This window comes from Acipenser ruthenus, chromosome 3, assembly GCF_902713425.1.
Source record: "Acipenser ruthenus chromosome 3, fAciRut3.2 maternal haplotype, whole genome shotgun sequence".
NCBI lineage: Eukaryota > Metazoa > Chordata > Actinopteri > Acipenseriformes > Acipenseridae > Acipenser > Acipenser ruthenus.
This window is the reverse complement of record NC_081191.1, coordinates 106,036-350,000: the sequence shown is the minus strand read 5'-3', so window position 1 is coordinate 350,000 and position 243,965 is coordinate 106,036. Positions and strand designations below refer to the sequence as shown.

Below are 243,965 nucleotides of genomic sequence, written 5' to 3'. Positions count from 1 at the left end.
TTGGTGTTACGTTTACTGATATACAAGAGGTGCTTTCTTCGGAAGAACGCCGTGACCAGGAGTATGTCCTCCCGCCACATCGAAGATGTGCAGCGCACGCTCTCAATCTCATTTCCAGCAGGGATATTGACAAATGTCTGTCTTCTAATGCCGATTCCAGAGCTGTTTACAGGAGTGCCTTTGCAAAGAGTACAGCCTTGTGGAATAAAGCCAGTAGGTCATCAATTGCTGCTGAGTGTGTGGAAGCAGTTACAAAAAAGAAACTTCTAGTGCCAACAGGCACCCGGTGGAACTCGTTTTATGATGCTGTTTCCCGCATACTTGAGATCACTCCTGTAGACTTATTATTATTATTTGTTTATTTTGCAGACGCTTTTATCAAAGGTGACTTACAGAGACTAGGGTGTGTGAACTATGCATCAGCTGCAGAGTCACTTATAACTACGACTCACCTGAAAGACGGAGCACAAGGAGGTTAAGTGACTTGCTCAGGGTCACACAATGAGTCAGTGGCTGAGGTGGGATTTGAACCGGGGACCTCCTGGTTACAAGCCCTTTTCTTTAACCACTGGACCACACAGACTCCTTGAACACTTTATGCAATAAACTTGAAATCAAATGTTTCAACGACAAAGAGTTTACTTTCTTAAAGGAGTACTGTGCTGTTCTAAAGCCTCTAACTACTGTGCTAGATGTGTTGCAAGGAGAGGAAAACTGCTTCCACGGAGTACTCTTGCCCAGTCTAGAAGTGCTTATGGCCAAAACCAGTTATGTGAAGGGCAGCTTATCCCAAATGACTGCAGGGATAACAGATGTGATTGTAGAGGCAATCAAAACTCGCTTTGCAGCCGTTTTGGATTCCAAGGATGCTCTTCTTGCTGCTGTGAACTACGCTGGGTCAGTACACAAGAGAAGAAGGATCGCATTAAACAAATGTTACTAGAGGAGTGCCGCTTATACCAGTCCACGTCAGCCAATGCCCAAAGTCCACAAACAAAGCCCCAAAAGGAACAAGATTTCTTTGATTTCGAGGAGGCCGACGACCAAGATACAAACTCCATTGAAACTGAAGTCATTGACTATTTAAAAAGTGCAAAAAGTATGGAATGTCTACATAAATTCCCCAGGATAAAGAAAATTGCCCTGTGCTACAACACAGCAATTCCGTCAAGAGTCCCAGTGGAAAGACTCTTCAGCCTTGGGAGCCTGGTTCTCACCGACAGCCGATTTCAAAAACTCCTCTTGATGCGATACAACAAAGAGTACTTGGATTTTTAAACTAAACGTTGAACCTATGATTTGAAGAACTCAAATTGCATACACAGTAAAAATGAGAACAGATTCAAAAACTTTTTTTTGTTCAAAGTTCATGTAGTTTAATACAGACAGCAGTGACCATAAGCCTTTGCCAAGATTTCTGCTTTTTTTTTTTTGTTTCCTGATATGGGCGAGTTAGAGATAAGTGTCACTATTTTAATGTCTGCGTTCATATATATTGAAAGGCTATCTCAATTAAAGTAAATGATTAAGTGCTGTTAGTTTTGTGAACTTGAGTGGAAGCAAGATAATATCGCCCAGCCTGATTCATTTGCAGTTGTCTACGCTACTGACCCGAGAACTAAGGTAACCCACGGCCTTCCAGTTTATTTGTTTGGCATACATTTAAAAAACGCATTACCAGACTATGGAGATTAGTCACAATTGTTTCGCACGGCAAAGGGAAGGAATGTAGTGGGTAATATAATGAGTAATATAGCACGCTGTTTTTTAAATGAACTAATATGTAATACTAATATTATTACTTTTTTCTCAAGAAACGATTAACGACTAATACATGACTTTTTATCAGTAACGACCCCAACACTGAAGATGCCACGCTGTATTTTTAAAAAAACATTTCCTTTCCTCTCTTTTTGGGGAAGAAAATGAGGAATGCACTGACAATGTTTTACTTGCACACTGGCTTCCCTAAAACACCTGACAGGAGCTTTAGAACCTGATACTAAGTCTTTAAATCTGATATTGTGCTTTATTCATCTGCATGCAGCCAAGGCAATCTAAATGGCATCCACTAAACATCACAATGAACCAACACATGCAAGCTCTCTCAGAAAGCGCTGCAAAATGAGTCGTTTTGTTTAGCTAGCTGAAGACAGATTCACATAAGTTTAAATAACCAAGCACTGCTTATACTGTAGGAATCGCTCTTACTAATCCACCAATCAGCTGTTTTCACATTGTTACCTTGCCATTCACATGGATTTCAATAAAAGGCAGCACTTTACTGTAGTAAAAGCTTGACAGATCGATGAATCAGCGGTTTGCACCTCTTTACTGAGCGATTACCCCTGCACTGTACCTTGGCTAGATCTGTTCGCGTTCTCTGTGTGATTCAGAGCTGAAAGACTGCCTGTGTGTGAGGTCAATGGATTCTCATGTCTGTGCATAAGTAGGGCTTCTGAAACCCAATAAAACACCCCCCCGATACAAAAAAAATGAAATTGGTGGATAGCCAATAAACACCGGAAAACACCGGAAAAACTGTGGAAATGCTTAATCAATTCACGTTCACATTCACATTCCCATTAAAAAATAAAACCTACTACAAAAATAATAGTGCTGCTGGGCAATGTCCCACCTTCCTGACTTGCATCTATCATTGATTCGTTCTCAATACTTTAAACCCGCCCCAACTACTGAATGACAGCATATTCTACATTTCTATTGGAGACTCTGCTTGCAAGATTTAAAACAAGATTACAATCAGGATGGACGCTTGGTAGCGGGATTTCAAGCTGTATTACAGGTAAGATACAGAGGACTTAAAACAGAAAAACCCCAGAAGAATGTGCCCATGACCATAGGGATTTTGTTGTGGAAGACCCCCTCCCCTCTCACCTTTTTCAAGCTGCTGCTCCTGCTTTACTTCTCTTCATCTCCTCCCTTTTCAACACCGGTCTTTCTGGTCTCTTTCCCTCTGCCTTCAAACAAGCCTCTATCACTCCCCTCCTCAGAAAACCCCACCTCCCTCCAGAGCTACTGTCCTGTCTCCCTCCTACCCTTCCTCTCCAAAACCCTCGAGGGGGCTGTACACTGCCAGCTCTCTGCTTTCCTGTCCAACCACTCTCTGCTCGACCCTCTCCAATCTGGCTTCCTTCCGCTCTGCTCACTCCACTGAAACCACCCTCCTGTCTGTCACCAACTCACTAAACTCTGCCCGAGCTGCCTCTCTCTCCTCTGTCCTAATTCTCCTCGACCTCTCTGCTGCATTTGACACTGTCGATCACTCTATTCTACTATCCTCTCTCGCTGACCTGGGAATCTCTGGCACTGCTCTGGCCTGGTTCTCCTCCTACCTCTCCAACCGCACCTACCAGGTAACCTGGAGTGGAGCAACCTCCACACCTCGCCCTCTCTCAACAGGAGTCCCCCAAGGGTCAGTCTTGGGTCCTCACCTGGTTTCTCTCTACCCCCGCTCCCTGGGCCCCCTCATCGTATCCTATTGTATCTCATACCATTTCTATACTGATGATGCTCAGATTTTCCTCTCCTTCCCCACCTCTGACTCCACCATCCCCTCCCGTACCTACCTGTCTACTATCTCCTCCTGGATGCACTCGCATCACCTCAAACTCAACCTCTCTAAATCTGACCTTTTCTTTCTCTCCTCCTCCCCCTCCTCTGATCTCTCTAACTCCGTTCCTCTGGAAGCTACCACACTCTCTCCCTCCTCCTCAGCTAAGAACCTTGGAGTCACCCTGGACCCCTGCCTCTCTTATTCCCAGCACAACTTCACTCTGGCACGCACTTGTCGAGTCTTCCTGAGCAACATACAAAGAATCCGACCCTTCCTCACCAACTACGCCACCCAGCTCCTGGTCCAGGCCCTGGTACTCTCCCATGTAGACTACTGCAACTCCCTCCTGGCTGGCCTCCCTGCGTCTGCCACCCGTCTGCTCCAGCTCATCCAGAACTCCGCTTCATTGTCATTATGGATCATTCTGCTTTACAATGGATTCTTCGGACAGCCAAGCCAAACTCGAGAGTAATACAACTTTCCTGTAGATTACCGTAAAGGAAAACTGCATCAGGCTCCCGATGCCTTATCTAGAGCCATTCCTGAAAGCAAGGAGCATAAAGGGTTAAATGTGTACCCAAGACTAAAACCGGAAGTAACCCGTTCAGAAAGTATCTTCCCATGTACTGATGCAGAACTGTAGGAAGAGCAGCAGGAAGATCAGGAATCATCTACCAGGCTACAATGAAACAAAGTGAGGAGAATGCAAACAAACAAGCAGTGACATCGCAAAACACCAAACTTTTCATTTAAAAGACATTTATTTCTGGATGATTCCTGTAAATTGGTTTAAATACTGAATGTTGTGGAATTGTTATTACTGGGTTTTGTGATATAAAAATATTGAAAGGAACATTGAGAAAGAAAACGACTCACACAGTTAGTGGTTTAACTTTGTTTATTGCAAGTATCTTTCATTTTACAAGGCTGTGTGCTACACTTAATTTTATTTTTCTTAAAATAGTCAATACTATAATGTTGTTTTAGCCAGTATAGGTAAATGTGTTAAAAGAATTAACAATTACATTCCAAAGTTATTGTTGCTAAAGGCATAACATGATTGTGTATTGCTGATACTGAAACATTCCGGCTAAAAGTGAACGTTAATCTACAAATTTATGTCAAGAAAAACACAAGATAAGAAGAGACTCTTTATGACCAAAAGATTAACTAACAATCCAGAGGTCTTGAGAAAAAATGCTGTCTCGGCTGGATTTTGTATGAACAAAGTGAAGGGTCACGCCTAGTTGAATGCAGTTATACTGGCATATATTTGGATTTAAATCCTAAGAGGGATTCACCAAAATAATATTATAGCAATTGATAAACAGAGGTAAATTAATTGAAAGATTATCTTATAATGAAACAGGTTCAGTGCTAATTGACACTGTTTATAGTTCATAACACTTATTTCATAAGATTAATAATATGTTGTATTTGCTATAATGAGAAAACATATTATTTAAAACTGACAAGTATTATTGCTTGTTCACGACTTTGCTGTAGTGATAAGAAGATTAAAACCTGGAGCAGTATTCGATTTACTTAAATTGGAAAATGGTACAAGTTTATTCTTCTTTCTATTGAACAATAAGACTTCTAGACATTATGATATCCATTGAAGTATAGAAGTTAAAAGGTGTTGTGTTATGTTTTTGTGTTAAGTTTGTAATAATATACTATAATGTACCTTGTTATTAATCCACTATACTATTGTCTAATGATGTTAGATGGATTCCGTATAATGTGGTGATTTGAAACTGCTACAGTGAAACCAGGGCCTCTCTTCTTATCTAGAAAGAAGGAATGTCCTTGAGTTCCACTTCAGCAGAGCTGCAAGCCTCATAGAGATGGGGTGGTAAGGTTTATGGAATTAGTGGTTTAGCACAGATAAGAATATATCTTGAAATAATATGCAAGAATTATGGCTTAACAGACCTTTATAGGTCATAAATCTAAAAAGTGTTTGCACAGACTCTGACCTTGGAAAAAACAAGAGACTGTGGAAACTGCTAGCAGTAACATATTCCCAGAGAGGTACAGGTCAGAGCCTGGTCAGTGCATCTCTTAATGGATAAATAATTGTAATGAAAACTATTACCACTTAAACTTAGTGAAACTAAATCACTTGAATATTGTATGAGACAAACTTGTGTCAAATACTCTGTTAGACAATGGTATATGGAATCAAAACGGACTCATTAACAAAATGATGAAACAATATGAAGTTAAAAGAAACACATACCTTTAATTTAGCATAATATAATCACTTAGAAGATGATGTCACATATTAAGAACATCTCTCATATATAACACATATAAAATTAGTGTTTTGCATGCAGTAGTGTTTTTATATTATATTATAAACCAAGATCCTGGGAACCTTGGTTCACTTAACTTTTCAGATAAAGGAGGGGCTCGGAGGAAAGCAAAGAAATGAGATCATAAGAGTTGAAACAAATGTGAAGTTTTGAATTTATTGAAGTCCATGACACCTATTAATTCTGAAAAGTCAGTCCGGATCTTTTGAAAACTATTATTTGTAAAATGGATAAGAACTGTCCCACCTGATTAATGATTGGATTTAATTGAGGCGTCCCATGTATTCCAATGAGACGAAAAACCTATTTAACTCCAGAGCAATTTCAATGGAGTACCACACTCATCCCAGACAGGGTAAGGTGGTCCATCTTCTGCAAACCAAAAACACAATTGAACTGATTTAACTCAGTGTAATTTGCCTGGTGAAGACAGTCATATCCTTTTATGATCTATATTAAAGGGTAAGCATTAATCAATTATTATTTTATCTCACATGTATTGCATGTATTGCTATAAGGGACTCACACTATGTTTAGAGAATAGGAGAACATTTGTTGAATGTGCTGAAAAGAGGCTACTGGGTGTATTTAGTGTCGTGGTCGTGGCCAGGCCTGCCGGCTGCACGAATACATAAAGATGTATTAAAGTGTTAACGTTAATATCTGTTAAGACACTGGACTGCCCAGAACGTCTGTCAGCTGGGGATATGAAGTAGCCTGTAGCTACTCAATCCAATATTTAACTGTTAATAAACCGAAGGAGTACTGATCATACTCTGATTCGTAAAAGCACTTTAGATACATGAGTCTGTCAATTTCTTGGGTACTATATTGGTCATCCGAATATACTGCGGGTCCAGAGCATGAACTATATCCCACTAGGAGTAATAACATCTCTGTCATCCTAACGTCTCCCCTGAGATAAGAGTGTATGATGAGCAAATAAAAAGAGTACGTAAAGAAATCTGAACACGCATTTCGTGGCAGAACCCTAAAGGCTTTCAAATGTTCTTAATCCCATTGGGTGGGGGGTGTTCAGTGCCTCCTTTCATCAGCGGTGCACTTCAATTTATAAAGGCAGAAATTACTATTTTACAACTGTGCAATGAAAAACCTACTCTATTCCATGTATTATACCCAACTAGTGAGGGTGCTGACAAAACTGTCTCAGCCTGATGGTTCACATTCCCTAATGGGGACCCTATAAAGAGCGAATTACAGATCAGAAACTACTATAAAACAAACAAAAAAACAAAAACAAAAACAAGAAATGTAAAAAAGAAGATGTTTATGGGCTGTTGTGACTTTCACTTCAGGAATCTGTTGTAAAATAATCTTTATTTACATACACTGTACTGAGAACATAAGAAAGTTTACAAACGAGAGGAGGCCATTCAGCCCATCTTGCTCGTTTGGTTGTTAGTAGCTTATTGATCCCAGAATCTCATCAAGCAGCTTCTTGAAGGATCCCAGGGTGTCAGCTTCAACAACGTTACTGGGGAGTTGGTTCCAGATCCTCACAATTCTCTGTGTAAAAAAGTGCCTCCTATTTTTTGTTCTGAATACCCCTTTATCTAATCTCCATTTGTGTCCTTGTTTCTTTTTTCAGGTTGAAAAAGTCCCCTGGGTCGACATTGTCAATACCTTTTAGGATTTTGAATGCTTGAATCAGATCACTGCGTAGTCTTCTTTGTTCAAGTCTGAATAGATTCAATTCTTTAAGCCTGTCTGCATACAACATGTCTTTTAAATCCGGGATAATTCTGGTTGCTCTTCTTTGCACTCTTTCTAGAGCAGCAATATCCTTTTTGTAACAAGATGACCAGAGCTGAACACAGTATTCTAGAACTGGCAAAGGCTGATAACTCTGTTTAATCTGCTTTTAAGTAACTTTGTTGCTTTGAAGTGTTTGAAAATGTTTAATTTATTAAAAGTTGTGGAAAGTATCATTATTAGAAACTTCACTAAATATTTATCCTTAATAATTTAAAATATTAATAATTAAAAAAATGTTCTACAACTTTTAAAAAGAAAAAAATCCCAACAAGTTCCAAATGTCACTTGTTAAAAGGAATTACAAAATAATGACATCAAGGACATCGGCACAGAGAAGCCGTGAGTAAAACTCTTAGCTGGTACTATTCTTGGAATTGTCTGTCCAGAATCTAGAAGCAGAAATACAATCGTGCGATTCTGCAAAGCCACTTGCATCTGCAGAACACCGCCACGTTTTGTTTGGGTTACTGATGATATGTTTTTAATAGACCGCTGTGCAATATCTAAAACAGACGTTTCAAGAGTTGTGCTTGGTATTGCTGAAATATGAGTCTGTATTGAGCCATACAGGCCAGGCTGACTGTTGAGAGTCAGTAAACATTCTCGGCACGTAACAGAATACCTGGAGAGGCAGTCCACGAGGGGCACCGTCATGTCCCATGGATCACCAACTGAATAACAGACAGACGTTGCCAGCAGTAAAAGCCCGATTCTATAGAGCCTTTGAGAGAGCAGATGGGCACTGATGTCAAAACTATACAGCAATTCTTTAACCAGTCATTTATCAATGGGGCTGTAATTTTCTAGAGCAGCTCAGTTTTATGAATGGAAAGGGGGCTTCCTGCAGGGAGCTGTAGCTGTTCTTTGAGTCACAGAAACATTCTCTCTCTCGCTCTTGCTCTCTCTCTCTCTCTGGGATTTTAAAGTTAAAGGATTTAAAAAAACAATAGAGGAAGCTCATGTTGAGGAGAGTTTTGTTCAGAATTAGGTTTTGCATGGATTGTGGACGTTTAGGAATGGTTATAAGGATAAGCATGTCACAGACTGAGTGAAATGCTTCTCTCTGCAGTGGCAAGTCATTTAGCAGTCCTGGGTGAGGCAGGTCCAGCTTAGTCATAATAAACTAGAAGCTTCAAAGAGTGTTTGTTCTGGTTCATTCATTAATCATTACTGCCGTAACAACCCACAGTAAAATGTTGTAAAGCTTATTGAAGTGTAGGGGATAAAAACACAGCAGCAAACAGGATAGGCAGGTAGGGGTATGCAGGTGAAAGAGGATAGGCAGGTAGAGGTGTGCAGGTGAAAGAGGATAGGCAGGTAGAGGTGTACAGGTGAAAGAGAATAGGCAGGTAGAGGTGTGCAGGTGAAAGAGGATAGGCAGGTAGAGGTGTACAGGTGAAAGAGGATAGGCAGGTAGAGGTATACAGAGGTATACCCTGACACTGGCATCACAAATTAACTATTGCAGGTACATGAACACATGGACTCACACTGAACTATTGCAGGTTCATGGACACACACCTTCACACTGAACTATTGCAGGTGCACGACCACGTGGACACACACCCTCAGACTTAACTATTGCAGGTTCATGGACACACACCCTCACACTGAACTATTCCAGGTTCATGGACACACACCCTCACACTGAACTATTGCAGGTGCACGAACACATGGACACACACCCTCACACTGAACTATTGCAGGTGCACGAACACATGGACACACACCCTCACACTGAACTATTGCAGGTGCACGAACACATGGACACACACCCTCACACTGAACTATTGCAGGTTCATGGACACACACCCTCAGACTGAACTATTGCAGGTTCATGGACACACACCCTCACACTGAACTATTCCAGGTTCATGGACACATACCCTCACACTGAACTATTGCAGGTGCACGAACACATGGACACACACCCTCACACTGAACTATTGCAGGTGCATGGACACACACCCTCACACTGAACTATTCCAGGTTCATGGACACATACTCTCACACTGAACTATTGCAGGTGCACGAACACATGGACACACACCTTCACACTGAACTATTGCAGGTGCATGACTTTAACAGCTGAGCTGTGAACGTGGTGTGCTAGTGTTGATACATGACTGCCCCTGCAGCTAAGATGAGGTAATGCAGCATAGCTTTTCAAGGGAATCTTTTGTGCAGCGGTGAAAACACTCCCTCCACTGCTGGCTCACACTCGCACTGCACGCTCCCAGCTCAGTTATCTCATCTTCAACCACTTGTTACACTAGTGTACTACAAACCAAACAGAAACGAATGCAAAGCACAGTGTCATTTTAATGTTAACATGCTGTTAATCACTGGACCAAGTCAGTAGAATGAAAGCTGTTCTGTTGATCTACCCTCCAGCTTGAAAGAACAAGCCTCTTTGAAAGGTTGTTTGTTCCTGTTAAACACTGTACTGCACTCTGTGAATAGATTCCCTTTTATCCGCGCTGATGGAGCAATGTTACATACAATGTGGAGACCCACACAGATCAACAGATGAATGACAAAGTCTTGTTTACAGCACATTGGTTTATTTACATTAGATTATCTTGTTATACTCAAAAATACACCAGATTTCTCATTTCTTTCTAACCATAACAACACAACCTCATTATTATGGGCAAAATCAACCATTTAATTCTGAATAATTATGTATTTTTTAATTATATAAACCAGCTTGAACAAAAGTGGATACATATATACTTAAAATGGCTTTATTATCTTGCTCTGTTTTGTATATATATCTATTGTACTACTGAGTTAGTAAAACATGCAAAGCAAAAATATCTTTATATATAATATCAAAAATACAGTATGATGGAAAAAAAAAACGTATGTCATGTTTATTATAGAAGTCAGGCACTTTTAAGGAGCACAACAGTACATACATGACAAACCTATTGCTATTTGGAAAGCACATGGGGTCAGCTCACTATGAAAAAGGCCACCCATTTTAAAGCTCTCAGATCCTTGAGAAAGGAGTGGGGCAGGCATAGTTACTCTTGTTTACTAAGATTTAGCATCAAGGAGAAAATGTGTGGCACAAATTGTATGCAAAATTACTACTCACAAACAATCTGGCATTTTGTAGCAAAATATGACCGATTCGTTATGTTGAAGCATGCTGTATGTAGTATATTCTTTCTTAAACATCCAGTGGCCCAATAATGTAAACCAGTACTAAACCAAGATTGATTTTTCTCCCTGCATAAGACATATGAAAACTGATGGCAAGATTACACTATTTTAAAATAAGGGTTACCGGTAATTATAAAACATTAATTAAAAAAATGTAATCATTAAAAACCACATGCTAAAGATTTAAAGAAAAAATAACATTTTATATTATAACATAGCCTTCAGCATAAACAAAAAGAAAGTTTGTGAATGGGGGTAAACTAAATTAGCAAGTCATGAATGCCAGTTACTACAGTAGCACTGTACCGTTTAGCTGCAGCAGCTGATTTTAGTGAACAGGATATTACTGCATTTCAAATTCTTCTTCTTATAGTAATATTGGTTCCCTGTTACTACAGTAGATGCTAAATAACCGATTAAAGATAACACTTAGTAAAACCATGCCATGGATGGCAATATTCCTTCTCTAGTTTTGGATAGAAGGCACATTTCTTTGGTGAGTCTATTCAGTAGTGTGTTGATGGGCCAGACACAGTGTGTGTGTGAGTTTGTGTGCAGCCACAGGAGGGCGCACTATGGGTTCACTGGATTCTAGATGAAAGGGAGAACATGTGCCTCTCTGTTCTGCCTCAAAGTGTAACCTACAAGTCCAGTTACTGTAAAATTTCACCTTTTTAGCTTTTTACTCCACACATACAGTACTGTCCAATTGATTTGTCTTGTTTGTGTCAATGCTAAGCTCATGTTGAAACATTTGAAATCTGAGATACAAAAAACACATGGTGAGATTCTTGCAGTTAATGCTGACATTTTCAAAGTAAATTACCATTTTGTAAAGTGGACTCCAAAATGTTTTGAAAGTTCACAAATGTCTGTCATGATCATTTACTGTTATGTACAGTACCACAAGTCATTTTACGTATTGGGTCTATACCATACACTGAACACAGACAATATTAACCCTCAGCTGGTGCTGTAAAGTGCATTGGCCAATGTAATATAGTGTAGCTTCTGAAGGCAAGGCATGTGCAAGCTATCTTATCTCAGTCTATTGAGTGTGCTGTAGTGTGTACAGTGATTCTGGGTTCAGGTCAGGACAGGGAGCATGCAGCTTGTTCCGAGAATCGCAAGGCTTCTCAAAGGTGTGATACGTCTCGATTCTCTTCAGGCAGGGGATGTGGTGGGAGAAGGAGGGGAATGCTTGAATGAGGATCTAAAATAAAACACAATGATTTCAAACCAATGGAATGAATAATACAAAACCTTGCCTGTTTCTATTATTCAACATGCTCTGGTCTGCCTACTTCTGAAATAATCCAATGTCCTAATGTAGGCACAAGTCTTCTACGAAAAGTAGGTTCAACAGTGAGGGCATCACCCGTTTCATGATAAACTAGTGTGACTGCCTTCTTGACATGCTAAATCTGAATGCTATGCACGGAAACCAGAATATTGTGAAGTTCCACCATGTGTTCCTTACAGTACTTGTGCATAGAAATCTCAAAAAAAAAACATCCCAAGAGCAACAGAAAGCACCTTCACCATGCAAGTGAACCTTTTAATTGATTAGTGTAATATTCTGGACAAGTGAACCACTCCCCAGATAGAGAAATAGAATAGAGCAAAGGGACAGACTCACATGCAGAGCAGCCCCTCTGTTCTGGGCAGCTTCTAATCTCACTCAGGTAAGTGGATGGAGAAAGAGAGGAGCTGTGCCGAGTGAAACGTTGTGAAGATAAAAGTGAGTAAAGAATACAGTGAAAGCAACTACTGGAAACAATCCGATTGAAAAAAAATTAAAATCAGTGGGAAATCTTTTAAAGTGAAGGAATTCAAGTTGATTTTACTTACTAGCACTGCCTCCATCATACTGAGTCTCCTAGGAGAGTCTGAAGAGCCTGAAGGTTCAAGAAGCTCCTGCTTCTTACTGCATCCACAGTCATTGAAGCCACAAATCCAACATTTCAAAGTCTTATTTGCTTTTTTGAGCTACAGCAGGCATGCTTTATCCTTTGGCCTGAGTGGTGGAGAGTCACCATCTATTTCTATAGAACAGGATCCCTATGTATTTCTATAGAGAACAGGAGGGGTTCCTGAGAAGGGTGCTGAAAGGTTATAGGCTGGTGATACGTCTTGCCGTACATGAATGTAGGTAATATGTGTTTTTCCATGAAGTTTGGAGGCTGCACAATTGCTTGAGTCCTTGCTTTGGCTTGACAGAGGGCTAACCATAGCAGTGTTATATTGAAGATGTAAAAGCTTGGTGTCTTGAAGCATTTACTGTCAGTGTTTTCCTTTTCCCAAATGTTGTCTTTTATGTGGCTGGTGTGTTTATTCTGTATATGTATAAGAATATATATATATATATATATATATATATATATATATATATATATATATATATATATATATTCTTTTAACATAAAATGTGGCTAAGAGAAAATAATCTTAATAAAAAGGTAATAAAAATAATTTCTGAAGAAGTTAAGGCTGGAAAATGCAATTGATCAAGGTTGAGGTCAAGTATAGTGGGAAATGTTCTGTAGCTAGTCACAAAAATATGTTACATTAGTCATTCAAAGTTAAAACTGATTAAAATGCTATTATTGAAAAGGCTAGCAAAACAGAACAATAAAAACAGGTGTTGTTTCTGCACTGAATGAATCTTTGAGCCAATGGTTTGGTTTAGAATAGAGGATGAACAGGTAGAAATAAAAGATAGAAAGGTAGTAAGATTTATACAGCACTAGTAATGGCCTTGTGCAAGCTTATCCAAGCTCAATCCACTGAGAGGCCCGGTGTCGTATCGACGACCATAGCTTGAGGAGCTGTAGGAGGATGAGGAGAAGGACGTGGAGAATGGAGTTCCAGTGGCATCGAAGCTGCCCCGTCTTGATCCTGTTCTTGATCCAGTTCTGGACCCGGACCGGGATCCGGAGGCTGACCCAGAGGCACTGGCGTTGTAGGGGCTGTACAGCCCTTTGGATGACTCTGAAGAGGCCTCTAGCAGACGCAGCCCAGAGCCTTCTTCAACCATGCTCCTGTCCATGGCGTCCTTGTAGGAGATCTTCAGTTTGGTTTTGGGGCAGGTCAGGTATTTGGAGTAAGCGCTGACGTCTCTGAGCTTCTGTGCAGTGCGGGCATCCAAGGTTCCCTTCCTGATGGCCTCATCCAGCTGGACTCTGCCAGCCACATCAGGTTCAATCAACCCGCCAGTGAGATACTGGACTTCCAGGAAGCGTTGGCCAGCTTCATAGTATAGCCAACCTTTCTTTAAGGCCTGGGCAGCAGACATCTTTGTCTTGGTTCTTGGGTCTTCAAATCCATGGTAGGCCTTTTGGGCCAGGTTGATGCGGTCCACCATGATTTTGTCCACCAACCCCTTATTCATGGCATCAGCCACAGGGAACTTTTCCCCAGTGTTGGGATCAATTATGCCTCCTGTGCAAGACTGGGCCTCCAAGAGTCTTTGACCAGTGATGTTGTCTACTAGGTTGCGGTGAATGGCTTCGGTAATGGAAACCTTCTCTAATGTGTCAGTGTCTAGGATTCCAGCAACTGGACCTGTTTCCTCAGTAGGGTCACTCCATGTAGTTGCAGGGGTACTGATTGATGGGAGGGGACTCATTGGATAGGAGGAGGATGATCCGATGGAGGAGGATCTGGAACGGAACCCACCCATGTTGCCTGATAACATGTCAGCAAACTCTGTGATGGAGAGACTACCAGAGCGATACTGATCCAAGGAAGACTGATTGATGAGGCCTCTGGAAAGAGCATCATCAATGTCATACTGCCGGCCAGACCTCCTGTCGATTATTATGGATTTGACCACACCATCAGAGGAAGAGATGGTTATTTCTTCCCACTCACACTCCTGCTCTGAAAGCTCCAGGTAGGTCTGGTGGTCAATAAGTCCCTTGCGATAAGCTTCATACACAGACATCTCTTTGCCTGTGTCGGGATCCACAATAACCACTCTGCGTTTGCGGACAGAAGACATAGAAGAAGTCTTCCTTTCCCGTTTCTTCTCTTTTAGAAACAGTAGGACCAGGCCTGTCTCAGGGTCTGTGAAGCACCTCTCCATCAGCTGCAGGTAAGTCAAATTCTCCTCTGTGTTTGGGTCAAAGAAACCTTTTGTGTCATCACTGGGGTCTGAAAGGATCTTGTTCATCTCCTCATCAAACAGGCCGCGTTTGTATGCCACCTCTACTGGCAAGCGATGGCTTTCCTCTGGATCGATGATACCTCCAGTAGCAATCTGAGCTTCAATAAGACGGATGCCATGGTCCTTTAAGATCAGCCCTTTTTTCATGGCCTGGAACAGAGAAATAATTTTGCCAGAATATGGGTCTCTGTAACCTGTTACAGCTCTCTCAGCAGACAGCAGTTTATCTTTGAACTCAGGGCCTACAATTCCCATCAGGACAGCCTCATTGACTGTCAGCTTCTGGTTCTTTATTGGGTCAATCACATATCCAGTAGCAGCTTGAGCTTCCAGAAGTTCAAAAGCAGTCCCTGGCCTAATCATGTTCTTCTTCATTGCTTGATAGACTGAAAGGCGATCTTTAGTGGATTCAACAAAGACTCCAGCAATACAGCTGGTGCCTTCCAGGTAATTTTGAAGTTTCCTGCTTACTTCTTCAACAGTAGTCAAACCTTCCTGGAGCTGCTGAACTGTCTTCTGATCTATAATCTCAGAACGCACAAGCTCTTCCATGGTAATCTGCTTTCTCAAGCCTTTAAACGTCAACCTCCTATCTGACAGCGATAGCAGACGGAGGCCGGTGCCCATGTCAATCTTGCATCTCTTGAGCAGCTGAGCATAGGAAAGCTTTTCCTCAGTGACAGGGTCCAGGTAGCCTTTGATATCCCCACTTGGATCAGAAATCTTCTCATTTGTTTCCTTATTCATGTACCCCCGTTGCAAGGCAACTTCTGTTGGCAAGTGGAAATTGTATTCTGGGTCCATGATGCCACCTGTGGCAAACTGAGCTTCAAGTAACTTGAGGGCATACTCTTCAGAGATCAAGTCTTTCTTCATGGCCTGGAAAAGGGAGATGGTTTTCCCACTGTAAGGGTCCCTGTAACCCGTGACTGCTCTCTCAGCTGAGAGGAGCTTATCATGGATCTCTGGCCCAACGACATTCTTTCTAACAGCCTCGTCAACTGTTAACATTTCATCTTTTACTGGGTCAATCATGAACCCAGTTGCTGCTTGAGCTTCCAAAAGACCAAAGGCTACTTCAGGCTTAATCAGACCTCTCTTCATTGCCTGATAGATGCTGACCTTTTCGTTTGAGGCCAGAAAACCAGCAATACTGCCGGTGCCAAACAGGTAACGTTTAACAATCTCAGTTTCCATGATTTCTCTTATGGTCTTCTTTCCTTGTTTGAGCAAGTTATACGTTTCAAGGTCAATGATCCTGGCACTGTATAGTTCTTCAATAGTAATCTTGCGTCGGATAACATCACAAGAAATGCTCTGTTCATGCCTAATGATCTCTCTCTGCTCAATAATTTCAATAATGATAATGACCATGCGTTCCTTTGTGATACTGCCTGACCGATACTCTTCCAAAAGTTTAATCCTTTCCTCTTCTGGAATTAGGTCAGAGTTCATGACATCCCAGAGGGACATTGACTTCCCAGCATGGCTATCAAGAGGAATTTCAACTTGGGTTTTGTCAAATTCGTTCATGGTTTGTTCTTCAGTGTACATAAAAGTCTTCTCCACCACTGATGGTGCCTCTGTCTTTTTAAGTAGGATAAAGCAGAGTCCAGTGTCAGGGTCTCTAATGCACCCTTCTTTCAGCTGCTGGTAGGTGAGCTTGTCATTAGTGTTTGGATCAACAAAACCTTTGGTATCATCTGAAGGGTGAGAGAGCATCTTGTTAATTTCTTGGTCAAAATATCCCCGTTTGTAGGCCACCTCAATAGGCACACGGTGGCTGTTTACTGGATCAATGATGCCCCCAGTGGCAATCTGAGCTTCCAGGAGTCTAATTGCTTGTTCTTTTAGGACCAGATCCTTCTGCATTGCTTGGAAGACAGAGATTTTATTTCTAGTATAAGGATCTTTGTAACCAGTTACTGCTTTTTCAGCGGTGAGAAGTTTTTCATGGAGTTCTGGGCCAACAATACCTGCCTTGACAGCATCATGTACTGTGAGCTTTTGGTTTTTGATTGGATCAATTATAAATCCAGTAGCTGCTTGTGCTTCCAGCAAACCAACAGCTGTGCTTGGTCTTATATAATGTTTATTCATAGCTTGGTAAATGGTCAATTTTTCTTTTGTAGGCTCCACATAGATGCCAGCAATGCTGTTGGTCCCTTGCAGGTATTTCTTCACTGAATCGATTTCAGAGACTTCTTTTGGTGTCTTCTTACCCTGCTGGAGCTGGTCGTATGTAGCTTTGTCAATAATATTGGAGTCAAACAATGAGCTAGCTGGGACTTGCGCTCTCAGGCCATTAAAGCTAACCTGCTGTTGTTTCTTGGTCTCTGTTTCATCAATGATAGTAATCACAAGCTTAATGATATTTTCCATAGTCATCTTGCCTGTCCTGTACTGTCTAATCAGCTCAATCCTTTGTTCTTCTGTCAAATATTCAGAGTTGATGATTTCCCAGATGGTCACTCTTTTTCCTTTGAAGGGTCCAGATTGCACCTCCACCGTAGCCTGGTTCAGAGCTTCTTTAGTCTGGATATCAGAGCGTGTCTGCTCTTCCTTGGCTTTAATAGCTTTCTCTGAGAGGGGCAGCAAGCAGAGACCAGTGTCTTTGTCCATGACACATCTTTTCATCAGCTGTAGATATGTCACATTCTCCTGTGTGTTAGGGTCAAAGAAACCTTTAGTGTCATCGGTTGGATTTGAGAGGATCTTGTTCATCTCATCATCAAGATATCCACGCTTGCAGGCAATATCCACTGGAACACGATGGCTTTTGACCGGGTCAATGACACCTCCGGTTGCCAACTGGGCATCTAGCAAACGTATTCCCTGGTCTTTGTGAATCAGGGCCTTTTGCATGGCCTGGAACAAGGAGACAGTGCTTCCAGTGTAAGGATCCTTGAACCCAGTCACAGCTCTCTCTGCAGATAGCAGCTTATCATGCAGCTCAGGGCCAACAAGACGTGCTTTGACAGCCTCATCAACAGTAAGCTTCTCATTGGTGACTGGGTTGATAATATAGCCAGTGGCAGCTTGGGCCTCTAAGAGAGCAAGTCCAGGCCCCTGTCGCAGAAAGTCTTTCTTCATGGCCTGATAAATGGGTAACTTCTCCTTGGTTGACTCGATCACAACCCCAGCAATGCTGTTTGTACCTCTCAGGCACTTCTTAACTGGCTCCAGCTCAGACACATCCTTAATAGATTTTTTGCCCTGGTGTAACTGGTTGTACAAGTCTTTGTCAATGATTTTGGACTCCAAGAGTTCATTCGCGGGGACAGAAGTCCGAAGACCCTCAAATGCAACTTGTTTCTTTTTCTCGCCCTCTTCCACCACTGTGACGATGATCTTGATTATTTTCTCCACAGTGATTTTCCCTGTCTTGTACTGCCGAATGAGATCCCTTCTTTGCTCCTCAGTGAAATACTCAGAGTTGATGATTTCCCATATGGTGACAGTCTTGCCCTTGAATCTCCCAAATGGAACGGAGACAGTGGCTTTTCTAAACACATCTTTCGTTTCTTCATCTGTGTAGGTTTGCTCACTTTTGGCTGCTTTCTCTGTTATAGGAAGGAGGTAAAGACCGGTTTCGGGATCTGTTACACATCTCTCCATCAGCTGCAGGTAAGTGAGGTTTTCCTGAGTGTTTGGATCAAAAAATCCTTTGGTGTCATCACTCGGGTCAGACAAGATCTTGTTCATTTCTGCGTCAAAGAAGCCCAGCTTATATGCAGTCTCAATTGGTACACGGTGGCTGTTCACTGGGTCAATTATGCCACCTGTAGCTATCTGTGCCTCTAACAGGCGAATGCCATGTTCCTTTATAATCAGGCCCTTTTTCATGGCTTCGAAGAGGGAGATCTTGTTACCTGTGTAGGGATCTTTATAGCCTGTGACTGCTCTTTCTGCTGAGAGCATACTGTTGTGCAGCTCTGGTCCAATTAGGCCCTCTTTTACAGCTTCATCGACTGAAAGCTTTTTATTCTTTATTGGGTCAATAATGTACCCAGAGGCAGCTTGGGCTTCCAACAGGATCATGGCAGTCCCTGGTGTAATTATTTTATTCTTTAAAGCTTGATAAAGGCTCATTTTCTGGTTTGGCTTTAGCAAGACTCCCCCAATGCTGTTCTTTCCTTGCAGGTAATTCTTCAGGTTCTCAGTCTTGGCGAGTTCTTCCACAGTGGTTTGACCTTTCTTCAGTTTATCCATAAGCTTTATGTTCAAGATTCCAACTGCAAGAAGTCTGCTGGCAGGGACCTTTTCACGAATGCCATCAAAAGCTGGTCCTGCTTCTCCATTTTGCTTGGGGCTGCCCAATGAATCAACTGCGTCCCCGCCATTTACACTCTGGAGCTGCTGCAATTTTTCACGTAGTTTCCGGTTCTCCTCAGCCAGCAATTTCTCCTGCTCCAGTCTTTTCTTCTCCAGCTCCTGTAGCTCATTCTGTTTGCTGCGGACCTCCTCCTCGGCATCTTGTTGTTTCTTCAGAGCGGCGTCCATGGTGGACTGAAGCTTCTTCTTCTCCTCCTCCATCTGCTTCCTCTGCCGCTCCTGCTCATCTTTAAGAGCCTTGGCCTTTTTCATCTCCTCCTCAAACTGTTTTTCCAGCTTTGATTTCTCTTCCTCAATAAATTTCTCCTTCTTTATGAGCATCTCCTTTTCTGTTATGAAAGTCTTTTGAAGAATATGAGTCTCCTGCTTGATCTGTTCCTGCTGGGCAACTGCCATCTAATGGAAATATGCAAAAATAAGTTTTAGTTTTAAAATGAGTGATTCTAGAAAATAGAGGCATGCAGTTACTTAAAATGAGTGATTTTAGAAAAGAGAGGCATACAGGTACTTAAAATGAGTGATTCTAGAAAATAGAGGCATGCAGTTACTTAAAATGAGTGATTCTAGAAAATAGAGGCATGCAGTTACTTAAAATGAGTGATTCTAGAAAATAGAGGCATGCAGTTACTTAAAATGAGCGATTCTAGAAAACAGAGGCATGCATGAAAAGCCACGATTATTAAGCACCAGCGTATACCCCTCATACCATTTCAATGTTCTTGCTTTTGCCATTGACTGGGGTTAAAATAAGGCTCATGGTTTTATTGTGGCTGTAAAACCAATATTGTTTTTTAAACAAAACTCTAGGAATTCTGATTTTATTTTAATGTATAAATGTTAGTTTGATATGAGCTGCTAGTAAGTACAATTAGTTCTGATTATTTAAACAGCAATCAATTATACAAATTATGCTGTTAAAATACTTATATTAACAAGTTGCTCTTAATTGTATTATTACTTGTACTGTGATACTTGAAATGTATTTGCTTACGATTGTAAGTCGCCCTGGATAAGGGCGTCTGCTAAGAAATAAATAATAATAATAATAATAAAGTCAATTTGAAATACCTCTGCAGTTTTCTTCTGTAAGTCATTAGCTTCTTTTTTCAGTTTTGCCTTCTCTTTCTCAAGTTCAGCGATGGCTCTGCGGAGGTCATCGGACTCTTTGTTGCTCTGGAGTCGTTGGACCTCCAGCTTCTCTACCACAGCAAATTTCTGTTTGTTGAAGAGCTCAGTCTCATGGAGACGAGAACTGATCTCATCTGCCTGCCTCTTGAACTTCTTGGCTTCCTCCACAGCTCTGGACTGAGCATCACTCAGTTGAGACACCTTTAGCTTTAGCTTCTCTGCCTCAGCTGTGATCTCCAGCTGTCTCCTGCGCTCGGCCTCCAGGGTTTTTTGGAACCCTTCTGTCTCCTCTTCTAGTCGTTGCTGCATCTGCTGCTTGTCCTCCAAGAGCTTCTGGGCCTGCTCCTGGGCTAGGTCTTTCTGTCTCTGGAGCATCTCTGCCTCTGCTTTCAGTCTGGATGCCTCTTGGATGGCCTGCATTTTCTCTTTCAACATTTTCTCTGCAAGGGCCCGCTGTTGAGCCAAGTCAGATTCTGCTATCTGCCTCAAACGAGCAGCCTCTTGGGCTGCCACGCTGAGGCGGGCGGCTTCCTCTGCCAGCTTTTTCATATTTTCTGCCTCCTCTTGCAGGAACTGTTGGGTGCTGTCCTTGTCTTTTTTCATCAGCATCTGGTTTTCATTCTCAATTCTGATCTTCAGTTTTATGAGCTCCTCCATTTGGATTCGGACCTTGAACAACTCCTCTTCAACTTGAGCTTTCTGTCTGACAGCGTCAGTAACTTCATCCTTGAGGCGATGCAGCTCCTCATCCAGAAGGCCCTTCTGTGTATCTGTCTCTTCCAGCTGTAGCTTCACCTTTGTCAGTTCTTTCTCAACTTGAGCCTTTTGCTTCACAGTTTGTTCTGCAAGCTTTTTGTGCTTCTCCATCTCAGCATCTGCTAATTCCTTCTGTTTCAAAGCTGCAGCCTCAGTCTGGGCACGCTTAGCTGCCTCAAACTCTGCTTCCTTTCGCCGTTGTTCTGCATTGTGTTGGGCCTCAGCTTGGTTGGTGGCTTCAACTTCAGCTGCTTGCTTCTGACGCTCAGCCTCTTCAGCTTGCTGTCGGAAACGGGCCGCTTCCTGCTGTGCCTTCTGTTTAGCCTTTTCTGCTTCTTCTGCCATCTTCTTGGCTTTTTCTGCATCCTCCTTCAGCTTATCCAGGATGGACTGTTCCTGCATCCTGGTCTGCATTAGCTCCTGTTCTTTCTGCTGCACAAGAACAATGTGGGCCTTCTCTTCAGCAGCAATGCGTTTCTCGGCAGCCTGTTGTGCTAGCTGAATCTGCTTCTCTGCCTCTTTCTCAGCAAGTTCTTTCTGCTTCCTAGCCTCCTCGGCTTTCTTCTTGAGGCGTTCAACTTCACCCAGAGCTGCCTTGTGTTGACGGGCAGCTTCTTCCTCAGCAGCCGCAATCTTCTTCACCTTCTCTTCTGCCTCCTTACGTCTGTTTTCTTCCTCAAGAGCCAGCTGACGTTGCTTTTCAGCTTCTTTCTCAGCCTGCTCCTTACTATGCTGTGTCTCATCTGCAATGTTTTTCAGTTTGTTTAGTGCCAGCTCCAGGTCCAGCTTGCCGGATGAGGCTTTCTCAAAGCTGATCTTCAGTATCCGTATCTCTTCCTCGACAATCCTCCTCTGTTTTAAAGTCTCATCCACTATAGCCTTCTGCCTCTCCAGTTCAGACTCTGAAGACTTCTTGAGAAGATGAATCTTCTCCTCAATATCTTGCTTGTGTTGGGATGCTTGCTCCTCCAGGATCTTTCTTTGGTAAGCCTCATCTTCTGCCTGCCTTCTCAGGCGCTCATTTTCAGCCTCTTTCTCTTTCAGGGCGATCTCTGCTTCTGTTTTTAAGCGTGTGGCTTCGTTGATTGCGGCCAGCTTTTCCTTTAGGATTCTTTCAGCCTCTGCTCTCTGTCGAGCTGCTTCCTCCTCTGCTAGTTGCCTCTGTTTCTTGGACTCTTCAGAGATAGACCGAAGCTTCATGGCCTCTTCAGCAAGCTCCCTCATCTTAGCGGCCTCAGCCTCAAGCAGCTGCTTGCTCTTCTCAGAGTTAGACATCGTCTCCTTTTCAGCCTTAGACTTTGACTGAAGGAGGATCTCCATTTCAGCCCTAACTTTGGTTAGTTCGTCTTCCAGCAGTTTTCTTTGTTGCACTGCCTCGTTGACCTCATTTTTGAGGCGGTAAAGCTCTTCCTCAAGTAGGGATCTCTGCTGTTCACCGTGTTCAAACTCAGCTCTCAGTCGGATGAGTTCCTGTTCAGCTGATAGTTTCTGCTGAGCGGTGCCCTCTGCAATTTGCCTCTGCTTCTCCAGCTCATGCTCCGCCATCTCTTTTTGCCTCAAGGCAGCTTCCTCAGCCTTGGCTCTCTTCTTGGCTTCTCGCTCAGCCTCCTCTTTCTGTTTTTCCGCATCCTCTTGTGCCAGGCTCTTCTTATGGGCTATTTCCTCTGCTTGGAGCCTCAATCTGAGGGCCTCGTTGGCCTTCTGTCTCCATTTTTCTAGTTCTTTCTCTGCTTCCTCTCTGGCATTATCTGCCTCCTCCTGCTGCCTCTTGAGACGCTCCGCCTCCTCCTGAAGGTAAGTGACAGTGACATGCTCCTGCTTAAGAGACTGTTCCAACTGTGCTGTCTTTTCAGCGAAGGACATGCGTTTGCTCTGAAGCTCTGCCGCAGCACTCTTTTGTGCTACCTCTTGGGCAACCTTAAATTGCCTATCCTTTTCTATCTCTGCTTGTTTCATCCTTCGTTCTGCCTCTTCCGCCTGCATTTTCAGTTTCTCCAGGTCCTCCATAGCCTTTTGCTTTTGCCTGGCAGCTTCTTTTTCTGCTTCTACTTTTTTCTTCAGCTCTTCCTCAGCCTGACGCTTTTTCTGGGACTCTTCTTTCACCTGTTTGAGGAGTTTTTCAGCCTCTTCCTGGGCGGCTTTTCTCTGCCTCTCCGCCTCCTCGGCCCTTTGCCTCAGCTGCTGAAGCTCAGATTCAGCATTAGATTTCTGCTTGACGGTAGTCTCCAACTGAATCCTGATCAGCCGGATTTCCTCCTCAATCCTGGTGCGGCTTGAAAGGGCTTCCTCCACTTGCTGGGTCTTGGACTTGATTTCCGTGACCGAGTTGTTCTTGAGCTGCTGCAGCTCCTGCTGGATGTTCTGCTTCTGTTGCTCAGCATCAACAGCCACCGCCTCTCTCCTGGTGACCTCCTCCTGCATCTTGAGCTTCAGCTCCTGGGCCTCTTTCTCAGCCTTGGCAATAGCTTTGGCATGAGCCTCGGCCAACTGCTTCTGCTTGTCTAACTCAGCTTGCATTTCTGCCATCTTTCTCATCTCCTCCTCTTTAAGTTTCACAGCTGCCTTCTGCATTAGTAACGGTGGAAGACAATTGCAATACAAAAAGAGAAAAAGAAAAAAAAACACAAATTAAAAATAAGCAGATTCTAGTTATTAAATTAATGAGCAACTTAAAAACTATAGTCTGGCCTGTGATTGGTTAACACCTCATCATATGAGCAAAAACAGATTGAACTACTGCCCTAACATCCTTACAACACGGGGCAATAGTCTCCATCTGTCATGTGATTGGTTCACATCACTGTCATTCCCGCCCCTTTTCAAAGGAACACCCTCCACCTCCACTCGTAACAACAAGATAAAATGCCTGAATAAAACAATCTGCTGAACAGAAAATGAATTACAAAACATACCACAAAGAAAGAAAAAAAACCTGCGGTATGAACTTCAAAAACATGTTCTGTTATTTAGTTATTTACTTACTATTCTGAATCAGCTTATATTTAAACAAAATACTGTAAAGACATAAATATTAGCGACCAAAATATTTGGTGAATCACACCCATGAAACCTATTTTGCTCCAGAAATGCTGGCGCCCTGTTGCACTGGGAGTGTATATGATACGTATGTACAGCACCAAGAGATTTGTGCCAAAAATGTTTACGGTTCTTTGTTCATATGCAAAAAACACATAATAAAAGGCTTGCAAATATTTATGACTTTACAGTATATAAAGTCATATTTACTATCCAACCTGGCCTCTCTTATTATTTTGACTGACTCATATATTAAATATATACTGCAGACTCAGCTCATTGTGAAAAATTATTGCCCTGAGGAAAGCCTGTGGCTTCGGGCATTATGGCCCCCTGTCCGTAACAATAATGTTCCACTATAGCCCTCCTCTCCAGTCAGTATTTACTATATATATATATTATACAAATCACACAAATATGTCCCGGAGCCAGCGGTTAAATAAATATGTCATGGGGGCCTACGCAGTAAGAGCTGTGCAAGCGCAAATATCAAGTACGAAAGGGAAATGCCCACTGCATCTCAAAGTGTGCATGCGCAAATTCATAAGGGCAATGTTAGCAAGATGCTCCAGGGAATATGCAGATAGATCATTAGCATCTCATTGACCTCTGAGATGCTCCTGATTACACATGCAGAGCAGATGCACCTGTGCATAATGAGATGTATTAAAGTGAGATCTAATCGCTCCATTACATGCACATGCTTAACTCTGCGCCACCATTATGTGATGGGGTGTGGCAGTGTGTGTGTGTTTTGTGTTATATGTTGCGTGTGGTGTGTTAATGTTGGTGTATAGGTATTGGTGCACGGGATATAAATGGGTCTGTGTAGCACGAGTGATTTAAAATGTATAATTAATAATTCATTGGTAATTGAATCCCGGCACAACAGTATATATAGATGCACGTTTTACTGACTCGTTTTACTGGGTTGTGTGTTCAGTGAGTGGAGAACGGGTGTGAAGAGGAGAATTATTTAAATGAAGAAATAATACAATTGCTATTTCATGCTGGATGCTTGTTTGTTCTGACTCACCGTGTTTGTTTGTCTGTTAGTCTCTTTGTTTAGTGTTAGTCTGTTTTGTTTGTCTATTTATTTTGGCCTCAAGTGCCGTGTGCTGTTTTGTTCAACCTTTCATTTTCATTTTCACTCTCACCAATTACGAATGTTTTTTCACAGCGACAAAGAAAAATCACCTCAGTAGTCACTAGTGACGACTGCTTTTGTTTTGTATCATTTTTCATTTTTCAATAATTGTTTAATAGGATGTTAGTAGTTAAAACACAACCGCACAATATGATAGAGAGACGGATAAAGCAGAAGATCATACAAATAGAATCTCTTTGGAACTATAAAAATGTTGCTAGTTCTACCTGTGTTCCATGTTCTTGGTAATTCTGCTAATTTTTGTCATTTGCTAATCTTAAAAAGACTGCGTCTCCAGGCATGTATGTATCTATTTTCTGAAACAGGTTGTGTGTACAGTACTGTAGTGACTACATCTTCCTTGCAGGGAGAGGAACGCAAACAGTTTTATTCAAGGAATGTGTAGCTAGAAGGTTTATCATCATCTGATAGTCATGATGTACAGTAATTGAGATGGTTTAATAATGGTAATGAAAATTGATAAGGGGACCAATATTTAAAATATGAAAGGTGCCGCTATCACAACCTTAAGAGTTGTTTTAAATGATAAGCAGTATGCAATATAATGCATTTGTGTTGCAGGGTGTCAAAAGGAAAAACAAATATTTTGATGAAGTGAAGTTTCTGTAGCCATGAGAATGATCTGTTGACTGTCATGATCCCTTTGCCTGTGCGAAAGTGTTATGACGGCACTATACCGGCAGAGATTGTGTAATTTCGCGCTGCGTGAATGGGTATGTTAAAGAATTATTTCAACGTCTCTGAGACGGCTCATTTGTGTATGAAAGGGGTATTGGACACGGTGCCTGGATTTCAAGCAACAGCCACACAATTTCCCCTTCAGCCAAATCCTGAGCCCACACTATTCTGAAGCGCGGCGCATTCACGGCAGCAGTGTGGAGTAATGGTTAGGGCTCTGGACTCTTGACCGAAGGGTTGTGGGTTCAATCCCCAGTGGGGGACACTGCTGTTGTACCCTTGAGCAAGGTACTTTACCTAGATTGCTCCAGTAAAAACCCAACTGTATAAATGGGTAATTGTATATAAAAAATAATGTAATTGTATGTAAAAATAATGTGATATCTTGTAACAATTGTAAGTCGCCCTGGATAAAGGCGTCTGCTAAGAAATAAATAATAATAATAATAATATATATCTCAATTATAAAATATATATATATAATACGTTAATTACATACGGTTACCTCCTAGTGTAGTATGGTTTAAAATTGAAGTGTTGTTTTTAAATAAGAACACAAACGGAGGTACATGTTGAGGTTTTGTAGCAGTATCCATGGGGGCCACCGAGTCCATGTGGCCATTTAAAAAGGCTGAGATCACAAAACTGTGCAATCCCACCGCGTGTACGAGAAATCCACACTACTGAATATTGCTCTAGAACCACAACATAGAAACAGACATCCAAACCCATAGAATGCTGTTCTGACTAAAGTCATTTCACCCTGTAAGCCTGGTGGTATGTGTGGGGGCAGGGACAGGCATGCAGAGGTGGTCAGTTGAAAAACGGGTGCATAATGGATAATTTACCTGACAAAGAACTGGCAGGCAGTTTAGAGAAGTGATAAGAACAAATTAAAAAAGAAAAGTTAGGGTTACAACAGAAAGGAAAATAAATAATAAAGTGTTAGTCTTGACAAGAGGGAAATGGTCAGCTGAAGCACACTGTTTTTAGTCTTGTTCATGCACTCCAAACTGGAATGCAATGACAAGACTTTTGGGAAACTAGCACGGGCCCCTGTGATATTTTAGAGACAAGCAGGACCCGTGCGCTGGAGCGCAAGACAGGCTTTAACCCAGCAATAACTTAGCAAGGAAAGCTTTTTAAATTCTCCACACAGGGGGCAGCATTTTAATGATTTGTAACATTGCCTCATGGTTAGACTGCTGTGTGCTTTAGGCTGAAGAGATTGTGAATCTGGGAAGTGCCTCATTCTGCTGAAGAGCCAATGCGCTGGTACGGTTTCATGACGGGAAGACAGATACTGCTGAGCAATGAGGTGAACTGCAGCACTGGCATTCTCTTCATTTACCTGTCTGTCACATGCTAGTCGATAGATTTAACACCTCAGTAGATTAAGGTTTGAACAGACAGACCCTGAATGGTGACACTCAAATACTTCAGGATTCACACAGTACACAAACCAGAAACCCAACAGCAAAGCAATCACACAGAACACAAAAAAAGAAAGAACTGCTAACACAAGTTAAACTTTCTTGGTCAACACCAATGCCAAATGCAAATAAAAGTGGTCTGAGATCCGTTTGGGTTCTATTCAGTTTGCGCTCAAAGCTGAACTGAGCTTCATAGAAAATGATTGGTCTGCATTCAAATCCTGGCACCCTCTGCCCTTTCCAACAGACCACTGCTTTCTACAAGACTGCAGTTCCTTTGTGATATAATCAGTAAACTACAAGCTGTGAAATGAAGAGTAAAACGATAATGTTCTCTTCTCCCAGGGTGTGTTTTCAGCTGTGCTCCCTGGGCAGTGTCACGTACCTCATCCTGCTCCAGGCGTCGCTGGGTCTCTGTGATGAACTTGATGTACTGGCTGGTTAGGGTAGTCAGTTCACTGTAGCGGGTCCTCAGGGTTACATACTTGCAAAAAAGAAACACAGTGTTATCTCATGATTCACACAATGGGGAATTACAATAGATACTTTGGATAATTAAAATAGACCACACGTCTTTTATCATAATATTTGCCCCCTTACGTTACAAAGGTATTTGAACGAAGAGGTGTAATTAAGCGACAGTGCCCGTTGATGAAGGCTCTATTGTATGGTAGTTATGTGTCCTGAGCCCAAGATGAGGGCGCTAACGAAAGTCAATGCCAACTACTACATCGGGAGGGCACTATCGCTATTAGAGAACGTTGTTTCTCTTATTTTAATGTAAGAATTGCAATCATTTGTCAGGTCCCCTTCCGCTGAAAAACATTTTGGGAAAATAATCCTCAAAGCAGCCTGTTTCTTGTCCGAGTTGCTTATAGATATTGCTGAAGATATCTGAATGGAGCAGATGGAGCAGGAGGCTGTGAGGTCCAGTGGTTAAAGAAAAGGGCGTGTAACCAGGAGGTTCCCGGTTCAAATCCTACCTCAGCCACTGACTCATTGTGTGACCCTGAGCAAGTCACTTAACCTCCTTGGGCTCCGTCTTTTGGGTGAGACGTAGTTGTAAGTGACTCTACAGCTGATGCATAGTTCACACACCCTAGTCTCTGTAAGTCGCCTTGGATAAAGGCGTCTGCTAAATAAACAAATAATAATAATGGAGCAATATTACTGAACTGTCTGTGTCTCGATTTGTTGTTGTTGAAAGATGCTGAGCTCCAGTCGAGCGGACAGGCTGTGATTGGCTGACTCAGCAGTTGCAGGTACAGGAGTGGTTGCTTTTGTCGGTGCAAAATATTGATTGGTTGGTTTTGGTGGATGATAAAAATAAAGTTGGACCAATTGTGTCTTTGTTTAGTATCTGCTGTCCAATAGATTAATACTGGAGTAAGATTTCCTCATTCAAGATATTCACAATACATTATCTGACAATAAACACCATTGGGTCAGTAGCAAAGAAATGGTTTTAAGAAACTCACCTCCTGGATAATGTTATCAGCAGCAGATTCCACTTTGGTCTTCTTGACAGGAGAGGCCAGTGGTTCCACCATGGCTTTGTACGTCACCAACTGAAGCTCATAGTCCTGAGGAAACAGAAGACGTTGAGCTCAAAGCTACCTGGCCCAGGGCAGTGTGACAGATACAGATTTGCAACAGCTTAGCATGCAGAACAAAAGGGAATTGTGTGTGGAAGGATATAGGGGTTAGCCATATTATTATATGGCTAGAGAAATGATGGATGGACTGCACAGAGCAGCACTGTCACCTTGATTGTGTCGATGTACCCCTTGGCGTATTTCTGGCACTCATCCACCTTGTCTTTGTTCTTCTCGATCTCTTCCAGTAGTCTCTGTACGGGAGAGACAGAGTGTTGGGTCAGTATCTCAATCTCAAACTAGTTCTATTTGAAAATGTATATACCACCGTGGATTAATATGTTAATTAAATAATGAATGGATTACGTACATTTATGCATATTTTTTAAATAAAATCTATACAAAAGTCAAAACATTTAGCTATATATTTTGCAGGACTTATCATTCCGCCCTGAATAGTTCTCCGTATTTTTACATTCATTCAAATTCCGAGCCTTGGCTTTGCGCTGAAACCTGGAAATCAGCCTGCACCACGAGGAAGCAGTCCTCTCTCTCCTCCAGTCAGTGTGCAGACATACCTTCTCCTGAGTCAGCTGCTCCTTCAGCGTCTTGCTGTTGCTGATGGACACAGCCTGGATGTTCTCTTGCCGCTGCTTGGCGTCAGTGATCCAGGTGATGAGCCAGTCGTAGCTCTCACGGTAGTAGCGGAGCTGGCGGCCCAGCTGCTCCAGCTCACGCTGGCGCAGGTCTAGCTGTGTGAAGATGCCCTGCCAGCGCTCCAGCAGGCTGCTCACACACAGGCGGTATCGATCCAGGTCGAGGTCGCGCTCGCTGTGCACGCGGGACAGGCGCTCGCTCACTGCTGAAGCACTGGTCAGCTCGGCCTCCAGACCGTCAAACACAGGCTGGCGTCCCTCAGCCTCGCTGCGGGTTTTCTACGGGGGTAAGAGAGCAGCAGGTGAGTCCAGGCACTAACTTCCAGCACAAATAAACATGCATGCAGTTAACATATAATGATTGTAGTAGATTATATCTGATTATTATAATATTAGATCTGCTTTGGTTGTTGTTTAGTGATCTGGAAAATTAGTGAGCTTGTGTCAAGGCTATGAGTATACATGTTTGTAAGTGTGTTCTGTGATTGAGCGTGTGTCAAGGCTATGAGTATACATGTTTGTAAGTGTGTTCTGTGATTGAGCGAGTGTCAAGGCTATGAGTATACATGTTTGTAAGTGTGTTCTGTGATTGAGCGTGTGTCAAGGCTATGAGTATACATGTTTTAAGTGTGTTCTGTGATTGAGCGTGTGTCAAGGCTATGAGTATACATGTTTTAAGTGTGTTCTGTGATTGAGCGAGTGTCAAGGCTATGAGTATACATGTTTTAAGTGTACCTTGAGCTGCGTGCGGTAGGTCTCCAGCTCCTTGGCGTCAGCAGGAACGTTGTTGACCTCTCTCAGACGGTCCTCGTACTTCTTGACCAGTTCCTCGGCCTCTTGTGTGCTGCGGATCACCAGGTCGATGGTCTTCAGCCTGGGGTGACGGCAATGAAAGAGAAGAGTTACAGGACTCGCTCCTTCAGAACAGGACAGGCAATGCTTGTAAAGGGCGCGGGACGTACTTGTCCAGATAGACAGTGGACAGGCTGTAGACCTGGTCCATCTTCTGCAGGGTGACGTCCAGTTCAGAACGCAAGACCGGGGCAGAAACCGACTGCTCGGGAGAGGCCAGGACGGCTTCTGTCTTCTCAGTCACCTTGTTCAGGTTCTTCTTGATCCCCTCCAGCTCCACTTGAATTTGCTGTGGGAAAAAAGCAAAGGCTGAGCTTATTCTCATCACTGCTGCTTCTGCAGACACAAGGAGCCAACTGGGGTTGACATCCAAAAGGTTTTTACATGGGTTACATTTTATAATAGAACAGCAAGCAAGAAATTATCCTTGATCTGTCACATTCCAAATATTATTATTATTATTATTATTATTATTATTATTATTATTATTATTATTATTATTATTATTATTATTAATCCAAATGTTCATCAACTATTTGTAAAATGTTACCTTTAAATTATGCCTAAATAATAAATTAATAAAAGCAGGATACCCGCGTGCCTGTGTGCCACTCCTTCACAGCCTCTCCTGCTCGGCTAAGCCTCAGCGGGGGGTAGAATCCCTCCAAAAGGTCAAAGTTCAAGAGCAGTGATAACACGAGCAGCACCAGCACCTCCAACACTGACAGGAGGAGGGAGAGGAGGAGGGAGAGGAGCCCCCACAGTGCACTGACTTCAGTCTCCATGGTAGAGGAATATGGCTGGTCAGCTGCAGGGCTCTGCTACACCATACCAAGCACTGTCTGCTTGGGAGAGCGAATGAGGCAGCACTGGAGCTGGCAGCAATGCCATTCCACACCCTCCCTGCTATGCCCTCGCTCACCAGCTCTCGCTCTCTCTTAGTCACTCACTATAGGCCTTTGTTTCTGGTGCCAGTTGGTAGCTCTCAGCAGGGAAGGAATGTGCACAGTGCTTGTTTTTTTTTGCTTTATCTTGTTTTTTTTCCTTTCCCATTGTTTCAAACGATTTCCTGGCATTGTTTTTTTCTCTTCCTGCCCTTACTCTGTTCCCACTCACTTAACAAGATCATTCTACGTTACCCGCACAAGCAGATCGAGACCCTGGCCCTCGTTTTCCTGGGACACAGACTTACCTTCTGCTCAGCGATCCTCTGGAAACAGTCCTTCAGGGGGTCCTTGTCAAGGGGAGAGTGGATCTTGTGGATGGTGTGGGACTCGCAGCCCTCCAGCTGCAGACGGATATCCTTCATTTGGGTGATGAAGCTCTTACACACGGACTCGTCATGTTCCCCTGCGGACCAACAATAATGTTACACGTGCAATGTAGAGGAACTTATTAAAATAGCATCCGTACAGTGCTGTAACAGCATGACAGCGCTTCTGTGATTGGACTCATTGCTTATGTAGCATAATCCATGGCTGAATGTAATGAAACAGTGAGCTAGTTTTGTTAACATGAGCATGTTAGTGTGGCACAGCATTGCAAATGAAACCCATTAGTAAATCAGTTTAATAACTAATGGTTTTGTGCTTTTATTAGTTTGCTTTGTGTTATAATTAAAAAAGAAGCAGGGCTTGGCATATGCAATTCTGTTACCAACTTCATAGAAGTTATGGCATAAGAATACATTAAGTCTAAGAAGACACCAATGTCCACAACAGTTTAAAGTCATATTGCAATATGACTTTTACTACCTGCATTTTATATGGTGCAGTATATAGTAGCGAAATTACATGTACATTTAATACACCAAGTCACCACTATGGCCAAGTGAAGAAAGCTGTAAGTTTTTTTTTTGCTGCAAGTTAAATGCAGTCAAAGCTTCTCATGCTTGTACTGAAACAACTGAGGTCACATTTATGACAGTTGTTGCCACACTTGCTGCTCTAAAACTGGTTCAAAGGAATCAACATCCAAACACAACCTAGTACTGAGTGAATAATCCTGGATCAACATCCAAACACATCCTTGTACTGAGTGAATAATCTTGGATCAACATCCAAACACATCCTCATACTGAATGAATAATCCTGGATCAACATCCAAACACATCCTTGTACTCAATGAATAATCCTGGATCAATATCCAAACACATCCTCGTACTGAGTCAATAATCCTGGATCAACATCCAAACACATCCTCGTACTGAGTGAATAATCCTGGATCAACATCCAAACACATCCTCGTACTGAGTGAATAATCCCGGCTCAACATCCAAACACATCCTCGTACTGCATGAATAATCCTGGCTCAACATCCAAACACAACCTCGTACTGAGTGAATAATCCTGGATCAACATCCAAACACATCCTCGTACTGAGTGAATGATCCTGGCTCAACATCCAAACACATCCTCGTACTGAGTGAATAATCCCGGCTCAACATCCAAACACATCCTCGTACTGAGTGAATAATCCTGGATCAACATCCAAACACATCCTCGTACTGAGTGAATAATCCCGGCTCAACATCCAAACACATCCTCGTACTGCATGAATAATCCTGGCTCAACATCCAAACACATCCTCGTACTGAGTGAATAATCCCGGCTCAACATCCAAACACATCCTCGTACTGAACAAATAATCCTGGCTCAACATCCAAACACATCCTCGTACTGAGTGAATAATCCTGGCTCAACATCCAAACACATCCTCGTACTGAGTGAATAATCCCGGCTCAACATCCAAACACAACCTAGTACTGAACGAATAATACTGGCTCAACATCCAAACACATCCTCGTACTGAGTGAATAATCCTGGCTCAACATCTAAACACATCCTCGTACTCAATGAATAATCCTGGATCAACATCCAAACACATCCTTGTACTGCGTGAATAATCCTGGATCAACATCCAAACACATCCTCGTACTGAGTGAATAATCCCGGCTCAACATCCAAACACATCCTCGTACTGAGTGAATAATCCTGGATCAACATCCAAACACATCCTCGTACTGAGTGAATAATCCCGGCTCAACATCCAAACACATCCTCGTACTGAACAAATAATCCTGGCTCAACATCCAAACACATCCTCGTACTGAGTGAATAATCCTGGATCAACATCCAAACACATCCTCGTACTGAGTGAATAATCCCGGCTCAACATCCAAACACATCCTTGTACTGAACAAATAATCCTGGCTCAACATCCAAACACATCCTCGTACTGAGTGAATAATCCTGGATCAACATCCAAACACAACCTCGTACTAAATGAATAATCCCGGCTCAACATCTAAACACATCCTCGTACTCAATGAATAATCCTGGATCAACATCCAAACACATCCTCGTACTGCGTGAATAATCCTGGATCAACATCCAAACACATCCTTGTACCGAGTGAATAATCCTGGATCAACATCCAAACACATCCTCATACTGAGTGAATAATCCCGGCTCAACATCCAAACACAACCTCGTACTCAATGAATAATCCTGGATCAACATCCAAACACATCCTCGTACTGCGTGAATAATCCTGGATCAACATCCAAACACATCCTTGTACTGAGTGAATAATCCTGGATCAACATCCAAACACAACCTCATACTGAGTGAATAATCCTGGATCAACATTCAAACACTTCCTCGTACTGAAGAATAATCCTGGATTAACATCCAAACACATCCTCGTACTGAATGAATAATTCACCAGACACACGTTGAACATTAAAATAACAGAATTACCAAACAATGCAAGTGGATATGTGGGGCCTAGTTCCACATGGTTTCAAGCACTCAAGTCAAAAACTGCTGGTGTTTCGTGAGCCACAAATGAACAGGCGCACTGCACTCACCTTCCCAGCTGCTCTTATACCCTGGAATATGAAGTGAGCAGTTAGCACTGTTTCATTCTCTTTCTTGTACTTCTGCAATAGCATAGGAGAATAACAAGAATGGCTTGCTGTAAAGTGCATCCGACTGAAGACTAGGTTAGGAATGGTAAATTCCCAGCATGCTTTTAAAAACCGTCCTTGTGCTCAATCAGTTCTACTGCATGAACTTGACGGATACCTTTTTTGTTTGTTTGTTTTTCAAAATAACAGTATATAAAACAACGCACTATCAGTTTAATTCACTGTATAACACATCGGTGCATGTTTTAGACTGGATGTGAAAGTTCATTACAGAGCCGTGCCGGCTGGCTCTCACCTTTCTCGAGCGTGCGGAGCAGCCTGTCATAGTACTGCGACGTCCTGCTGTAGTCACTCTCTATCTGCATGCGGTCATCAGCCCCGAAGAGCTGCGAGTCCTGGCTGTCCCGCATGAAGTCCTGGTAGTGCAGCTCCAGATTGCGCAGGATCAGTGTGTACTCCTCCGGCTTCATGGTCTTGAACTGGGGGAGACAGACGCAAGGGCATCGTTACACAGCACTGGGGAGAGACGGGCGCGAGGGCCTCATTGCACAGCACTGGGGGAGAGACGGGCGCGAGGGCCTAGTTACACAGCACTGGGGAGAGACGGGCGCGAGGGCCTAGTTACACAGCACTGGGGAGAGACAGGCGCGAGGGCCTAGTTACACAGCACTGGGGAGAGACGGGCGCGAGGGCCTAGTTACACAGCACTGGGGAGAGACGGGCGCGAGGGCCTAGTTACACAGCACTGGGGGAGAGACGGGCGCAAGGGCCTCGTTACACAGCATGGGGGAGAGACGGGCGCGAGGGCCTAGTTACACAGCACTGGGGAGAGACGGGCGCAAGGGCCTCGTTACACAGCAGTGGGGGAGTGACGAGCCTCACTTTGTCACAGATGATTGTGTTCGTATGTCAGTAGCCAGCCCTGACAGTGCACACAGAGCAGGCCTCCTCACCATGGTGATGTTCCAGGACTTGATCTGCTGGATGTCCCGAATCAGGTACTGCCAAGACAGCATGCTCTTCATATCGATGTGCAGGTGATGCCACATGGTCACCAGCTTCTGGTGGCTGGAGTCCAGGCTACAAAATACCAAATAATGGGTTCAAATGACCAGGGACTTCAAAATACTTAATACTGATGGTTAGATGTAAGCTTAAAAATGTGCACAGTTATTTCACCTGAGACGTATTTGAAATATCCACGAGAGTCCGATCATTTAATACTTTTTATTACATTATTTTAACAAGATTATTACTAGCACAGTAACAGGGTAAAGAAACAGGTTCATTCTGCATCTTTTTGTTATGTCACGCACGGTTGTCCTTGTGCAATGCTTGCTTGGGTCCATTTCCATACCTGCTGACTGCATCAAGGGCCTCCTTGTTGGCAGGTGGGATGAGGAAGCAGACAGACGGCACCACAGCTTCGTTACCGGAAGCATTCAGCACCTTCCACTTGTAGGGCTGGGAGTTATTCAGCAGAACACACTCGTCCCCCTTGTGAACAGTGATCTAAGAGGGTGGAAGAAAAGGGTCAGTTATTGTTATTATTATTATTATTATTATTATTATTATTATTATTATTATTATTATTATTATTATTATTAATAATACTAATGGGCAGGAGAGTTCCCGAGGCCCTCACCTCCATCTGCTTGAAGTCACACACAGCCTGGAGAGGAAGCTTGCTCTTCAAAGGGTTGGCAGCATTGCGAGGCTTGAGCTGAACGATGGTCTTCGCACGCTTGTTGAGACCGGCCAGCTGTCCTTTGTACTCATTGAGCTGCTCCTTCTCATCCTGGAACAGAGACAGGCAGAAGATCACAAGACCTGCTGGTACGTTCTTATGTAATTAAATTACCTGTTAACAACAATGAACGTGACTGTTGCGCAATCACTTCCATCACACAATAGGATTGTTTGCTGAAGCACTGGTTTTTTTTATGATGATTTGAGAATGATTTTTCTTGCTGAATTATTATTAGTGTTATTATTATTTTTAATTTATTTATTTATACAGGAAATTAACCCATTGAGGCCAAGGCCTCATTTACAAGGGGGTCCCTGTCATACACAAACATAATCATACATGAAACATCACGATTCATATTTGTGTGGTCCAGCCTTACAAATAAACAAAGGAGCAGTAATACTCCTTTGTAACACAGGAGCAAGTGGCTTTTGGAAGCCACTATTTATTTAATTTTTTATTTATTTTACTTTATTTTTGCGATTTTTGTAGGGTATATTGCAAAAAACTGTGAGTGAGGCATTTTGCTTTTATTTTATTTTTTATATTTTTTATTTAATGATCCCAGGTAAAGTTTTGCAAGCATTTTTTCTCCAGAAACAAAGAGGAAGGCATGCAGTGCTTACCATGGCATCCTGCAGCAGGTCCTCCAGACGGGTGACGGTGACCGTCCGGTCACAGCTGTACTTCTTCTTCATGGACTCCTGCATCTTCTTCAGGTACTCCTCAGACTCTTTCACATCTGAGAAGAACTGCAAGGAAGAGGGAGCCAGAGAGAGGACATTAAACCAGCAGATAATGAACCTGTGCTGCTCAATGAGCTACATGTGCTGTATCCCTCATTCACCAGATAACCAATGAAGAATCGGGAGCTGTGTACCTGGAAGTAGGCCGTGTTCTCCTTGAGGTGCGCCTCAATGCAGCAGCACAGCTGCAGTATCCAGCTCCATTGTGTCTGGAGAGCTGCCATGAATGCCTGGAGAAAGAGAGACATGCAGGAGTATTAAAGGGAGCCCCATGAAGATACTGCTGTTAGGTCTAATCAAGCTCTCGCGCTGTTGAAACTGCCCCCCCCCGCTCAAGGGTTATTTCAGTTCCTCTTGGTCATGAAGCTCACCTCGACAGTCTTCCTGCCGGGGTTGAAGCTGACCCCCCCCCTTCCCCTCCCCCCCCCCCAGCTCTAGGGTTATTTCAGTTCCTCTTGGTCATGAAGCTCACCTCGACAGTCTTCCTGCCGGGGTTGAAGCTGACCCCCCCCTCCCCCCTCCCCAGCTCTAGGGTTATTTCAGTTCCTCTTGGTCATGGAGCTCACCTCGACAGTCTTCCTGCCGGGGTTGAAGCTGACCCCCCCCCCCCCCCTCCCCAGCTCTAGGGTTATTTCAGTTCCTCTTGGTCATGGAGCTCACCTCGACAGTCTTCCTGCCGGGGTTGAAGCTGACCCCCCCCTCCCCCCTCCCCAGCTCTAGGGTTATTTCAGTTCCTCTTGGTCATGAAGCTCACCTCGACAGTCTTCCTGCCGGGGTTGAAGCTGACCCCCCCCCCCCCCTCCCCAGCTCTAGGGTTATTTCAGTTCCTCTTGGTCATGAAGCTCACCTCGACAGTCTTCCTGCCAGGGTTGAAGCTGACCCCCCCCCTCCCCCTCCCCAGCTCTAGGGTTATTTCTGTTCCTCTTGGTCATGGAGCTCACCTCGACAGTCTTCCTGCCGGGGTTGAAGCTGACCCCCCCTCCCCCCTCCCCAGCTCTAGGGTTATTTCAGTTCCTCTTGGTCATGAAGCTCACCTCGACAGTCTTCCTGCCGGGGTTGAAGCTGACCCCCCCCTCCCCCCTCCCCAGCTCTAGGGTTATTTCAGTTCCTCTTGGTCTTGAAGCTCACCTCGACAGTCTTCCTGCCGGGGTTGAAGCTGACCCCCCCCTCCCCCTCCCCAGCTCTAGGGTTATTTCAGTTCCTCTTGGTCATGAAGCTCACCTCGACAGTCTTCCTGCCGGGGTTGAAGCTGACCCCCCCCTCCCCCTCCCCAGCTCTAGGGTTATTTCAGTTCCTCTTGGTCATGGAGCTCACCTCGACAGTCTTCCTGCCGGGGTTGAAGCTGACCCCCCCCTCCCCCCTCCCCCCTCCCCAGCTCTAGGGTTATTTCAGTTCCTCTTGGTCATGAAGCTCACCTCGACAGTCTTCCTGCCGGGGTTGAAGCTGACCCCCCCCTCCCCCCTCCCCAGCTCTAGGGTTATTTCAGTTCCTCTTGGTCATGAAGCTCACCTCGACAGTCTTCCTGCCGGGGTTGAAGCTGACCCCCCCCCTCCCCCTCCCCCGCTCTAGGGTTATTTCAGTTCCTCTTGGTCATGAAGCTCACCTCGACAGTCTTCCTGCCGGGGTTGAAGCTGACCCCCCCCTCCCCCCTCCCCAGCTCTAGGGTTATTTCAGTTCCTCTTGGTCATGAAGCTCACCTCGACAGTCTTCCTGCCGGGGTGGAAGCTGACCCCCCCCTCCCCCCTCCCCAGCTCTAGGGTTATTTCAGTTCCTCTTGGTCATGAAGCTCACCTCGACAGTCTTCCTGCCGGGGTTGAAGCTGACCCCCCCCTCCCCCCTCCCCAGCTCTAGGGTTATTTCAGTTCCTCTTGGTCATGAAGCTCACCTCGACAGTCTTCCTGCCAGGGTTTCCCTCCTTCAGCAGCTGCTCTCCAGTGGCCTGAGTGCTGTTGATCTTCCTCTCTTTCTGCTCCAGCTCTCGCATCAGACCCTTCAGAAAACACACCAGACTCATTAACATTTTTGCACTCTGCAGAACTCCATCACCTTTTATTGCAATAAGTGCAGTACTGCAAAGCCTTTTGAGTGTGTCTGTTTTTCTTCAGAATAAACTGCAGTTGCTCAGAGTAGCCGTGGCTGACTGGCAGTGCCGTACCGAGTAGTTGTCTTTCTTGGCCGACATGTTGGTGTTGCGGTCACTCCAGTCATAGTTCACCTCTTCCTCCTCCTTGTCGTTTAGCCACATTAACTCTTTGGTGGCTGAAGACACAAAGCCGTGGAGGTTGTCCAGGTGACGGAGGCGTGACTTGGAGGAATTCTAAAGGAAACAAAAGAAAATAATCCATATTTCTCATGGAATTAGCACTTGGTATACCTACTACAGTAGGATTGTAATTAGGTCATTTGTACCGCTTGTAAAATAGTTTCTTACCAGCAGCTTAGCATAGTGTAGATCCAGCTTCCCGAGGTATTCTCTGTAGGAACCCTTGCTGATAGGGGACAGCTGATTCTAGAACATAACAGGACAGCTGGTGAGTGGGCAAGTGAGTGAGCGAGAGGGAGTGCCCAACAGTAAGGATGTCTGTGTCAGAAAATAAGCGTATGGATGAACAACAGTGTGGAAGTGAATATGTGTTAGTGTAGATGTAAGTGAATCTGTGTGAGAGAATGCAAGTTGTTGTGCATGTTACAGCAGTGAATAGTGAATAGCCCAAAGCCCTCGTCAACCTCTCTGCCACTTTAGACTAGGAGCTAGCCCTGTGAGTTACCCCTTCATTTTATATCCAGTTTTATATTCCACGCCCTGCAACAGAGACAGTGGCTGTCCCGCTGCCTGTTACTGTACCTCGTCAGCGCGTGCCCGCTCGATCTTGGAGCGGAAGTCCTCAATGGACTGGTGCAAGCCTCGATGGCTGCCTAGCTGGGACTCCACAGAGGGCAGGTCGACCCCCCACTCAGCCCCGTCGATACGCCTCTGGTTCTCCTCCACCCAGCCCTGCAGGTCCTGAACGTAGTGCAGCGTCACATCATCCAGCTCCGATCTCTGCCGTGAGCTGTGCTGGGTCATGCTCTGCTGAGTCATGGTGATCGAAGACTGTGAAGCACCAGCCTTGAGCCGCAGGTTGTAGTCGGTGCGCAGAGCCACCAAGCGTTCATGGAGGTGGTAAACCCTGATCGCAAAAACAAAATGCATATCGTAAGGAGCTGCAGTGTGAAAAGCGGAACAGCGAATGCTTGAAATGAACGCTATGGGAGCAGCAGCTGCTCTTTCCCCTGCCCAGCACCTTATTCTTACCTCCTGTACATCTGCTCAGCCTGGGGGTGGCGCCCATCCTTCAGGGCCTGCACGTCGTTGAAGAGGAGGCGGATCATCCCGTCCGCTTTGTCGAGCTCCTTCTCGGTCTCACCCGAGTTCTGAGGCACTTTCCCAGCATTCAGCATACGGATATCCTGACAAGAGATACCCGGTCAACAACCTGCCGTGATGCTGTACTGAGACACGCCACTGTGACCGGAGCAGAGTCCTATACCGGTCCTATAAGCTAGCATTAAAGAGATGACACTGCGAATGGCATAAACAGGTCTGAATTGAGATTGGGTCTTACCATCTGTAAGAGAGAGTCCACCTGGTTCAGCTGCTCCTCACACACCCCTGACTCCATCTGGATCTTACTGACGATTCTCTGGAGCCTCTCCAGCCTGCCACAGAGAGGAAAGACAAGTCACTCAATGAAGGAAAGAAGGGAAGCCGGCTACAGCAGTAACAGTTAGAAAACACAGCAGCAGCAGCAGCATTACTAAACAATACCCGAAGCTGCACACATGGCTCTGCACACAGTATTTATACCCGAAGCTGCACACATGGCTCTGCACACAGTATTTATACCCGAAGCTGCACACATGGCTCTGCACACAGTATTTATACCCGAAGCTGCACACATGGCTCTGCACACAGTATTTATACCCGAAGCTGCACACATGGCTCTGCACACAGTATTTATACCCGAAGCTGCACACATGGCTCTGCACACAGTATTTATACCCGAAGCTGCACACATGGCTCTGCACACAGTATTTATACCCGAAGCTGCACACATGGCTCTGCACACAGTATTTATACCCGAAGCTGCACACATGGCTCTGCACACAGTATTTATACCCGAAGCTGCACACATGGCTCTGCACACAGTATTTATACCCGAAGCTGCACACATGGCTCTGCACACAGTATTTATACCCGAAGCTGCACACATGGCTCTGCACACAGTATTTATTCTGCACATTGTTCAGATTTGTTCCAGATTCTAACAAGTTTTGATTGACAGATTGACACAAGCAGAATTGTTGCTACATATATAGTCCACTAAAGGCACAAATGAGTGAATCTTAAGTAAAGACCCGCTAACGAGACCTGTTGGCTGCAGTGTTTTGGTACAGTTCTAAAGTAAGGTCTGAATTTGTTTAGTACAAATCTTTATTCTATACAGTCATGTTTGCATATACAAAATGTATTTGCTATATCATCGTAAATGGAAGTCTGAATACATGTTAAAAGCTTAATAAACCTAAAAAAAAAAAAAAAAAGCTTTACAGGCAGCGTAACTGGTTGGTATAAAAAACATTTCTAAATGGTTTACACCTTGGAAAAAGCAGATTAGTGTAGTATTGGTTATATAATCTAGGTATACGATATACAGATCGATAGATAGATAGGTAGACAGATAGATAGATAGATATAGATATACAGTACAGCCAGTCTAGTTTAGCTATACTATACTTTAACTCTTTATATATATATATATATATATATATATATATATATATATATATATATATATATATATATATATATATATACACAGATAGATATAGATTTATTTTTGAAAATACTTTATTAAACACTTATAAAAAAGTAAAAAACATTTTAAAAACAGGATCTTGGTTACTAAAACCATTAATCTTAAAAAAAAGCCAATTTGGCTTGTCCAAAAATACAACTAACAAGTTAAATTTTAAAATTGTTCTTTTTGCAAAATCTAAAACGAAAAATAAAGATGACGTTACTGAGCTGGAAACCCAATTCAACAGTAATATTTCTCAGCACACTGAACATGGGTTTGAATCTTTTACAAACAAGAATACAATGAAAAACAGTCTCTGAGAACAAAAAGGGCAACTATCTTTAACTTCAGCGTTAATAATACACAAGCGTGTAAGATTCTCCACTGCAGATCACCTGATCCTTTGGGTAATGGTGGCTTGTAATAATACACAAGCGTGTAAGATTCTCCACTGCAGATCACCTGATCCTTTGGGTAATGGTGGCTTGTAATAATACACAAGCGTGTAAGATTCTCCACTGCAGATCACCTGATCCTTTGGGTAATGGTGGCTTGTAATAATACACAAGCGTGTAAGATTCTCCACTGCAGATCACCTGATCCTTTGGGTAATGGTGGCTTGTAATAATACACAAGCGTGTAAGATTCTCCACTGCAGATCACCTGATCCTTTGGGTAATGGTGGCTTGTATCCGGCCCTCACTAAATACTCTATAAAACTGTTGGATTCCCCCAATTTTGTTTTTAAAGCAGGATTCGCTACCAGAGGCTCTTCTAACAGCCAGTACAGGGTTACATTACCAGGGTCCCTCTTTACTGTTAGTAGCTTCCATGCTTTAAATAAACTGCCATAATATTCTGGCAGCTGTTTCAGATCCAATTTATTAAACTGACAAAAAAACGAAGTTTTATCTAACTCCATCCCACCCACCTAGCGAAGGAACAAAACAGCGAACTGCATCCAACAATGTCTCTCGGGGGAATACAGCAACCTCTGCAGGGCCTGAAGCCGGAACACAGCAATTCTGCTGGAAATGTCTGTAAGGCTCTGCCCCCCTTCAACCAATGGCAAACAGACCACACTCTTTCTCACCCAGTGCATTCCACTCCAAAAGAAATCCAACAGTGCTGATTGAACTTGCTTAACCAAACTTTCTGGGGGGTCTAAACAGATAAAACTATGCCATAAGATAGAGGCCACCAAGTTATTTGTTATCAACATTCTTCCTCTATAGGAGAGCTGCGGGATGAGCCACCTCCATCTCTGCAGTCTGGACTTCACCTTCTCCAGAATTCCCTGCCAATTTGTTTTTATATTGCTGTCATCACCTCGATCCCCGATAACCGATTCCACCCTTGCTCCATTGTAATCTACTGAGTAAATCTGGAGGACGACCACCTGCTTGCTCCATTGTAATCTACTGGGTAAATCTGGCAGACGACCACCTTTCCAGTCTCCTATGAGCAAACCACAGCTTTTAGCCCAGTTTATCCTTACTGATGACAACCTGTCAAACAGTCTTTGACAGATGGTTAACTGAACAATATCTGCTTGATTGATCACTATAACTGTAATGTCATCAGCATAAGCTGTGATCACTGGCTCACTGGAAACCTGAGGGATGGACAAACTAGTCAAAACACTCCTCAACTTGTTGATCAAAGGCTCTATAGCCTGTGCATATAGCATTCCAGACAATGGGCACCCTTGCCTAATGCCTCTCTTTACAGGGAAATGGGTACTCAAACCACCATTCATTTTCAACAGACTAAAAATGTCACAATAGAGTAATTTCAAATTTTCTATAAAACCGGACCCAAACCCAGACACTTTAAAAGCTCTCCAGAGGTAACCATGGTCTACCCTATCGAAAGCTCTTTCTTTATCAAGCGACACTAAACCTGCCTTAAAACCAAATAATTTGAAGGCTGCCAGAATGTCTTGAATAAAAAAAATATTATTAAAAATGGATCTGTCAGGTACACAATAAGCGATCTGTGATCTGGGCTGGTTGAGTAGCACAAACCCTATGCCAGTGCACAAGCTGTGATCTGGGCTGGTTGAGCAGCACAAACCCTATGCCAGTGCACAAGCTCTTTCTACTGGGTCTTGTTTATACTGCCAGTTTCCAAAACACAAAACTGCAGGCTGATTGAGCTCCAGCAACACAGCAGTCTTGTGACATCCCTTCTGATCAGCTTTGAGTTGCATTTCTCTGAGATGAAAAATGATTAACTCACTGTAATCATGTTAATGCCCCAGGAAAAGAAATTTATTCATATTAGTTTGTATTGATATACAGCCTTGTTTTACTGCATCACATGAATTCTTCAGTTTTCTCACCATCGGATCAGTCCATCAGCAACATGCCTGCTCCTAAAGGTCTTAAACTTAGTACTAGCAATTTTTCAAAAACTTACCTATTGCAACCCAACACAAAACAAGTGGGCATGCCAAAATACTATGTGTTTGTAGTGAGCATGTTTAAATACTGTGTGTTTGTAGCGAGCACGTTAAATACTGTGAGTTTGTGAGTGAGCATGTTTAAATACTGTGTGTTTGTAGTGAGCATGTTTAAATACTGTGTGATTGTGAGTGAGCATGTTTAAACACTGTGTGTTTGTGAGTGAGCATGTTTAAATACTGTGTGTTTGTAGTGAGCATGTTTAAATACTGTGTGTTTGTAGTGAGCATGTTTAAATACTGTGTGATTGTGAGTGAGCATGTTTAAACACTGTGTGTGTAAGTAGTGAGCACGTTAAATACTGTGAGTTTGTGAGTGAGCATGTTTAAATACTGTGTGTTTGTAGTGAGCATGTTTAAATACTGTGTGATTGTGAGTGAGCATGTTTAAACACTGTGTGTTTGTGAGTGAGCATGTTTAAATACTGTGTGTTTGTGAGTGAGCATGTTTAAACACTGTGTGTTTGTGAGTGAGCATGTTTAAACACTGTGTGTTTGTAGTGAGCATGTTTAAACACTGTGTGTTTGTAGTGAGCATGTTTAAATACTGTGTGTTTGTAGTGAGCATGTTTAAATACTGTGTGATTGTGAGTGAGCATGTTTAAACACTGTGTGTTTGTGAGTGAGCATGTTTAAACACTGTGTGTTTGTGAGTGAGCATGTTTAAATACTGTGTGTTTGTAGTGAGCATGTTTAAATACTATGTGTTTGTAGTGAGCATGTTTAAACACTGTGTGTTTGTGAGTGAGCATGTTTAAACACTGTGTGTTTGTGAGTGAGCATGTTTAAATACTGTGTGTTTGTAGTGAGCATGTTTAAATACTGTGTGTTTGTAGCGAGCATGTTAAATACTGTGAGTTTGTGAGTGAGGATGTTTAAATACTGTGTGATTGTGAGTGAGCATGTTTAAACACTGTGTGTTTGTGAGTGAGCATGTTTAAACACTGTGTGTTTGTGAGTGAGCATGTTTAAACACTGTGCTTGTAGTGAGCATGTGTAAATACTGTGTGTTTGTAGTGAGCATGTTTAAATACTGTGTGTTTGTAGTGAGCATGTTTAAATACTGTGTGTTTGTGAGTGAGCATGTTTAAATACTGTGTGTTTGTGAGTGAGCATGTTTAAATACTGTAAGTTTGTGAGTGAGCATGTTTAAATACTGTGAGTTTGTAGTGAGCTTGTTTAAATACTGTGTGTTTGTGAGTGAGCATGTTTAAACACTGTGTGTTTGTGAGTGAGCATGTTTAAATACTGTGTGTTTGTGAGTGAGCATGTTTAAACACTGTGTGTTTGTGAGTGAGCATGTTTAAATACTGTGAGTTTGTAGTGAGCATGTTTAAACACTGTGTGTTCGTTCAGGATGTGGATTGCCAGAGAAATCCTTGTAACTCAATGTTCTTTAAACCATACAGCATGTTCCTCCTTACTGAATTTCATCCAGCTTCCTGTAGTCGGCTCTCTAAGCAAAAACATAAAATTTATTCTGGCAACAGCACAGCATGTGACTGTATTCCTCAGTTCCCTCAGGGTATGCAGTAAACTCTACCAAGCGCTGTGTCATCTGATCCCTAGCTCTTGATACAAATGCTGTGTTGTTCCTGCGGCAGCTACTGATGCACACAAACAGACAGCCCTCAACGCAGCCACAGAAAAAAGAATGCAGCTGCACCCCAGGGTCTTAATAATGTGCAGAACTCTGAACCTGTTTGTGCTATTGTCTGAGATGTTTGTTCTTCATGTGACTGAGCTCACCTCTCGAATTCTGTCCTGAGCAGCCTCTCTCTCTCCAGTATCGCCACGTGGAGGCGGCCCCATTCCTTCTCAACGTCGATGGGATGGTAACCGGGAGGGACCTTGACCTGTCCGGACTGCACAGCACCCTGCAACGTGTTCCATGTGTTTAAATACAGCGGCTAGTTGGCATTGCATAGGAAACAGCTCTAATAAGAACATAAGAACATAAGAAAGTTTACAAACGAGAGGAGGCCATCTTGGCCCATCTTGCTCGTTTGGTTGTTAGTAGCTTATTGATCCCAGAACCTCATCAAGCAGCTTCTTGAAGGACCCCAGGGTGTCAGCTTCAACAACATTACTGGGGAGTTGGTTCCAGACCCTCACAATTCTCTGTGTAAAAAAGTGCCTCCTATTTTCTGTTCTGAATGCCTTTTTATTTAATCTCCATTTGTGGCGCCTGGTTCTTGTTTCTTTTTTTCAGGTCGAAAAAGTCCCCTGGGTCGACATTGTCAATACCTTTTAGGTAGAATGTGTGTATGCATGCAAAGAATCATGTTACAATACAATATGCAGTGTCTCCATACAGGTATAACAATTCAACTCAGTTTGAGAACAAGCAAAAAGCAAAATTGAAATTAACATGGTTTGGTGTACAGTGCTGTGCTGTGCTGAGCTGTGCTGAGCTGAGCTGAGCTAAGCTGAGCTGAGCTGTACTGCACTGCGTTATATTTTTTTATTTTATTATTTTTTTTTGGGGGGGGGGGGGCATTTTTCATTACAGCCATAATAATCAAGTTTGTCATGTTCGTACAGTACGAGGGGCTCACCTCAAAGGACTTGTAGACGAGCTTGGAGCGATTCTTGTCAGCCTCCTTAGCTGGGAGTTCAGTTTCCTTGAACCTCAGGAACTGCCGCCACAGGATCTGTAATTTACCCGATTTGATTACTTTCTGCAGTTTTATCAGGATGCTTCACATTGACACAATACAGTTTCATTAATTCATGCACTGACACACCCTGTGCAGTTTACAAGCCAATTCGATACAGATCAGCAGGAGCAGACTTGCTGAACGATCTATCTTACTGCCAGGATGTGTGAATGAGTCCAATACAGAGCAGCAGGGAGGCTGGTTTAACAAGCATTGCCTTTATATTAAACACAGCAGATTACAACACGTCTCCTGTAAACCTCTTCCCGGGGCGACACCTTTTCAGTGCGGCATTGCTTTTGAAGACATTTAGTCAGACGTTGTTTGTTGTTGAATTTCAGTTTCTTTTAGTACATAGTAATGAGCCAATCAATATATTTTAGGAATGCTGCCAATAGTACATTTGCTTTAAAATAAAATATATATTTCATAAACTAATTAGTATTATGCATCGGGAACTCAAGAGCCAACAAGTAAATGTGCCTTGCCCCACAGCAGAGATATTTCTGGGGGTTTTAGAAAATAAAACACACCTTTGTTCTTCTAATATGGCTGGTTAACACCCTATAAAACGATTATTAAAACAGCCTTTTTATCTCAGGGCAGACTATAAAAGAGAAGTCAGATCGTGGCCAGTCATCTTGTAACATCTTGTGCATCTTGATTCAAAAGAATGTTCTGCCTCCGGTCAGATTAACTGCCCCGAATCCTCCCGGAGGTGAATCATTACCAGAGAATGGGAATGAAAAAGGGAATGGGAAGGAAAGGGCTACCTGTCAACGTTCTCTAGGGCGTACTGAGCTGCAGAACAAAGCACTGATGAGTTCAAAGCATTGAGTCCACACCCAAACAACGCCTTCCTATTAAACTCAATTACATTTCCCAGCTCTGTCTGATCTTTTAATTTGTTGCCGCAATTACAGAATGACTGCACTTGTGGGATTTACGGCAATCCTCAAAACTTTCATTTGGCTTCAATTCCTCTTTTTTATTTTATTTTTTAAAATGTAATAATGGTTAAGCCCTTCAAGAAAAGCCCTGGATTTGCGGCACGTGAACCTGCGTGTGCAGGTCAGATTATTGAGTATTGAAGCCACAGGGCATGTTTTCAGTCCCACATCTATTCACCGCTATCTTCAACCTAACCTAAACCTACCTTCACTTTTAGGGGTGAGACATGAATTAAACTACAGCTTGATCAAAACTCAAAACTAAACACCAAGGTGCACTTAGAAAACAGACCTTGTAGATAGCCCTCTGTTCATTAGAATGTTAATAGATACACAATACAATAGAGGAAGCTTTAGCACTTTGCATTACTGTCGCATTCCTCGGCTGTTGGACAGGCCACTGTAATTTAGATGAGTGTCTGCTACAGTTTAAACCCCCATCCCTTGAGCTGGTGCTGTCTGCTCCATTCTAAACCCTCATCCCTTGAGCTGGTGCTGTCTGCTCCAGTTTAAACCCTCATCCCTTGAGCTGGTGCTGTCTGCTCCAGTCTAAACCCTCATCCCTTGAGCTGGTGCTGTCTGCTCCAGTCTAAACCCTCATCCCTTGGCCCACAGCAGTGAAACTGACCTCTATCTCCTCATAGCTGCTGGGGAACTTCCTCTCTTCCAAGACGATGACTTGGTGTCGAATCCACTGCAGCAGTAAGGTGACCAGCTCATAGTACTCCTGCCATCGGAGCTCCAGTTCCTGCAGACGGACAGAGAGAGTGGGGCCTTCACTACCATGCAGGGATTCTGTTTGCTTTCTAACTTGCTTACTTACTTACATACCGGCTTTACTTATTTAATTAACACAGACGGACAGAGAGAAAACAGCAGCTTAAGAGCATGCTAAGTGTTGTGTTATTAACTTCCACAAAGGACTTGCTGTGTCGCTTATGAGCTTAATTCACACAAACACATGGCCACAGTGTACAGACAACTCTTTTATTTTTATCTTTTTTTATAGTTTTTATTTAATTTATTGAGCAAGAATTTCAACTCTGGTACTGCAGATTTAAAATGATGACTAATGCAACTTATGATGTCTTCTATCGTGATGAAAATGAATCTAATGAATGTACTGTAACAGAGACATTTTTGTTTGGACATTTGCACCACTAATTATGTCATTTTCCAAAATAGTTAAAAAGGTCATTGAAAATGTGACATGTAAAAAATTAATTATAACAAAGTGAACACAGAATAGCATATATATGGGAGGGTAAGAGGCTGCTTGCTGTGAAAGGAGTTGTTAAATGCTGTCTTGATGCCATATGCACAGTTTACTAGAGTCTGCGGTAAAGAACGCAGCAGCTGTCAATCAGTAAGCTGCGTCTCCATGGAAACAAGGTTATAACTGTGTTTACGGCCTTCCCTTAGTGATTCCAAGTACAGCACACAGAGAGTTATACAGCATAGCCACGATATGCTGTGCTATCCTAATTGATTAACTTCAGCACACAGAGAGTTATACAGCATAGCCACGATATGCTGTGCTATCCTAATTGATTAACTTCAGCACACAGAGAGTTATCGTTATACATAGAAAGTGTCTCACTCTTCCCTTGCTGTGAGATATGAGAGTACAGGTTAAAGTGTCTCACTCTTCCCTTGCTGTGAGATATGAGAGTACAGGTTAAAGTGTCTCACTCTTCCCTTGCTGTGAGATATGAGAGTACAGGTTAAAGTGTCTCACTCTTCCCTTGCTGTGAGATATGAGAGTACAGGTTAAAGTGTCTCACTCTTCCCTTGCTGTGAGATATGAGAGTACAGGTTAAAGTGTCTCACTTTTCCCTTGCTGTGAGATATGAGAGTACAGGTTAAAGTGTCTCACTCTTCCCTTGCTGTGAGATATGAGAGAACAGGTTAAAGTGTCTCACTCTTCCCTTGCTGTGAGATATGAGAGTACAGGTTAAAGTGTCTCACTCTTCCCTTGCTGTGAGATATGAGAGTACAGGTTAAAGTGTCTCACTCTTCCCTTGCTGTGAGATATGAGAGTACGGGTTAAAGTGTCTCACTCTTCCCTTGCTGTGAGATATGAGAGTACAGGTTAAAGTGTCTCACTCTTCCCTTGCTGTGAGATATGAGAGTACAGGTTAAAGTGTCTCACTTTTCCCTTGCTGTGAGATATTTTGGTGCCTAGAAGCTGATAAACCAGCAGGTAAACCACAAGTGTGAATAGTTTATGATGAATTCACCAGAACCCTGAGATGCAATTATAACCTAAAGTAATTCACTACAGCACCATTTGTTATTTTGTATAATACATAGATTCCACAACATTTGTTGAAGAGGTTTTATTTTAAAACATAGTAAAACATCACACATTACTCTCTAGTCTCTCCTGCCCGTTGTAAGTTTTTTTTATCTCATTTCATATCGAAAGCTGTTTTCTTTGTTCTGTTTTTTGTTCTGGCTTCTAATGTTGGAATTCCAAAAACGGCATTTTCAAAAAAAATCAAAACCGGTACTAAAAAAAAAACACCTTTTACAATACCGTAATAATAATGATAATAATAATAAATCTAACCCCACCACCACTCACGTTGGCTTTGACCCCATCCTGGACGTCAGGGACGCGTGGCATGGCATCGTAGAGAGAGGAGACATATGTAATGATGGACTTCTCATCAGGATTGGAGACGTCCACGTCTGAAACAGACACAAACATCCACGCGATCAGTGTCACCAGCACAGCCCCACTGAGATCCCTTACCTGTTCTCTTGTGGGATCCTGACAATTGCACACATTTTTTCACAGGTTTTTCTTGCAGTTGTTCATTCACAGGTGAAGTAGAACATTGCGTTTTAGAAATCACAGGTCCCAGAAAAGTTCCAGAAAAAGATTAAAATTAAATTATAAACATGCATGTTCCAGATTTGTACATTAAGAGAGATGAAGCACTCTCCTTTCATGACCGTAGCCACATCAAACCGTGGTTATTGATTATTTACAGGATAATGCACCTCACAGCGTGCTAACACACACTGGGACACATTTCCAAGAGTAATTTAATCATTTTTAAGTTAAAACCTAACAAAAGACAACTCTAAACCATACTCTACCATCTTCTTCCTGCAGCTAAGTTGATTGTTTTAAACTTCCAAAAAGTATGCACTATGTACTGGAGAGACCCAACCTATGTTACTAGACTACTGTAATAAACACACACTATAGATCATAGTAAGATAGACAGACAGTAAACATGGCACACATTCTTGCTATACAGTCTTTAATTTGTATTGGAAGGAAAGCCCTGCAGGATACCTTCTGGGTCCAGCAGTCGGGTGACCCCCAGCTCCCTGTCTGCCACGGTGAAGGCCTGCTCCAGGTTCTCTTGGTTCGTCTGTCGGTACACTCTCTTCATGTCGATCAGCATCGGCCTGAATTCAAAGGGAATTGGAGGGTGAGAGAGAGACAGGGACAGGACCCAGTATGGGAACAAGACACAGCATGACTACCCGGTACATTGGCCCATCAATCTCTCTGTCTAAGTTCAACAGGAAATATACATACTGTCAAAGAGCCCTGGCAGGCATGTGAAAATAGCATTGCTTTCTGATGATTGTCAAGGCTTGCTGGTCCATATGAAACATACTGCAGCACTAGCATAGAATTCGATAGATCCGCTGAATAACACAGGCAAAAGTGTTTCTTAATTTAAATTCTGTTTCTATTAATATTGGCCATATCTGCACGCAAGTATTAGTGTCAATTCTTTTACAACAACTTTCCACTTTTAAAGCGTGTGTGTGTGTGTGTGTCTGTCACAGAAACCCGAGAGAGCTTCCAGAGTCTCTGGGGAGAGACACATGTAACTGCAAAGAGTGAAACACTGAAGAGTATGTGTGCATGCAGCTACATGCAAGCCCAGGGAATGTCAATAACATCAACTACACAAAATAATAAAGAGCTACAATCTGTATCCCTGCAGCTTTGAGCTGTATTCTGTACATGCTATAGAAACACACAAACACATCTGTCAGAGCATTAACCATGGCCTGACTGTAGGGCTGAAACAAATCACATGTCATTTACACACACAGATATTCCCACGGTACCCTTTCTGTTAACACTTCTCACAAGGTTTTATACATAGAGCTGTCCCCTTTAGCACCTGAGCAGTATCCCCTGAAACATCAAAAACATGGATTTCTAGCTATAGGTCAAACTTACACAGCATGTAGCCCAGTACAATGCAAAAGGAAAACCAATCTGCTTTTAATAACGAACTAGCAAGAAAACATTTAATAAAAAGCCAATAAAGACCACATCTGCTCCAGAGCGAGACCTGCATTCAAGATTTCGTTTTCACAGTACATTAGGCTAAGGATAAGTGAAAGTAATATTTTCCGTACAGTTCCCGCAATCGAAGCGTGGAGCAGACTGAATACCCTGCTGCCTCTTGCTCCAGGCCCGGTGCTGTTCGGAATGACATCTGGTCCGTGCTGTGGGAGTCCGAGCTCTGGGTCCCCCGTCCCGAGTCGTAGGAGCTCTGGGAGCACTCCGAGGGGATGTCCTCGCACAGCATCACCACCCGGTCCTCCAGGTCTGAGCTCCCCGTCGAGCCAGTGTGCCTCTTCTTCACCCTGGGCTTCCTCTTCAGACTCAGCATGGCTGCTCGCAAGGAAACCGCTTCTCTTTATTCGAAGGCTGAGCAGCAGGAGCACTGATCTTTCTTGATTGCTCTTTTTTCCCACTAGATTAGCTATCCATCTTCCTCTTCAACCAAGACATTGCTTGATCTTCTTTCTGATCGACTATTCTTAATCTGTTCTGGAAGCTCCACTTGCAAAACACTTTTTTTTAAGGTTTAAATTACCTTTCCCTTTCAAGTTGACAGGAGCAATTCTGAATAAGGAAAGACTTAAAGGGTTCTTCAGTGGTTTATCTAATCCGATTCTCCCAGAAATTAAATATAACACCCACACGTGCATCTGCTTCTCCATATACAACTCGCCAGTGAAGTCTTCCAGACTGCCACACAGCAGTGCACCCGAACACACATCAAGTAAAGAAGCTCCTTTGCATCTCAGGGCCAACAGTCTCAGCTTGAAAAGCTCAGGGGTTTAATACAATAAAATCATACAAAAAAAAAGTTTAGAAAAACAAAAAGGATCTGCTTCCAAAACGTAGTCCTTCCTTGCACAGCCGCCAGTCAGCAGTTCATGAAATGAGTTTGAAGCTCTGTACACCCTCTCTGGAAAGCGTCCTCTCTGCATTCATAGCTGCGTCTCTTCTGAAACATTAGCTCACTTCAGACTCTCACAGCAGTGTTTTGTAGGTGTTCCTGGCAAACATGCTGATGATCCTTTGAAGATCCTCTCGCTCTGGCAGCTGGGCGTACCAGTCCTTCGCAGGTACATGCTAACGTTACAAAATGCATACATTTTCTTTCCCCCTACAGGCATATATTCTTTATATTTGAATGTTTCTCTGAAAGACGTGCCACACCTCAGAAGCAGTGTTTAATTACAGCGCTGAGGAAGTCTCTTTAGAATCCTCTCGATTCAGCTCTCCCTGAGCTACACAAAACTCTTGTTACAACTGACCACCTGCAGAGTACTGCATTTTAATAGCACTATTTTACAAAACCAAGACTAATGCTATACTGCCATGTACCAGAGACCCAGCCTGTCCCCTGTATGTGAGCTACTCTAGAACATAGATGTGTGCTACTCTAGAACTCAGATACCTGTGCTACTCTAGAACTCAGATACCTGCGCTACTCTAGAACTCAGATATGTACGCTACTCTAGAACTCAGATACGCGCGCCACTCTAGAACCTTGATACGTGCGTTACTCTAGAACTCAGATATGTGCTACTCTAGAACTCAGATGTGTGCTACTCTAGAACTGAGATAAGCTTTACCTGGAGTTCATGAACATCTCATTCTGGGCTGCTTCCCAGGTTGACAAGGGGCTTGACGTACTGCTGCATGATATTCATTTGGTTTTAGTCGTCTTTATTTTTATTAAGAGAAGTTCACAATGAATCTCATACCGGGCTGCTTCCCAGGTTGACAAGGGGCTTGACGTACTGCTGCATGATATTCATTTGGTTTTAGTCGTCTTTATTTTTATTAAGAGAAGTTCATAATGAATCTCATTCCGGGCTGCTTCCCAGGTTGACAAGGGGCTTGACGTGCTGCTGCATGATATTCATTTGGTTTTTGTCGTCTGGGCACCACTACGCCCTGCACACAAAAGCATGTTTCTCTCTCTTATAAACCAGGTTCAAAGCAGACTACGCCTCTGTCTGGTGATGAAAAGGACTGTATCTTCAGATTACAATAACATTAATCATACAGTGTAATGCTTCTCTTTGTTCTCCACTCCTTCTATTCATGCAGGAGTTTGCTATCCTCTGCTCCACCCTGGAAAACACCCCACTCAAGTATTCATAGCCTGGTCTGCTCAAATAAGAGCCTGTTCTGTGCAGGGGACACACAAGGTACCCACATGTGTACAGAATGAATTTACTGTACTTGAGAACTCAAAGCAGCAAAGTAAAGAATATAGCAATGCGATTGTCATGTGTGTGTGTGTGTGTGTGTGTGTGTGTGTGTGTGTGTGTGTGTGCGTGTGCTGCATATCAAGCTTCAACACTCAATGCACACCCATGACACTGTGTGACTGCAGTAGCGGCTCCCTCACCTGTGCTTGTGGATCACTGCGTTGAAGAGCTTGCCGTCCCTCCAGCTGGTGGTGAAGTTGTCACAGCGCAGACCCTGGTAGCCCTCCACCATTCTCTGGGACCACAGCAGGAGCTTCTCTTTGGCTGTCATGTCATCCGACTGCCCGCACACCTGGATATCAGAGATCTAGGGAAACAGGGTGGGAGGGAGCGAGGTTTAGTGCAAAGTAATTTACCTTTGCTGCTCAGTGTCCGATATATGTGACATTGAGGAAGCAGGCGTTGAAAAGGGATGGGAACATAGGGCAGGAAAGGGTTAATTCTGTTTTTCCTAGTAGCATATAACTGGGCCACCCCTGAGCTAGGGGCAGGGAGTTCTACAGTTTACACTTCTAAGAATGCACAATGGGTCTTTTCCCTTTGCACCTTTGGTAAAATGGTAGTTGAGTCTATAAACTATCATTTCTATAGGAAGGCACAGGAGACTATACTGTCCCCATGGTGCCTGGATAACTGGAGAAAGTCTGTGCTGGACTAGCTTGGAGCTTTAATGTACTAGTGGTCACAGCCTGTTATTCTTCGAACTCCACATTGGTGAGCGCTTATGTAAATGAAAGTCTGTTATGGATGTATTCAACTGTAATTACAGCCACTTCAATCTCTTTTTTATGTATGTTATGTATTTTTTATTTTTTTTGTATATCTTTAACAATGTATTTCTGCTTGTTAAAATAGCACTTCTGAGCATAACGTGATGATGTTACTTCCGGATCCCATACTTTTGAAAGCAATCTGATATGGTTCAGTTCATTAACCACAGGAGGATTGTGTGTGTGTGGGGGGGTTACACACAGAGGGGAATCCGCTAACCACATTCACAGGACTGCAGTGAACAAGCAATTCATAATCAAATAGGAGAACTAGTTAGAAGGTAAAGAGGAACTCTTCAGACCGCAAACTGGTCTGTAACAAGACAGTAAGAAAGATATAGAGAAAATAAAAGCAGGAACCTCAGCCAACCTCAGTCTGGTGGCATAATAGACCAAATCTAATTTGAAACACGAGTATACTGTTTCTTGTAATAATGCGCCAGGCAGCCTGAGTAATTTCTACAACTTCTGGAACTTTCCGTGATTCGAGGACATTTAAGGTCTCCCTGTCTGTGGACTGTAAAGCAGTTTGTCTGGAGGAATCTGCCTTGGGCTCTGGGCACCAAACGGCTCTCCCCAGCCCCTGCTTGCTCCCATAGCACTGCAGAGCAGTTCATGGAAGGCTCTCCCCAGCTCCTGCTTGCTCCCATAGCACCGGTTCTCTCTAATCTATCTTGGCACTGAAAATCAAAGCCTCTTGAAAAGAATGAAAACTGTTTCTGTGAGGATAGAGTGATTCATTTGCGGGATGAAAGCACCCCACCCTCCTTTTTGTTTCATAAAACCAAAGAAACTTCACTTAATAAATGGGTCTGAATTACTTTAACCCCTGAGGAACTGGACAAAACCCACTGTACTTATTACATGGGTCTGAATTACTTTAACCCCTGAGGAACTGGACAAAACCCACTGTACTTATTACATGGGTCTGAATTACTTTAACCCCTGAGGAACTGGACAAAACCCACTGTACTTAATACATGGGTCTGAATTACTTTAACCCCTGAGGAACTGGACAAAACCCACTGTACTTATTACATGGGTCTGAATTACTTTAACCCCTGAGGAACTGGACAAAACGCACTGTACTTATTACATGGGTCTGAATTACTTTAACCCCTGAGGAACGTTTTTATTTTTGTTTTGCTTGTTTTTTAGTACTTTGTGTATTTCTTTGTGCTGTCCTAAATCGAACAAATACTTTGCAATTGTACAGAAAACAAACATTTCAAGCCCCATAAACATATTTTATAATGAGAATTTAAAAAACACAATAATCAATCTTTCTAGACTGTTCAGTGGAGAAACTAGAAGTCACTAGAGACTTCTGCAGTTCAGTAGCTTCATCCCTGTGATCTGAGTCGCCAGTGGACTGAGTTCTGGATCAATATCAATGCATCATTAGAATCATATACAGTACCGGTACAAATGATTACAAAAATGCTGGGTGAATGACTGGGTGGAGCATTCGTTCTCTATTTTACCGAGAAATTAGTTTCCTGGCAGTCTTTAGCCAGAAACCTGAGGGTAAAATGAAGAGAAAATGTCAGACCCAGTCATTCTGCATTGGTAGTAAGAGGATCATATTGGGGTATTACAGCACTTGTGAGAGAGTGATCCTTGTGAGAGAGTGTTCCTTGTGAGAGAGTGTTCCTTGTGAGAGAGTGTTCCTTGAGAGTGTTCCTTGAGAGAGTGTTCCTTGAGAGAGAGTTCCTTGAGAGAGAGTTCCTTGAGAGAGAGTGTTCCTTGAGAGAGTGTTCCTTGAGAGAGTGTTCCTTGAGAGAGAGAGTTCCTTGAGAGAGAGAGTTCCTTGAGAGAGTGTTCCTTGTGAGAGAGTGTTCCTTGAGAGAGAGAGAGTTCCTTGAGAGAGAGAGAGTTCCTTGAGAGAGTGTTCCTTGTGAGAGAGTGTTCCTTGAGAGAGAGAGTTCCTTGAGAGAGTGATCCTTGTGAGAGAGTCTTCCTTGAGAGAGAGAGTTCCTTGAGAGAGAGAGTTCCTTGAGAGAGTGTTCCTTGTGAGAGAGTGTTCCTTGAGAGAGAGTTCCTTGAGAGAGTGTTCCTTGTGAGAGAGTGTTCCTTGAGAGTGTTCCTTGAGAGAGTGTTCCTTGAGAGAGAGAGTTCCTTGAGAGAGAGTTCCTTGTGAGAGAGAGTTCCTTGAGAGAGAGTGTTCCTTGAGAGAGTGTTCCTTGAGAGAGAGAGTTCCTTGAGAGAGAGAGTTCCTTGAGAGAGTGTTCCTTGAGAGAGAGAGTTCCTTGAGAGAGAGAGTTCCTTGAGAGAGTGTTCCTTGTGAGAGAGTGTTCCTTGAGAGAGAGAGAGTTCCTTGAGAGAGTGTTCCTTGTGAGAGAGTGTTCCTTGAGAGAGAGTGATCCTTGTGAGAGAGTGTTCCTTGAGAGAGAGTGATCCTTGTGAGAGAGTGTTCCTTGAGAGAGAGAGTTCCTTGAGAGAGAGAGTTCCTTGAGAGAGAGAGTTCTTTGAGAGAGTGTTCCTTGTGAGAGAGTGTTCCTTGAGAGAGAGAGTTCCTTGAGAGAGTGTTCCTTGAGAGAGAGAGTTCCTTGAGAGAGTGTTCCTTGAGAGAGAGTTCCTTCAGAGAGAGTGTTCCTTCAGAGAGAGTGTTCCTTGAGAGAGAGTTCCTTGTGAGAGAGAGTTCCTTGTGAGAGAGAGTTCCTTGAGAGAGTGTTCCTTGAGAGAGAGTTCCTTGATAGAGTGTTCCTTGAGAGAGAGTTCCTTGAGAGAGTGTTCCTTGAGAGAGAGTGTTCCTTGAGAGAGAGAGTTCCTTGAGAGAGAGAGTTCCTTCAGAGAGAGTGTTCCTTGAGAGAGTGTTCCTTGAGAGTGTTCCTTGAGAGAGAGAGTTCCTTGAGAGAGTGTTCCTTGTGAGAGAGTGTTCCTTGAGAGAGAGAGTTCCTTGAGAGAGGGTTCCTTGTGAGAGAGTGTTCCTTGAGAGAGAGAGTTCCTTGAGAGAGAGAGTTCCTTGAGAGAGTGTTCCTTGTGAGAGAGTGTTCCTTGAGAGAGAGTGTTTCTTGAGAGAGAGTGTTCTTTGAAATTCCCTATTCAGTTATACCAAGATAAGCAGTCTGTGAAGTTATCCAGCAACAAACTCCCCAGGGGACCATTCTACTTAGTATTTAGTAAGTAAAGGGGTTTGAGTGATGAAACATGGGCAATACAATCCCCACCCCTAGCCTTGCTGTAAACCATCTGTTGCCATAATTTGTAGCAGTACTGTATAAAATAATAACATAAGGGAGTAAGAATGGTGGAGACAGCCCTGCACAAAAGCACTGGGCCTCCGTCCTCCTATCTTTACCATTAAACCCTGATCTCAGGAAACTGTGACTCACTGCATCAGATGGTTTGATCACAGATTAAATATCCAGACAGACTTATAATAAATAGCTGATTCAGACTGCTTGAATAGAAAAATTACTTTATTACCAAATTACACATCTGTACATGGAAAAAAAGTAATTTGGAAGCAACTTTATTTGAAATCATATAGATTATACTTTGTGCGGTGATTGTGGTGAAGCACTGTGAAATTTACTCAGAGGAGATGCTGTCAATGACTGATACACAGCATCTGAAAGGTTTACTGTGAACCTCAACATTGGTGTAAAAAAATTAAAAAATCAACTGTAAAATAAACTGTGAGATGCTAACCTTTTCTCTTCCAATTCTAGACCGATATGACTACAGATTGGATCTAGCGGTGAACGGAACTCAGATTCGTAGTGGAAGGCTTCTAGAAAGGCTAGGGAACAGGAGAGCAATGAAGCCCCCGTTTATAATGGGGTACATACAGTTGGGAGGTGAGGAGTGGACAGTTGTGCAGTGAAATTCATTCTCTACACTATTGTCAAGCATGGTGATGTCTGATCTACTCATTGTACAGGAAGTAGTTTTCATGGTGTCTGATCTAGTCACTGTACAGGAAGTCGTTTTCATGGTGTCTGATCTAGTCACTGTACTGGAAGTAGTTTTCATGGTGTCTGATCTAGTCACTGTACTGGAAGTAGTTTTCATGGTGTCTGATCTAGTCACTGTACTGGAAGTTATTTTCACGATGTCTGATCTAGTCATTGTACAGGAAGTAGTTTTCATGGTGTCTGATCTAGTCACTGTACAGGAAGTCGTTTTCATGGTGTCTGATCTAGTCACTGTACTGGAAGTTATTTTCACAGTGTCTGATCTAGTCACTGTACAGGAAGTAGTTTTCATGGTGTCTGATCTAGTCACTGTACCGGAAGTAGTTTTCATGGTGTCTGATCTAGTCACTGTACAGGAAGTTGTTTTCATGGTGTCTGATCTAGTCACTGTACAGGAAGTCGTTTTCATGGCAGTGTCTGATCTAGTCACTGTACAGGAAGTTATTTTCACGATGTCTGATCTAGTCACTGTACCGGAAGTAGTTTTCATGGCGGTTTCTGATCTAGTCACTGTACAGGAAGTCGTTTTCATGGTGTCGGATCTAGTCACTGTACCGGAAGTAGTTTTTGCAGTGGGTAACATACTGACCTGGAAGTGGAGGATTATGGTCCAGATCAGCCCCAGGGTCAGTTTGGGGTTTCCGTCTGCAATGTCATCATTTCGGATATTCACCAGTTTAACCTAAAATACCAAAACAAACAGAGATTGTTGATGCTTTAAATTCAAAGTAGCTTTAGATACTATGCATGACAATACAGTACACAGTTAATCATGCAGAATCATTTTCACTGGGGTCCTGTCACTAGACATGACAATACAGTACACAGTTAATCATGCAGAATCGTTTTCACTGGGGTCCTGTCACTAGACATGACAATACAGTACACAGTTACAGTACAATACAGTACACAGTTAATCCTCCAGGGTCCTCTGGAGCCATTCATTTTGTTATGATCATATGGAGTTGATGAAATCTCTGATGCCAGTCTTACCTGGCGGTGTTTGAGGAAGTCCAGTGCCATCTGTACATTCTGCAGCTTGTGGAAACGCATACGCCCTTTCTCCCGGGGCTGTGGAGAGACAGAAAGCAGGGAGTTGGAGAGGGGTGGGGGTGCTGCCCTCTCCTCACCAGCTGCCCTTGTCCATGGGCATGACTGGGCACAAGGAAAAGGGTGGAGTGTCACTCGGAACGATGAACAGATAAAACCAGCAGGGTGATGAAATGTGGTTGTATTTATAGCAAATACAATATTCCCCCTAGTCCCCAATTACAGCTTGAATAACTCAGTTGTGCAGTTCTAGCCTGGATACTGGTAGGAATGAACCCAGCACAGGGCTATCTGATAGAAACATCTAGCCTGGATACTGGTAGGAATGAACCCAGCACAGGGCTATCTGATAGAAACATCTAGCCTGGATACTGGTAGGAATGAACCAATTTCTGAGAGCACTAGCTGGAATTCTACAGCACCAAGGCAATTCCTTTACAGGATACCTCCCTGTTTCAGCGTTTGAAGATCCCAGTGTCACTGCACGGTTCTGCCTGGGTTGGAGTAGCTAGAAGCTTCCCCTGTGGCACTTGCACCTTCAGATCTAAATCATACGAAGTTGAGGTGCGATCGTTTATGTGAGGTACACTTTTTATTTGTATGTTGGAACTACTGCACTAAAGTAAAGGACCCCTGAGACACACTTCAAACAGGCAGGCCAGGCATCTCTTTACAATTTAATGTAAAGTTGTGTGGATATGTGAATTTGGATACTTTACGTTATTTAGTAATACTTGACCATATACAATTAACTGCACAAGAAGGCAAACATATTAATTACTTAATATATTACTTGATTGTGTGTTAATTTGGCATTTAAAATGGGACTTGTGGCAATGTTTGGGAGGTTTATGTACACTAGTACAGTATGTAGAGGAGAGTGGCGTTTGATTCGAGTACTCGGAGCTCAAGTACTCGTCTCGAGCGATAGATCTCAAAAATCCCACTCCTACTATCAAAGACTGCAAACTTTTAAATCTCTGAGGCAGACTTTTTAATACCAGTTACAGTGCTCTTTACAATTCCAAAATATTATGCTATTTTATCTCTGGTAATTACCTTTTCCAGAAGTGAAAGTATTTTCAACTTTTTTTCAATTGTAAGCACAACTCGCTATCGCGCTGTACAGTGGGTGATGCTCGTCTCTTTTTAAAACCATATAATTTAGGGCAAAATTACATAACAAAAAAAAAAAAAAAAAAACTACAAAAAAACGTAATAGGTTCCTGTTTTGTTGTTGTTAAATGAACCTTTAAGAAACACACTATTCTAAAAACATTATACTATCCGAAAATGTGTTCAATATGTATGTAGTATATATATGCTTAGAAAATACTAATCAGGGCGGTCAGTATCAGAATGTAATATAAAACAGAGTGTGTGTGTGTAGATATGGTTTAAACAGTGACATTGCAAAGAGTTTAAACGTTCATAAAAAGCAGATCCCTAGCACAGGCCTGCAGCCCAGCCAATCAGGTGTCACCTGAAGGGTTAGCAAAGGTCATGCTGGCTGGGTTTACATTGTGTCACATGCAAGGCTCCCTATTGGAGAACTTTTCTTTATTTATATTTTTATGGGACCACATTCTTAAACAAAATATTTTCCAAAATAGATGAATTACTGTGACACGCACATACTTTTGTACATTCAGTTCTCTACAGCTATACTGCATCCCCTTAATAAAGGTGCATTAGTGCAGACCCACTCACCAACCGCAAGTTCCTCATAACTAACGTCTCGCTCCTTCGGCTACCCCCAGCAAGAGCAGTGCAAGAAAGGAGTCAAAGGCGATAGGGCAAAGGTCAGGAAGCAGGAGGTATAAAAGGAAAACCGAGAATCAAACACTGCCCACAGTTCACAGAAAGAAGCAAAGTGAGGTTAATGTGCATAAGGAATCAAACACAGTTCACAGAAAGAAGCAGAGTGAGGTTAATGTGGATAAGGAATCAAACACAGTTCACAGAAAGAAGCAAAGTGAGGTTAATGTGGATAAGGAATCAAACACAGTTCACAGAAAGAAGCAGAGTGAGGTTAATGTGGATAAGGAATCAAACACAGTTCACAGAAAGAAGCAAAGTGAGGTTAATGTGGATAAGGAATCAAACACAGTTCACAGAAAGAAGCAGAGTGAGGTTAATGTGGATAAGGAATCAAACACAGTTCACAGAAAGAAGCAGAGTGAGGTTAATGTGGATAAGGAATCAAACACAGTTCACAGAAAGAAGCAGAGTGAGGTTAATGTGAATAAGGAATCAAACACAGTTCACAGAAAGAAGCAGAGTGAGGTTAATGTGGATAAGGAATCAAACACAGTTCACAGAAAGAAGCAGAGTGAGGTTAATGTGAATAAGGAATCAAAAGCAGTCTTAGGAGAACAATGATGCGCAACCGCACCAGAGCACAGACAAGGGATAATAATACGGAAGAGTAAAATCCGAAAGTGGTTTTAAATCGTACAGCTAACCTTCCTCCCCCCCCCCCCCCCCCACGCCATGGAGCTCCACTATCTATCAGAAACATCACCCAGGGTGCAGGAGGGACTGGTGGCAGCAAGTTCCCCCTCACAGGCCAGCCCAATGGGACTGAGCAGCACCAATCAGAGGACTCCGTCACAGGCCAGCCCAATGGGACTGAGCAGCACCAATCAGAGGACTCCGTCACAGGCCAGCCCAATGGGACTGAGCAGCACCAATCAGAGGACTCCGTCACAGGCCAGCCCAATGGGACTGAGCAGCACCAATCAGAGGACTCCATCACAGGCCAGCCCAATGGGAGTGAGCAGCACCAATCAGAGGACTCCGTCACAGGCCAGCCCGATGAGACTGAGCAGCACCAATCAGAGGACTCCATCACAGGCCAGCCCAATGGGACTGAGCAGCACCAATCAGAGGACTCCGTCACAGGTCAGCCCAATGGGACTGCAGCGAGTGACAAGGGAGGTGCAGAAGCAGAGTTTTTAAAACCCCACCAGGACTCACCAGGTTCTCCCCCGAGAGGACCTCCAGCAGCGAGATCAGGTTGTGTCCATCTCTGAGGTCTTCATACAGGTCACTGATGTGGCGCTGGGCCTAGGATAGGGACAGGAACATGGGAAGTGAAACTCATCAGCAACAATGCAATGAGAAATCCTAGAACCAAGTTACTGTGTGAACTTTGACAAATAAATCACACAGATAGATAAGTGTTACCAGTAATTACACATTATAACTAGAGATGATCTTACCCATGATCAGAAATAATTTAGCCATAACAGTGCATCTTGAATTGTTAACTTTTTCCACAATGTTTGGGCTGAGGTATTAGGGATGTAACTTAGATAGACAGCCTTAATTATAATAGCGTATGAGTAGGGGATGACTGCTAACTGCTTTGCTGTTCTGTAGCCTGCAGTCAGCATGATCAAACTGGAGAGGATAGAATGTCATTCAAGAATGCAAGACCAATGGTGTTGCAATGGGTTCTAGGAATATGCAATGTTCTGCTAACGTACTTTGAGATGACAGCTGTCATATGTTGCAATCTGATGGAAAGATTCCTCCTGCCCATGGAATGCCAGATAGTTGTAATGATGTACTGTGTAAGTTTCTATAGGTGTTTTCTTTACCTTGGGCAGCCTGTTTTTTTTAGATCAGCAAGGTGGAATACCAGTTTAATCAATTCTTTACAAAACAAACAAACTGTTTTCTTAAGTACATGCACCTTAAGATTAGAGAGCTACAAACTGTTCTGATGTGACTGTTCTGAGATCTATTTACTGAAGCGAACTCTCACCATAAAAAAGGTACCGTGGTCACATTCTAGCACAATGGAATTATTTTGTTACCAAAGCATGCACAGGACATTCGCATTTCCAAAACACAAACACACGTGCAAAGAGAGCTGACATTTGAGATTCTACACATGATCAAACAAACAAAGTTTGTGTAAAATCTTGACTGAACAATATACAGGGTGATTAGAAAGTAAGTTTATCACATCAACACACAATATCTCATAAACTTACTTTCTAATCACCCTGTATGTTCAAAACCATGGCTAGTTCTGCATAACGCGTTATTCCTTGTTTCGTCTGATGATGAAGAATCCGAATTCTCAATTTAATTTCGCCTCTACAGTCTCAGACTTCAGAATGGTTAGTGAATAAAAAACAAAAAGCAAACCCACAAAATACCCAAAAACCCACTGCTTGATGGAATATGTGTAGTCCAGTAGCATAGCTCTTTGAGCCACTCCATCACTATGTGTGAGCCTGTACAAAAATGGAAATATGTGCAATCAGCCTGAAATATTTCAATAGAGTGGTGCAGTGAAAGAGTAGGGGGCAGGTCAATGGTCTTGCAGAACACAGCACATACCAAATTGCAGAAATTGATGAATTGGTTTGAACTTGTTTTGCTCTGGGGTTTTTTCCCCTTCTACAGAATCTCTGATGGTCTTGTGGAAAATAAGAAACGCTATCACCATGCTGTTGAAATCACAAGAAATCAACAGCTTTCTATCTGGCGTCTGGTTCTGCATGCTCCAGTTCAAACCTGCAGGACTGCCTTCTGTTGCAGTTCTTGTGAACGGCACAGGATTGAACAGGTTGGGGCTGGATGGGAATCTGCAGCCCCAAGGAGAGAAGTGGACTGAGAAGCTCTGTGATGGGACAGGGGTCAGCATAACTCTTTCATTCAGTATTGTTAAAAATTAAAAGAACAGAAAGGCAAATGGTCTACATGCAGCAAAGAACGTGAAGCACACGGCACTCCTTTCAACTGTTCATCATATTGATGGACAGCACATACCTGAGCTCTCCAGTGCTGAAGAGAGAGAGAGAGAGAGAGAGAGAGAGAGAGAGAGAGAGAGGCAGACAGAGAGAGACAGAGAGAGAGAGAGAGAGAGAGAGGCAGACAGAGACAGACAGAGAGAGAGAGAGAGAGAGAGAGAGAGACAGACAGAGACAGACAGAGAGAGAGAGAGAGAGAGAGAGAGAGAGAGAGAGAGAGAGAGAGAGAGAGAGAGAGAGAGAGAGAGAGAGAGAAGAGGAAAGGGTTTAATAGCCAAAGAGTACATGAAAAAGAAAGTGGTAAAATTAAACTAAAATGAAAATGAGAGAAAGGGTTTATGACAGAGGAGAGAAAAAAGACAAAAAATAGTTTGAAATCAGCAGATAAGAAAGCATATCTTTTCTACTCCAGTCCAGTCTAAACTTGAGAAACCAGCTGCACAAAATCTTTCATGTACTTGTAGTGGATTAGCGGTTGATGCCGGAGGGTTCACAGGTTTGTATTTTCTGCAGGAATGTAACTAGATGAAGAAGTGAGGTTTCAGAACACCACCCAGGGTACCTCCCACTGCAGGGAATCACATACGGTACAGCTTGAACAAGCAGAGGCTCATCCCATTTGGAATGTTTTATTGAGTCTAAATGTATTTGCCAACAACATGGCCTTCTACAGCAGACTTTCTATCAGTTGTACTCAAAGTCATTGCAGTGGATGTGAGATCTGTGACTGGTGGTATTATGCTACGAACGCACATTAATAAACGTAAGTAAAATAATTTGAGCATGTAAGAATGTGTGTGTGTGTGTGTGTGTGTTTGTGTCAGGAATGTACAAAAAAACTTCAGCCTGAAGCAACAGAGATATAACTAAGTGCACATATAACATCAATTTTGGCCAGCAGGGGTCACTACTATTCTATGTGAACATTATTGTTTATTCATTTTTTCGATATTGTACACTAGTATGTGTGTGTGTGTGTGTGTGTGTGTGTGTAATATATATATATATATATATATATATATATATATATATATATATATATATATATATATACACACAGTATGTGTTAGTTTGCCTACCTATGTTAATACAAGGGTTAAAAGAGACAAGTCTGCTTGTATGAATAAATTGCACAAAAAATCCTACTGGGAAAGAGACAAGAAAACGTGGGCTGCCCTAGATTTCAAAAAAGGAAGCTTAAACAAAGCAAGGAAGGTAGTAGTGTGATCCAAGCGGGGCTATTTTTGTCATTTACAGTTTTGTTTTGAAGTTTCCAAATTGTTTCTAAAGTCATTTGTGATGATCTAGCAGCCAAATGGTTTTTGTTTGTTCAAATAAGACAGGATGCTTGACTCACCCCATCATCAGGACCAGTTGTTTCTGTGCTACTCCAGAGACCAGGCACCAAAGAGAAATCACAGGCTTGCTAAAACCTGGAAGCCTTCAAGTGGAGCCAATGACAGGGATTTCTTCACAGAGAGCACACTTACTGCTAGTCTCTGAATCACAGACCCTTACAAGACTCTGCTGTGTTCACCCTCTCATTGAGAGCTGTTTAAAAAGAAGACTCTACTCCCTGTTTAACAGTGCAGCTGCGCACATGTTGTCAAGCGTTATGTGGAAATGTGATCATATGGGGCTCAGTATTTACTACTTCAGGTTGACTAAACAAGTCCTAAACAATCCTTATTAGTTTTACAGCCATTCAGAGCCTAGTTTCACCTGCCTCTACCAGCGTCTCATCTCAGTGTGCTCTTTATCTGAGGGTCCCCTTATCACACTGACACTAACCATCTCCTACACACTGACACTAACCATCAACACACCGACACTAACCATCTCCAACACACCGAAATTAACCATCTCCAACACACCGACACTAACCATCAACACACCGACACTAACCATCTCCAACACACCGAAACTAACCATCTCCAACACACCGAAACTAACCATCTCCAACACACCGAAACTAACCATCCCCTACACACCGACACTAACCATCTCCAACACACCGAAATTAACCATCCCCTACACACCGACACTACCCATCTCCAACACACCGAAACTAACCATCCCCTACACACTGACACTAACCATCAACACACCGACACTAACCATCAACACACCGACACTAACCATCTCCAACACACCGAAACTAACCATCTCCAACACACCGAAACTAACCATCTCCTACACGCTGACACTAACCATCAACACACCGAAACTAACCATCTCCAACACACCGAAACTAACCATCTCCAACACACCGAAACTAACCATCTCCTACACGCTGACACTAACCATCAACACACCGACACTAACCATCTCCAACACACCGAAATTAACCATCCCCTACACACCGACACTACCCATCTCCAACACACCGAAACTAACCATTCCCTACACACCGACACTACCCATCTCCAACACACCGAAACTAACCATTCCCTACACACCGACACTACCCAACACACCGAAATTAACCATCTCCAACACACCGACACTACCCAACACACCGAAACTAACCATCCCCTACACACCGACACTAACCATCCCCTACACACCGACACTACCCATCTCCAACACACCGAAACTAACCATTCCCTACACACCGACACTACCCATCTCCAACACACCGAAACTAACCATTCCCTACACACCGACACTACCCAACACACCGAAATTAACCATCTCCAACACACCGACACTACCCAACACACCGAAACTAACCATCCCCTACACACCGACACTAACCATCCCCTACACACCGACACTACCCATCTCCAACACACCGAAACTAACCATCCCCTACACACCGACACTACCCATCTCCTACCCCCCCCCCCCCCCACTTCCCTCTACACCCTCAGGGTGTGGTTTGGCCAAGAGTTGCCCAGTACTCCATTACAACTGCACACGCCACACCCTGTTCATTGTGCACTGTATGAATAATTCAGATATAATAATAACAATAATACTGCCTTGCTGAGCACTCGGGAGGGGAGGGGAGCCCCTCTGTCTGTGCTGAGCTGTAGGGAGGGAAGGGAAGCCTCTCTGTCTGTGCTGAGCACTCGGGAGGGGAGGGGCGCTCCTCTGTCTGTGCTAAGCTGTAGGGAGGGAAGGGAAGCCTCTCTGTCTGTGCTGAGCACTCGGGAGGGGAGGGGCGCTCCTCTGTCTGTGCTAAGCTGTAGGGAGGGGAGGGGAGCCCCTCTGTCTGTGCTGAGCTGTAGGGAGGGGAGGGGAGCCCCTCTGTCTGTGCTGAGCAGTAGGGAGGGGAGCCCCTCTGTCTGTGCTAAGCTGTAGGGAGGGGAGGGGAGCCCCTCTGTCTGTGCTGAGCACTCGGGAGGGGAGGGGAGCCCCTCTGTCTGTGCTGAGCTGTAGGGAGGGGAGGGGAGCCCCTCTATCTGTGCTGAGCAGTAGGGAGGGGAGCCCCTCTGTCTGTGCTGAGCAGTAGGGAGGGGAGGGGAGCCCCTCTGTCTGTGCTGAGCAGTAGGGAGGGGAGGGGAGCCCCACTGCCTCCGCCTCCCCATGCAACAGGGTTGCGTCTGGCGTTCAGCCGTGCTACTGTCTGCTGGCTGCTGGCTGCTGTAGGAGTGCCCAGAATGGAGTCTGGCACTTAAGGGAGCTCAAGGGAATCCAGATGCTGAGACACAAGGAATGCATATAAATGAAATGGAAAGAGCAGGGGAGTGGGTGGTGAACAACATGCTTATTGTTCTGCAAATAGCGCTCTTATTGGCGGTTTTCTTTGGGAAATTCCGTCTTGTAGGACACTTGGCGATCGCTGGCAGATTTGGGGTTCTGACTCACGGCCGAACACAGACCCCCCCCCAAGAGGCCTACACCACTTGTGAAAAGGCTTGCGTTCAATAACTTCAGGAAAGAAAAGTGAAAGTCATGTATAGAACACAGTGCACGCTTATCTAAAATGTTATTCTGTGTATGGGTTGTTTTTTTGTGACAAGGTAGAATATATCTGAACAGGCTGGAAGAAATGCAGGAGGCAGCTCTGCAGGCAGTTCACCATCTCTCTGTAGGATCCTCTCTTGTTTTTTCAGCAGGTAGATTGTAATGCACCATGGGCTCTTACAGACTCATGCAGGTAGGATATGGCAAACGTTGATCACGATCAAATATACTTATTATTAAACAGTTTTTTGGAAACAAGACACAAGATGGGAAACTCCAACATGTGTAAGAGTATATTATTGGTCTTAAAATGAAAAAGCTTTGTTGTCAGCGGTCATATGTATATACACATGTGTCAAGAGAATACAAATATTAGGTTTAGCAAGATATGCTAGCCATTAAATAAAACCCCCAATAAAACAATATGATGATGATGATGATAATAATAATAATAATAATAATAATCATTATTATTATTATTATTATTATTATTATTATTATTATTATTATTATTATTATTATTAATAATAATAATAATAATAATAATAATAATAATAAAACTGGGGCTGTTGGAATGGTTTGTCGTTTCTCACACATATTTAACAATATCCTACCCGCAAGCTGACGTGACCCCCATTGTGCTGTGTTGTTTGGAAAGAAGACACTTCTAACAACATGTCATCAAAAAGTAATTATAATAATTTCTTTCTTAGCAGACGCCCTTATCCAGGGCGACTTACAAGATATCACATTATTTTTACATACATTACCCATTTATACAGTTGGGTTTTTACTGGAGCAATCTAGGTAAAGTACCTTGCTCAAGGGTACAGCAGCAGTGTCCCCACCGGGGATTGAACCCATGACCCTCTGGTCAAGAGTCCAGAGCCCTAACCACTACTCCACACTGCTGCTGTAATTGATTAGTCTGCGTCAGCACGCTGCCCAGAGGGTAAGCAAGTTAACTGGAAGGTTCGCTCAGGCTCAGCCTACACTTCACAAGCATGCCAGCCCATGTCTGTCAGTGTTTGCATACAGCAACCCTGTGCAAAGCATTACTCAGACAAAGGGCAGCGTCTCTATGTGCATCTGTTACGACATTGTTCCTGGTGGTTGCCTTGGGTACTTCAGAAATAATGTTTTTTCAAACTCCTCCTCCTCCTCCTCCTCCCTATACAGTTTGTGGCAGGCGTGCTTCACCTCCCTGCAGGACTCTCTTTGATGAGACTGTCTCAGTTTCTCGTATCCTCCGGTGCTCTGTAGTCAGGGACACTGTGTTACTTCTGCTTCATTCTACTGAGATAAAGCATCTCCTTTTCTCTTAGAAACAAAGAGCGGTGCTCAAACAAAACCAGAACCAGAACAGAACTAGCACAACAGAACTAACACAAACAGAACTAACACAACAGAACTAACACAAGCAGAACTAACACAACAGAACTAACACAAGCAGAACTAATACAACAGAACTAACACAACAGAACTAACGCAAGCAGAACTAACGCAAGCAGAACTAACACAACAGAACTAACACAACAGAACTAACGCAAGCAGAACTAATACAACAGAACTAACACAAGCAGAACTAACACAACAGAACTAACACAAGCAGAACTAACACAAGCAGAACTAACACAACAGAACTAACACAACAGAACTAACGCAAGCAGAACTAATACAACAGAACTAACACAAGCAGAACTAACACAACAGAACACAAGCAGAACTAACACAACAGAACTAACACAGCAGAACTAACACAACAGAACCAACACAAGCAGAACTAACACAACAGAACTAACACAAGCAGAACTAACACAAACAGAACTAACGCAACAGAACTAACACAAACAGAACTAACGCAACAGAACTAACACAAGCAGAACTAACACAACAGAACTAACACAGCAGAACTAACACAGCAGAACTAACACAACAGAACTAACACAGCAGAACTAACACAGCAGAACTAACACAACAGAACTAACACAGCAGAACTAACACAACAGAACTAACACAAGCAGAACTAACACAACATAACTAACACAACAGAACTAATGCAAGCAGAACGAACACAACAGAACTAACACAAGCAGAACTAACACAACAGAACTAACACAACAGAACTAACACAGCAGAACTAACACAACAGAACTAACACAAGCAGAACTAACACAACAGAACTAACACAAGCAGAACTAACACAAACAGAACTAACACAACAGAACTAACACAACAGAACTAACACAAGCAGAACTAATACAACAGAACTAACACAACAGAACTAACACAACAGAACTAACGCAAGCAGAACTAATACAACAGAACTAACACAAGCAGAACTAACACAACAGAACTAACACAAGCAGAACTAACACAACAGAACTAACACAACAGAACTAACACAAGCAGAACTAATACAACAGAACTAACACAACAGAACTAACACAACAGAACTAACACAACAGAACTAACACAGCAGAACTAACACAACAGAACTAACACAAGCAGAACTAACACAACAGAACTAACACAAGCAGAACTAACACAACATAACTAACACAACAGAACTAACACAAACAGAACTAACACAACATAACTAACACAACAGAACTAACACAACAGAACCAACACAAGCAGAACTAACACAAGCAGAACTAACACAACAGAACTAACACAGCAGAACTAACACAACAGAACTAACACAAGCAGAACTAATACAACAGAACTAACACAACAGAACTAACACAACAGAACTAACGCAAGCAGAACTAATACAACAGAACTAACACAAGCAGAACTAACACAACAGAACTAACACAAGCAGAACTAACACAACAGAACTAACACAACAGAACTAACACAAGCAGAACTAATACAACAGAACTAACACAACAGAACTAACACAACAGAACTAACACAACAGAACTAACGCAAGCAGAACTAACACAACAGAACTAACACAACAGAACTAACACAACAGAACTAACGCAAACAGAACTAACACAAACAGAACTAACACAACAGAACTAACACAACAGAACTAACACAACAGAACTAACACAAGCAGAACTAATACAACAGAACTAACAAGCAGAACTAACACAAGCAGAACGAATACAACAGAACTAACACAAACAGAACTAACACAACAGAACTAACACAAGCAGAACTAACACAACAGAACTAACACAAGCAGAACTAACACAACAGAACTAACACAAGCAGAACTAACACAACAGAACTAACACAACAGAACTAACACAGCAGAACTAACACAACAGAACTAACACAAGCAGAACTAACACAACAGAACTAACACAAGCAGAACTAACACAAACAGAACTAACACAACAGAACTAACACAACAGAACTAACACAAGCAGAACTAACACAACATAACTAACACAACAGAACTAACACAAGCAGAACTAACACAACAGAACTAACACAAACAGAACTAACACAACAGAACTAACACAACAGAACTAACACAAGCAGAACTAACACAAGCAGAACTAACACAAGCAGAACTAACACAACAGAACTAACACAGCAGACTAACACAACAGAACTAATGCAAGCAGAACTAACACAACAGAACTAACACAACAGAACTAACACAAGCAGAACTAACACAAGCAGAACTAACACAACAGAACTAACACAACAGAACTAACACAGCAGAACTAACACAACAGAACTAACACAAGCAGAACTAACACAACAGAACTAACACAAGCAGAACTAACACAAACAGAACTAACACAACAGAACTAACACAAGAGAACTAACACAAGCAGAACTAACACAACATAACTAACACAACAGAACTAACACAACAGAACTAACACAAACAGAACTAACACAACATAACTAACACAACAGAACTAACACAACAGAACCAACACAAGCAGAACTAACACAAGCAGAACTAACACAACAGAACTAACACAAGCAGAACTAACACAAACAGAACTAACACAACAGAACTAACACAACAGAACTAACACAAGCAGAACTAACACAACAGAACTAACACAACAGAACTAACACAAGCAGAACTAACACAACAGAACTAACACAAACAGAACTAACACAACAGAACTAACACAACAGAACTAACACAAGCAGAACTAACACAAGCAGAACTAACACAAGCAGAACTAACACAACAGAACTAACACAGCAGACTAACACAACAGAACTAATGCAAGCAGAACTAACACAACAGAACTAACACAACAGAACTAACACAAGCAGAACTAACACAACAGAACTAACACAACAGAACTAACACAGCAGAACTAACACAACAGAACTAACACAAGCAGAACTAACACAACAGAACTAACACAAGCAGAACTAACACAAACAGAACTAACACAACAGAACTAACACAACAGAACTAACACAAGCAGAACTAACACAAGCAGAACTAACACAACAGAACTAACACAACAGAACTAACACAAACAGAACTAACACAACATAACTAACACAACAGAACTAACACAACAGAACCAACACAAGCAGAACTAACACAAGCAGAACTAACACAACAGAACTAACACAACAGAACTAACACAACAGAACTAACACAAGCAGAACTAATACAACAGAACTAACACAACAGAACTAACACAACAGAACTAACGCAAGCAGAACTAATACAACAGAACTAACACAAGCAGAACTAACACAACAGAACTAACACAAGCAGAACTAACACAACAGAACTAACACAACAGAACTAACACAAGCAGAACTAATACAACAGAACTAACACAACAGAACTAACACAACAGAACTAACACAACAGAACTAACACAGCAGAACTAACACAACAGAACTAACACAAGCAGAACTAACACAACAGAACTAACACAAGCAGAACTAACACAAACAGAACTAACACAACAGAACTAACACAACAGAACTAACACAAGCAGAACTAACACAACATAACTAACACAACAGAACTAACACAACAGAACTAACACAAACAGAACTAACACAACATAACTAACACAACAGAACTAACACAACAGAACCAACACAAGCAGAACTAACACAAGCAGAACTAACACAACAGAACTAACACAGCAGAACTAACACAACAGAACTAACACAAGCAGAACTAATACAACAGAACTAACACAACAGAACTAACACAACAGAACTAACGCAAGCAGAACTAATACAACAGAACTAACACAAGCAGAACTAACACAACAGAACTAACACAAGCAGAACTAACACAACAGAACTAACACAACAGAACTAACACAAGCAGAACTAACACAACAGAACTAACACAAGCAGAACTAACACAACAGAACTAACACAACAGAACTAACACAAGCAGAACTAATACAACAGAACTAACACAACAGAACTAACACAACAGAACTAACACAACAGAACTAACACAGCAGAACTAACACAACAGAACTAACACAAGCAGAACTAACACAACAGAACTAACACAAGCAGAACTAACACAAACAGAACTAACACAACAGAACTAACACAACAGAACTAACACAAGCAGAACTAACACAACATAACTAACACAACAGAACTAACACAACAGAACTAACACAAACAGAACTAACACAACATAACTAACACAACAGAACTAACACAACAGAACCAACACAAGCAGAACTAACACAAGCAGAACTAACACAACAGAACTAACACAGCAGAACTAACACAACAGAACTAACACAAGCAGAACTAATACAACAGAACTAACACAACAGAACTAACACAACAGAACTAACGCAAGCAGAACTAATACAACAGAACTAACACAAGCAGAACTAACACAACAGAACTAACACAAGCAGAACTAACACAACAGAACTAACACAACAGAACTAACACAAGCAGAACTAATACAACAGAACTAACACAACAGAACTAACACAACAGAACTAACACAACAGAACTAACGCAAGCAGAACTAACACAACAGAACTAACACAACAGAACTAACACAACAGAACTAACGCAAACAGAACTAACACAAACAGAACTAACACAACAGAACTAACACAACAGAACTAACACAAGCAGAACTAATACAACAGAACTAACAAGCAGAACTAACACAAGCAGAACGAATACAACAGAACTAACACAAACAGAACTAACACAACAGAACTAACACAACAGAACTAACACAAGCAGAACTAACACAACAGAACCAACACAAGCAGAACTAACACAAGCAGAACTAACACAACAGAACTAACAACAGAACTAACACAAGCAGAACTAATACAACAGAACTAACACAAGCAGAACTAACACAAGCAGAACTAATACAACAGAACTAACACAAGCAGAACTAACACAACAGAACTAACACAACAGAACTAACGTAACAGAACTAACTTGCTTGATTTTTTTGAGGATCCAACATCGACAATGGATCATTCCAAAGCATACAACATGGTTTATCTAGATTTCCAGAAAGCTTTTAACAAAGTCCTGCAGAAAAGATTAATTCTCAAACTGAACGCAGTAGGGATTCAATGAAATGCATGCACATGGATTAGGGAGTGGTTAACATGTAGAAAACAGAAAGTACTGATTAGAGGAGAAACCTCAAAATGGAGTGAGGTAACCAGTGGTATACCACAGGGATCAGTATTAGGTCCTCTGCTATTCTTAATCTACATTAATGATTTAGATTCTGGTATAGTAAACAAACTTGTTAAATTTGCAGACAACACAAAAATAGGAGGAGTGGCAAACACTGTTGCAGCAGCAAAGGTAATTCAAAATGATCTAGACAGCATTCAGAACTGGGCAGACACATGGCAAATGACATTTAATAGAGAAAAGTGTAAGGGACTGCATGCAGGCAATAAAAATATGCATTATAAATATAATATGGGAGATACTGAAATTGAAGAAGGAATCTATGAAAAAGACCTTTATGTTGACTTGGAAATGTCTTCATCTAGACAATGTGGGGAAGCTATAAAAAAGGCTAACGAGATGCTTTGATATATTGTGAGAAGTGTTGAATTTAAATCAAGGGAACTAATGTTAAACTTTACAATCCATTAGTAAGACCTCACCTAGAATATTGTGTTCAGTTCTGGTCACCTCGTTACAAAAAGGATATTGCTGCTCTAGAAAGAGTGCAAAGAACAGCGACAAAAATTATCCCGGGTTTAAAAGGCATGTCGTATGCAGACAGGCTAATAGAATTGAATCTATTCAGTCTTGAACAAAGAAGACTACGCGGTGATCTGACTCAAGCATTCAAAATCCTAAAAGGAATTGACAATGTCGACCCAAGGGACTTTTTCGACCTGAAAAAAAGAAACAAGGACCAGGGGTCACAAATGGAGATTAGATAAAAGGGGCATTCAGAACAGAAAATAGGAGGCACTTTTTTACACAGAGAATAGTGGGAGTCTGGAACCAACACCTGAAGCTGACACCTGGGATCCTTCAAGAAGCTGCTTGATGAGATTCTGGGATCAATAAGCTACTAACAACCAAACGAGCAAGATGGGCCGGATGGCCTCCTCTCATGTTAATGGTTTAATTGCAACGAACTGAAGTGAGTGCAATTCTTTCACTATATATATATATATATATATATATATATATATATATATATATATATATATATATATATATATATATATACAGTGCCTTGCAAAAGTATTCAGACCCCTGACCAATTCTCTCATAATACTGAATTACAAATGGTACATTGAAATTTCGTTCTGTTTGATATTTTATTTTAAAACACTGAAACTCAAAATCAATTATTGTAAGGTGACATTGGTTTTATGTTGGGAAATATTTTTAAGAAAAATGAAAAAATGAAATATCTTGCTTGCATAAGTATTCAACCCCTGTGCTGTGGAAGCTCCCAGTTTACACCGATGAAAGAAATTGCCCTAACGAGGACACAATTACCTTACCATTGGCCTCCACCTGTGAACCATTAAAGTTGCTGTAACATTTTCTAGATAAAAACCCCACTGTTGAAGGATTATTGGTCAGGCTGTGAATCAGAAGGAAAATGAATACCAAAGAGCATTCTACAGAAGTTAGAGATAAAGTAATACAAATGCATAGATTAGGGAAAGGGTACAAAATAATATCTAAATGTTTGGATATCCCAGTGAGCACAGTTGGATCAATAATCAGGAAGTGGAAGCTGCATCACACCACCCAGGCACTGCCAAGAAAAGGTCGTCCCTCAAAACTCAGCGCTCAAACAAGAAGGAGACTTGTGAGAGAAGCCACAGAGAGGCCAACAATCACTTTGAAGGAGCTACAGAGTTCAGTGGCTGGGAGTGGAGTAATGGTGCACCAGTCAACCATATCAAGAGCTCTGCATAACACTGGCCTGTATTGGGGGGTGGCAAGAAAGAAGCCGTTACTCAAAAAGTACCATCTGAAAGCAAGTCTGGAGTTTGCCAGAAAGCATGAGAGTGACCCAGCTGCGATGTGGAAAAAGGTTTTGTGGTCAGATGAGACCAAGGTAGAGCTTTTTGGCCAAAACTCAAAGCGCTATGTGTGGCACAAACCTAACACTGCCCATGCCTCAAGACACACCATCCCTACAGTGAAGTATGGTGGTGGCAGCATCATGCTGTGGGGATGCTTCTCATCAGCAGGGACTGGGCATCTTGTTAAAATTGAAGGAAGAATGGATGGAGCAAAATACAGGGAAATACTGCAAGAGAACCTGCTTCAGTCTGCTAAAAAACTGAAGCTTGAGAGGAAATTCACCTTTCAGCAGGACAATGATCCCAAGCACAAGGCCAAAGCAACATTGGAGTGGCTCAAGAACAAAAAGGTGACTGTCCTACAGTGGCCCAGTCAAAGTCCTGATCTCAATCCCATTGAGAATCTGTGGCACTATTTGAAAATTGCGGTCCACAAGCGTCGTCCAACCAACTTGAACAACCTGGAGCAAATCTGCAAAGAAGAATGGGCCAAAATCACTCCGACACTGTGTGCAAAGCTGGTACATACTTACCCCAAAAGATTTAAAGCTGTTATTGCAGCGAAAGGTGGCTCTACCAAATATTAATGTGTGGGGGTTGAATACTTATGCAAGCAATATATTTCAGTTTTTTATTTTTCTTAAAAATATTTCCCAACATAAAACCAATGTCACCTTACAATAATTTATTTTGAGTTTCAGTGTGTTACACACAAAAGACAACATTCCTCCGCCCAGGAGAGCAACCACCAAGAAAAGGTGTTAAAACCAATCCTCGCCTAGGACAACTGGAAGCTGCTAGAGACTGGAAAATGCTGGCAGATGTTGGTCAACGGCTTATTTTTCCACCTGAGATTGCCACCACTAACCTTCGACCAGATATTGTCTTGTGGTCTGGATCAGCACGCCTTGTTCACCTGGTAGAGTTAACAGTGCCATGGGAGGATGCTGTAGATGAGGCGTATGAGAGGAAGAAACTGCGGTATGCTCAACTAGCCACTGAAGCGGAACAGCGAGGATGGAGAGTCCGGGTTTACCCAGTGGAAGTGGGTTGTCGAGGATTTGTGGCACACTCTACAACCCAGTTTCTCAGAGATGTCGGATTCAGTGGCCAAGAGTTGCGTCCCACAGTGAAGAACTTATCTGAAGCAGCAGAGAGGAGCAGCAACTGGCTGTGGTTGAGACGGAAAGATTCTGGCTTGGGATCTCAAGCACAATAGAAAGAAAGAAACGCTGATGTACAGGTAAGTAAGCTGGGCTGAGTTGAGTAGGGGACGGAGGGGGGTGATGCTGGGACGCCAGAATCACCGACAAGCCCTCTTGAGGTGTCGTGGGCTAGTCGACGAAACACTGAGGATGGAAGGTGCCCACTTGAAAACCCCAGAGATGTACCCTACTTAGCTCAATCCAGACGGTTGTCATGCTGATGCGCTGGGGAGGCCGCACTGTGGTTGATCCCCGGAGCCAGCATTGCAGCCGTCGTGTGTGCTGATGCGCCAGGGAGGCAAAATAAGCTGATCCCTGGAGCCAGCATTACACTTCAGCCATTAACACCAGACAGAAGGATATCTACATCATCATATGGAAGGAAACGTAAATGGATGGAGACACATATGGATCACATTAGTTTACTGTAAAGCTACGTCTTAGTTGGTGCTTATCTTGGCGAGAGCCGAGTTCAAATCAGCATGAAGTTTTAACATCTACTCTCGTGTAATGGAAATCATAAATAAAATATCAAACAGAACGAAATTTCAATGTACCATTTGTAATTCAGTAATATGAGAGAATTGGTCAGGGGTCTGAATACTTTTGCAAGGCACTGTATATATATATATATATCCCTGTCGCAAAGATTTTGCTAGAAGACATTAACGCTCTCTAACGAACAGGCAATACAGTATCTACATTAAACCTAACTTTATCTACCCAATTTATTCTTTCTCAAGAAACACATCCAGTTACTCACCAATCAACCTTATGTTTTTCTTTCTCTTGGTTTCACTTGACATTGCATGTTGTTAAGGATTTGATTCCTCACAGCTGCTCCTGTTTTGCATAGCCGGAGCCTTCGTCTTTACATTGGGTTATTTTCTCATCAGTACATTAATCATTGGAGGGTGGACTCGTAGTTTTCCAACATGCGTATTTCTCTCTTTTAGGAAACGATAAATATTATTGGAGATTAGATTTTGTATTTCGGTATGTTCGTATGTTTGTCTGTTTGCATCTGGCAACAGATTGTCACTAATATTAATTTGGTCGTACCCTACGATGTTGTAACGTTCTGTTTCTCAATAAAGGCCACCCCCTGTCAGTGGATATATACAGTACGGCACTACAGAGCCTTCCCATTTCAATGTCTGCTTCTCTGCCGTTATAGGGCTGGGTGGAACAAGGCGGTACGCTGGGGATCTTTCTTTCTTTCCTCTGACCATCTGACCAAACCACCTCAATGGAAACACATTTTGGATTTGCCAAACATGCCACACCCATCTCCAGCCAAATTGTTAAAACAAGTGAACAAATTTCATACTAGTAATTCATACTAGTATAAAACAGTCTAAAATATTTCAATAACTACAAATATTGAATTATATAGGTAGTCTCTGTATCGTCGGCATCACAGCTGCGGTCTGTTCAATTTCTGTTTCAAGGTGAGTTATAGTCTTTTGTTAATTAAAACCCTCCTTTTCCAAGTGCAAATTAACTCCTGATAAACTATGACAATTAACACAGATTTGCTTTTAAATTCCCACGCAAACAAAAGAAATAGTCACGAGAAGCCCTGCTCGTTGAGCATTACAAAAAAAAAAAATTGTCGAATGGACCCCTACAGGTTCCATTCTGAACGGGAGGATATGTGGCAGGGCGGAAGCCCTACACATGGGAAATATGTAGTTTTATTGTATGTTTTTTCGTTATTTGTTGTAAATTGATTTAATTAATTGTTTAACTGCTGTGGCGCTCCGCTGGGGATGATTACCTGTCTGTGTGGAGCAGCAGCTGAAAGCAATGAGCTGTTCCAGCAGGCAGGTGGGCGCGTCTCAGCGGAGCGTCAGTATAAAACAGAGATCACTGTGATCGGGGCTGCTGCAAGGCCTGCGTTTTCACGGCACCTTTGATTTATAGTTTGTCATATTGTTTTGTTTTGAGTGTTTGCACAGTCATGTATCGTCCTCTGTGCGCCACCATTGCTGGTAGCGTCACATGGCATTATTGTTTACTTTTTGTTTGTGTTTATTGATTAATTCCCGTGCGCCTGTGTCGGCGTAACAACGTCAATCTCTCTTCTCTTGTGTGTTCTCCTCGGCCGCCTGAGGCAAGTATGCCAGGACACTACCACATTAATGTATTATGCATTGTTCCTCACTATCTTGTAAAGTGCTTTGTGATGGTGATCCACTATGAAAGGCGCTATATAAAATAAAGATTGATTGATTGATTGATTGATTGCACAGTTTACCTATTTTGGAGATGATCGTGATCAGCCACCCAAAAACGGGCCTTTAATAAAACGTATGAATAATTTAACTATTTAATAATAGTTTTCTTCAGTATATAATAGTTTTATTAATTTAACTATAATAATAGTTTTCATCAGGATATAACAGTTTGATTAATTTAACTATTTAATAATAGTTTTGTTCAGTAAATGTTCTAACTTTACAGTCAATATGGTGTGGAATTCCAAAGCCAATGTAATATCCATTATTAATACCAATGGCAAACAGGGAGCTTCGTTTAAACATGATTTTCTTTCTTAATACAGAATATGATAGCAAACACCAGAGAGCTAATAGAAGAGGGAGTCATTTCATTCTCAGGAGTCTCCCTTACTGTGCAGTTCAGCAATACCAGATCACACGTATCATTCATCCTGTAAAAGGGCTGGTGAATCGGTGGCACAGACGTGCTACATTTGCTTTTTGGCAGAACATTTCATTTCCAGTGTGAATTCCCTCCCTTGACTGAGATGTGTGTAAAATGAGAACAATGGAAAGCGCTGAGCATATAATAATAATAATAATAATAATAATAATAATAATAATAATAATAATAATAATAATAATACTTGCCGGTATTCATTTCCACATTCTCTGCTTTCTTACTCATTACAATGTTAACATTCCTTTACTTACAATGCTGTTTCTTCAGTAAGACTGTCATGATAAGCCCTGGAATGCTGTGAACTTGACCAGTATTATTGTAGCTTACAAGTCTGTGGTGATGAAGCTCCTGACAAGGTGTTTTATAAATTACAGTACATACAGCTTCTGTAAGTGGCGAGATTAACTAATACTTCAATCTAAGGTAACTAATACCGTAATTACTGTAATGAATCAGTGTGCAGTGCCAGCATAAAACAGGCAAAATAAACAGCAACCATGTTTACAGTGAAAAAAAAAAAAAAAATGCTACTGCAACCCCTAATGTCTAATATGTGTGCATGCTTGTTTTCAACACAACTGGAAGGTATATAGTGTGAAATGGGGCTAGGCAATGCAAGACCTTCCAGCCAATTAACCCCTGGCCAGATCCTAAAAACATCATCGTTTACAATATAATCGTTTACTTATTTCATTAATTAAACCTGTAATGAAGGGATGCAATATAAGACCCCCATTGCATTGCAGTTTGTTCCATTGCTGGTTTTACTGGGAGTTTAATAAAACTCACCTGAACTTGTTAGTCATACACACTGTGGCTAATCAAGCTGGTAGTAAAACCTGGAATGGGTGAAACTGCTATGCAAAGGGATTCTTACTTTCATCCCTGCTGAAATGGAACAGCACTCCAAAACGGCAGTTCCCACTCCTGATGTGAAACACAGTGGTCAGGTGTGGATTATGACTGTGTCTACCCTAAGAACCAACACATATGCGAGAAACTAGAATGATTAGGAAAGTGAGTCATTATGGAGATCTGGTTTTACCATCACTATAGACTTAAGGAACCAGAACTGCTGACAATCTCCAAGACCTCTCCTGAAGTCCATTCTCAAGCTTAAAAGGGTTCAGCTTCTCTGTTGTGATAGTGCCCCCTTCCTCAAGAAATGCAGCCCTATATGCAATCATCACAGCACACCATGTCTGCACAGAGAGTCACATCCTGTGTGTATGATGGCAGAAGGGGCTGCTGCACTGCACAGACAGTCACATCCTGTGTCTATGATGGCAGAAGGGGCTGCTGCACTGCACAGAGAGTCACATACTGTGTGTATGATGGCAGAAGGGGCTGCTGCACTGCACAGAGTCACATACTGTGTGGATGATGGCAGAAGGGGCTGCTGCACTGCACAGAGAGTCACATACTGTGTGTATGATGGCAGAAGGGACTGCTGCACTGCACAGACAGTCACATCCTGTGTCTATGATGGCAGAAGGGGCTGCTGCACTGCACAGAGAGTCACATACTGTGTGTATGATGGCAGAAGGGGCTGCTGCACTGCACAGAGTCACATACTGTGTGGATGATGGCAGAAGGGGCTGCTGCACTGCACAGAGAGTCACATACTGTGTGTATGATGGCAGAAGGGGCTGCTGCACTGCACAGAGTCACATACTGTGTGTATGATGGCAGAAGGGGCTGCTGCACTGCACAGAGTCACATACTGTGTGGATGATGGCAGAAGGGGCTGCTGCACTGCACAGAGAGTCACATACTGTGTGGATGATGGCAGAAGGGGCTGCTGCACTGCACAGAGTCACATACTGTGTGTATGATGGCAGAAGGGGCTGCTGCACTGCACAGAGAGTCACATACTGTGTGTATGATGGCAGAAGGGGCTGCTGCACTGCACAGAGTCACATCCTGTGTGTATGATGGCAGAAGGGGCTGCTGCACTGCACAGAGTCACATCCTGTGTGTATGATGGCAGAAGGGGCTGCTGCACTGCACAGAGAGTCACATACTGTGTGGATGATGGCAGAAGGGACTGCTGTACTGCACAGAGTCACATACTGTGTGGATGATGGCAGAAGGGACTGCTGCACTGCACAGAGTCACATCCTGTGTGTATGATGGCAGAAGAGACTGCTGCACTGCAGAGAGGGCTCTTACCTTCATCAGGTGCTTGTTCACCCATTTCGTGAAAGTCTTCTTCTGCACTCTGTCTCGTTCATCTGCAAGAGACAATAATGAAGGAGCAGTTAAAGTAAGCAGGGCTTTGGAACAGGCCTCGCTCTATTAATAAAGCATCAGGCTTCACAAAATGGTAGTGAGATACAGACACAGAACGAGTCAACTAGGGTCCAGGTTACATCCAAACCAAGCATGAGCAGCTGCCGAGTCACACGGCACATATCTTTCATAACAGAACATACTGTCCACCTCCTGTCTCGGCAGTGAAATCAAACAAGCGAGAAGTGGAAAAGGGTGCAGTTCACACACCTGAGCCTCCCTCCACCACAGGCACAGGAAATGACTAGCCACAGCCAGCACCTCACAGATCAGGCATCCTGCTGCAGGGAGTCCAGGCACACCGGTGCCCACCACACGCTGTCTCTTGCAAAGGTGTGGTGAAGAAATCCTGGAGACACGAGTCAGTGTGGGGGTGGATATGACAAACAGGACAGAGTCTGTAGAAACGAGCTGAATCACTTCAACAGATAACCACTTACTCGGGCTGGCAGTGCTGCTGCATACACCCAATTACATAGCATCGGTTTCACCTGCTCATCTGCCACTTTGTATTATCACTCATCAATGTTTGTATTTATATGTAATCCAAGATATGCAAGTCACCACACAGCTACAAACAGATAGATGATTTAGTAGATAAATAGGGCCCAGTACAATGCAAACTGTTTGTTACAGAACTGTCAAGAAACAACTTTTATGAATGAAGGAGCTTTTAAATGAACCTCCTGGGCGATTTCAACCAAGCACCCTACTGTACAATACTGTCAGCCCTCTGACAAAGGAGCCTGGCAGGCGTTCTGTCTTGCCTGTCTTGACTGAAACCAAGTTTTAACAGGGAGACGCATCTTTTATATACTACAGAATGGAAGGCTCTCTGTGAGGGCCTGGATTATAGATGAATGGCTCCACCAGAACCACAGTATCCAGAGCTGGGTGTGTTATACTGGATCAGCAATAACCCCCTCCCCCTGGCTAGTGTCCTGGTACCACCGTATCCAGAGCTGGGTGTGTCAGACTGGATCAGCAATAACCCCAACAATATAGTTATATCTTCAAATAGCATAAAATATAGGGATGGAAATAAGACTCCCATTGCATAGCGGTTTGATCCATTCCCAGTTTTACTATGAGTTTAGTAAGACATGCCTGCGCTTGTTACCCACATACTGTAGCTGATCAAGCTCGTAGTAAAACCTGGAATGGGTGATACTGCTCTGCGGTAGAAGTCTTATTTCCATCCCTGAAATAATTAACCCCAATGCATAACAAAAAAGGCAACATACTGAATCAAGGCAAATCTAAAATCACTTCCCTCAACTCTGTCCAGAACAAGCTTGGTGTAACTTAAGAAACCATCAACAAAAATGAAAGACCCCTAGAATGGGATGTGCCATGAATCCTCTGTTTGTTTAGACAGCCTGTGAGACCCGTGCTGGATTCTGAAATAGGCTCAGCACAGAATCATCTACAGCACTTTTTTTGTATGAAACAGTTTACTGGTTGTGTTTCAGTCAAATCAGGCTGACACATACATAAGGTTTTCTGAAATAGAAATTTTAACTACTTAACTGCTCACGTGCCAAGATTTACCCCCTAGACCCGCACACGTAAATGAGCCACATGCTTCCCCTCACACAGCTTCATTAAAGCTGCTTGACGGCCTCTGTTGTGGGCCACTCCCCCCATATCTCCCCCAGCAGGGATGTAACATTTACTGGCTCTGTTTCTCACAGTAGCACTTCAAAAGAAAGGCACTTTTTAAAAGCCCTTAAACTTGGGCTACAGGCCAAGGTAAAAGTATAGTCGCTATGCATTTGGGAGGATAGCCTTGGAATAATAAGGACCATTCCGCATTAACCCATAAAGTACCAAATTAATTTTTCTTTGGATGAGAACACAAGCTGCATTTATGTAATTTGATACATTGCATTTAGACTTCAGTTCTGTGGTACATAGATGCCTCCAAGAGAGTGGATAAGAGACTCCAAACCTTAAAATTTTCATGAGTAAGACCTTTAATCAACCAGTCTTGACATTTGATATTATTATTAACCCCTTACATTCAATCAGGGCTCTTGTTTGCACTAGGGTTCCTTCTGCTACTTCTCCCCTTGGTTTGACGGCTACAATTCAATACAATTCAATACAATACAACACAGTTTGCTTTTACAGAGCGCTCTTGATGTGGAGCATCCCACGGCGCTTTATGATAAAAACTCAGTAACGAATACGGATGTGTGCCTAACCAACGAAGTGCCACACAGTAAGTCAGTGGTCATGCTTGGTAAATCTGACTTCTACTTCTTCACACTGTTTCTTCACCAAAACACAGTGACCAGCTGTGTAATGTCTCAACAGAACGGATGCTCGTACTGAATTTATGAGTCAGCTTCATTTTCTTAGAAAGATCTAAACATATCCACGAGGTTATACTGAGTGAACGTCTGGGTTTTATCAGCACCACAATCCCCGGTGCATTCATGTTGCTTGCTTGTTTTTGTGCTCATGCTCAAGCCTGAATACATCACCCCAGGGAGTTTTTTACATACAGGCTCAGGTGTCATGGAAGTGTGACGAGACACAAAAACATGCTGAATTTCACTAAAGCACTTCTAAGCTTGCAAAGAAAAGCATAGTTACTGTTTAAAACAAAGCCCCGCAGACAGTATGTTACAAATCCAGAAGGAATGTGCCCCTTACCACACTGCCCAGTGCCTGCAGAGCCTTCGCTGAGACTGCACCTCCCTCTAACCCTAGCTCCACCTCCAGAACCAAAGAACCACAAAATACTGGTACCTTTCCTCGCATCTGTGGATTTCAGCATCCCCTGGAAATAAGCCTCTTCCGAGGCAATTCTCTCTCTGCCCAGATTATCCGTGGAGCGATTTCTAGAACGATCATATGCAGACATCTTCTGTTCTTAAAAAAAAACAATTCTACAGTAGCCAAAACTATATATTTTTTAAATCTACAGTAGTTAGCTTAGCAGACCAGAAACTGGGAGCTGTTGCTATCCCAATATCTTCCAGCTACTGAAAACATGGGATAGTGAATGCCCTTGTGTGGGTGTATATGACTCTAGGCTTCAGTTCACTCTTAACCTATCGTTTCTCTCTCTCGTGCTCAGTCTTCTAAGCTCTGCCCTTTCTTCCTTCTCTGTTAAATGTTCTGTGCCTGCGAGCTACACACTATTGGACAGCCTTCTTTGCTGCAATGGAACACATCCTTGTTCTCTATGACTCCTCCCTCGATTTGTCACATAGGTGTGGAGTGAGTGAGTGAGCAAGCAAGCAAGGTGTGGCAGCAGCAAACACAAAGTGCTATGTTACCAGAGAACCTGCCTGAAGGTGCAGTATCCACATAACCTTTGGAGGGGTCTGACTAAATTACTGGGGATTTATTGGTCAGGAAAAAAAACCTGGTGTATAATTTAAATTCTTACTATTAATCATTAACGTGTCATAAAACTTGTACAGACTCATTCCAGGGGTTTATTCTTCACTGAGGTAATTCCGTCAGACAGGTAATCCCAAGCGGAGTTCTCAGCCCAGTAACTGACTTGCTGTGTGCCCTCGGCAGCCCAAATGGTTCATTTTATTGTGATTTTTATAAATGCCCTGGTTTATCGGCAAGTGTTTCCCTATTCCGTTACACCAACACAACAGAACGTTCACAAGCTGCTTTTGTAGCAGGCTGCATGTGACAGCTTTCACAGTGGCTCAGTAACAAGCTTCAATGACACCACTCCTTTTTTTAATGGTATTGTAGAAAGGTACATTCCAAACACATTGTCTATAGTAAAATAAAATTTCATCAACAAGACTTTGTGCCATCATCTGGGAACCAGCAGGCAGAAATACTCCCCTCTCCACCTCAAAATGGAGTGAGGTAACCAGTGGAGTACCACAGGGATCAGTATTAGGTCCTTTGCTCTTCCTAATCTACATTAATGATTTAGTTTCTGGTATAGTAAGCAAACTTGTTAAATTTGCAGACAACACAAAAATAGGAGGAGTGGCAAACACTGTTGCAGCAGCAAAGGTCATTCAAAATGATCAAGACAGCATTCAGAATTGGGCAGACACATGGCAAATGACATTTAATAGAGAAAAGTGTAAGGTACTGCACGCAGACAATAAAAATGTGCATTATAAATATCATATGGGAGATACTAAAATTGAAGAAGGGAACTATGAAAAAGTCCTAGGAGTTTATGTTGACTCAGAAATGTCTTCACCTAGACAATGTGGGGAAGCTACAAAAAAGTCCAAGAAAATGCTCAGATATATTGTGAAAAGTGTTGAATTTAAATCAAGGGAAGTAATGTTAAAACTTTACAATGCATTAGTAAGACCTCACCTAGAATATTGTGTTCACTTCTAGTCACCTCATTACAAAAAGGATATTGCTGCTCTAGAAAGAGTGCAAAGAAGAGCAACCAGAATTATCCCGGGTTTAAAAGGCATGTCGTATGCAGACAGGCTAAAAGAATTTAATCTATTCAGTCTTGAACAAAGAAGACGACACGGAGATTTTATTCAAGCATTCAGAATTCTAGAAGGTATTGGCAATGTCGACCTGGGGGGCTTTTTCGGCCTGGAAAAAAAAAAAACAAGGACCAGAGGTCACGTGGAGATTAGATAAAGGGGCATTCAGAACAGAAAATAGGAGGCACTTTTTTACACAGAGAATAGTGGGAGTCTGGAACCAACTCCCCGATAATGTTGTTGAAGCTGACACCCTGGGATCCTTCAAGAAGCTGCTTGATGAGATTCTGGGATCAATAAGCTACCAACAACCAAACGAGCAAGATGGGCCGAATAGCCTCCTCTCATTTGTAACCTTTCTTATGTTCTTATGTTCTATAAACCAGGCAGAACCAGGATTTCGTATTCCGCCCTCGGAGGAGATCAATACATTTTCCTCACAGAACAAACTTGAACAGGTAAAGCTGTCACAGGGAGTCATTCCTGGCAAACTATCTCACCCTTGTTGCACCCTAATTAAGAAAGAATCTTTAAAAAAAAAAAAAAAAAGTAAACTATTTTTGGAATTCTGCTTATGCAACTGTCTGTTTGAGCTTGAAGTAATCTCAGAACAAAACAGCTGTCAGCCAGGGGCTGTATTACAGAACAAATGAAGATAAGATGCGAATGTCACTGAGGATGCTTTTGTAATATGGCCCCAATTCTCTCGCACCATTTTCATTCTTTTCTCAGTAACTTCGAGCAAGGCCCAAATGAATCATTATTTAGTTACACAGGCGAGAATATCTATGAGAGGGAGGGACAGAACAAAGTCCAGTCTGGTCTGGCTATGTGTAGGCGTGTGTCCACCTTAAACACAGATGCAGGTTTTATACACCTGACCCTCCCTAATCATGGGACTAACTACAGAAATAAGTAAGGTGCCATACTCTATTCCAATGTGAATACAGTCCTCTCTCTCTCTGTCCAGGGTTACGTTATGCGCCAGGGTTCCAGGGGAATTTGAACCCAGGTATACTGGGCTCTAATCTTTTGCCTCTTCTATACCCCACTGCTAAAGACCAAGGTATCTGAGAGTGGCTAGTTGCACCTCGGTGGTAGGGGGAGGATGCTGCTTCAGGAATGAGAATGGGCTCCTTAGTCTCTGCAGAGGAACAGCTACCAGCAAGAACAAACACAGAACGCCTGAAAACACAACATACTTCTTAACAAGCGTGTCCAAACAGAGCAATCAGGTTTAATATTGGTTCAAATAACAAACTCTATTGAGCGCTCAAACAGTGACACAAAAAACAATTCAAATATGTTTATTTAACCAGGACAGAACCTTTGAGATACACGTCTCTTTTACAAGGGGGTCCAGGCAGAATTGGTTGTAAAAACAACAACAAAAAAGAAGCTACTGTCCTTTTGTGCAGTATTACGACTAAACAATGAACAAGGAAATAGTGTCGATCTTTTAGCTTGTTCTCAGTGTCACCAGTTGAACATGTGCGTGCCCTTATAGACACCACTGCTCTTCTTTAAGATATTCAAACCTCTGTCCTGGGGGGACACCTCAACCTGGACCTGTGCTGCCAGCAGCATAAAAACATGAACACATTCATTTCAATGTAAAAACATGAACACATTCATTTCAATGTAAAAACATGAACACATTCATTTCAATGTAAAAACATGAACACATTCATTTCGAAGCTCACACGCACGAGTGCTCCTGACCGTCATGTGGCAGATCAGGTGGGCTGCCGGAGTCTCTCCCATCCTATCATCTCTCTGGTCGGCTCCCTTTCAATTTCACACCAAGGGCAATCTTGCGAAAGAGCGGAATCTCTCAACCCACGCACATACCTTTCTGTACATGTCTATCACTGCCCCCTTCCCCCACTATCGTTTCATATCGAGTTGTCTGGCATTGTGACAGAGCCCTACGGATCTGGTTTCTTTATGCAGGAGAGGATTTTAAAATGGACACATTAATCTGAATGCATGATAGATAACAGGACACACAGTGCAGTTTCAGGATCTCTCTGCAAACTGCCTTAGTCTGTAGTAACAAAGGACTGCAGAAATGTAAGCAGGGGATCACATATCAGCGAATGCCATTGAAAGTCCTGATAACTACTGTACTCAGCAGACACATTGACAATCAAACCATTGCATGAATTTTGCTCATTGGAGGTCTCTAACAGTATAACTACTTCATGTCAACTAAGGAGCCTTTTTGCTTTATTAAGTTAATTCACGGTGCTGTATTCCACTGCTCCGCTCACTCCACTGGCTCCCGATCACCGCTCACATCCAGTTCAAGACTCTTGTACTAGCCTACAGATGCCTTGACCAGCTACCTCCAGACCCTCATCTCTCCCTACACCCCCACCCGACCTCTCCGCTCCACCTGCACTAGAAGACTGGCTCTACCTCCTCTACGCTCCCCTGCCTCCATGGCCCGCTCCTTCTCCATCCTCGCCCCGCAGTGGTGGAACGACCTTCCTACAGATGTCAGGACTGCCCAGTCCCTGACCACCTACCGGCGCCTCCTCAAGACAGACCTGTAAAACTCAACTCTTCCCTTCTGGACAATATATCACTCTGCCTTTAATGCACTTTAACTTGCACTTATCTGCTCCCTATTTTACTGTGTTTAATCCTGTAGTATCTTGTATTTCACTTGCACTCGTATCTAACCCTGATGTAACTATCAACACTGTTATCTGCTCTTGAACTGCCCTGATATCAAATTGTACTGTGTTTTGTATTTGCTCTTATTAGGACTGAAGTCATTGTATTTTGTATCTTGCTCTTAATTGTACTGTAATTCTTGATATGTATTTTTTGTATACAACTGTAAGTCGCCCCGGGTAAGGGCATCTGCTAAGAAATAAATAAAAAAATAAATAAATAATAAAAATAAATAATTAATAATAATATTGCAATGCAATAGTTCTCATCTAAAACGTCTGGAAGGTCACAGATAGACTCAGGATTCAAAGCCACTTGCTTGCTGCTCTAAAGTATTTCTGCCACCCCTCTGTGTATCACATCTAGCTCACCCTTACACCTGTGTGTGAATCAGAGTGTTTCCTAACTTCAATGCAAACATCTCCATCTATGACATCTTTACCGCAGAATTTAAACAGAACTATGTGAAGCAGCTTAGCAAAGCAGACCCGTCGTGTAATAGATGTTGCCATAGGCAAGAGAAAACTACATAAAATACAAGATTTATAACGTTTACATAAAAGGTAAATATCTCTGCAGCTCTCGCCACAAGGTTTGCATCACCTAGAATTTTAGGACTGAGACAAAATAATAAAAAAAAAATAATAACCAAAAAAAAACAAATTTCGATCTTTTATTTAACATCATGTAATCAAAGAAACTACACAATGATATTGCAAAAAAAGTCTACCGGAAGGAAGCCATAATAGTAGTACAGAATTTCATGTTAGATTTCGAAATGTCACATTTTCCAGTTTTTGGCAGTATATCATTAAGTATATAGAAAACTACCAAGTGGTATGTAATTCAATATGTTAACATAATATTATGAAGCAGTTTCCATTCGACTTTATGAAGAAAAATGTGTTAATTCTATAGGGTGATGGAAAACTTTGTGTGTGTGTGTGTATATGTATGTGTGTGTGTGTGTGTGTGTGTGTGTGTGTGTGTGTATATACAGTGCCTTGCGAAAGTATTCGGCCCCCTTGAACTTTGCGACCTTTTGCCACATTTCAGGCTTCAAACATAAAGATATGAAACTGTAATTTTTTGTGAAGAATCAACAACAAGTGGGACACAATCATGAAGTGGAACGAAATTTATTGGATATTTCAAACTTTTTTAACAAATAAAAAACTGAAAAATTGGGCGTGCAAAATTATTCAGCCCCTTTACTTTCAGTGCAGCAAACTCTCTCCAGAAGTTCAGTGAGGATCTCTGAATGATCCAATGTTGACCTAAATGACTAATGATGATAAATAGAATCCACCTGTGTGTAATCAAGTCTCCGTATAAATGCACCTGCACTGTGATAGTCTCAGAGGTCCGTTTAAAGCGCAGAGAGCATCATGAAGAACAAGGAACACACCAGGCAGGTCCGAGATACTGTTGTGGAGAAGTTTAAAGCCGGATTTGGATACAAAAAGATTTCCCAAGCTTTAAACATCCCAAGGAGCACTGTGCAAGCGATAATATTGAAATGGAAGGAGTATCAGACCACTGCAAATCTACCAAGACCTGGCCGTCCCTCTAAACTTTCAGCTCATACAAGGAGAAGACTGATCAGAGATGCAGCCAAGAGGCCCATGATCACTCTGGATGAACTGCAGAGATCTACAGCTGAGGTGGGAGACTCTGTCCATAGGACAACAATCAGTCGTATACTGCACAAATCTGGCCTTTATGGAAGAGTGGCAAGAAGAAAGCCATTTCTTAAAGATATCCATAAAAAGTGTCGTTTACAGTTTGCCACAAGCCACCTGGGAGACACACCAAACATGTGGAAGAAGGTGCTCTGGTCAGATGAAACCAAAATCGAACTTTTTGGCAACAATGCAAAACGTTATGTTTGGCGTAAAAGCAACACAGCTCATCACCCTGAACACACCATCCCCACTGTCAAACATGGTGGTGGCAGCATCATGGTTTGGGCCTGCTTTTCTTCAGCAGGGACAGGGAAGATGGTTAAAATTGATGGGAAGATGGATGGAGCCAAATACAGGACCATTCTGGAAGAAAACCTGATGGAGTCTGCAAAAGACCTGAGACTGGGACGGAGATTTGTCTTCCAACAAGACAATGATCCAAAACATAAAGCAAAATCTACAATGGAATGGTTCACAAATAAACATATCCAGGTGTTAGAATGGCCAAGTCAAAGTCCAGACCTGAATCCAATCGAGAATCTGTGGAAAGAACTGAAAACTGCTGTTCACAAATGCTCTCCATCCAACCTCACTGAGCTCGAGCTGTTTTGCAAGGAGGAATGGGCAAAAATTTCAGTCTCTCGATGTGCAAAACTGATAGAGACATACCCCAAGCGACTTACAGCTGTAATCGCAGCAAAAGGTGGCGCTACAAAGTATTAACTTAAGGGGGCTGAATAATTTTGCACGCCCAATTTTTCAGTTTTTTATTTGTTAAAAAAGTTTGAAATATCCAATAAATTTTGTTCCACTTCATGATTGTGTCCCACTTGTTGTTGATTCTTCACAAAAAATTACAGTTTCATATCTTTATGTTTGAAGCCTGAAATGTGGCAAAAGGTCGCAAAGTTCAAGGGGGCCGAATACTTTCGCAAGGCACTGTATGTATGTATACAGTGCCTTGCGAAAGTATTCGGCCCCCTTGAACTTTGCGACCTTTTGCCACATTTCAGGCTTCAAACATAAAGATATGAAACTGTAATTTTTTGTGAAAAATCAACAAGTGGGACACAATCATGAAGTGGAACGAAATTTATTGGATATTTCAAACTTTTTTAACAAATAAAAAACTGAAAAATTGGGCGTGCAAAATTATTCAGCCCCCTTAAGTTAATACTTTGTAGCGCCACCTTTTGCTGTGATTACAGCTGTAAGTCGCTGGAGGTATGTCTCTATCAGTTTTGCACATCGAGAGACTGACATTTTTGCCCATTCCTCCTTGCAAAACAGCTCGAGCTCAGTGAGGTTGGATGGAGAGCATTTGTGAACAGCAGTTTTCAGTTCTTTCCACAGATTCTCGATTGGATTCAGGTCTGGACTTTGACTTGGCCATTCTAACACCTGGATATGTTTATTTGTGAACCATTCCATTGTAGATTTTGCTTTATGTTTTGGATCATTGTCTTGTTGGAAGACAAATCTCCGTCCCAGTCTCAGGTCTTTTGCAGACTCCATCAGGTTTTCTTCCACAATGGTCCTGTATTTGGCTCCATCCATCTTCCCATCAATTTTAACCATCTTCCCTGTCCCTGCTGAAGAAAAGCAGGCCCAAACCATGATGCTGCCACCACCATGTTTGACAGTGGGGATGGTGTGTTCAGGGTGATGAGCTGTGTTGCTTTTACGCCAAACATAACGTTTTGCATTGTTGCCAAAAAGTTCGATTTTGGTTTCATCTGACCAGAGCACCTTCTTCCACATGTTTGGTGTGTCTCCCAGGTGGCTTGTGGCAAACTGTAAACGACACTTTTTATGGATATCTTTAAGAAATGGCTTTCTTCTTGCCACTCTTCCATAAAGGCCAGATTTGTGCAGTATACGACTGATTGTTGTCCTATGGACAGAGTCTCCCACCTCAGCTGTAGATCTCTGCAGTTCATCCAGAGTGATCATGGGCCTCTTGGCTGCATCTCTGATCAGTCTTCTCCTTGTATGAGCTGAAAGTTTAGAGGGACGGCCAGGTCTTGGTAGATTTGCAGTGGTCTGATACTCCTTCCATTTCAATATTATCGCTTGCACAGTGCTCCTTGGGATGTTTAAAGCTTGGGAAATCTTTTTGTATCCAAATCCGGCTTTAAACTTCTCCACAACAGTATCTCGGACCTGCCTGGTGTGTTCCTTGTTCTTCATGATGCTCTCTGCGCTTTAAACGGACCTCTGAGACTATCACAGTGCAGGTGCATTTATACGGAGACTTGATTACACACAGGTGGATTCTATTTATCATCATTAGTCATTTAGGTCAACATTGGATCATTCAGAGATCCTCACTGAACTTCTGGAGAGAGTTTGCTGCACTGAAAGTAAAGGGGCTGAATAATTTTGCACGCCCAATTTTTCAGTTTTTTATTTGTTAAAAAAGTTTGAAATATCCAATAAATTTCGTTCCACTTCATGATTGTGTCCCACTTGTTGTTGATTCTTCACAAAAAATTACAGTTTCATATCTTTATGTTTGAAGCCTGAAATGTGGCAAAAGGTCGCAAAGTTCAAGGGGGCCGAATACTTTCGCAAGGCACTGTATGTGTGTGTGTATGTATGTATGTGGGTGTGTGTGGGTGTGTGTGTATATATGTATGTATGTGTGTGTGTGTGAGTCAGTGTGTGTGTGTGTGCGTGTGTGCGTGTGTGCGTGTGTCAGTGTGTGTGTGTGAGTCAGTGTGTGTGTGTGTGTGTGTGTGTGTGAGTCAGTGTGTGTGTGTGTGTGTGTCAGTGTGTCAGTGTGTGTCAGTCAGTGTGTGTGTGTGTGTGTGAGTCAGTGTGTGTGTGTGTGTGTCAGTGTGTCAGTGTGTGTGTGCGTGCGCGTGTGTCAGTGTGTGTGTGTGTGTGTCAGTGTGTGTGTGCGTGTGTGTGAGTCAGTGTGTGTGTGTGTGTCAGTGTGTCAGTGTGTGTGTGTGTCAGTGTGTGTGTGTGTGTGTGTGTGTGTGAGTCAGTGTGTGTGTGTCAGTGTGTGTGTGTGTGTGTGTGTGTGTGTCAGTGTGTGTGTGCGTGTGTGTGTCAGAGAGTGTGTGTGTGTGTGCATTTATTTATTTATTTATTTATTTGTAGGCTAACTCTTGAGGAAATACTTGTGTTTGTTTATGGGGGAGGTGCTTCTGCTTCCGCTTGATTCTTTGAAACATGATTCTTTGAATCGGAACACATGAATCTGCTTTTAATTAGCTTTTAAATTCCCAGATTGCTTTTTTCCCTCCTACAATTGTGGGATTTCAGTGGAATTTTCTTTTTACAGCTCACCACAGACTTCTAGTTAACAGAAGAGAGCTCCTAAGAAATGAACCCTTTATGCCAGTTTTCTGTATTCAATTTAACAATTCAATTTTCCACTACAATGTTCCAACCGAAAATGTAACTTTAATGCAAGGTGACTGATGACTTTCCATTTTTAACGCAAAACATGTGCAGTGTTCTTCTAAATAATGTCAGTTTCAGAAACAATAACATTTCACCCTGTTGAAATGTGATATTTATCAGGATAGGATTGTGCAGGAATAGAGCACACCGGATAGACTGAACCTTGCTGGGATTAAACTACTGCAACCCTGAGGATAGACTGAACCTTGCTGGGATTCAACTACTGCAACCCTGAGGATAGACTGAACCTTGCTGGGATTCAACTACTGCAACCCTGAGGATAGACTGAACCTTGCTGGGATTCAACTACTGCAACCCTGAGGATAGACTGAACCTTGCTGGGATTCAACTACTGCAACCCTGAGGATAGACTGAACCTTGCTGGGATTCAACTACTGCAACCCTGACAGGGAGACCTGGGCTTCCAAATAGCCATGTCCCCTTCTTTTAACATAGAGCATGTTTAATGAATCTGCCTATTATGTGAGGCAGGCTAGTAGTTTGTATTCGAGCTGAGGTGCATACGGAAAGTAATAGTTTGCATTTTGGAGGAATTGCCTTCTCTCTGCTGTACATATGAAAATAATATATACACTGGCAGAAGGACTGTACATACTGTAGTGCACTGTGGTCTGTTATGTACAGGGTCTCAAGATCTGTATACTGTAGTGCACTGTGGTCTGTTATGTACAGGGTCTCAAGGTCTGTATACTGTAGTGCACTGTGGTCTGTTATATACAGGGTCTCAAGATCTGTATACTGTAGTGCACTGTGGTCTGTTATGTACAGGGTCTCAAGGTCTGTATACTGCAGTGCACTGTGGTCTGTTATGTACAGGGTCTCAAGGTCTGTATACTGTAGTGCACTGTGGTCTGTTATGTACAGGGTCTCATGGTGTTATTTTAATCCACTGCTTAAAGACATTACAAAGCACAGTTCCAATCACTGCACATATGGTTTAACTACAAAAAAAACCAGACTTCATACAATCCATGCCAGACTCAGCCTCTTCTGGAAATGATCTCTCTTCACTGTATTCACTGCCACATCAGTACATAACGTCACAAGACCCCCGTCCCCGTCTGCTCTGGTAATTAACTGGCCACTTTTGAAAACACAGCTTCACTGTAAATATATCTTACAGATTCAATCATACAATTCATTGTTTTTTCATTATCTTTCCCCACTATTACTACACTTACGAAAGATGAATTGAAAAGTGCCTTTCATAACTCTTTGTAAAATATTTATTCTCTGATTCATCAACCCTGGACACTTTGTGTAAATGTGAACAAGTCATCATCATGTAAGTTTAAGTTTAGGCAATACAGTTAAAAGCTAAAAAACACAAAAACCAACTCCAGGTGAACATGAAGTATATTATTTACCTACAAACCAGTACCTGACTGAGACAACACCTACACCAAACAAGCCCCCAACACAAAGTTACTCCAATCAAGGGGATGTGACTTTCTCAAGCTTTGTGGCATCCATGGAATTTAAACCTCGACCAGTGACTCTTGTAAATGGAGCCCATTTGAAATCAACAGGGCAATAGCTTATCCATAATAACCAGAACAATGGGAAAGCCTTGAGGTGGGGTATAATAATAATAATAATAATAATAATAATAATAATAATAATAATAATAATAATAATAATAATAATATGTGCAAAACCACTCATCATCACACAGTGACAACAAAGGAAATAATTAACAAGGAATGGAGTGGAGGTCTACTCAATGAGACCAGCTGCCTTTCTCACGCTATCCCAGTGGTTTCTAACACAACTTCCTTTGTAACGGTCTTGCATGCTGACGAATTGCCAGAATTATCCCAGGTTTAAAAGGCATGTCATATGCAGACAGGCTAAAATAACTGAATCTATTCAGTATTGAACAAAGAAGGCTGCGCGGCGATCTGATTCAAGCATTCAAAATTCTAAAAGGCATCGACAATGTTGACCCAAGGGACTTTTTAGACCTGAAAAAAAGAAACAAGGACCAGGGGTCACAAATGGAGATTAGATAAAGGAAGGGGCATTCAGAACAGAAAATAGGAGGCACTTTTTTACACAGAGAATTGTGGGAGTCTGGAACCAACTCCCCAGTAATGTTGTTGAAGCTGACACCCTGGGATCCTTCAAGAAGCTGCTTGATGAGATTCTGGGATCAATAAGCTATAACAACCAAACAAGCAAGATGGGCTGAATGGCCTCCTCTCGTTTGTAAACTTTCTCATGTTCTTATGATTCTTACTTACAGTATTTTACTTGCCTCCACAACCTTTTAGACACCACAACTGGAAGCAAGGGCAAAGTTTTGGGGGTGGGAGTCAATAATAACATCCAGATTTTTAAACCCATCATGAAAAGCCAGAAAGGACTGCATTGTAGGAAGTTTAGTGATTGTTTTAAATGTCATGTCATGCTTCTCCTTTCACATAGAAACAACTGAGGGAAACTTTAAACATATAGTTCAAAGACACCTGACAAATAATTCACAATTATTATTATTCGTAGTAGTAGTAGTAGTGGTATTAGTAGTAGTATTTATTTACTTGATGTTATAAAAAAACGCACAGGAAACATGAGCCAATACATTCTGCTGTCATCTGGTGTCTCTGATTTGTTTAGCATGCAAAGGTGGGTGCTTATGCAAATATTGCTCATACTGAATCCAGCTATCAGTCTTGTGAATGGATATCTATGTCTAGTTATCTTTTATTTTCAGACAAGTGTGGGTAAAATCAGTAGCAGCGTTAACTCCTGAGCTTGTGACACAACCCATACCGACCACTATTGTATATCACAGGAGACCTACCTCAATATTTAGAACACCAGATGGATTGCTTTGTGCAACTAAAACAGCAAGTTTGACATTCACTTCTGTTTCACGTCTTTCCTCGCTATTCAACCAACGTGCTCCTAATCCCTGATCCTGTGCCTTGTGTGTTATATTACAGAACCGACTTCAAACAGTACACAGAGACCAACAGAAACCAGGACTTCAAACAGTACACAGAGACCAACAGAAACCAGTACTTCAAACAGTACACAGAGACCAACAGAAACCAGGACTTCAAACAGTACACAGAGACCAACAGAAACCAGGACTTCAAACAGTACACAGAGACCAACAGAAACCAGTACTTCAAACAGTACACAGAGACCAACAGAAACCAGGACTTCAAACAGTACACAGAGACCAACAGAAACCAGGACTTCAAACAGTACACAGAGACCAACAGAAACCAGTACTTCAAACAGTACACAGAGACCAACAGAAACCAGGACTTCAAACAGTACACAGAGACCAACAGAAACCAGGACTTCAAACAGTACACAGAGACCAACAGAAACCAGGACTTCAAACAGTACACAGAGACCAACAGAAACCAGGACTTCAAACAGTACACAGAGACCAACAGAAACCAGGACTTCAAACAGTACACGGAGACCAACAGAAACCAGGACTTCAAACAGTACACGGAGACCAACAGAAACCAGTACTTCAAACAGTACACAGAGACCAACAGAAACCAGTACTTCAAACAGTACACAGAGACCAACAGAAACCAGGACTTCAAACAGTACACAGAGACCAACAGAAACCAGGACTTCAAACAGTACACAGAGACCAACAGAAACCAGGACTTCAAACAGTACACAGAGACCAACAGAAACCAGGACTTCAAACAGTACACAGAGACCAACAGAAACCAGGACTTCAAACAGTACACAGAGACCAACAGAAACCAGTACTTCAAACAGTACACAGAGACCAACAGAAACCAGGACTTCAAACAGTACACAGAGACCAACAGAAACCAGGACTTCAAACAGTACACAGAGACCAACAGAAACCAGTACTTCAAACAGTACACAGAGACCAACAGAAACCAGTACTTCAAACAGTACACAGAGACCAACAGAAACCAGTACTTCAAACAGTACACAGAGACCAACAGAAACCAGTACTTCAAACAGTACACAGAGACCAACAGAAACCAGTACTTCAAACAGTACACAGAGACCAACAGAAACCAGGACTTCAAACAGTACACAGAGACCAACAGAAACCAGGACTTCAAACAGTACACAGAGACCAACAGAAACCAGTACTTCAAACAGTACACAGAGACCAACAAAAACCAGTACTTCAAACAGTACACAGAGACCAACAGAAACCAGTACTTCAAACAGTACACAGAGACCAACAGAAACCAGTACTTCAAACAGTACACAGAGACCAACAGAAACCAGTACTTCAAACAGTACACAGAGACCAACAGAAACCAGTACTTCAAACAGTACACAGAGACCAACAGAAACCAGGACTTCAAACAGTACACAGAGACCAACAGAAACCAGGACTTCAAACAGTACACAGAGACCAACAGAAACCAGTACTTCAAACAGTACACAGAGACCAACAAAAACCAGTACTTCAAACAGTACACAGAGACCAACAGAAACCAGTACTTCAAACAGTACACAGAGACCAACAGAAACCAGTACTTCAAACAGTACACAGAGACCAACAGAAACCAGTACTTCAAACAGTACACAGAGACCAACAGAAACCAGTACTTTATGGGGTCTTTTATATTGCAAAGCAACAGCAGAAATAAGAAGACTTTCATCAAAGAGGGACTGATAGAGATGACAGAGTTTACATTCAGATAAAGCTAAAATACTTGTCTCTGACTTGTATGTTAAATGTGGACCTCATTGTGCTACAGGGCGTTACCATCCAGCAGCCAAGCATCCGATAACAATATGAAGTGAATCCATGTTAATATTTCCATAGCCCCAGGGGAGAGACGGGCTCTTACTTCTTCACATTCCTGTCATAGGTGTGCTCCTCCCATCCAGTCTACTCCCCGGCAACACCTCTCACAATCCCTGCCTGGCTCAATCACAGGAGCTGCAAGTGAGAGCCTGTGATCCCTGCCCAGCCCTAGGGAAATGAATGCTTGTAAAAGAAAAGAAAATATCTAGCACTCACCCACAAGCAGTGATGTATTACATAGATATGGCATGAATCATTTGAACCAGAATGCAGACCTCGATAACACAGGAGACTTTACACCCTGAACTTTCAGAACAAATTAAACTGGCTCAGAGCAGGGACTCGTTTTATGCATCTCTCATATCCAGATAGGCGATCGAAGCACATAAAAGTCTGCTTTACCATTTTTTTTTTTTTTTCAAATTTTCCATGAGACGCACATGTGCTCCCTGCTTATAAAGGCTGGAAAGTCTGTATCAACTATTACAATAAAACGATACATTACAGGGAATGAATCAACCCAAAGGCCTACAGTATCGCAGTACATTCCCATGGGAAGCACTGCTCTGTTAAAGACAGCACACATCTCTCTCTGGAGGCAGGTTAAGGTAGCTGCAGAAACGTGTAAAAACAGGGAGACACAGACGTGCTCCTAATCCCTGATTCTGAGCCTTGTGTGTTCAGGGCAAACCGCAGAGAATCCCCACCTGTCAACAGATCGTATTACTTGAAAATCAGCACTCCCTCTGCTGGCGACTTCAGTGCACTGCGTTTAAATGATATCACAGATGCTGGTTTACACACTTGCTACTTTTTATACTTTTTTATAACTGGACAAATATTTTTTCTTGTTTGTTCTTTTCATGTAGCTTTAACCAAGTTTACATTATATATTGGTGGGCAATTCACTGACACACACGAGAGACAGAAGGTTTAATTTGAAAACACTGCACTGGTGCCCAGTTTTATCATTTTTTTATGTTTTCTTTTAGCCTGCAGAGGGCGCTGTTGTCTGTGGTCTGAGTACCGGCAATGGTACACAGGACCACAGGAATACCAATACCGGTAAACAGAAAAAAAAACTGGCGCATTCACACAAGATCCCACGAGACTGCTGCCCTCTACCTGCAGTACCAAGCATGTGCCAGATAGATTAAATCTGTATTAATTCTAATTAACATTATTTCATATAAACTTATATTTATATTATCATGCAATGCTGGCTCTGAGGATCAGTCTTGATTTGGCCTCCCCAGCACAGCAGCATGCACAACTTTTGAATGAATTTAGTTTATTTATTTATTTAAATGTTATATATTTATTGAAGTTAATTAGTTCATTCTTTTCGTGTTCAGTCTATTTATCCATTTACTTTCTTTTATTCTTCCATATGTCGCATTGTCTAATTTCAGCTGTTGTAATACTACAAACTTTACATCATTTATGTCATGTCCTTGACTGGTGAAGTGCTGTACTATTGGTTCATTCACTGTTTTTATTTCTAATTAATGAAAGGTGGTTCTGAATTATTTTATATAAAGTAGTTCCAGTCTCTCCAACATATTTTATTTCATCACATTTTTCGCAGGCTATTCCATAAACAACATTGCTATTTTTACAGTAGGTATTAGATATTAGTGGATATGTGGTGTTCTTATGTTTAATTATATTTTTACTTTTGTCCATGTATTTACACACTTTACATCTACTGGTGCACATGTTCGTAGAACCTATTTTGTCAATTATTCTTTTATGTTTACTGTGAACTAAAATATCACCTAAATTAGCTTCTCTTTTGAATGCTACAACTGGGGCCTTAAGAAATACTTTTTTTAATTTTTCTGAATTATATAGAATCCGCAAGTATTTCCAAACTATCTTAGAAATATTGGGCAAAAGATTAGAGTAAGTCATTACTAATGGGACTCTCTTGACCTTTTTATCTCTATTTTTATAATCTAGTAGATCATCTCTTTTTTAGTTTATCCACTTTTCTTAACTCCGTCTCTATAATTCTTTCTTTGTATCCTCTTTTTCTAAGATGTGTTTTTAATACATGTCTTTGTTTTACACAGTCACTTTCTTTTCAGCAGAGGACATGTGTAAATACTGGTGCATGTCAGTAGGTTTACAGAAGAGGTCAGTCTCAATTGAACCTTCTTCAAGTTTTACTATGATATCTAAAAATTCTATTTCTTTCCTTGTCCTTCGAAGGTCCACCTTAATATTACTGTGTATTTCATTTGCCATTTTATGAAACTGGAAAAGAGATTCTTCTCCATGTGTCCAAACCCCAAAAATATCATCTACAAACCAAATGTATTCTAAAGGTTCTCTTTCTGATTTTCTAAGTAATTGTTCTTCCCATTTCCCCATGTGTGTACTGGCAAAATGCATTCCTAATTTAGATCCTATTGCTGTACCATCGCTTTGTTTGTAATTCTTATCAACAAATGTAAAATAACTGTTTTCTAAAACTACGTTGATCATGTTCAGCACCTCTGCTGTTGGTATTGATTTATCTAGTGCTTTTTGACAAGCTTCTAAAGTTTCTTTACGAGGGACACTTGGGTACAAGGATTTTACATCCATGCAAAATAAAATTGTATTCTCTGGAATGTTGTGCTTTAGTGATTCAAATCTTTTTAAAAATTGTGTTGTATCCTTAACATAACTTGGTAATTTCTCAACGTGCGACCTAAGTTGTTTTTCTGTTATTTCAGCTATTATGTGTGTTGGATTATCAATTGTACTGACTATCATTCGCATAGGGTGATTTTCTTTGTGCATTTCAGGATTTCCTGTTGCTACGCTTGTTCTTGCATTATGTGGCTGCATGTATTATTTAACATTATTTTGATATAATGCCTTTATTGTATAGTCTCTGCAATTTCCTTAACCTCTTAACTTCTTCATATGTATCTGTATTATTTAATTCACATTCTACAGATTTCATATAGTCATCTGTGTTCATTATCACTATCCCCAAACCTTTATCTGCTGGTCTTATACTTATATCATCAACATTTAACAACTCAGTCATAGCTTGTTCTGCAATATTGGTTAAATTAAGTTTACATTTTTTCTTTAGTCCTACTATTATTTGTCGTTTAACTACTTCAATATACATATATAACCATCCGGAGGAGTCCATGTGCTTGTACTATTAACCTTAATCCCATGATCATAACTACCCTCTGAATCTGAGATATTTTCACTGAAAAAATATTCTGCTAATCTCATGCGTCTCTCCCACTTCTTTAATTCAGTGGCCAGTTTATCTTTATTGATGTATTTTTTTGTTGGTATAAACTTAAGTCCTTTACTCAATACTGCTTTTTGGGATGTGGTTAAAGTCTTCTGTCTTATCTTTAGTGTATTTGGTACCATTTCCATTTTTGGGTCTCCTATCTTTCTGTTGTGAATTCTCTGTCCTTTTCATGTTTAACTCTCTATTTTGCATTTTATTATTTACTTTAAACTGGTTTATGTTTACTGTTTTAGATTTATTTTGATTATCTTTCTTAATTACGCCACTGGCTTTCATCCGGTTTCATTGTCTTTAAATACAATAACTGAGAAATAGTTATTGTTGTACAAAAGATTAATTGGATCATTCTCAATTTTAATAGTTTCTATTGTGCCTTCGTATTTAAAACAGTCCTTATTCTTTAAGTCTATGTATACGTGTATGGGCCTATTTAGGAGGTCTACAGCCTCCATAACTTCTGCCTCTGTAGCCCAAGAATCTATACTCCCGTCACTTAATTTCATTTTTTCAATATGGGTCACTGAGTCGGTGTACATTTCATATTGTTTTATATTGCTTTCCATTAGTTGGGTGCAGCTGAACAGGAAACCAATCAATCAATCAATCAATCAAATTTAGAGGAGAAACCCCAAAATGGAGCGAGGTAACCAGTATTGTACCACAGGGATCAGTATTAGGTCCTCTGCTATTCCTAATCTACATTAATCATTTAGATTCTGGTATAGTAAACAAACTTGTTAAATTTGCAGACGACACAAAAATAGGAGGAGTGGCAAACACTGTTGCAGCAGCAAAGGTCATTCAAAATGATCTATACAGCATTCAGAACTGGGCAGACACATGGCAAATGACATTTAATAGAGAAAAGTACTGTACGCAGGCAATGAAAATGTGCATTATAAATATCATATGGGAGATACTGAAATTGAAGAAGGAATTCATGGAAAAGACCTAGAAGTTTATGTTGACTCAGAAATGTCTTCATCTAGACAATGTGGGGAAGCTATAAAAAAGGCCAACAAGATGCTCAGATATATTGTATTATATATATATATATATATATATATATATATATATATATATATATATATATATATATATATATATATATATATTTTTTTTTTTTTTTTTAATAGAAGTCAGGCTTATTGGTCTGTATTTACCTGGTTTGGTTTTGTCTCCCTGTTTGTGGATCGGTATTACGTTTGCAATTCTCCAGTCTGTCAGTACAACCCGTGTCAAGAGACTGTTGCATGATCTTGGTTAGCGGTTTGTAAATAACTTCTTTCATTTCTTTGAGTACTATTGGGAGGATCTCATCCGGCCCAGGGGATTTGTTTACTTTAAGAACTCCTAGTCCCTTTAACACTTCTGCCTCTGATATGCTAAAGTTATTCTTCTTCTGTATGTCTTATTTGGTAGACTCAGTGTATTATTATTATTATTATTATTATTATTATTATTATTATTATTATTATTATTATTATTCACACAGTTTAAAATATACAGTGCCTTGCGAAAGTATTCGGCCCCCTTGAACTTTGCGACCTTTTGCCACATTTCAGGCTTCAAACATAAAGATATGAAACTGTAATTTTTTGTGAAGAATCAACAACAAGTGGGACACAATCATGAAGTGGAACGAAATTTATTGGATATTTCAAACTTTTTTAACAAATAAAAAACTGAAAAATTGGGCGTGCAAAATTATTCAGCCCCTTTACTTTCAGTGCAGCAAACTCTCTCCAGAAGTTCAGTGAGGATCTCTGAATGATCCAATGTTGACCTAAATGACTAATGATGATAAATAGAATCCACCTGTGTGTAATCAAGTCTCCGTATAAATGCACCTGCACTGTGATAGTCTCAGAGGTCCGTTTAAAGCGCAGAGAGCATCATGAAGAACAAGGAACACACCAGGCAGGTCCGAGATACTGTTGTGGAGAAGTTTAAAGCCGGATTTGGATACAAAAAGATTTCCCAAGCTTTAAACATCCCAAGGAGCACTGTGCAAGCGATAATATTGAAATGGAAGGAGTATCAGACCACTGCAAATCTACCAAGACCTGGCCGTCCCTCTAAACTTTCAGCTCATACAAGGAGAAGACTGATCAGAGAAGCAGCCAAGAGGCCCATGATCACTCTGGATGAACTGCAGAGATCTACAGCTGAGGTGGGAGACTCTGTCCATAGGACAACAATCAGTCGTATACTGCACAAATCTGGCCTTTATGGAAGAGTGGCAAGAAGAAAGCCATTTCTTAAAGATATCCATAAAAAGTGTCGTTTACAGTTTGCCACAAGCCACCTGGGAGACACACCAAGCATGTGGAAGAAGGTGCTCTGGTCAGATGAAACCAAAATCGAACTTTTTGGCAACAATGCAAAACGTTATGTTTGGCGTAAAAGCAACACAGCTCATCACACTGAACACACCATCCCCACTGTCAAATATGGTGGTGGCAGCATCATGGTTTGGGCCTGCTTTTCTTCAGCAGGGACAGGGAAGATGGTTAAAATTGATGGAAAGGTGGATGGAGCCAAATACAGGACCATTCTGGAAGAAAACCTGATGGAGTCTGCAAAAGACCTGAGACTGGGATGGAGATTTGTCTTCCAACAAGACAATGATCCAAAACATAAAGCAAAATCTACAATGGAATGGTTCACAAATAAACATATCCAGGTGTTAGAATGGCCAAGTCAAAGTCCAGACCTGAATCCAATCGAGAATCTGTGGAAAGAACTGAAAACTGCTGTTCACAAATGCTCTCCATCCAACCTCACTGAGCTCGAGCTGTTTTGCAAGGAGGAATGGGCAAAAATTTCAGTCTCTCGATGTGCAAAACTGATAGAGACATACCCCAAGCGACTTACAGCTGTAATCACAGCAAAAGGTGGCACTACAAAGTATTAACTTAAGGGGGCTGAATAATTTTGCACGCCCAATTTTTCCGTTTTTTATTTGTTAAAAAAGTTTGAAATATCCAATAAATTTCGTTCCACTTCATGATTGTGTCCCACTTCTTGTTGATTCTTCACAAAAAATTACAGTTTTTATGTTTGAAGCCTGAAATGTGGCAAAAGGTCGCAAAGTTCAAGGGGGCCGAATACTTTCGCAAGGCACTGTAGTTGTATTTTTGTATAAGCAATTCCTGAGATCTTCAGTACAATTTAAAAGTAGTCTCTAACGCAAGAAGTGAATGTGCTCCTGTAACTGAGAAGCTCTTTGGACAAGCTGTGCAGGGCCTGAAATAAGATGCAGCGTATTTTTACCACACTTCTACTTGAAGACTCTGCCTCACAATGAGTTTTTATTTTGACTGGTCCTACTCCTGTTCTTAGGAACATTAAATATGTGGTTCTAATACTATACCCCCCACCCCCCCCAAATTCACTACTGCAAATACCTACTTCTGAAATGATTGAGTCAACCTGAGTACTCAAACCCTGCCCCTAACAGCATGTTTATTGTAAACTAGTATGTACAGTATAGCTGACACGTTTACTTTTTTTTTTTTTTTTTTTTTTACTTCTTAGCACTGTATTAAATAGCTAACATATGATTCACATTTATATTAATGTTTTGTTCTGAAAAAATAATAATAATAATAATAATAATAATAATAATAATAATAATAATAATAATAATAATAATAACAAGAAAAACGATTTCAGTCAAGGCATTTTGATCTGCACGCTGGCTGGATACTCCATACAGAAGCTAGCTAAGTTAAGAGATTATCCAAACACCGGCCCCTTTTTGGTGAACCTCCCCGTCCTTCCTTCTCAAGTCCCACACGGGGATGATGGCAGGCGCACTTACTTGCACAGCACATCTTGTTGTACAGGTAACAGCTACGCTCGTGCACGGCCATCTCGTGCACGTAGTCTGCCCTCTCGTAAACCATTCGTCGTTTCATGGTCGCTTCTGCAATATATGGGGGACCCTCTATTCCTGTAATGGGGCGCTGATTCCTCACTGCGCTGGACTTTAGTCGACTTGTACAGAATGTACTACTGCCCGCCTACCACGGAATCCCCCGCCTACTGCATGAGACTGTTTTGCATTACAGGAAGAAAAAAAAAACCCGCATGCTGCTGTATCCAATTGCATTACTTGTATTTCCTTTGAAAGTACTGCCAGTTCCTCTGAAGAATAAAAGCCACACTCCCTTTTTGGATAAGTCGACCCTCCCCAGCTATATAAAAACAGCAGCAGCAGTAGGGTCCTGCTGGTGTCGCCGCCCTGCCTGGCAGTTGGTTTTCAATGAGATGAGAAGTGGTTTTCAAAGACTTACCGGTAACGACAGGATTTACGACTACCAGGCGTTCTTACGCTACGCACTCCTGCGTTTAGCTTGACTTTAAAACACGCATTTTATAATTTACCAATTTTGATACACTTTGTACACTGTCTAGAAAAGTACAATGATTTGGTGCAACATTTAAACAATACATTGTTACGATTTCGTTGAAGGCATGCGGAAAATACTTAACCCTTACACAAACAGTGATTTCAGAGTGAAAATAACTACTGTATTAGCTTCCATAGATACTGTATATTTCACACGGATAATGAAATCACGGTTTGAAAGCACAAGTTATTGTTTGCTTCCACGTATACAGTAGTAAAGGGCATTGACCTGTTTCTGTTTCCACTCCCCCTATTGCATGGCATCCCATTCCAGAGTCATCTTATTTGCATTTAGTGTTCAGCTTTTAGGTCACCCACTCAAACACACAGATCTAATCTTAACATGACTGTCAGCCACTGAAACACCAATCATTTCACACAATACAGGATGATAAAACAATGTTATCTGGAATAGCTAAACTAACAGCATCACATTGGCCGCAATACTGCCCCTTAAACTGATACTTTATTGCATTGACTTACCTGTTTAATATCCTACCATACAGTATGTAACTGATGACATACATAAGAGGATATTCAACAGGTACAACAATAATAGCTCCTATACTCTAATTCGTTGAAAGCATTCCTATAAATATCGCAGGGTGTTGGCAAATTTAAACAGGTCTGCCTTACAGCGGAATCCCCCCTTATAATTATTTCATTATTATTTATTTCTTAGCAGACGCCCTTATCCAGGGCGACTTACAATTGTTATAAGAGTCCAGAGCCCTAACCACTACTCAACACTGCTGCTATCAACTGCCAGCCCATTTTAAAATGTCTCTGAATTCCTGTTTTAAAGGGAGACTTCAGCACCAGGACTAGTCAAATAATGACATAAATATTTCACAAAGCTGGAATGTTTTCTAATTTCCTTCAAAACGGTCCTCGTTGTCACGTTCCTCTACTTATAAAAAATCCATTTAAAAAGAGCCTTTGATCTTTTCATTGACTGCATCTAGTATATATTCCTGAAGGCAGAATCCAGAGACAACAGAAAAAGACATGCTAGTAATGCATGAAGGCTGGACATTTCTGTGTAAATAGTTTGTGTGTGTTGAACTGTAGTGCCAAGAATATCTTATCAGATTCAAGCATGCTGCTACACCTTTGTAAGGGCCTGAGAATCCACCTCAGACAGTAACAGCTGTTTGTTGAAGCGATGCACCTCAGACAGTAACAGCTGTTTATTGAAGCGATGCACCTCAGACAGTAACAGCTGTTTATTGAAGCGATGCACCTCAGACAGTAACAGCTGTTTATTGAAGCGATGCACCTCAGACAGTAACAGCTGTTTATTGAAGCGATGCACCTCAGACAGTAACAGCTGTTTATTGAAGCGATGCACCTCAGACAGTAACAGCTGTTTATTGAAGCGATGCACCTCAGACAGTAACAGCTGTTTATTGAAGCGATGCACCTCAGACAGTAACAGCTGTTTATTGAAGCGATGCACCTCAGACAGTAACAGCTGTTTATTGAAGCGATGCACCTCAGACACTAACAGCTGTTTATTGAAGCGATGCACCTTAGACACTAACAGCTGTTTATTGAAGCGATGCACCTCAGACAGTAACAGCTGTTTGTTGAAGCGATGCACCTCAGACAGTAACAGCTGTTTGTTGAAGCGATACACCTTAGACAGTAACAGCTGTTTGTCGAAGTGATGCACCTCAGACAGTAACAGCTGTTTATTGAAGCGATGCACCTCAGACAGTAACAGCTGTTTGTTGAAGCGATGCACCTCAGACAGTAACAGCTGTTTGTTGAAGCGATACACCTTAGACAGTAACAGCTGTTTGTTGAAGCGATGCACCTCAGACACTAACAGCTGTTTATTGAAGCGATGCACCTCAGACAGTAACAGCTGTTTGTTGAAGCGATGCACCTCAGACAGTAACAGCTGTTTGTCGAAGCGATACACCTTAGACAGTAACAGCTGTTTGTCGAAGTGATGCACCTCAGACAGTAACAGCTGTTTATTGAAGCGATGCACCTCAGACAGTAACAGCTGTTTATTGAAGCGATGCACCTCAGACACTAACAGCTGTTTATTGAAGCGATGCACCTCAGACAGTAACAGCTGTTTATTGAAGCGATGCACCTCAGACAGTAACAGCTGTTTATTGAAGCGATGCACCTCAGACAGTAACAGCTGTTTATTGAAGCGATGCACCTCAGACAGTAACAGCTGTTTATTGAAGCGATGCACCTCAGACAGTAACAGCTGTTTATTGAAGCGATGCACCTCAGACAGTAACAGCTGTTTGTTGAAGCGATGCACCTCAGACAGTAACAGCTGTTTATTGAAGCGATGCACCTCAGACAGTAACAGCTGTTTATTGAAGCGATGCACCTCAGACAGTAACAGCTGTTTGTCGAAGCGATGCACCTCAGACAGTAACAGCTGTTTATTGAAGCGATGCACCTCAGACAGTAACAGCTGTTTATTGAAGCGATGCACCTCAGACACTAACAGCTGTTTATTGAAGCGATGCACCTCAGACAGTAACAGCTGTTTATTGAAGCGATGCACCTCAGACAGTAACAGCTGTTTATTGAAGCGATGCACCTCAGACAGTAACAGCTGTTTATTGAAGCGATGCACCTCAGACAGTAACAGCTGTTTATTGAAGCGATGCACCTCAGACAGTAACAGCTGTTTATTGAAGCGATGCACCTCAGACAGTAACAGCTGTTTATTGAAGCGATGCACCTCAGACAGTAACAGCTGTTTATTGAAGCGATGCACCTCAGACAGTAACAGCTGTTTATTGAAGCGATGCACCTCAGACAGTAACAGCTGTTTATTGAAGCGATGCACCTCAGACAGTAACAGCTGTTTATTGAAGCGATGCACCTCAGACACTAACAGCTGTTTATTGAAGCGATGCACCTTAGACACTAACAGCTGTTTATTGAAGCGATGCACCTCAGACAGTAACAGCTGTTTGTTGAAGCGATGCACCTCAGACAGTAACAGCTGTTTGTTGAAGCGATACACCTTAGACAGTAACAGCTGTTTGTCGAAGTGATGCACCTCAGACAGTAACAGCTGTTTATTGAAGCGATGCACCTCAGACAGTAACAGCTGTTTGTTGAAGCGATGCACCTCAGACAGTAACAGCTGTTTGTTGAAGCGATACACCTTAGACAGTAACAGCTGTTTGTTGAAGCGATGCACCTCAGACACTAACAGCTGTTTATTGAAGCGATGCACCTCAGACAGTAACAGCTGTTTGTTGAAGCGATGCACCTCAGACAGTAACAGCTGTTTGTTGAAGCGATACACCTTAGACAGTAACAGCTGTTTGTCGAAGTGATGCACCTCAGACAGTAACAGCTGTTTATTGAAGCGATGCACCTCAGACAGTAACAGCTGTTTATTGAAGCGATGCACCTCAGACACTAACAGCTGTTTATTGAAGCGATGCACCTCAGACACTAACAGCTGTTTATTGAAGCGATGCACCTCAGACAGTAACAGCTGTTTATTGAAGCGATGCACCTCAGACAGTAACAGCTGTTTATTGAAGCGATGCACCTCAGACAGTAACAGCTGTTTATTGAAGCGATGCACCTCAGACAGTAACAGCTGTTTATTGAAGCGATGCACCTCAGACAGTAACAGCTGTTTATTGAAGCGATGCACCTCAGACAGTAACAGCTGTTTATTGAAGCGATGCACCTCAGACAGTAACAGCTGTTTGTTGAAGCGATGCACCTCAGACAGTAATAGCTGTTTATTGAAGCGATGCACCTCAGACAGTAACAGCTGTTTATTGAAGCGATGCACCTCAGACAGTAACAGCTGTTTGTCGAAGCGATGCACCTCAGACAGTAACAGCTGTTTATTGAAGCGATGCACCTCAGACAGTAACAGCTGTTTATTGAAGCGATGCACCTCAGACACTAACAGCTGTTTATTGAAGCGATGCACCTCAGACAGTAACAGCTGTTTATTGAAGCGATGCACCTCAGACAGTAACAGCTGTTTATTGAAGCGATGCACCTCAGACAGTAACAGCTGTTTATTGAAGCGATGCACCTCAGACAGTAACAGCTGTTTATTGAAGCGATGCACCTCAGACAGTAACAGCTGTTTATTGAAGCGATGCACCTCAGACAGTAACAGCTGTTTGTTGAAGCGATGCACCTCAGACAGTAACAGCTGTTTATTGAAGCGATGCACCTCAGACACTAACAGCTGTTTATTGAAGCGATGCACCTCAGACAGTAACAGCTGTTTGTCGAAGTGATGCACTATGATCTACAGGCTCAAGTCATCAATGCTGTCAACCTTTATGATGTTGTAAGAGTAAATCTCATCAGAAAAGCTCGTAAAAAAAAACCCGATGATTTAGGATGCAGTAGGTGATAATAAATAAGCCATCATTCAAAAATGGTATGAAGATAGTCTGACAGCCTAAAGTAATTGTTGAAGCATATTCAGTGAATTCTGTTTGTCAGCCACTACATGAGGCTCTATGCAAGAGCAGTGCCAGTGAACCCCTATAGCCAACCTTGTACCTTTCGGAAACTAGTCATTGATCAGAGCTGGCATAGCGACAGTATCTTACACCACTTCATAACTCACACTAGTCCGAGCAGTACTGATAATGACATGAAAATCACATTCCTGCCTTTGTGTTTGATTGTTACTGCTGGCGCCCTCCTTGCTATCCAGCAGGTCCTAAATCTTTCCACATCTCTTATGCTCGCTGGGTTTTAGCATCACTTCATTATTGAGTAATAATGCAAAGAGAATGCTAAGAGATTCTAACCAATAAAAAAAGCCAGTCCTCTTCTGTTGCACGTGTGCATGCTTGCTGTACACCTGGACAGGGTTTGTATTACAAGGAATGCACTCATAGTCCCTTTAAAAAAAGACTACAAAATAAAACAAGATCACACTGTGCAACCACATAGCACTTTCCAGAATCCTTTCCAACCAGACATTACAAGCCAAGGCTGACTGAAAATGGGTGGCATTCCTGAAGTACCCAGACAATGGTTGCCATGTTGACCCTCATATTTCCATGGAAACCAGGTATGGTGGGGAAAAGAAGATTGCTGTTATGATGGTATCCAGGAAACACACACCTTCCAAAGGGGAAGTGAAACTTTTTGAGGCACCCACATTGGTTTATTTTAACTGGCAAAGGCAGCTGCATGTGGGCCTGTACTAGTTAAAACCCCAAAAGTAAATGACTAAAGCTAAGGTTTACAATTTGAAAAAGGCAAACTATGAAGGAATGAAACAGAGACTAACAGAAGTAGATTGGAATCAACTAGAGAAAACATCCACAGAGAAAGGATGGCTATTTTTAAAAAATGTAGTACTACAGGCGCAAAACAAATGCGTCCCAAAAGTAGGCAAATCAAAAGGGACTCGGAGCTCTTAAAATAAACAAATCCCCTGGGCCAGATGAGATCCTCCCAATAGTACTCAAAGAAATGAAAGAAGTTATTTACAAACCGCTAACCAAGATCATGCAGCAGTCTCTTGACACAGGGGTTGTACCGACAGACTGGAGAATTGCAAATGTAATACTGATCCACAACAAGGGAGACAAAACCCAACCAGGTAACTACAGACCAATAAGCCTGACTTCTATTATATGTAAACTTATGGAAACTATAATAAGATCCAAAATGGGAAGGGTACAAGTCCTCATAATAACACAGTGAATCCTCATTTACAATAGAGTCCTCATAATAACACAGTGAATCCTCATTTACAATAGAGTCCTCATAATAACACAGTGAATCCTCATTTACAATAGAGTCCTCATAATAACACAGTGAAGAGTGGTGTCCAACACCCCCTTATATATCAACACACTATCTAATCCAGCAAACCCAAAAGAAAAGTCCACACCTTAAAACAATCCAATAAAAACCAATACAGTTATAACAAAGCATCTACCACTATACTTGCTTGTGTGCTCTACTCAAAGTCAACACACATTTTTGTATGGGTTAATGTGCAAGGTCTGCTATGAAACACTGACACTTTAGCTCAACACAGCAGGCCGGCTACAGGTGGGACAAGGGTTTTTTTGTGTTTTTTTTTGTTAAGCAAAGCAGAATTTGCTTGCTCTCAGCCAGGAGAAAGACACAAGAGCGCGACAGAGAGAAAGAAGCCCCCCCCCCACACACACACACAGATATTTCCTCACTGGTGGCCCTGTTGTTCCCTTCCTCTAGTTTGTATAGTTCCCAGTGCTTTGCTTTTCTTGTAGCACCTCAGTCTGCAATGCAAATACAGTGTGTTGCTCAAGTGTTTCAGCTTCACTTTCTCAACAAATCCTTCCTCCCTGCACCAATCAATCTTTATTTTATATAGTGCCTTTCATAGTGGACCACCATCACATTTTTATTACAGCAGGCTGCAGAGCCACTGCTTTCTGTCTCAGTAAATAATATACGAGCCTCTGTTCTATCAACGTGTCTCTGCTTTGGTAGCTGGAGTGTGAGTAAATACCTAGTCTAGCAACTTTACACTTGTCCCTTTCTTTCGTTATATTTCGTCTGTCCTGTTACTTTTACTAGATCCCTTTACTTTCTTTTTTCCATTACACGACTAGCCTTGTCCTAGCTTTGTATATAGTTTTTCTTGGCTAGTTTTTTCTTGTTGTCTTTATTTCTTCAGACTATTTTCCTTCTCTAACTTTCCTTCCCTTTCTCTCTTAACAAATGGCTAAGGTCTAAAAAATGCTTTTGGAAAATCAACAAGCAAATGCTTCCTTTCAATCAGCCTATGTGGTCTAACATGTATTAAGCTCCAGGCTAAATGAAACTAGATGCTGTCTTCCTCCTGCCTGGATATTATGAAAGGTGCCTCACAGTTCCACAGATGACAACCAGTTCTTCCAGTGACGACTGCGTCGTAAAATAAAGCCTTTAAAAATAGAACCAATGCGAGGAATCCCCTGTCGGTCAGCCGGACCCTACTGCTCACATCGTCTCACACCTTCGCACCTTAGCACAGCTCCCAGGCAACACTAAAGCTCACTTGCTCACTTCCAAACAGTGACACAACAAAACTTCTCTTAGAAGGGAGCTTTTTCCCCAAATAAACCACAACATTTTTGGGGGGAAGATTTTAGTTCAGTTGTTTTATTAAACAAATACATTGATTACATCCCTCAGAACATAAAGGAAAGTGATACTGTCTAAAAAGAAATATATGCTAGCATGTTAGGTGTGTGCATTGGACTAATATCTGGTTAGGAATCAAAGTCCTGCCTCCACCCTCTGCATGCAAATAAATAACAGCGAAATGCTATCGCCAAACAGGAAGGGCTGCAGTCACACGCAGTGGTGTTTAAAAATAAAACAAAAAGCACATTCAACATAATTCAAGTTGGCCATGTGTAAAAATGGAAAACATTTGGCTTCGAAATAGACGGCTGACACAGCTAGTGTGTCCTTTCAAACTCTTAAAGTTACACACACGCACACACACACGTGTGCACACACACAATCTGCCTGAGATCTCAACATACCAGGTAGGATCTTCATGGAAGAAGAGAAGGAGAGGAGAGAGGAGCGAGAACGAAGGAGGAATGGAGGGGAAGAGAAGATGCTGTTTGAATTGCTCTGCCTGGAATCTCTCCTTTTTGAAGTTTCGAACAGTCTGTTCCTCCTGCTTGAATATGTCAGTTTATTCCCCTGCGTCTGTACATACGATGAGGGGGGTGGGAGTTTGATAGAAATATCCAATGACTATGCTGTCAGAGTTAGCTGATGATACAAACCTGGCATCTGCACTGACGCGCATTACAACTCATTTGAAAGAAGGGAGTTTATTTAGTAAGGTTACATCAGTCTTTCAGCTAATGCATTGAGGTTGCTTATAATGACTTCCCAAGGGACCATCTAAAAGTTATCTATAGACAGCTGGTCTATACAGACAGATGATTTAACATGTGGATGAGATTCATTGGAGTGGTCATCCATACACAGATGGTCCTTCTATACTGGTGATCTTTAATGCAAGGTTAACTGAGACCCAAACCAGGTCCCTAAAGACAGCCCTGGAAATACACTTGCCAGATACAACTTAACATTATAATACATAGATTAAACAGCCAATCAGGAAAGAGCTTGCTATATCCTTGCACCATAACCTGCAGACCCGCCATACATGGCCAGATGGATAACCAAAGTTAAATCACAAAATGATCATACTTCACATGCATACTTCTATACCACGTTTCCATGAACCCCATAACCCGGGTACGTGCTCCAGTTGCGCCCCACACCTCCTCCATGTTTTTAAATTACTAGAGTTGGCTCCCAGTTCAGACGGGAGCCCAAATTCTGTGGTCTGATTTCACTACTGGGGCTGGCCTGAATTCTAGAGTCGGAATTTGGGCTGGGAGGAAATTACATCACTAAATGTCAATCAAAAATGTTGTAGGGGGCGGGAACATACTGAATAACAGGACATTGTGGCTGGTATTAAATTCGATGGGTTTTCTGCCTTGGGGGATTTTGACGATTTCTGAATTGACGTTTTTCACTTAGCATGGTCACAAAGAAAAATGCAACGCAGTTTTGCATTTATATTTTTAATTCCAAAAAGATTCAAATAAATGTTTACTTAATGAAATCTGTCTGCTTAAACAGTATCTCATTAGCAGCAACTCGTTACAGCAGCATCTACAAGGTCACTGCAGCAACTTGGACAGCAACAAAGAAGGCCTTCTAATCAGTTAGACAGTGGGTGTCTTTAGTAATATCTAAAACATATCAACAATAACAATCAACCATTTTCCTACAGACTTTCTAGCAAGTCTGGCATAAACAATTTTGGCTGTTACATAAACCCTTGTAAAAGAAAAAAAAAAGAACACGAAAAATGTTTCACATAAAAGGAACAGGTGCGGTTTACACTGCTTCTGGGTTTCTGATTGCATGATCAATTCCTAATTTTTTTAATCCTTTGATGGAAATGTCCGGTCTACTTTTTATGTTTTCAAGCAAATTGGCTTCATCACTGCCATTCTCATATCCACTTTGACATCTGACACATTACTTCCCTCGTCCAGAGCTTCTTTCCCTGCTCTGCATACCAGTCTGCCAGAGGTATATGTACTGCGTGAAACAATGCAAAATAATATCTAGATGGATTTATCTTTTCAATCATTGACAATTTGACTGTAATACCATCTGCAGCGAATGCACATCTTGACCTTTAACTGGCAGGTATTTCCTGCCCAACTCTTGTGATAACTCGGGTAACTTGGAAATCCATGGAAACGCCTCCTTTTTCACCAACTCGAGTTCTGGGAGAATTCAGACCAACTGGAGCGCACTCAAATTGGATTTCCATAGAAATGAGGTACTATACAGCAGACCTTCTGAATATATAATAACCACTCTGCTACAGACCACGCCCCTGTTACTGTGTACCACCAGTCTGCATTGGATAATAAGAATAAAAAGAATATTACAGCAGCCGACTCCCGTATTGCCTTTTATTCTAATAAGTCCACAAAAGACTAAAATAACCCAGCTATGATGAACAATCATCTAAAGGTGATTTTACCAGATTCACTTTTTGCAAACACGCTCTCTCTTACAGTAGCATCTGCCTGAATGACTGCAGTAATGACATTTGGAAGTGATAGTGAACTTATTGCTATCACTGAGCCTTCTATTCTCCTATAGTAAAGCCTTGTGGTTTAGGACTCACGAATCACATCTGAATGCAATTGCAGCCTTTTTAATGGTGAGCCTTCTCCAGTTCTGTCGCTACCAAGTAAATGCAAACCTACCATACGGAATGCAAACCCACGCACAGCACAGCTGCATTCTGCCTTGCAAGGTCCCCATGGTGATGAGCAAACACAGCGGGAACACAGGAATGCCATCGCTATATTCAAGGGAGGATTTTATTGGGCTGACAATTTTTCAATTAACTTGTTTCCACTGTGGAAAGGGAGTGAAGTTTGTGCAGTGTTCTTTTTCCTGGTGTGCTAAGAAATTCTACTTATATACGTACAAACGTCACCAAATTATATATATATATATATATATATATATATATATATATATATATATATACAGACGTGCTCAAATTTGTTGGTACCCCTCCACAAAAAACGAAGAATGCACAATTTTCTCTGAAATAACTTGAAACTGACAAAAGTAATTGGCATCCACCATTGTTTATTCCATATTTAATAGAAATCAGACTTTGCTTTTGATTTTTTATTCAACATAATATTGTAAATAAGAAAACAAATGAAAATGGCATGGACAAAAATGATGGGACCCCTAACCTAATATTTTGTTGCACAACCTTTAGAGGCAATCACTGCAATCAAACGTTTTCTGTAGCTCTCAATGAGACTTCTGCACCTGTTAACAGGTAGTGTGGCCCACTCTTCCTGAGCAAACTGCTCCAGCTGTCTCAGGTTTGATGGGTGCCTTCTCCAGACTGCAAGTTTCAGCTCTTTCCATAGATGTTCGATAGGATTCAGATCAGGACTCATAGAAGGCCACTTCAGAATAGTCCAATGTTTTGTTCTTATCCATTCTCATGGGTGCTTTTAGCTGTGTGTTTTGGGTCATTATCCTGTTGGAGGACCCATGACCTGCGACTGAGACAGAGCTTTCTGACACTGGGCAGTACGTTTCGCTCCAGAATGCCTTGATAGTCTTGAGATTTCATTGTGCCCTGCACAGATTCAAGGCACCCTGTGCCAGGCACAGCAAAGCAGCCCCAAAACATAACCGAGCCTCCTCCATGTTTCACTGTAGGTATGGTGTTCTTTTCTTTGAAAGCTTCATTTTTTCGTCTTTGAACATAGAGCTGATGTGACTTGCCAAAAAGCTCCAGTTTTGACTCATCTGTCCAAAGGACATTCTCCCAGAAGGATTGTGGCTTGTCAATATGCATTTTAGCAAATTCCAGTCTGGCTTTTTTTATGTTTTTCTTTCAAAAGTGGAGTCCTCCTGGGTCTTCTTCCATGGAGCCCACTTTCGCTCAAAAAGCGACGGATGGTGCGATCAGAAACTGACGTACCTTCACCTTGGAGTTCAGCTTGTATCTCTTTGGCAGTTATCCTTGGTTCTTTTTCTACCATTCGCACTATCCTTCTGTTCAATGTGGGGTCGATTTTCCTCTTGCGGCCGCGCCCAGGGAGGTTGGCTACAGTTCCATGGACCTTAAACTTCTTAATAATATCTGCAACTGTTGTCACAGGAACATCAAGCTGCTTGGAGATGGTCTTGTAGCCTTTACCTTTACCATGCTTGTCTATTTTCTTTCTGATCTCCTCAGACAACTCTCTCCTTTGCTTTCTCTGGTCCATGTTCAGTGTGGTGCACACAATGATACCAAACAGCACAGTGACTACTTTTCTCCATTTAAATAGGCTGAATGACTGATTACAAGATTGGAGACATGTGTGATACTAATTAAAGAAACTAATTAGTTTGAAATATCACTATAATCCAATTATTTATTATCTTTTCTAAGGGGTACCAACAAATGTGTCCAGGCCATTTTAGAATATCTTTGCAGAATAAGCAATAATTCATCTCTTTTCACAGCTTCTTTGCTTTATTCTATGACATACCAAAGGCATGCAAGTATACATGATAAAATAGCTTTTAATTTCATCACTTTTCAGGAGGAATGAAGCATTATTTCAATGAGCTGTAAGGGTACCAACAAATTTGAGCACGTCTGTATATATAGTGAAAGAATCGCACCTCTCCGCGGTTCGTTGCCCCTTTAAAACATGACCTAACACACACAGGAATGGAATTTTAAAGCACGGTTGCACAATTTTTAATAAACAATACAAAAACAAAATAAACAAAACAAACACCTAGCTCTCTTTGAGCAATAATAAAAGTGTCTGAGCTGTCAAACTCTCTTGCAAAACCCCTACTAGTGTCTGAGCTGTCAAACTCTCTTGCAAAGCCCCTACTAGTGTCTGAGCTGTCAAACTCTCTTGCAAATCCCCTACTAGTGTCTGAGCTGTCAAACTCTCTTGCAAATCCCCTACTAGTGTCTGAGCTGTCAAACTCTCTTGCAAAGCCCCTACTAGTGTCTGAGCTGTCAAACTCTCTTGCAAAGCCCCTACTAGTGTCTGAGCTGTCAAACTCTCTTGCAAAGCCCCTACTAGTGTCTGAGCTGTCAAACTCTCTTGCAAAGCCCCTACTAGAGTCTGAGCTGTCAAACTCTCTTGCAAAGCCCCTGCTGTTACCTTTGGCGAGCCCAGTACAACACATAAGTCCCATAAAACAACAAGTGATAAATCCTTTGAAAGACTGTGCTGAGAGTGCTGTGAACTACAAACCCCCTGCTTTCGGAGTAGCATCCTCTAGTGTCCATTCAATGAACAACTAATTCATTTATTTGTTTTGTTAAGAAGAGGAACCCATTTTTCCAGCTCTTTTTCTCAAATGTCAGTGCTTGTGAATTTAGTTCTCCCGAAAGATAAGGTGACAGAGAAGGAACGATAGCAGTGGTTACAATGCTGGCAAGCACAGTGAGAGCTTTGGAAACACACCTCAAACCCAACCTGAACACTCCCTCCACCCTGTCTCAAGCGATCACAAAAACAGGGATGGGCCCAAACAGTCAGGTGACATAACAGCCCTTTCTGTGGACACGCCATAAAAAAATGTTCATTAGTGTTATATATTTTTATATATTTATTGCATTTATATAGCACTTTTTATACAAAAGCATCGCAAAGCACTGCACAGTACAGAGCAGAAAAAAGAACAAACCACAATACATTTGTATAGCATGTCACACATACAACTGCCACAGTCAGACCATTTAAATAACAGATTTAAATAACTGTACACACAATACAAAAGCAGCAATTTAAAAGTTACATTAAAACCCACTAAGAAAGCTATTTTATAAAAGTGCATTTTTAGTCTTGACTTGAAAACTGTAAGGGTCCCACCTTCCCTGACAAACGAAGGCAGAGCATTCCATAATTTAGGAGCTCTACAAGAAAAAGCCCTACCTTCCGTGTTGCTTTTGTTGACCCTAGGAATAACCAGCAGCCCCGCACCCTGTGATCTCAGAGTGCAGAAGATACCGGGTCAGTAACTCCAGCAAATAACTAGGTGCTAATCCATACAGGGGCTTGTAAGTTACAAGCAAAATCTTAAAATCAATTCTATGCTGCACAGGGAGCCAGTGTAAAGAGGCCAAAACAGGGGTAATGTTCACTTTTCCTGGTTTTAGTCAGAATTCTAGCGGAGGTATTCTGAACAAGCTGCAAGCGGGATACCACACGTTTTGGGACACCAGAAAAAGTGCATTACAATAATCAATTCTAGATGAAACACAGGCATGCATTAGTCTCTCGGCATCAGATACGGAAATAATTGGTCTAAGTTTGGCTATATTTCTCAAATGGTAAAAAGATACTTTAGTAATTTCCCTAATATGAGTCTCAAATGAGAGGATCAAAGATGACCCCCAAACTTAATTTCTAGTTTAAGTTTTGATGAGAGACTGCAAGGGTCGAGCTCATGTAATTCCACATCTCCTTTTAGTTGGTTCTGTGAGCCCACTAGCATAACCTCTGTTTTATCTGAATTCAACATTAGAAAATTCTGTGACATCCAATGCTTGATGTCTGTAAGGCAAGTAGTTAATAACACCCAGGCAGAAGAAATTCTTGGCTTTAGGGACAAATATAGCTGGGTATCATCAGCACAGCAATGGAAGTTCACTCTGTGTCTGCGGATAATGTCACCTAACAGTAGCATATATAATGAAAACAGCAACAGGACATATTATCTGGACTTAAAAACTATATGAACTGGAGTCATGTTCATTAGTGTTACAAAACATGCCACAAATGAAGGCATTAGCCCAAACAGCTGTCTGCTTGACATCATTTCCTATTGGCTTCCAACACTATGAGTCCCTAACTCCTCTCCTACTGGACTGGCAGAGGGCATTTCTTCTCTCTAATGCACACTGTCTCTCTCATGCCTGGTTGCATTTCTTCTCTCTAATGCACACTGTCTCTCTCATGCCTGGTTGCATTTCTTCTCTCTAATGCACACTGTCTCTCTCATGCCTGGTTGCATTTCTTCTCTCTAATGCACACTGTCTCTCTGATGCCTGGTTGCATTTCTTCTCTCTAATGCACACTGTCTCTCTCTTGCCTGGTTGCATTTCTTCTCTCTAATGCACACTGTCTCTCTCTTGCCTGGTTGCATTTCTTCTCTCTAATGCACACTGTCTCTCTCATGCCTGGTTGCATTTCTTCTCTCTAATGCACACTGTCTCTCTCATGCCTGGTTGCATTTCTTCTCTCTAATGCACACTGTCTCTCTCATGCCTGGTTGCATTTCTTCTCTCTAATGCACACTGTCTCTCTCGTGCCTGGTTGCATTTCTTCTCTCTAATGCACACTGTCTCTCTCGTGCCTTTTTGCATTTCTTCTCTCTAATGCACACTGTCTCTCTGATGCTTGGTTGCATTTCTTCTCTCTAATGCACACTACCACACACTACCCCATGCAGCATTTCTGATACTCTGTGGTAAGTATTTCTTCCTGCCAGAGTTCTACAGTTCTGTGTTGCTTGTTGTGGAATTCCTTTCAGTCTGACAGCTCGCGCTGGGGTTCCGCTCTGCTGCTCTCCAGTTATTATAAAGAAATAATACACACATCATTTCTAATAAATAATCTCATTATTTATTTTTTCTATTTATTTTTGTTTATCTATATTTATTTATATTAGTAATCCCCCCTTGCTTTTCATCTCCAGACTCTGCTATTTAACTATGTCAAAGTTACTGTGTGGTTACAATGGCATTCAGGCTTGGAGATCATTTTTCATGTATGTGGGTATCCCCTGTGGAGTTTAAAACAACAGCCTTGTAGTCTTTAAAAAGCCAGCAGAGGAGCACAAACAAAATGTCAGTCGCTCAATTAATCAGAGCTGCCTGATGTGGTGTTAAAAGCCTCATAAAAGTCTGAGTGCAATCTGCAGATGTAATTGGGAATGATGAGACGAGATACATTCAAGCAAAGGAAAAGCTTGGCTCACTGTTGACATGCTTGAAAAAACAGATCTCTGGATCTACCCCTCCTCCTGATCTACCACTCCTCCTGATCTACCCCTCATCTTGATTTACCCTTCCTCCTGATCTACCCCTCCTCCTGATCTACCCCTCATCCTGATCTACCCCTCCTGGTCTACCCCTCCTCCTGATCTACCCCTCCTCCTGATCTACCCCTCCTTCTGATCTACCCCCCTCTTGATCTACCCCTCCTCCTGATCTACCCCTCATCTTGATCTCCCCCTCCTTCTGATCTACCCCTCTTGATCTACCCCTTCTCTTGATCTACCCCTCCTCTTGATCTACCCCTCCTGATCTACCCCTCCTCCTGATCTACCCCTCCTCTTGCTCTGCACTGGACTCGCCTGACCTCAGCACCTCGTCACTGGATCCTCATCTGATGCGCTATCCTTGCACTATTGCACTGCTAATATGTCATTGTTAGGGATGTGATTTTGTCACGGCAAAAATATGTACAAATCACAGCACAGTCACAGCTAAAAATAGACAATTTCACAGAAAGATTTGAACTTAAATATATTTGTTCACACTCTAATATTTAATTATTCGTGCAAAGTAAACATGTACTTAATGTATTTTCTTTTAACACTCGCTTCTAGTCAAAAGTAAACATAAATCATTTTTTAACAGTACTTTTTAAACACCCATAACAGGAATATGTTTAGAAGAATCATTCTGCAGCCACACTGTTGACAGGTTAAGCACCGCAGAGGAACGACTGCAGAAGCTGCAAATCAGGGTCATGCTTCTGCACAACTGGAAACCGCCCTCCCTTCAGGCTTTGTATTATCAAGTGTCTGCAGAGGTATATTTTCTGCATGAAAGGCTCCGGTTCATTTGAAGTTTGTTTCTCATTAAGCCGCTCCTTCTGCTGTCATGAAATTGTTTGGGGTATTGCTCTGCTAGTTGCTTAGAGCTTCATTTCGTCTCTTTTTTACAGTTCTGTGTAAGTATTCTTCTTTATCTGACGTTTGCTAACTGCTTTAACTTTGCACTGAAACCAATTCAAAACGATGCGAACGGCTCCTTTCCTATTTTCACACCGAGTGGAAACAAATGTCAAAATACATGGGTTCCCTTACCGCCGTGACAAAATCACATCCCTAGTCATGGTACATATAACTTGTTGCATCCTAGTTCACATTGTATTCTAGAAGTATTATTGCACTTACTGTAAACTATACTGTAATTAAATATTAATCTTGTATTGTAACCCTCTACTGCCCTGTAACACTTGATCCCTTGGTCTCTCCATATTGTATGAAGAGTTTATTAACAAGGGTTTTGAGGCCCAATGAAAGTACTAATGAAAAAACAGAGAGGAGACCAGAAGCACGAGTTGGTTGCCAGCTGTGCCAAGGGCTTACTTTCTCTGCTGGAACCACCAGATGAATTACTGTTAATTATTATTATTATTATTATTATTATTATTATTATTTGTTTATTTAGCAGACACCTTTATCCAAGGCAGCTTACAGAGTCTTAGTACAAGATTGGACTGTGAAGGGCTGCATTGGATCCTGTGAGTTGTGTAAATCAGGATTACCACGATGGATGGATTCTGTGGGTTATAATTACACTGAAATCTAAATGCACTCTGATTTGGATGCCAGGCTATTAACTGAATTATTTTAAGACCTCCTTCAGAAGCTGCATCCCATCTTCAGTTCCCATTACTGAGAATTGAAAGAGAGTGGGAGACTGTCCTCTTATTTATAATGTGGGACACCTGACCAGTGTGTGGGATGTGGGTATAATTATCTTGTGATTGTGATAATAATGAACTTTCTTTCTTTCTTTCTTTCTTTCTTTCTTTCTTTCTCCCTCACACTTGTTTCACACTCTTTAAAAAGAGTGTGAAATAATGCTGGCTCAGTTCAATGGCTCAGTTCAACTCTGCCCTGCAGCTTCCATTAATAACACATCTCTGATGAATCTACACACCTTTCTCATTTAACACATCTCTGATGAATCTACATACCTTTCTCATTTAACACATCTCTGATGAATCTACATACCTTTCTCATTTGGTTTGGTTGTAGCTTTCTCAGTTTTGATAGTAGCATCCAAAGCCTCTCACACTTCAGATGCATTCTTACTAACTCAGAGCAGAACCTTTTCACAAGGTTAACACCCAGTGCATCATACTAAACCACCAGTGCGTTTAAAAGCTTGTTTTAAAAGAACAAACACCAGAAATAACAATAATAATAATAATAATAATAATAATAATAATAATAATAATAATAATAATAATAATAATAGACAGACATGTATTGGTATATTTTTTAGTTTTTTTTACTGTTGCTTCTTTATTTTCTAAGAAGTTTTCTAAACTAATTGTATAGTCCTACGGTTTGTACCAGTTTAGTGTTTGTATAAACATGCATATACTACACAGTGTGTTTGATAACACTGTGTTTTTCTTTTTAAACAAACTACCTTTTGTAATAGAGGACCGTCACAAAAATGACATACATTCAAATATTTAGTAGTTTTGATGTGTATAAAAAAAAGTAAATCCATCCATCACTTGCAATATTACCGCAGCGTAAATGTTGTATGCCTACTCTGACACAGACAAGCCTATTACAGTGGGGGTTACAACAAAGTCATGTAAAATATTAACATTTGCATGCCCATTTAGTAAGGTCAGTGCTATAGTTAGTGCTGCACGAACCGACACAGGTAAAGCAGTACAGCAACAATTCCTCTGCAGTGTCCGTCTATATATCTCAAAACAACAGATTCACAGTAAAAACGATGACCAACATTATAACGTTTATTAAAACGCAGGGTCCACATGACATTTCGACACAGGCTAGCGGTGTTTTTTTTTTTTACTGCTGTGTTATTCCACCAACTCGTGCACCAACAAATTTCCAAGAAAGAATCAATCAAAGACCCTCTGGATGAAAAACGAAACTAACAGGAGGACCGTCTTCAAACAGTTAACATTCGAGACAGATTACTGTGAATATCCTACCTTGACCCTGCTGAATCAAATCTTCCATGAACGATCTACCATCATCATGATCCATCTCTTGTGATACTTCAGTTATACGAAAAAAATAAGAAAAAGAAAAGGCAATAGTGCCAAAGAAAAGAAAAATACGCGCTACAATATATACGTCTCTCTGTACAGTTCCTCAAACACAAGTCATGTTTTTTTTCCCTTTGCGTACGAAATGTGTGTGTGTGCGTGTACAGGGCAGGGGGGTAGGGACCAGGTTACAACTTGCTCACCTACATATATACGTCAAATCAGACCCTACCCTGGACTGGCTGAGCAACAACAGAAAATGGATATTGTGTATAACTGATTGGAGCCAAGCTTCCAGCCAGACGCTACCCGGCACGATAGAACCAAGTGTGGGTGTGTGAGTAGCGGGGATTAAGAACTCGAGTGCACTCCCTTCACTCTGACAAACGCTTTTCCTTGAACACAGTTAATTAGAGGAAAGAAACAACGTTTGCCAATCACGCACGGTTTCCTGAAAACATTCCTATGTCGTAAAATGAGAAACAAGGCTGCTTTTAAAAACGCAACGACTAAGTTTCATTAGAAAGCCGAGCCGAGTATTTTCCGCTACAAAGCTCCAATCACTGCAGCGCAGCGGTGCTATTTAAAAAAAAAAAGAGGAGGTCACGGTTTTTCCATTGGAAACAATCTGGTCGTTATGCAAGAGCCATGCCATTTCAAGTACAGTAAAGTACCTTTTTTTAACCTTGCTGAAATAGGCTAATAAGAAGCAGAAATTAGATCCATTCTTTAGTCTGTCACATAGAGTTAAAATAGGGACCTTGGTATTTCAGAAGGATTGTGTTGTTTTGTTATAAGTGTGTCTAGTACAGTACTAGTATAATTTACTTGGAACTGTCACATGCTGTGTCGGGCCTATTGCAATACGTGCCTCTCCCACGCTATGGCTTTGTGCTACATACCTTGGAGATCAACGCAAAGGGTTACGTGAGACCAGGGGACAGTTGGTCTACTAAAATACATCTTTATTGGGCAAGTAGCATTTCAGTATCCACGGCTACCACTGACTTTGACACATGTCTGCCTTTAAATTGTACAGTTAAGGGCTACATTACTGTTGATTAAAATGCACTATACCACAGCATTGAGGGATGGGGGGGACAAACAAAAAAAAACCCTGGGATATGTTGTATGTTTGTCAGTATTTGTTCTTGTATCAATAACCACTGTAGGACCAAGAGCTGCAAGCCTATGTAAGATATAGGTCCTTTGTAGTGCCAGCAATGGCCAGAAAACGGCAAATAGGCCACAGACCGATAAGCCAATTTGAATGAAAAATATTAATTATTGGACCCACGTCAAGCTGCAAGAGAACACTATAGTAAAGTCAATCATATTTTAATAGCAATTATATATATATATATATATATATATATATATATATATATATATATATATATATATATATATATACAGTATATATACAGTATATATATATATATATATATATATATATATATATATATATACAGTATATATATATATATATATATATATATATATATATATATATATATATATATATGTGGCTGTGTCAAGAAGGACGCAAGGCAAGGTTTCAAGGCTAAACTTTTGGATTTGTTTTAGCTTCAATTATTGCTTAACAAAACTGCCGTCAGCCACAGCTCACTCTTCTACTAGTCGACTTTTTCTTCTGTTTAGCTCTTTTTCTCTCTAGCTCTTTATCTATTGAGCTCTTTCTCTCTTTCTCTCATTTTCTTTGTTCTGTTCTCCTTCTTTCAGTCCAACCCTGGTATCCAGCAACCCTATAAAAGGGAGTGAGATCTGAATACCAGGGGAGGCAGTGCCGGCTGCACAACTCCGCCATGACTCGGGACTCAAAATTCCGGCCCTTGTCAGAGTGGAGCTCCAGGGGAACCTCAAACCGGCTGACAAAGCCCTCCAGCAGTGCGTCCACCACCCTCCCGCATGGCCAAACGGGACCACTGTGCCCAGAGTCCCTTCACAACCGGAGACAGCCAGGCAATGGCTTCCCAGGATGGATGCTGCTGCTGCTCCACCCACTTCAGGACAGGGAGGAGGTCGGGTTCCCGCTCCTGCAGCTGTCGCCACTCCGCTGCTTCGGTGGTGGTCAACTGCCTGCACGCAACCAGCGGGGTGGTGCCACCGGGTCCGGGGGGCTGCTCCGAGGGTTCCAGATCCCCTCCATGCTGCTCCGCTCGCAGCTCCTGCTCCAGGTCCTCCTTCCTCTGGCAGTGGTCACAGCCTTACTCCGCACAGTCTGTGCGAATGGCGGAACTGGTGCACCCCTGTCACCATGGCCAGCAGCTCCCGACGAGTGACGCAGTACCGTGTCTCTGGTTTACTTAGGCCCCGACTGTAGTAGGCCAGCACCCGCTCCCCCTCCGGTCCCTGTTGGGAGAGGACCGCCCCAATCGCCAGGTTGCTTGCGTTAGTGTCCAGCAAGAATGGCAACCCGGGATCGGGTGGGGAAAGCACCGGGGTGCAAGTCAAGGTCTCCTTTAACCCAGTCGGGGCCCCACAGAAACACCTCGCCATTCCTCAGGGGACGGTTCAGGGGGGCTGCCTTGTCTGCAAAGTTGGCCACGAATCGAAGGTAATATGAGGCCAACCCCAGAAACGCCCTTACCTGTCGCTGGTTGGCAGGAGTGGGCCATTCCCACAAGGCGCTGGTCTTGTCGGGTTCCGTGCGGATGCCTTGACCCCCCAACCCGGTGTCCGAGGAAGGAACACTTATCCGAGTTGACCTTCAGTCCCGCTGCCTCCAGGCATTGCTGCACCTGTTGGAGGGGTGCGAGGGCTTCTTCGAAGCTGAGTCTATGTACCAGCAGGTCATCCAGGTAGACCAGGCAGCTCCATCTGGGGATACCGGCTAGGGCTCGCTCCATCAACCACTCAAACATGGCTGGAGCATTGCAGAGCCCAAACGGCGTCACCTGGAACTGCCACAGGCCCTGCCCAGTCAAAAAAGGCTGTCTTGGGCCAGGCTTCAGGGGCAAGAGCTACCTACCAGTAGCCACTTCTTAAGTCCAGAGACAAGAACCATGATGACCCGGCCACCAGGTCCAGGGATTCATCTAAGCGGGGAAGAGGGTACGAATCCTTCCAAGTCACCCCGTTCAAGCGGTGGTAGTCAACGCAGAACCTCCACTCTCTGTTCTGTTTAGGCACCATGACTACCGGGGCCGTCCAGGGGCTCTCAGAAGACTCCACTAGTCCCGCCTCCAGCATTCCTTGCAAGATTTTATCCGCCTCAGGCTGGTGAGCCAGCTGCACCCGGCGGGGCCGCATCTTTATCGTCACTGCATCCCCCGTGTCGATCATGTGCTGACAAGGTGGGTTCAGCCGACCTCCTCAGCCTTCGTGGCAAAACTGTGGCGGTACCTCAGCAACAGCTCCCGCAGTTGGCTCTGTTGCACTGGGCAAATTCCCTCGCAATTCTGTCACCAGACTGCGGTTTCCTCTTCCTCCGGTTGGGGGACACAGGGGTGTGGTCCAGCTGGCTTTGCTTGGCTGCAGGATGACGCACAGACGGTGGCCCGTGTTTCTGAGGAACCTTCGGAGACAGTGGTGGTGTTTCTAAACTGGCCAGGGTAATGAACGGCTCGGCCAGGATTCGCAGCACCCCCTCCCAGAGGTTGAGTTGACCGCCAATGCGACGGAGGAAATCCAGCCCAAGAATGCATGCATCCTGGACTGGGGCAATCCACACCGCGTGGACGGTCATTGTCCCTTTTCCTCCCATCGGCGACAGCTCCCCCGTCATTGTCCTTAACTGGACAGTCGTTGCTTCCAGTGAACGATGTCCCCATCGAATACTTGTATATGTGCAGTGGAAGAAATCCAAAGAACTCATAAAAAGATAAAAGTTGATGTGCGAAGTACAGTACAGTAAATGCATTAGTGTGCAGGCTGGGTAAAGGAATGGGTTACTCACCCAGTAGGTGGCACCACTGAATTCCCTAAGCAGATCAGTGACAAGAAAACAGATTGGATTAGTGCTGCCCTGCTCTTTAGTAACACGCATGATGTGTGACCCTGTATGTTCCCCTGTGCCTCCTCAAAAAGCAGCTGCAATAAAAACATAAATCAAAGAACTCGTGATCTTTCCCACTTTTTACAGATCTTTTTCTTACTTCTTATTGACTAACTGCTTCTTTATTACTGTACTGAATATCTGTGGGTTTCAGTGTGTGTTTGATTTTAAACTGGGTTAATCAGCTGTAGACTTGGAACCTATAAACAGCAGATTCCTGTCATTGTGATTGCATGATCTACAACAATACTAGCTAGCCTGCTGCACAGCACAGGAGGGGATTATCAGTAGTATGCTGAGCAGAATAAATTACATATAATCATTCCTAACTGCTTTTACTAGTACTGCACTGGACTTCTAGATTATATTACTCAGTAACTGCTTTTACTCATGTATTGATGAAGAACAGTGCATACATCTTATCTTCAAAGAGTAGTTAAGAGTGGCCATTTCATGAACGAAATATCCTTGGTAAGCAAAGTAGCCGCTGGTAACTGCCATTGTATAACTACATTGCCAAAAGTAAACAAGGTAATGTAAAGCACTTGACTTCTGTTTTGATGTAATTATGAACTCAAACTAGTATCGAAGGGCTGTCCTTTTCATGGCTGATACCATACGCTGCCTTGCCAATGAACCTACTAAGATCTGATTCACTTTAGCCAACTAAAATTCTAAACTATTATTGGTTAAACTAACATTTCTGTGGCCACTGAAGTAATTCACATGTTCTGGGTTTTACTGTCTGAGGAAAGCAAGTGACCTCAGGCTTGACTGTAACTGATAAGAACATGACTCTCACTAGCAGACAAGACTTGAACAGCAACAGGACTCTCACTAGCAGACAAGACTTGAACAGCATTCATTACAAATACTGCTAACAATAACAATTAAAATGCATTTTTTAAGAAGAAGACAGCAACTACTACTGCGATTATGACTACGGCTACTATTACAAATAATAGCAATACATCTGTGCATATGGCCTACTCAGTAACATTAAAAAAGTCACACTGAGGCTGGAGTCCTGGTGTAGCTGAATGCACTCACTGGATAATGAAATAATTACAAGCCCCAGGTGGGGTGTTATTACAAGGAGAGTGACCCACAGGGCCCATGTGCTTCCATGAAGAACCAGCTGTCTGCTTTATTTATTGAATTTACCTCCAAGAGAGGCAAAACATAATGGTACCAGACAGTGGCCAACAGTACATTATACTACAGCCACTCTAGGAAGATGGCTTTTGTATTTATTTATTATAAAGCATTCCCATTGTGGTTTCATTGTTTGGTTTGAGAGCGGTTTTTAGGTCAGATGATTTGCATAGCAAACAGGTGTATGAGCATTATTTGTGTTTTAACTGAAGGGCGGGATATTCTGTTAAAACCACCTGCATCAATACACACAAAAAAGAATGCATATAAAACACACACAGCTCACACAAAAACACGTTCAGGCCACAATTCTAGTTAGAGGGGCACCAATGAAACCCAACAGTATATACGCGTCCCTAATGATCATGGCTAAGCACAGGGCACCAATGAAACCCAACAGTATATACGCGTCCCTAATGATCATGGCTAAGCACAGGGCACCTAGGGTTCCAGTCTTATATACGCGTCCCTAATGATCATGGCTAAGCACAGGGCACCTAGGGTTCCAGTCTTATATACACACCCCTAATGATCATGGCTAAGCACAGGGCACCTAGGGTTCCAGTCTTATATACGCGTCCCTAATGATCATGGCTAAGCACAGGGCACCTAGGGTTCCAGTCTTATATACACACCCCTAATGATCATGGCTAAGCACAGGGCACCTAGGGTTCCAGTCTTATATACACACCCCTAATGATCATGGCTAAGCACAGGGCACCTAGGGTTCCAGTCTTATATACGCGTCCCTAATGATCATGGCTAAGCACAGGGCACCTAGGCTTCCAGTCTTATATACACGCCCCTAATGATCATGGCTAAGCACAGGGCACCTAGGGTTCCAGTCTTATATACACACCCCTAATGATCATGGCTAAGCACAGGGCACCTAGGGTTCCAGTCTTATATACACACCCCTAATGATCATGGCTAAGCACAGGGCACCTAGGGTTCCAGTCTTATATACACACCCCTAATGATCATGGCTAAGCACAGGGCACCTAGGGTTCCAGTCTTATATACACACCCCTAATGATCATGGCTAAGCACAGGGCACCTAGGGTTCCAGTCTTATATACGCGTCCCTAATGATCATGGCTAAGCACAGGGCACCTAGGGTTCCAGTCTTATATACACACCCCTAATGATCATGGCTAAGCACAGGGCACCTAGGGTTCCAGTCTTATATACACATCCCTAATGATCATGGCTAAGCACAGGGCACCTAGGGTTCCAGTCTTATATACACACCCCTAATGATCATGGCTAAGCACAGGGCACCTAGGGTTCCAGTCTTATATACACACCCCTAATGATCATGGCTAAGCACAGGGCACCTAGGGTTCCAGTCTTATATACACACCCCTAATGATCATGGCTAAGCACAGGGCACCTAGGGTTCCAGTCTTATATACGCGTCCCTAATGATCATGGCTAAGCACAGGGCACCTAGGGTTCCAGTCTTATATACGCGTCCCTAAAGATCATGGCTAAGCACAGGGCACCTAGGGTTCCAGTCTTATATACACACCCCTAATGATCATGGCTAAGCACAGGGCACCTAGGGTTCCAGTCTTATATACACACCCCTAATGATCATGGCTAAGCACAGGGCACCTAGGGTTCCAGTCTTATATACACACCCCTAATGATCATGGCTAAGCACAGGGCACCTAGGGTTCCAGTCTTATATACGCGTCCCTAAAGATCATGGCTAAGCACAGGGCACCTAGGGTTCCAGTCTTATATACACACCCCTAATGATCATGGCTAAGCACAGGGCACCTAGGGTTCCAGTCTTATATACACACCCCTAATGATCATGGCTAAGCACAGGGCACCTAGGGTTCCAGTCTTATATACACACCCCTAATGATCATGGCTAAGCACAGGGCACCTAGGGTTCCAGTCTTATATACGCGTCCCTAAAGATCATGGCTAAGCACAGGGCACCTAGGGTTCCAGTCTTATATACACATCCCTAATGATCATGGCTAAGCACAGGGCACCTAGGGTTCCAGTCTTATATACACACCCCTAATGATCATGGCTAAGCACAGGGCACCTAGGGTTCCAGTCTTATATACACACCCCTAATGATCATGGCTAAGCACAGGGCACCTAGGGTTCCAGTCTTATATACACACCCCTAATGATCATGGCTAAGCACAGGGCACCTAGGGTTCCAGTCTTATATACACATCCCTAATGATCATGGCTAAGCACAGGGCACCTAGGGTTCCAGTCTTATATACACACCCCTAATGATCATGGCTAAGCACAGGGCACCTAGGGTTCCAGTCTTATATACACACCCCTAATGATCATGGCTAAGCACAGGGCACCTAGGGTTCCAGTCTTATATACACACCCCTAATGATCATGGCTAAGCACAGGGTACCTAGGGTTCCAGTCTTATATACACGCCCCTAATGATCATGGCTAAGCACAGGGCACCTAGGGTTCCAGTCTTATATACACACCCCTAATGATCATGGCTAAGCACAGGGCACCTAGGGTTCCAGTCTTATATACACACCCCTAATGATCATGGCTAAGCACAGGGTACCTAGGGTTCCAGTCTTATATACACACCCCTAATGATCATGGCTAAGCACAGGGCACCTAGGGTTCCAGTCTTATATACACGCCCCTAATGATCATGGCTAAGCACAGGGCACCTAGGGTTCCAGTCTTATATACACACCCCTAATGATCATGGCTAAGCACAGGGCACCTAGGGTTCCAGTCTTATATACACGCCCCTAATGATCATGGCTAAGCACAGGGCACCTAGGGTTCCAGTCTTATATACACACCCCTAATGATCATGGCTAAGCACAGGGCACCTAGGGTTCCAGTCTTATATACACACCCCTAATGATCATGGCTAAGCACAGGGCACCTAGGGTTCCAGTCTTATATACACACCCCTAATGATCATGGCTAAGCACAGGGCACCTAGGGTTCCAGTCTTATATACACACCCCTAATGATCATGGCTAAGCACAGGGCACCTAGGGTTCCAGTCTTATATACACACCCCTAATGATCATGGCTAAGCACAGGGCACCTAGGGTTCCAGTCTTATATACACATCCCTAATGATCATGGCTAAGCACAGGGCACCTAGGGTTCCAGTCTTATATACACACCCCTAATGATCATGGCTAAGCACAGGGCACCTAGGGTTCCAGTCTTATATACACACCCCTAATGATCATGGCTAAGCACAGGGCACCTAGGGTTCCAGTCTTACATACACACCCCTAATGATCATGGCTAAGCACAGGGTACCTAGGGTTCCAGTCTTATATACACGCCCCTAATGATCATGGCTAAGCACAGGGCACCTAGGGTTCCAGTCTTATATACACACCCCTAATGATCATGGCTAAGCACAGGGCACCTAGGGTTCCAGTCTTATATACACACCCCTAATGATCATGGCTAAGCACAGGGTACCTAGGGTTCCAGTCTTATATACACACCCCTAATGATCATGGCTAAGCACAGGGCACCTAGGGTTCCAGTCTTATATACACGCCCCTAATGATCATGGCTAAGCACAGGGCACCTAGGGTTCCAGTCTTATATACACACCCCTAATGATCATGGCTAAGCACAGGGCACCTAGGGTTCCAGTCTTATATACACGCCCCTAATGATCATGGCTAAGCACAGGGCACCTAGGGTTCCAGTCTTATATACACACCCCTAATGATCATGGCTAAGCACAGGGCACCTAGGGTTCCAGTCTTATATACACACCCCTAATGATCATGGCTAAGCACAGGGCACCTAGGGTTCCAGTCTTATATACACACCCCTAATGATCATGGCTAAGCACAGGGCACCTAGGGTTCCAGTCTTATATACACACCCCTAATGATCATGGCTAAGCACAGGGTACCTAGGGTTCCAGTCTTATATACACACCCCTAATGATCATGGCTAAGCACAGGGTACCTAGGGTTCCAGTCTTATATACACACCCCTAATGATCATGGCTAAGCACAGGGCACCTAGGGTTCCAGTCTTATATACACACCCCTAATGATCATGGCTAAGCACAGGGCACCTAGGGTTCCAGTCTTATATACACACCCCTAATGATCATGGCTAAGCACAGGGTACCTAGGGTTCCAGTCTTATATACACACCCCTAATGATCATGGCTAAGCACAGGGCACCTAGGGTTCCAGTCTTATATACACGCCCCTAATGATCATGGCTAAGCACAGGGCACCTAGGGTTCCAGTCTTATATACACACCCCTAATGATCATGGCTAAGCACAGGGCACCTAGGGTTCCAGTCTTATATACACACCCCTAATGATCATGGCTAAGCACAGGGTACCTAGGGTTCCAGTCTTATATACACACCCCTAATGATCATGGCTAAGCACAGGGCACCTAGGGTTCCAGTCTTATATACACATCCCTAATGATCATGGCTAAGCACAGGGCACCTAGGGTTCCAGTCTTATATACACATCCCTAATGATCATGGCTAAGCACAGGGCACCTAGGGTTCCAGTCTTATATACACACCCCTAATGATCATGGCTAAGCACAGGGCACCTAGGGTTCCAGTCTTATATACACACCCCTAATGATCATGGCTAAGCACAGGGCACCTAGGGTTCCAGTCTTATATACACACCCCTAATGATCATGGCTAAGCACAGGGCACCTAGGGTTCCTGTCTTATATACACACCCCTAATGATCATGGCTAAGCACAGGGCACCTAGGCTTCCAGTCTTATATACACACCCCTAATGATCATGGCTAAGCACAGGGCACCTAGGGTTCCAGTCTTATATACACATCCCTAATGATCATGGCTAAGCACAGGGCACCTAGGGTTCCAGTCTTATATACACATCCCTAATGATCATGGCTAAGCACAGGGCACCTAGGGTTCCAGTCTTATATACACACCCCTAATGATCATGGCTAAGCACAGGGCACCTAGGGTTCCAGTCTTATATACACACCCCTAATGATCATGGCTAAGCACAGGGCACCTAGGGTTCCAGTCTTATATACACGCCCCTAATGATCATGGCTAAGCACAGGGCACCTAGGGTTCCAGTCTTATATACACACCCCTAATGATCATGGCTAAGCACAGGGCACCTAGGGTTCCAGTCTTATATACACGCCCCTAATGATCATGGCTAAGCACAGGGCACCTAGGGTTCCAGTCTTATATACACACCCCTAATGATCATGGCTAAGCACAGGGCACCTAGGGTTCCAGTCTTATATACACACCCCTAATGATCATGGCTAAGCACAGGGTACCTAGGGTTCCAGTCTTATATACACACCCCTAATGATCATGGCTAAGCACAGGGCACCTAGGGTTCCAGTCTTATATACACATCCCTAATGATCATGGCTAAGCACAGGGCACCTAGGGTTCCAGTCTTATATACACATCCCTAATGATCATGGCTAAGCACAGGGCACCTAGGGTTCCAGTCTTATATACACACCCCTAATGATCATGGCTAAGCACAGGGCACCTAGGGTTCCAGTCTTATATACACACCCCTAATGATCATGGCTAAGCACAGGGCACCTAGGGTTCCAGTCTTATATACACACCCCTAATGATCATGGCTAAGCACAGGGCACCTAGGGTTCCTGTCTTATATACACACCCCTAATGATCATGGCTAAGCACAGGGCACCTAGGCTTCCAGTCTTATATACACACCCCTAATGATCATGGCTAAGCACAGGGCACCTAGGGTTCCAGTCTTATATACACATCCCTAATGATCATGGCTAAGCACAGGGCACCTAGGGTTCCAGTCTTATATACACATCCCTAATGATCATGGCTAAGCACAGGGCACCTAGGGTTCCAGTCTTATATACACACCCCTAATGATCATGGCTAAGCACAGGGCACCTAGGGTTCCAGTCTTATATACACACCCCTAATGATCATGGCTAAGCACAGGGCACCTAGGGTTCCAGTCTTATATACATGCCCCTAATGATCATGGCTAAGCACAGGGCACCTAGGGTTCCAGTCTTATATACACGCCCCTAATGATCATGGCTAAGCACAGGGCACCTAGGGTTCCAGTCTTATATACACACCCCTAATGATCATGGCTAAGCACAGGGCACCTAGGGTTCCAGTCTTATATACACACCCCTAATGATCATGGCTAAGCACAGGGCACCTAGGCTTCCAGTCTTATATACACACCCCTAATGATCATGGCTAAGCACAGGGCACCTAGGGTTCCAGTCTTATATACACATCCCTAATGATCATGGCTAAGCACAGGGCACCTAGGGTTCCAGTCTTATATACACACCCCTAATGATCATGGCTAAGCACAGGGCACCTAGGGTTCCAGTCTTATATACACACCCCTAATGATCATGGCTAAGCACAGGGCACCTAGGGTTCCAGTCTTATATACACGCCCCTAATGATCATGGCTAAGCACAGGGTACCTAGGGTTCCAGTCTTATATACACACCCCTAATGATCATGGCTAAGCACAGGGCACCTAGGGTTCCAGTCTTATATACACACCCCTAATGATCATGGCTAAGCACAGGGTACCTAGGGTTCCAGTCTTATATACACACCCCTAATGATCATGGCTAAGCACAGGGTACCTAGGGTTCCAGTCTTATATACACACCCCTAATGATCATGGCTAAGCACAGGGCACCTAGGCTTCCAGTCTTATATACACACCCCTAATGATCATGGCTAAGCACAGGGCACCTAGGGTTCCAGTCTTATATACACACCCCTAATGATCATGGCTAAGCACAGGGCACCTAGGGTTCCAGTCTTATATACACACCCCTAATGATCATGGCTAAGCACAGGGCACCTAGGGTTCCAGTCTTATATACACGCCCCTAATGATCATGGCTAAGCACAGGGCACCTAGGGTTCCAGTCTTATATACACACCCCTAATGATCATGGCTAAGCACAGGGCACCTAGGGTTCCAGTCTTATATACACACCCCTAATGATCATGGCTAAGCACAGGGCACCTAGGGTTCCTGTCTTATATACACATCCCTAATGATCATGGCTAAGCACAGGGCACCTAGGGTTCCTGTCTTATATACACGCCCCTAATGATCATGGCTAAGCACAGGGTACCTAGGGTTCCAGTCTTATATACACACCCCTAATGATCATGGCTAAGCACAGGGCACCTAGGGTTCCAGTCTTATATACACACCCCTAATGATCATGGCTAAGCACAGGGCACCTAGGGTTCCAGTCTTATATACACACCCCTAATGATCATGGCTAAGCACAGGGCACCTAGGGTTCCAGTCTTATATCAGCCACATTGTGTATTACCCCAGCAGGCCTCACTCAACACTACCTAGTTGTGAAACTGTCTAGGACCGGTTTATACATTTAGAAACATGCTGTTGTACTTCTGACATACACTCCTTTATAACTTAAACACAGTCCATGACATTGAGTCTCTACACAAAAACAGTACATCGTACAGCTCTAGCCAAACGCTTTGCATCTATAGAATTAAATCATTTAGCTTAAAGTCAAATGAAAACTGTTGCATACTGCTTTGTAGTTTTCCATATACTTAATGAAAAACTGACAAAAATTGAAAAATGGGACATTTGAAATATAACATGAAATACTGCACTACTATTATGGCTTCCAGTAGACTTTTGCAATATCTTTTTGTAGTTTCTTTGATTACATGATGTTAAATAAAAAGATCTAAAATGATGTTCATGTATATCTATCTATCTATCTATATATATATATATATATATATAATATATGAACATCATTTCAATCTTTTTGCAATACAAGTAAAAACAACTGTTTTTTTTAATTCTTTTTTTATACAGTATTTGACATCAAGAAAAACACTCATCTCCAGATCTGAGATCCCAGTACACTGAATTTGCTTTCTTTATCAGATTCCTGGACTTCCTAGTTCCCAGAGTGGGAGCATTTTCTTCATACTGGGATTCAGTCCTGATCTATCTGTAATACTATGCATTGTCTCTGAAGTTCCTGGTACAGACATTCCTGCAGTGAGTATTCTGGCTCTAAGACCCAGTAGGGAGTTGGCAATAAATGACTTTGCTGGCTGAAGCATCCCACTGACAGTAAGTTTCCTGAATGGATTTTGCTGACTCTCTGATTCCAGTAATGACTGTTCTCTTTTTAATTTGCCAGCTCAAATAGAAAAGCAGCAGCAGCAGCACATCTTCTGGGAGTCCAGACTGGATACGTGTTCTCTGGGATGATGCATTGAGTGTAACTCTGTATTACTGTATGTAAAATGAAATGGACGTGTCTTAAACTACACAAAGGAAACAACCTAGAAACATAAGTAAACTTTTAGAAACATCTGTCAAATAAGCCCCCTTTTTAGGCATGTTGAGACTATAAACTCATAGACTAAAATGCTGCCTGGCTAGGAAGTAACATACACACACAAGCACAAACACAAACCTAACAACAGCAAAGATACCACAGCCAGTGAGGAGAAAAACAGCTTTACAAACCTTCCACAGTGATAGGCTCTGGGTTCATATCAGATCCTCCCACTGCAGTGTTCTCTTGTACTTCCTCCATTCCCATCAGGTCCTGTTCCTGGTGATGCGAGATGGAGCCCGGGACCTTAGAATCAGCTCCCAGTGATGGTTTAGAGGCAGTCTGTTCAGCTCCCAGTGATGGTTTAGAGGCAGTCTGTCCAGCTCCCAGTGATGGTTTAGAGGCAGTCTGTTCAGCTCCCAGTGATGGTTTAGAGGGGCCTGATGGTTCAGGGGCCTGTTGGGTTTCACTCACTGCTGAGACCTTTTGGACCTGAATCTTTTCCTCACAAGACCACTGATCCTCTGTAGAGCCAGACGGAGCCTCTGAGTTGGGCTTAGGAGTGTATAGTTCAGTGGTCTCCTGGGTTTCAGTCTTTGTAAAGAGCTCTTTGTTCTTCAATATTGTAACATTCTGAATCAGAATGCTCTCCTCCACCACCGTCACATCATTCTGAATCAATATGAAGTCCTGGCCCTGAGCTCCTGAAGATGGCTTTGGGGTGACTGGTTTGGGCTGGCAACCTTTCACTGAGCTCTTCTCCACTGTAATCTTTTCCTCTGCTATCTTCACCTCCTTCAGTGGCTCCTGATCCAAGGTTGGGGCTGGGGCCTCAGTGCTTGCTGATTTAGAGGAGCCCAGCTTGGGGAGTGGCTGAAAAGCTTTCACTGAGCTTTTCTGTATTTTAATATTTTCCTCCTCTACCTTCACATCCTTTATAGATGGCTCCTGACCTTCCAACATAGAGGCTGGGCTCTCAGCACCTGCTCCAGAAGATGATTTGGGGGTGGCTGGCCCTGGAGGTGGTGGAGAATGTTTTAAACAACCCGTCTGCACTTTCATTTTTTTCTCAGCTTCCTTCACCTCCTTCTTAAGAGGCTCCTGACGATCCCAGACACCGTCTCCCAAGCATGGTTTAGGGGTGTCCCGGGAATATTTCACTAAGCTCTTTTGAACTTTATTCTCTTCTTCTAGCACTTTCACCTCTTTCTTGAGTGTCTCCTGATGATCTGAGACAAGGGCCGGTGCTTTGGTGCTGGTTCTCGAGGGTTGTTTATTGACTTGCAGCTTGGGGGCCTCCTGGGATACACTCACTGCTGAGGCCTTTTTGGTGATTGCTCCTGCAGAACTGTGAACTGTGATCCTTTCCTGTATCACTGTCACCTCCTTACGGTCTCCCTGATTATCCATGAGAGAAACCTGGTCCTCTGCTCCCCATTCTGCTGGTTTAGAGGTGTGGGTCTTGGGGGCCTTCTGTGATCCTGTCCCTGCAGAAACGTTCTTGATTTGAAACGTTTCCTGTACCACCACCACCTTCTCCTTGTGACTACTCTGTCGATCCATGAAGGAGGCTGATCCTTCAGCAGCAGATGCTGGTTTAGAGGTGTGGAGCTCGCGGGGTGGCTGAGAAGCTCTCACTGCAGATACCTGGGTCTTACTCTCCTCTTCCTCCATAGCCACCTTTTTCCTCCGGTACCCCTGTCGATCCATAAGTGAATCCAGACCCTCCGCTTCAGCTCTGCATGACGGTTTTGGAGCATAAGAAGTGGGGCCTTCTATAATCTGGACCCGCGCTGTCCTTCGGGCCACATTCAGGGTGGAGGCAGGCCGGCGCACCCTCTGCAGAGACGATGGAATGATCTCGGGCGGCAGACGCAGGTAATCCCGCAGGTAGACGATGCCCTCGTTGGTGAGGTACCAGTAGAAGTGCCTCCAGGCGAAGGTCTCACGCACGTAGCCTCTGGATTTGAGGGAGCCCATCGCTCTGATCACCTGCAGATTGGTGAGCTCCGGGACCTCTGGGTGAAGGCTCTGCGGGCGTTTGTCCTTCTTGGTCACCAGCACCCCATCCCGAAACAGCAGCTCATAAATGGCCCGCAACTTCTCCAATGGCATTAACATTCCAGCCACCATCTTCTTTCAATGTGCGTCCAAAAATGTACGAAGAAAAAAATATATAAATCAAAAAGAATCTGCTTCAAAGGAAAAACAAAAGAAAAAGTAACTTCTCTTCAAAAAACTTCAGTGGCAGTGTCTGCTGCCAGGTCCTTTCTGTTCAGAACTCTCTTCCTGTTTGCTTTTCTCTCTCCTTTTCCTCTGTAAGTCTTTGTAAAAATAAATATTTACAAACTGTAAAAAAAACTAAACTCTTGTCAGCCTTGCTGAGAAGTGAGCAGGCAATGGCTAAGCAAGAATGCTGTGACAGTGAGCTCTCCACCGTGTTCTCACAGCTCCTCCTTCCTTCACTGCAGCCCAGGAAGCAACAGCATGGAAATAAAATGCAGGGGAATGAGTACAAGAGAGAGAGAGAGAGAGAGAGAGAGAATAAAGAAGTGAGCAATGTGCTTGTGAAGTGCCAGGGCACATGGAATCAGTCCACTCTGTGACTAAAGAGCGCACACACACACGCACACACGCACACACACACACACACACACACACACACACACACCGCACACCCGCTCGCTGTGAGAGAAAGTAAGCTGGTTTTACAGTAAAAAAAAATAATAAAAGAAACAACTGGACCCGCCCTTCTAGTGCTTTACCCTGCACAGCTTCCAGCAGGCATTTACTCGCCTAGCAACACCAAACCAATCAGGTATTTCTTCCTGACAAACACATTTAGGCTGCTGGAGGGAACGGAATACCACGATCTCTTGTATTAAGAGAGGGAGCGGAACAAAATGCACAACTTGCCCTGTCTGTCACCTGTCATGCATTTGTGGATTGCAGGTTTACCTCTGGCACTACAAATCAAAGCAAGCTGTTTTTAAGGCTGTTAAGTCCTATGTACCTCAGTCTGACCCATTTTCACATGCTTCACATATATACAGCAGCATACAGACATTCACTAAACTCTTCAGAGCAATCAAGAGTCACATTTATTATCTGAAACTGGTCACACTTTATTTTAAGGGCCTTTTTTATTTATTAACTGTTAACAAACAGCTAATAAACATGTTAATGTACATTATTTATTTGCTGTTAACTGTTAGTTAACAATATATAATAGGCCAGCTAAAACTGCAAACACCAGAGCCCTATGGAGGATCAATCAAACACCAAAGCCCTATGGAGGATCAATCAAAAACCAGAGCCATATGGAGGATCAATCAAACACCAGAGCCCTATGGATGATCAATACCCAGTCGATCATATGCTTGAAATCGGTTCAAATTGTTACTGTTGTAATGTTTAGCAAATTAAATCAGGTTTTTATTAACCCTAACGCTAACAATTAACAATGTTTGTTAACAGTTAATTATTAGTAAAATTTATTAAACTAATAAAACGGCCCTTAAAATAAAGCGTGACCCTGAAACTTATAATCATGCAAATGCATCGTTTGCTATGACCTGTTTAGCCTGAAAATTGTAAGTACACATTTTAATTGCATTGGTGCTTCCAAACGTGAGGCTACTATGGAACACAAATGTCTCTGTTCCTCTGGAATCTACCACACTCTATCCCTCTTCCTCCGCTTCCTCCCTCTTCCTCTGCTAAGAACCTCGGAGTCACCCTGGACCCCTGCCTCTCTTATTCCCAGCACATCTCCACTCTGGCACGCACTTGCCAATTCTTCCTGAGCAACATCCGAAGAATCCGACCCTTCCTCACCAACTACGCCACCCAGCTCCTGGTCCAGGCCTTGGTACTCTCCCGCCTAGACTACTGCAACTCCCTCCTGGCTGGCCTCCCTGCGTCCGCCACCCGTCCGCTCCAGCTCATCCAGAACTCTGCTGCCCGCCTGGTGTTCTCTCTGCCTCACTTCTCCCACGCAACTCCACTACTCCGCTCACTCCAATGGCTCCAGATCACCGCTCGCATCCAGTTCAAGACTCTTGTACTAGCCTACAGATGCCTTGACCAGACTGCACCCAGCTACCTCCAGACCCTCATCTCTCCCTACACCCCCACTCGACCTCTCCGCTCCGCCTACACTAGAAGACTGGCTCTACCTCCTCTACGCTCCCCTACCTCTTCAGACAGCACCTGTAGAACTCCTCTGTTTTTCTCCTGGGACACTTATCACCCTTCCTTAAATGCACTTTACTTGCTCTTATCTGCCCCCTATTTTACTACATTTAATCCTGTACTTCAGAGTACTGTAATCTGCCAAGTGTTTAATCTGTAGTATTTTGTATTTAATCATATCCTGATTTAACTATCACTGACACTGTTATCTGCTATATTATTGAATTGCCCTGGATAAGGGCGTCTGCTAAGAAATAAATAATAATAATAAATATGACACCTTGGACCATGTATGAAGCTGCCTTGCCTGTGAGTACTGTTGGATTAAAAGCAGTGCAAACCTCAGATGGGCTATATGTGAGCTGGGAGGATTATGGCAAGAGAAGCCACCCTCACTATTAATTGAGAAGTTGAAAGGGCATCTTTCAAGGAAAAGCCCATAAATCAGCTTGAAGGCAGCTGCAAATGGATATGATCTGAAAGCCACCATTGCAACAGCTGTCTGCAGACTTGCTGCAGTGTCTACACTGCCCAGATATCGCTTGAACAGCAAAGCTGGCAAAACTCAAGGGCAAGATGTTGTCACCACACTAGCATCAGCATCACACGATCAGTGTCTGATGAACTACAATGAAAGAAATCCCCAGTGTTATTTGATGGGTGTTCAGGGAAGCTCAGCCAGCGTTGCAGTTGCTACCACAGGTAATACACAACCTGCCTGAAATACTTTGCAAATAAAGTGTGTGAGAAAGTAGGTTCAGTCCTGCACCATGTGCTATGCAATATACATGCTAGGTTTGACTTATCAATTGTCTTCAGTTCCAATAAGAACACACAGCAAATATGCAATCAATTCCTTATTGAATAATTACTTATTGAATATAGCTTTGCAAGTTCAGGGATGTGCAAAGATCACAAGATAACAATAACAAGTGCTGCATTCCAGACCTTATACAATCTTTACAATTCACCATTCAATCATAAAATTCAATAACTCTGTCAATAACCTAATGTCATATTGCTTAATATACAGCCACTCCAGAATGATCATCTTATCCCACATAATTAATTACATTTACAGTCGCAGACAAAAGTATTTGGGCAGTTAAAAAAATTAGAAAAACCACGAAGAAAGTGATTTCAATCATTTCTAATTGTTCTATTGAAAGATATAAATTAGAGATGCAGCTTCATAATAAAACAAAACATTATTTCATACTTTAACAAAAGTATTTGGGCAATCAACATATTTTGTATGAAATCCATTCATTCGACCTCTCCGCTCCGCCTGCACTAGAAGACTGGCTCTACCTCCGCTACGCTCCCCTGCCTCCCGAGCCCGCTCCTTCTCCACCCTTGCTCCGCAGTGGTGGAACGACCTTCCTACAGATGTCGGGACTGCCCAGTCCCTGACCACATTCCGGCGCCTCCTTAAGACTCACCTCTTCAAACAGCACCTGTAGAACTCCTCTGTTGTATCCTGGGACACTATCACCCTTCATTTAAATATGCTTTATTTTGCTCTTATCTGCCCCCTATTTTACTGCATTTAATCCTGTACCTCAGAATATTGTAATCTCCCAAGTGTTTAATCTGTAGTATTTTGTACTTAATCATATCCTGATGTAACTATCACTACTTAATCATATCCTGATGTAACTTTCACTATTATCTGCTGTATTATTGAATTGTGGTTTGTCACACTTGAGAATTATTGTATTTCTTGTTCTTATTGTATGACTTATATTGTAACACTTGAATGTATTTGTATTTGCTTGCGATTGTAAGTCGCCCTGGATAAGGGCGTCTGCTAAGAAATAAATAATAATAATAATAATAATAATTCATTGCTAATTATTGACAATTATTGTGATTGAAAACCAGCACCTGGTAATAATTATTGAATAAATAAATACATAATCATAAAGTGCTGAAAAATAAATTGGAAACTTGTGATTCAAAAAAGCAACAAAAATAGTTAAAACTAAAGAGTACAGCAACAATCTTAACATGGCAGTGATACAACTAAACGAAAAAGGAGAAACTACCAGAAAAATAGCAGAAAGAGTCGGTTTACCAAAAAGCACTGTGTGGGCTATTATTGACAAACACAGGAGGACAGGAACTACAGCAACTAGCACCAGGTGTGGAAGACCAAGAAAGATTTCTGCAAAATCTGGAAGAAAAATCATTGGAGCAGCCCAGCAAAATCCTCGGATTACTGCAAAGGATTTGACACAAGAATTGAGAGAAGATCGTCAAGAAATTCACGAGTGAACAATTCAGCGTTACCTTAACAAGATGAATGTCCATGGGCCAGAAGCAAGATGCAAACCTTTGTTAAAAACAATACATAAAAGAAAGCGATTGGAGTTTTCCATTGAATACTTGAAGAAGCCTGATGATATCTTCAACCAAATAGTTTGGTCAGATGAATCCCAAGTATAACTTTTTCACCAAGAAAGCAACAATATGTTTGGAGGAAGAGAGGAGAAGAATTTAAAGAAAAGTTCATCATGCCCAGTGTTAAACATGGTGGAGGCTCTGTGATGGGATGGGCTTGTTTTTCTTCCTCAGGCACTGGCGACCTTTGTATTGTAGAAGGATCAATGAATGCTGCAACATATCACAACATTTTGCACTCTAATTTGTTACCCAGTGCTCGAAGGCTTATTGGACGGAAGTTTGTATTCCAGCGGGATAATGACCCGAAGAATTCTGGAAGATTACAGTTATGGATTGGCCATCTCAGTCCCCAGACTTGAATCCCATCAAGGTGTTGTGGATTGATTTGAAGGCTACTTTTGCAAAAAGGACACCAAAGTCGTATACAGAACCCAAAGCTGTATGTATTGAAGAATGGGCAAAAATATCTCCAGAAAGACAGGAACTGATTTCAAAATACAAAAAAAGACTGCAAGCTGTAAAGGAAGCAAAGGGTGGGTACACAAAATACTAAAGCAAGGGTGCCCAAATACTGTCAAAGTATTACATTATTTTTTTGCATGTTATTTTTCATGTTATGCATGTTATGTAATAATCTGATGTTTTATTATAAAGCTGAATCTCTACTTAAATTTATATCATTCAAAAGAACAATTACAAATGATAGAAATCACTTTGTGGTTTTTCTCATTTTTTTTAAATGGCCCAATACTTTTGTCTGCAAATGTAAAAGGACTTGCGGTCTATTCCCAGCCCCACATTGCTTCCAGCACTGAATACTGATCTGTGACGTGTTATCTTAACCCTCTTATAGAGGCATCCCTGCCCTGATGCTGTCTACATAGGTAGAGTTCCTGCAGCAGCACGTTTCTGTCAATCATGTGCATTTCAACAGTGTTGTGCACAAGCAAACAGGATGCTTTGTGCATGTACTGTACCTACAATAGGTGCCCCAATACAGTATGATGGCATTGAAGCTCTGAAAAGCAACTGGGCTGAGAACCTGCATCCAAAAGGATATTAATGATTTCATTCAAGCCATATCCTGAAATTATTATGACATTAAAGCCTAGTCCATACACATTGTTATAGTTCATCACAAGCCTAACAAACTGTCTTGCAATGGTGTCAGGTATGAACCTGGATCTGAACCACAAAACAAGCACATCCCCTTCTCCAAGAGGAGGAGGGAAGTCACTATACATTATGCTCCAAAACACTCATTGAAATGAAAAGTTCATCACAAATAATTTGCATCAATTTGCCTGCAGCTAGGGCCATTCAAAGAGTAGATTTAATACACTGAGTGTCCAATTATCATCTGTCAGATCTCATCTCTTTAACATGCTTGTATTGTCTCAACATGAAGGCCCTTTGTTTGAAATCGAATTGAATGATTTCTGATAAACAGCTCTAAAAACTGGGACAGGAACCAGCACAATACACCAACAAAATATCTGAACACAGAGAGGGGGGGTCTGAAACCAACACAATACACCAACAAAATATCTGAACACAGAGAGGGGGGATCTGAAACCAGCACAATACACCAACAAAATATCTGAACACAGAGAGGGGGGGTCTGAAACCAGCACAATACACCAACAAAATATCTGAACACAGAGAGGGGGGTCTGAAACCAGCACAATACACCAACAAAATATCTGAACACAGAGAGGGGGGGTCTGAAACCAACAAAATATCTGAACACAGAGAGGGGGGGTCTGAAACCAGCACAATACACCAACAAAATATCTGAACACAGAGAGGGGGGGTCTGAAACCAACACAATACACCAACAAAATATCTGAACACAAAGAGGGGGGGTCTGAAACCAACACAATACACCAACAAAATATCTGAACACAGAGAGGGGGGGTCTGAAACCAACACAATACACCAACAAAATATCTGAACACAAAGAGGGGGGGTCTGAAACCAACACAATACACCAACAAAATATCTGAACACAGAGAAGGGGGGTCTGAAACCAACACAATACACCAACAAAATATCTGAACACAGAGAGGGGGGGGTCTGAAACCAACAAAATATCTGAACACAGAGGGGGGGTCTGAAACCAGCACAATACACCAACAAAATATCTGAACACAGAGAGGGCAGCAGTGTGGAGTAGTGGTTAGGGCTCTGGACTCTTGACCGGAGGGTTGTGGGTTCAATCCCAGGTGGGGACACTGCTGCTGTACCCTTGAGCAAGGTACTTTACCTAGATTGCTCCAGTAAAAACCCAACTGTATAAATGGGTAATTATATGTAAAAATAATGTGATATCTTGTAATAATTGTAAGTCGCCCTGGATAAGGGCGTCTGCTAAGAAATAAATAATAATAATAATAAAGAGAGGGGGGGTCTGAAACCAACACAATACACCAACAAAATATCTGAACACAGAGAGGGGGGGTTTGGAATTTCTGTCTCCTGAAAACAGTAGTTTGCTTTTTAAAACATGAAACTAACTACTTTTTGTCAGTGGAATCTGCTTTAAACTCTGCAATCTCCAAACATTTCCAAATTTCCCAATCACTGACTGATACTACTATGAAGGAGGGGACTTTGAGTGGGCACCCTCTTCAGCTCAGCTGCAGTGAAGAGTTAACCTTCCTTCAGAATCTCCTGTTCTACAGGACCAAAGCTATTCCAAGATTCTAGCTACAATACATACTGTATGCATTCACACACACTGGGCTCCGTTATACCCCTGTTTCAGCAGGGATATACACCTTTCTAGGAGCTGAGCATAGCATTTCAATAGGAAGTGTGCCTTCACATTTCTGGAAGAACAGTCCATAGGCTCTGCACAGGCTTTGCACGTTGTTACTAGAGCCTGAAAGACCTTTCGAGAAAGAATAGACTGCTTGGGTGCAAAATGGAAGTGGACTCCATCAGAAGTGCACCGAAGTGTCAGACTCTCAGGGCTGCTGAAGCTCCAGACTCACTGACATCCCCCCTCTGTCACTGGAGAACCTCGCCAGAACATCTTGAAATAGAGCTGTCACCAGCTGCACTGGAAGGTCGATTACATTCAAAACAGAGTAACATGTAATGCCATTCACTGTAAGGAGTGAATCACCTGGGTTCAGAGAACATAATGCGGAAAAATACTGTATTGCTGCAGGGAATGGAAAAAAAATCTGGCTGGCAATGGAAATTGCTTCATGATTATTTAATGTTTTTTTTTTTTAATTAAGTACCATGCATTAGCTGAACAAAGCACCACACAAAGTGCTAAAACTGCCACATTACAGTAAAAAGCTCCAGTTTTATTGCTCCTACAGGGAATCTGTTATCCAGTTTGGAAGAACAAACTACTACACAATGCTCTGCGACAGCAGAGAAGATATTTCAATTCTCCACACTGGTTTCAATGTGTATTTTACTGTGACAAAGTTTTCTTCTCGTGTTCAACCAAAACCACAGTATATGATACACAATGTACTGCAAAAATAAAGTAAGGATGAGAAACAGAACTTCAGAATCTACTGGAACTGGAATGAATTCCTGGAATCTACTGGAACTGGAATGAATTCCTGGCCTAGGGATTATCCTTATAACAACTCATTCCTTATAACATTCATTCCTGAATCATACTGCAAAGGCAGACTGGAATGAATTATTTAAAGCCTTACAATGAGGGGTGAAATTCTGCTGGTACTCACCAGTGCTCCATCCGGGACTTATTTTGATGCCGGTACTGGGTACCAGGACTTATTTGATCTGATTTTCATTAAACTTGCATGCATTCCATCCACTCTTACACAGTCCACTAGCGTTCCGCTGGAGAGCAGTCTTGTCACAGCAACTAAACTCATTTGAATATTCTCTAAATTAACCAATGGATGTCCTATTGAACTTCTTGCAAAATCATGAGAAGTTATTTGTCAGCTTTGGTGCCAATCATTATTAAACCAAATCGGGCAGTTTTATTTTGGCATACATCACAAATCTCGGCCCATTTCGTTTTGTGTCAGCAGCTTGAAAACAGCTGTATTGTAGTGCAGAGAAGCTATCTGAATATGTGAACGAACACTGCTGCAGGTGAATTCAAAGGTAAAAATCCACGTCTGTGTCCCGGCCATAAACAGTGATAGATATTAGAAACACTCATCACAATGTGTTTTGCCCTGCACCGATTTACCACCTTGCTCTAAAATGACAAGTGATGCGTGGGATACATAACACAGAAGTGATGCGTGGGATACATAACACAGAAGTGATGCGTGGGATACATAACACAGAAGTGATGCGTGGGATACATAACACAGAAGTGATGCGTGGGATACATAACACAGAAGTGACGCGTGGGATACATAACACAGAAGTGATGCGTGGGATACATAACACAGAAGTGACGCGTGGGATACATAACACAGAAGTGATGCGTGGGATACATAACACAGAAGTGATGCGTGGGATACATAACACAGAAGTGATGCGTGGGATACATAACACAGAAGTGATGCGTGGGATACATAACACAGAAGTGATGCGTGGGATACATAACACAGAAGTGATGCGTGGGATACATAACACAGAAGTGATGCGTGGGATACATAACACAGAAGTGATGCGTGGGATACATAACACAGAAGTGATGCGTGGGATACATAACACAGAAGTGATGCGTGGGATACATAACACAGAAGTGATGCGTGGGATACATAACACAGAAGTGATGCGTGGGATACATAACACAGAAGTGATGCGTGGGATACATAACACAGAAGTGATGCGTGGGATACATAACACAGAAGTGATGCGTGGGATACATAACACAGAAGTGATGCGTGGGATATATAACACAGAAGTGATGCGTGGGATATATAACACAGAAGTGATGCGTGGGATACATAACACAGAAGTGATGCGTGGGATACATAACACAGAAGTGATGCGTGGGATACATAACACAGAAGTGATGCGTGGGATACATAACACAGAAGTGATGCGTGGGATACATAACACAGAAGTGATGCGTGGGATACATAACACAGAAGTGATGCGTGGGATACATAACACAGAAGTGATGCGTGGGATACATAACACAGAAGTGATGCGTGGGATACATAACACAGAAGTGATGCGTGGGATACATAACACAGAAGTGATGCGTGGGATACATAACACAGAAGTGATGCGTGGGATACATAACACAGAAGTGATGCGTGGGATACATAACACAGAAGTGATGCGTGGGATACATAACACAGAAGTGATGCGTGGGATACATAACACAGAAGTGATGCGTGGGATACATAACACAGAAGTGATGCGTGGGATACATAACACAGAAGTGATGCGTGGGATACATAACACAGAAGTGATGCGTGGGATACATAACACAGAAGTGATGCGTGGGATACATAACACAGAAGTGATGCATGGGATACATAACACAGCGTCACCAAAGTGCTGCTTCGGATTTGGCATGTGAGTCAGAATCGGGGGATACAGATGCAGGTAATGCACATCACTCGAAAATGTTTCACACTCTCCAGACACTGGTCAAACTTGCAGACTTGCTTATTTTTTAACACAGAGAATTGTTGTTGAAGCTGACACCCTGGGATCCTTCAAGAAACTGCTTGATGAGATTCTGGGATTAATAAGATACTAAAAACCAAACAAGCAAGATGGGCTGAATGGCCTCCTCTCTTTTGTAAACTTTCTTATGTTCTTATATAGTAAAAACATTCAAAATACCCCCTAATTCCTAACTACTGCTTGCAAAAAATCTGTTTCTAATCCAACGTTAAGCAATTATCGTCTTGGATTACACATCTAAAGGCCCTTGCAAAAGAAGATGGGATCCCTGTGCCCCTCACTGTAAACTACATTGAGAACGAGATGCAAGGCAAGGTATTTTGTTTTAGCAGGGTAGAAACATGGCAGAGAACTAGGTCAAGTACAGTTTCTCAGAAAGGACTGCCTTTTCAAGCTCTGAGTTTGAGCAGTCAATGCCTGAATAAACACATCCCTTATACAGTATGAGAAACTGACTGACAATAGTAGGGATTCAAGGAAATGCATGCACATGGATTAGGGAGTGGTTAACATGTAGAAAACAGAAAGTACTGATTAGAGGAGAAACCTCAAAATGGAGCGAGGTAACCAGTGGTGTACCACAGGGATCAGTATTAGGTCCTCTGCTATTCCTAATCTACATTAATGATTTAGATTCTGGTATAGTAAGCAAACTTGTTAAATTTGCAGATGACACAAAAATAGGAGGAGTGGCAAACACTGTTGCAGTAGCAAAGGTCATTCAAAATGATCTAGACAGCATTCAGAACTGGGCAGACACATGGCAAATTACATTTAATAGAGAAAAGTGTAAAGTACTGCATGCAGGTAATAAAAATGTGCATTATAAATATCATATGGGAGATACTGAAATTGAAGAAAGAATCTATGAAAAAGACCTAGGACTTTTTCGACCTGAAAAAAGAAACAAGGACCAGGGGTCACAAATGGAGATTAGATAAAGGGGCATTCAGAACAGAAAATAGGAGGCACTTTTTTACACAGAGAACACAGTGAGGGTCTGGAACCAACTCCCCAGTAATTTTGTTGAAGCTGACACCCTGGGATCCTTCAAGAAGCTGCCTGAGATTCTGGGATCAATAAGCTACTAACAACCAAACGAGCAAGATGGGCTGAATGGCCTCCTCTCGTTTGTAAACTTTCTTATGTTCTTAATAACAGAGATATTAATGTTAGAGAGGAGAGCCTCTTGTATTAGGACATCCTCATATAAATGAGGAATGTTTTAGACCAACGTAATAATTATGGATATGTTAGGGATGGCATTGACAATGGATTGAATGGAGGATACGTTAGGGATGGCATTGACAATGGATTGAATGGAGGATACGTTAGGGATGGCATTGACAATGGATTGAATGGAGGATACGTTAGGGATGACATTGACAATGGATTGAATGGAGGATACGTTAGGGATGGCATTGACAATGGATTGAATGGAGGATACGTTAGGGATGACATTGACAATGGATTGAATGGAGGATACGTTAGGATGGCATTGACAATGGATTGAATGGAGGATACGTTAGGATGGCATTGACAATGGATTGAATGGAGGATACGTTAGGATGGCATTGACAATGGATTGAATGGAGGATACGTTAGGGATGACATTGACAATGGATTGAATGGAGGATACGTTAGGATGGCATTGACAATGGATTGAATGGAGGATACGTTAGGATGGCATTGACAATGGATTGAATGGAGGATACGTTAGGGATGGCATTGACAATGGATTGAATGGAGGATACGTTAGGGATGACATTGACAATGGATTGAATGGAGGATACGTTAGGGATGGCATTGACAATGGATTGAATGGAGGATACGTTAGGGATGACATTGACAATGGATTGAATGGAGGATACGTTAGGGATGGCATTGACAATGGATTGAATGGAGGATACGTTAGGATGGCATTGACAATGGATTGAATGGAGGATACGTTAGGGATGACATTGACAATGGATTGAATGGAGGATACGTTAGGATGGCATTGACAATAGATTGAATGGAGGATACTTTATGGATGGCATTGACAATGGATTGAATGGAGGATACGTTAGGGATGGCATTGACAATGGATTGAATGGAGGATACTTTATGGATGGCATTGACAATGGATTGAATGGAGGATACGTTAGGGATGACATTGACAATGGATTGAATGGAGGATACGTTAGGGATGACATTGACAATGGATTGAATGGAGGATACGTTAAGGGATGGCATTGACAATGGATTGAATGGAGGATACTTTATGGATGGCATTGACAATGGATTGAATGGAGGATACGTTAGGGATGACATTGACAATAGATTGAATGGAGGATACATTAGGGATGGCATTGACAATGGATTGAATGGAGGATACGTTAGGGATGACATTGACAATGGATTGAATGGAGGATACGTTAGGATGGCATTGACAATGGATTGAATGGAGGATACGTTAGGGATGACATTGACAATGGATTGAATGGAGGATACGTTAGGATGGCATTGACAATGGATTGAATGGAGGATACGTTAGGGATGACATTGACAATGGATTGAATGGAGGATACGTTAGGGATGGCATTGACAATGGATTGAATGGAGGATACGTTAGGATGGCATTGACAATGGATTGAATGGAGGATACGTTAGGGATGACATTGACAATGGATTGAATGGAGGATACGTTAGGGATGACATTGACAATGGATTGAATGGAGGATACTTTATGGATGGCATTGACAATGGATTGAATGGAGGATACTTTATGGATGGCATTGACAATGGATTGAATGGAGGATACTTTATGGATGGCATTGACAATGGATTGAATGGAGGATACTTTATGGATGGCATTGACAATGGATTGAATGGAGGATACGTTAGGGATGGCATTGACAATGGATTGAATGGAGGATACTTTATGGATGGCATTGACAATGGATTGAATGGAGGATACGTTAGGGATGGCATTGACAATGGATTGAATGGAGGATACGTTAGGGATGGCATTGACAATGGATTGAATGGAGGATACGTTAGGGATGGCATTGACAATGGATTGAATGGAGGATACGTTAGGGATGACATTGACAATGGATTGAATGGAGGATACGTTAGGGATGGCATTGACAATGGATTGAATGGAGGATACGTTAGGGATGACATTGACAATGGATTGAATGGAGGATACGTTAGGATGGCATTGACAATGGATTGAATGGAGGATACGTTAGGATGGCATTGACAATGGATTGAATGGAGGATACGTTAGGATGGCATTGACAATGGATTGAATGGAGGATACGTTAGGGATGACATTGACAATGGATTGAATGGAGGATACGTTAGGATGGCATTGACAATGGATTGAATGGAGGATACGTTAGGATGGCATTGACAATGGATTGAATGGAGGATACGTTAGGGATGGCATTGACAATGGATTGAATGGAGGATACGTTAGGGATGACATTGACAATGGATTGAATGGAGGATACGTTAGGGATGGCATTGACAATGGATTGAATGGAGGATACGTTAGGGATGACATTGACAATGGATTGAATGGAGGATACGTTAGGGATGGCATTGACAATGGATTGAATGGAGGATACGTTAGGATGGCATTGACAATGGATTGAATGGAGGATACGTTAGGGATGACATTGACAATGGATTGAATGGAGGATACGTTAGGATGGCATTGACAATGGATTGAATGGAGGATACTTTATGGATGGCATTGACAATGGATTGAATGGAGGATACGTTAGGGATGGCATTGACAATGGATTGAATGGAGGATACTTTATGGATGGCATTGACAATGGATTGAATGGAGGATACGTTAGGGATGACATTGACAATGGATTGAATGGAGGATACGTTAGGGATGACATTGACAATGGATTGAATGGAGGATACGTTAAGGGATGGCATTGACAATGGATTGAATGGAGGATACTTTATGGATGGCATTGACAATGGATTGAATGGAGGATACGTTAGGGATGACATTGACAATAGATTGAATGGAGGATACATTAGGGATGGCATTGACAATGGATTGAATGGAGGATACGTTAGGGATGACATTGACAATGGATTGAATGGAGGATACGTTAGGATGGCATTGACAATGGATTGAATGGAGGATACGTTAGGGATGACATTGACAATGGATTGAATGGAGGATACGTTAGGATGGCATTGACAATGGATTGAATGGAGGATACGTTAGGGATGACATTGACAATGGATTGAATGGAGGATACGTTAGGGATGGCATTGACAATGGATTGAATGGAGGATACGTTAGGATGGCATTGACAATGGATTGAATGGAGGATACGTTAGGGATGACATTGACAATGGATTGAATGGAGGATACGTTAGGGATGGCATTGACAATGGATTGAATGGAGGATACGTTAGGATGGCATTGACAATGGATTGAATGGAGGATACGTTAGGGATGACATTGACAGTGGATTGAATGGAGGATACGTTAGGATGGCATTGACAATGGATTGAATGGAGGATACGTTAGGGATGACATTGACAATGGATTGAATGGAGGATACTTTATGGATGGCATTGACAATGGATTGAATGGAGGATACTTTATGGATGGCATTGACAATGGATTGAATGGAGGATACGTTAGGGATGGCATTGACAATGGATTGAATGGAGGATACGTTAGGGATGGCATTGACAATGGATTGAATGGAGGATACTTTATGGATGGCATTGACAATGGATTGAATGGAGGATACTTTATGGATGGCATTGACAATGGATTGAATGGAGGATACTTTATGGATGGCATTGACAATGGATTGAATGGAGGATACGTTAGGGATGGCATTGACAATGGATTGAATGGAGGATACTTTATGGATGGCATTGACAATGGATTGAATGGAGGATACGTTAGGGATGGCATTGACAATGGATTGAATGGAGGATACGTTAGGGATGACATTGACAATGGATTGAATGGAGGATACGTTAGGGATGGCATTGACAATGGATTGAATGGAGGATACGTTAGGGATGACATTGACAATGGATTGAATGGAGGATACGTTAGGATGGCATTGACAATGGATTGAATGGAGGATACGTTAGGATGGCATTGACAATGGATTGAATGGAGGATACGTTAGGGATGGCATTGACAATGGATTGAATGGAGGATACGTTAGGGATGGCATTGACAATGGATTGAATGGAGGATACGTTAGGGATGGCATTGACAATGGATTGAATGGAGGATAAGTTAGGGATGACATTGACAATGGATTGAATGGAGGATACTTTATGGATGGCATTGACAATGGATTGAATGGAGGATACGTTAGGGATGGCATTGACAATGGATTGAATGGAGGATACGTTAGGGATGGCATTGACAATGGATTGAATGGAGGATACGTTAGGATGGCATTGACAATGGATTGAATGGAGGATACGTTAGGGATGGCATTGACAATGGATTGAATGGAGGATACGTTAGGGATGACATTGACAATGGATTGAATGGAGGATACGTTAGGGATGGCATTGACAATGGATTGAATGGAGGATACGTTAGGGATGACATTGACAATGGATTGAATGGAGGATACGTTAGGGATGGCATTGACAATGGATTGAATGGAGGATACGTTAGGATGGCATTGACAATGGATTGAATGGAGGATACGTTAGGGATGACATTGACAATGGATTGAATGGAGGATACGTTAGGATGGCATTGACAATGGATTGAATGGAGGATACTTTATGGATGGCATTGACAATGGATTGAATGGAGGATACGTTAGGGATGGCATTGACAATGGATTGAATGGAGGATACTTTATGGATGGCATTGACAATGGATTGAATGGAGGATACGTTAGGGATGACATTGACAATGGATTGAATGGAGGATACGTTAGGGATGACATTGACAATGGATTGAATGGAGGATACGTTAAGGGATGGCATTGACAATGGATTGAATGGAGGATACTTTATGGATGGCATTGACAATGGATTGAATGGAGGATACGTTAGGGATGACATTGACAATAGATTGAATGGAGGATACATTAGGGATGGCATTGACAATGGATTGAATGGAGGATACGTTAGGGATGACATTGACAATGGATTGAATGGAGGATACGTTAGGATGGCATTGACAATGGATTGAATGGAGGATATGTTAGGGATGACATTGACAATGGATTGAATGGAGGATACGTTAGGATGGCATTGACAATGGATTGAATGGAGGATACGTTAGGGATGACATTGACAATGGATTGAATGGAGGATACGTTAGGGATGGCATTGACAATGGATTGAATGGAGGATACGTTAGGATGGCATTGACAATGGATTGAATGGAGGATACGTTAGGGATGACATTGACAATGGATTGAATGGAGGATACGTTAGGGATGGCATTGACAATGGATTGAATGGAGGATACGTTAGGATGGCATTGACAATGGATTGAATGGAGGATACGTTAGGGATGACATTGACAGTGGATTGAATGGAGGATACGTTAGGATGGCATTGACAATGGATTGAATGGAGGATACGTTAGGGATGACATTGACAATGGATTGAATGGAGGATACTTTATGGATGGCATTGACAATGGATTGAATGGAGGATACTTTATGGATGGCATTGACAATGGATTGAATGGAGGATACGTTAGGGATGGCATTGACAATGGATTGAATGGAGGATACGTTAGGGATGGCATTGACAATGGATTGAATGGAGGATACTTTATGGATGGCATTGACAATGGATTGAATGGAGGATACTTTATGGATGGCATTGACAATGGATTGAATGGAGGATACTTTATGGATGGCATTGACAATGGATTGAATGGAGGATACGTTAGGGATGGCATTGACAATGGATTGAATGGAGGATACTTTATGGATGGCATTGACAATGGATTGAATGGAGGATACTTTATGGATGGCATTGACAATGGATTGAATGGAGGATACGTTAGGGATGGCATTGACAATGGATTGAATGTAGGATACTTTATGGATGGCATTGACAATAGATTGAATGATAAAAAGGTTGACATACCCGGTTATTTTAGGTCAAGACTGGTCACATTTCGAAATAGCTATAAACAAAACGGTAAAGCTAGTCTCCGGTAAGAACATGGGAGTAGCAGGGGAAACTATTGGGAATATTTTTTCGCTGCATGCTGATCTGTTCCCCTCCCGGTTCTGCCAAAAGAAAACTAAACAAAGTGAAGGGTGGAAAAATGTGAGGGCACATCAATGAAACGAGGTTGGGGTTTGGTGGGAGATTCCTCCATGTCTGACAAATGGCAAGGAAAGGGGATTGGGATCCAGTTTGACCGACTGGGCTTGGTTACTGAGACCCCTAGTGCTGAAGCTACAATATCCCCACTCGATATACCAAAAGTCTGGGACAGAGATGTCGATCTAGCGTACGAACAAAAAAATGACCCTACGCTGGCTAACATCTGGGGGCAGGTTCGGTCTATTGATTGGATGGAAATAGACGGCACACGGCCGCTCACATACCCTCACCACATTGTGCTTGGGCATTTGCTATATAGAGTATCCCAAGCCCGAGCACAGGGCACTGTAACACAATTACTCATTCCTCAGTCTTTTCGACATGAGATCATGCGGTGTGCTCACGATGTCCCTTGTTCGGGCCACTTGGGTAGCGAAAAGACAGAATATTGGCTCGATTTTACTGGGCAGGAGTGTACAGTGAGGTGAAGCGGTATCTGACGACCTGTAAAGAGTGCCAACAAGTAGCGCCGAGGAGGGTTCGCCCTGTCCTGTTGGTTCCACTGCCCCTGATTAATATCCCCTTTGAACGCATTGCAATGGATGTAGTGGGCCCATTGAGCCAGTCTGACTTTGGATATATGCATATTTTAGTAGTGGTGGAATACGTGACCAGAGCAAAAGAGTTAGTATAGATCATAGCGAAAGTAGGGATCCCCAAAGAAATTCTGACTGATCACGGAACTAATTTTATGTCACAATGTTTAAAGAAACTGTATAAATTGTTACAAATTCTACCTCCGTTTATCACCCGCAGACGGATGGTTTGGTGGAACGTTTTAATCAGACATTAAAGCAGATGCTGAAGCGGTTTGTCAGCCAAGAGCAGAAACATTGGGCTAAACTCCTCCTCTACCTGTTGTTTGCAGTGAGAGAGGTGCCTCAAACTCGACCGGGTTCTCTACCTTTGAGCTGCTATACGGGACACAACCACAAGGTGTCCTCGATCTTGTAAAAGAAGGATGGGAAGAGCAAAATAAAGATTCCAAAAACATATTGAAATATGTAATCATGTTGAGAGACTGTCTGCAATTGGTTGGTCATTTGGCACACAAGAACTTAAAACAGGCTCAGCATTGGCAAGAGCAACAGTACAATAAACAAGCATGAATTCTGACTTTTCGGCCAGGAGATAAGGTACTGTTGCTACTTCCTACATCGGAATCTAAACTATATGCTAAGTGGCAGGGACCGTATGAGGTTCCAGCTCAACTACACACTGCTTCCTGTGAAATAGTACCGGCACAGTGTACCGGCTCAACTACACACTGCTTCCTGTGAAATAGTACCGGCACGGTGTACCGGCTCAACTACACACTGCTTCCTGTGAAATAGTACCGGCACGGTGTACCAGCTCAACTACACACTGCTTCCTGTGAAATAGTACCGGTACGGTGTACCGGCTCAACTACACACTGCTTCCTGTGAAATAGTACCGGCACGGTGTACCGGCTCAACTACACACTGCTTCCTGTGAAATAGTACCGGCACGGTGTACGAGCTCAACTACACACTGCTTCCTGTGAAATAGTACCGGCACGGTGTACCAGCTCAACTACACACTGCTTCCTGTGAAATAGTACCGGCACGGTGTACCGGCTCAACTACACACTGCTTCCTGTGAAATAGTACCGGCACGGTGTACCGGCTCAACTACACACTGCTTCCTGTGAAATAGTACCGGCACGGTGTACCAGCTCAACTACACACTGCTTCCTGTGAAATAGTACCGGCACGGTGTACCGGCTCAACTACACACTGCTTCCTGTGAAATAGTACCGGCACGGTGTACCAGCTCAACTACACACTGCTTCCTGTGAAATAGTACCGGTACGATGTACCAGCTCAACTACACACTGCTTCCTGTGAAATAGTACCGGTACGGTGTACCAGCTCAACTACACACTGCTTCCTGTGAAATAGTACCGGTACGGTGTACCAGCTCAACTACACACTGCTTCCTGTGAAATAGTACCGGCACGGTGTACCGGTTCAACTACACACTGCTTCCTGTGAAATAGTACCGGCACGGTGTACCGGCTCAACTACACACTGCTTCCTGTGAAATAGTACCGGCACGGTGTACCGGCTCAACTACACACTGCTTCCTGTGAAATAGTACCGGCACGGTGTACCAGCTCAACTACACACTGCTTCCTGTGAAATAGTACCGGCACGGTGTACCGGCTCAACTACACACTGCTTCCTGTGAAATAGTACCGGCACGGTGTACCAGCTCAACTACACACTGCTTCCTGTGAAATAGTACCGGCACGGTGTACCGGCTCAACTACACACTGCTTCCTGTGAAATAGTACCGGTACGATGTACCAGCTCAACTACACACTGCTTCCTGTGAAATAGTACCGGTACGGTGTACCAGCTCAACTACACACTGCTTCCTGTGAAATAGTACCGGCACGGTGTACCGGTTCAACTACACACTGCTTCCTGTGAAATAGTACCGGCACGGTGTACGAGCTCAACTACACACTGCTTCCTGTGAAATAGTACCGGCACGGTGTACCGGCTCAACTACACACTGCTTCCTGTGAAATAGTACCGGCACGGTGTACGAGCTCAACTACACACTGCTTCCTGTGAAATAGTACCGGCACGGTGTACCGGCTCAACTACACACTGCTTCCTGTGAAATAGTACCGGCACGGTGTACCAGCTCAACTACACACTGCTTCCTGTGAAATAGTACCGGCACAGTGTACCAGCTCAACTACACACTGCTTCCTGTGAAATAGTACCGGCACAGTGTACCAGCTCAACTACACACTGCTTCCTGTGAAATAGTACCGGCACGGTGTACCAGCTCAACTACACACTGCTTCCTGTGAAATAGTACCGGCACGGTGTACCAGCTCAACTACACACTGCTTCCTGTGAAATAGTACCGGCACAGTGTACCAGCTCAACTACACACTGCTCATACTTGAAACAATCTTTAGGGCACCCAAAATGAAAGTAACCAGTTCCTCAGTGTTGTCATCATGAATGTCTGTATTTATACTACAACTGCCATCAATGCAACCACAACTACATCACCATCTCTTTGAGTACATGAATCAAATGACTTCTCATGACTGCTGTTTTATTAATATGACTTTCATACTTTGTTTGGGTGTAACTATGACAACTAATTGCAACATATTTGTGGGTAGAAATATATATTCAATAACCCTGATCACGGTAACCTTTTTAATTTGAATACCATCATGCAAAAATGAACCAAATGTATTTTATGAAAGGAACACTCTATCTGGAGATAAACATTAGGAAAACATGCTGGAAATTAAAAGTTGAACTAAAAAAGATCCTGAAGCTAATTAAGGAGGTAGGAACATTTTAAAACTTTAGGAACAATGATGTCTGCTATCCCAAAGACTTGCCCCCATCTTGTGCCCACTTTGTGTTGTGGAACCAGTTGAGACTGGCCTAGTTATTGGGAAGCCCTGTTTATACTCCCAGTTTAACAAACTCTTATAGCAGAGTGACCAGGAGGTGCAATGCAGAAACCAGACAATGGGGGTTTGAAATCGGGCCTTCCTGGCTCCTCCCTACACTGCAGTGCTAAGAGGCGTCATCTCACTGGAGCTCACCCTCTCCCTGATCACTCCTCAGCTCCCTGATACTCCTGCCATAATATTGTGCTACAATGACACATGCACATGATAAATGAACACTATTAAACTAGGAAAATAGAGTCGACATTGGCAGTGTGTCAGAGGAAAGAATAAATGTAGTTGTAATGGGTTTGTGCCAGGGCCAGTTACAAAAGGAAAGTTAGTTTTTCATTCCTTATCATTGTACTACGGGCTTGCCAGATTGACTTCCCAGGTTTTACCCACAGAATAGCCGGCCTACTGAATTGTAGCCTCACACGTGGATTGCAGAGATGTTAATTTGTTACTAGATCTACATAATATGCTGACCTGTTAATCTTGTCAATTGGACATTGTACCAACTAAATTCAACGTTAATAAGAGATTATTATTATTATTATTAATTTCTTAGCAGACACCCTTATCCAGGGCGACTTACAATTGTTACAAGATATCACATTATTTTTACGTACAATTACATTATTTTTTACATACAATTACCCATTTATACAGTTGAGTTTTTACTGGTGCAATCTGTACCTTGCTCAAGGGTACAGCAGCAGTGTCCCCCACAAGGGATTGAACCCACGACCCTCCGGTCAGTAGTCCAGAGCCCTAACCACTACTCCATAGTACAGATTACCATGGCGCTGTTTAATTCCATGCTTCACCATGCTGACACAGTGCTTCGCACCACTGCTGTGCTTCACCATGGTATACTGCAGATATATTCTTTTTTACTAAGTGAAATGTCCATTTGCAATACAAATTGATTAAATTGAATTCAATTGAACCTGACATTCAGAGGATGTATAGGATTTGAAACCAGAAAGTTACTTTGACCTCTAGACTGTTTTTGTGCAGAGTGTGCAAGGTAAAATAAATAAAAAGGACTGCTGTTTCTTCATGGTTAAATGTTTTTGTATCTTTTTGTATGTGAGAACAGGATGGGAAGGGTGTGGAAGACAGGATGTTGATATATTCTGTACTGGTTAAGTCAATGCACACTGTTGAATCAGAAGCAGGTACTGACAGGCAGTGACTGCAGGAAAGCCTATAGCAGTCATAATTCTTTCTTATTGGGCATTGCTATTAATGACAGGTACTAATACCCAAATTCAAGTTTCCAATGGTAAAATGTACCCTGCTTTTAGCATAGTTACTGCACAGTATCTGCCTCTGCTACTGCACTGCTTCCACCGTAGTATACTGCAGTAAAGGAAGGTTGGTAATAAACTGCATAGTCTTGATAACAGCAGCAAAAGCAAAGTAGTAATGAAGATCATGCTGCCGGTCCTGCTGCATGTACAAAATGAATGACTGAGTGACTCAGCCGCTAAAACCCAGCAGGGTGTGGCCTGGGAGGCTTCCCTTTCACGAGGACTCTTCATTCCACAGTTTCCTGGGCAATCTGACTCATTTCAGAAGCAGGGCGAGTAAATTAAGGTCTGTGGTAAGAAACACTGCTGTTGCCCCGGGAGAGATAAACATAAACATTGCTAAGGGGGTTAAAACCAATTCCAAAAAGTTTTTCCAATATTATAACAGCAAGAGAACATTCAAAGAGGAGGTTAAATGTCTGAGATACAAATTGCAAAATCATAGATGAAGAGAAAAAAAAAGCAAATATATTAAACGATTACTTTTCACAAGTTTTTATGAAGGAGGACACAGACATCATGCCCCACATGTCGACCTGCTCCTATCCAGTTTTAAATAACTTTAGGATAACAGAGGCAGAGGTTTTCTGTGTACAGTATCACAAACTGTCTTTGCATGAATCAGCCTATTGTTTGTTGTCAGTCAATTATATTGAAAATAATTTTCATCAGGTCTGCTGTTTCTTTGTTGAAACCGGAGCTGGATTTCTGTATCCTGTTTTGCAATAAAACAATGCCTAAATCAAATATTAGCAGTCCTGAATCAGTGCCAAGCTAAACAGTGGCTCTCTAAATTATATTCTTACTCTGTTATAAAGAGCCACGCTGAAACACAGGGCACTCATAAAGAACAATGTCACTGCTGAAGGAACTGAACACTTAGAAACAGAGCTGTGCCGAGCTTGAGAAATTCACATTGACAATCACATTGACAAAATCTTCATGGAGGGCAACGCTGAGATAACAATTTAACAATGACCATAAAAAATTATTAAAAGACAACAGAATGTCTCTAGTAAACAGTAGCTGTTTCACATGGTGGCAGGAACGTTTCGATTGCACAAAAGCCAGGCAAGAAATGTGAGAAATCAACTTCAACAGGAGATCACCTGCCCTACAGAATCTCCTCCAGCCCAAGTATATATTCTACCTGCATGAGATAAAGACATCCTCTCTGTCACACAGGTGCTAAACAGCGGAGACCACAGGCCACATTCCTCCAGCCGATGGGTCGGCAGCAGAACAGGTTAAAGCATCTCAAAGGTGTCAGTGCAGGAGGTTTCAGACTGGAATTCGTGCCTGAGACACTGGCAAACTGCTTCTGGAATACAGGACATTGCTGCCAGCATTATCTTCAAGAGCATCAAAACTGAAGAGGAGGCCTTTCTACCCATAATGCTTGTCCAGTTTCTAGAAGCTGATTGATCTCAAAACTCTAGCTGGCTAAAAGGATCTTAAAGGAGCACAATAATTCAGCAGCAGAAACGTGGCTCGGTAGCCCACTCCATACACTCCCACATACTCTCCGTACAGCAAGTCTGCTTCCAGCTGTGTACCCTACAGTAGTGCTGGGCTCTGTGCTGAAATATGGACTTAGTTAACTTTGTCGATTTGTTTAAGATTTAAATTACAGCTCCCCTGACCCGTCTTCTCTCAAGGCTAAAGAGATTTAGTTCCCTTCATCACTCGTAGTTTAGCCCGGAGTTTAGCGCAATTGCTCTTATTTTCATACCATTCAGGAGAAGACTCTCCACAGGGCTAGCAGCACCCACCTTGTATATAGCTTTTCTAAAGCTCAACGCAGAGTATTATGGTTGTAGGTAGCAAACACTGATGTGTCGGCTGAGTGGTCAGGCCCTACCAATCTAATAATGGTGATTGTCCATTTTATTGTTGTAAAGTCATTAGTTTACATAGGTCATACAAAACTGCAGACCCCACATTGGGTTTGCTCTGCACACAAACTCACCATAAGAACATAAGAACATAAGAAAGTTTACAAACGAGAGGAGGCCATTCAGCCCATCTTGCTCGTTTGGTTGTTAGTAGCTTATTGATCCCAGATCATTGCGACCAACATACTCTAACCAGCCACACCTGTCTGTCCATGATTTATACCAAATGAAAAGAGAAGATCATAAACTGGAACACAAGTGGAGAAATAACACATTGCATGTCCACTATGAAATAACACATTGCATGACCACTATGAAATAACACATTGCATGTCCACTATGAAATAACACATTGCATGTCCACTATGAAATAACACATTGCATGTCCACTATGAAATAACACATTGCATGACCACTATGAAATAACACATTGCATGACCACTATGAAATAACACATTGCATGTCCACTATGAAATAACACATTGCATGACCACTATGAATTAACACATTGCATGTCCACTATGAAATAACACATTGCATGACCACTATGAAATAACACATTGCATGTCCACTGCAGAATGAAATAAAGAGACCATATAACTCCTGTGCTGGCTTCACTGCAGAATGAAATAAAGAGACCATATAACTCCTGTGCTGGCTTCACTGCAGAATGAAATAAAGAGACCATATAACTCCTGTGCTGGCTTCACTGCACTGGCTCCCAGTGAAGTTTAGAGTCGATTTTAAAATGTTACTTCTGACTTATAAAGCACTTAAAGATATAGCACCAGATTATATAAAGGAGCTTCTAGTCACATCTATACCTTCTTGTGATTCTGATCAGCTGACGCAGGCCTGTTGTGCCTCCCACAAGTGTACACACAAAGGAGGGAGAGAGCATGTCGTCCCTGTGGTCCCAGACTGCGGAACGCACTGCCATCTCATAGCAAAAGTGCTACAGCAGCTGATGAGTCATTTTCTCCTGTTTTTTATATTAGCTTTTTAAACGGAATTCTGTGTTGTCCTGTGCAGCGCTTTGATCTACTCTTTGTATGAAAGGTGCTAGATAAATACAGTACATATTGATTGAATGATGTTCTAGTTACACCTCATGCTGAAATTGAATACATCACTACTGTATGAACACATTAAGAAAAAGATGCCCCCAAGCTGAACATTCAACATTTAAAGCTTGGGACAAATGGGCTTTGTTGGAAAAACGGGAGGACTTAAATCATATAGATTCCACTGAAATTGTTATTTGTTAAACACAAGTCCCTCAGTGGGCCTTCCCATGGGCTTTATATAGTCAGCAGAACAAAGGAAAGGTAGTGACTAAGGAATGATATCCAAATGCCTTCGCAATAGCACCACCTACTGGACTGTTTGTGTAATACTTCAGACAGCAGACAAAAGGTTTGGGGAATCCAGTGATTGATAGAAGACTATATCATTAGATTTTTTATGTTTAATTGTATTCTTTGTGTGTAGTATTTCAGCATTTCAACAATAAACAGATTAATTGATAAATCTTAAAACACACACACACACACACACACACACACACACAGCATATCCTTGTGTATTTATTAGATTTGCTGCAGACAGCATATACATCTCAGCAGATGCCCTGGAACAAATATTGTAGTGCCTGCAAATGAAAACAGTAACTTAAACAGAACTGGAGCTGCTTCTAGTCGAATAATGAAGAGCCATACATGTTCAGCTTTGATAACTCAGTTAACATGAGCACAATGCAGACAGTGGCTGGAGCACTGTGGTGTGAGTGACTGCAGTGTGAGTGCTGCGCTGCCGTCTGGTACTTTGAAAAGAAAGCCGCAGTGACAGGGCTTAGACTCCTTTTCCTAGTTCAAACGAGGCAACAAATAACAAAAAGAAATGCTTATAATGGTCTGTCCTCCCTGCACTGCAGCTCTGAGCCGTAATAAAACACAACAAATCCCTTGCAAAGCGTAAAAGCATGCTCTTGCCCAGTCATACCTGTTCTGCTTTAGAAGTGAGCTCCAGCTGTCAAGTTAAGAACCTGTTTAGAAGGAACTGGGAGTACCTCCAAGGGATTTGAATGTAGGGGGGTATAAATATTTTAGAACTGCTTCAAAACAACACAGACTTAGTCTTTCCTAAACACAAAACATGAAACACAAACGAGTTCAACGAGTTTATAAAGAACCATTAATCCTTTCCTTTTGATCAGTCTAGTGACAGAAAATATGACCCTTGTGCCAATAGTGCAAAAAGTTTGATTGAAATAAGCATGTCCTGAAACTGAGTAAAACAATACTTCCTTCTACCCTCAAACCAGCATACTCTACAGGACAGGTAGGGTTCAACAGGGTTCTACTTGATCTGCTCTAGGTCTGGTGATCTACTTGATCCGCTCTATGTCTGGTGATCTATTTGATCTGCTCTATGTCTGGTGATCTACTTGATCTGCTCTAGGTCTGGTGATCTACTTGATCTGCGCTAGGTCTGGTGATCTACTTGATCTGCGCTAGGTCTGGTGATCTACTTGATCTGCTATATATATATAACAGGTCTGGTTTTAACAAAAACATGGACAGTTAATGGTCTTTAACTCCCATCTAATGCACAGGGATGCTCACCTCAGAGTGTGAAAGCACGGCAAAGCAAAGTGGTAATTCCTGATAAAATGTGTTAAAAGTATAATAAAAAGTGAGCTAAATACTTGAAAATCCTGAAAATGTACAGTATACTAACTTCAATTAATAATTTCCCATTTAAATATTTGAAATTCATTTGTTTAAAAGATCTGTTTGGACCCGGGTACCTCACCATTGTCAGCACGGAGGTACAGACCCACTGACTCTGATTCATCCATATGGGTAATGTTATTGCACTGACTGGGTTCATCCCTATGGGTAATGCTATTGCACTGACTCTAGTTCATCCCTATGGGTCATGCTATTGCACTGACTGGGTTCATTCCTATGGGTAATGCTATTGCACTGACTCTAGTTCATTCCTATGGGTAATGCTATTGCACTGACTCTAGTTCATCCCTACGGATCATGCTATTGCACTGACTCTAGTTCATCCCTATGGGTCATGCTATTGTACTGACTCTAGTTCATCCCTATGGATCATGCTATTGCACTGACTCTAGTTCATCCCTATAGGTAATGCTATTGCACTGACTCTAGTTCATCCCTATGGGTAATGCTCTCTCCAATACAATCCAGCCCTATTGTCAAGGGATTAGATTTCGTCATTCATTTGCACAGTAGTCAGGGAATTCAGCACAATGCTGCACTGACAAACCTGCCTATGAGCAATGGAGGAGGCACTCCTGAATTAAATCATTGTGAATCAATCTGATGTGTTTCTTTAACTGTGAGATGTTATATTATGAGCGGATTCCTGAAACGATTGCCTTTAGGAAATGTATTATAGTGCTCATTAAATTAGCTAGTTTGATTGGCAGTTCAATGGTTTAACTCGGGTTGTTAAAAACGGATAATAAAGGAATATGTTCAGTGAACTCCCTAACTGCTGTTGTGTAACCATTAGCATGTGTATGTCCATCACTGATAAATGAAGATAAAAGTGTGTATGCAGGGAAAGCAGTAATGCTGATAAGAAAGTATAACATTTCAACAATGCCATGGTTCTTAACCCTGACAGTTACTCTACTCCTGGTCACATGATCCTGACTGTAGTAACTGAACAAACTGAAATCTCTCCTACGACTCACTGCTCATGTTAACCATTATGTGGAACCTAAACAAGTTCACCTGCTCAGCAAACAAAACAACCACTGGTGGTCTCTCTGTCAGTGTGCTTTCCTCTAACAGTTTCACAGCACACTGTAACTTCAGCAGGCATTCACCTGCTCTCTATAATCTGCAACCTGCAGTATAATCGCATACACACATGGAAAGGTAAAGAACACACAGCTAAGAGCAGATTCTTACCTTTTTCCTTGACGTATGTAGACATGTCCAGGAGGGGTCACATGAAAGGCCTTTGGAACAAAGTTTCTAACTGCAGTACAGTCTCCCTGCTTTCTCGTTATCCCTGTAAAATCAAACACATGGTACTTCTACCTCCACAGTTCAGGAACCCTCCCCTTCTTTTCAAGATAGGACTGCACTTAACATAAATCAGCTTTGCACCTGGAAACCTGAGATAAGAGGCCAGTGCAATGCCAGAGCTGCACAGACCTTGTAAATCACATCATCCTAGACCAGCTGGTGTGTGCAAACAGAACTTTTATTTTTGATAACATTTTATTTAGGACCCTGGGGTTAGGCTAGGACACGCCATGTTACTGTGACTGAAGGCAGTAGGGGGCCATCTTGGTAAAGACCTCCTGAATTGAATAATGCACTGACTCATTAAAGATAATGGGAAATGCCGATCAGCTGCATCTGATCTTGGGGGAGATATAAATGAACCTCAGGTGGATTATTGTGTGTGGCAGTTTGGAGAAAGACAGGAAGTGGATTGTGAGTTGAAACATAGAGCAAATAAAGTATTTTGATTGCTGGTAAAAGGACTAGCTGCCTGGTTATAGATTCTTGCACAAGTATAGGCAGTACTCCGAAGGGAGTTAGGTTTCTGTTTTGTTTGTTTGTTTTGTGAAGAAAATAAATATACAGGCACCGTCCTGTTTTCATTTCAAAAGTTGTTGGGGTACTTTATTATTCACATATGATGGGATTGGTGAAGCTGTCTGCATAAAACTTTGCAGACCAGTGCCCACTTCATTACATAATTATATATATATATATATATATATATATATATATATATATATATATATACATGTACATACACACACACACACACACGTTTCACTGATGTTTAAAAAAAGATACAGTAACTGTTCTCTTGGTTCATTTATTTAAACATAGCGAAAATCTACAAAATATGACATGGCTCCATTGACTCAATAGAAGCATTTCTCCCGAGCTCTATACATCCCATAATCCTTTGCACCAAAACCTGCTTCCCGAAACATGACAATTCGTGCAGCATAACCTGACCCCTCCCTCGCCAACCATGACCCTTCACGCAGTATAACCTGATCCCTCCCTCACCAACCATGACTCTCCGTGCAGCATGACCTGACCCTTCCCTCGCCAAACATGACCCTCCGTGCAGCATGACCTGACCCCTCCCTCGCCAAACATGACCCTCCGTGCAGCATGACCTGACCCCTCCCTCGCCAAACATGGGCAGCAATGTGGAGTAGTGGTTAGGGCTCTGGACTCTTGACCGGAGGGTTGTGGGTTCAATCCCCAGTGGGGGACACTGCTGTTGTACCCTTGAGCAAGGTACTTTACCTAGATTGCTCCAGTAAAAACCCAACTGTATAAATGGGTAATTGTATGTAAAATAATGTGATATCTTGTAACAATTTTAAGTCGCCCTGGATAAGGGCGTCTGCTAAGAAATAAATAAATAAAAATGACCCTCCGTGCAGCATGACCTGACCCCTCCCTCGCCAAACATGACCCTCCGTGCAGCATGACCTGACCCCTCCCTTGCCAACCATGGATTTTCGTGCAGCATAACTTGACCCCTCCCTCGCCAACCATGACCCATGTGCCGCAACCTGATGACCTGCACACTGAAACATGACCCTTCACTCGCCGTATTTTGTCTGAAATGGTGCCTTATATAAGTTTCGGGCTGAGTAGCACAGACCCCAGAGCACCACTACCACAGCACAGCACAGCACAAACCCCAGAGCACCACTACCACTGCATAGCACAGCACAAACCCAGAGCACCACTACCACTGCATAGCACAGCACAAACCCAGAGAACCACTACCACTGCACAGCACAGCACAAACCCAGAGAACCACTACCACTGCACAGCACAGCACAAACCCCAGAGCACCACTACCACTGCACAGCACAGCACAAACCCCAGAACACCAGTACCACTTCACAGCACAGCACAAACCCCAGAGCACCACTACCACTGCACAGCACAGTAATGTTGTTGAAGCTGAAACCCTGGGATCCTTCAAGAAGCTGCTTGATGAGATTCTGGGATCAATAAGCTACTAACAACCAAACGAGCAAGATGGGCTGAATGGCCTCCTCTCGTTTGTAAACTTTCTTATGTTCTTATATTCTAAACCCCAGAGCACCACTACCACTGCACAGCACAGCACAAACCCCAGAGCACCAGTACCACTGCACAGCACAGCACAAACCCCAGAGCATCACTACCACTGCACAGCACAGTAATGTTGTTGAAGCTGAAACCCTGGGATCCTTCAAGAAGCTGCTTGATGAGATTCTGGGATCAATAAGCTACTAACAACCAAACGAGCAAGATGGGCTGAATGGCCTCCTCTCGTTTGTAAACTTTCTTATGTTCTTATGTTCTAAACCCCAGAGCACCACTACCACTGCACAGCACAGCACAAACCCCAGAGCACCACTACCACTGCACAGCACAGCACAAACCCCAGAGCACCAGTACCACTGCACAGCACAGCACAAACCCCAGAGCACCACTACCACTGCACAGCACAGCACAAACCCCAGAGCATCACTACCACTGCACAGCACAAACCCCAGAGCACTAGTACCACTGCACAGCACAGCACAAACCTCAGAGCACCATTAACACTGCACAGCACAGCACAAACCCCAGAGCACCACTACCACTGCACAGCACAGCACAAACCCCAGAGCATCACTACCACTGCACAGCACAGCACAAACCCCAGAGCATCACTACCACTGCACAGTACAGCACAAACCCCAGAGCATCACTACCACTGCACAGCACAAACCCCAGAGCACCACTGTTGTTTTTAGAAATTAAGGCATTGAGTGCTCTATCAGACATTTAAATAGGTTTACCTTACTTAACTATGTGAAATATTAGGCAGTATGGAAATGATAACTGTACAAGGATTTATCTATCATTTTGTTAAGAGATATTTCTGAACTCTTGGAATCTGGTTGGCAAGTATTTGTGAAGTTATGTTTCAGGTCTTATCCATTTCAAAATGTGTTTTCCAACAAATTATAGTTTCCTACTATTACTGTACGAGATGCTAAATGAATATAATCAAAGCGGCCTTCCTAAATGTACATGTTAATTGTCTGACCTTATACACAGTACTAGGGTTACCATAGGACTCCATGTACACTCGGACAGTTTAGGACAGTTCAGGCTGTTTAACTCATGCATTCTGGTTATGGTAGCCCTGCTGTGAAAGGTACCAGAGACAGGTAAAACATTCCAGAATGCATTGCGATGTGAGTTGAAAAGCCGCAAGATTGTTTATTTTAATTTGAATGGTGTTAACACAACCTAATAAATCACTCTGCTGTTAACTTGCTGAGCACACTGATACAGTTTTGTACTTTAATAAAAAATGTGAATACAATTGCAAAACCGTGATGATTTAACAATTTTACTGTTTCCGACTGGGACAAAAAATGAAGGCTGAAAACGGTGACAATCCCAGTTTTTCCAGGACGTCTGGAAACCCTGTTCAAGGCTGACAGATATTAAACGTGACGGCTAAAATATTGAATTTTAGAAGCGCATTATTATTATAGGGCGAGTTCATAAAGTTTTGCCACTCATAAACTCAGGAGAATTGGATTGCAGTTTTCCAGCTGGAATGTTTCCTTCCTGACACTTCTTCTCTCTCCCTGTCCCCTCTCTGATATCCCAAAGCTACGCTATATGTGCACTCAGAAGTGGGTGTTTTTATAATTGGTCGATTTAGATTGTATTTACATTTTAAAATAAACAAAAAAACAATGGGCACACATTGAGCGTGATTATTCCAGTGTTAAAAACAAATGTGACTAAAGGTATCACACAACTTGAAACTGATCCAGCTATCTTGAATACAGTTAAAGTGCTTCAGCTATCTTGAATACAGTTAAAGAGCTTCAGCTATCTTGAATACAGTTAAAGTGCTTCAGCTATCTTGAATACAGTTAAAGTGCTTCAGCTATCTTGAATACAGTTAAAGAGCTTCAGCTACCTTGAATACAGTTAAAGAGCTTCAGCTATCTTGAATACAGTTAAAGAGCTTCAGCTATCTTGAATACAGTTAAAGTGCTTCAGCTATCTTGAATACAGTTAAAGTGCTTCAGCTATCTTGAATACAGTTAAAGAGCTTCAGCTATCTTGAATACAGTTAAAGTGCTTCAGCTATCTTGAATACAGTTAAAGAGCTTTAGCTATCTTGAATACAGTTAAAGTGCTTCAGCTATCTTGAATACAGTTAAAGTGCTTCAGCTATCTTGAATACAGTTAAAGAGCTTCAGCTATCTTGAATACAGTTAAAGTGCTTCAGCTATCTTGAATACAGTTAAAGTGCTTCAGCTATCTTGAATACAGTTAAAGAGCTTCAGCTATCTTGAATACAGTTAAAGTGCTTCAGCTATCTTGAATACAGTTAAAGAGCTTCAGCTATCTTGAATACAGTTAAAGTGCTTCAGCTATCTTGAATACAGTTAAAGAGCTTCAGCTGTCTTGAATACAGTTAAAGAGCTTCAGCTATCTTGAATACAGTTAAAGAGTTTCAGCTATCATGAATACAGTTAAAGTGCTTCAGCTATCTTGAATACAGTTAAAGAGCTTCAGCTATCTTGAATACAGTTAGTTGTTTCTCCCAGCCCTGTTTGACACCCTGTTTGGAACTCCCTAGATCATGGATACATTATTATTATAGCAGCCCCTGCACTACCCTGCCTGTTGGAGTGTATGCATTTCCATGAGTAGCAGTAGATCTAGACAACTCAGAAATGTAATCTTGCTGGGTGGATTTTAGCATGCAGGTCAGGTTAATTGATCCCCTTGATAATTGTCACATGCTTATATCCTTATAAAAGTTTACCACGGTAAGTTTGCACAGTCAATTTGCAGTTTTTCCATGTGTTTCCCATGGTTATACTGGGTGTGAACCAGCTACCCTGCACACCGCAAATTGAGCATCTCAACCACTATGCAAAAGAGCCAGGCTCGTCTGCATTCATGTTTCTAGAGCCCTTAACCTCATCTAATCTCCCAGACAGGGGGGATAAGACGAGACAGCACTCACTGCATCACACAACACTGCCTGTTACCCTTTCCCATACCTCTCAGGCTTAACAATGCTACATAATGCTTCACCATGCTTGCACTATGCATTATTACGCTTTGCTTTTAGTGTTGGGGAATTTCTATAAGGGTATGAAGTATTTCAATTGCTCAATCAATTTTAATGGTTAGCTATGGTGATAGGGTTAGGGTACTGAAAAGCTAGCCATTAAATAATTGTGTACCTTAAATGCATTAATTCTGCCTTCTTTGCTTATTGACGTGTGGTAGAAAAGCAGTCACACCTTCCTTTGACAAGTGCAGGATTTCAATTTGCAGTCCACTGACTAAAACGAGTGTACAGCCTGCAGAATTGATCAATTCCCTATGATAATACAGTACAGTTTGTTTGCTGTAGTTGAAAAATATTTTATTGTGTCATTCATTTTTTCTACTGTACAAGGGAAAAGCACAGGAAAACACAGGCAGAGAATAATGATATTGAGTGAAAACAAGTTTGTGGATTTCCTCTCCTTAATGGAATGGAAGTGAAATGTTAACGCTTCTGTAAAAAATGAATGGCCAGTCGCAAAGTATAAGTCAGCATAACAGAGGCAGAAGTGTTAAAGGGACTAGGAGCTCTTAAAATAAACAAATCCCCTGAGCCAGATGAGAACCTCCCAATAGTACTCAAAGAAATGAAAGTTATTTACAAACCGCTAACCAAGATCATGCAACAGTCTCTTGACACAGGGGTTGTACCGACAGACTGGAAAATAGCAAACATAATACCGATCCACAAAAAGTGAGACAAAACCAAACCAGGTAACTACAGACCAATAAGCCTGACTTCTATTATATGTAAACTTATGGAAACTATAATAAGATCCAAAATGGAAAATTACCTATATGGTAACAATATCCTGGGAGACAGCCAGCATGGTTTTAGGAAAGGGAGATCGTGTCTAACTAACCTACTTGACTTTTTTGAGGATGCAACATTGAAAATGGATAACTGCAAAGCATACGACATGGTCTATTTAGATTTCTAGAAAGCTTTTGACAAAGTCCCGCATAAAAGATTAATTCTCAAACTGAACGCAGTAGGGATTCAAGGAAATGCATGCACATGGATTAGGGAGTGGTTAACAGGTAGAAAACAGAAAGTACTGATTAGAGGAGAAACCTCAAAATGGAGTGAGGTAACCAGTGGTGTACCACAGGGATCAGTATTAGGTCCTCTGCTATTCCTAATCTACATTAATGATTTAGATTCTGGTATAGTAAGCAAACTCGTTAAATTTGCAGACGACACAAAAATAGGAGGAGTGGCAAACACTGTTGTAGCAGCAAAGGTCATTCAAAATGATCTAGACAGCATTCAGAACTGGGCAGACACATGGCAAATGACATTTAATAGAGAAAAGTGTAAAGTATTGCATGCGGGCAATACAAATGTGCATTGTAAATATCATATGGGAGATAGTGAAATTGAAGAAGGGAACTATGAAAAAGACCTAGGAGTTTATGTTGACTCAGAAATGTCTTCATCTAGACAATGTGGGGAAGCTATAAAAAAGGCTAACAAGATGCTCGGATATATTGTGAGAAGTTTTGAATTTAAATAAAGGGAAGTAATGTTAAAACTCTACAATGCATTAGTAAGACCTCACCTAGAATATTGTGTTCAGTTCTGGTCACCTCGTTACAAAAAGGATATTGCTGCTCTAGAAAGTGCAAAGAAGAGCAACCAGAATTATCCCGGGTTTAAAAGGCATGTCGTATGCAGACAGGCTAAAAGAATTGAATCTATTCAGTCTTGAACAAAGAAGGCTACGCGGCGATCTGATTCAAACATTCAAAATCCTAAAAGGTATAGACAATGTCAACCCAGGGGACTTCTTTGACTTGAAAAAAGAAACAAGGACCAGGGGTCATAAATGGAGATTAGATAAAGGGGCATTCAGAACAGAAAATAGGAGGCACTTTTTTACACAGAGAATTGTGAGGGTCTGGAACCAACTCCCCAGTAATGTTGTTGAAGCTGACACCCTGGGATCCTTCAAGAAGCTGCTTGATGAGATTCTGGGATCAATAAGCTACTAACAACCAACCCTCACAATTCTCTGTGTAAAAAAGTGTCTCCTATTTTCTGTTCTGAATGCCCCTTTATCTATCACTTCAAAGAAGTCCCCTGGGTTGACATTGTCTATACCTTTTAGGATTTTGAATGTTTGAATCAGTTAAAAGGGACCAAAAACAAAGTACACAGAAAGAGTACTTGGAACAAACATATACCATGTTTGTCTTTTACAGTGACCTTTGAGCAGGAGTGATTCCACATACTGTACTGTAATCTGGGTGGGACCGAAGTCAGATGTAACATTGGTGCTAATCTGCTGGTTGATCATCATGGATAATGCCGTTTACAGGAATCTATCTGCAATGATTAGACCGGTATCATTGTGTAAATGGAGAGTAACACACAACCCCCTGTCATGTGACGTCTGATTCGAGCAGTAAAACCAGTGGTGTGCAGAACTGTCAAACACCCCTGAGATCACTGGAGGCAGTAGTGGAATAAAGATCTCCCTCAAATACTGGAGAGGAATCCAGGCTTGTAGGGTTACATTTAAAAGGACCCGATTATACTTCACAAGACAAGGCAAGCCCTGCCGATTCAAACATGCATGAAAGTGTGCAGTACTCATGTAACATCACACACACACTCACACACACAGAGTGCCTATCTATCTGTCACAATATCTGTTTATTCACCTGACTGACTGGCAACGTCAAACATTTCAACTAGAAGTCATTATTAATATCTTCAATTGAAGACTCTGAAAGAAGACTTGAGTGAAAATACTTTCAATATCAACAGTAGTGTTCCTGCCCTGTCTGTAAGTTTTGCATCAAGTCTATGACAATTCAAAGCATTTTGCTTTAGGGCCGTACAGTATTGTGGAAGGTTTGATATGATTATTTGCAGTAGGACCCTTTTTCCATGTTTCAAGAGGTTGGGAGAGTTCCAGCTATTCATTTACGGTAGTGTCGATATTGTTTAGAGAAAGGGCACTCCAAAGGTACCTGATACCAAGAAGCAGGTAGCATACTGTCAATATCTTACACAAACAGTGTTGCAACCAACCTCCATTGACTTGTTTTATGGGTTTGATTGCTTGGGCTTGGCCTGACCTTGCCCATGCTGGAGAATGCTGCTATGATGTAGTGCATTGCAGGCTCAGTACAGAGGAATCATACTGCAGAGTTCAGCAACAGAAGCACCAGTACACAACAGCTTAACAACATTGAACAAACCTCCTGATCCCCCCGACTACACCAAAAACAAAAGATTTCCTTCCCCTGCTGAAACTAAACAAACAAGTCATTGCAGCTCGATTCAGAGACACAAACTCGCTCTGTGGGGTTAAATCCCCTTGCAGCTTTCATAACCACATGTCTATTGATCTGGATTTTAAAACACGCAGGGAGCCCAACATGAAGCACAACATTTAAAGATGAATGGGGCTGTACCTTTCAGAGAAGTGATCTCGTGATGTATGGACCTGGAGCAATCCATCCCCTCTCTCTCTCGGTCTCTGTCTGTCTCTGCTGTTTGCTGCCTGGTTTGGTGCTGGTGGTTCTCACTCTCACTCTTGTTAACACCCACACACTCTATAGTCCAGCATTAACACACACACTCTAGCTGTGTGCTGCCGGTGCGCTCTCTCTCTCCTCTCTCTCCTCTCTCTCTCTCTCTCTCGCTCTCACTCTCTCTCTCTGTAACAAACCCCTCCTCCTACATCCTTCCTAGGCTTTTCCCTGATTGTTGTTTTATTCAATCAGAAGTAGACTGCCAGCCCTTTCATTGGTCAGAGAGCTTGGCTCAGTGCACAGAATATAGCTGCAGCGAGACAGAGACACAGATAGAGGGTGTTTGGAGGGTTTGAGGGTTTGGGGGGTTTGAAGGGTGTGGAGGGTTTGGGGGGTTTGGGGGGTTTGAAGGGTGTGGAGGGTTTGGGGGGTTTGGGGGGTTTGGAGGGTTTGGGGCTTTAAGAACATAAGAATGTAAGAAAGTTTACAAACGAGATTAGGCCATTCAGCCCATCTTGCTCGTTTGGTTGTTAGTAGCTTATTGATCCCAGAATCTCATCAAGCAGCTTCTTGAAGGATCCCAGGGTGTCAGCTTCAACAACATTACTGGGGAGTTGGTTCCAGTTTTTGAATGTTTGAATCAGATCGCCGCGTAGTCTTCTTTGTTCAAGACTGAATAGATTCAATTCTTTTAGCCTGTCTGCATACGACATGCCTTTTAAACCCGGGATAATTCTGGTTGCTCTTCTTTGCACTCTTTCTAGAGCAGCAATATCCTTTTTGTAACGAGGTGACCAGAACTGAACACAATATTCTAGGTGAGGTCTTACTAATGCATTGTAGAGTTTTAACATTACTTCCCTTGATTTAAATTCAACACTTCTCACAACATATCCGAGCATCTTGTTGGCCTTTTTTATAGCTTCCCCACATTGTCTAGATGAAGACATTTCTGAGTCAACATAAACTCCTAGGTCTTTTTCATAGTTCCCTTCTTCAATTTCATTATCTCCCTGTAGCAGGGCGATTGCCCTGCACGTGTGTATTTAGTGTGGATATAATTTGTATGGGGAAATGGGTTTATTGTGTGTCGTTTTGGAGTTGATTTGTTTAATTGAATTATTGTTTTACAGTCGGGCGCTCGATTGAGACTTGCTGCCTGCTAGGTTTGGTTGAGGGGAAGGGCAGCAAGTGATTGGCTGTGCTGGACCTCAATCAGCAGGAGGGCGGGTCTTGACCGAGTGTCCGTCATTTCAAAAGCAGGAGATGGTTCGGGGTGACTGCAGCGCCATGCCAGAGGGGAGCTGCGTATACTCGGGAGGAGAGGGTCCGCTCTGCATGAACGACCGCTACGCAACCTTGAGACCGCAAGCGGTGCTTGTGAAGGCAATGCCCAGCCAAGGCCGTATGAAGCAGCAAGAGTCGTTGTATGAATACCGGCTCATCAGTAGGTTAGTTTAGGGGATAGTGATCCCATGTGATGTATAGCGAGGGTTACGTAGTGTAGCCGGTTCCTGGAGCGGGACGCCTCGTTTTAAGGCTAGCACTCGCCCTCTGGGGCACCTTTTATTTGTAGTTTTTGTACTGTGTTTTATTTTGCCTTTTGTACAGCTTGCTGTATGTGTCCTCTGTGCGTTACCATGGCTGGTACCGTCACATGATCACCTTTAATTTCAGTTCTGTTTGTATTAATAAATCCTGCTCGCCTGTGCCGGAGTTTCAAATCCACCCCCCAATGTCTCTCTGTACTTGTAAACAGCGGCTATCCACGCACGTGACGTAAGACACGGTCACACTCCCATATGATATTTATAATGCACATTTTTATTGCCTGCATGCAATACTTTACACTTTTCTCTATTAAATGTCATTTGCCATGTGTCTGCCCAGTTCTGAATGCTGTCTAGATCATTTTCAATGACCTTGCTGCAACAGTGTTTGCCAGTCCTCCTATTTTTGTGTCGTCTGCAAATTTAACAAGTTTGCTTACTATACCAGAATCTAAATCATTAATGTAGATTAGGAATAGCAGAGGACCTAATACTGATCCCTGTGGTACACCACTGGTTACCTCACTCCATTTTGAGGTTTCTCCTCTAATCAGTACTTTCTGCTTTCTACCTGTTAACCACTCCCTAATCCATGTGTATGCATTTCTTGAATCCCTACTGCATTCAGTTTGAGAATTAATCTTGTATGCGGGACTTTGTCAAAAGCTTTCTGGAAATCTAAATAAACCATGTCGTATGCTTTGCAATTATCCATTGTCGATGTTGCATCCTCAAAAAAGTCAAGCAGGTTAGTTAGACACGGTCTCCCTTTCCTAAAACTATGCTGACTGTCTCCCAGGATACTGTTATCATATAGGTAATTTTCCATTTTAGATCTTATTATAGTTTCCATAAGTTTACATATAATAGAAGTCAGGCTTATTGGTCTGTAGTTACCTGGTTTGGTTTTGTCTCCCTTTTTGTGGATCGGTATTATGTTTGCAATTTTCCAGTCTGTCGGTACAACCCCTGTGTCAAGAGACTGTTGCATGATCTTGGTTAGCGGTTTGTAAATAACTTCTTTCATTTCTTTGATTACTATTATTAGGATCTCATCCGGCCCAGGGGATTTGTTTATTTTAGGATCTCCGAGTCCCTTTAACACTTCTGCCTCTGTTATGCTAAAGTTATTTAAAACTGGATAGGAACAGGTCGACATGTGGGGCATGTTGTCCGTGTCCTCCTTTGTAAAAACCTGTGAAAAGTAATCATCTAATATATTTGCTATTTTGTTTTCTTTGTCTATGATTTTGCCATTTGTGTCTCTTAGACATTTAACCTCCCCTTTGAATGTTCTCTTGCTGTTATAATATTGGAAAAACATTTGGAATTGGTTTTAGCCCCCTTAGCAATATTGATTTCTATCTCTCTCTTGGCCTTTCCAACTTCCTTTTTGACTTGTGTTTGCAGTTCCAAGTACTCTTTCTGTGTACTTTGTTTTTGCTCCCTTTTAAACGCTCTGAAACATGCCTTTTTTTGCTGAATATTTTTTTTTTAATTGATCTATTAAACCATTTTGGCCATTTTGTTTTAGAGTCTTAGAATCTAAGGGATGGGCAGGGGTGATTGAGAGATGGGTGAGGGTGATTGGGGATGGGCGAGGGTGATTGAGGGTCCCCTCTTTTTAAAACACTTCAGCCTCTGTTTCAGGTCTGGTAAGGAGCTCAAAGAAGGGAAATCAAAGCCCATAAGCAGCAGGAACCCCTAATTAGTCACAAACTTTTCAAAAGACTTGTACTGAAAAGGAAGGGGACAAAAGAGCTTCCCCAATGAATGATTAAACCGCCCAGATCCTAGTGGAAACCCAGCCCGCCATTCAGTCTCTATTCTTAATAAACTCTCAGCAAAAACTCGGGAGCAGCTCTGCTCCTTTCATTTAGACAGCCTGGTGATGTACTACTGCACAGCAGCACAATGCTGCCCAACCTTCTGAACAATTACAACATACAATAACTATACATTAAAGGCACTCAATAATAAAAGGATCTGAATAAATAAAACATTTAAAAAGCACATGACTGAAGGTGTTTCTTATTAAATGTCAAGTCTTTAGTAACACTGAGGGCGCCACACTCGTGGTAACCACAGTGGTACAGCAGTAATGCACTTAGTGAGCTTGTCCAGCCAGGATGTGTGCCAGGAGAGCTTGGGGGAGAAAGTGCCTCATCAGCCAGCAGACACTCTGACCAGAGCGGGTCGATGACTCATTCCCAGAGTAGAAACATAAGAGAGCTGATTAGAAAGAGAGAAGCAATTATGCTGGGTATTTCTAACCCACACTACTCCAGTCACACCCTATGTCACTTGATTCCAATTCTAAGATGTCAAAATATAGATTGTAAGGGAATAGCACCACCCTATGGAAGGACTTTCTGGGATTTGAAAGCCGAGGTATTGGTTACCGAGGCAATAACACAATTTTCCCCCTATGTGCCATAACCAGCGAGTGACCAAAAACTAGCCAAGTCCCATGAATGCAATTAGTAAGTGTGACACAGTACCAATGGGCCAACATAAGAATGTTCTCCATGATCCAAACTGAGGTCCTTTTCCAGCAATGTATCAAGATATGATGGCATGCTCCTCTCCTACTAGCTCTCGGGACGGCAACAGTTCCACCCTCTCTGTTGGCAGAGGCAGGAACAGCGACCCGTCTCCCTCTGGTGGCCAGAGGCAGGGGTGGAGGTAGAGGCCGCTCCGGCTCCTCTTCACCTGGTGGTGGAAGTCATGACAGTAGCACCGACATTTCCCTCTCTGGCACTATGGGCCATGGTACCATCTCCTCTCACTCCAGCTCTGGAGAACACTGCAGCTCCTTCCTCTAGCAGCAGAGGCGGGAGCAGTAGCTCATCTCCCTCTGGTAGTGGAGACGGGAACATTAACCCGTCTCCCTCTGGTGGTGGAGGTAAAGGCAGTTCCATCTCCTCTCCTCCGGATGCTGGGGTTGGAAACAGACGGTCTCCCTCAGTCAGACTCAAGTCCGGCCAGTTGTCTCCCTCATATGGCGGAGACAGGTCCCATAGTCCATCTCCTTCAGCCTCCTCTGGCGATCCGTCTTTGGCCTCCCCGGGCGATCCGTCTTCACACCATGGGCATTATCAAGACCAGCCCATGATTTCCCTCTAGAGGGGGAGATGGGTATAATAATCCATCTCCTTCTAGCGGTGGAGATGGTCACAACCTTGGTGGAGAAGGCAGTCTTGACCTGGCATTGGAGGCCAGGACAGCAGACAGTCTTGACCTGGCGGTGGAGACAGGGACAGCAGGCAGTCTTGACCTGGCATTGGAGAGAGGGACAGCAGGCAGTCGTGACCTGGTGGTTGAGACAGGGACAGCAGGCAGTCTTGACCTGGAGGTGGAGGCTGGGACAGCAGGCAGTCTTGACCTGGAAGTGGAGGCTGGGACAGCAGGCAGTCTTGACCTGGCGTTTGAAAGAGGGACAGCAGGCAATCTTCACATGGAGGTGGAGGCAGGGACAGCAGGCAGTCTTGACCTGGCGTTGGAGACAGGGACAGCAGGCAGTCTTGACCTGGCGTTGGAGACAGGGACAGCAGGCAGTCTTCACCTGGTACACAGCGGGGTCTTTCCCTCTCACTGGAGACAGCAGGGCCTCTCCCTCTCACTGGAGACAGCGGGGCCTCTCCCTCTCACTGGAGACAGCGGGGCCTCTCCCTCTCTCACTGGAGACAGCGGGGCCTCTCCCTCTCACTGGAGACAGCGGCGTCTCTCTCTCTCACTAGAGACAGCAGGGTCTCTCCCTCTCACTGGGGACAGCGGGGCCTCTCCCTCTCACTGGAGACAGCGGGGTCTCTCCCTCTCACTGGAGACAGCGGGGCCTCTCCCTCTCACTGGAGACAGCGGGGCCTCTCCCTCTCACTGGAGACAGCGGGGTCTCTCTCTCTCACTAGAGACAGCGGGGTTTTTCCCTCTCACTGGAGACAGCGGGGTCTTTCCCTCTCACTGGAGACAGCGGGGCCTCTCCCTCTCACTGGAGACAGCGGGGCCTCTCCCTCTCACTGGAGACAGCGGGGCCTCTCCCTCTCTCACTGGAGACAGCGGGGCCTCTCCCTCTCTCACTGGAGACAGTGGGGTCTCTTTCTCTCACTAGAGACAGCGGGGCCTTTCCCTCTCACTGGAGACAGCGGGGCCTCTCCCTCTCACTGGAGACAGCGGGGCCTCTCCCTCTCACTGGAGACAGCGGGGCATCTCCCTCTCACTGGAGACAGCGGGGTCTCTCCCTCTCACTGGAGACAGCGGGGCCTCTCCCTCTCACTGGAGACAGCGGGGTCTCTCCCTCTCACTGGAGACAGCGGGGTCTTTCCCTCTCACTGGAGACAGCGGGGCCTCTCCCTCTCACTGGAGACAGCGGGGCCTCTCCCTCTCACTGGAGACAGCGGCATCTCTCTCTCTCACTGGAGACAGCGGGGCCTCTCCCTCTCACTGGAGACAGTGGGGCCTCTCCCTCTCACTGGAGACAGCGGGGCCTCTCCCTCTCACTAAAGACAGCGGCGTCTCTCTCTCTCGCTGGAGACAGCGGCGTCTCTCTCACTGGAGACAGCAGGGTCTCTCCCTCTCACTGGAGACGACGGGGCCTCTCCCTCTTACTGGAGACAGCGGGGCCTCTCCCTCTCTCACTGGAGACAGCGGGGCCTCTCCCTCTCACTGGAGACAGCGGGGCCTCTCCCTCTCACTGGAGACAGCGGGGCCTCTCCCAGTCCAGGCTAAATAAAAACCTCTTCAAAACATAACATACATGGGCACAAGGACCAAAGCAACAAAACACAAATCAATGCCCACAACGAGTACCTATATATACATATATATAGGTACCCTGGCTGGCCTCCCTGCGTCCGCCACCCGTCCGCTCCAGCTCATCCAGAACTCTGCTGCCCGCCTGGTGTTCTCTCTGCCTCGCTTCGCCCACGCTACTCCACTACTCCGCTCGCTCCACTGGCTCCCGATCACCGCTCGCATCCAGTTCAAGACTCTTGTACTAGCCTACAGATGCCTTGACCAGACTGCACCCAGCTACCTCCAGACCCTCATCTCTCCCTACACCCCCACTCGACCTCTCCGCTCCGCCTGCACTAGAAGACTGGCTCTACCTCCGCTACGCTCCCCTGCCTCCCGAGCCCGCTCCTTCTCCACCATTGCTCCGCAGTGGTGGAACGACCTTCCTACAGATGTCAGGACTGCCCAGTCCCTGACCACATTCCGGCGCCTCCTTAAGACTCACCTCTTCAAACAGCACCTGTATTATTATTATTATTATTATTATTTGTTTATTTAGCAGACGCCTTCATCCAAGGCGACTTACAGAGACTAGGGTGTGTGAACTATGCATCAGCTGCAGAGTCACTTACAATTACGTCTCACCCGAAAGACGGAGCACAAGGAGGTTAAGTGACTTGCTCAGGGTCACACAATGAGTCAGTGGCTGAGGTGGGATTTGAACCGGGGACCTCCTGGTTACAAGCCCTTTTCTTTAACTACTGGACCACACAGCCTCCTCTACCTGTAGAACTCCTCTGTTGTATCCTGGGACACTATCAACCTTCATTTAAATATGTTTTATTTTGCTCTTATCTGCCCCCTATTTTACTACATTTAATCCTGTACTTCAGAATATTGTAATCTGCCAAGTGTTTAACCTGTAGTATTTTGTACTTAATCATATCCTGATGTAACTATCACTATTTAATCATATCCTGATGTAACTTTCACTATTATCTGCTGTATTATTGAATTGTTTTTTGTCACACTTGAAAAAAATTATTGTATTTCTTGCTCTTATTGTATGACCTGTATTGTAACACTTGAATGTATTTGTATTTGCTTGCGATTGTAAGTCGCCCTGGATAAGGGCGTCTGCTAAGAAATAAATAATAATAAATAATAATATAATATTACAGGTAGCCATCGTAACACTTACTCTCCGTGTCTCTCCAAACCACTCCACCCAAACAAAGGATTCCTCCAGCCACATTCTCACATGTATTTGGCAGGGAGGAATTTAACCCCCTCCCTGCCGATCCAAAACAAATAGGACAGTCACAACCCATGTCATACATGCAAAGACAAGAGTCTGGATGAAATAACCTCACAGACCCACTTGATTAAAGCAGATTACAGATTTTTCACGGATTTTGCAACAAATGAACAGAAGTAATAATTGTTTTCACTCCATCACTTTAACAAACAGCTGCACCCGAGGACTTCCTACAGTTCTTCAAACCAGCAGCTGTACTCATGTTGTCTTTCATGAGCATGTTATATATTCACCGACTGCCAAAGCAACTCTGTGGCAGGGCTGAGGCTTGCCCCTGGAAAATATAGTTTGGTTTCATTATAAATGTGGTTTGTTTTAAAATAATAGAAAAATATTGTTTTGTAAAATAAAATATTGACTACGTGATTATCAATTAACCTTGGTCACCTGCCTTTAAAAAGGGGCTATAGAGGTGGCCATTGGTTCTGAGCACTGTGTGTGGAACCAGGGCGAGCTATAACACGATCACTGTGTGTGGAACCAGGGCGAGCTATAACACGATCACTGTGTGAGGAACCAGGGCGAGCTATAACACGATCACTGTGTGTGGAACCAGGGCGAGCTATAACACGATCACTGTGTGTGGAACCAGGGCGAGCTATAACACGATCACTGTGTGAGGAACCAGGGCGAGCTATAACACGATCACTGTGTGTGGAACCAGGGCGAGCTATAACACGATCACTGTGTGAGGAACCAGGGCGAGCTATAACACGATCACTGTGTGTGGAACCAGGGCGAGCTATAACACGATCACTGTGTGTGGAACCAGGGCGAGCTATAACACGATCACTGTGTGAGGAACCAGGGCGAGCTATAACACGATCACTGTGTGTGGAACCAGGGCGAGCTATAACACGATCACTGTGTGTGGAACCAGGGCGAGCTATAACACGATCACTGTGTGAGGAACCAGGGCGAGCTATAACACGATCACTGTGTGTGGAACCAGGGCGAGCTATAACACAATCACTGTGTGAGGAACCAGGATTAACTTCAGGGTAGGGATTCAGTTAGGGGATTTGAATCCCTCCCCAGGTTAGTGCAGGGACAAGGTTCCTGGTGTGGGAGTAGCCTGCGGCCCAAGCTTAGCCACCTTTTATTTACTAACTTTGTTTTGTACAGTGTGTGTTTTTTTAATATATTGTGAACAATCTGTTCTGTATTTTAGTGTGGTAGCCAACTGGCAGCATGAGAGGTGACACCGAGGCACTTGGTAAGGTTGAATAGGCAGTTTTATTATTTTCTTACACAAAAGTTCAAAGTCTCAACAGAATGTTTATGAAAATAAACAAAACAAAAGAAACCCTGCCCACTGATCTCACTTCTTCAACCCTCTCTACTGCTTGCACAAGCTGTCCTCGTTTCAAGGAAAAACATGTTGCTTTAGCATAGTAACCAGTCCAAGTTCCATCCAGACGCTGCTGGTAACAGTAAACCTGGTCTCGGAACAAAAGTCTCGCCAGGTAATTGTCAATGGTTCACTGTTTTTATAATCCACAAGGGCTTTTGGAAAATGTAGTTTGTAATCCTTTTCCAGGTGAACAGGCAAGTCTTCCAAGTAATCTGTCCCTTGGTCGCCCTCTGCTGGTGAACACTGACAGCCTGCTGCTGGGCTGGATCCTGACGAACTAAAAACAAACAAATAAAAACACAACTACCACCGTCCGTGTGGTTTGTTTCCTTCCTGGGTATATTAAGCACAGTTCATTAAACCACACAGTCCCGGTTCAACAGAAAAATAAACACCAGTCTGGGTCTTCACTTTAAACCCCAGATGATTACAGCTATTTCAGGGTCCCACTGCCTTTAGAATTAAATGGCGTTTCTGTCCCTGAAATTAAGCAACCAGCCTTACTCAAATAGTCCATGAAAAGAATGCGGTTGCTTAAAATAACAGTCCACAAAGCTCAGGCTTTTATAAATTCAGCGCGTGCACACTATAGCGCCGGTATAAAACTTTGCCTGTTTAAACTTATTCAGTTTGGCAACAATTAATACAGCTGTAGAAAACGGGTTGAACGCTGCATACAGCAGGCAAGTAAGCAGGTGAGTAAAGGTCCATTTAATACGGTGACTTTCTTTTAAGACAGGTACACACAGAACGCTGTCTTTCTTTTCAAAGAAACCAAGCACAAATGGATCCCGCAAGTCTGCGGTCTGGGTTACTCACTGGAGAGATCTGTTTGGCGAGTGCACCAGCTTCACTTCATTCCAGGCTGCAGACGCGTTGCAGCTTCCTCCGGCCAGACCAAAATATAAGCCCTACTCGCTTTTTATTTTGGAGTCACTCAACACAGGTACCTTCGGTTCTGGAATAAAGTAATCCTTTCTGGTAACCAACACTGTCAACCTTTTTAGTCTCTGTTCCCGTACTTCTGCACAACGAAGCACGCTGCTCTTGTCTCTGTTCCACACCACTTAAACAGTTGCTGTACAATCTGTACTCCGCTAATGAAACGGACCGACAACACCACTCGGTCTTTCAAAGTTGCTGCTATACACAAAGTACCTTTCACAATGACCTCCCCCTTTCTAATTGCTGACCTGCCTTTTAAAACCCCCTGGATTCCCGCGGACATGTCACCTGACTACTGACCTTCGGAATCATGGGAGTTGAAGTTTCTTTATTTACTATTCCGTTCTTCCAACGTAACGCCAGTCTTTCTAGTTTTGAGCTTTTGGGAAAAATATCAGCATCCCCACGTTTCTGATACCTACCTCGTGCGCTCAACACGACGGTCTGTTACAATATATTCTTCTGCATTAGGGCTACCATTGCTGGTACCCTAGTGGCGGCCACCAACCACTGCACCTGCTTGTACATTTATAAAAGCTGGATGCCTGAGCAGTGTTTCAACATCAAACCCTCTGTGTCTCTCTCATCTCTCAGCAGAAACCCACACAGTAACATAACGCCCCTGTTACAAACTCATAGCCCGTTGAGACTGTGTATCCCACTTCTCCATAAGCAGTTACACTTCAGCCACTACACCATATACTAATTTTAGTGTACAGATGTGTTCTGCTCTGCACTCAATCATAAAGATGAGTATTTGACCCTTCTCATGTTTTTTTTTTTTTTAAACATTCTCCTCTACCAGCTGCAATATTCTTCTGTTTGCTAGTTTTCTTACAGCATTTCATTACTCAGCCTGGGTTTGGCTTGTCGCTGTTAGACAGTGCAGTGCTCTCCTCATTACTCAGCCTGGGTTTGGCTTGTCGCTGTTAGACAGTGCAGTGCTCTCCTCATTGCTCAGCCTGGGTTTGGCTTGTCGCTGTTGGACAGTGCAGTGCTCTCCTCATTGCTCAGCCTGGGTTTGGCTTGTCACTGTTGGACAGTGCAGTGCTCTCCTCATTGCTCAGCCTGGGTTTGGCTTGTCGCTGTTAGACAGTGCAGTGCTCTCCTCATTGCTCAGCCTGGGTTTGGCTTGTCACTGTTGGACAGTGCAGTGCTCTCCTCATTGCTCAGCCTGGGTTTGGCTTGTCACTGTTGGACAGTGCAGTGCTCTCCTCATTGCTCAGCCTGGGTTTGGCTTGTCGCTGTTAGACAGTGCAGTGCTCTCCTCATTGCTCAGCCTGGGTTTGGCTTGTCAATGTTGGACAGTGCAGTGCTCTCCTCATTGTTCAGCCTGGGTTTGGCTTGTCACTGTTGGACAGTGCAGTGCTCTCCTCATTGCTCAGCCTGGGTTTGGCTTGTCGCTGTTAGACAGTGCAGTGCTCTCCTCATTGTTCAGCCTGGGTTTGGCTTGTCACTGTTGGACAGTGCAGTGCTCTCCTCATTGTTCAGCCTGGGTTTGGCTTGTCGCTGTTAGACAGTGCAGTGCTCTCCTCATTGCTCAGCCTGGGTTTGGCTTGTCAATGTTGGACAGTGCAGTGCTCTCCTCATTGTTCAGCCTGGGTTTGGCTTGTCACTGTTGGACAGTGCAGTGCTCTCCTCATTACTCAGCCTGGGTTTGGCTTGTCGCTGTTAGACAGTGCAGTGCTCTCCTCATTGCTCAGCCTGGGTTTGGCTTGTCACTGTTGGACAGTGCAGTGCTCTCCTCATTGTTCAGCCTGGGTTTGGCTTGTCGCTGTTAGACAGTGCAGTGCTCTCCTCATTGCTCAGCCTGGGTTTGGCTTGTCAATGTTGGACAGTGCAGTGCTCTCCTTATTGTTCAGCCTGGGTTTGGCTTGTCACTGTTAGACAGTGCAGTGCTCTCCTCATTGCTCAGCCTGGGTTTGGCTTGTGACTGTTAGACAGTGCAGTTTGACAATGCAAGAAGCTGGTCGTTTTGTCCAACCAAATTTGAAGGTGTCTATCAGAACACTTCGGACTGAGAATCAGTAAGTGTACAATATTGGAATTGTATGCACAGTATTACAGAAACAATGTTTACATTACAAGTTGCTGTATTTCAGAACTGAAAGGAATGACACCAGTGGTGGACGTGGCCATATTCTTACTGCAGAGCAGGAGATGGCCACAGTGGACATGGCAAAAACTGACAAAAAATTACATTTGCCTGAAGGACATCCAGCAAAACATCATTGCAGATGTTGAAATGTTTGAAGGGGTTGATGCCATAAGTACAACCACTATTGGATGCATATTGAAAAGGTACCAAATAACTATTAAACAGATTTATTTGGTGCCTTTTCAAATAAATGAGGCGAGAGTGAAAGCATTGCAATGTGAATACGTTCAGGGAAGTGTACAGCCATTCTGCTAGTACTACAGTGATGATATGAACAGTGAGATGCTTTGTGGCTGAGAAGTGTGTGTCTTTGTGCATATTCTTTTGATATGTGGCCTGTGTTCTACAGTGCAGTAGGAGGGCTGTCAGCATTGTTCTGTGAATTGTGAAATGACAGTAAATCACATGAATGAATCTTGATTTTCAGAGACGGATGGAGTTGGATGTGGGAGTCAACCACCATGAGTTCCTCTATGTTGACGAAGCGGGCTTCAATCTGGCCAAACGTCAGCGCCGTGGTCAGAACATTATTGGCCAGCGTGCCACAGTCGATGTGCCAGGGCAGCGGGGCAAGAATATAACAATGTGTGCAGCCATATCACAAAATGGAGTTGTGGCACAAAATCCTGTGCTAGTGCCATACAATTCAGCCCATCTGCTGAATTTTTTGGATGTTCTGCATAATCGCATCGTCGACAAATGCATTTGTCGAGGTCTGGGACAATGTCAATTTCCATCATGCATTGGTAGTACAAGCGTGGTTTGCAGCGCATCCAGACTTCAGCATGATGTTCCTGCCACCATATTCCCCATTTCTCAACCCTACAGAGGATTTTTTTTCACCCTGGTGGTGGAAGGTGTATGACTGCCGCCCTTACGAGCAAGCCACTCTCGCCCAGGCCATGGATGAGGCGTGTGGTGACATCACAGCGCAGCAGTGCCAAGGGTGGATAAGGCACTCCAAAAGATCTTATCCACGGTGTCTGTCTAATGAGGACATAAGATGTGATGTGGATGAAAATCTGTGGCCTCATGCTGAAAACAGAGTAGATAACAGATGAAATGGTGTGGAATATCATACCAAATGCATATCGTATCTTATTGTGTATATTTACAATACTGTAAGTTATCATTTTGTTCACTGTGATTTAGATCACTTTTTTATTTGATTTAAACAAAGGATGCATGCTTTATGTTTGTTTATATTGGTATTATTTTGTGTTCAATAATATTATTTGTTAAGGATTATTTTATGTTATTCTGCTCAAATGATTACAATGAACATTTTGAACTATTTGATGTTTTGGTGCTATGAATTGTTTTTGCATTGTGTGTTTATCACATCTGACTCAAAGACTTTCATTTTACTCTGTTTACAGGATTTTGATACTGGAGTGAGTAGTTTGGGGTTTTGTGTGAAGAGTTTTGCACTTTGAAACTGTGTTTCGAAAAATGTGTCAAAGCAATTGTAAAAAACTATAATCAACAGGCAACCTACAGTAGCGATTGTGATAGTTTTAACTTTGCATTTTCCTGAGGTTTGTCTCTACTGTGGAATCAGAGTCTGAACCTCTATTAGACGCGGTTCTTCTTTCTAACTTCAGTTTCTCAATCTGAACCTCTATTAGACGCAGTTCTTCTTTCTAACTTCAGTCTCTCAGTCTGATCCTCTATTAGACGCGGTTCTACTTTCTAACTTCAGTCTCTCAGTCTGATCCTCTATTAGACGCGGTTCTACTTTCTAACTTCAGTCTCTCAGTCTGATCCTCTATTAGACGCGGTTCTACTTTCTAACTTCAGTCTCTCAGTCTGATCCTCTATTAGACGCGGTTCTACTTTCTAACTTCAGTCTCTCAGTCTGATCCTCTATTAGACGCGGTTCTACTTTCTAACTTCAGTCTCTCAGTCTGATCCTCTATTAGACGCGGTTCTACTTTCTAACTTCAGTCTCTCAGTCTGATCCTCTATTAGACGCGGTTCTACTTTCTAACTTCAGTCTCTCAGTCTGATCCTCTATTAGACGCGGTTCTACTTTCTAACTTCAGTCTCTCAGTCTGATCCTCTATTAGACGCGGTTCTACTTTCTAACTTCAGTTTCTCAGTCTGATCCTCTATTAGACGCGGTTCTACTTTCTAACTTCAGTCTCTCAGTCTGATCCTCTATTAGACGCGGTTCTACTTTCTAACTTCAGTCTCTCAGTCTGATCCTCTATTAGACGCGGTTCTACTTTCTAACTTCAGTCTCTCAGTCTGATCCTCTATTAGACGAGGTTCTTCTTTCTAACTTCAGTTTCTCAGTCTGATCCTCTATTAGACGCGGTTCTACTTTCTAACTTCAGTCTCTCAGTCTGATCCTCTATTAGACGCGGTTCTACTTTCTAACTTCAGTTTCTCAGTCTGATCCTCTATTAGACGCGGTTCTACTTTCTAACTTCAGTCTCTCAGTCTGATCCTCTATTAGACGCGGTTCTACTTTCTAACTTCAGTCTCTCAGTCTGATCCTCTATTAGACGCGGTTCTACTTTCTAACTTCACTGTTCTACTTTCTAACTTCAGTCTCTCAGTCTGATCCTCTATTAGACGCGGTTCTACTTTCTAACTTCAGTTTCTCCAATTCCAAGTTGTAATTCTTTGTGTCTGTATGTTTGCTTACATTAGTTCAAGTAATAATACAATTAAGAGCAAGATAAATACAATGACTTTGATTCAAGCAAGTACAAGTGTGACAAAATACGATTCAATAGTACAGCAGATAACAGTGCCAGTGATAGTTACATCAGGATATAATTAAATACAAAATACTACAGATTAAATAACACTTGGCAGATTACAGTACTCTAAAGTACAGGATTAAATGCAGTAAAATAGGGGACAGATAAGAGCAAGTAAAGCACATTTAAGGAAGGGTGATAAGTGTCCCAGGGGAAAAACAGCTGGTAACAGAGGCAGTTTCTTTTGCTGCAATTGTGTTGGAACCCTCTGCTCGGGACTTTGTGTTTTTTTTGTGGGAGTTATAAATAAAAATCCAACCCCAACTACGTGCTTCCTGTCTCCATCACTTCTGTGTCACATCACTTCCTCCCATAACCCACTACAGAAATATTTATTTTATTTTTGCTAAATAAAACGGCAAACGCCACCTTAAACTGCAGTACTTCCCCAGTGTCAGTTTTCCTTCCTGCTTCTGGCCTGACGTCAGACCACTCATCCAGCCTGCTACAGAAGGTCATTCCACCACTGCGGGGCGAGGGTGGAGAAGGAGTGGACTCTGGAGGCAGGGGAGCGTAAAGGAGGTAGAGCGGAGAGGTCAAGTGGGGGTGTAGGGAGAAATGAGAGTCTTGAACTGGATGCGAGCGGTAATCGGGAGCCAGTGGAGTGAGCGGAGCAGTGGAGTTGCAAGTGCATCCAGGAGGAGATAGCAGACAGACAGGTAGAGATATGGGAGGGGATGGTGGAGTCAGAGGTGGGGAAGGAAAGGAAAATCTGAGCATCATCAGCATAGAAATGGTAGGAGAAACCATAGGATGCGATGAGGGGGCCCAGGGAGCGGGTTTAGAGAGAGAACAGGAGAGGACCCAAGACTGACCCTTGGGGGACTCCTGTTGAGAGAGGGCGAGGTGTGGAGGTTCCTCCACGCCAGGTTACCTGGTAAGTGCGGTTGGAGAGGTAGGAGGAGAACCAGGCCAGAGCAGTGTCAGAGATTCCCAGGTCAACAAGAGAGGATAGTAGAATAGAGTGATCGACAGTGTCAAAGGCAGCAGAGAGGTCGAGGAGAATTAGGACAGAGGAGAGAGTGGCAGCTCGGGCAGAGTTTAGTGAGTTGGTGATAGACAGGAGGGCGGTTTCAGTGGAGTAAGCAGAGCGGAAGCCAGATTGGAGAGGGTCGAGCAGAGTGTGGTTAGACAGGAAAGCAGAGAGCTGGTGGTGTACAGCCCGCTCGAGGGTTTTGGAGAGGAAGGGTAGGAGGGAGACAGGACAGTAGCTGTGGAGGGAGGTGGGGTCGAGGGTAGGTTTTTTGAGGAGGGGAGAGATAGAGGCTTGTTTATAGGCAGAGGGAAAGAGACCAGAAAGGAGAGAGGTGTTGAGAAGGAAGGAGATGAAGGGAAGTAGAGCAGGAGCAGCAGCTGGAAAGAGGTGATTGGGGAGGGGGTCCAGGGCACACGTGGTGGGTTTGTGACCCTGGAGCAGGGAGGAGAGGTCAGAGTCTGAGAGGGGCGAGAAGGAGGGTGAGATAGTAGGGGATGCAGTGGGTGTAGGGGTTGGAGCAGGAGGGGGTGCAGGGGAGGGAGAGGTGTTAAAGAGTTTGTGGATATCTGAGATTTTAGAAGAGAAGAAGGAGGCAACGTCATCAGAGGAGATAGAGGAGGGAGGAGGAGGGGGGTTAGTGGGAGGAGAAGGTAGAGAATAGTTTACGTGGGTTGTTAGTGGAGGCTTGGATTACAGATTGGAAATAAGTACATTTAGCAGAGGAGAGAGTAGAGGAGAAGGAGGAGAGGAGAGTGCGGTAAAGGTCTAGGGCAGCAGGGAGTTTGGTTCTCTTCCATTTCTTTTCAGCAGATCGCAGTGTGATTCTTGCTGAGCGGAGCGCAGAAGAGAGCCAGGGATGGGGAGGGGAGGGGCGAGCAGGTCGGGAGGTGAGGGGACAGAGGGAGTCGAGGGAGGAGGTGAGGGAGGAGAAGAGGGTGGAGGTAGCAGAGTCTACCGAGAGTTGTGAGAAGGAGTCGATAGGAGGGAGGTGAGAGAGAGCAGTGGAGACAAGGACAGAGGGGGAGAGAGAGCGGAGGTTAAGGTGAGAGGTGACAGTGGGGGTAGGAGGAGCAGGGAGAGAGCGGAAAGACAGAGAAAAAGAGATTAAATAGTAATCAGAGAGGTCCAGGGGGGTGACAGAGAGGGTGGAGGGGCAACAGGCCCTGGAGAAGGCGAGGTCCAGTTGATGGCCAGCTTTGTGTGTAGGAGGGGATGGAGAGAGACAGAAGTCGAAGGAGTGAAGGAGAGGGAGGAATCCGGCAGAGTAGCTGGGGTTGGAGAGATGGATATTGAAGTCACCTAACAGGACAGTTGGGGTAGACAGAGAGGGGAGGGAGGAGAGTAGATAGTCGAGTTCATCTAGAAAGTGAGCAAGAGGCCCGGGAGGACGGTACAGTACAATTAGCAGGAGTTGACAGGGAGAGGTTAGTTGGACTGCGTGAAAATCAAATGTATTAACAGAGAGTGAGGAGAGGTTGGAGGGGACAGAAAAGAGTAAGGAGGGAGAGAGGAGAAGACCAGTCCCACCTCCCCGTCCAGTGAGACGCGGGGTATGGGACAGGACGTACAGAGAGGACAGGGCGGCAGGAGTTACAGTATTATCAGGGGGGATAGTTTATGAAGGGCTGGTATAGGAGTTAGTTGTGGGCTTATCTCCATGGACTCGTCAGTATAGTTTATGAAGGGCTGGTATAAGAGTTAGTCATGGGCTTATCTCCATGGCCTCAAACATTTGTGGGAACATAGAACATAAAATGATGCCATATGGATCACAGACATAAAAAAAAGCTTTAGCCCCAGACGATAAAGTACAAAAGCATTAGCAAGTTCCTTAATATAACATTGTGGCAATGTGCCCCGCCCCTGTGTGCATTTGTGTGTTAAGTGTTGTATGTTGCGTGTGTTAATGTTGGTGTATAGTCATTGGTACACGGGATATAAACGGGTCTGTGTTTCACGTGTATTTAAAAATGTAGATTTGTATTTAGGCACGAGGAGGGCACAAATCACTTCACGTGCTGGTTAAAGGTAGTATGTGAGCACGGGGTTGCACAGAATTAATTCACGTGCTGGGATTCAAGTGAATAATTAATTGGTAATTGAATCCCAGCACAACAGTATATATAGATGCACGTTTCTTTCACTCGGGGTTGGGTGTTCAGTGAGTGGAGAACGAGTGTGGAGCGGAGGTAAATGTTAACAATAAGAATAAGAATAAGAATAATAAGAAGAAGAAGTAGTTGTTTTGTACTCACCGTGTTTGTTTGTCTCCGTGCACCGTTTGTGTGTTAGTACGTTTTGTTTGTCTTTTTATTTTGGCGTATAGTGCCGTGTCCTGTTTTTATGTTTAAAACCTTTTATTTTCTGTTCTGTTTATTTATTAAAGCTCCACCAAACCACACCTCTCTGTCATTTTATTTCCTGGCTCTGGTCTGACGCCACCCACTCCGGCCGTCTTTGTGACAAACATCCACTGTGGTTAATGGGTCAGTGGTTTTGTTAGTTTAACAGAAAGTCTAGCAGCTAATATATACAATAGCAGCAGAATATATATATATATATATATATATATATATATATATATATATATTACACACACAGACGTGCTCAAATTTGTTGGTACCCCTCCACAAAAAACGAAGAATGCACAATTTTCTCTGAAATAACTTGAAACTGACAAAAGTAATTGGTATCCACCATTGTTTATTCCATATTTAATAGAAATCAGACTTTGCTTTTGATTTTTTATTCAACATAATATTGTAAATAAGAAAACAAATGAAAATGACATGGACAAAAATGTTGGGACCCCTAACCTAATATTCTGTTGCACAACCTTTAGAGGCAATCACTGCAATCAAACGTTTTCTGTAGCTCTCAATGAGACTTCTGCACCTGTTAACAGGTAGTTTGGCTCACTCTTCCTGAGCAAACTGCTCCAGCTGTCTCAGGTTTGATGGGTGCCTTCTCCAGACTGCAAGTTTCAGCTCTTTCCATAGATGTTCGATAGGATTCAGATCAGGACTCATAGAAGGCCACTTCAGAATAGTCCAATGTTTTGTTCTTATCCATTCTTGGGTGCTTTTAGCTGTGTGTTTTGGGTCATTATCCTGTTGGAGGACCCATGACCTACAACTGAGACAGAGCTTTCTGACACTGTGCAGTACGTTTCGCTCCAGAATGCCTTGATAGTCTTGAGATTTCATTGTGCCCTGCACAGATTCAAGGCACCCTGTGCCAGGCGCAGCAAAGCAGCCCCAAAACATAACTGAGCCTCCTCCATTTTTCACTGTAGGTATGGTGTTCTTTTCTTTGAAAGCTTCATTTTTTTGTCTGTGAACATAGAGCTGATGTGACTTGCCAAAAAGCTCCAGTTTTGACTCATCTGTCCAAAGGACATTCTCCCAGAAGGATTGTGGCTTGTCAATATGCATTTTAGCAAATTCCAGTCTGGCTTTTTTATGTTTTTCTTTCAAAAGTGGAGTCCTCCTGGGTCTTCTTCCATGGAGCCCACTTTTGCTCAAAAAGCGACGGATGGTGCAATCAGAAACTGACGTACCTTCACCTTGGAGTTCAGCTTGTATCTCTTTGGCAGTTATCCTTGGTTCTTTTTCTACCATTCGCACTATCCTTCTGTTCACTCTGGGGTCGATTTTCCTCTTGCGGCCTAGGAGTTTATGTTGACTCAGAAATGTCTTCATCTAGACAATGTGGGGAAGCTATAAAAAAGGCCAACAAGATGCTTGGATATATTGTGAAAAGTGTTGAATTTAAATCAAGGGAAGTAATGTTAAAACTTTACAATGCATTAGTAAGACCTCACCTAGAATATTGTGTTCAGTTCTGGTCACCTCGTTACAAAAAGGATATTGCTGCTCTAGAAAGTGTGCAAAGAAGAGCAACCAGAATTATCCCTGGTTTAAAAGGCATGTCGTATGCAGACAGGCTAAAACAATTGAATCTGTTCAGTCTTGAACAAAGAAGACTACGCGGCGATCTGATTCAAACATTCAAAATCCTAAAAGGTACAGACAATGTTGACCCAGGGGACTTTTTCGACCTGAAAAAAGAAACAAGGACTAGGGGTCACAAATGGAGATTAGATAAAGGGGCATTCAGAACAGAAAATAGGAGGCACTTTTTTACACAGAGAATTGTGAGGGTCTGGAACCAACTCCCCAGTAATGTTGTTGAAGCTGACACCCTGGGATCCTTCAAGAAGCTGCTTGATGAGATTCTAGGATCAATAAGCTACTAACAACCAAACGAGCAATATGGGCCAAAAGGCCTCCTGTCATTTGTAAACTCTCTTATGTTCTAAATTGAATATACGAACAGTGACTTAAATTTAAGTCATTTCTTGCCACTTTGAGAAGCTTGTTTTAACAGAATACTACTAATTGGTATTTTGATCAATGAGGTGTTGGAATTGATACCAACCTGGTTCTTGGCATTAACAGCATTTGCTATGAACGATACTGTTTTAGTAACTCGTGGATAAGGGTCAGTTTTCACTGGCACCTGTTTCCTCTTTTCCTTCAGCTCAGTCGTGTCCAACCAGATCCCACAATCCTCTGCTTAAGCTGCAGAAGATCCCTTTATTTTCTTCATCTTCCACTGCAGCGCCTGTCTCTAACCAGCAGTGCACTAGAGAAACATTACAGTGAAAGCTGTCAGAGCCGTCATTTAAATACATACACACATAAATAAAGTTATGGTTTAAAATGCAGCACTACGAACCACTGATTGTTTATCCCAGATGATATTTGGCGTCCCCTGTCAGTTTAATTTTACCTTTGAGAAGATGGGATGCCAAATATTATAGTATACCAGCTATAATATCTGGCATCCCCCCTTGAGAACACAGGGGATGCCAAATATTATAGTGTACCAGCTGGGGGGATGCCAAATATTATAGTGCACCAGCTGGGGGGTGCCAGATATTATAGTGTACCAGCTGGGGGGTGCCAGATATTATAGTGTACCAGCTGGGGGGATGCCAAATATTATAGTGTACCAGCTGGGGGGATGCCAAATATTATAGTGCACCAGCTGGGGGGTGCCAGATATTGTAGTGTACCAGCTGGGGGATGCCAAATATTATAGTGCACCAGCTGGGGGGATGCCAAATATTATAGCTGGTATACTATACTATTTGGCATCCCATCTTCTCAAAGGTAAAATTAAACTGACAGGGGAAGTCAAATTAGATTTGGGAAACATACAAAATGTAAAGCAGAAAGAACTAAAGAAATGCTGAGATATTAAATCATGTTTTGTTTTTCACAGTGCAGGGAAGCTGAAATATTTGAATCCCCTGCCATAGTTTCTAAATGCAATTGGATTCCAGTATTCGATTACATATGTTTAGAGGATACCACATTTAAGCACATGGCATAATACATTTAGTCTACCAGAAAGCTTTTTGTAAACAATACACAAAAGATAAGTTCTCAGTCGGACAGCTGGGAAATCTAAGTTAGCATATATAAATGAAGTAAATCAAAGTTAATGTGCAGAAAATAGAGCATACTTAATATTGGGCTGAGTTAATTAGTTGTGAAGCAAAGATATCACAAATAGACACTTGTATGTGTATATTTGTGTATCTATTATTTAATGGGGGACCAAATTCTACAGCACAAAAGTTGTAATATTTTACACACCTTGAATTTTCATTTTTGCTAAAAAGTTCTAAAAACTTGATAATTTATTATTTAACGTGGTTGAAGTTGGCTTCTTATTCGGCAAGCTTCTTATTTGCACATCTTCTTATTTGCCTTGTATTCCATCTAAGTGTGAAATGCATTTCTCAAACTTTCAGAATTAGTTTGAGAAATGCTGAATATTTCAGATGAAAAATGTGGTATCCCCCTGTAATAAAATATGGGGATACCCCTAGAGAATACAAACGACCTGTATGAGCATAACTGGATCCCCTGAACACATCTGGTATAGTACTGGAATCCTATTACGTTCAGAAAATCTTTAAGGCTGGGGATACGAAATATTTCAGCTTCTCTGGTGCTGTGAAAAACAAAACATGATTTAATATCGCAGCATTTCTTTATTTCTTACTGCTTTACCATTTGGATTTTTCCCAAATAAATTAATTTCTTAACATTTACAGCATTGCAGCTTTTTAAAAAGTATGATTCCCTTATAATTTCTATGGTTAATTCCTTTTTCTTTTATAACTCGGTGATAAAATAGTATTATATTTCTACTGTGTGTGTTTTGAATTGCACGCATGCATTATTAAAAAAAATAAATACATCGTGAAATAAGACTCGAAGTAGCTCGGGTAGTTGAGCAACATTACTACAGTTGTCGTAAGCACAGCAACAGCGGAGAAACTGCGCGTTCACGGCCACACACACTCACTTCTATTAAAGAAATATGCGCATGTTCCAAATCAATCTAGAGAGATCTGCGCAAGCGCAAAACCTAGGCGATCTGCTCGGGGATACACGATATCAAGGGGGTACAGGATTATTATTATTATTATTATTATTATTATTATTATTATTATTATTTATTTCTTAGCAGACGCCCTTATCCAGGGCGACTTACAATCGTAAGCATGCATCATAACACCGGTATTTTGTTATAGATGTATTTTGGTTCTATCGAAAACAAAAGGCAATCGAGTTACGTATTTATTTATTTCGCTAGAAAGAGTAAATATTTTGAAATTGTATTTTCATTTTGTATGACTTCCATTTTCCCTTTTCTGCGATAGTTGCAATAATTGTGAGGATTCTAATGTTTTGGACAGCTCTCCGTGTTCAATCTACAGCAGGCTGCGAAGGAACTCTAGTTGAGGTGAAAGATCATTTTATCACGTCACTATTTGTAATGATGAAAACAGAGACAATGAATTCAGAGGAAAGCGAGATTAAGAGTGGGGGATTCATAGACAGGGATTTTCTCTGTTACAGTTACATTTTTCAGGGCAGCAGTGTGGAGTAGTGGTTAGGGCTCTGGACTCTTGACCGGAGGGTCGTGGGTTCAATCCCAGGTGGGGGACACTGCTGCTGTACCCTTGCGCAAGGTACTTTACCTAGATTGCTCCAGTAAAAAAAACAACTGTATAAATGGGTAATTGTATGTAAAAATAATGTGAAATCTTGTAAGTTGCCCTGGATAAGGGCGTCTGCTAAGAAATAAATAATAATAATACTTTTGGAGCTAAATAACACCATTAAAGAACAAGTAGAATGTCCCTATATATATATATATACAGTACTGTGCAAAAGTTTTAGGCAGGTGTGAAAAAATGCTGTAAAGTAAGAATGCTTTCAAAAATAGACATGTTAATAGATTATATTTATCAATAAACTAAATGCAAAGTGAGTGAACAGAAGAAAAATCTAAATCCAATCCATATTTGGTGTGACCACCCTTTGCCTTCAACACAGCATCATTTCTTCTAGGTACACTTGCACAAAGTCAGGGATTTTGTAGGCATATAGTCAGGTGTATGATTAAACAATTATACCAAACAGGTGCTAATGATCATCAATTCAATATGTAGGTTGAAACACAATCATTAACTGAAACAGAAACAGCTGTGTAGGAGGAATAAAACTGGGTGAGGAACAGCCAAACTCAGCTAACAAGGTGAGGTTGCTGAAGACAGTTTACTGTCAAAAGTCATACACCATGGCAAGACTGAGCACAGCAACAAGACACAAGGTAGTTATACTGCATCAGCAAGGTCTCTCCCAGGCAGAAATTTCAAGGCAGACAGGGGTTTCCAGATGTGCTGTCCAAGCTCTTTTGAAGAAGCACAAAGAAACGGGCAACGTTGAGGACCGTAGACGCAGTGGTCGGCCAAGGAAACTTACTGCAGCAGATGAAAGACACATCATGCTTACTTCCCTTCGCAATCGGAAGATGTCCAGCAGTGCCATCAGCTCAGAATTGGCAGAAAACAGTGGGACCCTGGTACACCCATCTACTGTCCGGAGAAGTCTGGTCAGAAGTGGCCTTCATGGAAGACTTGCGGCCAAAAAGCCATACCTCCGACGTGGAAACAAGGCCAAGCGACTCAACTATGCACGAAAACACAGGAGCTGGGGTGCAGAAAAATGGCAGCAGGTGCTCTGGACTGATGAGTCAAAATTTTAAATATTTGGCTGTAGCAGAAGGCAGTTTGTTCACCGAAGGGCTGGAGAGCGGTACACGAATGAATGTCTGCAGGCAACAGTGAAGCATGGTGGAGGTTCCTTGCAAGTTTGGGGCTGCATTTCTGCAAATGGAGTTGGGGATTTGGTCAGAATTAATGGTCTCCTCAATGCTGAGAAGTACAGGCAGATACTTATCCATCATGCAATACCATCAGGGAGGCATCTGATTGGCACCAAATTTATTCTGCAGCATGACAATGACCCCAAACATACAGCGAAAGTCATTAAGAACTATCTTCAGCGTAAAGAAGAACAAGGAGTCCTGGAAGTGATGGTATGGCCCCCACAGAGCCCTGATCTAAACATCATCGAGTCTGTCTGGGATTACATGAAGAGAGAGAAGCAACTAAGGCTGCCTAAATCCACAGAAGAACTGTGGTTAGTTCTCCAAGATGTTTGGGCCAACCTACCTGCCGAGTTCCTTCAAAAACTGTGTGCAAGTGTACCTAGAAGAATTGATGCTGTTTTGAAGGCAAAAGGTGGTCACACCAAATATTGATTTGATGTAGATTTTTCTTCTGTTCACTCACTTTGCATTTTGTTAATTGATAAATATAAACTATTAACATGTCTATTTTTGAAAGCATTCTTACTTTACAGCATTTTTTCACACCTGCCTAAAACTTTTGCACAGTACTGGTATATATATATATATATATATATATATATATATATATATATATATATATATATATATATATTCTGTTATTTATTCTTCATTATCTGAACTAAAAAGCCAAGAATATATCTGTCTTACACTCTTAACCAAAATCTTTTATATTTAATAACAGATCTGATTGAGCAAGTATTAAACTAGTGCAATGCCTGAGTATTTAGTTGTTACAGTAATACTGTGAGTGTTGAATATCAGCTTTAAAGAATGCTGTAAGAAAGCCCCATTTTGAAGAGTTTTTCCTTTTTCAGTTTTGCATACTAGTTTGTAACAGAGCTTGAAGATTTAGTTGTTACCTCTGAATTAAATATGTTTGGGAAAAAAGTGTGTTAAACAGTGCAGTACTCAGAATATAGGGTGTTCCTACTATAATTAGTAAATTAATTAGATTTTAGTTTTTTGTTTCCACTCATGAAGCTGAAGATTTTGTCTGCTTTAATTGTTTCACTGTTTAATCGTTGTTGGTAAGCCATGAGGAATGCCTCCCCCTGTCTGTTGCAGATCTCCAGAGTCGCCATGTTTCATGGGATCCCAGCGCCTGCAGGCACTGGGGGAGGTGAGAGTTCAGTCGACTGCTTTACATCTTAGACTGCTTACTAATCTGAGGCAGATGCCTGCTAAATACGTAGGCTGAAATATTATACATTGAAATCGAACTTCTGATTTTTTTTTCAGCCCCAGGTAATAAACCAGAACTGTGTGAGGTAAGCTTGAACTTTGATAACCTCCAATAAGCACCTGACTGCGCTAAACAAGTCTATCAACTACATTTGAAACCTTGGCTTGCTGTATTTTCTAAGCTAATTAGATGGGAAACAGTTTTTTGTATCATTCAAAATAAAAGTAGCAAGTAACACAAGTACCATAGCTGGAAGGCTAATATTCACAATCTTCATGTTTACAACATTGAAAGCCTTTCTGTGACAGTATCCTCAATTTATCTGTTTTTAATTGACACAAAAAAAGATGACAAACATTGTTCTTGATTTTCAGGAGGTCAAATTATATAAAAATGCCAAGGAGCGTGAAAAGTAAGTGTACATACAATCAGATGAAACATTACACGTGTGTAATAAAAGCAGCTGTGGAATTGAAACATTACACGTGTGTAATAAAAGCAGCTATGGAATTGAAACATTACATGTGTGTAATAAAAGCAGCTATGGAATTGAAACATTACACATGTGTAATAAAAGCAGCTGTGGAATTAAAACATTACACGTGTGTAATAAAAGCAGCTATGGAATTGAAACATTACACGTGTGTAATAAAAGCAGCTGTGGAATTGAAACATTACACGTGTGTAATAAAAGCAGCTGTGGAATTGAAACATTACACGTGTGTAATAAAAGCAGCTATGGAATTGAAACATTACACGTCTGTAATAAAAGCAGCTGTGGAATTGAAACATTACACGTGTGTAATAAAAGCAGCTATGGAATTGAAACATTACACGTGTGTAATAAAAGCAGCTGTGGAATTGAAACATTACACGTGTGTAATAAAAGCAGCTGTGGAATTGAAACATTACACGTGTGTAATAAAAGCAGCTGTGGAATTGAAACATTACACGTGTGTAATAAAAGCAGCAGTGGAATTGAAACATTACACGTGTGTAATAAAAGCAGCTGTGGAATTGAAACATTACACGTGTGTAATAAAAGCAGCTGTGGAATTGAAACATTACACGTGTGTAATAAAAGCAGCTATGGAATTGAAACATTACACGTGTGTAATAAAAGCAGCTGTGGAATTGAAACATTACACGTGTGTAATAAAAGCAGCTGTGGAATTGAAACATTACACGTGTGTAATAAAAGCAGCTGTGGAATTGAAACATTACACGTGTGTAATAAAAGCAGCTATGGAATTGAAACATTACACGTGTGTAATAAAAGCAGCAATGGAATTGAAACATTACACGTGTGTAATAAAAGCAGCTATGGAATTGAAACATTACACGTCTGTAATAAAAGCAGCTATGGAATTGAAACATTACACGTGTGTAATAAAAGCAGCTGTGGAATTGAAACATTACACGTCTGTAATAAAAGCAGCTGTGGAATTGAAACATTACACGTCTGTAATAAAAGCAGCTATGGAATTGAAACATTACACGTGTGTAATAAAAGCAGCTGTGGAATTGAAACATTACACGTGTGTAATAAAAGCAGCTGTGGAATTGAAACATTACACGTCTGTAATAAAAGCAGCTGTGGAAGAAGAGAGGTGGTGTTCTCCAAGGCCGTGGTTAAATTGTCTCATGTATTCACATTAACAGTTTAAATTCTACCACACATGTTCCTTGATAACGTAAAACTCCTGTCTGATAATAATGAACGAGACTCCTATTATAGAACAGTGGATTTAGTCCCTGTGCTTCTCCCTGAGTAATACTGCTCCAGTTAGTTACCTTGCTTGCTGTGTGTAAGGACACCAGGGCATCTTTGAAAATGAGACTTTATTCGAGTTCGCTGTAGAAATGTGTGTAAATGAATGTGCTTTTCTCTGTTTCTAGGTCTGACAACATGACGGAGCTGTTTGCTGTAGTAAAGATGCTTCAGGCCTTAGAGAAAGCTTACATCAAGGACTGTGTGACTCTGAATGAGTGAGTTTGTGTGACTCTGAATGAGTGAGTGTTAGAGAAAGCTTACATCAAGGACTGTGTGACTCTGAATGAGTGAGTGTCTATTTTACTTAAACAGGCCCTTGTGAATTCCTGCCACCAGATGAAACGTCTGTACTTTCTAGAAGTATATTCAAATAATCACGGCCACACCTCCTTTAGACATAACTGGCTGTTAAATATGTCTTCTTAAAGAATTGTGGACCAACATACAGCTTTCTTCTCAACGGAGGTGCATTTGTGGGTACAAGGAGCCATAAGAGTGATAAACTACACATTGATTATACACATCTTTATAGCTGCACAGTTATATTTGCATATTGTATTCAACGCCACCCCTACGGGAAATCTGCATTGGAGCATTGAGTTCTCCATGGCCAATTCTGTGCAAATACCAATATTCAGCACCATAGGTCAGTTAGATAAGCCAAGGTAAGTGAAGTCATGCCAGAAGTGTCTGCGCTGTTGATGTTAACCAGATGATAGAGATGACTAAGCTGCTGAATGTGCTTCCCCAGGTACACAGCTGCCTTCTCCAGACTGCTGGTTCAATACAAGGCTGCTTTCAAACAGGTGCAGGGGTCCGACGTGGGCTCCATTGATGATTTCTGCAGGAAATACAGGGTACGTACAGAAAAGCAGACTGCAGCACTATCATCTTCATACAAGGCATACCGTGATGATAATACTGCCAGCATATCCATTCTTTCAGTCTACGCAATTACGTTCTGTGAAAGCCAGGCAGATTTATCATGTTATTCACAGTCTTCCTCACATAGTTGAATGATATTTTGTGATTGCTCAGACAAGCCAACTCCCTCTGCTTCCAGGGAGGCGTGAGCAGCAAACCAGTAATCTGTTAAGAAAAAAGATGCTCATGCCAGATCTGTGTGATCTGATTGTCTTTCCTAGCTGGACTGTCCACTGTCTATGGAGAGGATTAAAGGATGGGCCAATCACCATTAAAGATGACAAGGCCACCCTGAAGCGCTGCATTGCAGATATCGTTTCAAGAAGTCAAATAACAATCTGTACTACTTCTGTTCATTTTTTTTTTTGCGATATCAGCGTCTTTTATAAAGTGAAGTCCTGGTGGCCGTCGTACACGCAGAGTGGAGTCACGTCAGTCTCTCCTGTCCCCACCTGGAAACAACAGGAGACCATGTGTCTCCCAGCCACCAGCTCTGTCCAACTCACAAAATGGGTTCCAAACCTCTCTGCTTTAATATCTAGGCTACACTGCATTCTGTGCTAGATTCTAAATTTAAAATGCTTTTTCACCTTCCATGATGTTCTGTTTATCTCTCCGTTGTAGCTTTTTATCACAGTGATGGATAAGCTGTGGCTGGAGATCCGAGGGATGGACGAGGTAATTTACACTAAATATATACAGCTATGTCCAAATGTTTTGAATCACTGAGAATTTTAGGATTGAGACAATTGGAAAAAAAAAAAACCTTTTGAACATAGTTGAGCTATTTTATTTAACAATGTAACATTATTCAGTAGGTTTCATTTGACTATATGAAGCAAAATGAGTTTATTTCTATACGGTGATGCCATATTATTATTATTATTATTTATTTCTTAGCAGACGCCCTTATCCAGGGCGACTTACAATTGTTACAACATATCACATTATACATTATTTCACATTTTACAGATATCACATTATTTTTACATACAAATACCCATTTATACAGTTGGGTTATTACTGGAGCAATCTAGGTAAAGTACCTTGCTCAAGGGTACAACAGCAGTGTCCCCCACTGGGGATTGAACCCACAACCCTCCGGTCAAGAGTCCAGAGCCCTAACCACTACTCCACACTGCTGCCATAGCTGTGCGAATAAGAACCCTGTGAGTCAGGCTTGTTCAGGTAATATGTCTGGGTGTACAGATCCAGCCAGACCTGAGTGAGCTGATGGAAACCATTAACAGAATGAGTAGCATGCCCCCCGATTCTGAGGCAAAGGATAAAGTCAGTCTCTGGTATGTAACATATGATCTGAGGCAAGGATAAAGTCAGTCTCTGGTATGAAGGAGGCTTTGTGGTCCAGTGGTTAAAGAAAAGGGCTTGTAACCAGGAGGTCCCTGGTTCAAATCCCACCTCAGCCACTGACTCATTGTGTGACCCTGAGCAAGTCACTTAACCTCCTTGTGCACCGTCTTTCGGGTGAGACGTATTTGTAAGTGACTCTGCAGCTGAGGCATAGTTCACACACCCTAGTCTCTGTAAGTCGCCTTGGATAAAGGTGTCTGCTAAATATACAAATAATAATAATAATATGTAACATATGATCTGAGGCAAGCATAAAGCCAGTCTCTGGTATGTAACATAGGATCTGAGGCAAGGATGAAGTCAGTCTCTGGTATGTAACAATGAGTGCCCTTCCCCCTTCCTGTAGGAATGTTAACAGATGTTGTCATTTTCATCTATTAAACAAATTCCAAATTCATTTTGGTGCTAGAATCTAGAATGCATGAGGCCTCCATTAATATGCATTCTGGGTCCCAAAACACAGACGTATTAACCCTTTACAGCGTGACGTTTTCTAAAACACAGACGTAGTAACCCTTTACAGCGTGACGTTTTCTAAAACACAGACGTATTAACCCTTTACAGCGTGACGTTTTCTAAAACACAGACGTATTAACCCTTTACAGCGTGACGTTTTCTAAAACACAGACGTATTAACCCTTTACAGCGTGACGTTTTCTATTTTGGCAAAACATGCTGTTGGATAGAGAAGTGTTTTTTTCCAGCAAGGTTTTCCGAATCAAGAAGTAGAATGTATTGTCACAGAAACTGACATTTTGAAAGAATGTTTGAGTTTCACAGTAAATGCCGTCCCACTCCTGATGCGATGCGACAAGGCTACTAGACTATGCTTTTGATAGTCTTGCGTGAATATAAAAGTCAAGTTTTATAGAGCGAGTTTATACAAACGAGATATGATAATGGCTATACATAAAATACAGTATCAAAAATAGCCTGTTTACATTTTAAAGTTGATAAATGTCTCAGTTAAAGTCTCATCATGTCTGGTGTGTGGCGGCCTGGACATTAATCCCCAGAAGCAACTCCACCTTCACTACCCAGTCGTCTGGACTTTGTCTGGGGAATGTTGATAAATAATATATACTTCAAGCACATCTCCGGGTTACATGATTGACAGACCCCTTTGATGCCATTGCAGGCTGACGACTCTCAGCGGGATGTCAGCCTCTGATGAACTGGACGACTCCCAGGTCCGTCAAATGCTGTTTGACTTGGAGTCTGCATACAATGCCTTCAGTCGTTTCCTACATCATTCCTAAACTGTCACCTCCCACCGGTATTCCCTGAGGTTCACTCTGCACTCCTCTGAACTGTCACCTCCCACCGGTATTCCCCGAGGTTTACTCTGCACTCCTCTGAACTGTCACCTCCCCCAGGCATTCCCTGAGGTTCACTCTGCACTCCTCTGAACTGTCACCTCCCACCGGCATTCCCTGAGGTTCACTCTGCACTCCTCTGAACTGTCACCTCCCACCGGCATTCCCTGAGGTTCACTCTGCACTCCTCTGAACTGTCACCTCCCACAGGCATTCCCTGAGGTTCACTCTGCACTCCTCTGAACTGTCACCTCCCACAGGCATTCCCTGAGGTTCACTCTGCACTCCTCTGAACTGTCACCTCCCACAGGCATTCCCTGAGGTTCACTCTGCACTCCTCTGAACTGTCACCTTTGTCGTGGAAAATTACACCTGCCTCATTCAGGTACACCTGTGGTAAGGACAAATCAGCAGAGACAAGTAGGAGCAACTGATTTTATTTAGTTTGCAAACTGGAGCATTCAACAGAGTGTCGCAGACTCTGCAAGCAACCGCAAAGAAGCTCAAAATACAGAAGTCAAACAGTTCCTTATATATAATCGGTTTTTGCACAGAGTTCATGACTTGTGGTAATTCTTATCTTCCTTAGTCAGCTCGAACCAACCTTGTGGTATCCTTGATACTGTTGTCTACCGACTTCTCTGATTGGTTGAGTTTTAGTTGCTATGAGGTGTCTATCAGGTCCCACAAAGTTGATTCCCCTAATATAAGAATAACAATCCATATATGGTAATATTAGCTAAGTGACTGGGGAGAAAAGAGGAATTACACCGTGTAACAATTTTTTTTTTTTTTTGGTTCCTGGGTAGTAAGTGTTATTTCCTAATTGCTTATGCCTCAAAAGTATAGAAAATGGCTATTATTCCCCACAAACTTTGCTTTTGTGACCAGGACAGTGATATTTTGAAATGTACCTACATTTGGGGGCTGATTCGTGAAAGTGATTTACAGTATAATCGTAAATCTCGAAAAACTACTCACTTCTAAATCTTTTGTAGTCATTTTTGTATTACTTTAGTATAAATACATGTTAATTTGGATTCATATGTTGTTTTTTTCTGACTTTGTGAACAAAAAGACACAAATTCGCCCGTTTTCTCATTGGAAATAGGTAAATTTCAAAATATCACTGTCCTGGTCACAAAAGCAAAGTTTGTGGGGAATAATAGCCATTTTCTATACTTTTGAGGCATAAGCAATTAGGAAATAACACTTACTACCCAGGAACAAAAATTGTGTTACATAGTGTTATTGCTGTCTCACAATATTCTTTGTATCTTTATCATTTGAGACAGTGTCCTATTCTCATGTCGCTGACTCATGCACTTCTCTAGAAACAGGGCTACTGACCCTTGGCCATATTCCAGTGTGTTAGTTCAACATTGTAAATCTAATACTTTGTTAACATCAAACTTCATATAATATCATTATTCAGGTTATACAAATCACAGAAATCATCAAAACACATTTAATTTGTGTGATTATTCTATTATTTTTCTATCACACCTCCCACCGGTATTCCCCGAGGTTCACTCTGCACGCCTCTGAACTGTCACCTCCCACAGGCATTCCCTGAGGTTCACTCTGCACGCCTCTGAACTGTCACCTCCCACAGGCATTCCCCGAGGTTCACTCTGCACGCCTCTGAACTGTCACCTCCCACCTGTATTCCCCGAGGTTCACTCTGCACGCCTCTGAACTGTCACCTCCCCCAGGCATTCCCTGAGGTTCACTCTGCACGCCTCTGAACTGTCACCTCCCCCAGGCATTCCCTGAGGTTCACTCTGCACGCCTCTGAACTGTCACCTCCCCCAGGCATTCCCTGAGGTTCACTCTGCACGCCTCTGAACTGTCACCTCCCCCAGGCATTCCCTGAGGTTCACTCTGCACTCCTCTGAACTGTCACCTCCCCCAGGCATTCCCTGAAGTTCACTGCACTCCTCTGAACTGTCACCATCAGGATATAGCACATGTGCGACGGCCATTAGAGTGCTCTTAAAAATTGCTCTAAAATAACAATTTTTACAGCTTTTTCTTCAATAAAAAATGGTTTCACAATCTTGGGTACGTTAAGAATTATTTTTCATCACTTTACCTCATTTTCATAAAATATATATTCTGATAAATTAATGAAATAGGTATGTTGCCTCAAAGCAACATTGAATCACAATGGACTCAATTTTCAACTTATTTTTGTTTACATGTGGTCATATTCTACAGTAACCAGCCTATTATTACCATCATTATTATGATTCATGATTTACTGTAATATCATGAATAAAAAATTGTTCCACCATATATTTTATTATACTGTAATATGGAATATTATATCAAAGCTTTTCAGCATTACATTATCAATTGGTTCTGTAGCGTTGACCTGCAAGTGACTCTACAAATAAAAGATCCACAGTGTGGGGACAGTTAGACAAAATTGTCTGGCTGGATGCACCTTCATGAATGACAAGGAAATGAAGAAGAAAGGAAGGGGAACCTTGAAGAGAAAGAGGCAAAACATAATGGTGTGTACCTCAGGGCAGTCAAATGGTTTGACAACTGTCCGGTGACTCTCCTGAGCACCTATGCAGCGGCCAACCCAACTTCCACAGTGGAGAGATGGGACAAGAGGAGAAAGGAAGCTGTTCAAGTGACACGCACCAATATTGTCAAATTGTACAACCAGAGCATGGGTGGGGTGGACCTCCTGGATTCGCTCATCGCACTGTACCAAACCAAGATCCAAGAAGTGGTACCATCGCATTGTCTTCCACATGATGGATTTCACACTTGTGCAGGCTTGGCTCCTGTACCGGAGAGATTGCAGAGATTGTGGCATCCAAAAGAAAGAGCAGCTCAGTTTATTGCAGTTTAAAACTGAGGTAGCAAGCTGTCTCTGCAAGCAGAACAAAATCAACCTGAAGCGGAAGGGAAGACGATCCCACTGTGTTGAGGCAAGTCTGGCTGAAAAAAGGAAGAGAGGGCCTGTGGGTCCAGTGCCACCGACACCTGTCTGCCAGGACAACACAGACCACTGGCCTGTTTGGGCAGAAACCAGAGGTAGATGTAAATACCCAGCCTGCAAAAGGATCATCAAGGTGCAATGTGTGATGTGTGGTGTTTTCCTCTGTTTCACTGCTGAGAAGAACTGCTTTGTGGACTTTCACAAGCAGCGAGTTGGACAGAACACTTTTGCGCAGAATCACTGGACTCAAAATGTTGCATTATCATTAATTGTTTTTAAATCTGAGTCAAAATTATCATTTTGTTCCAAGAAGAAAATGTAATGTCATGCATGAAATTAAAATAAAAAGTTTGATTTTCAAAAAAACTGTTTCATTTGTTCTATAGTGATTCAATGTTGCCTCAAGGTAATGAACCCCAAAGGGGGGAATTTAGGTTTTGGTAAGGCTAAGTTGGACCATTTTAAGTGCTAAGAACAAATGAAACACTTTTTTCAACAATGTGGGCAATAGAGGGTTAAAAATAGTAGTGCAATTAAAACATGGTTAAAAAAAGACAACCATTTAAGTCATAGTTTTGTTCTAATATTTAAAAAATTTTCTCCACATGGTTGAACAAGTTTGTACATGTTATCACAGTCAGATGGGCTCCTGAGTGGCGCATCCAGTAAAGGTGCTCCGCGAGGAGTGTAGGGTGCGCCCTATAGCCTGAAGATCGCAGGTTCGAATCCAGGATGTCACTGCCTACCGTGACCGGGGGTTCCTGGGGGGCGGCGTACAATTGGCCGAGTTCAAGGTAGGGAGGGCGTAGGTCACGGAATCCACAGTTCAAGGCACACCAGCGACCCCTGTGGCCGTTAGGGCGCCCGCAGTTCTGCAGTGGAGCCATCAGATCTGTGTTGTCCTCCGGCACTATAGGTCTGGTGGCTTCACTGTGGATCCGCAGTGCGAAAAATGACGGATTGGCAGGAACACGTTTCGGAGGACGCGTGTTCCAGCCTCCGTTTCCTGAGTCGCCAGGGGGTTGCAGCGGTGAACCGGGGTATAAATAAAAATTGGGCATTCCAAACTGGGGAGAAAACCGGGGTAACAGAACATCGGCGACGACTAAATTAAATTATATATATATCGCAGTCGGTCTGAAAATGTTTTTCCATATCTTTGTTTTATTTTTTCCATTTGCAGTTTAAATTTAGGATCAGGTTATACTGAAATTCAGACTTAAAAAGGTGTACAGGTATTATTGTGAACAAAATAATAAATAGGAGGACCTGACAAAACTGTGTGGTCTGTATGAACTCATTTACAGTTAGTTCACAAATGGATATTGGTTTGAATAAAGTTGATGTGTGAAAGATAGCTGTACTCACAAACCCTACAGCCTTGTGTTCTATATTGCATCTTCAAGCAATCAGTTTCAGTTGTCTCTCTGGGATCTTTATGGAAAAAATCAAATATATTCTGTAATAAACTGATTGATTTCAGAAGATTTGTAGGCTACTTTTCTCTAAAGAAATTGTAAAAGTTAATAGAACCTGTCTCTGTTCCGTGCTTTAAGAAGTAAATGCATTTGCTATTTTGTTTCTAATGTATCCCTCCCATTCTACACGTGGTTGCTTGCTATAACAATGTAGCAAACATAGAACTTCAACTTTCAGTACGACTCCCTTTATGGCTCAATCTTTGTGTTTTTTACAGTGAACCCCACATTTTTAACTTCACAGTACTGTGGCGGAGTGTCCCGCCCCTATTTATTATTATTTGTATTTCTTATTATTTATAATTTAAAACCTGTGAGGATGCGTGACTGATCAGCTAGTTAAATAATCAGTAGCTGATCAGTCACGCATCCTCACAGGTTTTAAATTATAAATAAGAAATACGCAGCGCTGTTAACTGCGCCGCAAACAAAAATACAAATAATAAATAGGGGCGGGACACTCCGCAACAAGTACAAATGTGACAGTTGAGTTACTGAGTAATATTTTAGCTTCCATGTCTGTTCTTTATGTGCACTGTTTTGCTTCCTGAATACCAGCCCTTTGCAAATATTATTTTAGCCAGCTTTTGCTCCAGTCACTTCCTGGAGTAGATTTCAGTTATGTTTGCTGTCTTTTAAAATTACTCAAAAATAACACAAACTCATTACAGTGTGCAAGTATTGAATCCTATCTCAGCATGCCAGTCTCATTTCTTATGCCAGCTTCAGTTTACACCACTGCATTTGCAATTGGTACACAGCTCTTACCAGTAAAAATCACCCTACTCGCGGCTCCATTCTTTTATCTTCTGCCCATGTCAATGCGCACACACTTTGAGATAGTGTTTTACAGTCGGTATTGCGGATGTGTAAATTACAATACCGGGAGCTCAATACAACATCAGCGTTATTGTATTGAGCTCGTGGTATAGTAATTCACACATCAGCATTATTGCATTGAGCTCGTGGTATAGTAATTCACACATCAGCGTTATTGCATTGAGCTTGTGGTATAGTAATTCACACATCAGCGTTATTGTATTGAGCTCGTGGTATAGTAATTCACACATCAGCGTTATTGCATTGAGCTCGTGGTATAGTAATTCACACATCAGCATTATTGCATTGAGCTCATGGTATAGTAATTCACACATCAGCATTATTGCATTGAGCTTGTGGTATAGTAATTCACACATCAGCGTTATTGCATTGAGCTCGTGGTATAGTAATTCACACATCAGCGTCATTGTATTGAGCTCGTGGTATAGTAATTCACACATCAGCGTTATTGCATTGAGCTCGTGGTATAGTAATTCACACATCAGCGTTATTGCATTGAGCTCGTGGTATAGTAATTCACACATCAGCGTTATTGCATTGAGCTCGTGGTATAGTAATTCACACATCAGCGTTATTGCATTGAGCTCGTGGTATAGTAATTCACACATCAGCGTTATTGCATTGAGCTCGTGGTATAGTAATTCACACATCAGCGTTATTGTATTGAGCTCGTGGTATAGTAATTCACACATCAGCGTTATTGCATTGAGCTCGTGGTATAGTAATTCACACATCAGTGTCATTGCATTGAGCTCGTGGTATAGTAATTCACACATCAGCGTTATTGCATTGAGCTCGTGGTATAGTAATTCACACATCAGCGTTATTGCATTGAGCTTGTGGTATAGTAATTCACACATCAGCGTTATTGTATTGAGCTCATGGTATAGTAATTCACACATCAGTGTTATTGCATTGAGCTCGTGGTATAGTAATTCACACATCAGTGTTATTGTATTGAGCTCGTGGTATAGTAATTCACACATCAATGTTATTGCATTGAGCTTGTGGTATAGTAACGACAGCTTTAGTAGCCAGTGATTTTCAAACGGAATGTGTTCCTTAAATCAATTTGTTAATGCTTTGAAATTGAGTCGATGAGGTCGTTAATGAACACATTTCTCGTTAAAAAGCTTAATTGTCGCAGGACACATACATCACTTGCTGTCTCAACGACTGAATAAGGGGAACTCGTTAATAAACATGCATGTTAACGAGATGAAGAAAAATGAATGGAAGCAGAATTCGCTGTTATGGAAACTACTAGCGTACAGGGAGACGACTCACTCACCTGCGAGCAGCAGCCAAATGGAAATGAAACAAACCCTACGAGTCATTTCCCCTCATTCGAGGAGATGTGTTGCCACGCTTATTATATACAACTCTTAATGTGATCTTTGCAATCTTTTTTTGGTTAAAAAGAAAAAATACCTTTTTTGTTTTGGATGGGGGGGTAAGCCATCTATGTAGGCTTGGTTGGAATTTCTTTTCTGTTATTTCATGTTGACATGTAGTACGATTGAGGGCTATGAATAAATACATGTGAAATGCCATTTGTGTTTGTAGTTCTTAGTTATTATACATGTATACCATGTATGTAACATTTCATTATATATTGATTAATCTTTTAAAGTTACGATAGAACTCCCTAACATAAGAACATAAGAAAGTTTACAAACGAGAGGAGGCCATTCGGCCCATCTTGCTCGTTTGGTTGTTAGTAGCTTATTGATCCCAGAATCTCATCAAGAGCTTCTTGAAGGATCCCAGGGTGTCAGCTTCAACAACATTACTGGGGAGTTGGTTCCAGACCCTCACAATTCTCTGTGTAAAAAAGTGCCTCCTATTTTCTGTTCTGAATGCCCCTTTTATCTAATCTCCATTTGTGACCCCAGGGATTTTCTCTGTTACAGTTACATTTTTCAGGGAAGCGGTGTGAAGTAGTGGTTAGGGCTCTAGACTCTTGATCGGAGGGTCGTGGGTTCAATCCCAGCTGGGGGACACTACTGCTGTACCCTTGAGCAAGGTACTTTACCTAGATTGCTCCAGTAAAAACCCAACTGTATAAATGGGTAATTGTATGTAAAAGATAATGTAATTGTATGTAAAAATAATGTGATATCTTGTAACAATTGTAAGTCGCTAAGAAATAAATAATAATAATAATAATATTAAATATGAATAGTAGTAGTTTACCATTAACTTCTAGCGCTTCAGCCAATTCACAGCGCCTCAGTATAACATTTAAAAAGTTACAATCCTTACCAAACAGTAGTTCCCCGACCGGTGCTCTAAGGTCACAAATCTCTCAAACCGGGTCGCTACTTGGCTGATTAACCACACGTGTTTTTATACAGCTGGCCCCATTACGAATTAGCACTGCAATTACTATGGAGACCATTAGTCTCCCTGGGGTTTAAAGGGACAGTGCAACAGTAAAAATGATAAAAATCACAGAATAAAACTCAATCTTATTACATTCAAAAAAATAAACAATACATCCATTGCACATCTGTTACACATGTGTCTGCCCAGTTCTGAATGCTGTCTAGATCATTTTCAATGACCTTTGCTGCTTCAACAGTGTTTTGCCACTCCTCCTATTTTTGTGTCGTCCGCAAATTTAACAAGTTTGCTTACTATACCAGAATCTAAATCATTAATGTAGATTAGGAATAGAAGAGGACCTAACACTGATGATCCCTGTGGTGCTCCACTGGTTACCTCGCTCCATTTTGAGGTTTCTCCTCTAATCAGTACTTTCTGTTTTCTACATGTTAACCACTCCCTAATCAATGTGCATGCATTTCCTTGAATCCCTACTGCGTTCAGTTTGAGAATTAATCTTTTAATGCGGAACTTTGTCAAAAGTTTGCTTTCTGGAAATCTAAATAAACCATGTCGTATGCTTTGCAATTATCCATTGTCGATGTTGCATCTTCAAAAAAATTAAGCAGGTTGGTTAGACATGATCTCCCTTTCCTAAAACCATGCTGACTGTCTCCCAGGATACTGTTACCATATAGGTAATTTTCCATTTTGGATCTTATTATATTTTACATAAGTTTACATATAATAGAAGTCAGGCTTATTGGTCTGTAGTTACCTGGTTCGGTTTTGTCTCCCTTTTTGTGGATAGGTATTACGTTTGCAATTCCCCAGTCTGTTGGTACAACTCGTGTCAAGAGACTGTTGCATGATCTTGGTTAGCAGTCTGTAAATAACCTTTCATTTCTTTGAGTACTATTGGGAGGATCTCATCCAGCCGAGGGGATTTGTTTATTTTAAGAGCTCCTAGTTCTTTTAACACTTCTGCCTCTGTTATGCTAAAGCTATTTGAAACTGTTCAGGAACAGGTCGACATGTGGGGCATGTTGTCCGTGTCCTCCTTTGTAAAAACCTTTAATATATTTGCTATTTTTTTTTCTTCGTCTATGATTTTGCCATTTATGTTAAAGGTTTTTAAATAATAATAATAATAATAATAGTAATAATAATAATAATAATAATAATAATAATACCCCTTCCCAGTCAGATTGTGTTCATGCTTTCTGAATTAAACCCTTGGCGTCAGATTGTGTTTATGCTGGTTTAAAAAAAAAAAAAATGACGTCACATTATCATCAGTGCTACGCTATTTTGTCTCAGTGGAAACTGGATTTGTAATATTAGGATTCGTTGACGTTTTGTGTTTCAATTAATAGCAAGGACTAAAGTCCGCTGAATTAGAAACAAGCACATTCATGTTTGATCGAGGGTTTCTCTACGGACCGCCCCCGCAGAGTGCTAGTCTGGGGTGGAGATGGTGTCACGTGATCGCGGCGACCGACTATCTACTCGTTTCAGGACGAGCTCGAGCAGGGAAGGCTGAGGACAACAAACAGGATTAGTGAGGAGAAGAAAATAATAATAATAATTTAAAATAAACAAAACCGTTACAGCGGGGATATAACGTACACCTGGACACAAAACAACGATAATAAGAAGGTAAGGCATATTATTATTATTATTATTATTATTGTATTTCGTACTGCGCTGAGCAGTCTGGCCGCACACAGTCATGGCGGCGATATAGTTAATCATCCTTATATTTCTAACAGAATTATATAATAATACTGGAGACCGCAGAGCAATTATTACACGGATACGAATACGAGAATAAAGTAAATGCGCGTTTCGGGTTAAAAACAACCGTTGTAGGAACGATGTCATTTAATACAATAAAATATTATTTTAAAATCCATTGTATATTGTTTGTACAACAGACATGGCTGGTTGCGTAGACTACATCGGGTAAAAAACAGGAAGGTTTGAGATGAAATACTTTTCCGCAATGTGAATGAAAAGGTTGAATACAAACAATTCGACATCATGTCACTAGTACTGTGAAGTACTCAACAGTGTGATTATATGAAATATGTGTTAAATAAAGACTTCTCTGATGAAAACGTTGACGGTAAAACAGAGAAGTGCCCATCGCTGTGTTACTGCTTTTAGGAAGATCCCTCCTTGTTCTGTACTGGAATGAATACTGTTGACATGGTCGTTCAGACAACATGGCTGGCAGGTCTGTCAGCTGGTATCAAAAACAAACCATTCTTTTTCTGAACACCTTTGTGAAAAATAAATAAATAATACATGGGGAAAAAAAGCGTGACTAAAACTAAAGCAATTAATCATCTGATTTTAAGAAAAAAAGTGAGTTCATTCTGACATGAATTATGTTTCAAGGAGGCCCCCCACACGCCAGTTTGTAATGAGTCTCCAGCCTCATGCCCCGGCTCTGCCAGAGTTCTGTATGACAGACAGACCTCAGACTAAATGATCACATCACAAACAACTGTGTGAAAATCTTTTTTTCATTTATATACCTGTGCTGTAAAAATGTAACCACTTGCAATGCAGCACTCCGTCCAGGTAATGGGATTGTGCGGTTCTGCTTTTAACAGAGAAGCTTGAACCACGCATTATGAGTCACTGTGTGATTAATTAGTTGTTAATCACACCAGGACGGTGCACCTCGGTTACCTTCACTTTGAATTGGTGAAAGTGAAGTATTGGAGCTTGTTCATCATTGTACAGTGTCTCCCTGTATGTTTAGCTGAGACTGACCATGGCAAGCAGCTTGTACAATCTTGGGGTATATAATAAAGGTATCAGTCAGTATGTCAGACCTGTTGGATGCACTGTAGGTCATGGTGGTTTACATTTTCAGGATACTGATGTCTGTAAATGTGTACTTGCATGACGGATACACACTGTTAGTAGTTTTACTCATTAAAAGTCAATCCTTTTACTAGGTAGTCTTCTATTGAAATTGATTATACAATGGCAAAGCACTGCATTCTTCTATGCTGAAAAACTAAGACCTAAGATACTGCGCTCAAGGCACAGCTTTCCTGAAGTAAGCTCAATTAATTGTGTATTTCATTATTGTTTAGTTTATTTATTTCCACACTACCTGCCTTTTAATGAAGCTATAATTAGCAATTTTAAACCATGGCTGTTTCTTAATTGAATTATATTTTCTGACGACAAAGAAATGAGCTCAAAACAAATTTCCTAGCTATACAATCCTCAAAGGAAATTGATCACTTTACTGTGTAAAGGATGTAGTCACTACACTACACAGTGTTGGTTCCATAAAGACATTCTGTCTGGAGACACGCCTCTTTAAATCTTGCAAATAACACTGCAGAATTAGGAAGGAAACAACTTAGAGGATTAATTATGCGTTTACATTAAAAGGGGCACTATTGAAGTTACAATCGGGTAATACATAGTAGTGCGCCTGTTTCAGAGCAGCGAGTCACTCAACACGCCTTTATCAGTGTTTCATAATTTATCCTGATTATTATTATAATGCCAGTAAAACGCTAAACTAAATTTGTGAAGTACTATACATAGGATTCCTAAACTGTTTCATATTTTTTTACTGTTATTGTAAATGCCAGCAATAAGCTAAACAGGTCTTTTCAAAACACATTTTTATTGTAGACTGAACTGTGTTAGTGGAAGACTGTTAATGTGATTCTCACAACTGTGCTGGACATTCGATTTTCTGAAATGTTGTAATATAATTCTTAGATTTTCCTGCTAATTTTAATGCCAGCAATGAGCCAAGTGATGTCTATAAACATTATGGCAGGTTTGAAGTGTCTTCAGGTGCTTTACTTATTACAGCAACAAATATATGATTTGAAAAAAATAAATAAATAAAACTACCAACATTATATTTATGTTCAAATGCCATATTTAATTATTAATACATTGATAAAAAATGGTAACAAATGTAATTGGCCATTTTTGAAAAACTGAATTTGGTATTCCCAAGAAAGGAACAATTAGTAACCCTAAAGATGGTTCCAGTTGAAGGCAGTGCAGATGCCAGTGTTTTATACAGTCGTATAAAGCAATTTTATGCAGGCCACCAGTTAAGCATGCATTCTGTATCTATGATAACAACTGACAGGGCTGCATAGGATCAGAGGAGGATTCAAAATCAGAGGCATAGCCACTATAAATGTCTTGTTTAAATTTAAAGCAAATTGTTAAATTGTTGAGATACTTGTGTTGGAATATTGTTTCAAAATTGTATAATGCAACAAAAATTATATATTAAAAGGGGTAATGCGTGGCAGGTTTGTCACTGATAATTTACCCTTTCTAAGTCAAAACGGCAAGTTTCTCAGAATCTAAAAAGCTGAGAGGGAGCTACCTTGCCTTGCAGTGTGTCCGTGAATCTAATACAATTGTCACTCAACTTTCTGTGTTGATAAATCACATGCTTTTGGATTAAATGTGTTTATGCATGATAAATACTGGCCCAGTTCTTGTCAGGAACCAACTGCTAGAACCATGTAGCTAGCTTGTTGCAGTGTTGGGAGATTGGTACTGTAACCCACTTGTAGATATTTAGGGCAGAAGGGATAATTAGGTAACTGTAATCTGCAGACTGACATGTTAATGCTCTTCCTCAGTAAGTCTGGCCTATTAGTCGATGTCATGAGAGCTGCACAGCAACTGGAAACCATGTGACTTTCACAGCAGCTCTGCTGCACCTGTCTCATTGTGCTCAGGCAGAGAGCACCGCAGATAGCCGTACTCGAATGTGTGGGGTGAGTCTCCGCTACCAAAGAGATTGCTGGTAGACACACACACTTGCTGTTTGCAGCTGTAGCAGGGAAAGGGCTCATTTATTTCACTTCACTTTTTTGCAGTTTGCTTTTACTTAAGTTGGCTATTGGGATAGAGTTTCAGGGAACAATGTATTTCAGCCTTCAAAACTAATTATATGGAATTGAAGTGAGCCATGCAGGGCTATGGAATTGAAGTGAGCCATGCAAGGCTATGGAATTGAAGTGAGCCATGCAAGGCTATGGAATTGAAGCGAGCCATGGGTATTGATGCCAGTGCTCCAGATGTTTTATTAGGCTTCCAGGCCATGGGCTGGGAAGCCTATTGTTATTGCTGGGATTATTCTTATTATTTTTCTTTCCTACAGTTGCTCGAAAACTCACCAGATTCGGTAGGTTGGTAGATGCTTGTGGGAAGATGGAAAATGCCAAAGAATTTGTCGTAAGTCACATGGTGTGGCCGCCATATTGGTTTGGAAAAAAACATTTTGCGTAAATGTAAAAATGTGTCTTTCGAAGTGCTGAAAATTGGTATAGTTGTTGAGGGATAGTCCAAGATTAAGTGGTGTTCGTAAGAAGCTGATCGCACAATACAGACGTCATAATCACAACCTACAAAGATCTTCTCCCAAACCGCTAGTACGATTGAAGCAAACCCAATAGCACATATGATCGTAGTGTGGTTGTCTTTAAAGGGTGTTTAAATGGAAGTTCCTACAATAAAAAAACATGGTGGCCATGTTGGATGACATCATCAAGATACAAAATTGGCTAATAACTCCTTAGAGTGCAGATAGGACCATGGTTACTATGGAACATATATAGCAATCCATGTATGCTCTATCAAAAAATATCATTGCCCGTGACCTTTGACCTCTCCTAAAGGTCAAATGTAAAACTGCCTTAACTCATAATAGAGTGCAAATAGGGTCATGGTTACTATGTAAAAATGCCGTTCTGCGCTATTTGATACGGTGTTTAGTACTGTTATTGGCATTCTGCACTATTTGCTAAAGTGTTTGGTACTGGTACTGTTACTGGTCCTGGAAGCCGTAAAGTTGCTGGCAACTCTAGTTTTAAATGAAGGTACATTGTTATCGAAGCTGGGTGTGAGAGGTAATGCATTTTTAAAAATGCACTTGCGAGAACTGCAATTTCAAACACTGTTGATTTTACGGTTTTCAGAAGTTTGTTTCTGTTGCATTTTCTGTAAACATGAAATCTATTTCAACAGTAAGTTGTATTTTTTTCCTTTCGTTTTTAATATTTTTTTAAAATTGTTAACTGTTGCTTGATTAAAATAAATAAAAATAAATGTATTGGCATTTACTTGAACAACGTAGCTTGAAAGTATAAGTCCAGTACATAAATATCAAGTTATAGGTGTATGAAATGGAAAAACATGGAAACTACTTCAAATGGAAAAGAGAAATGTTTAAACGGAAAATCACTTTGGTGTACAGGTTACACATACGGTTTATTAACGTAGATTGTATACACTCTATTTAAGACTTTCAGTGTAATACTGTTGTAGCTTAATTTTGTCAGAACGTGTCGCCATGAGAGGCACTCAGATCTATGAGCCAACTATACAGCTGGTGAGTGCGTAAGAGCAACAAGTTTCAAAGTGAAAGCAAACGCAGAGTTAACCCTTTCATTAATGCCTACATTTTTATACTGTGTATTTATGTTTGCACCGTGTCTTTCAGCACCCTAAAGGGCCTGGACACACCAGCACTTTGCATTGTGTTTTTTTTTTGTTTTTTTTTTGACGTGCAGTAGACAGCGCCACACCACACAGTTTTTGCAGCAGAAGAAAAAGGTGCTTTTCTTTTTAACCAGCGCCACTTTTTTTTTTTTAACTCTTTACTCAGCCCTATTTCTGCCTGTTTTTCACTGTTTTCATTGATGTATGTTTAACTACTAGATAGTTTGTACTTGTAACCCTACTTTAGTGAATAATACTTCCAGGTTACCGGTAGGTTCGTTGGGAGACTGGTTTCATTGATTTGCACAGTAGTAACATACCGGTAATCTAAAGAAATAATTTGACAACAAGTGTAAGTACTGTTCTTGCATATGACTTATCTTTTTTCTTAAAGAAAATAAAAACAATAACAACATTAAATCATCATGCACATCACCAATTAATACAGCACAAATAAGCACAATCCACAGTTCACTGTCCATTCATTTATCTACCCAGTTAGTTTGTCCTACCACTCAGTTCAATCCTTAGGCCAACAAAAAAATGGAAATGTAGTCGTTGCAGAGAGTTGGTTCACAGCTGTGGATAACGTTGCTGCTGAATAGCTGTTACGATGTCATCAGTCCTGGTAAGAAGGAATGGTGATGGCTTCTTGGTCAAAGAAAAGTTTCCCAAAAAAAAAACCAACCTGCATATTGGAACACACATCATTATGCAGATCTAAATAATTTTCACTCGATATACAGTTAAACAATCGTTTTTTTTTTCTTTTAACATTGCAGATTATTCATAGTGTATTTTTCTTTCAGTTTAATTTTCCAGTATACTATCAACAAAAAAGAAATGTGCGTTTATATAAACCTTTTGTCTAAAACAGAAATAAAAATATACAGCATTTCACAAATTCTGTATTCCTCTGCCTTTGTTTTAATTTCTTTTGCAACTGCGTAGTTATATTGATCTTTCTTTCAACTTAAATGATTTCTACAGCATCTCTTTATAAGCACAATTTCAATGTGTTTACATTTAATTTACAGGGTTTTTTTTCTTCCTTACTATCTGTCAGAATCGTAAGCTTCACTTTCTTTCAATTTAACCAAAACACACATAAGGATTGCATTTAAAATAATACAAAAATGAAATATATCATAGTACACATTCTGTTTACCGTTACTGTTCAAAAGCACATAACACAAATAAATTCTGGTTGGTTTTATACAGTATTGCAGAACAATAATAAACAAAAATACAGTTTTTCTTAGTTATTTTTAATATATTATAACTCACCAGAAAATCACAGATCTCAGTCCCTAAAGCGTTGAAGTTCTTCAGCTCTTTTCCTAAAGTTCAAGGATTCCTTTAAACTATTTATATATATATATATATATATATATATATATATATATATATATATATATATATATATATATATATATATATATTTATATTATAATTTGTTTGCAAAATAAATCCTAACAACTTGCTGTTGCTTGAGATTTCTTTCTCTATTTCCCAAAAATAAGTAAAATGTATTTTCTATTGCTTACACTCTGCTTGCTTTTTATTTATTTATTTCTAAAAAAAATAAAAGCACTATATATTGCTCTAACGACTTGCTCTGTTGCTTGCAATTTCCTTCCTGTCTTTTTTTGTCAATTTTTCTAGAAGCTTCTCTCTAGTGTCTCTAAAAAGATACATTTACTTTTTTTCAGTTAGGTCACCTGTTCCCTGCACGTTGCATGCACGTGATTAACTCTGTGTGTGCTGGAACTGTGTTTTAGAGTGTGCTTAACAAAACAGGGTTACATACTGCATGCATGTAACATATCAAATGGAAGGCCACACAATTTCCTTTCATACTAAGTAAGTTGCAACAGGATCAGGCATACTATATGTGGTAGAGATGATATGTAAAAAAAGCTGAGCTGCTTTCCAATGATACCGCCCCTTTCAGTCTAGCTGCTACAATGACGGAGCAATAGACTCAAGACGAAACCTAAGCTGTGAACTGTGTCACATGATGAGAGGCTTAACTTCAGGCAGTCGTAGTTCCGACTAGGAGTACCGCATACACACACTGAGTACGTCATTGGAAAGCCCTGCGTCTGTACTTTTAAACAGGGGTTGTGGCGGCCCGTGGGCCAATGGTGGCCCATTTGAGGTTTGGTGGCGGCCCCTCGAGTTTCTTTATCAATGTATTACATTTAAAAAAAAAAAAAACATGAATTAGATCTGCCGCCTCAGCACTTGCGCAGCCAGCTTCTGTGCTGCTGTTGTTGTTGTTATTGTTGTTGTTGCTGGAGTGATTTTCTCACACCGCACGCAGTCTGTCAGTGGTTGCTAGGCAACAGTTCCAAGGTACGCAGCCAACGTCACGTGGAAGTACGTAACCAATGCTTATGCATTGTGTGGGCAGCAGTGTGGAGTAATGGTTAGGGCTCTGGACTCTTGACCGGAGGGTTGTGGGTTCAATCCCCAGTGGGGGACACTGCTGCTGTACCCTTGAGCAAGGTACTTTACCTAGATTGCGCCAGTAAAAACCCAACTGTATAAATGGGTAATTGTATGTAAAAAATAATGTAATTGTATGTAAAAATAATGTGATATCTTGTAACAATTGTAAGTCGCCCTGGATAAGGGCGTCTGCTAATAAATAAATAATAATAATAATAATTATGCAGTAACCGTATGCAAAGTGCTGAGCCAGCGGAACGACAGAGGTGAAGTTGGCCAAATTAAATAAATTGTTTTTTAATTTAAGAGAATTTTTTTTCCCTTGCTGGGAGCAAAATGTACAATTTAATAACCACATGTAATGTTAAATGGGAATAGATTAAACCTGCATTTGTGTGTTATGGCTGCTTTTGGTGGGAATCCACATACCTTCAAAATAATATTTGCACACTTATTTTTCATTGGAGTTTCTTTTCTTTGAGAGACAGAAGTAATAGGCAGCTAGTAAATGTAAATTAAACCCATTTAAATAGTTATTTATCTTTGCTGTTGCACAGTTCAGTGTTAAGCACTGTTTGAATTCTGTGTGGTTTTACATTGTGAATTCTGTGTGGTTTTAATATTGACTGAAAAGACGATAGCAGTAGTATAGTGGTAATGTCTTTGTTCAAAGATTTCCATTTTTTAAATAAATCCAGTATAATTGTACTCCATGCTTTGCCCAGTGTGTTTCTGTAAGTTTGTTGGTATTGTGTAGGTATTACAACCTGATGATTGAGTTAAAAATGGTTCAGTTTGTTGGTGGTGGCCCACAAACCGTTTTTTTTCACCACCTGGTTACGTTGAGGTTGCCGACCCCTGCTTTTAAACAATCCGTGAACCAGGTAGGTGGCTTTTACATGCCAGAGTAATATGTGCGTAACCTTCGGTTTTCTCAAAACTGTTTACTTATACTACAGTGTACTGAGTTTCTATAATGCATAAAGATAGCGGCCGAGAATCATGTACGAGAAAATAAAGTCTCGCAGCACTTAAAGTATCCATCACTACTTTTTTTATTTATTTATTTTAACCGGAACTACTCAGAATGCGAGTCATAGTGCTTTTGTCACTGACACCCACTTCCTTAGAGATTTCAAGCATTCTAAATTGGGTGAAAAATACAGTAGTTTGGTGTCTTAAAATATCTCTGCAGGATTTTCCCACACTGAAAGTTGCAGATATACAGGAGCAACTTGGAAAATGTGTGGTTCCGGCGATCCCACGCTGAAATTCAAGCCCTGAGGCTAATATTCTGTTATTATTAACTAGCATTCCAGTCATGTAAATGGCATATTCAGAATAAAAACTATGCAATATGAAGCAATCTTGTGGAATATTAGTTCATGTAAACACTGTATTCCAAATAGTTACCTTTCTCTGTGCCTGTGAATGTGTGAGACCATCCTCTAGTCGGAGATTGAGAAAACCTGTGAGTGGTATTTGTTAACCTGGCTCCGTCCTGTTAGGGAGGGACCCAGTGCCCTGCTAATAATACTACACCTGGGGAACACTGTTATCGTTGATACATAGACCTAGTTGTTTTCTATGATTCTCACTATGATTATGACCATATTTTTGAGACCACTTGCTTTCAAACATGATCTTTAGAAGCTGTATTCTATGATTCTCTCTCTCAAGTTCCAGGTGGTTTCAGGGTTTCCCCCAGGAATTCTGTACAGCCGGGCAGCAGAACATTATAGCCTGGAGCACTTTTAACGGAAAAATAAACTTGCCTTACCTTAAATATATAATACGACAAATAATTTAAATAATCTGTTGTCTTTCGTTGACTATCTGGTTGCTCTTTTTTATGTTCTACATTTTTTATTGCTGTTTTTTATTATGGTAATTTACCATGCTTATTTAGGCACTCTGTGATTTGACTGGGGAAAGATAATATAGGTTTATTGGAGTTCCCAAAAAAAATGGTAGCCTTTTCACTTCCTTATTGCTTATTGCTTCATTTAAATTGTTTTCTTTGTTTTCAGGGCATTTTGTTTTTTTTGCTGTTCTCCATTTTTTGAATGCAACTGTTCATTTTAACCTTTTTTTTTTTTTTTTTTTAATTTTACACAACAGTGCTCACACAAGTTTGGTCACCATCATAACTGTTGCATGAAACCGGAGTGTAATAATCCATTAAGCATCCAGCACTTAAGCATTTGTATGTCAGCTGACAAGTATTCAGCTGATATCCCATACAGCCTTCACACATGAACCCCCAATATCTCTCACAAGCACCTGGGTACATAATTTTACGATATCACAACAAAAGGAATACACTTTTTTTTTGTTTGTTTCACCTTACAGTACAATAATATGACAAAGAAATGGACTGAATGATAATACCGGAAAATAATCATACTATTTTTAATAAAGTAGTGAGCGCAAATATAGTATTAGGCGGTGGATTGCGCCAATCGCCGGCTTATTTTGAAAACCCTGCATTCATTGTCATTATTTTTGCTTTGAAAATACTCTGCTATTATTTTAGCAGTCATTTTAACGTTTTAGCCTCTTAAAGTGCTTAACACACAAAACCTGTCCCTTCAACTCTCTGATTGGTTAAATGTTGTGTCAAGACTTAACACAGCTGTCATGTGGTTCCAAGATTTTTTTTTTTTTCACCCAGTAACACGCAAGTGATCTTGTCTGCTAGAAACGCAATCAATCCTTTTTGTTAAAGGCACAGTAGCAACTGCAAAACGGGCGGATCGGGTTTTTTCAGCCAGGCGGTGACAGCCACTTTGGAAAAGGGCTGGGGAAAAGGGCTGGGGAGAACCCTGGGTTTCGAGTAGAAATTAAGCTTTTCACTGCTTTCGGACATGTCACTGCTACATTTCTTTACATTTCCTTTTCTGCATGGTTATAAACAATTCCATGTTGTACGACATACCTGTTAGATTACATTACACACTTTCTTTAATTTTTTGAAATCCTTCCATTTCTATTTTTTTTTTTGACAATAGTTCATTTTCTTCTATGCCTTTCGTTCTTTCCAATCAGGAACCCTGAAGGTTTGCAGCATCTAGACTAATGTCATCCCAGGAGAAAGGCTACATGGTTCCAGGCGAGAACAACCCCCTCCAGAACTCCGTTTTTGGCTTCCAGCAGCCAGGTGGTTTTGGGGCGCCTCCACCCGGCTATGGGCAGCCCCCACCATCTTATGGGGGGCCAACACCCACATATGGGGGCCCCGGGTTTGCCCCCGAAGCTTTTGGCCAGCCAGCTTTCCCGCAGGGGGCCCCAGGCTTCGGACAGCCCCCCTACCCCGGCCAGCAGCCTCCATTTCCCCAGATGCCCTTTCCCCAGATGCCCTTTCCACAAATGCCCTTTCCCCAAGGACCCTCTCCCTACCAACAAGGACCACATCAGCCAGGATTCCAGCCCAAAGGGCCTTCCCATACTGATGATCCATCTGGTGAGTGGCACAAAACATTTGATTTACTCCATTTGAATTTAATCTGGGTCATTTTGGTGTTAAAATGGGCTCAACATGGGAATTGGTAATGCCATGCCATAAGGATGCAACGGTTAGGATTTCCCAAACCAAACTGAAACCACATTTGCATAAAATTCTAATTTGAACGATACCAAACCGAATGTTTTTGTACAATGAAAAAGTGTCAACATTCTCAGCACTAAGTCAGCCACATTTTCGGGAGCTTATTGCAAACTGCAGCGTGTCGACGATTCATATTAACATCCCTTGATTATTTAATATGGGAACAAAAATCTAAAGTTATGACAAGACTTAACTGATTGCCCTCAGTAGGGCTAACCGCAGCTTCATACTTGGTGTGGGTGTTCTGATGTCGAGTTTTCTTTGTAGGTTTGTTGATGAAAGTGGCTGGTGCTTGCAACTAGCAGGCATACTCAAACACTCAGCCTGCACACCCTGGACAAAACATTGTGTTAAAAAAATAAATGCATACTAAGAAGTGAAAAGCTGACGCTGGAAGTTTTTTAGTTTAAAAAAAATATATTAATAAAACAAACGTCTGTGGCTGCTGCTAAATGATTCTATTTAGACCTAATAAAAAAATAAGTACTGGTGCTTAACTGATGAAAACAGCCAAATACAAAATTATTGGAAGAAAATAAAATGTTAGTTGAGGAACCATTGTGAAGCTGCAAAGCAAGCGAGAGAGTTACTGTGGACCAATATCTGGAAGCTGCTTTAAGTGCAGTACTTTTTTTATACAAGTTTTGTTTTACACTGAGGATCACGCCACTCGCCGGCTTGTTTTGAAAACCTGTACAGTAGTTTGTAGGTGAAGAAATGTCATTATTTAATACTTTATGTTCTTTGGGCTCACGGCTTAGGTGCATCAATATAATTTCAGATAATCTCAAGTAGACTGTGGTGGTGTAAAGCATAGGAGACCCTGCTCTGATTTGTGCTGCTTTGTATTTCATTTAGTTCCTCTAAACAGTCCTGGATACCACCAGGAAGACATTCCCCCATCGTACTACGACAATGAAGACTTCACCCCCTCAAACTTGGAAGACAAGATCATTCGGCAGGCTTTTATCCGCAAGGTGAGTGTGCATGGGAGGAATCCTTTAAATCAGGGGTCCCCACACTTTTACCAAAGGGACATATACACATTTGTACTCACCTTTCTTGGCCAGCATAGGAAAAAAATACTATAGTAAAACTAGTACATTTACTGTAGTTTTATCAAAGTAATTTACAATTGTATTTTTGCGGAATCTATAGTTTTACCATTCTAGTATTTATTATACTGTGCACTATAGTAATTAGAGTTTATACTACACCTTCAGCTGTAGTAGTTTACTATAGTATTAACATACTACTGTGTTTACTGTAGTGCCTATATTAAACTACAGCTGATAATATATAATTTACTATAGTTTAACTATAGAATCTTTTATTATATGTAGTGTAGTTTACTGATGTATTTACAGTAATCAATACTACTTTGTTTACTATACTTGCTATATTAAAAACTATCAGTAATATTAGTATTAACCCTTTGTGGTCCTATGTCGGACCTGGTCCGACATTGCAATTTTCCCTTTCCGGTCCAATGTCGGACCCTGTCCGACATCATCAAAAAGATGTAAAAAACAGGTCTCTAGTCGTTTTTTTCTCTGGAAAAAGCCGAGAAAACCATTCAATGGCCGAGTGAGACCCATAGGAGCCGAGAGAAGCCGGGAAAAAAAAAGGGGCGTATCTCATGAATAGTGATAGACCCGACGCCACATAGATAACACGGAGATAAACAAACAAGACAGCTGCTTCTGCATCCAGCGCTCAAAGAATATCACAGACATTTGCAGAGCTTTTTTTAGATGTTATAGTAATAAAATAATGACTTGGATCGCATTATTGAGGAGTTTGGTGATAAAACGAGCGATCAGGAAAGGATTTTTTGGTATGTACTACTATTACGAGGTATGTAAAAAAATATAGCGAACGAGGGGTGGGGCGGTGCTGGAGATGCAGTACTGAGTGTCCTGTTGACATGCAGTGCCTTTTAAACCTGTTTTACTGTGAAAAATACTTTTAAACAGCACGTCTAAAATGAAAATTAATTGGACCCGACACGCTGAATAAATGGACCGCAAAGGGTTAAATGATAGTCTTTACTCCAGTGTCAGAGAACATTTGAACTTTTAAGTGTAAATTCATGCATGATTCTGTTTATCTCAAGTTAACATAGTGAAGTACATACCGCCTTGTAGTTTTCCAGGTCAGTTGTGCAGCTTGTGAAAGATAAGATTGCAGGTTTTGTAATGGTAGACATGTAAACTCAAGTTAAGAATCAGTTGTAGCTTGTGAAAGATAAGATTGCAGGTTTTGACAAAGATATTGATGAGTTTTGAGGGGTAGGTTAGCATCAAGGTTAAGTCACATGCAGCTGACAGAAGGTAGTTGATACAATATCTTGCTTGAGACCGTTTTTAACTGTGTGTATTATTTACATTGTTCCAGGTGTTCATGGTGTTGACTTTGCAGCTCATGGTAACCTTTTCATTTGTGGCCGTGTTCACGTTTGTGCATGAAGCGAAGCAGTTTGTGCACCATTATCCCTGGACCTACTACGTGTCCTACGCAATCTTCTTTGTATCTCTCATTGTGATCAGCTGCTGTGGGGACTTCAGACGCAAGCACCCATGGAACCTTATTGCCCTGGTAGGCTTTGATTTATTTTTTGTGCGTTTTATTCCTGTTTGGTAAAGATGTTTGCTGATAATCTGGTAATGCTATTGAAGCTAGGTAAATTAAGCAATGAAAACAGCCCATTGTATATAGTATCATTGATTCTTAAGTGTCAAATTTAAGCTCAAAAGAAGGAAACAATATGGCAATCCTATTATTCAATTTCAGCTTCAAACGTGTTTTGCACTGTGTTGATATTACATAAAATCATGTTAATCTGGAATTTAAAAAACTGCTAGAACACTTAAAGGTCTCTGTAAATAATTGTCACTTACATTTTCATATACGGTGCAAAAACGGCCAAGTTAGGTTATATATGAAAAGTGTGAGTCCTATAAAGATATAATATAAAAGTGGCTACATTAATCAAGACACAATCCGGACAAACTTGGCCCCCAATTTGTACTGCAGTATGAACTAGTAGCAACATGAATAAAATAAAAAAAACATGGGGGTTAAGTTTGCTGTCAAGAAAAACACTTGGGATACAGTAGCTGTATCAGCACCGTAAATGTCCCCTTAAGTTTGGTGCCATGTAGGTCTTCACGGTACTTTCTCTATTACTGTAGCTTTCCTTTATTGTGACTTGGCCAGAGTAACTACAGCGACTCCCAGTATAACTAAGAGCAGGGGTGTGGCAAGTTGTTCTTGTGGCAGCTGAACACAGCTAGCTCCCTGACACCTAAAATGCTTTTAAAAACACTAGCTGTGGTTTAATATAGGTTGATTAAAATAGCCCCGAAGTAACTACCCAAGAAAAAAAACTATTCCGTTTCCTACAGTGGAGCGGTCTGCTTTTTGTCTGAAATTTAATAATGTGGGTAGCTGTTTTGGAACGAATTATAAACCAGCAATACAATTGAGAAGCCACATGTAACCAACACACAAGAAGACATGGGTCGTGTTTATGCTGTTTCTAAAATAAGAACAGAGAAAGTGACTGACATATTATAGAACTTTTCATTTAGCAGGGATACATTCCAAGGGAAGTTGATTGGCTTAAGTTTGGCCTTGTTGTACATCCCTAACGAAACATTCTACTGTTATGTCGTGCATGTGGGTGGATGTCTTGTGTTCATCCAGTATTTCACAGCCCTTTTTTTTGTCTCTTCCAGTCTATTCTGACCCTAAGCATGTCCTACATGGTGGGGATGATTGCCAGCTTCTACGACACAGACTCTGTGGTAATGGCAGTGGGGATCACTGCTGTGGTCTGCTTTACTGTGGTCCTGTTCTCTCTGCAGGTATGCATTTGTTGAATTTGGTACCAAGTGGCCATTTCCTTGTCTCAAATAGACACCATTAAGATTAAGACATACTCTATTGTAGCCATCTGCATTTAATTTCCTTTTAAAATTGAAACACTTTTTTTTTTTTTTTCTGCTGAGGCATTTTGGATTTCCGTACAAGTCTAGAATCTGTACTTTCCCAATGCATCCAGTTGCATTAGGGGTCAGAGTTGGTTCATACTTCTGTCGCCGATGAATGCGATACCTCAGGCGCAGACAGCTATAAAAGCTGTGCAGCTTCACTCCGATCATGCAGCAAATATTGAACATTTTCAACATTACACGACCCGATGCAATTTCAGGTCGCTGACGCATGAGAAAAGGCTGTACAACTTCCCAAAAAAGACTCGTGTCGCAGGAGTGTGGTTGATGTGATGCCAACCTGTCGCACAGGGGTCTGAAGTATGAACCATTATTGTCCTTATTCAAGAACCCTTTACTAAGAGAAGACCTGACAGCTAGTATGTTATGATGACCTACAAAGTTATAATACTCTAAAATAAGCTGTACAATGTGTCATGCATTTTTCAGCAATATGTAGTTTCAATAAAATGAACATGCCTTTTTCCAGTGCTAAAGCTGGATTAGTGTTCTTTCTACAACAGGGTTAGCTATCTTTAATGTTCTCTCGGCAAACAGGGTTAGCTGTCTTTTACAGCCGCTCAGTGCCTTGAACACACAACCCACCCTATGTTCTTTCAGTGTTTGCTCCAGGACTTAGACGGAGGGTCATTGTGGGGACATTTTCTTCAGTAAGGGGGGTCAATATGTTTGATTCAGAACCAACCACCATTTCTTATTTTTGTTTGTTTTAAATATGCCAACAGAGTTAACAGACCTTTTGTTTCTGAAGAACAAAAAATAAAACTGTAAAGCTGTAGATACAACCAAGGTGTCTCTACAATACTGTGGCGGAGTGTCCCGCCCCTATTTGTGTTATTTTTTGAGGCACGGATAAAAGCGCCGCGTCTTTTATTATTATATTTAAAAACCCCGTGAGGATGCATGGCTGATCAGCTACTGATTATTTAACTAGCTGACAGTCATGCATCCTTACCAAACGCGTGCAGACTCTGGCCGAGGGGTAATAAGATAATTAACAACTAGTTAATCCCTCGGCCAGAGTATATAAACCTGCAGCTCTCTGCACTCGGGGTTGAGTGTAGAGAGGAGAGTACGTGGAGCGGAGAGAAAGAACAACATTTAAAAACAATTGCTAAAACGTGCTGGATTATCCAGCACGACACTTACTTGTTTGTTTGTTTATTTGTTTGGCCCTCGTGCCCTTTTGTTTTGTGTTTTGTTAAAATCATTTGTTTGTTTATTAAATACGCTGAATGCAATTGCATTCAGCTTCACCCGCCCATCCACTGTTTGGTTTCTGTACTTCCTGGTCCGTGACGTCATCACACTTCACCACTGCGAGCCAGACTGTCACAAATACTCACTGTCACTTTTGGGGAAAATATTTGAAAATGTGTCACAGTGATGCTGGTATATCACTGAGTAGAGGATATTTTTACACCCTGTCCACACTACATAACTGATCTTGAGAACCGTACTTGAAACCGCTCTAATTAATACAGCTCAAGGTGTCCACGCTGAAGTACCGTTTCAAGTTTAGTCAAAAATGGCTTTTTTTTTCTTGACATTTCATTCTTAGCCCCCAAGTAAATATTTTGGACAGTTTTCTAAACTATTGTTGCTTTATTTCTACAACACACGTTGATGTTGTTGATATGATAAATGCGTATATATCTGCTTCAGGTACTGGATTTAATTTTTTTTCAAGGTTAAACGATGGCCCATGTTACACAGAACACTAAAAATAAAATGTCAAATATACAATATGTATTTTGTTGGTTTTGTGGATTTGCTGTATTTTTTTAACAAATATAATAAATAGCCTGCATTTCAAAAGTCACTGCCGAAGCTGATTACTTATTCTTCCAGAAGTAATGGTCGGGTGTAACAGGGATACAAGGTTATATTTGCGCCGGGCCATTTTGTTAACAAGGCTGATGTTGTCGTCCAGGCTTTACTGTGAAACTGCCTGCAACCAGGGAGGGTGTGAGCGCATTCTACTGGACTGGAGAATAAAAACACGGGAGTTTAATTATGAAAACGCAAGTGTAAACAAACAAGTAAAAAAGATTAGCCTGTCGTCAGACATGTCATGTTAATACAACATGCATTAATATACTGTTTATTGGTATTGTGCCCGGTCTGGGAAGGGGGACACACGGGTGCGTTAAGAGAAATTCAGCGGGACATTTTTTATTTCAGGGGGGCATTGGCGCAATGGCGCAGCCCAGCGCGAACACTGTTCTTTGCCATCAGTATGTACCAACAGGAAAGCATACATGCTAAGCACTGGGATGTCTATATATTACACAGGACAGGTATCTACGACTGGGGATGTAATGGTGTCTTGGAGCTTCTCTGGTATAATTTCAGCACTGAAAAGATCATCTTTATTTGTTGTTTTTCTTGCAGTCAAAATACGACTTCACCTCCTGTCGAGGTGTGCTGTTCGTGTGCCTCATTGTGCTGATCCTCTTCTCCATTCTGTGCATCTTCATCCGGAACCGTATCCTGCACATTGTCTATGCCTCGGTGGGAGCCCTTCTCTTCACTTGTGTAAGTGCTTGTTGTCTGCTTTTATGATGAGGCTGGATGGGTTTTTCTAAGACTGATGTTCTGAAACGTTTTGTGTATGGGGGCCTCTCTTTAAAACAAATATTGAATAAGGACCCCAAACTGAACACACAGGAAAAGCCAAATTGCAAACAAAAAATATACACTGTACTGCAATGACTGGCAACGTTTCAGTGTAGTAATGTGTGAAGACCACTTTTTGTAAGAGAAAACCCACACTCAATTAGATGATGTGTATACAGTATATTGCCTATAAGTATCACAAGGCCTGTCTCTCACCACCTGCTGAAATGGGTGTAAAAATGAACTAAAATAAACCAAGTTGTCAGGTACATGCTGTACAGATTAATGCTTTTAAGAGAGTTCTGACAGCATGTGATATATTAAGTGTAGTCCTTGAAATGCCGAGTCTGTTTGTACAGAATCTGTATTTATTGTTGTATACAAAAGACATGCAGCATTCTGTTAGCTCATGTTTTCAATCGCTGTTCAGTGATTGTATTTATTCAATGTCATTTGATCTTGTGACCCTTTTGTTAAATGTCTGACTGCGTAACACACCCTTAATAAAAAGTATAAAAGCGTGATAATATCCAGTGGTGGTAATTCTTGTAAAAACGTCACTTGTTCTTATTTCAGTTCCTGGCTGTGGACACCCAGATGCTCCTTGGAAACAAGCAGCTAGCTCTGAGCCCTGAGGAATACATCTTTGCTGCCCTCAATCTCTACACAGACATCATCAATATTTTCCTGTACATTCTGGCCATCATTGGCAGGGCCCGGGAGTGAGAGACGCAGGAAAGATAAAATGCTTTGTAAGAAGTAACAGAAGCAGATGCAATACCCTACTTACTTTTCTCTGAACACTCACTATGTTTAATCTGTATGCACAGAGCGATTTTTCTCTTTTTTTTCACATTTGGTTATTCATTTTATAGCGGTTTTCTACTTAGTGTTGTGTATTAAAGATATAGTGATCCTTGATAGAAACCATGTGTGAAAATATTTTTTCTTTACAAAACATCTGTTTCCTTTCCCACCAGGGTTTTTAGTTCTTTCATTAATGTAAAGGTATGTGAGCAGCTTTGTCCTGTCCTCTGACTCGCAAAACTCCATGTACCTAACGTTCTTCTTTCACTAAACTGTGTTCAGATGTCTGCTGATTCATATGGTTGCTAGTGTTTGACACAGTTTCTATTGCGAGTCTTGCGTTTTTAAAACACCGTATTCACTTCCCACTCTGCTGCTATGAGTTCATTATTTAGTAACAGCTGATTTTAAATATCAAGACTTTTTTCAGTTTTGCTGTGATAAGCTTGCTTCTTATGTCGCGTTGTAAAAAGACGACCAAGGCACAGGTTGAAACTGTGTAAAATGCTAGTAACCAACGCTGAAGTCAGTGTTTGCACAAATGACTGCAGTATCTCCCCTCGGCTAGCTGAACCCTCCCAGTTAACTTATTTCTGCAATGCTAAAAATGCATGACAAATTAAAAGAGAAGTTTTAAAAAAGTGAACTCAAAAAGTAAGCAAGCCCTGTTCTAGATGTACTAAATGCATTGTAATAGGTTGTATTATTATAACGATATACGCTTCCAATAATAAAAATAGCATTATATCCCCGGCCGGTGCTCGTGTTATTGCGAGAATATTTCCTTTGACTGACTGCCCTGTGTGGTTATTATGTTCCTGCTTTGAGAATATTCCAGTTTTGACGTGCAGTCTGTGCACAAGTTCACTGTGGAAGATAGTGTGCTTCACAGAATGTACGAAGATGAATCTGCTGTACATCAGAGTCCTTGTCAGTGTCATTGTCCATCATATTATTATTATCTGTTTATTTAGCAGACGCCTTTATCCAAGGCGACTTACAGAGACTCGGGTGTGTGAACTATGCATCAGCTGCAGAGTCACTTACAATTACGTCTCACCCGGAAGACAGAGCACAAGGAGGTTAAGTGACTTGCTCAGGGTCACACAGTGAGTCAGTGGCTGAGGGGGGATTTGAACCGGGGACCTTCTGGTTACTAGCCCTTTTCTTTAACACAGGAATAGGTGCCCTTGCAGTGTATGACTAAAACCTGGCGCTTTATGAAGCTGCTCTGGATTTATCGTTATTTATTTAAAGGAAGGATAGTTAAGAATCGGTGCTAATACCACAATGTCCGCGAAATAAAAACAAATAATGCTAACTGCAAAAGTAATTAGAAAATATCATTTTCTATCGAGTCTTCCTTTTCACTTTTGTTTGTTTGCGTTTGTTTTTAAAATAATATAACCATCATAACGTGTACTAGAAGGCGTAATGGACGTATGAGTTATTCTCAAAGGGCAGGCTCTTAAGTGTCACAAAATCCGCGTGTTCAGATTCCTTTACGTACTCTTTTGAATTGCTCAGCACACACTCTTATCTCGGGAGACGTTAGGAGGACAGAGATGTTATTACTCCTAGTGGGATATAGTTCGTGCTCTGGACCCGCAGTATATACCCAGCTCCTGGTCCAGGCCCTGGTACTCTCCCGCCTAGACTACTGCAACTCCCTCCTGGCTGGCCTCCCTGCGTCCGCCACCCGTCCGCTCCAGCTCATCCAGAACTCTGCTGCCCGCCTGGTGTTCTCTCTGCCTCGCTTCGCCCACGCTACTCCACTACTCCGCTCGCTCCACTGGCTCCCGATCACTGCTCACATCCAGTTCAAGACTCTTGTACTAGCCTACAGATGCCTTGACCAGACTGCACCAAGCTACCTCCAGACCCTCATCTCTCCCTACACCCCCACTCGACCTCTCCGCTCCGCCTGCACTAGAAGACTAGCTCTACCTCCGCTACGCTCCCCTACCTCCAGAGCCCGCTCCTTCTCCACCCTTGCTCCGCAGTGGTGGAATGACCTTCCTACAGATGTCAGGACTGCCCAGTCCCTGACCACATTCCGGCGCCTCCTTAAGACTCACCTCTTCAAACAGCACCTGTAGAACTCCTCTGTTTGTATCCTGGGACACTATCACCCTTCATGTAAATGTGCTTTATTTTGCTCTTATCTGCCCCCTATTTTACTGCATCTAATCCTGTACTTCAGAATACTGTAATCTGCCAAGTGTTTAACCTGTAGTACTTTGTATTTAATCACATCTTGATGTAACTATCACTATTTAATCATATCCTGATGTAACTATCACTATTATCTGCTGTATTATTGAATTTTGGTTTGTCACACTTGTACTTTGCTTGAACAAAAGTTATTGTATTTCTTGCTCTTATTGTATTGTATCGTATTGTAACACTTGAAATGTATTTGCTTACAATTGTAAGTCGCCCTGGATAAGGGCGTCTGCTAATAAATAAATAAATAATAATAATAATAATAATAATAATAATAATAATAATAATATCCAGATGACTAATATAGAACTCAAGAAATTGACAGACTCATGTATTTAAAGTTTTTTACGAATCGGAGTATGATTAGTACTCGTTCGGTTTATTAACGGTTAAATATTGGATAGAGTAGCTACAGGCTACGTCGTATCCCCAGCTGACAGACACACTGGGCAGTCCAGTGTCTTAACAGATATCAACGTTAACACTTTAATACATGTATATATGTGTTAATCAAGGCCGACAAGCAGGCCAAGAGCATGTCACCTAAAGTACCCAATGGTCTATTTCAACACATTCAACAAAACTCTCATTTCTAAAACACAGCGTGAGTCCCTTATCGCAATACATGCAATACATGTGAGATAAAATAATAATAATTGCTTAATGCTTACCCTTTAATATAAATCGTAAAAGGATATGGCTGTCTTCACCAGGCAAATGAAAGTGAATTCAATCAGCTCAATTGTGTCGGTTTGCAAAAGATGGACCACCTTGCCCTGTCTGGGATGAGTGTGGTACTCCATTGAAATTACTCTGGAGTTTTATAGGTTTTTTGTCTCATTGGAATACATGGGACGCCTCAATTAAATCCAATCATTAATCAGGTGGGACAGTTCTTATCCATTTTACAAATAATAGTTTTCAAAAGATCCGGACTAACTTTTCAGAATTAATAGGGGTCATGTACTCAATAAATTCAAAACTTCACACTTGTTTCAACTCTTATGATCTCATTTCTTTGCTTTCCTCCGAGCCCCTCCTTTATCTGAAATGTTAAGTGAACCAAGGTTCCCAGGATCTTGGTTTATAATATAATATAAAAACACTACTGCATGCAAAACACTAATTTTATATGTGTTATATATGAGAGATGTTCTTAATATGTGACATCATCTTCTAAGTGATTATATTATGCTAAATTAAAGGTATGTGTTTCTTTTGACTTCATATTGTTTCATCATTTTGTTAATGAGTCAGTTTTGATTCCATATACCATTGTCTAACAGAGTATTTGACAAAACTTTGTCTCATACAATATTCAAGTCATTTAGTTTCACTAAGTTTAAGTGGTAATAGTTTTAATTACAATTATGTATCCATAAAGAGATGCACTGACCAGGCTCTGACCTGTACCTCTCTGGGAATATGTTACTGCTAGCAGTTTCCACAGTCTCTTGTTTTTTTTCCAAGGTCAGAGTCTGTGCAAAGCACTTTATTAGATATATGACCTGTCCATTAAGCCATGATTTGTGCATATTATTTCAAGACATTTACTTATCAGTACTAAACCACTAACTCCATAAACCTTAACACTCCATCTCTATGAGGCTTGCAGCTCTGCTGAAGTGGAACCCAAGGACATTCCTTCTTTCTAGATAAGAAGAGAGGCCCTGTTTTCACTGCAGCAGTTTCAAATCACCACATTATAAGGAATCCATCTACCATCATTAGACAATAGTATAGTGGATTAATAACAAGGTACATTATCGTATATTATTACAAACTTAACACAAAAACATAATACAACACCTTTTAACTTCTATACTTCAATGGATATCATAATGTCTAGAAGTCTTATTGTTCAATAGAAAGAATAAAAAAACATTTTCCCATTTAAGTAAATCGAATACTGCTCCAGACAGCAAAGTCGTGAACAAGCAATAATACTTGTCAGTTGTAAATAATATGTTTTCTCATTATAGCAAATACTTACAACATATTATTAATCTTATGAAATAACTGTTATGAACTATAAACGGTGTCAATTAGCACTGAACCTGTTTCATTATAAGATAATCTTTCAATTAATTTACCTCTGTTTATCAGTTGCTATAATATTACCTTGGTGAATCCCTCTTAAGATTTAAATCCAAATATAGGCCAGTATAACTGCATTCAACTAGGCTTGACCCTTCTTTGTTCATACAAAATCCAGCCGAGACAGGATTTTTTCTCAAGACCTCTGGCCTGTTAGTTAATCTTTTGGTCATAAAGATTCTCCTCTTATCTTGTGTTTTTAGGACTTAAATTTGTAGATTAACATTCACTTTTAGCCGGAATGGTGCTTTTTATCAAGCGTCATTCTTTCTGAAGATAAGATATACTAGTGGTAAATCGTTCATTATATATATTTTCTTAGGGATTCTCAGACTACTAAGTATTTAATTGAATACATGTGTAATTCCAAACAAGAGAGGACTGACCTATTTCATGGAGCAAGAGACCCATCTACTGGCAGTACAAGGATACTACTTCTCTATCCTTCTTCTAACACTTCATTTTTTATATTACAATACATTTCCCATTTGAAATCGCCTAGTACATATTCAGCATGTCCCCACGTTTCCAGCAGGATTCAACTTCTGTGCTGGGTTCAGCTCTGGTTGGTTCCGCAAAAACGACAACAGGCCCCTTTATCCAAAGTTTAGCATCACAGGTGTGAGACGCCATCTTCCTCACTTCGTACCTACAGGATACTTGGACACATTTAGCTGGGACACCTTCTACACATTACAATTTACCTAGATGAGCCCATTTCACTAAATGACCTCAATTTATGCATTCAATCCTCTTAACATCATTTGGATCTACATTTAGATGAGAGAAAGAAATTCCTTCAGAATCATTACATTCAAACCAGATTCTACAGTGTTTAGCTAAATGACTACAGGCTGGACAAAGTTTGGGCCCAGTCACTGATGACTTGCTTTGGCACATATTACATGCACACATAACAAGAGGATTATGTTTCAATTTGTGTGTCAGGGTTAATTCTGCACCATGTACAATAGTTCTGGATCTGTACACATTGTTACTATACATTCCCTTCTGTTCGCACAGAGTCACTTTGCGAGGTACGCCTTCCATCCAGAACACTGAAGGAGGCCAAAACTCACTGTTATTCATATTTTCTGGTATCCAATTACTGTTCTGCCTCACATCATCAGTTGGTAGACACAATACAACTGAATCTGAATCAATTGATGAACCATGAGCCTTAGCTACTGAGATCCTCCATGCAAAAGGTGTCAACGTTTTACTGACCAGCCTAGCTGATTCAGTGTCACTTGCGACATAAGACAGGTATTTTATTTACAGAAATGTGCTTTTCATACATGCATGTGTTTTATTGAAGGCTGTATGATGTTCCTCTTGCCTTTGGTGGCAGACTGCAAAACCATTGTGATGTGTACAGTCTAAAATGATTTGATATATTTGGTAAAACTGTGGGGGAGAACTTTTTAGATTTTTTGCTTGTAGAATAGGCGTTTTAAATGTTTAATTTGCATCTGGAATAAATACATTTATGAACCCTAAACTGGTTTGAGCAGCGAGAATTTGAGTAGTTCCACCAAGTGTAAAAACCATACGTAAGTGAAAATGCTTCCCTTTTCCACCACTGCTTTCAATGCATCTCTCTTGGGTTGAAGGTGCAGCTTTTTCTTTTCACAGACAACAATATCGAGGTTCATGTTCATATTGCACACAAATTAGGAAAACTAAGAGACCCCAATCGGCACTAATCTCAGACAACATTTGCCTAGGAGGTCCTAGTGTTATTTTTTTGTGTGTGACACAGGGCTAGATAACTGAATTCTGTGTCGAACCCAGCTTCAAACTAAACAAACTAGCTGTGCCCAAAGCAACACAGAAGGGTCTTCACAATTGAAATACCTGTTTTGTGTTTGTTTTCAATTTGTAAGTGTGTGTTTAGTTGCATAGGTGCGTTTCACACCAATGTATCAGACTTCCTTTTAATGTTCTATTTGTATGTATGTATGTATGTATGTATGTATGTATGTATGTATGTATGTATGTATGTATGTATGTATGTATGTATGTATGTATGTATGTATGTATGTATGTATGTATGTATGTATGTATGTATGTATGTATGTATGTATGTATGTAATTATTGGGTTTCCTCTAAAACACTAGACTAATTGATGATAAAGTGTATAGTTCCTGCCTTTTGTAGTTTTGTTTACACTTTGACATCGGGTGTTCCACTGCAATGTGTCTGCTGTTCATTTAAACAGTCAGGCTGAGATAGGTAGCCTGTTGATTTCTTTATTCTCCGTGTCACTGCACATTTATCTCCTGCTGAAATCTCTGAAAAACACTTCCATGGTTATTTCAGTAATTACTAGTAGAAGCAACTGTTTACAAGGTTATTAGTCCACTATATTTGTTTGTTTGTCCTCTTGTTAGAGAATGAGCAAAGAGCATAGCAGTCATG

The 243,965-nt window shown here is 42.0% G+C and overlaps 3 protein-coding genes across 11 annotated transcripts; 2 read left to right on the top strand and 1 right to left on the bottom strand.

Annotated features, from left to right (window-relative positions):
• Positions 1 to 10,218: 10,218 nt before the first annotated feature.
• Positions 10,219 to 178,925, bottom strand: LOC117435816 (plectin-like). Of its 8 annotated transcripts, none has more exons than XM_059009982.1 (34): positions 140,229 to 142,631; positions 83,529 to 83,590; positions 63,273 to 63,362; positions 60,237 to 60,314; positions 59,833 to 59,925; positions 54,694 to 54,860; positions 51,303 to 51,418; positions 50,580 to 50,686; positions 48,621 to 48,740; positions 46,941 to 47,036; positions 46,132 to 46,259; positions 40,683 to 40,776; positions 40,373 to 40,527; positions 39,923 to 40,247; positions 39,509 to 39,586; positions 39,233 to 39,394; positions 38,963 to 39,067; positions 37,212 to 37,307; positions 36,958 to 37,083; positions 36,227 to 36,379; positions 35,939 to 36,093; positions 35,535 to 35,661; positions 34,877 to 35,060; positions 31,843 to 32,000; positions 30,761 to 30,939; positions 30,534 to 30,672; positions 29,721 to 30,077; positions 29,313 to 29,396; positions 29,026 to 29,130; positions 27,933 to 28,031; positions 20,417 to 23,797; positions 12,697 to 19,744; positions 12,485 to 12,555; positions 10,219 to 12,058 (listed from the first exon to the last, which is right to left on the bottom strand). In XM_059009982.1, the coding sequence occupies exons 1-32, from the start codon at positions 142,168 to 142,170 to the stop codon at positions 13,592 to 13,594; spliced, it is 15,414 nt and encodes a 5,137-aa protein (XP_058865965.1). In that variant the 5' UTR covers positions 142,171 to 142,631; the 3' UTR covers positions 10,219 to 12,058; positions 12,485 to 12,555; positions 12,697 to 13,591. The 8 variants fall into 8 exon arrangements, with proteins under 8 accessions (XP_058865965.1, XP_058865998.1, XP_058866006.1 ...); XM_059010015.1 differs by lacking the exons at positions 12,485 to 12,555; positions 140,229 to 142,631 and adding exons at positions 126,441 to 126,629; positions 126,663 to 127,020; XM_059010023.1 differs by lacking the exons at positions 12,485 to 12,555; positions 140,229 to 142,631 and adding an exon at positions 178,865 to 178,925.
• Positions 178,926 to 201,474: 22,549 nt separating this feature from the next.
• LOC117435705 (vacuolar protein sorting-associated protein 28 homolog) lies at positions 201,475 to 210,396 on the top strand. 2 transcript variants are annotated; one of them, XM_059009967.1, is made up of 8 exons: positions 201,475 to 201,552; positions 204,094 to 204,148; positions 204,268 to 204,296; positions 204,586 to 204,623; positions 206,111 to 206,200; positions 206,737 to 206,842; positions 207,534 to 207,587; positions 209,419 to 210,396. In XM_059009967.1, the coding sequence occupies exons 1-8, from the start codon at positions 201,493 to 201,495 to the stop codon at positions 209,449 to 209,451; spliced, it is 465 nt and encodes a 154-aa protein (XP_058865950.1). In that variant the 5' UTR covers positions 201,475 to 201,492; the 3' UTR covers positions 209,452 to 210,396. The 2 variants fall into 2 exon arrangements, with proteins under 2 accessions (XP_058865950.1, XP_058865946.1); XM_059009963.1 differs by lacking the exon at positions 209,419 to 210,396 and having other exon boundaries at positions 207,534 to 208,027.
• Positions 210,397 to 218,612: 8,216 nt separating this feature from the next.
• LOC117435472 (protein lifeguard 1-like) lies at positions 218,613 to 240,673 on the top strand. Its single transcript, XM_034058656.3, has 7 exons — positions 218,613 to 218,860; positions 229,220 to 229,634; positions 230,637 to 230,755; positions 232,176 to 232,376; positions 233,519 to 233,647; positions 236,189 to 236,332; positions 236,990 to 240,673. The coding sequence occupies exons 2-7, from the start codon at positions 229,250 to 229,252 to the stop codon at positions 237,137 to 237,139; spliced, it is 1,128 nt and encodes a 375-aa protein (XP_033914547.1). The 5' UTR covers positions 218,613 to 218,860; positions 229,220 to 229,249; the 3' UTR covers positions 237,140 to 240,673.
• The last annotated feature ends 3,292 nt before the right edge of the window (positions 240,674 to 243,965 follow it).

Excerpts from the sequence above, each read along its gene's own strand:
- LOC117435472 (XM_034058656.3), top strand. The coding sequence starts at position 229,250 with ATGTCATCCCAGGAGAAAGGCTACATGGTTCCAGGCGAGAACAACCCC. Across the intron at positions 232,377-233,518 it reads CATGGAACCTTATTGCCCTG|TCTATTCTGACCCTAAGCAT; the intron begins GTAGGCTTTGAT and ends TGTCTCTTCCAG. Across the intron at positions 233,648-236,188 it reads TGGTCCTGTTCTCTCTGCAG|TCAAAATACGACTTCACCTC; the intron begins GTATGCATTTGT and ends TTTTTCTTGCAG.
- LOC117435705 (XM_059009963.1), top strand. The coding sequence starts at position 201,493 with ATGTTTTGGACAGCTCTCCGTGTTCAATCTACAGCAGGCTGCGAAGGA. Across the intron at positions 206,201-206,736 it reads GACTGTGTGACTCTGAATGA|GTACACAGCTGCCTTCTCCA; the intron begins GTGAGTTTGTGT and ends GTGCTTCCCCAG. Across the intron at positions 206,843-207,533 it reads ATTTCTGCAGGAAATACAGG|CTTTTTATCACAGTGATGGA; the intron begins GTACGTACAGAA and ends TCTCCGTTGTAG.
- LOC117435816 (XM_059009982.1), bottom strand. The coding sequence starts at position 142,170 with ATGGTGGCTGGAATGTTAATGCCATTGGAGAAGTTGCGGGCCATTTAT. Across the intron at positions 40,248-40,372 it reads GCTGAGCAGATGTACAGGAG|GGTTTACCACCTCCATGAAC; the intron begins GTAAGAATAAGG and ends TTTTGCGATCAG. Across the intron at positions 36,380-36,957 it reads ACCTGCTGCAGGATGCCATG|GATGAGAAGGAGCAGCTCAA; the intron begins GTAAGCACTGCA and ends TCTCTGTTCCAG.